This window comes from Carassius carassius, chromosome 16 (assembly GCF_963082965.1).
Source record: "Carassius carassius chromosome 16, fCarCar2.1, whole genome shotgun sequence".
NCBI classification, from domain to species: domain Eukaryota; kingdom Metazoa; phylum Chordata; class Actinopteri; order Cypriniformes; family Cyprinidae; genus Carassius; species Carassius carassius.
In genome coordinates this window covers 18,748,096-19,011,106 of record NC_081770.1, presented here as the reverse complement: position 1 = coordinate 19,011,106, position 263,011 = coordinate 18,748,096, and the positions used below count along the sequence as shown (strand labels likewise).

The 263,011-nt window shown below is 36.8% G+C and overlaps 8 protein-coding genes and 1 pseudogene across 10 annotated transcripts; 3 read left to right on the top strand and 6 right to left on the bottom strand.

The window, feature by feature from the left end:
* Positions 1-25,891: 25,891 nt before the first annotated feature.
* On the bottom strand, positions 25,892-36,295 carry LOC132159801 (TM2 domain-containing protein 1-like). Its single transcript, XM_059569406.1, has 7 exons — positions 36,157-36,295; positions 35,659-35,727; positions 34,348-34,456; positions 34,156-34,247; positions 31,258-31,331; positions 28,183-28,302; positions 25,892-26,592 (listed from the first exon to the last, which is right to left on the bottom strand). Exons 1-6 carry the CDS (start codon positions 36,293-36,295, stop codon positions 28,192-28,194), a joined length of 594 nt encoding a protein of 197 aa, XP_059425389.1. The 3' UTR covers positions 25,892-26,592; positions 28,183-28,191.
* LOC132160200 (inaD-like protein) lies at positions 36,247-164,793 on the top strand. The gene is made up of 48 exons (XM_059569946.1): positions 36,247-36,364; positions 38,459-38,513; positions 38,608-38,786; positions 42,584-42,757; positions 42,912-43,051; positions 43,300-43,480; positions 48,929-49,057; positions 51,709-51,945; positions 53,079-53,181; positions 53,273-53,361; positions 53,581-53,722; positions 56,133-56,267; positions 60,521-60,600; positions 60,970-61,026; positions 61,594-61,728; positions 62,727-62,897; positions 63,054-63,122; positions 63,451-63,660; positions 71,808-72,017; positions 72,438-72,559; positions 75,168-75,456; positions 75,692-75,761; positions 76,471-76,567; positions 78,093-78,170; positions 78,280-78,351; positions 79,470-79,647; positions 79,997-80,107; positions 81,954-82,013; positions 98,197-98,323; positions 136,910-137,106; positions 141,203-141,294; positions 143,365-143,437; positions 144,329-144,430; positions 144,851-144,937; positions 145,776-145,841; positions 146,112-146,238; positions 146,491-146,597; positions 148,784-148,867; positions 149,130-149,323; positions 150,151-150,298; positions 151,240-151,326; positions 151,612-151,735; positions 152,981-153,018; positions 153,103-153,225; positions 153,422-153,526; positions 161,646-161,749; positions 161,846-161,969; positions 163,678-164,793. The coding sequence occupies exons 2-48, from the start codon at positions 38,492-38,494 to the stop codon at positions 163,822-163,824; spliced, it is 5,796 nt and encodes a 1,931-aa protein (XP_059425929.1). The 5' UTR covers positions 36,247-36,364; positions 38,459-38,491; the 3' UTR covers positions 163,825-164,793.
* A 1,754-nt stretch (positions 164,794-166,547) lies between these two features.
* On the bottom strand, positions 166,548-168,436 carry LOC132159800 (PDZK1-interacting protein 1-like). 2 transcript variants are annotated; one of them, XM_059569404.1, is made up of 4 exons: positions 167,915-168,436; positions 167,640-167,754; positions 167,199-167,264; positions 166,548-166,879 (listed from the first exon to the last, which is right to left on the bottom strand). In XM_059569404.1, the coding sequence occupies exons 1-4, from the start codon at positions 167,985-167,987 to the stop codon at positions 166,807-166,809; spliced, it is 327 nt and encodes a 108-aa protein (XP_059425387.1). In that variant the 5' UTR covers positions 167,988-168,436; the 3' UTR covers positions 166,548-166,806. The 2 variants fall into 2 exon arrangements, with proteins under 2 accessions (XP_059425387.1, XP_059425388.1); XM_059569405.1 differs by having other exon boundaries at positions 167,640-167,748; positions 167,915-168,434.
* Positions 168,437-173,467: 5,031 nt separating this feature from the next.
* Positions 173,468-179,070, bottom strand: LOC132159799 (T-cell acute lymphocytic leukemia protein 1 homolog; annotated as a pseudogene).
* A 19,535-nt stretch (positions 179,071-198,605) lies between these two features.
* LOC132159798 (immediate early response gene 5 protein-like) lies at positions 198,606-200,216 on the bottom strand. Its single transcript, XM_059569403.1, has one exon. The coding sequence runs from the start codon at positions 199,935-199,937 to the stop codon at positions 199,125-199,127; it is 813 nt and encodes a 270-aa protein (XP_059425386.1). The 5' UTR covers positions 199,938-200,216; the 3' UTR covers positions 198,606-199,124.
* Positions 200,217-202,535: 2,319 nt separating this feature from the next.
* LOC132159121 (syntaxin-6-like) lies at positions 202,536-206,234 on the top strand. The gene is made up of 8 exons (XM_059568694.1): positions 202,536-202,758; positions 203,537-203,706; positions 203,790-203,884; positions 203,961-204,023; positions 204,111-204,239; positions 204,350-204,456; positions 205,103-205,197; positions 205,624-206,234. The coding sequence occupies exons 1-8, from the start codon at positions 202,724-202,726 to the stop codon at positions 205,698-205,700; spliced, it is 771 nt and encodes a 256-aa protein (XP_059424677.1). The 5' UTR covers positions 202,536-202,723; the 3' UTR covers positions 205,701-206,234.
* Positions 206,235-214,336: 8,102 nt separating this feature from the next.
* LOC132159797 (uncharacterized protein KIAA1614-like) lies at positions 214,337-233,802 on the bottom strand. 2 transcript variants are annotated; one of them, XM_059569402.1, is made up of 11 exons: positions 233,741-233,802; positions 228,863-229,765; positions 227,105-227,174; positions 225,057-225,197; positions 221,983-223,160; positions 220,748-220,895; positions 219,385-219,643; positions 219,080-219,204; positions 217,117-217,289; positions 216,280-217,037; positions 214,337-215,381 (listed from the first exon to the last, which is right to left on the bottom strand). In XM_059569402.1, the coding sequence occupies exons 2-10, from the start codon at positions 229,728-229,730 to the stop codon at positions 216,844-216,846; spliced, it is 3,156 nt and encodes a 1,051-aa protein (XP_059425385.1). In that variant the 5' UTR covers positions 229,731-229,765; positions 233,741-233,802; the 3' UTR covers positions 214,337-215,381; positions 216,280-216,843. The 2 variants fall into 2 exon arrangements, with proteins under 2 accessions (XP_059425385.1, XP_059425384.1); XM_059569401.1 differs by lacking the exon at positions 233,741-233,802 and adding an exon at positions 231,834-232,682.
* A 1,977-nt stretch (positions 233,803-235,779) lies between these two features.
* Positions 235,780-241,435, top strand: LOC132159120 (pleckstrin homology domain-containing family B member 2-like). The gene is made up of 8 exons (XM_059568693.1): positions 235,780-235,858; positions 236,164-236,225; positions 237,009-237,161; positions 237,358-237,460; positions 237,535-237,574; positions 237,706-237,792; positions 240,463-240,580; positions 240,657-241,435. Exons 2-8 carry the CDS (start codon positions 236,189-236,191, stop codon positions 240,788-240,790), a joined length of 672 nt encoding a protein of 223 aa, XP_059424676.1. The 5' UTR covers positions 235,780-235,858; positions 236,164-236,188; the 3' UTR covers positions 240,791-241,435.
* A 1,948-nt stretch (positions 241,436-243,383) lies between these two features.
* LOC132159794 (vacuolar protein sorting-associated protein 4B-like) lies at positions 243,384-261,750 on the bottom strand. Its single transcript, XM_059569399.1, has 15 exons — positions 261,637-261,750; positions 254,119-254,230; positions 253,202-253,352; positions 253,061-253,116; positions 252,903-252,964; positions 249,792-249,903; positions 249,040-249,190; positions 248,899-248,954; positions 248,701-248,820; positions 248,479-248,626; positions 248,240-248,388; positions 246,445-246,526; positions 246,140-246,359; positions 244,146-244,286; positions 243,384-244,069 (listed from the first exon to the last, which is right to left on the bottom strand). Exons 1-15 carry the CDS (start codon positions 261,655-261,657, stop codon positions 243,974-243,976), a joined length of 1,677 nt encoding a protein of 558 aa, XP_059425382.1. The 5' UTR covers positions 261,658-261,750; the 3' UTR covers positions 243,384-243,973.
* Positions 261,751-263,011: the final 1,261 nt, after the last annotated feature.

Below are 263,011 nucleotides of genomic sequence, written 5' to 3'. Positions count from 1 at the left end.
AAAAATAGTAATGTTTCCAAACTTTTGGTCTGTACTGTATATACATATATACACACACACACACACTTACAGTCTCATCCACCATCATCAAAGCTCAGTAAAGTTTTTTTTTAAATGTAAGAAAATAATCTGCATGTTCTAGTGTTAGTGACAAATTTTGACATAGATTACGTAGAGTTAAAGTAGTGTGAAAAATATTGTAATCCCAACATCAGGCACTTGCCGATCAAGTATTTGTTTGGTCCTTTAAAAAGAGGGTATTTTTACTGCTGTTCTCACAACCAACCAGCTAAACATCTCTCTGACTCTTCTTAGCTTGTCGTCATTTCTATAAAGTCTCCCTTCCTCTTTTATTCTCGTCAGAACAATCACTTTCATACGTACGCACTTCATCGTCCCTTTTCCAACTGCACGAACAATTCCACATCAATGTGCCTTGAGCGATGGTCTAGTTCTGAGTTATTGCACAAGCTGCAATGTGGAGACAATTTTTTTTCCGTTTCACCCCACCTCCCACATGTAGTCATTTGGTGAGAGTGAAATTAGTGCTAATTGATAATACACAGTATTACTCTCCATTTAACTACATATCGCCACTTTCGGCTGTTCGTTGCTTCGAAAATCCCATCGTTCACACTTCAGTCAGTTAAAAGTCAATCATTTGCCCAAGAAAATGCGTAACACGAAGGTTTTTGTGTCATCATGCCCTTTCTTCTCTGATTTAACAATAGTGTATTGATATTTATGAATGTTGCTGCAATTTCTAAATGACGACTACTTTTTTTTTTCCGGTCTTCCTGTATTTTTTTCGTTCCAAGAGATGGATAATGAGGAAAAGATTAATATGCAATACTTGCTTGTACTTATGTAGTCAATTTTTTTTTCCCACCAAAGCGAGCACTTGACAGGTCAAGCGGCTGAACTTCAGTGTGTTTTTTTATGCCGATGACACGAGAAAACGCCATTGATCAGCCACACTTGGGTTTCACACAAACAATCATCAATGTTTTTGCATACTTTGTGTTTTATCGATCAATCAATCAAGCCTTAAAAACGAAGAAACTTCCTTTCCATCACAAACACTCAAAATCGAACACGTCCAGGACAAAAAATATGCCCAGTTTTTGTACATTTTGACAAATTTACATGTTATATTAATTGTTTACCTGTTTATTTTCTATTGCATATATCATTTAAGAAAAAAATTATTGGGACAAATGGTTTAGTAGTTACACTTGTGTGGGCTTTTTTTTAGCGTGATTTTTTTGTCATTGTTCTTGCCTACCCTTTAGAAATGAGTTGGGCATTACTTTCTTAATTGTCTGCACTAAATATAAAATAATGACAATTGTGATAATTGAAAAAAAAAACCTTCCAGGGCTTAAAAGAGCGAAGGGAAACACGATTGCACGGATTTTTTTTTAATGTCACAAAAACCTTGTTTCGAGCAGCCTGGCATCTAATCAGTGAGATTGGCTGTATGTGTAAGATATTGACAAAATTGCACCCTTTTTAAAGAAAGAAAAAAAGAGAAAAAGAATTACAAGCAATAGTTTGGGCAGTCTGTTTTGTTCTCGTGTTGTGTGTGTGTGTAATTTAGTTTTTTGGTACAATGTTGGAGAAGATGCGGGAGAAGCGAACAAACCGAATGGATTAGATATGAGAGTTAGTGCGGACGCACCTGAGTATGGGAGATTTGATGTTTGTATATTGTATAGTTTTATTAATTACACTGATTTTAAAGCTGCCCTATTTTATAATGCAGGACTTTTGTAACATTGATTAAATGAGGAAAAACTAGTGTTGTGAATCTTCTGATTGTTTGTATTAAGGCCACATAAATAGAACTGGTTTTGTTTGTCCTCTGGGGAACTGGATTTAAGTTGAAAACGTCCTGTTTCCTGTTTTTCTTTTTTTTTTTTGCTTTTTGCTTTCCTTTTTGTATGTATTTAAGGACTTATTTCTTCTTTCGATCGTATAGAAGTACTCCTATACTTGAAAAGTGTAGGATGCCGAGGTGAAAACCCCATTGTAAATGGATGTTACAAGTATGCTGTATGTTTTGAAGGTTATTTGTTGCATCAGTGTTGATGAAGCTAAATCTAGATAATTCTGAGGATGTTGGTAAGAAGAGAGCGTTTTTATGCATTTTAAAATTAGTTTTAGGCAAAAGACAATGACATAGACAGCCAAAGGATGCCCCTATTATAAATGCATCTAGGCATCTTTTTGTGTTCACCATTCCATGCAGGAAAATAAACCGCTTGATATGCAACATGATTCTTTTTTCTTTTCAACTTCTTCATCTTTCCTCCACCGCCCACCAGCACACACAGAGACACTCTAGTGACATTAAATGACGGAAAGGTCAGTCACGATGGGCCGTCGATAAAGCCATTCCTCACTCAGTTCTACATTTCATGTGAAAGCGAGGCCCTCAGGTTACATAACTCAAACGAAGGTCACTTTATGGTGGTTTAAAACACTAAAAAAAGACATACAATTACTCAATGTTTCAAAATTACTCAATTACACACAATGTTCAAAAATACGTAAATTTTGAGTCCTACGTGTCTTGTCAGCATTCCCATCCCATTTTTGTCATATTTCAGTTTGGTTTAGGTTGAACCGTCTTTTTTCGTTCACATGGATCACATAAAATATTACAAATAATTTGTGGCATTTTATCAAAATCTGAACATTCTACACCTTTGGTGTTATTTTAAAGGGATAGTTCACCCAGAAATGGAAATTGTCATAATTTACCCTCAAGTCATGTATGAGTTTCTGTCTTCTGTTGAACCCCAAAGAAGATATTTTTAAAAAATGTTGATGGTACCCATTGACTTCCATAGTTTAGAAAAAAAAACAGTCAATGGCTACCGTCAGCTGTTCATAAATTATGACCAAATTTTAATTTTTGGGTGAACTATCCCTTTAATACTTCCATTCATCATAACATCAGTTTCATACTAGTCCTAAAACAGGGTTGAATAAAGGTCCAGCAGGCCTTGATCATTTTTATGTCCCCATTTTTGTGGGCCTTTCTTGTTGAATCACTTAAATTAATTTGAGGCTTGAACAAAGCATTGGATGGTTTAAGGCAGAAATACGGCTTATATCAGGGTACGATTCAATCGTGAGACATTTTCTAGTCTAAAAACAAGTCTTAAAACCAAAAACACTTTAACTGAATCAAGTATGCAGCCATTCATTGGAATAAAGAACTACAGATTTGACTACAGGTACACATTTGTTTGTTACGCTCAACACCCATGTTTCACTTTCGGGAGTCGATTTGCAGAACTGGGCCTGATGAGGATTCAGGAGCCCATCGTATGGATAAACGTGTTGTCAGCTTCACTATACCATGAATTTAACCCCATCATGCACCAGTGGCGGGGGGCTTAACTGCACCAAACAGTATCATTACAAGGTGCTACATTTTGCTGATAAAGTGGAGGCTAACTGGAAACGACCCTGCTTTCTGATAGCATAGCAGCGTAATCTGCATGAAAACTATGCACTGATGACACGCTAATCTAATCAGAGTCTGGTACTTGCACCTTTGCCTTCCTCTTTTTTAAGAACTTGTATCGAAATCAAAGGAATAACGGAACTATAAAAGCAAACCAGCATTTTACTTGATCTATTTAAGAAGATCAAATGTAGTGCCTGTTAAAAACTGTATTATATCGCTCTCTGAATATCAAACCAGTTAACAGTTTATAATCGTTTGTTTTCTCAACACCACTAGCCTTTTTCTGATTATAGCTGTTCAGTAACCACACTCTATAAATTGCATGCGCCTCCATAATGAACTGATATAAACATGACTAGATGATCTAACCCAGCTCTGCTACCAGTCAAAATCCTCCAAGATGCTTCTCCAATTCATTCCATTTACTTGTTCCCAACCAGTTTCACCATGAAGTCCAGGACGTGATATACGTTTACAAACGCATGGCGTCGACCTAAATTCTGGCCCGCTGTAGCTCTCAGTATCTCCATTATCTCCAACAACAATCACGAAGGTGTGTGTCTCCTCATGTTCTAACACTCGACAATCGATACTCACTGGAACTGGCGTCGCCTTGCTGTAGATGCAATCCACAGTGTCTCTGGAGTTCTCAAGTTAAATACAAAAGGCTCTTTGATGGGGACGAGAGTCGTGAAGAACGAATCTGATTCCGTAATGGTTCCTTTAAAGATTCTGTTAGTGGCTTTAGGGAATAGATATTTGAATCTTTGAATTTTTGATTCAAGCCCCGGTTTGAAAACTAATTTGTTCGGGAGTCAAATTCCACTAGTTGAGCCATGTTTTTGATTCACTAAAAAGAAAATCAACTTACATTTAGAGTTTAGTTGTGGTGTTACGGTGTCACCGAATAAGTATTGCAGGAAACTGTAGAAATACTATTCTTTGTTGGCAGAAGAATGTATGCGTGAGAACCGTTTACAGAGTTTCCGGACTTTCTCGAAAGAGATGTTTGACTTCAAGCTAACTAAAGGGTAGGATTAAAAATATCGAGTGTGGACTCGAGGGACTCGAAAATAATATTTTGCGTACCAGGACCATCAAATCCAACCCCAAGGAAAAGAGGTCTTCTAGTAATCAATAATATCCATAAACCGAATCATACAGCAAATGGTTATACTGATTGCTCTTTGTTTATACTGATTATTAAATATCTTAAGGACATGTTGTACCACATTTTTTGGAAATAGATGTGCTTGTGCGTATAGTCTGAGGACGTTCAACAAAGTTCTGCTAGACCCCTTCTGTTGAAGATAAACCAGCACTGTGGCCCTAATCGTAAAGAAGACAATCGCGGTGGTTAGCGTGAAAGATTACACATGAATCTCTGGCGTGATGTTACAAGACCCCTTCAACCAGCTCCACCACTCCAAATCTTCATGTCCATCATCATCCTTCATATATTCAACCCCATCTTCTGAGAAAACATAACTATTTTACAAAGTGGCGATTTTATGAAAAAGTACGCAAGACCGTTCAGCTAAGCAAGTAGGCAGGTTGTGCGAAAATGTACAACCGTACCAATTCACTGAAGCATAAAATAACTACGAATTGTTATCTCATACAACTCCATCTCACATCGCAGAATCACCGTATACATACTTACGTTTTAGATACAATCTAAAAAATAAAAAGTAAAATACAAAAAAAAAAAAAACCTTGTGCCTATAATACATTTCCTGAAGAAAACTTCACGTTGTATTGGTACCAGCTCCATGACTAGTCCCACGGAGCTTCTGTATTTGAGCTGTGAATGACTTTGTTTGCTTTTCGGTTCTTACTCTGAACTTTTTCTCCTTGTTTTTTCTGTGTGTAGTGACATTGCCCCTTTCTCTTGGAGCCATTAGTGTCCACCTCCATTGACTCAATTACTAAAAGCAAGATGTGCATTTCCTATGCAACGAGAAATGAGAGAAAAAAAAGAAACCGAAATAAAAGACGCTAATGCTGTACACCTCTGTGTCTGGCTTCATTCCTTTGCAGGTTCCAACTCATCGCCGTCGAAACCGCCTGGCTTCTCTTTATACGAGGCGTCCAGAATGAGTTACTGATGTGGATGGTTTGATGAGTACAAAGTGCGCAGTGTGTTGGGAGGCTTTAAGAGATGTTGTGTGTAATCCAGGCACTTTGTGGTTAGTTTGCTGATGCCAGCTGTCTGAGTGCAGATGGAGGCCTGGGCCGCACTGCCGGCGTTCTCTCTCATATGCCGGTGTCTCGTGTTCATGCCTCGTTTGATGTTGAAGTGCCCCGTGGCCTGCTCTCTGAGAGCTGGTTACGGCTCGAGGAAGTGGAATGAAAGCACGCTCAGCACACGAGCTCATCAATACCTTGAGAACGAAATAACATATAACATTATGTTTTAATCAGGAAGTGATGTAAACATTTACTCTGAGAGCATTTATCGCAAATGAACTATCGCAAAGAGGTGATTCAAATGGGAGTGGTTTAAAACAAGCCACCATTATGCTACCGTGTCCTAAACGGTTGCCAGAGTTTATATGTTGTTCTGAGACAATATCTGTTATAGCTGCATCAGTGGAATCATAGTAACAGCATCAATAAAGTCATGGGACATCAAGGTAAAGGTAACTATTTAAAATAAATACATCAAATTCACTACTATATTACAAATACTACTTTACTATAAATTTACAACTTTTCCAGTGTTCATTTCCAATACTATTGTTTATTTATTCGTAACTATTTCGTAACCAAAACATATTTTTGTATTTAAAATAAAGCTAAAATAAAGCCATAAAAATGTAATGAATGGAATAAAAATTAAATAAGTTTAAAAAGTATTGAAACGATAAGGTAAAAAAAAAGTATTGAAACTGAAAACCTAAACAGAAATGCTGCCTCAGCAACTAGTTTACTTTGAAGAATTAGAATTACTAAAATAAATAAATAAATAAATAAACTAGAAATATTAAAAATAGAAAGAAGAAAAAAAACAACGAATAAAAATGACAAAAGCACATAATATGACTAAAGCTTAAAACTAAAACGAAAACTAAAGCTAATTTTAAATATTAATAACAACTGTAGTAGTATATAAATAATAATATAATGCAAACTCATTTTAATTAAGACATTACATTTTTTTTTATAATTTTTTACAATTATTTAAAAAACACACACACCCAAAAAATCTTTTATATATTTTTTTTTTTTTTTTTTTAAACAATCCAAGATAAAAACAATGCACTAAATTATGGTTTTAAAAGAGGGGGGAAATGTATTAATTTAAAAAAAGGCTAAAATTAATGACAAAAAATATTCACAGTAAAGAAGATATTCATATAAAACAATGACAACAGCAAAAAAAGTATTTATAGAAAATGAACACGGCACATATATTACAGATGTGGTTTGAATCAGGTTTGTAAAGCGTCTCAATTGGATGTGAAGAAGATTGAAGAAGACTTGGTTTCTACATGGCTCAGATCTCGTCTTCTTCTTGCTTTATTGTCCACCAGGAAACAACTTCAGTCAGACCTCTTAGAAATGTAACACAATACTTCTAAACTCACAATTCGAGGTATTTGTAGTACAAAAATTATGCAACACAGTTTAATATGTAATGAGCAACTGTATCAGTGATGCTTTCCTTAGTAAACACTGCTAATACCCAACAATGTGTTTTACTGCATACATATGTTTTTGAAAACACACTTTATGTAAGAAGAAAATGTAATGGCTTCCAAAGAAAGAATTCCCGCTCTTTTACATTACAACTGACACATGACTGACATGAACTGACTTTCATTTGCCGTCACAAGCGCTTAATCAATGCAGGTTTTTGATGCCCCCCCCCCCCCCCCCCCTACGCAGAGCTGCTGACCGTACCTCTACCTCTCGCTCTCTTTCCCTGAGAAGTGGTGTGACAGTGAACTTGGATTCCCTCAGGGGAACGGTGCAAGCGAAGGATTGTGTTACAGGGCGAGAGACAATCCCGAGACGAAACCGCAAGAGGCCCAGTGAATAATGCACAAGCAACACAGGGCTTCGGGTTTCCTTGCCGGGATCGGCCCGTTGTGCGAGACGCGCACACACCTGATCCCACGAGGGGCAAAAGGTCAAAAGGTCAAGGCCTTCAGTGTGAAAGTCACTGCTACAGGAACACCTCAGGTGATCAGATATGTACGTAATCACTTTCTAGTATGCATACTTGTATTACACTCTGACTGGCCAGACAGACGCCTCAACTGAGTTGAGTGACAAATCAACCATGCTATTTGTAGTAAATCTGTAGTTATAAAATAAAATGGTAATAAATACACCAAAAAAACATGGTTAATAAACATTTGCTATATTAACACCATGGGTCATTTTCGTAAGTGTGACATTTCTAATCTTTTTTTTTTTCTTAATTAAAAGTGTGTTTTTTCTATGGTAAAACCCTGTCATTCTAAAAAATGCGTTGAGAGTGTGGCAAAAAGGTTGGGCATTCCTCAAATTTATACAAATATTGAGCAAAAAAGGAGAGGAAGAAACGCAAACGGGGTATGAACATAGTTTTTAGAGGCATGCTCTGTCCTAAATTTGACACGCCCCAAAACAGTCGTGTTGTAGCATTGGGAGTGACACTGAGCGCAGATTTGATGCTGTAGTGGAAACGCACTGTTAGCGACTCAAGGAATCATTCATTCACATGATTCGTTCAAAACACTGATCATTAAGAAACAAAACAAGAAGCTGCCTTGAAGTCATAGTTCATCTACCAATTCGTTCAAACTGCCTATTCAGTGAGGAACGACACAGACAGGATGTTTACATGGACATCAATATTCAGATTTTAACGCGATAAAGACAATACTCTGATTAAGAATCTACCATGTAAACAAGAGATTTTTGATTACCTTAATCTGGCTAAAGTCGTACCCGAAAGAAACTACAAATCAAATTTAGACACGTGGAGTATTTCTATTTTAGTCACATTATTGAAGTGCTGTATAGATATGTACACACCTTAATCACATTATTACCGTTGAGTAAGACTTTTTGCTGCATTTTGCAACAGGATACACACATGGCACAGGGGAACCGTTTGTTAGCAAACAAAAGGGCATGGCTTCAACAACGCCATCGTCTGTTTGCACGTATAGCATGATAAATAATTTACTGCACTTGAAGATTTTGTAAAATTTTAAATGAAACACCCAAACCTGTATATGGCATCATAATGAAGACAAACTATATGATTATATGTGAAATTCTGGAAGGGATGTCAGATAGCGTTGCGTGTGAAAGTGATATTCTAAAAGAAACTCATGTAAACACCTTAATCATAATAGGCTTATTTAGAGTAAGGGAAATAATTCTATTAGTAATGTCCATGTAAACGTAGTCTGTTACTGTGTAATGAGTGACTAATCAGATCATTCACAAATCAATTTGGACATCTTTATGAGTGAGTCATTGATTCATTCACTCAACCTATTCATTCAAACGCAATGAATGAAACTATTATTTTGAGATTTGATTGGAGGTATAGACATTATGATATAGATTATCTCTAAATGGAATTTGTTAAGCAGTATATATAATATAAGTTTGTGATTTTAAATTATTATAAAGTAATTCAAAATGTTGGTTTAGTGTAGCTAGGTCTATAATGGTCAAAAACCAATAAATTAAGCAGGTCATTAAAAAAAGGTCAACCGATTTAGAAGGTAATTCTTCAAAAAAATTTATTTCTAAAACTTAAAGTCTAGATGCAATGAATTTAATTTTATTATTTTAATTAAACACTTTTTGAAATGTCAAAATAAAATAAATATGAACACATAAATAAATAATACTACATAACTATATATAGAATTATTATTATTATTATCATAAGTATGTTACTGTATATGGCTGTATGCAAACAGCTTCAGCCACCAGAAACCAGAATTTTACCTGGAAAATTGTTAAGTCTGTCCATACTGACACAGCGGACAAACTTTATGAATGCATCGACTACGATTCCTTTCCCCTCTCTCCTCCTCCTCTCATATTTTGCAGGGTGTGCAGCCCAGCGCCTCATTAAAACCATAGATCATAAATTGAACACTGACTTAGAGGGGCTAATCTGGGATTTAGAAGCCATTCAGTGAAAAAAGATAATTAATTTCACTCACATTTGCCGACCACACACTGGGTGAAGAGCTTAGTGAAGATGCACATGAATTAGAGCAAGTCTTTAGAAAGTTCTAGGTAATCCCGTGCAAAACGACTTTGGGAACGGTGTTGTTGACATGGTTGACTGCGGCCTCCGAGCAGGACCGCTTCACACACATTAATGCCGTGAATGAACTGAACACAGCGTAAAAAAGAGGCATATTGAAAAAATAACAATCCACTGCCCCGTGCTAAGCTGAAGCTACATCCGTAAAAATCATGAACAAGCAGCAATGTTTTCAGTGAGGAATGCTGGTAGAGAAAAAAACAACACTGATTATAACATTCATAACAACAATAAAATAAATGTGATGGAACAGGGTAAAAACATATCATTTTGCAACAATGCGAAACCATACAGTCATATTATTTTTTATGGCACTATATTCTTAAAGAATGGGACTCCTGCGTGCCGACAGTTTTGTTGTTTGCAGGTTATTTGTAAGAAATGTTTATTTCAAATGAGTTAAATTAGAATATCATAGTACTTATCTGTTTTATTATTGTCTTGTACTATTATTAGATGGTTTCTTGTTTTAATGCATATGATGTAACAAGATCCAGCTATATTTTAAGTAGTTTGTCTCTCCACAATGAACATGAAAAAGTTTTGCAACATGACAGAGTCACAGCTAATCAGAAACTATTTGGAGGATTTTGGACCAATGAGATTGCAGTGTGGGCGGGGATTAGAAACAGGTAAACAAAATGTTTTGTGGCTCATCTTAGTCATGGGCATGGCTGGTAAGAGAAATTTTACATTTCTGGTCAGAAAAATCTATGTTTTGGCAATATAACAGTTTATTTAACCTTTAGAAAAAAAAATTTGTAAAGAAATTTGCATATGTGTATTTTGTATCATATAGTATCATGTAGTAAGACATGAGAAATATAGCTCATAAGGCCAGGAAGAAAAAACACTATCATTTTATATAAAGGCCCAAACTGAAACACAAACACACACAATATTCAGTGCAAGTTGCTGATATTCATATTCTCAGAGTAAAAACAAACAAAAAAAAATCTCATAGCTTGTAATAAAAATCATTGAGATCTTTATAGCAGTAGCAAAATACATAAAAACATGAGTTGTCACTTCAATAATACTGTATTTCTTAGTAAGATGTAAGAAGATGTTAGGTTAAGAGAAACGTATTGTATTATTTTATTTCTTACTTTCAAAAAGCCCTGTTTTTGCGCTGTGGCTCACAACTACATCAGTTTTGAAGGATAAAAATACTAAGAAAAATAATAATTTTAAACACTAACATACATAACTATCTCAGGCAAAAATGTAAACTGAAAATGTTAGCGTACATTTCGAACTTAAAAATGTCTCATTGGGTGTGGCATCAAAATCTGGTCTCAGTTTAGTATTGATGACATAAATATTTCTCTGTCGAATGTTCCGATAGAACGAGTGAAACTGAAGTTCTGATTGTGCATATAAGCAGAAAAAGAGGAACACTTGCTGTTTGCGTTTCCACAAACCTTGAGTGTGAACTCCAGAACTGGTCATCCTGAAATCCAAAGCAGATGTCGTCTCACGACTGGACGAGCGGTTTTTACCGATAGCGACAAAAACGTGTTCAAACAAGTGTTGTTTTTCTCACAGACAGGGGATGGAGTTCATTAAAATGGCCAGATTCGAGGCGACCTGAAGTTTAATTAAATCCATCAGTAAAGTCTGAGGTTTGGCAAAGACACAAACCCTAAGGGAGTCAAAAGCAGCTTATTTTTCCTCTTCCCATTTGTTTGTTTAAATTTCACTGGGGTGTTATATAAAATGGTTAAGTTCATTTCGGCTATGAAAAGTATTAATCATTGGCGGCAAAGCAACAATTACACCTGTGCCTTTTGTGTTCGCCACACAAATGAAAGCTCCTGTCCCAAGTCCGTACTGTGTGTCTGGGATTACCGTGGCTCGTTAATCAAAGGGCTCCCGGCAGGACGGGGCAGGCCTCTCCGTGGCAAAGAAAAGTTCGCCCTGGGTGATAGCAAGCCTATTATCATATTATCGCCTCAGGCACTGCTATTAAACTGGAAATTGCAGACCAGGGTTTTAAAAAAAAGGGACATTCATGTGGAGATCAGTGGAACAGCTTGTAGCCACTTCAGGCCTCTCTTGTCCACGTTTTCCTATGTTTTGTCTATTCCTCCTTTGCCTTACCGCCACTTAGTTTAAACGTTTTTTTATTTATTTTTTTGTTGCGTCTCTTTCTTTGATTTTCTCGAACTCTCATCGTCTGTGTCTTTGGCTCGTGTCAGTTCTGTCAGTTGGAAGAATTAGATGTGCTGTCTGGCATAACAGCGGGTCAGCACTCTGGCCAAATCCTAAAATAAAAGAGCACTTCTGCCATAACAGCTTCTCCAGCTGTCTCTTATTAAAATTTAAAAGTGTTAAACTCTCAGCAGAAAAGTGCACAATACTCAAATGAATTCATTAATTTATTAATTCAGTTTATTCATTAATATATAGCCTACAAAATACTATACTGATAAAATTCATATTATTGAAAAAACACGACTTAAATAATTAGCACATTTAGCAGTGTGCACTTGAATTAAGATTATTATGATTTCATTTTAAAGCACAGCTACCACAGAATCAGACTTTAGTATTCATTTTTATTTTGAGATCATTCTGATTTACAATGCAAACTTTTATCACACTTGTCTCTTTGCTTCTCAAATAATAACACTTCAAACTCTAATATTTTAATATCTGCTAAGTAGCTTTGAAATTAGAGCTTTGTTTATTTTATATATTATGACTAGCGAACTGTTTTCTCTTAACTGAGGATTTTCTGCAATGCAACTTAACTAGTTTCCATTATTTACTTCTGAAAAGCACATCTATATTTCATCCAAACAGTGATTTATATTGTATGTGGCCCATCACATACTTCCATACCCCTTTGCCAAATGGCTTTTTTTTGGATTTCGCAGTCCCTCATTGGATAAATTACCCGGTTTCTGGTCAGTGTATCACACATTACTTGAACAATACCCCTCAGAGGAGTCCAGTATTGAGTCCAGCCCACTAATGTGATACATGAATAGGCATGCAGGCATCCACACCTCCCTTGGCCACGGCTAAAGCGGAGGTAACAAAGCCCAGGGTGATGGAAGGCCCGAACCACGCCTGGCCCCATAACGAGCGGGTAATTAGTGAGCGGGATTACAGCCCTGCTGTCCACTGAGAAATTAGCATTAATCAAAGAGTTGGTCAGGAGGAGAGAAGTATTGGTCACACCGGGCTCTGATGGTCCTGCTGGATGCTGAATGGCAATGAGTCGCCTAAGGCATGGACGCAGCACGAGACCCTTTAATTGCCACCAGTGTTTTAGAACCGGGACGACAATCAATGGCTTCCCATTGCTTAATGGTGCTTAGATGGGGAGAGAGGGGAAAGTGTGAATTCTGGCAGGTGCTGAGGCCCAGCGAACGGACTTCGGGGAAACATGATCTCACTCGGTTCTCCATGTGCTGTGCGTTTGGTGAATAATGAGGCCGGTTATTTGCGTGAGGTTTATATTTGAGGCATGACCACTGCTGGAACCTTTCGGTGATTATTATTCTGTCTCATGCTCGCCTTTGGCACGTAACAGAATTCATCTGTAAGTTGACATGCCGAGAAATCCCTTCGAAGTGTCCTTATGTAAACCCATTGGTGGTAATCTGTGAGGCAATTTCCATCCAGTGGCCACCGAGTTTTGAAATAAATGTCTCAATGTTTTGCCAGCTGTTTTATGAATCAACACAGCAATTAAGGCTTTGTTGCAAACTATTAAAGGTGAGGTCACGTTAAAGGCATAATTAAAAAAATTAAATTTGATGTTTATCTTCTTACCCCCAGGGCATCCAAGATGTAGGTGACTTTGTTTCTTCAGTAGAACACAAACCAAGATTTATAACACAAACCGTTGCAGTTTATCAGTCTTATAATGGAAGTGGATGGGAATCATGGCTAAAACATAGAATAAAACCAAAAAACCCATACACAGACAAAATGAAGTTAAACCTTGTGGCTCGTGATGATACACTGATGTGTAAAGACACAAAACAATTGGTCTGTGCAAGAAACTGAACAGTATTAATATAGTTTTTTTTTACCTATGATTCAGGCAATGTCCAAACTTTCGAACTGTCCTTAGCACATCCTCCTATGCATGTTCTCAGCAGCAGGCGCATTAGGCTACTTCTTCTTCTTGCTTGATGGCGGATCACAGACTTATAAGTGCATTACCACCATCTATCTCTCAAGTGGACTACTGACACTCGACCATTTTGTGTCTTTAAACATCAATGTGTCATCAAGAGCCACAGGGTTTCATTTGGTTTTGTTTGTGTATGTTTTTTTGTTTTTTTTTATTCTATGTTTTAGCCATGATTCCCATCCACTTCCATTATAAGACTGATAAACTGCAACAGTTTGTGTCAAAAATCTTTGTTTGTGTTCTGATGAAACAAAGTCACCTACACCTATACCTACATCTAAGCAGATAAACATCAAATTTTCATTTTTGGGTGAACTATCCCTAGCGATATGGGCAATTAATGGTCTATTTTTCAATGGTGTAGCAATGCATGAAGCACAGCTTTGTGTGACAAAATTCTTGAATGCATATTGAAATGACTAGTTTTCTGCGCTGAAAATGTGTTGAACATGTAAATATGAGCACTGCTTCCAAACTGTACAGGATACGTTAGTTCCTTTAGTTGCTTTTTAGTCATTTTCTCGCTGTTTAATTGAACAGTGTTGCCTGGGCTAAAAATGTGTGGCACACTACACATCTTCTGTGTTTACTCCCAACAGAATCCCTCAAAAAACTCACTCCAGCGTGAGCCACTGGCGGTTTGTGTATGTGTGTTTCCCTTGATTTATATGTGGACGTCCCACAGAACGTCAATTTCACCGAGATGCTGTATATTTATGCATGCTTAAAAAAACTTACCCAGCTGGCCAGTAATTATGTCCGCTTTGGGTGATATTCCAGCGAGAAGGGATCCCTGATGCGGTCAGTCTGGATCCAACCTGAATCCAGTCCTCTGTAAACACAGCAGAAGAGCTCAAGATATCCACCTATCTGAATGTCTACTTCCTTATGCCACCAATCTTAAGCTAGTTTAAAAAATAACATGCCTAAAATGTCAGAAATTGGCCCCCGGAGAGTCCATGTTTGGTGGGTTATCATGATACTGTCAGCCATGTTGCTATTATTAACAGTTGGGAAAAACATCTTTCTCTATTCAGAAGTTATAAAGTATTTCATACGAAATTCACTGTGAGGTTGGAGCATCTCCTATTGAGATGAATAGGAAAGCTAACAGATAGCTTTCTCCTATAGACTTCTTTGCTGCAATGTATTTTTTTTTATCTTGTCAGAAAACTATCAAATCAGAAACATTCTCTGTCTGTCAATCATTTTGTGAGCTGATATCAGGTCAGCTGTGTTTAGAGGGCAAATGGTGTGAGGTTGAAGTTAGCAAAATAGCTAAAGTGCTAACAGCACCTTTATTTTTATTTATTAGCCTTTTTTACGCCTCTCATGTTCTAATTTCACACTTCAGTATCAAAATATATAGAACATGGCTTACAACATCAAGTATCTACTGTAACCTCAAACATTAAATTACTTGAATTGTCTGGATAGGTGTTTGTTTGCATGTAGCAAGCCAAACGGACATCTTTTTTTAAAACAAAGGGTGAGTAGTTCACTTTATTGTTTTATCATTCTTTATAAAAGCCCAAAGGATGTGTTCATGAATATGTTTACAGAGCTGTTTTCTGAACTGTAGCCTGTTTATGGTATTTGGTATTTGTAGCCTGTTTACATATTTGCAATGATTTCAGGTGATCTTGGCTGTCTGCTAAACTTCCTGTTCTTTCTTATTGCCTTTTTTTTGCAGTCTCACAGATCCCTCTCATCGAGCAAAACTTGAGAAATTGCAGCAAAACCCCAAAACTCAGCACAGTCTAAATCAGCAGTTTCCCAAACAGGATCTTTCCATCTGAGGGAGCGACGCACAGCGGTGGAGGACACCAAGCAGGTGTGTGTGTGTGTGTCCCACCGGTCAGGCATCATTAACTCTCCCAGTGGCCTTGGCTCTTAACCCTCCCCCATGCCTGGGGCCGGGACTGTGATGGCACCCTGACAGCGGGTGCAGGGTGTCGGGGCCGAGCCCTCATGGTTTGTGTGAGCCGTTCACGCTCCACTGATGCACTGCGGCCTGACAAATGAGAGCCCTACCCGTCTCTTCATATCTCGCCCCCATCCCACCGCCCGTTTGCATTCTTACCCCGATTGAGTTACGCCACCAATGAGCAGTCAATAGAGTCAGTGTTCGAGCTTTTGTGCAGTATCATTCCAGTTGGAGATAGTGGCAGCGTGTGTGAGCGTGCTTGTCGTATACCAAGTGCATCCTTTTTAGTCCATCGGCTTTTGCCATTGTGCCCTTAATTGTTCAAATGGAGGATGTTGTTATATGAGGTGTCTCGTATATTGGACTTGTCTTCCTCACAGCACTCCATAAATCCCCTTTGGGTGACATGCGATGGGATGCTGGAACAAAGCAGGACCGAGGCCAAGAGACCTCTTACTTTTGACATAATGTAGAAACACCGCCTCCTATAGGTCATATGAGAAACAGTACTTTGTCTGCTCAATATATAAAAATAAAAATGATAGATAGTTTGAAATTAAATAGAAAATTCATAATTTTGAACATGAACATGATTCTTCAAATCATTTGGATTATTTATGTTTCCTTTTCTTTTGTAAGCATTGTAATTCCTCTAGATTTACATAGAAAGAGAAAGAAGGAACTGAGCCACATTTAGAGACCAGAACATCATAGAGACACATTTGTTGGCTCTTTTTGGGCCAACATTCAACCACATAGCAACCCTCTGGCATCATGGCAGCGAGTTTTACTCAATAAAGCACCCCTGATTTTTTAATTCAGAGGAGACTAGTAGAAAACACTCTGTTTTCCTCATCAGCAAATGAACGAACTGAACTCAATATCTACTTCTGAGACTGGAACTGGTTCATGACTGGCCTCCAATGTTTCCTGATATTTGTGTTGGAGCCGCACAAACCTGCATTTAACGCCTCTTCACCGGCCAAGCGATCTTCGCAATGAGCCTACTGTGATCCCCGGGACTCATTTCAGCATTTATCTTATTAACAGGAGCCATTCACATCTTTTCAGCCTTACTCCGTGTTTCTTGTCTCTTTATTGCATTTCATCAGACGGATGCCAAATGCTTTAAAACACAAATCATTAACGTTTGCAGTGATCCAGGATAGTAACTCGCAGCTCTCAGTGTGAGCTGCATCTACGAGGATGGATATCTGAGAGAGATTAGAGAGACACAAACCACACATGTACAAACTCATGAACCCCAAACCTGCGTGTAAACTCACAGGAAAAGGTGTTGCTGAACAGGTGCTGTTCATTTCACGCAGACTGCCCTGTTTTAAAGTGGACTGGCAGTCACAGAGCGGATTACATCCAACACCTAGATAAGACTCTTTCCTCATCGACTTGAGTTAGGGTCTTACATGCAGGCTTTCTCTGTGTGTGTGTGTACGGAGGCCTCGCGTTGAGCCAGTACAGTTGTACGACTGATTATGCTCGCAGACATTATTCTGAGACTGTACAGCACAGATATGGGCGGTTCACATGACATATCACAGCGGTGACAGCCGTGAGCTGCGCTGTCACATGCTGAAATCCATGCAACACAATAAATTAATAGATATTTATATTTTTTAAAGAAAATATGCGGTGTTTGCACATATTAACATACCAGCATGATGTTAAGGTTGTTTTCAAAGGCGCTTTTCTGTGCTGGAGTCTTTCCTGAATTGATTTATATTTAGCTATATTTACATTTACAAAATAGTAAAATAAAATGTATAACTATATTATATATATATATATTTTATATTATAATTATTTAAACAAATATTTACTATGCTGTAAGACTTCTTAAGTAAATGGGCGGAAGCAAAAAAGTAATTAAACATCAAAACGTCAAAGAAAGAGTGACTAATCAAACTAAGCCCCACAAATATTTTTCAATGTTTAAAATTTTACATAAAATATATATTAAATATTATAAAATAATAATATAATTACAGAATATTACAATTATATTTTAAATAAAATTATTGCAAAAATATAAATTTTTAAATAGATTTTAGATCATTTTAGTAATATAAATATTAGAAACAGCTATTGAAAAAACTTTTGGATTTATAATTTATAGTTACGTGTTTGAGTAAAACATAATTTTTGTTTTATTCTGTAAACTACTGATGGCATTTCTTTCCTAATTTGACTGAAATTTTAATGTCAAAATAAGATAAATGTGTTCAGACATATATTTCTATCCATTTTTAGACAACAATACCGATTACTTTAGAAGACTTAAGAAATCAATAATTGGTGGAATAACCCTGATGAAAATGTGTTATTTTGACCAATTGTCATTTTCCTGAAAATAAATAAATAACTCGAAAAGACAATGTTTTTTTTTTTTTCCTCAGATTTAAAAATATTAAAATTTTACTCTAACCCTACCAAGTAAATCCAGAATTTTCAAGTGGTCTTTTGATTTTTCCACGTATATAATTAAAAAAATTACACTTTTAATTAAATTAAAGTATAATATTTAGAAGTTAAATATTTATATGGTTTACAAATTGAAATTATATTATTATTATTATATCTGCATATTTGTCAGGCTGCAGGCCTAAGTGAACTGCCAAAAAAGTAAGTATTAAAATGCAATCCCCAAATAGCGATCATTCAGAACAAAAGAAATCTTTTATAAATCCTCATTTCATTGTGAGCTCCACAAAATGTAGCTTTTTTCAGGTTTTAAAGGCTAATGCAGGCCAAACCTGACCCACACACACTCAACCCTTCTGGTACACACCAAGCTCTCCGAATCCCAGACGGGGCCCGTTCTCCCTGGAAGGGAAGCAGAGCATCAGCTGGGAACCTCACGTCTGAGCCAGCATGAGAATATTGGACCGGCTTATCTGGTGACACGCCAGCGCCAAACGTGAAAATTAAAATAAAGGATTAGAGGAGGGGGGCTGGAAAGGTCTGGCCTTAATATTTATTTATTTCTCAATCACCATTTCGTGAAGCCTGTCACCTTATCATTAATTCCTTTTGACACTTTCGGTTCCAAGCGACACAACTGTAATTTCATGGGCTTGTGTAACCTGGGCAGGCATGCTGGGGGTGGGATGGTGGCTTTAGATGTGTGCGTGTGCGAATAAAGCCCTTCCTCTGCCAAAATCAGAGTGAGTGGGCATCACTTTCACTAACAAACATGCTCAGGATGAGAACATGGATGTATTTGAATAATTAAATATCAACTTATAGTTGTTTCAAATCTTTTAAAGCCAACATGAAACCATTTAACATTCGTAATCTGACACGAAAAGGATATTTCGAGATAAAAACATACTGTATAAGACAGCTACAGTCATTAGTCACATGACACTGATTACACTTTGTTAAAAGATCACAAAGACAAACATTCCTCTCTGTAGAATAATGTGCACTGATGAATCATACACAGTTAGACCAGGAACTGAATTAACAAAACAAATAGGGTCATTTTTGATTTCATATCGACTTTTAAGGATGACCAATGTAGTCTGGATGAGGTCTTGGGATATTCCTCATGATAAAGTGGATTACTCTGAATATCAGATTGCATTAACATCACTGTTTAGTTTGAAATAAATGTAAGAGGCAGCTAAGCCATGTAAAAAAATACTGTGGCATTACCATGGTAATACCATCATACTTTAATTTATAAACCTAGGCTTATAGGCCAAACCACAGAAAGACGTCACACATTTACCTCAGAAAAGCTAGGCTACATACAGACACACAGCTTTTCTGAGGTATATGTTATGTGACGTTATTTACAAGCTGTTTTATAGATGTCTTTGATTTCCATTTGGACAACAAACTGAAAAAACATACATAAATATCCTGTAATTTTGTCAAAATTCTGTCAGTTTCAGTGAATGTTGTTTTGACGCTCTTTAATGTTGATTGTCAGATTTTGCTGCACACGGCATTGGTGTGTGCACACCAGGATTTAATTATATGTGGGAGTGCATACAATACAAAGTCAATGCAAAGATGTGAATTTACACTAATTTCCGGGCGTTTGGGTTTCCTAACAGGTACAATTGTAGTTATCTCCAACACGGTTGATGACGAAAAAACTGAAGAAGAAAATGTTGTTGTTGATGTGCATGAAGACACTCTTTATATGCAAGAAATGCGAAAAACTATGGCACCCCATTTCCATCACTGATAAAAAAAAAAAAAAAATTGGTAATGACGCATTTATATCTTATAAATCTGACTTCTTTTATCAGAATTGAATGGAACAAACTCGCAATTCAGACTTCTTCACAATTGCAAGTTATAAAGTCAGAATTGCGGGGTATAAACTCACAATTCTCTGAAAAAAATTAATTGCAAGAAATAAACTAGCAATTCGGAGTAAAAAAGTCACAATTGAGAGATATAAACTTTATTTCGCGCAATTTCGAGTTTATATATCACAATTCTGAGTTAATTAGTTTATATCATGCAATTCTGACATAAAAGTCCGAATTGCCAGTTTATATCTCACAATTCCGACGGCATTTTTCGCAAATGTGAGTTTATATCTTAGTTTCTATCATGCAATTGAGATGAAAACTCGCAATTGAGAAAAAATTATTGCGCGATATAAACTGACTTTATTTCTCAGTATAGCGAGTTTATATGTCACAATTCTGACATTATTTCTCGCAATTGTGAGTTTATATCTAAATGCGACGCAATGTGAAAATGTGCTTCACTTTTGGTGTGCACACACCATGTTCACGCACATGAACCTATTCTCTCTTCCGCTTTACTACTAGTTATAGCATGAAACAGTACAACTTACTGAAGTGTATCATGTCTGTTGTGATCACCCAAAGTTTCAGAAAGAAAGACATCAATAAAACGGCTTATGTTACATTTACCTCAGAAAACGATGTGTGTGTGTGTGTACATATAATGTCTTTCCGCAGTTTTCTCTTTAGACAACAAACCTTGAACTTGTCCAAAACAAAACAAAAAACATGGTCCTACTTATGTTCAGTGCTCAATAAAACCCTTAAGCACTTGTAATACTTTTTTATAATGGTAATACAGTCAGATCATTGCTTAAACTCTAAATCAATCAAAATGTAAACTGAACAGCAATGAGTTCTGACAGCAGTACTTCTGCACTCGCAACAGGCCTGACTCTAAAAAACACAACAACTTTGACCTGCATCCCACCGGACTGATCAGAGTCATATATGAAACGTGTGGAAAGATAGAAAACAAGAGATAAAAAGAAAGAAGGAGACCAGGAGAAGGTGAGGAGGGGACGCTGGAATTGCATACCTCCAGCACAGGAAGCTATTTATCATAACATGCTAGAGAGATATTGGCTACATACTGAACCAATTAGAGCCGGGGCCTGTTTCATCATACTTCATAACCTGGACTGTGGGGTTTTGGAGCGTGGTGCGGCACAGTAATTGAATTTTGATTAAACACACATGGTGCGTGACCCTGAATACCTGTAGCAAGCATCGGACCTGAGTTTGCGCGGCTGGTCCCAGCCAAGAACTTGGCCAAAAAAACAGGATGTACTTTAGAAGAAATGGGGAAAGGTGGGGGAGGAGTGTAAAATGTTTGTAAAATCAGGGACAGCTGGCGAACAAAGATTTCTCTATGCTGCTGTGGCGTCTCCATCAGTGAGGATGAGCTCTGCCCATGCCGCCGGGGTGTTTGACTCAGAGGTGAGACAGCGCGGTACGCCAGCGCCATGAATCTTCTCCGCCGATGTGCTGCGTCCACAGCTTCATTGCAGTGGGGCTGTGCAGGTGACGGGAGACGATAACTGACTGCGTTTCTGCTGAGTCATAGACTGCGTCGAGAGCCACAACACGGTACTCGATTCGTTTCTAGCAGGCCAATGCACACACACAGTGTGGAGCTAAGCAGATTAGCTTACAAGACCACGCTTGGACTGAAGGTCACACAGACCGTCTTCGTAACCGGTGACGACTGGGAGTCTGGCCTATTCGTGTGACCTGCACTTGCATTTGCACAATAATCAAAAACTAAGACTGTTTTGACACCATCAATCCATCCAAATGAGGCAGATGTCTCTGTAACGCAAGAGGTTATGCATGCAATTTGACACCATTGACGAAGAAAGTAATTTTAACTGATTGCTTTTGCTCTCATGAGAAAATTAACCCTCGCGTTTTTCATTTTTTTTTTTCATTTTTATTCCCGTTGCCACATTTAGAGCAAAAAAAATACATTTAATTTTGAGAGAACATTTAAAATAAGAAATTAAGTCAGAATTGTGAGAGATAAAATCGCATAACATATAGTCACATTTATCAGGGAACAAAAAAGTCAGTTTTGAGAAAAAAATTTTTTTTATTGAGATTGGCATTATGATAATGTGATGAGTGGGACGGGGCCGAGAGCCGTGTGATCAGGAGCGAGGCCGGTGGAGTGATTGGAAATGACTCGAGCGACACCTGCTCGACCCACCGGTCTCGAGTCCCACGGAGGAGATGGAAGGATATAAAACTGGAGCGACGACAGTGAAGGACAAGAGAGGACCAGGCCTGGATTTTAGTTTGTGTTTGGTTTTTATTTGTGCGCGTCAGTTGTCCGTGAGGGGCTGACGCGCTGTTTTGTCTTTATTTTGTAATTAAAGTTTATATTTGATTGTCTGCCAGTTCCCGCCTCCTTCCCGTGATCATGGAGTTTATATTGTTACAGATAAATAATTTATAAATGACAAAAAGCAATTACAAGAAATATACTAGTTGCAGTTTTGGGATATAAAGTCACAACTGTAAAAAAAATAAAAAAATAAAAAAAAATAAAGTTGCAAATGAAAGAAAAAGCTGCAATTTAAATTCTAATTAAATTAAGAAGTGAGCACACAATTGAGAAATATAAATTCACAATTCTGAAAAATAATGTCATAGCTAAGCCACATACAGTTGTAATTAAGACGATAACGTCACTATTGTGAGTTACAATTTGGAGAAATAAGGTCACAAATAAGATAAATAATTGTGAATTTGTGAAATATAAAGTATTTATTAAAGTAGCTATTATGAAAATTAACCGCAAACTTAAGGAAAATAGTCAGGGAAGAGTAAAAATTATGATAATATAGAAATTGCAAAAAAAAAAAGAAAGATAAAAAGAGTTACGAGAAAACAGTCCTTGCAATTTTGCCAGATAAAGTTGCAATCTAAGAGAATAAACTAGAAATTATGGGAAAAACAAACAAACTAACAAAAAACTATTGAGAGAAATTTATGTTATAAAGCAGTTAAATAAAAGGTAAAAGTAGCAATTAACAAAATTGATTATACATGTGACATTTAAAGTTATGATTTAAAATAACGTAAACATTTTTTTTTTTAATCTGAGGTTGAAAAAGGCCTTCGTTTATTTTTATTAGCACATGTAAAGCTTTGATCAGAAAGCGTTTATCAAGGAGGCCAGAAATCGGCTGAAATCGAGCTCTGTTAAAGAAAGAAATTCTTCATCATTTTCTTTACAGGATGTTGAGAGTGACAAGGACAGCTTGCTTGGCAAAGTGTCAACCAGAAATGCTTGTCAATATCACGAGTGTATGAGAGCTCCATTCATGATTGCATTTGCACTTCAATGCACCACACGTTTAGAAACAAGAGAGAGAGACGGAGAGAGAGAGAAGTGGTGATTGGAGGGCAGGGGTTTCTTGGTGATCACATATCAAGACTGTTGAATTCTGGGAAAGGATCAGAGATGCTGCACTCAATGTGGGATTTCGCAGCTGTGGACCTGTCCACATCCTGTCATGTCAAATACATATACCATTACGGCTAGTGGCCCCGAAAAGTATTTGGACATTTAAACCACACTTAAAAATGTCTGAATGCCATTGGATTTTAATCATTGTTGTCATTTTGAACTCAAGTGTTTCTTAAATGTTAAGATGCTTTTTGGGGCCATTAAATTACCTCAGAAACATCCATTTAGATTTACACTGAACCTTACAGGCCCCATGATCTCAGCCATTTCCTGTTAGCACTGTTTAGTGTCATCTTGTCTTGAGAGTCTCTGTGTATCAAATCTCTCAGGTGGACAGAAGGCAAAGACTCAAAGTTCAGCCACATGCCTTTGACATTTCAAGTCAATTTTTGCTAACATGACCATCTACCAAACAATTTAGCTTCTAAATCACTTGTGTAGTGCACTGCATGGAGTGTCAGCCATTTTCAGACGCCACATTACAAATTTGCGCACAACTTTTGAGATATTTTACAAATGTTGATAAAAAACTATTGCGAAAAAATGGCATTTCCATTAACCGATGTTGTGTGACTAAAACTAAAAATGTTATCCCGCGATAAGACATGGTAACAGATTTTGGTAGGTTGACATTGCAGCTACTGCACTAGCCATTTTTAATCGAAGAAGATGTAGACCTGTATCTTTAGTGAAGCAGTGTGGAGAGCTGCTTCTGAAACGTGCCGCGGTGCAGCTGCTATAAGCACAAGCAGAAATAAATAAATAGTGTAAATAAGGGGTTACCGAAGCATTAATGGCAGGAAAAGACCTTTATACTTGAGAGTAGACACATATGAGGTGTTTCTCGGAGGTTATAGTGCATTAAAGAATGATAATGTGACTTTTGCGTAAGTCAGGTGACCTGCAAACGCAGAAAAAATACTGTGTCCTCTGCAGTTTCGCGAAATATTCCTTTTGTCAAATCGCCTGATACAAGTGTAAAAACCTTTTTGCGATATATGAGAGTTTTTGCGCAATTTTTGTATTTCCATTAGGCGTATTTTCAATTTGCGCAATTTTAAGGGCAATGAAAACATCACTCACTCATTTTGTTCTCTTCTTTCCCCATAAAATGCACTACGTGGCATGCACCATCCTGGAAATAGTGAACGAGAGAAGGAATAAGTGATTTTGGACCCTTTTCCCTACCTGATGCAGCTGCATAAGGAATCAATGTGGTCTGCAATGCAGTATTATTTCACCCCTCCTTTGGGAGTTTGTTGTTTTTGGATGGGTAAAAGAAAGGGAGCACCCCACGCCGCCTCCGAGCTGTTTCCTCCTCTTAATTTTTCTCCATCTCAAAGGGCCCGAGAGCGGGAGAGGTTGCACCTATAAAACACCAGGGCCGGATGAGGAATGGCCTCCTCCGCACTGAGGGAGGGTGCAGTCCCAGAGCTGCTGCTGCCAGACCTGCTGCTCTCTCTTGTGGGAAGTGCACTATAAATCTCTAGTCTCTTATCCGGCTGGTCTATTGATAAGCCCTGCACTGCTGGGGAACAAGAAAAGAGCTCGAGAGAGGAGGAGAAAAGAGGAACAAGAAAGGGGCAAAGGGGGTTAGGAAAACATTTTGCACATGAATCAATTTTTTCTTTTATATTAAAAGATCAAAGTTATCTTGTTCTCCATTTTTAAGGAGACATTTAACAACTCTGACAGCTGCATGACATGATATACTTAATCTAAACGCATTCAAAGTCTTAGCGGTGCATTGTTATTATTGCTCATTCTTACAGTTAAGGTTTTCAAATCCGTAATCCTACGTAGCAAACTTCAGGGCCTAACTCACATGAATGATGCTTCAAATTGAACCATGCGGTTGCCTTTCAAAGCGACTGAACACCTTAAAACTGTGCGAATCCTCGCTGTCCAAACTATTGTTTCATGGAGATTTATAGAGATGCCTAAAGCAGGCTCTGGAGAGCTTGGGCAGAGTCCCAAAGCAGCACTGGTCACCCGTCATCACAGACGCTGGGGAACGTGCTAAATCTGTTTTTACATATCCAAGCAGAGTCGTACGTGTTGTAGCAAGGACACTGCAGTTCATAAGGAAGCATGCTCGTACGCACGTAAACGCACACACATTGGCATAGTCAGGTTTGCTTCGCCATCACTTCAGCGTGATGAAGAGCCTCTACAGGAGTCTGTATCAATGGCGATGTGACAAGCAGACACACTCAAGTAAAATTGAAGGAGCACTTGACATTGGTCTGACACAGACTGTTTTAAGATCGGAGGGGATTACGGTGTACCACTTTTATTAGACACCTGAAATTTGTAACAACCCAATATTATACGATATCTTACAATTAGAGATTATTCTGACCAATACCAGATGTTGTTATATGACGGCTGATGCAAAAAAAAAATCTTTCTTATATTGGTCATTACAGGTTAACTACAAAACTTAACATCTGCTAATACTTGTCAGAACCAACAGGGAAACCGATTAGTTGCGTATTTCTACTAACAATGCAAAGTACAAAACATGTCAGCAAAAAAAAAAAAAAAGATAAAACTTTATTTACAGTGTTTAAATAACATCAAAACATCACACAATGTAAAACAAGGTGAAGCTAGTGAGGACAGGAATGAAAAGAAATAAAACATGTATGACATTCCACCAGCATGACTCATGGAAAGAGATTGATGGATGGAGAGATGGAGAGAGAGTGATAGAGGACATGAGTGGTCCAGTGGAAAAAACAGCTATACAAGGATCCTAGCAGAACTTGGAGCGGTGAGATCAAAGCTAGCTCAGCATATACATGAGCCATGTTTGCAACTCCAGACATGGGCTAGTCTTTCCCAGAGCGTAGTTTGGCATATCCATGTGATTTTGTGTTTGGAAACGGCAAAGGCATGTCCAAAGAAAATTGGTGGTGATGGGATTTACATAACACGATCCTGTACATTTGGTGGGTCATCTCATTGGGATCCACCTGAAACGGCAGAATGGAAAGAGTTAGTTCGGTTTGGGAGCAGGTCCAGGATAACACAAGCAGAAGATAAATCAGTCTCTTCCCACACTGGAGAAGACACATGTGGTGGGGAACGTTTCCAATTCTGAAAATGGATCAGTGTCATTTTTCCTATACGAGAAAGAACATCATTTGCGTTTCTGGATTCATTCCAGAGCTGATGTAAACATGAGAAACCTATTTATAAGGATGAAACATAGAAAAACAGGAGGAGGATTAGGTTGGTTGTAGGACATTTATCAGAGGGTTTCTTGCACTGTGTATTGTCAGATAGCTTGTTGCTGGGCAGAACCCCTTAAAGAAACATTTTAAAAACGTATTTACCCCTGAAAGTTTCATGGTAGTAATTCACCTTTTAGGGGTAGATAAGCTTATTTAATTGTTTTGCCCCAAATAATAAAGGTATTGAATCCATAGGATACAATTTTTGAACTTTTTATATCCAAGGACTGGACCATTTGACACACAGGTTGCTTTGTCTAATGGTGTAGGTCATCTAAATTTGGGTTGTTTGGTTTAGATCTAGGTGTAGTTCACCTATGTCTGGGGTACTTCATCTAGATCTACCTTGGGATATTTATTTAAATATGGGCTGATTGTCTTGAAATAGCACTAGATATAATGTTAATCTGTATCAGGCTTCAAGGAAATAGCAAGGATTATGGTTTGAGATGGTGGCCTACAGATAAACCTATTCTTGTTCTTAGTTTCTGTCAAAATTCTCTACTGAAAATGCCTCTGTTTTCAGACTATACTTTTCCTAGCAATTTTTGTGTGAGAGCAAGAGAGAGATAAAAGAAAAGAGGAGCAAATAGACAAGGAGATGAGGTGAATGTGGCTGAGTGAATCAGGGACTGAGACCTTGTCTCTTCGGAGGCTTATGCTGGAACAATGGAAACACGGGAAAGCAAGTAATGGTCTCCACATGGGTCCCATTCCACATAACACCCATGTCACTGCCATTACCACTGCGGCAGCAAATGTTAACCAGAGAGCTGAACTGGCAGGAAACAGAAACTGATAGGGTACAGACAAAGATATTAGGAATCGTCTAGAATGTGGCCACTATTTTCTTTTGGATCTGGGGGATGTCGGCAAGAGTGTGTGTGTGTGTGTGTGTGGAGTACCAGGACAAAATTCAACAGATGCAGCCCTGGTGCCAGCCATAATAAGTGCAATCTCACGACCCTGCCGTGTTTTCCCCATGTCCTCTCGGCACGTCTGACATTTAATCGCTCTCTCTCCCCAGAGCAGAGAGCCTCTTCTGGGGAACAGAAGAGTGAGGGGCAGTGGACGGGGTCTTAAAGCACAGCTGAAGGTGTCCTTGGTCTGCCAGTTTGCTTTGATACCCCAGGAGGTCACTCGAGAGCACCACTGACTTTGACTCATCGCATTATTGAGAAACCTTTGAAGGACTTTCAAAATATGCCACTTACCAATACACCCCTTTGTCTTGCTCTCTCAACACTGCTGGTTTTGTGTGAAAGGGTTCACAACTATCGCATCCACCCTTGTATTAGGTTTTCACTGCTTTGACAAAGAGATCCTCACCTGGTGTCTTCACAGAGAGAGCTGCGTTCTTCTGTAGGTCTCATTTGTTATCGAAAGACGGGTGAGGCGTGCCCCGTAGTAGTCCACAATGTAATCCGACCCATCTGATGGACCCACGATCTACACCAGAGCAAACAGAATGAGTCTCAAATGTCAGAGCAGCGTAGGGAGACCTACATAACAATGTAATCTTTCACCAGACAATTACATGATTCCACATTACACAATGATGATTACCAGGTGGGCTGGTAGGGTCTATCGTCCTCCTCAGATGGCTTATGCTTGTACAATTGAATTATAAGACAGTAATGCCGAATTGGAGGCAATTTAAGTTTAACCCCAGGCAGTGTTGTAATTGAGGTTGCTTTTGGAGTCCTGGTGAGGAGGAGTGTCCCGAAGGACAGTCCCCAGATCAGAGCTTCAGCAATGAGCCTAGAGCCCAAACTGGGGCCTGTGCCAGTTCTGAGATCAGCTACTACTACTGACTGACGCACAAAGACGGTGTAATGGCTTCCTGCAGGCATACTTGTCCAACACCTGGCCCTGCCGGCTCTGCTCTGCTCCGCTTTGGGACAGGATGATAATGAGAACACACATCTGGTAGAGGGAGAAAGGCGCCCACCAAACACAGATACTGTGTTCTACCATATCGAGATTAGCATTCATCTGGCAGCGGCCCAATACAAGCTATTTCCTTTCGCAATGGTATCGGCCGAGAGTTGTCTAGATTGGTGTGGTGGTCAACTAGAGTTTCATGTTCTCTCATACCATTAACATTCGATCCATCAAACTCATTCGATGCCTCCACTCACAAACCCATAGTTTTGCGGTGCCATTAATCTTGCATCATTACTTTCGAAAGGCCAAAACGTGGTGCGACTGGCGGGAGGGAATATCGATGAATATAAATAACAGCAACATGTCCCAGGTGTTTATTCATTAGTTCTCAAAGATGCATTTCCCAGACGACGTGGCTCTTAGCGAAGGTAGTTAAGTGTATAAAATATGGGGTTTTAGAGAGGAGCGATGTGTGCAAATGGGGTCCCGAGGGAAGGGGATACTCTTTATCAAAAGTGTCACAATTTAAAAACGAAGGGGCCCGACAGTCGACAGCTAATTGAGAATGTTAGCGCGTGACAGCTTTGGCTGCCAGAGGCACTTCTTAAAAGCATTGCTCTCCCAGGGCCTTCAATAAGACATTAAGAGAACAATAAACACTGCAGTGGCCCTGTTAATCAAAGCCGCCACGGCCATTTCAAAAAATAAAGGCTTGCTTTATTTATCCACTGCGGCTAGAAGGAGCGGATTTTTCCAAGAAGGAACACAAAACGACTGAAGGAGTGATAATAAACTGGCAGGAGAGTGAAATTGTCATTGAATGGACAGGTATTGTTTTGAGGTGGTGTGCTGAAGGCAACTATGCATAATCAAACCAGGTACGGAGGATTTGAGGCACACAATTTTTATGGAAGTCAGTAAATTTTAAAGTGATTGAAAGAGTAGAGCTTAATAATGATGTATGGTTCTTGAGACTTGAGATTCTTGCCCTGATCTTTCCCAACATTCCGAAACATGTTGAAAGACATCATCTCATTGTTCCCTTAGTGTTCAGTAGCTCAGACACATCTGAGCAAATCTCAAAAAAATGTTTGTTTACACTAGCAGTGGGGGACGCAAACATTTCCAACATATGACGCAGCAGTCGGTGGATTTCTAAAGTATGTGTAATAATTATTCCTGGAACTATCCTTCAACACCCATAAGAGCTTTCCATAAATATCTGTCATCAGTGGTGTGTGGAAGTGGTAGCGGTGAGCAAACGTCTCTCATGTATAGCTTCATTCAGACCCGCGAGGCCTAATGAGAGTGGAGTGGGTGAGGTTAGGCCTAACAAGATGACAAATGGAGTGGCTTTTTTTTTCTTGTCAGGTGTAGGGGGCCTTTAATAGGGGTTAGGGGAGTCCTGTGGGAGCGTGTGACTCGGCATAGGAGGAGGCGTAAACAAACCATGTCTCATTAGCTCCTTTCACAGTGCTGGAGGCACCGGAGGAGAGACACAGGTGCCACTGAATACAAACACAAGCATTCAAGTACAAGTCAATGCCGAGTCTCTGTATCTGCAGCTCATTTAGGGGATTGTGGGTAGAGTGCCTCCCTTGGTTACTGCCCTAATATGCTATATGTAAACTAGTAGTCTTTTAGCACACGCTTTTTACCAAAGTAACTTACTGTATATTTATTAAAGGTCTTGATAAAAATGGCACAATGGTGATAGCTCATGTTATCACAGATTTACAGCACTCGTAAAGAAATGTCACTACAAAACATATATTAATGCCTGGATATATTCTACATGAACATATTTTAGATATCTTAATCCTCCTTAATAACTATTCATAAGAAGAAAATCAGGAGTTTTAGGGAAAAGGCGTAGTTAATAGTTAGTTGAGAGGGAGAATTGCCCACCGTTGTGCTTCGGGTGTCCCAAGTTTGAATCCCACCTTGTGGACCTTTCCTGATCCCATTCCCGCTTTCTTCCACTTGCTTCCTGTATATCTCCACTATCCCATAGCTATCCTATCACTATCCTATCACCCACCCCCATTGTGACATTATTTATATGTCCGTTAAACAACCTTACCCCAAAATCTCTGTATTGGTAGATAATCGTAATAAGGAATATATTAAAACATAGTTATACAGTTCTAAAAAAAATATATATATATAGTTATTTTATAAAGAAAATACAATACAATAAATCTCACAATATTTTTAAGAAAAATGTTATTTATTTTTAAAAATAAATATAAAATAGTAAATTAATAAAATATGTAACCAAATAAAAGTAAAAAAAAAAATAAATCACATTTCCAAAATCAAATATACTTTCAAATAAATAAAATGGTGAAAGCAAAATACAATGTGAAATGACACAATTACAGCCAATCTGAAATAAAATGTGGGGCATAATGGGGCTAATATGTTAATAACCAAAATAAAAGAATAAAATGGATCAACCTTTGAGAACAAAGCAGAAGTAAATGCATGCATCAGTAAATGGGTCAAAAGCCATACCTGCATGGATATCAACATGAAGTCCACTAAGCTTCCAATTCCACAGAATCCCACAGTGCAGAATTTCAGTAGGCCTGAAAACAAACAAAAAGTTATCCACATGATAACCAAGAACATGCTGTACTGAAAGCCTCCCATCACTACCAGTTTGTGTCCAAAAACATTTTCCTCTGGCTTCTCTGTATGACCACAAAGAAAAACAATTTTGAGGGCAAAGCTATTCATTGTGTTGTTGTTTTTCCATGCTTGCAGTAGTGCAGACTGGTGTTGAAGTTTTCAAACCACTGTGCAAGGTTGTAAGGTCAAATTACAAGTGTCAGCCAAATTCGTACAGCTGGCTTCTTTCCGTGTGAAGAATTTGGAAGATTTTGTGCATTTAAGACTTCGGTAGATTGTCACTCAATTAATGTTCATGAGTCAAGTCAAGGTTTATAACATCCGCACATAATTGCCACAAAATAAACAATTTTGGCTTAAATTTAAGTAGGCCTACTTTGGATGTCCATTTGAAAAAAGCATCAGGAGCCCATGAGGTCTGCAGTCAATTAAAACCCCCTTCCATTCTGCGATTCAAACATAATTGCTGCTAATCATCTCTAATATTTCTTATAATTGATCATTGAGGGGTTTAGGCATGTTGATTCCAGGACGGATATCAAAAAAGCCACCTGCAGAATGTCTTCTCAACAAGTCCAGGCCTTCCTTTGAGTCACACCTGGTCTGGACTGACCTCAGAGCTGCTGGGCCATTACGCTCTCAATGAACATGTCTATACAACTGACTCCAGCGTGGTGTGAGCCTGCCTTTCACAAAGAAGCCGGGAACAAGGGGGACCTTCAAACGGCCAGGCCCTTTTGTCCTAAAGCAGGTGCTTAATTGATCAGGAAGTCCTTAAAACGTGTAGAGAGGCAGAAAAACAGAGCTTCCCGCTGTATCCCGCCTTGTGATTTAGATGTATGGCTTGAACTCATCTGCATGCGATGACAATAATTGCACTATGGGATAGGCGAACACCATGAGATCTGATGGTAAAGGAGAGAACTGTTTTAGTTAATTAGTTGTCGCACGCTGATTCGTTTTGTTAAAACAGCTGGTGCCAAAAAAAGAGCAAGGTGTTCATCAAAGGGGTTTCTCACTTGTTCTGAAAGCAGCACGTGATCTACAGCTCTGTATGGACTGATACTCTTGGCCTCATGTGTGAACAGCATGTACCTTTTCTTAAAAGCTCTACAAAACCATTTCATGACATCAGTGTGTGCTGTGATTTTCTCTCAGGGGTTTATTTTTTAAACAGGCGTGGATCTGGTGGGGACTGTTAATATCGTTGTCAAAGGGGAAGGTCCAGAGTTCTTCGAACTAACGGAAAGACTAGAAGAACACTTTAATAACCAGTCTTTAATCAAAGTTTATTAGTCTTTAAATCCATGGCTGATGGAGGGAATCCCACAAAACCTGTTTAAAACATGACCAGTGGCCTGTTTCTTTAAACAAGCTTAACAAATAAGCAAGGCTTATTTCAGTTATTCTGACTTATTTTGAACCAAATCAACTGACAATTAATCAGAGTAACTGAAATAAACCTGGTTTATTTGGTAAACTTGTTTTATGAAACAGGCCCCTGGTCAAATGTCTATTTAAATTCAAGAGCATTATTATTATTATTTTTTTTACATTTAATATGGCTGACAAAGTCTCTCTTCTTTTAGGCATGAATTTTTATTAAAATTAAAGAGATTGTCTCCTGAAAATCCCCCATAATTTATGTATGTTTTAGTTTGTTTAATTTTTTTTTTACATTATTCCCCAAGATGATTGTCACTAATATAATATGGTAATTATTAATTGCATTGTAGTAAAAAAAAGATCAGTGTTGTAATTATTAACTATATTAAGAAAAAAATAATTGTGTTAATTCAAATAAAGCTGAAATAAAACAAAATATTAGATGAAAAATGTAAAATAAACAAAGTTTAATATAGAAATGCAGCATTGGCAAATAACTGATTAAGTACTATAATTACTAGCTGAAATAAAACTTAAAAATTAAAATTAAAAAAATAAAAATAAAATTAAAAATTTTATCAATTTAGAATAAAAAAAAACTAATAAAAATGACAAAAGCACAAAAAATACTAAAAATTTAGCAAATTAAATTGCAAACTGAAAATATAAAAGCTAATATAAAACAAAAATAATAGTATAGTATATAAATAATCCTAAAATAACAGATTGTTTTAGTGAATTTTGTAAAATAAGTGCTTGCTTAGAGTCTGTACTTTTATTTATTTATTTGCTATTGTTAAATTACAAAATAAAATAATAATCGAGATTAAATATGCCACCCTGCTCTCTAGATTTTGTTATCAGATCTGGGCATTAAGAAAAAAAACACTAATCTACAATTATATCGGTTACTGTCATATCATAATCATAATAATTATCGGCATCAGATCCAATTTCCATGTCAGTGCTGAAATATCCATATCTGCCTTTTTAAATCAACAAGGGCAAGAAAAATGTGATTCTTATCCTGAGAACATCTGGTGAAAAGGTGTGTCCTTGGAAAGGAAATGAGCTGATGATGTCAACAGCAGAAAATCCAGGACTGATTCTGTCTTTTCTAAAGGTCCAGTGTTTCAGCGCAGCACAAGCATGAGATATTTTCATGAGTTATTGATGAGTAAATGGGTGCCAGAAAGGGGATTTCGGGTTACGGCACACAGCCAAAGAGGAAAAAATCCACCTTTGGATCCATGGCCTAGCAGTCTACATATTTAGACAAGTTTGAATATGGTTTGCAACATTTGCAGATTTCACTTTCCTATCATTAAATCTCACAGTGTCTGTAAAGAATGGACCAAAAAGACCAACAATAAAAGTCAAGTAATACAGTCTTACCCAAGGCTGGATATCCCAAATAGAACCGATCCGCCCCAATCCATCCCAGGAAGAGTGACAGGGCAACAGCTACCTTGTATGAGTAACCACTCCTAATGTAAAACAAAGCGCATCCATGTTATTCAAATATATTTACAGATCATTCACAAATACGAATAATCTGTACTCAAATTCAGAGTAAGTTTGTCTTACACATTTCGACACGGGATGCTTTTGTTAAACCCGACCTCTACACCGCTGAATTTGAGCTGCGTTCCATTTAACAGCCGGCAGCTGATGTTCGGAGCAGGTAGACATTCCACTGCAATGAAACACAGCCTTAGACTCCTGATTCAACAGACATGTAGTGACATGTAGCTAGTATCAGGCATATTCTGGCATTAGAGACATATTTTTTTTTTATGAAACATAAATAAGAATGAAATATACAGAAATTTTAATATAAAAAAGTTTATAAATAAAGTAATAAAGTGTGTATATATATATATATATATAAATATATATATATATATATATATATATATATACACAGTATATTTATGGATAAAGAGGAAAAAAAATACATATTAATATGATTAATTCTTATCATAAATAAAAATCATGTTATCACAAAAAAATATTCAAAGTATCATTTAAAGTATTGTATATAACAATTATAAGAAATTATAAAACATAACATTATAACACAATTATTACATTCTAGTCTAAAATATATGATTATAGTTTATAATTCTATTAGTGTTACAGTATATTGTTATATATAATACATAAAATATTACATTACATAATAAATATAAAAGTAAAAAAGAATTATTATTCATAACAAATGTATGACATTTAATATAAATGTATTATATATTTAAAATAAATTAGTAATATAATTTCATATAATTTTAAACACAATTTAATTTAGTTATATAAAAATTTTAATATTTATAAAATTATATGTATTTTACACTATACTGTTCATATATATATATATATATATATATATATATATATATATATATATATATATATATATATATACACACACACACACACACACACACACACACACTAAGTATTATAATTATAGTAATTAATATTTTGCATTATATATTATTTACATTATATAAATGTACACATTACACTTAATAAATATTAATACTTTCATTTAATAAATATCTATTTAATAATACACAATTAATAAATAATACTGTATAATATAATTATATTAATGAATAGAAATACATAAATCAAAATACATAAAATAGTATCCATTATAATATTGTATTACCTGATTATATTATTAAATTTATAAAAATTTGAAATTCTAATAAATGATACATAAAATAAACATTTTATATTAATGCATTACATTATAATAAAAAATCTAACTATTTATTATAAATTATATTAATTTAGTTGTATTATAATTGTAATATTTATAAATAGATATTCACACACTACAATAGCAGCATTTTAAATAGTGAAACATATGTACGCAGCCGGCCGACCCACCCCAAGCCAACCGGTCCTTGCAGTTTTCTGGTTCTTGAGTAGCATCATCTATTTTGGGCTCTTTACACACATACCTGAGCTCTGTCAAGGAGAAATCAAGTGGTATTTATATCACAAAGCAACATTAACTGATACTGATCTCCACTAGTGCTGGATGAATGACAGACACGAGCCATCAGAAGACAATCAACTTGACACTTACATTGTACACTAATGTTATAAAAACACATCTGAAATGTTCAAACAGGTCTAACGTCAAAACTAATCTAATATCATGCAATGTAGGGCATATTGTGTATAGCCTTTTGCATCACTCCATACAAGATTGAATCACGAATCTAGAACACAACACCTAATATTTCCACCGTAATTATGTAAATAGTGACTTGTAAGTTAAATCAGTACATTTATATTCAAAACAAGCACCAGTAACAGCGGAAATGCTAGCTAGCCGGATACTATTTTAACGATCTCAATCCATTTAGGCGGTTTTGAAAGGATATTGTCCCAGTCGCAGTTTATCACAGCTGTCCACCTCGTCCCCCAGACTGTGGATGACAGTCAGGCAGAAGGTGAAGACGATCAGCGGCCGTGTTGTTGACCGAAAGCGCAACAAACTACTCCAGCGTAACGCCATGTTGAACTGTCACGTGACTGCCGGGGCTCTTAAAGGAACAGTGCACTAGATTCGCCGCACACATATCATGTAAGTCTCTCGTAATTCTTTTATTTGTTGCCTTTAACTTTATTTATATACGTAATAAAGCCAGATTGTTTGGTTAGAGAAAGTTCGCTCTTAAAACCAAGTGTCGGTTCAACTTACTCGCGGTGATTGATGCTGATAATCAACTTTATAACCGGCTAACTGCGCTAGCTTGTGTCCCATTATAGCGTTTGAATTGGGAAGCAGCAATACGTTTGTGTATGAGGTTGTATTTTCATTCTTTCACTCTCAAAGTTATGGTTTATTGTTGATATTTAAAAATAAAGCACGTTTCGATTGATAAAATGATTCTTTAATGTCTTTTTTAGACTGTCAATAACAAGTTTTAAGAGCACTGATTTCACAGTGTTTTATGCGTACGCACCTGTTTGTTTGCGTTTATTTAATTTATATGATATGACATTCTATAAATAATGCTTTATTTAAGGAGTAGGAATATAAACACCTCTTTCGTCTTCAGTTGCGTAATGGTTTCGTTGTGTTTAAACGAAAATAAAGTTCGCCGAAACGTGAACGTTCACTTCCTGGTTTCAGGTGAGGCTCGCGCAGGTGTAAACAGACAAAACAGGACTCAGTCTCAGGCCAAAGCAAGTCTTGAAATGCTGGATTGTGTTTTATGAGGGATTCAAAGTTTTGATTTAACCCCAAGAACAAGTGTACGGACATAAATTTCGTGGGTATGTAAGGTAGATAGACTCACTTTTATTTAGTTGGCTGCTTACGTGAACAGAAACTACCAAAAGATCTTTTGTAAGATATGGTTACAGGTTTTAGAAATCGATACTTGAGACTTTGGTTAATTTCTGTTTAATTATATGAAAACAAATGCATGATTTCAGCATTCATTTAATAAAACTAAGATTTACTACCATCTTTGGAGAAATGTAACTCTTTAAAATCACTTTTTATCCATTTCACACATCCTTACTGAATAAAAGTATTAATTTCTTTAAAGAAAAAAAAAGGAAAAAAAATACTTTACTTTACTGACCCCAGACTTTTTAATAGTAGTGTATATTAAAATATATATATATATATATATATTTTTTTTGAATAAACACTGTTCTTTTACCTTTATATTTATCAAAAAATCCTGAAAATCATATCCAGATTTACTTATAAATAAATAAATTATATTTTAAAATATATTAAAATAGAAAACTTTTATTTTAAAATTGCAATACTTTTTTCCCTCCACAAAATTAGTTTAATAAATTTTTTTTTTGATCAAATAGAATAGATGCACCTTGATCAGCATAAGAAACTACTTCTTTTAAAAATTCAATTAAATTATAATAATAGCAGTAGTAGTAGTAATAATAATAGGCAAGGCAAGTTTATTTATACAGCACATTTCGTAATTCAAAGTGCTTTACATAAAAGAAAGTAAAATAGTAATGAAGAAAAATAATAACAAGAATAAAACAAGCAATTTTAAAACTTTTAAAATTATTAAAACTGTTCTTATTTAAAATGAATTTAAAACAGTTAGAAAATGATTTTACATAAAATTAAATAAAAAAAATAGTGAAAATATATATTGCAATCAGTTCAGACATTGCACAGTGCTCATTCAATAAATGCACAGCTAAACAGATGAGTTTTAAGTCTAGATTTAAATGTGACTAGTGTTTTAGCACATCTGATCTCTTCTGGAAGCTGATTCCAACTGCGGGCAGCATAGTAGCTAAAGGAGGACTCCCCTTGTTTTGTGTGAACCCTTGGTATTTCTAACTGACTCGATCCTAATGATCTGAGTGCTCTGTTAGGTTTATATTCAGTGAGCATATCTGCAATATATTTCGGTCCTAGGTCATTTAGTGACTTATATACGAGTAAAAGTACTTTTAAATCAATCCTAATAGTATAATTATTAGTATTTCTGAAATTTATATAATGTTTTTAATGGAAATTACACTCAACAAGAACAATTTTAATGTATACATTTTCTTTACATTAATTTATACATTTTTTTTTATTAAATGAATACTATGAACTTGTCTTTATTGACTAGTCAATTCTAAAAATCTAATTGAAGCTTAAATGTGTTCTTCCTGTGTACTACTTCTTTCACAGGTCAATCTGCACTGAATTTTCAAGATAAGGACAATGTTTGAGAGCGTACCGACAGGTCTCACTCGTTCTTCTGATTTTCATCTAAGCAAGCATACTATGTCTTTAATCTGTCTTTGCATGGTTAATATCTGGATTGTGTGTGCTCTCAGTGTCTGCTTCCGAGCGGCAGCAGGTGCTCCAGGCCTTGGAAAGACTTCAGTCCAAGCTCGTGCAGAGGGAAGAGTGGACCCACAGCGACAGGCTCGGCACGCTGAAGGAAGCTCTGCAGAGCCCTCTGTTCGGCCACATCCTCACCCTGCAGCACTCCGTCAAACAGCTCAAAGACCAGGTGAGTCTTCTTCTAAAGCAGATAAATGGAAATACTTTTTAGTGATAACACATACACCTTTAAAGACAGTCTTACTGTGAGCTTTAAAGTTAAATTATATATGTTTATATTATAATTAATACACTATACTGTTTAAAAGTTTGGAGTTAAAAAAAGAAGTCTCTTATGCTCACCAAGGCTGCATTTGTTTGATTAAAATACAGTAAAATTAGTAATATTGTGAAATATTACTACAATTCAAAAGAACTGGTTTCTGTTTGAATGTATTTAAAATAGCTTTAAAAAGCTGAATTGTCAGCAACATTACTCCAGTCTTCAGTGTCACATGATCACAAGTCGTTCTGATATGCTGATTAGCTGCTCAAGGAACATTTCTTATTACTATCAATGTAAAAAAAAAAAAAAAAACCTTGAAGGGTTAGTTCACTTAAAAAAAATGAAAAATCTGTGCTTAATTACTCACCCTCATGTGGTTCCAAACCCTTTAGAAACTTTGTTCTTTTTCAGATAACCAATTAATATATTTTTGATGAAATCTAAGAGCTCTCTTATCCTCCGTAGACAGCAATGCTATTACCACAGAAATCAGCACACAGAAACGTAGCAAGGACATTGGTAAAATAGTCCATGGGTCATCATCAGGGCTTCAACCGTAATTTTACGAAGCTACGAAAATACTCTCTGTGCGCGAAGAAAACAATAATAACATAATTTATTCAGCAATTCTTCTCCCCCAGTTAACCGTCTTCCGCCATTTTGGAGAGTACCCCAGAACGTAATCAGCGCTGTTTACGTTCAGTAGACAGCGCACACGTGCTGAACCTGTTGCTACTGTCAAAAATGGTGACAATGTTGAAAAAAACATTGAAAAAATCACATTTATTTAAACCCAAATAACTTAAAAAATGAACTTGTTTGTTAGCATCCCATCCCAGTATGCAGGCAAGTGAGCGTGTATTTCTTATCCATAGACTCGCAGTGCTAAAAGACCCTCATCCCTATTTGTATTCAGTCTGAGTTTTTATTGACACAAGAAACCTCTTTACAAAAAACAATCCGCACACCAAATTAAGATAATGGCAATAACGGAAGCTCAAATTCATATTCTAAGTGCTGGGAAGGTCAGACATGCACCTATGAATGCGTCAGGTGAAAAACCTATCAAGAATGTCGAGGCGGGCAACAGCCAGAGTTTCTATCAAGCCTTAATATCTACTGTCTGAGTTTGAGTAACTGCCTTGTCGGAGATGTATCGATGAAGTGGGCTGGAACCTGCTCTGTCAGCCCGGACTAAATAAGCACAAGACTGATAAGTTCCCACAGTAAGAGTCTAAAGGTCATTAATACATTACCTGCTGGGGACTAGCGAATACTGCAGAGGAATGTATTGATTTTTTTTTTTCGCTTTCCTCTGCCTGTAGGACATGGCTGTTCCTCTGTGGGCTGTTTTATCTTTTAGATTTACAGCACATGGTTTATCCCAGATTATTTGGACAAGCTAAATGAGTTAAGGGTGGATAAACAGTTTCTTTGTTTATTTATTTATTTATTTATTTGTGTACTTGCATCTGTCAGGTTTTTTTAATAGAAATTCGTAATTTATATTTGTCTGCATAACTAACTTAAACATTCAAGCATCTCAGCAGTATGTGGTAATTATTTGGACAAGATGTTTGAACGATATATATATATTTATATCTATCATGGCCTCTCCACTACATGGTTAAAGAGCTTATTGTGAAACAAATTAGTGAATAGGCAAAATTTATATTTGTCTGTATAACTATTTTGAAACATTGAAGCATTTAGTCCAACTCTTCTAACAACAAAAACAACAATAATAATTATAATAATTATTATTATTATTAAAACATTTTTCAAACAAATTTGTAAATAAGCGTTATTGTTGTTGTTTGCGTTGTTATTGTTGTAATAATAGTAATAATAATAGTATTTATTTTAATTATATTATGCATTTATTATTATTAATAATTTATACCAAATGTGTAATTTATCATAAAATAATTTTCAACTATATATATTTGTCCAAACGTATTTGAAACATTTAAGTATCCAACTCATGCATTTAGTTATTATTATGATTATTATTAAAAAGTTTTTCAAACTAATTCTTAACTAGGCATTAGCATTATTGCTTGTGTAATTGTATAATAATATTTATTAAATGTGTATTTTTTTATAAGAAACATTTGTAAACAATTTGTATATTTGGAAATAACACATTTGAAACATTTAAGTATCCAACACATGCATTCAATTGTTATTATTATTATTATTATTAAAGGGGTCAAGTTGATGTTGCTAATAAAAGAACATTATTTTGTGTATTTGGTGTAATGAAATCTGTTTAAGTTGTTTAAGGTTAAACACATTATTTTCCACATACTGTACATTATTGTTGCTCCTCTATGCCCCACCTTTCTGAAAAGCGTCAATTTTAACAAAGCTCATTGGTCCGAACAGTGAGGTGTACACATTAGCCACATATCCAGTGCATTGTGATTGGACGAGTACTTCAAGCATGTGACGGAAATGTTATCCCCCTTACCATACTGTGATGCCGTGTATCCCGGCTCGATGAGACAAAAACCCAATTACAAACGAGGCATTTGTAGAATCCAGTGGGCACATAATTACTGATTAAAATGACTTGTACTGTCTTGTTACGCATTGTGTTGCATCGCGCTTCGTAAACATAAAACCACGTCTGTATTTATGATTGGAGAAACAACAAACAAGCCTGCTTTACACTGCTCAAAACTCATGTTTGAATCATCAGTGACAAATTCTTTAAATATGAAAACGTACTTACAGACTGTGAGTCAAAAACACCAGACTGTCCTTACAAAGCTGGAACTGCCCCACTTTATAGAAACAGACACCGGCATTTTAGGCTACTCTCTCAACAGTCCTCGTCCTCTGTAAAATGAGCTGCACACATCTGAATATTTGGGTTGAACTTTTTTGGGACAGTGTTGTAAATACAACTTAACCACTGATTTCTAGTTGTGTCCTCTTTTGGAAGACCAAACAAAGTAGTTTCGTGCTACAATGAAACACACAGCATCTCACAACATGGCGCCGGCAGCACCAGTACTACAGCGAGAATCAGTTATGCCTTCTTTCTTTGTGTGAACATTTTGGTCGGCGTTATGCAAATCTTCCAACACAGTGACGTAGACATTTAAATGTAATGTAAATGTGTGGGGGCGTGTTTAAACGAGGCGTTTTAGGAGGTCGTGGACGAGTCTTAACTTTTATAAAGAATATCTCTTTGGGTCGAGTCTTTGCAACTTTAGGGATCTTATCTGTGCACAAACAGCTTGTAACACTCCAAGGAGAAAGGAAAATTTTGCATAATATGACCCCTTTAAAATGTACTTCTAACAAGTTTGTAAGTTGTTATAATTATTATTTTTTAAACAATTAATTTGTCTAAACAGATTTTAAACATTTAACTCATGCATTAAATTATTATTATTATTATTATTAAACTTCATTTCAAACTAATTTATAAATATGCATTATTATTGTTGTTTTTGTTATATTTGTAGCGTTATTAGGCCTATATATCAAACTAATTCACAAACGGGCATAATTTATGTTTGTCTAAGTAATGTATATGAGACGATTAATTATTTGGTCTAACACATCCATTCAGTTATTATTATTAATCAATCACCCTTATAGCTGTAGTAATAATAATGACTTTTATTAGTAGTATATTTTATTTTCTGTATAGCTTTAGAATTGACTTTGTTCTCTGTACTTTGTAGTTAAACAGCTTGCCTCCGGACACATGCACAGAGTTCAGTTTCTCCAGGAAGGGTCAGCTGATCGTCAGTGCGAGTCGTCCGTCCAGCAGCCTGGGATCTGTGGTGTCCAGCAGTACAGCTTCAACTAACGCACCTTCTGAGCAGCTTCAGAGATGGATACAAGCAGCAGCAAAGGTGGGATACATTTTATGTCATTTTCCTTTGGATAAACATTGTTTTATATAACGTGCCAAATATTGAACATATGTTCTACTATGTGTTGGTTCAGCTTGCGTTGTTTAAACGGTTAGTATGAATGATGCATCTTCACTGGATTTTTTTAACTCAGGGAAGAAAGACGGAGCTCGTCAGCCTGCAGAAGCCATTGTCTGGTGGTCTGGGTTTCAGTGTGGTCGGTCTGAGACCAGAGGGGGTCGGCGGTCACGGTGTGTTCGTCAGACAGGTGCAACCAGGGAGTGTCGCAGACAGGTGAGAAATCTATCCCTTTTGCTGTACACGTCAAATATCTTCATGTTGTTTTAGGTCCGTTTCTTTGTTAGGACATACTGGAATCAATTTATTTGTTTAAAACAAATGTTTGTCGACGGATATGTATTTATGAATTTGTTTACAAAGCTAAAATGTTAATATTAAACACATTTTAGCATGATATTTATTTATTTATTTGCAACTAAATGAATCACATGGAGGATAATAATGATATTTCTTATCTTTAGGGATGGAAGATTGCAGGAGAACGATCAGATTCTGGCGATTAACGGGATTCCTCTGGATCCGAGCGTGACGCAGCAGCAGGCCATCGCTCTTCTCCAGCAGCAGAGAGACCGAGTGGAGCTGGTGGTGGCCAGAGACACTGCGGCTAAACCTAGACTCTCCACATCTGGACCCATTGAGATGGTACGGCTGTTTGAAATGTCACTGCATTGTGTTGTCCACAGTGTTTAACTTGGACTTTGCGTTTCCACTGCATGGTACAGCTGACTGAGCTTAGTTTATGTTGATGTTTTAATTTTGACCAGATACACAAATGTACAAATGATCAAATCCAGTGACAGAAATTATAACAGTTTGTTTAAGGATCTTGGTTTAACCTGCCTGAGCTACAAACAGCTTCAACTAAGAGCATATTTATTTATCTTGTTCCCATTGTTATAATGTGATCCTCGGGAAAATAAAGGCCTTAAATCATCCTGTTATATTCTGAACGTGTCTAAACCAAAGACAGAAGGAGAACAAAATGCGCAAACTTTCTCAGGTTCATCCGAAAGACCTTTGTACCACCGAAAGAAATAATCTTGGAAGGGGAAGAAAATGAGCCTGGAAAGACCAACAGCCAGTAGATGAACTGCATTAACCTAAGCCTCTAACAATAAACACAACGCTACTTTAATTAAGTTCCTGAAACCTAATCGCTCACAAATTAACGGCGAATACACACAGCAGGTTCCTCTTGCTGGAAAAAAATGACAGTAGTTTTGATTCAGTCTTTACATCGCAAGGAAGGTTGTGTATTTCTGCTCTGTTGGTGCTTATTTTTTCGATTCAAAATGTTTAATATCCTTAATTCGGGACCATGTCCTGCATATCATAGCCAGACTTTGGTTTAATTCATCTGCTTTTCCATTTCAGAGTTTTGTGTTTAATGGAGTAAAAATCTGGTTTTCATATGATTGCTTGTTGCCTAGCCAAACTCTGTCACCAGATGTCAACAAAGTAGTCAGTGCCGCTGAACTTGTTTATAAGTCAGATTAAGTGTCTGTTTGTTGCGCTCTATAAAATAAAATAGATTTTATCGTAAACATGACTCCACACCACAAACGCAGAAGGCAATAGAGTGTACACAAGGCTTTGCCAAGATGTGATGATGACTGTGATGTCAAAATGTTTTTTTTAAATAAAATAATTTTTAATAGGGGAAAGCAAATTCTTTAAGGAAACAAAACCTATTTTTACACCATATAATAATAATAATAATAATAATAATAGTTAATAATGATAATAATAAGCATCATCATAATCATAATAATAATTTTATTAGTATTTATACCAGGGTTGTCAGTTTACCTCAAATAAATCTCAAGTTTTTTAAATCATTTAAGATTTTAAATAGATTGTCAGCCCTAATTTAGACACATTAGTAGTTTTCTTGCTGTAATAATTAAAGGGGTCATATGATGCTTTTTTAAAAAGATCACTATTTTGTAACAATATGTTGACATGCTTTAATGTTCAAAAAACACAATATTTTTCAAATACTGTACATTATTGTAGGTCCTCAATGCCCCGCCTCTCTCAAATGCGTCGTTTTCTGCAAAGTCCCTCCTTCTTAGGATCTTTATTAGTCTTAACTCTGATAAAGAATATCTCTTTGGATTTTGGAAAGCCAAATTAAGTGCTTTTGCTTTCACCTAGAAACATCTCCCTGACATGACTGCTTCAACACTAACTGTGTACGGTTAATGAAACCACGCCTTCTTTCTTTGCGTGAACATTTGGGCAGCATTACGCAAATCTTTCCACATAGTGACAGAGACATGTGAGGGTGTGTTTAAATGAGGCGTTTTAGGGGGGCGTGGCAGTCTTAACTCTGATAAAGAATATCTCTTTGGATTTGAGACTTTAGTCTTTGTAACTTTACAGATCTTCTTCATGCACCAAGAGCTTGTAACACTCCAGAGAAAGAAAAAAAAAAAATGGCATCATATGACCCCCTTTAATAGTTATATAATAATAATAATAATAATAAAAAACACATTATATTAATATTTACTTAAGTTAATATTATTTAGTATTGCAAATAATTGCGATTAATGATTAATTCTTGCAGACAGGTAATGATTAAGTTCTGTAAATATATTTAAAAAAAAAATTGTAATCAATTGTCAGCCGTAATTTATACACATAGAAACAACAAATACTACAAGTCTGTACGCATTTAATTTTAAAATAATACAAAATGCTAATTTAGTTTTTAATGTAATATTTAAATATGCTTGTTTTTATACATTTATTTGATTTGTGTTTTAGACAAATATTTAGAATTGTGAATTAGTGTGATTAATATGATTCATTCTATTCCTCTTTTTTTTTAAATTTACAATTTTTAAAATGTCAGCCCTATTTTATCTTGTTTTAAAAAAATCCCACGTTTAATTTTTGCTCACTTTAAAAATATCATTTTGTTCTGGGATTTTCACACACAAGCATCTCTAGGGTTTTCAGAGAATGGTCCGAAAAAGAGAATTTCTGCTGCGACATTTAGATGGAAGGGTCAGAATTTGGTGTAAAGAACATGAAAGCATCCTGCCTTGTCTCAGCGGTTCAGGCTGGTGGTGGTGGTGTAATGGTGTGGGGGATATTTTCTTGGCAAATTTGTGCTCCTTAGTACCAATTGAGCATTTTTTAAATGCCACAGCCTACCTGAGTATTCTGCCTTGCAAAGGCAAAGTACCGTAACTTAGATTTCTGTCGAAAATTCGTTATTGATATTTTTGTGACATTTTAAATATCCTTTAACATGTGAATAAGTAAGTCAATTTCGTTGTTTTTCCGATAAAATAATGGATTGTCTCAACAGTAATTTCGAAAAGCCCAGGAGAAACCAAGGCAGAACACTGTTTAACACAGTTACCGCTCTTTCACTTTGTTTGGAACGCTCAGATTGAGTTACGACGTTCTGACTTTGTTTAGCTGCTTGTCAATATGAAGTTACGGTTGCCTGTTTGGCCTTTGTTTTACTGTCCATTAAAGTTTGCCACATTTTAATTACAGTGTAGACAAACAAATTAGATAGATCGCGATCTACCAAACAGCTCCATATTAAAAAGCACTGTAAAGACTAGATACCTTGGCAGCAATACGCAATCGTGAATAACCTTTAAAGACTACTTTTTGTAATGCAGGTTCTTCATCAGGCTGTCATTTCTAGTTGGACGCTTATGGACTCGAATGCCGTAGCTAGCATGATCAATCATAAAATCAGTAGCCTATTAACAGTTCACAAGTAAATCAATATCCTACCTTTTCTTGTAACCCGATAAAATCAATCCATGGTGATGAACGTCATCGGAGAGGTTTAATCCACATGCATTCTGAGCATTATTCCTGCTTGCTGGCATTCACATCAATCCACAATTCCTTCCCGCTAAAATATTTCTCATAACATGTGATCTGTAGTTTAGTTTAAAGATGAATTATTGTGCACCTATAGCACTCCTCGCCGTCATTAAAACATAGCATACCAAAGGAAAATTATGTAGCCTATTGTTAATAAAATTATGTACGGGTAATTGTTTTTGGTAAAATTATGTAATTTCAGTGTTTATCTCCATCAATGCGAGTGGAGTATTTAATGTAAATGTGTATATTGACATAAAAATAGAGTTTAAAATCATTGTTTACTTCATTACTTTTCTCACTCTATGAAAAAGAGTTTGTACGCATGGTCTAGAATGTTTGTACGGTGCGTACATATTTACGCTAAGTTTGTTTTTTTTAAATCACAATATGTGCGTTGAAAATTGCCTCCGCATGTTTCTATGCCCATTTTGTGCATACGCAACGTTTATAAATGAGACCCCTGGACATGTTTTCCTGTTATTCTGCCTTGTTGATCATGTTAAATTTAAGATCTTGTTACTTAAAACTCCAAACGCATTGTTTCCTTATTGCGTTTAAATACCTGTCAATCTGAGACTTGGGAATTACTAATATCCATCATCATATGTCGGCTTAAAAGCTTAGCAATGAAGACGTCACTCCACAAGGATGTGTTATGTCCTCCTGCTAACCCCATATTCAAACAGACCCCCACTTTCCCTTCCATTTCAATCTATTCTCTTATCGTTTAAAGCTGAGAAAATATTTATCTATTTAAGATTGTTAGGACCCCAAAGGGATCACAGCTCCATTCCTTAAATGGAGGAGAGCGAGAGCAAATGTAGCTGAGGTATGTTTTTCCTCACTTCCCCTGCCCTTCTATCTCTCGGTAGACCAAGACCTCCGCAGCCCTTGAAAATATCTTGAATCCTAATTATACTCCATTGGAAAGTTTCATGCAGGCAAGACTTGTTGGGATTCCCACTCCTGAAGGAATAACATCCAAGCCTTTTCCCAACGGAAATGTTTTCTGCCTCCCACAATGTCATTCTCATTAACCATCGCATATGTATATATGTTTATGTAAGCTGCGGCCTGAAGGAAATACGACTGTTTGTGAAAAGAAATATAGCTGTATTTGTTGGGTTTGGGTCATCAGTGTTTGAATCCTCTTAACAGATTTATTATAGGATTCCAGGCATGTTCAAAGGAAAAAGCAAAATCAGAAATGACATCTTTTGAAATTGTCTTTTTGCTGAAGCATAATTATTTTAATGGTTTTGTATGTTTTTGTTTTTTTAGTATTGTTTTGCCTTTTTTGTTTTTAGTTTTTGTTTTGTGCTTTTTTTTGTTTCGTCTTGTTTTCATTTTGTTTTACTTTTATTTTTTGTATGTTTAGTTATTTTATTTTTATATTGTTTTATTTTGTTTAAAAGTTTGTTGTTTCCTTGTTTTTTTTTTGTATGTTTTGTTTTTCATTTTAGTTTTAGTTGTTTCTGTGTTGTTGTTTTTTTTTTACTAATCTAATCCTAACCAAATCCATATGCATCCATTATGCAACATCATACAAATTGCATAAGATTAAAGAATGGCAATTTTATACCCTAATGTACACTGATGAATCCTGACAGCTGTGAATTTCGACCCGGGTAAGTAAGTAAGTCTCAAAAAGTACTTGAGTTTTTCTTTGTGGACTCCGAAAGAGACTTCTTATCTCCGAAATGGTTCTTTTCTCCTCACAGAAGGGTGAGCGCTAGTGTAAAGCTTTGTTTCGAAAGAGCGACTGGGCGAACGGCAGAGGAGGGGTTTCATTAGATAGTGACAAAATTGCAGAGGTAGTCACCCGGCAGATAACAGCCTGGTAATAAGAGAACAGAAATGTTCTGATTGCAGGTCATTTATATGAGCCCAAGGAGACTTGGGTGATTAGGAGCACCAATGACGGGAGATCACAAAGACTCTCGTGGGCTTTCCTGACCCTGACATTGATCAGCCACTGTGGGATCACACAATTAACACATTCATTAGCATTCCGTGCCCTATAACGACTCTGCCGCAGGATGTAGTCATAGGTCTTGGGTCGTCAATTGCTCCCTATTTAGACAATCAAAGGTGATTGAATGGATCTTTATTCTTTAAGTAGACAGTTTTGTGGCTCAAAGTAAATTATGACCAATGCACACTGACCTATAATGTATAAGACAAGACGAGAGATTGAAAACTGTCTCCTGTGTGTGTCTTTTGCAGGATCAGTGGGGACACATGGAGGAGATCGAGCTGGTGAACGATGGATCTGGCCTGGGATTTGGGATTGTTGGAGGCAAGGCAACAGGAATGGTGGTCAGGACCGTGGTGCCAGGCAGTGTGGCTGATAAGGTTTGTCTTTGTGTCTCCTACACGTTTCCTCAACACATTTTGCTAAGAATTATGGGTAATTTTTGATTCTCTAATTGATCGCAAATGCCTGGCTGGTTGAGTTTGATGAGGGTTTCTCCAAACTGGCCAAATACAAAGGAGACCGCGATAAATTGAAGATGTTAACCAGAAATGTGGCAATGATTCCTATTTCAAAGGGAGCGCGTGCAGACGAGGAGTTAATGTGCCGCTTGCTTGTGAACCGCGTCGCAACAGGTTGAGTCTGTCTAGTGTCCCCATTGGACATTTGACCTTTGTGTCAGTACATCATAAACAGGACAAGGCAGTTTACTGTCGGAGATTTGTCATGTCGTGTCGCGCCACATCCAATGTAGACAACATAACTGATTAAAATTCATTCTATAGTATTATTGCGTGTTGCACCGTGCCGCTTGCATGCGGTACATGTTTGTTAATAGATGAATGAGCCTCATTTATATATATCATTTTATATATATATATATATATATATATATATATATATGTGTGTCGCTTCGAGCTGTGGACTTGGCAACACTGCTGCTGTTGAGCTTCAGTTCATTCAATCGAGGTAGATGGGGTGGAGTTATGAGGTTTTACTGACTGTTTGAGCAGATCCAACAAGATTTTAGTCACAAGCTCTGTTTAATGATTCATTGGCAAAATATTTGTGAAACAGACAGACGTAAATGGTGATTAATAGCATTGATTTCTTGAGAGGAAAAAAAAGAAAGAACGCCCCCTAAAATAAAAGGGCACTTTGGAGTGCAAGGCGAAAAGGGCATGTGCTCTGCACAGGTTGAGCCCTACAGTACCTGTGCACGTGCCTGATCGTGACTCTTTAGGGGTTCTATAAATTTGGAATTTTATAGATATATTTATATATAATTTATTACTTCTATACAACCCCAAAAAAGTGTTATATTGTTTTTTTACAGTATAGAAAAACTATAAAGTTGACATTTAGATGTTTAACTAAATGTCAGCATTAGGAGAACAGTTATACTGTAGTTATCATGTAGGACGGCACACAGAGCATGCATGTATTTGCAGTAATCCCATTTAGATGACTTTACTCAGTCCATATCTTCAGCACTGCTGAAAAACATTTGAGGTGGGAATTTGAAAAGCAGATTGTTCTATACACACCAAGTGATGTTAGCTTTACTCTTTTCAGTGCTTAGCCGGGAGGGACAGAGACTGGAAAACAACCTGTCCTGGTTTAGACCCCTCTCTCACACACACACACACACACACACACACACACACACACACACACACACACACACCTCCTCTCTCCCACCCAGTGTCCAGAGCTCAGGCAACAAACCCCTTCTTGTTCAAAAGGCACATTGCTTGCATTTCACACATCAGTGGATCTTATGCTCCAAAAAAGCTGTCAAAATCAGGGCTTTGTTATCCCTGGCGTTTCCCATTTCAACCTTTAATGGCTGCGGCGGGCTTCAATGCACCCCCGCTGTCCCCGGCACAGTGGCAGGAACAAGCTGCCGACATTTTCCCTGCACAAGTTGATGTATCAAACGCCTTTTATGTCTCGCGCTTCACAAAGACGGCTGTTCTATTCTCCGTGCTTTGTGTAATCAGTCTTTAGTCCTCCCCTTCCTCTCGCCGTTGTTTGGCCCGTCTGCCAGAGTCCTAGAAAGAAGAATACATCTCACAGCTCAAGCCGTCCGGAAAGGGCCGTGAGGAAAGACCACGTAAGAGTGACATGGTTTTTGTGGATGTTAGACTTTTGGCTCTTGCACCCCTGGATGATAGGAACAAATTAGGTTGTAAATGTGAGATTTGGCTCAGGCCTGCGATTGGGAGGTAAATTACACTTTGGAGGCCGGTAAAAATGACTTTTAATACGGCCTGCAATTGTTAACCGGTAAAATGTGTTTGTATCTCTGCTGGTACCAATAGTAATTGACATAAAATTACTAAAATAAATACTATTTACAAAATATATTATGTATATGTGTGTGTGTGTATGTGTATATATATATATATATATATAGGAAGATATATAAACATTTTTTTTTAGCAAATACGAGTAATAAACTAAATTTTTATATAAATGTTTACTGTGTGTTTAGAATTTTAACAAATTACAAAATGTATATGTTTTGATGCAGGCATAATTTAAAAAAATATAACAAATTTAAACAAACATATACTTGTAATTACTTGTAATTGTAATTATATGTAATTGCATGTAATTATACAATTAATTGTTATTATAATAGTAAGTACATGTAAGGGGCAACAATGACACCTTAAAATAAAGTCTTACCAAATGAAATTAATGTATATATCCTTATATGTGGATGCATGCATCATTTTACAAATATAGTTATATATATTTAAAATGTATATATAGAAATTCCTTGCACTACTATTTGTTTTACATATAATTTTGTTAAGTTTTGCAACAATTATTGAGAACAATGGGAATTACAAAAAAAAAAATACAAACAACATCTGGATGCTTTACCATATAAATTAAAAAGGGGGATGGAGGAACTTTTTTTTTCTGGATGGATGGATGGATCTCATATAGATAGATGGACAGACAGATTCACCTCATCTTCAATGATGTCAACTTCCTCCTTTCGCTCATTTACTTCCAGGACGGGAGGCTAAGGACAGGTGACCACATCCTGCGGATCGGTGAGACGTCCACTCGAGGTCTGGTCAGTGACCAGGTGGTGCAAGTGCTGCAGGCCTGCGGTACCCATGTGAGGATGCTGATCGCACGAGACCCTCTGGGAGCGCCCCAGCCTCCACCTCCACCTGCCCCTGCCACGGCTCCTGTCACCTCTCTGCCTCCTCCACCTCATGTGCCATCCCGCAGGGGCAGCAAAACGGTACAGAATACACAACCTTGTATGAATGATGCAATATCATCTTTGAAAAATAAACCTAGCCAGTTAGTTATTTAATACCAAAATCACAACATTTTTATTTACAATTATATTTTAAATGTTTTAAAATATCAATAAATATAATGAATAAATATAATAATAACAACATAATATAATTCTACAATAATAATCTATGATATAATAATTACATTTAAAGTGTACAAATTAAATAATGATATATATATATATATATATATATATATATATATATATATATATATATATATATATATATATATATATATGTGTGTGTGTGTGTGTATGTGTATATTTTTGTTTTTAATAACTATAAAGAACATGCATTTTCATTTATTTATTTAGTTTTTAAACTAATAAATAAGAAATTTAGTTTGTTTTTACTTACAATTTTGTTTAAACATTTTAAAAAAATTATGTGTGTGTGTGTGTGTTTACATTTAAAGTTAAAATGTACATTTAAAAACATAACTTTTATAGGCAAATTCTGTGATCATATTTTTTGTACTAGATATTATTTTAACAATTAATAAGTGCTTTGGTCACCAAAATTATCATTGTCATAAAACAAATAAGATGTTTGAACTGTAATTGTTTATATGGCATTGTAGTGTTTTGATTTGTGTTATTACCATAAATTATTTTATTTTTTTGCTTAAATAAAAGTTGCACAGCATCAATAAAAATATAAAATCTGTAATATTCAAATAAAATAATCATAAAAAAATATTGAAATAAATTAATGAAATAATTATTAATGGGTTATTTAAATGTTTAATTATCCCCCCAAAATTTTAACTATAATGCAAAAAGTATACATTATTAAAACAGCATATTTAATTATTTTGCCTTTTAGGCTGATTTAAAAAAAAAAAAAAAAAATCTTACTGTCTTACAGAAGTGGGAATCCAATTAGAGTTACTACGACTTGTTCTTAATGTACACCAAAAGTACACCGATTTTTTTCCCCATTGATTTTGGATTAATATAGCGCTCAAACATGTTTTTGTAGACTCATCCTGTAACAAAAAGCAGTGTTTAGAAACAACAAAACAAATGTCAGTGTTTGATCTGTATGATTATGTTTGATTATGTTGCAGCCAAATTTGGAGGGCTACGAAATGCATGAAGTTGCGTTAAAAAAGAAGGAAGGCCAGAGCCTCGGGGTCACCATAATCGGACGCAACGCTTTGACCACTAAGGGTAAGAAACATATTTTGCCTAGTTTTACCAGAAACCCGACGATTAATCAGTACGCTGTTAATTATGATCTCTGGTCTCTGTTGCATGTCAGATGCGATGGGGGTCTTCGTGAAGAGCGTGGTTCCAGGCAGCGCCGCTGAGCAGAGCGGGAAAATCCTTGTCCACGACAGGATAATAGCAGTGGGTTCCTAATCACTTTTTAATGAGCTCTACCTTAATTAGCCTTGTGTCCATACGAGCGCTCTGAAAGAAACAGAACGCCAACTAAGCAAGATGTCTCTTTCATTTCACGTCGATTCACAGTTTAATAAGAATGGGTTTGAGCCTCACGCTAGGCTAATCAGTCGGTTCGCTTGGCCTGAAGTGACTTCTTGGTTGTCTTTGTGTCTGTGTGAACAGTTGGATGGCGTGAACCTCCAGGGATTCACCAACCAGGAAGTCCTGGAGGTAATGAAGCGGACGGGCGATATCGTACACCTTACCGTCATTAGGAAGATCAACTCGCCCAAGAGGACAGCTGTAGAGAAATCGCTAGATAAAGGTAAAGTGCATGTATTATGTTAGGATCAGAGCTGTACTTATAGAGCTGTCATTCGATTGAAAATCTTAAAAAAAAAAAAAAAAAAGATAAGATTTTATCAAATATAATAATAATAATAGTAAATATTTAAAGTATTTTTGTTTGAATGCATTGTTACGTTTTAAAAAAAATAAACATTATGTGATATTATACTGCATCTAAACCGTAAATGCAAACACAAATACTTATATTTAAATTTTATATTAAATACATTAGTTTTTAATAAAATATATAATATGTGAAATTTTTGGGTTTTTAAACTGCATCAAAACAGGAAATTCAAACACAAATATTTATATTTACATTTAATATTATGTATGTAAAATAAATTTTTATGTGTTCCGTTTTTAAGAAATATATAAATAATATGTGAAATTGTTGGGCTTTCAACTATATCAAAACAGGAAATTCAAACACAGAAAGCAATGCATATCTGCAATAAATTCAAAAATCATAAAACTTTCCGTACACTTTATGGATGTACTCTTCATCCATGAAGTGTTTGTTTAAGGCACTTTCCTGTTGGGACATACAGTAGTAAAACTTTTTACTTTTGTTAATTTTCAAAACAACATTATATATGTTAAGTAAAGAAATAAATATTAAGGTCTTTAAATCACTAAATACAGTGTTGACTTTTTAGGGCTGACGATCAATGTAAAAATGTTACAAATAAAAATGTATATTAAGTTTAATATCAAATATTTGTATTTAATAGATATGAGATACATTGTTAGATTCTAAAATGTATTTTAAGTTATCGCATTCCTTTCCTTTTTTAAGTTAAAGGAAATATATATGTATATATGAATTGACAGTATTTGATCAGGAAAACCACAGGCTTTTAGCAAATGGCTGAAAAATGGTTGTATGGGAGCTCCTGTAATGAACAGGATATAGGATGTGGTGGTCAAGACAGACATGCTGTTGACGTGTGAGAGTGTTTGAATTTCAAGTCAATTTTATTGCAGATTTTATTGCTGTAAAAATACAAGTTTGAGGCCTACTTGACATTATTAGCTTTCGCTATGACAAATTGACATTAGACAGTTTTATGGTCCTCAGTAGTCTTGGACAGATGTGTGTGTGTATTTATTTATATATTTACATCTTTATAAATGATTGTTTGTGTCTGGTTAAAAATACATGTTGATTCAGAATTAAAGGATTAGTTCAACCAAAAATGAAAATTATGTCATTAATGACACCCTCATGTCGTTCCAAACCCGTAAGACCTCCGTTTATCTTCTGAACACAGTTTAAGATATTTTAGATTTAGTCAGAGAGCTCTCAGTCCCTCCATTGAAGCTGTGTGTACGGTCTACTGTCCATTTCCAGAAAGGTAAGAAAAACATCATCAAAGTAGTCCATGTGACATCAGAGGGTCAGTTAGAATTTGCCGAAGCATCGAAAATACATTTTGGTCCAAAATAACAAAAATTACGACTTTATTCAGCATTGTCTTCTCTTCCGGGTCTGTTGTAGTGATGTCCGGTTCGCGAACGATTCGTTCGATTTAACCGATTCTTCTCGTTGAACCAGTTCACCAAATCGAACTGAATCGTTTTAAACGGTTCACATCTCTAATACGCATTAATCCACAAATGACTTAAGCTGTTAACTTTTTTAATGTGGCTGACACTCCCTCTGAGTTCAAACAAACCAATATCCCGGAGTAATTCATGCACTCAAACAGTACACTGACTGAACTGCTGTGAAGAGAGAACTGAAGATGAACACCGAGCCGAGCCAGATAAGAAGAACCGAGGAGCTGATGATACTGCGCATGTGTGATTCAGCGTGAAGCAGACTGACACACAGAGCGCATGAACCGAACTGATTCTTTTGATGATTGATTCTGAACTGATTCTGTGCTAGTGTTATGAGCGCGGGTAAAACGAAGGCTTGAATCAAGGGCAATCATCACCAATGACGCCATTACATCGAGCGCAAAAGAACCAGTGAACCATTTTCTTCAACCGGTTTATTGAATCGAACTGTCCGAAAGAACCGGTTCGTGGAAATGAATGCACTCGCAACAGACCCGGAAGAGAAGACAATGCTGAATAAAGTCGTAATTTTAGTTATTTTTGGACCAAAATGCTTCAAAAAATTCTAACCGACCCTCTGATGTCACATGGACTACTTTGATGATGTTTTTCTTACCTTTCTGGACATGGACAGTATACCGTACACACAGCTTCAATGGAGGGACAGAAAGCTCCCGGACTAAATCTAAAATATCTTAAACTGTGTTCCAAAGATGACGGAGGTCTTACGGGTTTGGAACGATATGAGGGTGAATCATTAATGACATAATTTTTATATTTGGGTGAACTATCCCTTTAAGTGTGTATGTTTGTGTATACAGTCCAGAGAGAGTCGTCGCGTGTGTCTCTGAAGAGATCGTCTGAGATCAAGGCACGGGCGGATGTTCAGAGGGGCTCTGTGGTGGAGTCTATGGACCCTGCTCTGAGTGGGATCCCACAACAGATGCAGGGGAAAAGTGAGTTCAGACAACACAACACACGTCTGTTCACTCACATACAGGTGCTCAAAAATGCGGCCGATATGAAAGACTTTACACAGACCAGCCCTCTGTTGTTCTGCTCTTGTAAAAACATTCTTCACTTTGTTTCGATTGGCTTTTTATTAATATGTTGAGCCTTGGTGCTCATGCAGGAAATGCAACTTTGAGTTTACATCATTGCTAGTATTTTTACTAGTAAGCTTTATAATGGCAGTGAATGGGGATCAAAATTTTGAAGCCCAAATAAGTGCATCCATCCATCATGAAAAGTGCTTCACACAGCTCCAGGGAGTTAATACAGGCCTTCTGAAGCAAATTGATGAGTCTGTGTAAGAAAAATATCCATACTTAAAACTTCATAAACTAATATCTAGCGTCTGGTAACTTTTGTACATGTGTTTACAAGAGAGTGTCATATGACACATTGCTTAAGGCATAGCTTAAGCTCCGGTGAGAATGTCTCCTGAGAACCAAGTTTTGTTTACAGCACATGAAAGCCTAGAAGGTCGTACATCAGAACTGAAAGTCTTAAATTTATAAAGTCATAGTATTAAATGTTGCATGCACTGCAAAAATGAATATCTTCCTCAGTATTTTTGTCTTTTTCAAATTCTAAACTAGGGCTGTCGTTTTTCACTAATTTATTAGTCATAGGAAAATAGCATAATTAAAATATTTTAACGCAATTAATGCACTGTCCCAGACCTGTACGTCATCTTACACTGCATAAAGTTGACTGTTGACAAACATGATGCAGGGCAACAACTCACTGCGTGATGTAGCCTATATAAAACGCAGTTAAACAGCCTTTAAATTTAAGATATTGGGGAAAAAATGCCCCGTATGACTTTTTGTCTAATGTTTGTCGTATAAGCAGTAAGAGCAGGATCACACGAGTGCAAATGTGATTTTATACAACAGTTCAGTAAATAAGAAGTTGATATTGTTATATTTTAAATAGGCTAAAATATTGTCTGTTTTTGCTCAATTTTGCCAACAAAAATATTACCTATAAAGCCACAACAGAGGTGTTGTGCATCTCCAAGAAACGCTGCGGTGAATGAAACAATGATTCAATGGCCCATTCATAAAGAGAGCCATTTACCTAGCCTAAACGGTTATGTGTAATAAATTTTTATGTTAATCAAATAAAAATATTTCTTTCCAAAGCTACATTTTCTGGGATTTCTACTTGATACTTTTCCCATTTTTCCCAGCCAAATCTAGTTTTCGATAAATTAGATGAATTAATTGGCACATCCTGTAATGAATTGTATTACATGATAAATAAAATGTTAATCGACTGAAAGCACTAATCTAAATATTTTTTAATCAAGATAAATTTGCTGGAGAGACAAAGACTTTTTTTAGGAAATTTAACAAATTTAAATCAGTTTATGCTTAAAAAAAAAAAAATGTTGATTTGGAATGAAAAGTTTATTAAGTTGAATAAAATATAATTTTAAGAGCCTATTGTCAGATTTTTTTTTTTTAATCATAAATACACTTGAGTTTGATAAATATAGTCTCTAGTAGTTTGATGTTTTCTGTGAAAAAACTAGCCAGGGCAGCATTGCTTCCTTTTGGACAAAACAAATTGCCAAAAAAAATTATTCACGGGAACCGAGCGTACTGACAAAAATTTGACTACACACGTACAATACAGTACACACATACTACATTGATGCCTACACTGTGCGCATACCGAAGCAAACAAATATAACCCAAGTATACTTTAAGCTTAATACTGACGAATCTGATACTTACCGCTCCCCTCTGGATGGAGGTCAGATTCAGGCCAGCTTCTACACTGAGCTTAGCAGGCATTGTTTCAGTCATGTTAGCCGGCAGATATAAATATGGAGATAGGTGGCCTGGAAGCGGAAGAGCAGGCCTTGGCTGAAGCTGAAGCAGCCCGGAGCTCTGGTTACATTCTGCCCTAATTAATCCGGACAAGACCCAGTACCTGCCAAACTCCTAAATAAAGCGTTCTGTTGCACTGGGCCAATACATGCCCAGGATAACAATGATTGGTTGTCAGGGACTCATTTCCCAAAGCTGGAATCATAGCACGTGTAAAATGATAGCCACCCTCGAGTCAAAAAACACACCACTTTAATCATGCTTTCACCTCCCGTCTTTTTTTACCCTGTGGTCTTAAGAAATTATATTGCCATGTGAGCATGTAGATGCTTCAATATTTTCTTTATGGATAATGTGCGGCTGTTTTGGTACATTGACGTGACATTTGATAAGAGCGAACTGAGAGGTTTCGCTGAATTTCACCCATTGATTTTAAAGATAACTACCCTGGAAGTGCCATTATATGGTTTATTTTGTGTCATGTAAAGTTGAAAGTCTCTTGTAACAGATGTGTTTCAGCCCTGATGTTAAAAAAATGTGGACAACACGGACTAGTTGCTGCCGGGTTTTCTGTGCTTTTTCCAAGTTCTGTCACACCAGTGGTTTCGACCCATTAAAATCAATGTGAAAGTTGACGGCGAGAGCGCACCATCACAAAGAAGTGGTGACAATCGGTCCACGTTGGTATAATTACAGTCTGCAGTTGCTCCAGAAATGCCCACAACAGTTAAAAACCACAGGAAGTACTATAAAAAACCTCATTTACTCAACTTTTGTGAGTTTGTAGTAAGTTTTCCCATGTGATGCCCTCTATTAAATGTTGACTGACATTTGGATAGGGGGTGGACATTTATTCTCCATGTCAGCGGAGTTTTTCCTGATACGTAAACATAACAAGCCATTGCCATGATCAACATTTCCCCTGCTCTGCATATTTTCCATTGTGCCGCACCTGGGCTGCAGATGTTGGCTGGGGTTTGACATCCCACGTGTAGAAGCGATGCATTGCTGTATTAATGTAGTCAAACATTTGTGATGAATGGTGTTGTGAGTGAGGCGTTGGAAATGCTAATTTAATCAGGTCTACATCCCTCGCTCTCACTCACTCACTGACTTCACTTTTTAATGTAATGTGCTCCACAGCAGGGACTGAAACTCTTGAAAAAGCTTTTTTAATGTTTTTTTTTTACATGTGGTCAGTAAAAGCCGTTTATTTTACATTAATTTGCCGCTTTTGTTTTTAATAAAATATACATTACTATTTAAAAGTTTGGGGTGGTGGGTACTGTTATGATTATTACTGATGTTTTTTTGTTTGTTTTTTTTTAATTGAGAAATACATGATTTTATTCAGCAAAGAGCCATGGAATTGATTAAATGTGAACAAAAAAATAAAGAAAATCCACAAAAATAATAAAGTAGCAAATGAAGCCCAATAAAAAAAATTTCTTGAGCAGGTAATCAACATATAAGAATGAATCATATGACACTGAAGACTGGAGAAATTATGCTGAAAATACAGCTGAAATAAATTACATTTTAAAATATATTAAACAGTTATTTTGGATTGTAATATTATTTCATGATATTTCAGTTTTAACTGCATTTTTGGTTGAATAAATGCAGCCTTGGTGCCCATTTGACACTTTTTTTAAAACATTTAAGAAACCTTACAGATTCCAAACTTTTAAATAGTTTTTATGAATTTAAGTAGTTCGTATTAAAATGAATACTTTTACTATGATAATTTGAATGTCATTATGACATTGTATGATTTTGATTTGTTGCACGCAGCCAAAAAAGGCGAAACTTTAAAGGTATGTACCAAAATGTGATATTTTTGTAACTAGGTACTATTTATGTTATTATTTAATATTCAACATATTTAATGTGACTCTGTTGTTTGTAGTAGCGGGAGATCAGAACCTTTTTCATTCATGGCAAGTGTCTTGTTAAATTTACAGCTTAGGTTACAGAATAACTTTTTTTTCTTAGCCAGAACATATTTCTCTGCAACCCCCTACTACTTCTGCCCCATATCATAGTTAAGGGTCACAAGCGCCCATAAAAGCTGTTCCACCCATTTATCTGCCTCCATTGCCCTTTGGGCTTCCAGCCGATACTGTTCCCAGGCGTCCCGTTGTCTTTTTCTGCAGTATCTTTGCTGACTCCTCTCTCAACTTTTGCCCTCGGCACACTCTTGGCCCTCTGATTATATTCATCCGTCAGCCTGACATCAATCCCATGCTAGTATGCAGCACCTGACATTAATGTCATACGTTTCCACTCACTCGGTCACGGACAGTGGGCACCCAAATGGCGGTAATTGACTTTAAATGCTGCTCTCATTATTGTGTGTGTTGTAGTGCAAGAGCCGGGCCAGCTGACAGAGATGGAGCTTCGTGCTAAATGGGAGCAGGCTCTCGGTCCACATTACGATGTTATGGTAAGCAAAAATGTAGGGGAAGTAATGTTAACAGATGCTAAGTGCGGCTCTCAATTAAACATGAAGCAAACTGCACATCAGCAAGAACCGCCAGCACTTATGCATGCTGTGATAAGAGATGTTCGATCGACCAGCTAAATCTGGCTGTAGATTGCCTCAGTTGACTCCTGTTGGATTTGAGTTCATGTGCTGACACACTGTTGTTTGGGTTTACTCACCATTAAGGGAGTATGCTGACCACTTTGAGGTTACCACTATGGAAAATTATTATTATTAAATATTTTTTGGTTTGTTTTTCACTTTTGGTTTGTTTTTCCCAGTTTTTTTTCATGTTTTATTCACATTTTATTTGCATTTTATTTTTTACAGGTTGTACAGCTTGACCCAGTCATAGATGATGATATTGAGCTGCAGAAGTACTCGAAGGTAACGTGAAAACAGCATATTTTATGATTCATTAATTTGTTCATTCATCTCTGTAGTAGGGCCGGGCGATGTATCAATTATTCATAAAATATAGTGGAGATTGTAGCGAGTTGATTATATATATAATCCTTCTTTGTCTCATGACTTGCAAGTATGAGAACATAAAGATATCAGGGATGGTTTCAGATAGCTCCGCACAAGTTATTAAGTTTAATTAATTGCTGTGAATCAATTTGTTACAATGAATCAATTAAAATTCCTGAATGGTTTGTTTTAATGATCGCACAAAAAGTGTTATTATTAAGTCCCCATCTAGCTTTTAATATTTTCAAGTGTTTTGGTAAAAATATAGCATAATATTAGTGCATATAAAGAAAAAAATATTTAATCCTTGTGTTCATTTAGAGAAAAACTATATGGAATTTTGATTTGATTGGTTTTAACATTTTGAAGAAACACTTTTTGAGCAAACACTTAAATATCAAGATACTGTATATATTAAATCTAACCCAGTCATGCTCAGTAGTGACTACAATGAGTGAGTCTTGCCATAAAATTTTTCTTCAGCTTCTCCCAATACACACGATGCGCTTGGGCGTGGAACTTGACTCTTTTGATGGACATCACTACATTTCTACAGTGGCTCCTGATGGTCCAGTGGCAAAACATGGGCTGCTTCGACCAGAAGATGAAATTCTGGAGGTAAAGTCATTTTAAAATGTGTTAAACAGCATCTGCACTGCCAATGTGTGTCTTTCCTGCATCATCACTATTTGGCATTATGGTTACGTGGGCTCTCAGGGTTTGGACAGCCTGCAGTTTTGCTATTGGCTAGCTTTGGTGAACCTCTTCTCGGTTGCTTTAATAACATTGACCTTTGCATCCTGCCAGCACCAAGCCTCCAGGAAGGCTTGCTGCTGATGTTGCTGCTGGCTCATGGATGTTCTGGCAGGAGGGCTCCTGAGTCTGACCGAGGCCATCTGCATGACTGTCCCCTGCCCTAACCTCCCCACTGGCCTTGCTTCCTGCCCCCTTCCCTCTAAACTTCCCCCTCCCACCTGGTCTGGTGGCCGAGGGCCGCTGTGACTTCAGCCTGTTGCTGTTGGCAGGAGCCTGGGTGGTTAAAGCAGGGGAGATTTGCAGGGCTGCAGGGAAAGTGGCTTATAGACGGATGTGGCGTACCTTAAGGCTACGTCCTGGGGCCAGTGCATTTGTTTGACGTTCTGATGAATCGTTTATGAAAATCCCATTTTTCAGTGTAACCTAAACATCCTAATGTACTCCTTTTGGCCTTGCTAGATGCTAAGAAGCCGAGTGGTACAGTGATGGTGTGTATGTGTGTGTGTGTGTATAAGGGAAATGATGTGTGGAGACCTTGGTTTCCTCCTGTTTTGGGCAGATGGCACAGTGCCGCACCAACTCACCATAGCAGCTTCAAGCTTGCCCGCTCCATGAAATGCCAATCAAAGATGGCCAGTTGAATGCCACAGAGACAGTGTAATATAGTCACCAACCTAATAAGCACCCCATAGGATTTTAATATAATTTCTCACATCCTTGTCAAAGAAAGTTACACTTCAAGTGACCTTATTTTTGTTTCCACAATCAAACACTAGGGGAAAAGTTTGAAAGTGCAGTGAAAGATTTCTGTATGTTTGTGGGTGAAGATTCTCCCAATAAAATGCTAGTTGTATTCGCAGGTGAATGGCGTGCAGTTGTATGGGAAATCCAGACGAGAGGCTGTTGCGTTCCTCCGAGAGGTTCCTCCTCCCTTTACATTGGTTTGCTGCAGACGCCTGCAGGGCAGCGAATACCTACCTGAATCCGAAGAGTGGAACTCATCCAGCCCCTCAGCCAGCCTTCAGGAGCAGGTACCAAGTACATACACGCAAGAGAGTCCAAAATTAACACTCAACAACTGCCAAATGCAAGTAAAAATTGGCTTTAACAAGTTACTCTGCATTGGCCGATAATTTTAAACGAAACTGAAAAATAATATGCCTGCTTATTTTGTAATAATTTTACAGATTGAGAATAACCTCTCCATGTTTGCCAAAGATACAAGTCTACGCAACAGCATGAGGGAAGAGTTTCAGGTTTGTTCATCCTATAATAAAAATTTACAACTGGATTTTAGCTCAGTTGCTCTCTACTGGTTTTGCTTCAGGTTCTAGATTTTACATGTGGCACCAAAGTAGTTTATTATAAAAAAGTACAAAACGAATTAAAAAAAATAGATAAAATCTCAGAAAGTTTAATTACAATATGATTTTTTTTTTACATTTATATAGTATTGTTTTGTGAAGTCCTAATTTATGATTGAATAAGTAACCCCAACAGAACAGACCTGCAACCCATTTCGGGTCACCGCCCACCAATTGAGAACCACTACTATCTCATTGTGATTTGTGCTTTACTTTTCAGGCCCGTCAGGCTACAGCAGTGGAGCAGGAGGTTAATGATGAAGAAGAGCCCCAAGAGCCAAGCAGCCCTGAGAAAGAGCAGATGGATGAGGAGAACAATGATGAAGAGGAGGAGGATGAAATGGAATTGGCTCTATGGTCTCCGAATGTGCAGGTGCTAGAACTAGAGAAAGGAGAACGAGGTCTCGGTTTCAGTATACTAGACTACCAGGTGGGGAATTAACTCATTTCTTGTTCTTTTTTTTTTTTTTTACCATTTTTTTGGAGAGAGTAACTTCATATTTATCTTTGTCTCTGAGAAAAACTAAAGAAAATTAGATTTGCATGTCAAGAAACATTTACAAGCAGTGTTTTCATATCATCTGCATGGAAGAACCAACACAGTCACCGTGCACTGTAAAGCTGGCTATATTTTAATAAATATATACAGTAAAAACGAGACCAATCAAAATTCAGCATGCAAACTGATATAAAAAAGAGGTCTAGTCGCAATTCACTATGCAAGTATTATGACGACGTCTTCATGGACTTATGTTTTAAAAACATTTACATTGACATTTATTAATTTGGCAGATGCTTTTATCCAAAGTGACTTAAAGTTGACATTATATCATTATAAAACATTATATCAATGTTTGTAAAATCTTCATATATTTCAAGTTTGTGGGAAAAAATGGATAGCATGCGTACAGCTGAATATATCTACAAAATAATTAAAGTTTGTATGGAACTGTATGTTAAGCTTAGGTTTAAGTAATACCAGTAGTTATATGCCATTGAGAACATAGGAATAATGTTGTCTTGCAAAAACTGTAATAAAAATAGATAAAATAACAAATCAAATCAATTTGTTCAAAACCGGTACCAATTATCCATAAATAATTCAAAGCCAAGTAAAGTAATGACATTTAGGGTTTTCTGTCAACTGTCCTTTAAATGGGGGAAAAAAGGAGACTGGACTCAATTAATCCCCCTTGACTTTCCAAAAGTGTGATCACAGGAAACGTTCGTTGATGTCACAAGTCATTGGACACTGAACAAAAGAAAGCAGTGAAACCTTTCTAAATAGGGCTGCCGCTGTTTATCTGGCCCCGCGCCAGCCGTCAAACCCTTTGCTCTGCTCACTTAGTACGAAAAGCTGCTTTCTTCCTTCCTTCATTAGCCCTCTAATCAGGGCTAGTACATAACTGCATGTTGATCCTGAATCAGAAGTGATCATGTAATGAGGCCACTTAGAATGCAGAACTTCTCCCGCAGACCTACACTCCACTGGTCCTGTGGGACGCCTCGTGTTTTATATTATCCAGCCACGGGTTCCAATTGATTTCATGCAGGGAAACGGTATTGGCAGGAGAAAAGCATGCCTATGCTTTTGCAACTTCATCATGACTGTAATAAATGGCCGCCGCATCGTGGAGAAACTGAACGGAGATCATGTTTTAATGGTAAGATATGCTTCTTTCCTCATCAGTGAGTGATGGGGGCCATGGCGACATGGACAGAATTACATTGCTGCTTAATGGCAGTAACCTGAGCAGTGATCCCTTAAATTCTTCCTTTCTCTTCATCTCTCTGATAAATTAAGGAATGAAGATGGAGGAGGAATGAGGAAACTCGGGAGGGAGTCCATAGGCTCTGTGCTATGATGAAAAAAAAATGTTTTGCTGACTCAAAAAGTCCTTTGTCTTATTTTTTTTCTTGATCGTATGAAGCTACGCAGGGGTTTTTGTTTGTTTTTGGAGCATGAACAAGTACAAACGAATTGCATCAATACTGCATCTGCGCACTGAATTTGAGATCATCTCATCCCCACTAAGCCAAGAGGAGAAGAATTTCGCAGTCCCGCAACTTGGATCATAGATCATTGTCGTGGAGAACGCTAAAGCTTACTTTGCAGATCTTCTGGAGGAGTTGCTGGTGCACCCTGGGGTTTATTGGAAGCCATATTGACCTGTGCAGCTTCCCCTCGGTCGAACTCACAGTCTTCGTGCTCTGCACCAGCTGAGCCCCCTCCACCTAGCCCGTCTGCTTGCTTATCTACACCGAAACAACGCTTTTCAACCCGAGGGCCTGATGCATGATGGGTGGGAATTGATTCAATGGAGGAGGGGGTGTAGGCATTTGCAGAGTTGTGAAAAAAAAAGTGTTAAAATGTCCATAAATGTATGAGCTGTAAGGAATTTCCAAAAAGACAAAAGTGAGCAACTCCCACAATGCAATGATGGGTACGGTCTTCTACCATCTTCTAATGGAGGAGGAATCTCTCAACCTTTCTTTTTGACTTCTTTTCTGTTTCCCGCGGCACATGGGCCAGGGTTTCTTCAGTCTGCAAGGGGGAAATTGATTTTGCCGTTCTTTCCAGTAAGAGGCCTGAGCTGATAAGGCCGAGTAGGCAACCTCGAGACCTGCAGACATGCTCGAAGCCTTACAGAACCTTCAATCTCCCCCTCTTTCTACCGCCCTCATTCCATTTTTCTTGTCTCAACCACTATTGTTACCCCCAACGCAAGGAGACCTTGTAACCACAGCTAGATTGATGGGAGCCCACGGTCATACTGACGGCTGGAAACCAGGGAGTTTTTCTTCCCTAAATGACACCCCTGACTGTGTGAGTGACGTGAAGTGGCGACGGCAAAATCATTTGGAGTCATGCCTCAGTTTTTGCTCTGGCAAGAAGGAGATCTCGAAGTAAGAAAAGCTACATGGCAACATGAGAAGGACCCCCTTGGTAGTACTAGCCATCCTGGTAATGGAGATTAATGAAGGTCATCTTGAAGCCAAACAACTGATCTGAAGGGTCGGGCTGTGGTGGTTTAGTTTTAAGTAGGATTGTACTCTCATGGCCATTTAAAGGTCATTACTATGAGTTTTCTTTATCAATTGAAGTGTGCGTATGAAGTCACAGTGCAGCCAGGCTCAACTGAAATATGATTGAGCAGCTCTCCCACAAAGGGTTTAGGGTAGATGTAAGCTGCCCATAGGGAACGTAGCTTAACATAACTTTCTGTTTGGGTAGGATGTCGGCCCTACACCAGCCTCAAAAAGAGAAATATCTCAGTTCACAAAAACAAAATACTTGCTGAGTGAAATTATGGCATGAAGAACAAGAAGAATTTGATCTGCAACATGTTCTCCGAAGGTTCTTTTGCAATTACAAATGCCATATTCCATGAAATTGTATACATTTATTTGAAAGGCCTTTTGCAAGTAGGCTGTGAACTCTCGGCGTGCAAAACAAATTTATTTGATTCATCAGTAGTGACTGTATGGCTCCAATAATTCATGCCATCCAAGGAGAAGAGATCTGAGAGAATGCATTTTTGAATCATTTAGGTGGTTCAAAGCGTCTAACCTGCACTTCAATACAGCATTTAGTCTCATCCAGTGAATGTTTTAAAGGGAAGTCATAAATCATCCCAGAGTGTTTTTATTTATTTATTGTTATTTATTTATTCTGTGGCCTAAAGCTGCAGAAACTGACCAAGGGCTATTTTATTACCGTCGCAGGAAAATAAGCTACCAAATCAACTACAGGACACTGTCCTGAATGTTAATATGTTAAAGAAGGATGTGCATTGCACTTTGGAGCCATGAACAATTGTTATAACATCATGTTGTCCTTTCGAAATAGTGTCTTTCATTATAAGAATCTAGATTGTGGTAGATCCAAAGAAAGATGTATCTGGTTTTACTACTCTTGTCATGCTTGCACTGTGTGTGCCACCTGTTGTTATGCCAAAAAGCTGCCCACAGCTTTAAGCTTTAAAATAAAAAACAGCTTATGCATTTTTTTTCTCCCTGCTTTCAATTGGCTTGCCTTAAGACTACGATGCACTTCTCAATATTAGTGTCATAACTAGTAGCAAGAAAGCAGTGAATAACTGTCAAAGCATACAATGTGGGTACCATTCTGCCATCCGTTTATTTTACTTCTGCAAGTCAAGATATTTTTCGAACCTAAAATGGCAACATTTGGGCAGATGTGGCTTGATGGTTCAAAAGACAATAAACAGATCTTGAACCATTTTTTCCTTAGTGTGAGCGAAAGACCTTTTTCCACTATAAAGAATCTTTGTGCAATGGAAAGATTCCATGGATTTTGAAGGTTCTTCATGGAACCATAGATGCCAGAATCTTTATTTTTTTTAAAGTGTAGTTTCAAGGAATTTATGTAATTGTACAATTTTCTCATAAGTGCTGTAGAAGAGGGCACTCTCTGTTCTTTCCTCAAGGCAACTACAGTGAGAATAACCAAAAGAAGGATTAAAAGAGAAAAGAAAGCAAAAGACAGATGTCCTGGAGTTCCTGGTATTCTGTTCAGCAAGATTGAAGGTGAGGCAGAGCGCAGGAGCAAAACAGATGACTTGGCCTGCCATTGATTCCTGCGAAACAGCAGATTTACTGTCCACCTGACTCCACTCTGAAGAATTTCAACTCGTTCGACAAGCAGGGCCAGCCAAGAGAACGCTCGGCACTTGATGACAGTAGAGAACCTTAACCCAGAAAGAAATATGGGCGATCCATTCCGACCACCAATGCTCATACCCATCCGTTAGCTCGCTGACAGTTTTAACCATGATTAAGGTTATGCAGACCACAGGAAGCCACCATGATGGGTCCGTTGGCTTTGACCTAAACTAATTTTATCCAATTTTGACTGGCTATTTTTAGCGGTCAGTGGTGGAAACTCACCACCTGCCAGGGACTTCTGGGATGGTCATTTCCTTTGGATCTGGAGATGTTCTTCACACCTGTAACATGGAAGACAGTTGCTCCCCCAATGAGCCATGTACCTTTACGCCATCTAAATCATATGTGCACTTGGATGGAAACATGAATAAGAAATGGAGCAACCTAGTTTACTATCTTTCCATCTCTCATGTGAACATCCATTCTGATCGGTATCTTTATTCTGTAGCAGGTGATGTATTTTCATATTAGGAGCCCCCTGTGCAGGCCCGTTCCCCTTGGTTTTTTTCCTCATATAAAAGCTACTCTACTGACATCACTGGCCATGTGGGATGAGAGCAGGGCTTGGAAAGCAATGCACGCTTGGCTGGAACCCGGCAGCCGGACAATGCAGCCTGTGTCCCCCTAAAGCGCCAGCTGGAGTGGAACTTCAAATCCTCTCTCCAACTTTTTCCTGTGTTTTTTTTTTCCTCTTTCTTTCCCTTCTAGTAGGCCTCCGTTCCTCTCACTCTGAAATTGCTTTTCTCTTCTCGTCTGCTTACCGTGCAGCAGTGGCTCACTGGGTAATCAGGGGGCAGTAATTGCTGGGCTTGCTGACCCACTTTTTATGGTTGGGCTGGGTGAAATGTACTGGTCTGCTGTCCACGGTTTCACTCAGGGCCTCTGCTGTGAAAAAATAATTTTGTAAATAATATGTTATCTCCTTTTCTGAGTGGTCATTGTGGTCTGAACCTTGACATTTGATGTCTTTTGTGGCCTTGTCCGAAAGTGGTGTCTACTGCAGATGCTGTAATGACTCAAAACAACATACTTTTAATTTTTTATCATTGCAGAAGAAGAGATTCATATCAGAAATCTCAAAAAATGCAAGGATCGTCCGTTCGTCAGGTCGTTTGACACGGTTGGTCATAAATGTTCATGGGCAGATAGATGAGATTACTAATGACTGCGCTCCTGCTTCAGTTTTTACTCTCAAATAACTACTTGTTAATCACTTTTATATTGTCATTCGCCACATAAAAGCCGCCCATATGGGTCATGAAATATATTGTTGGAGACATCAAATCGGTTGAATTGCAGTTTTACGGCAGAGCTCCCAAGAGATGTGATTGATACCGTAGCACTTGGGATGTTGGAGTGGGAAGTTGGCCTCATTTGGCCTTCCAGCAAGTTAGTCATGCTGTTTTGGAAGCAGAATTTAATGCAAGGGTTGCCGGGTCATTCCTGTTATGAAGCATGTTTTCATGTCACCATCACATCTTAATTTTAAACCCTCTATATATATATATATATATATATATATATATATATATATATATATATATATATATATATATATATATATATACAGTACAGACCAAAAGTTTGTACACACCTTCTCATTCAAAGAGTTTTCTTTATTTTCATGACTATGAAAATTGTAGATTCACACTGAAGGCATCAAAATTATGAATTAACACATGTGGAATTATATCTGGAATTATATACATAACAAAAAAGTGTGAAACAACTGAAAATATGTTATATTGTAGGTTCTTCAAAGTAGCCACCTTTTGCTTTGATTACTGCTTTGCACACTCTTGGCTTTCTCTTGATGAGCTTCAAGAGGTAGTCCCCTGAAATGGTCTTCCAACAGTCTTGAAGGAGTTCCCAGAGAGATGCTTAGCACTTATTGGCCCTTTTGCCTTCTGTCTGCGGTCCAGCTCACCCCTAAACCATCTCGATTGGGTTCAGGTCCGGTGACTGTGGAGGCCAGGTCATCTGGCGCAGCACCCCATCACTCTCCTTCTTGGTCAAATAGCCCTTGATGCCTTCAGTGTGACTCTACAATTTTCATAGTCATGAAAATAAAGAAAACTCTTTGAATGAGAAGGTGTGTCCAAACTTTTGGTCTGTACTGTGTATATATATATATATATATATATATATATATATATATATATATTGTGACGAGTCAGCTGCCTCCTCCCTGATTGTCACCGGCACCCCGTCCTAAATCGCCGCCCTTCACCAGTCTCCCGACTGGAGTGGGTGTGTGAGAGGAGGGGCGCTGGACGAGTCAGGGCTGGCGGCGTGTGATGGGGCACACCTGAAGGACATGGAGCCTCATCACCGCCGCTGTTTAAAAGCCCAACGCGCCTCTCCTCGTGGGACCGGGCTCTTCCCCGTGCATGCACACTGGTGTCCTCGTGGGTCCAGGAAGGGTGCGTTGAGGGACTCCCGCGCCACCAGAGACGTGAGCTGCCGGACCCGCGATCCAGATGGGAATCGCACCCGTTTACAGGGCTGTCGGGCCAGGATGCCGGGCCGTACATCCCCTGCCAGCGCCGCGGCCAACGAGAGTGATTCGGCCGCTAGAGGAAGCCGCTGCCCATCGCGCCCCGGACCGAAGAGGGGAGCGCGTGTGGCTGCCGGACTCCGCCCCTTACCTGGACCATTCCTCCATGAACACTGCCCGACCTACACGAACCCCGCAGCACGACGAGGACACCAGATTCCCTGTTTATTTTGGACACTCATCCCCTTTGGCCACCTTTATCCCCGGTTTTATTTGATTTTCTGTTAATAAAAGCCTCTCCGAGGCCTGACGCCACGCCCACTGTGTCTGTCTTGTGCTCCTCCCGTCACAAAAAAAAAAAAAAATATATATATATATATATATATATATATATACATACACACATATACTGTATAGTATTCTACAGCTCTGTGTAGTAAATGCTGCGTCATCTGAAAGCATGTGATAAAGATTTACTACTAATCACAAAAACCAGTTTTACTGACGAGACACGCATGACAATTGCATGTGATCTATCGTGCAGCCCTAAAAATTATAAAAATTAATAATTTCAATGGCATTGATGAACATGTGGTGGTTTCTGCGGAGGGGAAAAAACTTAAGCTATTAATAAGATTACTATTGTTCAAGTTAAGAAATAGTACAAGTTCAGAGGCTGTCATATGTGTTATTTTGATGTGTATTTTCAACAGTTTCAAAATGAAAATTAACTTAAATTGTTTCAATGGAGTTATTCCATTTTGGGGAAAATGGAATAACTGAAATATTCAGTTTTTATAATAAATCTTTGAAAAACTAAATCTGGATTTGAATTTTTGTTATTATAACCTAAAGATGCTATGTGAAAGTGAAACCGAAAATAGTGGTTTTCATCTTGCCACTTTCTTGGTAAAGAAAACAAATTTTTAATCAAATTAAACAAAATGGATTTATAATGTTTTGTAACCAAAATATACATACATTTATATATATATATATATATATATATATATATATATATATATACAATGAAAATAGCCTAAGATGCTGACATGGCATTAAATAAACATGTACTGCTACTATTATACATATATACATTTTCTTCCATGTTGGGTTCAAAAGGTGCTACATAACAGGAATGACCCAGCGGCCCTGCTTGTTTGCAAATTTCTATTCTCTGCTTACACAGGTGCTGTTTTAATTAAATGTTTGTATTAAAATTTAAACATAAATAAATTAAACTTCACAAGGCAGTCTTCTTGATCTGCTTTTTGATGTGATTGTGATGTATAAGTTAAATAAGGATCAGCATTGCTCTCATGATTCTTTTTCCCCCTCCGTGTTTTTTATTTTATTTGTGTTGTTGCTGTGGTCTGCATTGCCCTCTGCAGGACCCTCTGGATGTTACGCATTCTGTGATCATCATCCGCTCTGTGGTGCCTGGAGGGGTGGCGGACAATCACGGCGGGCTCCTCCCGGGTGACCAGCTGGTTTTCGTCAATGACACACAACTAGATGCATGCTCTCTGGCCCAGGCCGTAGAAGTCCTCAAATCTGCTCCACCTGGGAGAGTCTACCTTGGAATCAGGAAACCACTGGTGGTAAGAGCCAATATGTAATAATTACCTGTTAACATTCAGTGCTGGAGATGTTTATTTGGGAAACTATTTGAAATTGTTGGGTATTTCATCATAGTATTACTTTGATTTGTAGATCTTTATAGTGTTTACGATGTCTTTTTTTCCTCCACAATGTGATTGTATCTCTCATAATATGATTATATCTTATTTCTCTCTATTATCCGCTTAATTTGTTTTCCCCTAAAGCAGAGTGCCATGTAAATCAGATGTTTATTATAAATATGAATTAGGTTACTGTAACACTTTCAGATAAACATAATAAAAGCTTGTTTAGCTTGTAGTAAAATAGTTGGCTCATCCTGCTATTGACACAGTGCTACATGTGTTTTGTCCATTTAGTCAAGTTTATTTTGCATTGTTTTGTGTCTGTGAACTGAACAGCCAGAGGACAGAGGTAGTGGGCAGCAGTCTTCTTGGCCTGTAGAGGGCGATGCTGAGCAACCAGAGGTAAAGCAGAATGTCACTCTCCCAGCAATGCAAGAGGTATCCCGAATACACCTTTAGCTCACTTTTTTGAAAGCAGTTAATAATTTTGTTCAGCAGTGATGCATTCAATTTTATCAAAAGTTAGAGATATTTACTAAAGACTTTAAATAAATGCTGTTATTTTTAATTTTCTAAACATCAAAGAATCCTGAAAAAAATACATTATGGTTTCCGTAAAAATGTTACGCTTGTAACTGTTTTCAGCATTGATAATAATAATGTTTCTTAAGCAGAAAATCAGCATATTAGAATGATTTCTGAAGGATCATTTTACACTGAAGACTGAAGTAATGATGCTGAAAATTCAGCTTGCATCACAAGAAATATCATTCTAAAATAACATAAAAATGGTTACTCAAAAATGTGATTTAATATTTCACAATTTTAGGGTTTTTACTGTATTTTTGGTAAGCTTGACTTCTTTCAAAAAAATTACAAATCTTACCGATCCAAAACTTTTGAACAACGTATATGAACGTATATGAACTTTTGAAATATAAACTTTAATCAAAAATCCAATAAACACACACACACATATATATATATATATATATATATATATATATATATATATATATATATTGCCAATTATAGATTGATCTATTTTACAATATTAAACTAGTTTTAACAAAAGCAGAAGTTAGTAAGTTAAAATTAGGCTAAATGTTTTGTTGTTGTCATGAGAAAAAGTTTAAAACCCCTGGTCTATCATCCGAAAACACACTTATGTCCATCAATATGTAGCAAAGGAACCCAGGTATTATTAACAAAGAGAGCATATGCTTAAGCCAGAAAGAAAAAGAGCTCGAGCAATAGAAGATGAGCGAGGAAAAAGAGGAACAAATGAGCGAGCCTCACCAGAGGGATCTTTTTTGGAGGTGATGCATGACCCCCTCTATGGGCCTTTGAAATGTACCGTATTATCCTTGAATTTTAGCAAAGATGTAATTGAGGCGGCCAAGTCAAGTGCTGCCGTAAATCTACTCAAAACGAGACTAATTGCGCCATTAAGATTTTAGACTCGGCACATTTTTCATGGCAAATTGGTTCTGCTCGCTGCAAGGGTGGGGGATGAGTGAGAAAGGCGCTGAGTCGGCTTGTTGGAGCGACGCAGGGGAAAAGTGCGCTTTCAGCTCTTATGATCCGTAAGTGTGTGGTAGAGGGAGAGGAGGACAAGCTTCGGCACCCTGTTGCAGGGATAGAAAGAGCTGCTTTGTATGCAGCAGACAGACAGGAGGTGAGATGTCTGTGCTCTCCACACCCACTCCAACATCAGACATTTCTGTTAGCCGATGATTTAGGGGGGAGGAATGTTAAAAAGGGATATTAAGTAGCATAGGGTTTCGTTGTCAAGAGTTTCAGTATGGGGGGAATTGGCTCGAAAAACGAAACAAAGTTGGGCAAGTTTGGGCTGTGTTTAATACAGCATTTTTTTTGAGAGAGCTTATTAAATAATTTTAGCTTGTATTTGGTAGATGTGGCCTTGTGGTTCAAGATTTAGGTTGGTTGCCAAAAGTTTGTAGGTTTAAATCCCTTAAGAATCAATTTCTAAGTTAATAGCAAACCGAAATTGATCTCCTCAGAAAGTAATACAAAGTTATACAGGTTTGGACTGAGTTTAGTTAAACTCTTGGACTAGTTTGCTAAGAATCAACTAAAGTTTATATAATTTTGAGTACAAATTAAATTAATATGAATATTTTAGACTGAGTTCAGTTACACTCTTGGATAAGTTTGCCAAGAATCAACTGGTAGTGATATTTTTGTGCACAAATTATGTCAATATTAGTGCTGTCACAATTTATCGCATCCAAAATAAGTTTTTGTGTACATAATAAATATACACAGCACCCACACATATATTATGTATATATAAATACAAACACATGCATGTATATATTTCAGGAAAATAGGTTACGTTTATATATTAAATATATTTATTTATAATGTTAATTATATTCATATAACTGTAGATGTAAATGTTTTGAAAATATATACTGTATGCGTGTGTATTTATGTATACATTATAAATATACACAAGACAAAAACACATACTCTGCAAACAAAAACTTTTATTTTGTATGTGGTTAATCGGCTAGTTTAAGAATCGGCTAAACGTGCAATTTTTGCAACAAAAATTACGTAAATATGAACATTTTAACAGGCTTAGACTGAGTTTAGTACCATTCAAATATTTCATTTTTTAGCACTTTTGATACAATTATGATTTTTTTTATTTTTTTTTTGGTTGATATTGCCTTATGATTCAAAATTTTCAATTTTCAGATTCAGGGTCAAATTTCACAAAAATTGGTTTATGTACTATTATCAATGTGTTAGAGAAATATTTTACCTAAAAATGCAAAATCTGGTCTATTTCTGCTTTAATTCGGTCAAATTCTGATTTACTTTCTTCTGTGGAACACTAAAGTAGATGTTTAGGAGAATGTGCAAGCTGCTCTTTTTCATATTCATATAAGTAGATTTGTTCTACCAAGTCTGAAAAATGCACCATAAAAATAGTTCATACAACTCTTCTGACATTTTCTTAGCCTTGTGTGAGAAACATGTTGAAATTTAAGTGGAAAAATTGTTTTTCTTGATGGGGAAGGACTTCGGAAACAGCTCCGTCTTATCTGACGATCTGGACGAGGAGCCAGAGCTTATTCTGGATGCTGAGCCCCGCTACACCTCTCCACTCACCACCATTGACCTCCTGCCCGGCCTGGAGCGAGAGATGGCTGTAGATGAAGATGATGAAGAGAAGGACACCATAAATGATCAAGAGAGCCCTAAAGTCGACAGTCTGCCTTCATACTTCATTGAGAAGTCTCGCTCCTGGGAAGAACCAACACCATTTATTAGTTCCAACAGCCCCTATCAGTTCAACACTCAACCTGATACACAAAACCAGGTTTTAAACTAAAATATTTATTAACATACATTAAATGAAATCCATTAGAACAAATAATACCATACACTAACAAAATTCCAAACAAATGAATGCATTAAATTAATGAGAATTTTAAGTTGTCACAATGCTTAACATGCGAAAAGTTCTGAATATAGGATTAGTGTTCGTTATTAAACATATTCAAGATATAATTTATTTTTATTTTGGTGTATGTTGAACTCTCTTGTTGTTTTAGTTCACAGAGGACAGTGAGCTTTGCACAAGCTTCAAGAAGATTCAGCTGCAGCTCCCGCAAATTCCCCTCAGTGAGTGTTTGTCTTTAAAGGGTTAGTTCACCCAAAAATGAAAACTCTGTCATTAATTACTCACCCTCATGTCGTTCAAAAACCATAAGATCTTTGTTTGTCTTCGAAGCACAAATTATGATATTTTTGATGAAATCCGAGAGCTTCCTGACCCTGCATAGACCCCAATGCAACTTTCACAATCAAGGCCCAGAAAGGTAGTAAGAACATTGTTAAAATAGTCCATGTGACATCAGGGGTTCAACAATAATTTTATGAAGCTACGAGAATATTTGTGTGCGCATAGAAAACAAAAATAACTTTTATTCAACAATTTCTTCTCTTCCGTGTCAGTCTTCGATGCATGTTCACAAGACTACCACAACATACGCATGTGCAAAAAGTGTTCTAGTAGCTTCATAAAATTATAGTTGAACCACTGATGACACATGGACTATTTTAATGATGTCCTTACTGCCTTTCTGGGCCTTGAATGTGTCAGTTGAGTTGCTGTCTATGGAGGGTCAGAAAGCTCTCGGATTTCGTCAAAAATATCTTAATTTGTGTTTTGAAGATGGGTGAAGGTCTTAGGGTTTTGGAACGACGTGAGGGTAAGTAATTAATGACAGAGTTGTCATTTTTGGGTGAACTATCCATTTAAAACAAGGCTTACGTCAGTATTAATATACAGAAGTTCATTGCAGTTTGACATTTACACATCTGTTCTCAGGTCAGTCGGCCACATGGATAGAGGCAGCAGACAGCGAGGCAGACTCTGACTCCAGAAACAAAGCCTCAGAACGTACTTTGACTGGCACAGACACTGAGTGAGTTTCCTTCTATAAACACACACACACACGTCTGTATCCATCACTCAACTAACTTTTATTTATGAATCAATTGACCTGTTGTCATTGGTTTATTATTTTTAAATACACTTGCAGATAGCAGGTTAACGTCTTTAAAACACAGTCATAATGACTTAAATGAAATTTTTGGTGTATGTGTTCATTAAGATTGGTGCCCTGTGTGGAATTTTTATTAATATGATGATGTTTTTTAATAGAACTATAACGCCACCTGCTGGACAATGGTGGTGCTAAAGTAATTATTAACAAGGGCTGTTAAAATAAATAAAATAATTTAAGATGTAAAAAATTAAGATATTTAACTTACAAAGTTTGTGGTGTTAATCATAATTTAGAGATTTATGCAATTTGATATGTTACAAGTATTAGAAAATGATCATGCTTTCCTTAATTATGAAAATGAGTTAATTATAATAATCTGTGCTAACACGACACTATGACTCAGATGTGGTAGAGAAATTGAGGAAAAGTGAGAAATGGATATAAAAAAATGTTTTTAAACTACACAATAAAAGGTGTCAAACTGGTGTGAAATGCAACTGATGACAACTGTAATAGAGAGTGAGTGTGTGTGTGTGTGTGTGTGTGTGTGTGTGTGTGTGTGTGTGTGTGCGCGCACGCGTGCATACGTGTGACTTTTTGTTTTGTTTTTTTGGGGACATTTTAGGAAATTAATAACAAATTAATTATTTTATTTACTGGGAAAATATTTTATGACAATATATATTATGATATTTATTATGAAAAATATTTAATTTGAAAATATTTTATTATATTAAATAAAATAAATGTGCATATGTGTGTGTGTATATATATATATATATATATATATATATATATATATATATATATATAAAACACAACATCAGTTAAATGACATCAATATAATGTTAAATAATATGTACATAAGGAAATGTTAATAATAACACTCATTATTAGTGTAGAATTCCATTTAAATAATGTATTTTGAAACTATAAAATAGTGTATATTTTATAATAAACAATCATTAACTATTGTTTTATTTGTATTATTTGTATTATAGGACATTTTCGATTCAATTTGTGCAGCTCAACACAAACAAATGAAAAAATATGTTTTAGTTGTGTGCTCTAACTCTGTTTATGTAGCTCAATTGATTTGAATAGGAACAGAAAGTAATGTGTTGATTTAATGTTTTTGCATCAGAGATTTTAAATAAAAAACTGTGAATTTCTCCTGTCCTTTATACATTATTTATCATACTTTATTCTTTATTCTTCCCTGATAATACACTGGAATTCATTTGTTCTTGCCGTTTAATCAAGTGAAATATTTAAGAAATAATTTCACTTGCTTTTGTGAACTCAGACTGGGATTTGAGATGATTAATGTGAGTGTGGTTACTGTATGTCAGAATGCAGCGTAAGCCTGATGAGTCTGATTCAGTCTAATATATGAGACTAAGGCTGACTCTGTGACTGTAATACTTGTTTCTCTCTGCAGATCTGCACAGCGCACTTCCTCTCGCAGCAGGAAGAGAAGAAACCAGGGGGCTGCCGGTTCAATCAGAGAAGGCAACAGGTAGAAGTCAACTTTTTAGCATTACTAATCATTGATATTTTATAATTTTATGGTAAATATAAGTAAGATGCATATTGTTTTAACTTTACAGTAAATGTGTTATCTGCAGTGATCTGCCTGAAAGAGAGGCGGGAGAAGGTGAGGAGACGCCTGCGATCAGTCACTGGGGTCAACCACGCAGGTAAAACACAATGAAAGCAAGAGATTGCTGTAGAAAGGAAGTAATAAATTAATCTTAAAAATTGGAATGAAAGTTACATAAGAATATACAGTGAATATACAGAATATACAGTGACCGGAGGGGACATGTTTGGTGCACTTAGTTTTGTTGTGGCCAGCACATATTAACTCGTGGGAATGTGATATTATGTCATTTTGTGGAGGTTATATATCCATTTCAATTTATTTATAGATTTTTCATATTAAAGTATTTTTATATTTTTGTAATATTCAAATTATTATTTTATCTGTCATCTATCTATCTGTCTATCCATCTGTCTATCCATCTGTCTATCCATCTATCCATCCATCATCCATCTATCTATCTATCTATCTATCTATCTATCTATCTATCTATCTATCTATCCATTTATCTATCTATTTTCCATCTATCATCTGTCTGTCTGTCTATCTATCTATCTATCTATCTATCTGTCTGTCTGTCTGTCTGTCTGTCTGTCTGTTTTTCTGTCTATCCATCTATCCATCCATCTGTCTGTCTGTCTGTCTGTGTGTGTCTGTCCATCAAACCTTCTGACTGTATTACCTTTAAAACATTAAAACTTTAATCTTTAAAACTACTTGACACTTCAGACTTCAGCATTTAAAACCTTTTCAAATTTTCTGGTCTGGCTTTTGCAAGTCAACTTCAAAGTTTGTTTTGACAAACTTTTTTATATAGTTCTGTTTATAGTTCATAAAGGAAGGTGATAAGGCTGCTAATAAGTAAATGATGAATCAAATGCTAGTTTATCGACAGATTGTTCAAACCAAAAGAATCATATTATTATTACTGTTATTATAGATCACCATTTATACACATTAACAAAATAATAATTTCATTCTATTTCCTCTGCTAAAATCGCTCAGTTGGAAGTGATGGGCTGATTTGATGTTTCTGTATCAGAGACCCTAAATCAAATAAGCCTCTGCTCTTCTTTTTCAATAACTCTACATTATATTGTAATTTTATGTAATCTTTAGTAATATTATATTAAAGTAATAGTAAATGAGTAATAATTAAGAATAAACGTATTGATTTGATTTATTCATTCGTTCATGTCATGATTTTTGTCTCAGGGTGGAGGTGTGGCCAGAGCCGCAGGAGTCTCTGGGTATCAGCATAGTGGGCGGCCGCACAGTTATAAAGAGGCTGAAGAACGGAGAGGAACTGAAGGGCATTTTCATCAAACAGGTGCTGCCAGACAGCCCAGCTGGACGCACGGGTGCCCTTAAAACAGGAGACAAGATCTTAGAGGTCTGAGAGCCACACACAGACACCTTCAGACACGTTTACTCTTAATATAGCAGCTTTATCTGTTTACAATAATATTCTGCTCATTACTGCTTACTAACCATTTTAAAGGGGCCATATTCAGTGTTTTGTAGCTTTTATTTATCCATGAATCTCCTTAGACAGTGTTCATGCACCAAAAATGGCTCTAATTGAGTTTCTTATATACCTTATATAAATGACTTTATTATTATGTGCACATGGTTGTGAGATCATGGTCTCAAATAACCTGTTTTTTTTAAAATCCTGCTTTTAAATGCAAGTCCCCTTTAAATCCTCTCTTATCTTCTTCTCCTTCCTCGGTGGTAAATAGGTTTGTGGAGTGGATTTGCAGAACGCCAGCCATGAGGAGGCAGTACAGGCTATCAAAGCAGCGCCCAGTCCCGTGGTCTTCGTCGTGCAGAGCCTGTCCTCCACTCCACGGGTAAATCTGCCATTTCAAACTCCATTTAAAACGCCATCATCTCCTCCTGCTTCTATGCACCTCAGATATGCCCACCACCATCCCCATCCCACCCCCCCAGTTCATGCTTGAGTGCTCTCATTTATGAAAATGGGGCCAATTCACTTCCAGTTTAACAATATTAAATCCACTCAGGGTTGGTAAATGATGCTGCACTCTTTCTGACGATGCTCTGCCGTTAAAGGTCTAGCACTCATTCGATGCTTGTGGCCGCTGGTATTTTTCCATAATGTGCATCTGTATTGTAGTTTTTGCATCTTTCTAGATATTATAGTGATAGTTAGATACTGTAATAAAAATTTTATTATTCTATAATAATACAGAGTAATCATGATAAATACTCAGATATTAAGCTCTCTCTTACGTATTGTGTTTAAATGGACAAATTCTGACAAAAATTATGTCAAAATACCCGTCTTTGTAAGTATCCTATAGCAAACATAGCCGGCTGAATGTATGCCTACTGGATCAGTGCATTCTCTTAAAGTGACAGTCTTTATATTATTAATCGAACCACAACAACAAAGAAATCACTCACTGCTCTTGATTAAAAAGCTTTTGTAACTCTAATAAAGAATAATCTTTAATTTATACAGTCCAATATGCAATGCTGTTTTACATTTGATTACTTTATTCAATTTCTGTACCTAAAAACTATAATACTAGACCTCCCTAAAAAAAAAAAAAAAAAAAGAAAATCACTGTTTATTGTTTGTATCTTTACTCTAATGTATTTATTTGTGCTGTTGCTTGTAGTTGGATAGAATATTCTTCTTCTTTTTTTTATTTACTAGAAAGTGTTGTTTTTCCATAAACATAGCACATACCGAACTGTACCGAAACCATGAAACAAACTGAACCGTGAAAAAGTTTAATTGCGCACGCGTGTCTGTGTGTAATATTGTGCAATGTGCATACATTTAACATTCTAATGTTTTTAAACATTTAGATTATTGTAAAATAATTATCATATTTAATAATTATAAATACATTATACATTTATTTTTTATATTTTATACTATTATATTTACTCAGATTACTTACAAATTCACAAAAAGATTGTTTGTTCAACAAAAATGTTTATCCATTGATATACAAATTTTTTTAAACCTTAATAGTAATATTTACATTTTGTAATTCAATTATATTAGTGTTTAAATAAAAACGTACATTCATTTTACATATGTTCTCAAATTACTTTATTCACAAAATTTGTTTATTATCCATTAACAAAATCATTGGCTAATTGGCAGCCAATTATGTGGCTTGGCCTATTCTATAGCGTAATGTTTAAATAATAAAAAGCAGTTAAATATAGGAAGCGAGTTGGATGTATGCATTACTAGAGACCTCCTAGATGATTTTTTCCTTACAATATTTTGGTTAGAGAGCAGCATACAGGCCTCCAGCAGCATCCTTATTAAGGTTCTGTGTGATTTAAGAGTAGAAGCTCTTCTTGAAGCTGTCTGTGTCGACACCAAGGCTGTAGTTGCATCTTGTGCGCTGGCGAGCAGAGCTGTTGTTTCATATAACTTAATGATTTTTCTGGTCTTCATTCGAATGCATTGCAGGTTAGGTACCTCCATACACATGGAGGATGTCCCATGCCATGTGCTAATCTCTCCTGATTGGATGCTTTCAGTAGTAATAGTGACACTAACGGGATGTCTATGATTGATGTCTTTCTCTGTCTGGGATAATTTATTTAGTTAGCTCTAAGCCCCAGTCTGGGAATGCACAAATCTCTTGAGCTGATGGGTCCGGGTTTGTTATCTGTGAGGTTGACTGTGTGTGTGTGTGTTCACAGCCTGTTTCAGTGACGGCCCCCAGCATTAGACAGCACAAAGCTAAGAGGAAAGCCGCCCAGGTGAGTTGCAAGCCTGCGCTCTGCGCAAGCGCTCTGCACTTTTCATTATTTAAAAGTGATGAAAAAAAAAAATTAATCTCTTAATTTTATTGTATCATTATTTTAATAAAAAATTGTATAATAGTTAAGTATTTTTTTTGTTGTACTGCCAAATCAATTAATCGTGATTAATCACATCCAAAATTAAAGTTTATGTTTACATAATAAAATGTAATTTCTTAAATATTTACATGTTTGTGTGTGTGTGTGTGTGTGTGTGTGTGTGTATACAGTACACATAAAAATATGCAAAGTAAAAACACGTAAACGCAAACTTTTATTTTGGATGTGATTGATCGCGATTAATCGATTTGACAGCACTCTTTTTTATGTATTGTATCAGAAGTTCAAAAACCTTATTTTTTAACTTAATTTAGATTTTGAATGCTAGTTTTTCAGTGTGGTCATAGACTTCTGGAACCCATTTTATATCAGTGCATAAACTGACAGTTATTGCAGCTACGGCTGTTGATTTATTGTGTAATTATTTAAAATAATGAGCTAAATAAAAATAACAGGACTAAAAAGATTGTTATTTTTCATTGGTTTAATTTGAATTATATTATAGTATATATGTATATTTATATATCAGTGCTGTCAAACGATTAATTGCAACCAAAATAGGACTCTGAACCGGTTCAAGGAACGAAAACAAAATCCAGAAACAAACAAAATTTTGACAGGAACAGAAACCGAAACGAAATAAAATTTTATCAAAATCTAATCGAAAATTTGAAATGGCCATTAACCGGTTAATAACGTTATTTTATCGTTCCATTTAATATTTGCAATTTGCTGTCAACCAATCACGAATTCCAGTAGTACATCATATGCAAATGTGACGCTGAAGCCAACGAGTGAAATGTCTGCTCGGCTGTGAACTCATCATAGGCAAGTTGCAATGGCAATGCACCACCTTCAGGGCCGGATTAAGGCCAAATTGGGCCTGATATGCTGCAGCACAAAAAGGGCCTATTTTTTTCTCAGCGTTGGTGCAAGTGCATTTGACACTTAAGCGCCAGCAAGCTTAGCCTTTCCTGCCCACCTGAGGACCGCAGCTCTCCTTTGATTATTCCCAACTTTGAGAAGCTCCGCTCGCCGGAGTCATTGGACACCATCATGCACAGATAGATGTGCTAACCCAATTTCAACATTTGGAAACGTCTGAGAAAGATTCAACGATTACAAAAGCTTGCTCAAGCTCTGCTGATTCATTCACAGTCACCAGCTTCTGAGTGCGCATGAATGCAGCAAACTGTATCAGCTAATTTTGACCGATAAATAATCAGTTAAACGGTTTAAAAAGTCATTTATTTATTTTCAGTAAATTATCAAAATATTTAAAAAGGTTTGCTGCATGGTTAAAATACGCTACTTGTGTGTGTGTGTGTGTGTGTGTGTGTGTGTGTGTGTGTATATGTATATATATATATATATATGTTTTTTTTAGAGAAAAAAATATTATTTTCATTCAGAAATAGAATGTTTACAAACATTAGGCTATAATAAACACTGTAAACATAGCTAGGCTATTTTTATAATCATTTGTCATTCAAATACATCGCGAATACGGAAACATTTGATTTTGTGTCAAATGAGAGACCCAGCGTTGGTTTCAGTTTCGTTTTAGCCTAAATTAATTAGTTTTACTTTGTCGTTAATATTGCTATTGCTTCTTATATTTTTAATTCTTGTTCTTTTCTAAATACTGTTAATTGAAAGGATTTTTTGTGGAGTGAGGGGAACTAAAATGACCTAGCGGAGCTTCTAAAATTTCCCAGAAGCTGAACAGTTTTCATTTGCTTTATTAACCTCAAAATAATTCTTAGAATGAAATTTGGAGTCCGACTTTCAGATGCATATACAGCGTTACTTATTATACAGTAACTCTTATTATATATTCTTTGCACTGTGACGTTACTGACTAGGGATGTTAATTTCGGTTATTTTTCCTAACCGACGCTCCAATTATTAACTGTTTACCGACAAGATTATTTTAAATAATAATAATTGAAAGTACAAACACTATATAATAACATTTTAGCATCCAGATACGTCGGGAACATGGAAACATTTGGATTCGTGCTGAATGAGAGAGGTAGGCATCAGCTTCACCTTAGATTAATTTGGTTTTGGATTGATGTTTTCATAGCCTAACCTTTAGAGGATTTGTTTTGGAGAGAAACTAAGAGCTTTTTTATAATGTTTGTAAACATTTTACTTTAGACTACATGCATTTTAGCCTTCATTATTTTGGAAAGAAATAGGGCTAATAAAATGCGATGTGAGCCACGACTTTTTTTGTTTTTTTCACTCACAAAACGCAATCTTATACAAGTGGTTTTTTTTTTTGTTTGTTTGTTTGTTTTAACAATGCAGCAAACATTTTTAAATATCTTAAAAATACTTTGATGTCTTTAGAGTGTTGATAGATTTAAGTAAAATCTAGAGAAGATGATGCTGTTTTGCTGTGACTACGCGTAAGATCTCTATTTTTTCCTTTTCTTTTTGAGTAAAGGAAACGCTATACTTTATTAATAATAATAATAATAATAATGCATTTTATTTCATGGCGCCTTTCAGAACACCCAAGGTCACCTTACAAGCAGTATACAGGTCACTGCATAAGACAAAACAAACAACAAACAAACAGCATATACATATAAAGTGAATTTAAGTCTCAATAAAAAAATATTATAAAAAAGCCTGTATAAAAAGATATGTCTTAAGACGCTTTGTAAAAGTCAACAAGCAATCGCTATTGCGAACATCGAAGGGAAGAGAGTTCCATAGGCGGGGGGCAACATAACTAAAAGATCTGGCACCCATAGTAGTAAGTCGAATCCGAGGTACTGCAAGAGAAATTAAAGATGAAGATCTAAGTGCACGTGAAGGAGTATAAACCTGGAGAAGTTGAGTAAGGTATTGTGGTGCGAGATTATGAAGTGCCTTATAAGTGAGTAGCAAGATTTTGAATTCAACTCTATATTTTACTGGAAGCCAGTGCAATTGCTGGAGAACCGGAGAAATGTGATCAGTATAAGGTGTTCTAGAGAGAACACGAGCTGCAGAATTCTGAACCAATTGAAGCTTATGCAGCAATTTGGAGGGAATACCTGTAAGAAGAGCATTGCAGTAGTCTATACGTGAGGTGACTAGTGCATGAATGAGAACTGCAGTATTATTATTTGAAAGAAATGGACGTAGACAATTAATATTGCGCAAATGGAAGTATGCAATCCGTGTGATATTATTAATCTGAGCTTTAAAAGATAGTGTGCTATCCATGATGACACCCAAACTTTTAACCTGAGAGGAAGGACAGATTGCAGTATTATCAATGTGTAAAGAGAAACAATTAGATTTAGACACAGCAGATCTAGTGCCAACAAGCAGGGCCTCAGTTTTATTGCCATTTAATTTCAAGAAGTTCACTGAAAGCCAGTCTTTAATTTCAGCTAAACAGCTTGACAAAGATGGCGTAGGAAAAGAACCGGCAGGTTTGGCGGACAGGTAAAGTTGGGTGTCATCCGCATAACAGTGAAAATTTATACCATATTTCCTTAAAATATCACCAAGAGGGAGCATATATATAATGAAGAGAAGCGGGCCCAAAACAGAACCCTGGGGAACACCAGCGGTGACTGTAGATAGTCTTGAACTAAAACCTTTTAATTGAATACGCTGACTGCGTCCAAATAGATATGAACTAAACCAAGACAGAGCAGTGCCAGTAATACCAATAGAAACTAATCTGTCAAGAAGTATGTTATGTGAGACAGTATCAAAGGCAGCGCTCAAGTCAAGAAGGACAAGTATAGTTAAAAGCCCAGAGTCAGCTGCCAACAGTAGATCATTGGTTATTCTGACAAGAGCAGTCTCAGTGCTATGGTGGGGACGAAAACCAGATTGGAATTGTTCATACAAGTTATTATTGGACAGATGTTCATGAATTTGAATTGCAATACACTTTTCAACTACCTTAGAGATGAATTGGAAATTGGACGAAAATTTTCAAAATCAAATGGATCACCCCCTGGTTTCTTAAGTATAGGTGTAATAATAGCAGATTTAAGAGATGGTGATACAAAACCAGAACCAAGTGAAGCATGAACAATTTTAGTAATCAATGGCAAAAGGGCTGGTAAACAAGCTTTTACTAAAGGAGTTGGTAGAGGGTCTAATTGACAAGTCGAAGATTTAGATTTACCTATCAGACCCACTATCTCTGAAATAGTTGGTAGTGTAAAGTTAGAGAAGACAGAGTGGGGGGGTATGTGAGTAATAGACTGACAGGAATCATTGTGAAGAGTACCAGTAAGTAATTGCCGATGTACATTTTCAACCTTCGATGTAAAAAAGGTCAAAAAGCGATCACATAAGTCAGTGGAATACATATCAGATGGCAAAGAATCAGGTGGTTTCAAAATATTGTTTACCACCAAGAAAAGAGACCTAGAGTTCCCATTGCTAACTCCGATTACATTGGAGTAGTAATCGGACTTAGCTGTAGTCAGTGCATTTTTATAATTTTGAATATGTTCAGCATACATGTCTTTATGAACAGTAAGGCCAGACCTGACGTACAGCCGCTCTAACCTACGGCCTTTAGTTTTAAGTTCACGCAGTTCAGGTGTAAACCAAGGAGCTGAATGCACAAATGAAACCCTTCGAGTTTTCACGGGTGCGAATTCTTCTAAAAGCATGTTCAGTCCATCATTGTAATATTGTACCAGTTCATCAACAGTAGTGAAATCAGATTTACTGGAAAAGATGGCAAGTTCATCAGCAAGAGTAGGCAAATCAATGTTCTTAATATTCCGAAATGTAATCGGGCGACACAGGTTTACCTTAAAAATGGCCAGTTTGGCACAAAATGAGACCATAAAGTGATCTGATATGGATAGATCAGAAACAGTACAATTAAAAGGTGTTACACCAGAGCAACAAACAAGATCAAGAGTATGCCCCTTAGTATGAGTGGGCAGTGTGTTAAATTGTTGTATACCAAAGCAATCCAAACATGATAGAAATTCGCTTGTAAATGCATTACTGAAATTATCTGTATGAATGTTAAAATCACCCAGAAGGATAACATTTGAAGATATGGAACATAGATAAGTTAAGAGTTCAGATAATTCAGTTAAAAAGGCATTATTGCTCTTGGGAGGGCAGTAGATAGTTATGAGGATGGTTGGAATCGCACCATTGATTTTTATGGCAATTGACTCAAAAGAAGAATATGTAGACAAAGCTAACTGAGATACTTTCAATTTCTTTTTATAAAGTATTGCTAGCCCCCCTCCCCTTCCCGTATCACGAGATTTACAAACATAACTATATCCTGGGGGAACACACTCGTTTAGATGGAAAAAGTCGTCTGGTTTCTGCCATGTCTCAGTTAGACAGAGAAAGTCAAACTCACAGTCAGACAGTAGATCGTACACCAGGGGTCCTTTAGTGGAAAGCGATCGTATATTAAGTAATCCAAAGAAAAAAATTGTTTTACCAGAATCGTTGCCAACCGATCTGGCCGGGTTGATTAGTACACTGCGATTGACACTGCGAGTCCGTGTAAGCCTCCTAGGTGGGCGTGGTTTAGATGACCAAAAGGACCGTATTTGACATGAGCCATCGGTGTTATAACTCCGCCGAGACCCGCGATGTATATATTTCCGACGTGGAATGTACACAATATCCAAGGGAAGATGTGGAGCTGACAAAAGATTAAAATGACGCAAACGGAGCTGAGTAAGTTCCGCCGCCAAATACTGGAGCATCGCCCATGCTACCGAGTGGTATACTGCAGAAAGAACGACCCAGATGTAGTTCATCCGCACCAGTAGCTCAGTGATCTTCATAGTTGAACCGCGCGCCAGAGGTACCGCAAAGAACACTTAGTAACCGGCAGTCAATCGGCAACCGCACAGAGCATCAGCAGTCATAGGTACGCAGGTAGATCAACCAGCGTACATACCCGCCAAATCAGCGTGGTAACAGAGGTCAGACTCCTTAAAACGATATAAAACAGTTCATAGATGCATCCATGCATTCATAAGTGCAGGACGATTTTGGAGCGCTAAAAGTTTTAAAATTCCCTCCCTGAGCAGCGGCAGCTAACAGCGCCCGCGTTCACCCGGAAGTATGAAGAGACTTATTGTTGTACTTTAATATTATTATTGTATTATTATTATTAGGCAAATTGTAGGAAAAGAATATTGTTTTTAAAAAAATAACGTAATTTACCGGTATTTCTTCCACCCGAACCGGTTTTGGAACTATAATAATATCAGAGGAACGCAGAACAGAAACGTTAACATATCAATTCTGCTCGGAGTGAACCGATTGAAGTTTTTTTCCGTTTTCAAGCACTGAACCAAAATAAAAGTTTTTGTTTACATAACATATGACTGTACTGTTAATATATACATTTACATTTAGCAGATGCTTTTATCCAAAGCAACTTACAAATGAGCACAATGGAAGCAATCAAAATCAACAAAAAAGTTTTAGTGGGTAAAAAGGGTAAAAAGGGTAAGAAAGAAGGTAAAAAAGATGGAAGATATGTGTTTTTAGCCAGTTCTTGAAGATGGCTAAGGATGGCTGCTTGGATTGAGTTGGGCAGGTCATTCCACCAGGAGGGAACATTTAATTTAAAAGTCTGTGAGAGTGATTTTGTGCCTCTTTTGGATGACACAATAAAGCAATGTTCACTTGCAGAACGTAAGCTTCTTGAGGGCACAGTCTGAAGTAATGAATTTAGGTAAAGGTGTGCAGAGCCAGTGGTGGTTTTAGGCAAACATCAATGCCTTGAATTTTATGGGAACAGCTATTGGTAGCCAGTGCAAATTGATGGAACAGAGTTGTGACGTGCATTATTTTTGGATTTATTAAAAATTAATCTTGCTTGCTGCCGTGTTATGGATGAATTGTAAAGGTTTGGTTGAACTGGCTGGAAGACCTGCCAAGAGAGCATTGCAATAGTCCAGTCTGGACAGAACAAGAGCTTGAACAAGGAGTTGTGCAGCATGTTCCAAAAGAAAGAGCCTGATCTTCTTGATGTTGAATAAAGCAAATCTGCAGGGCAATTTTAGCAATGTGGTCTGAGAAAGTCAGTAGATCATCAATCATAACTCCAAGGTTTCTTGCCGTTTTTGAAGGGGTTATGGTTGATGTGCCTAACTGGATGGTGAAATTGTGATGAAATGATGGGTTAAATGGAACCACAAGCAGTTCTGTCTAAGCCAGGTTGAGTTGAAGGTGATGATCCTTTATCCAGCAAAAAATGTCTGTTAGACAAGCTGAGATGCGAGCATCTACCGTCGGATCATCAGGATGGAATGAGAGGTAGAATTGAGTGTCATGAGCATAGCAGTGATATGAAAAGCCAATGTTTTGAATGACAGGATCTAGTGATGCCATGTAGACAGAGAAGAGAAGTGGTTCAAGAACTGAGCCCTGAGGCACCCCAGTAGTTAGATGTTGTGACTTGGACACCTCACCTCTCCAAGATACTTTGAAGGACCTATCTGAGAGGTAAGACTCAAACCACTGGAGTACGGTTCCTGAGATGCCCTTTGCCAATAGGGTTGACAGGATCTAGTGGTTAACCGTGTCAAAATCAGAGGACAGATCCAGCAAGATAAGTATTGAAGATTTGGATTCCACTCTTGCCAGTCTTAGGGCTTCAACAACTGAGAGCAAGACAGTCTTGGTTGAATGTCTACTTCTGAAACCAGTTTGGTTGCTGTTGAGGAGGTTGTTCCATGTGAGAAATGTAGAGACTTGGTTGAACACAGCTCGTTCAAGTGTTTTTACAATGAAAGGAAGAAGGGAAACCGGTCTGTTGTTCTCTAAAAGAGATAGGTTAAGGGTGGGTTTCTTAAGTAGTGGTGTTATACGAGCCTGTCTAAGTGCTGAGGGAAAAACACTAGTGTGAAGGGATGTGTTAATGATGTGAGTGAGTGCAGGTACAACTGCGGGAGAAATGGCTTGAAGGAGATGAGATTGAATAGGATCAAGCAGACAAGTAGTAGGATGATTAGAATGGATCAGTTTGGAGACTTCTGCCTCAGGAGTGAAGAGAAGGATGTGAATGAGTGTATGTTTGCTGGTGAGATGTGCTTGACGGATTGTGGTGTGGAAAATTGTGGACTGATGGTTTTAATTTTATTAATGAAGAATGTGGCAAAGTCATCCGCTGTTAGAGGTGATGAAGAAGGAGGAAGACAAAGGAGCAAGGAAAATGTTTTAAAGAGCATTCGAGAGTTAGACAAATTGTTAATTTTGTTATGATAGTATATCCTCCAGTTGAGACATTAGCAGAGAAGGGTGAGAGGAGTGACTGATACACATTAAGGTCAGTAGGATTATTTGATTTGCTCCACACCCGCATATTTATTATGTATATATACAGCGTGTAAAATAAGTACTGAACACGTCACAATTTTTCTCAGTAAATACATTTTACTTTTTAATATATATATAGTTTTGTTGACATGAAATTTTCACCAGATGTTGGTAACAACCCAAGTAATCCATACATACAAAGAAAACAAAACAAATAAGAAATTAATTTCTGTGTTATTAAATGGAATGACCCAGGGACAAGTATTAAACACACTTACTGAAATGTATTTAATACTTAGAAAAAAAGCCTTTGTTATTAATGACAGCTTCAAGATGCCTCCTGTTTGGAGAAAATAGTCACATGCATTGCTCAGGTGTGATTTAGGCCCATTCTTCCACACAAACAGTCTTCAAATCTTCAAATCAAATCTGATCTATAATTTTTTTTACATAGATTTTCTATTGAATTCAAGTCAGGTGATTGGCTGGACATTCTAGCAACCTTACTTTTTTTATCGGATACCAATTGAAAGTTTCCTTGGCTGTGTATAAAAAAAAAAGGTTGACGTGTTCATTACTTATTTTACCTGCTGTAAATACACACATGTATATATTTAGGAAAAATGTGTTATCTTTATATATTAACCCTCTGGCCCTCTTCGGTCATTTTTGACCGAAAATTTTTATATTTTGAAATTTTAAAAATCGTAGCTTCAACGGAATGAGATGAGACTTGGTGATTTAGTCACATTAGCAATATGAACACACAAAAAAAAATCATGGACATGATTTGGACATGTTAAAGAGTCCAAAAAAAATAGTCACACTTACCTTCTTCGTGGTCAAAAATGACCGACATAGGAAATGAATGGGAAATACAAAAAAAATTGAAAACTCAGTGAATCTTTTGGTGATACAAACTACAAATCAGCCACTGGTCAGGAAAAAAGTGTGCAGTAATCAAGGGGTGACTCTCCAGAATATCAGGAGTGCAAAATAGACACCAATCAATAAGTGGAAAAAATACAAAAGGGGCTCTCTCTAACACACACACAAACACACAGAAATGAACCTTTTCGTTGATTATTTTGTTAGATTTTTCAATTATCAAATACTGAATAACAAAAATGTTTTTAATGTGTTCCCTTTCTTACAAGATGTTAATGTTTGACTGTAATCATAATGTAAAACCTGATACTTATCAAACCAATTAGAATGTCTAGATATAGATCTAAATGCAAAACCTAAAAAAATGAAGAGATGAGGTCTAAAAAAACTATGGGAATCCAAAAGCCTCTGTATATATCTAAATAGGGTGTTAATACATGAGGTTACGCAACATTACACCAGTTTTTACTTTTTTAACGCCTCCAGATTGCCCAATTCTCACATCAAAAAATGGATTTTAAATGCTTTCACTCTATTTTAATGTGCACTATTGCATTTATTAAAAAATTTAAATAAATAAAGAGATAAAATATATTAATTCTAATGGAGAAAATAGCTCATTAAAATTGTATAAATATTGCATAGTATCATAAAATTCCCTAAAAAAATCATATATAATAATCAAAAAATATAATTGAACAAAAATATATTACATTGGTTTTCCTGAAGAAAAAAAAAGTAACATTTCAAGACTTCGGTCACTTTTGACCGCGAAGAAGGTAAGTGTGACTCCCAAACGAAGAGGGTCAGAGGGTTAAAAATATTTATATATGATATAAATTATATGAATATAAATATATACATGTAAATACATGTAAATATTTTCAAAATATACTGTATGTGTGTGCATTTATATATACATATTAAATATACACCGTACACATATATTGTGTGAACAAAAACTTATATTTTGGATGCGATTATTCATTTGATAGCACTAATGTGTCACATTTTTTTTTTTATTTTAATCTTGAATATTGAGAATGTTTATCCGAAGTCAAAGTGAACTTTATTTATTTTGTGGCAAGTTATTTTAGCATAATTTAACCCTTATGCGTTGTTGGGGACGTTTTCGTCCACTAGGGGGTAAAGTTGAGTCTTATTTTGGCCACAACTTTCTCTGTGTTTGAGCTAATGGAATGATTGTTGGTGACAAATCTTATTTTGACCCATATTTTGGGAAAATGCTTTGAAATTTTTCAAAAACTCAATGGTACACTCTGGGCAAATTCGCTTCCCTTTCGTTATGTTCGTGGATGAAAACATCCACTAAATTAAACTGCTGTAAAAATGTATCAGATAAATATTCTTTTTAATAAATCTATTAATCAACCTCAACCCTGATCAAAACTACCAAATGTTAAAAAAATCCAAGATTTTAACTCTTTAATTACCAAGTTCATAAATGATAAAAAATACACAAAATTACATATTTTCAATTTAAAAAGTGATTGTGGACTGGATATTTTTTTACCTTTTATCAAAGTCTTGGGCATGTCAAAGATTAGTAACATGATTGGCTTTGATGCATTGTTAGATTTTGTGCAGCATTAGATTTTAATTTTTTCTCCCTCATTTACTGTTCGTGGCTGTTTTTGCCCCATTGACTTCCATTATAACGACATTTTTTGATTGCAAAGCCATGACACCATATAATCATGCATTCTTGATTGTTTGTGGTTTTCCCTTTTGGGAAGAGGTAAAATTTTTATTTTTACAGTTGATCACTACGTGGGACCATTAACCCTTTAGATAGGCCTGTGCAAAAAAAGGCTTAGTTTCTGGCTTGTATATGGAGTTATATGGAGTATAATAGCAAATTATAGTGTGTGTGTGAGAGAGAGAGAGAGAGAGAGAGAGAGAGGGTGTGAGAGAGACCTTTGTGCACTTACCTTGATGTATCTGAAAAAATCCAAATATGCACCTCATGCTCTCAGAACTACATGGAGTAAACAATTAAAAAAAGAAGTGTGTTTATGCACCTGCTGCCTTTTGATGGTGAAAAGTACGGATGGCCTATGTGTGAAATGCTTGTCTTTTCTTGATGGTAAAGCCAGTTTAAAACCTTAAAATCCTGTAAAAAAATCTACTTTGCATCAAATTTATGAACATAATGTATTATGAACCAAAATGCTATACCAGCTTCAAATAAGCTGCAGCTCGCTGGAGGGGTCAAGCTGCATAATCATTTCTAAAACTTTGGTACAAGTCAAGCCCTTTCTCGTGTTGCTTGCTGCTCTTCTCACCATTAAATATCCAGCACGATGGCATGCAAGGGTTTAAATCCACGTACTTTGCTTTTGGTTAGTCTATTCACTTGTTAAGTCTGACGTCACGTAGCAGCGCTTCCGTGTCCAAACGCTCTATCAGTTACCACGAGAAAACCACAAAAGGTGCTAATATAAACTCACAATGTGATAGAATACTAGCAAAAAAGTTATAACCTTAACCTTTAACTCCATACCGAAGTCCCAGATAGCCAGACAATGAAAATATAAATATAAAAAAAATATATAAAAATTATTTGTTTGGGATGCTGTGAGCATGGAGACTGTAGTGTATACCGTAAGTTTGAAAGCGTTTAGCTTAAATTATTAATATGAATAAACAGTGCTGCTCATAAATGGCTGCTGAGGTCGTATTCTCAAGTGAAGTGAGTTGAGGCCTGGACCCGGAAACATCGCTTCTTACGTCATCACTTAACAACCGAATACTTTCACCACCATTAAAAGGCAGCAGGTGCATAAATACACTTTGTTTACTCCATGTAGTTCTGAGAGCTGAGGTGTACATTTTGATTTTCTCAAATACATCAAGGTAAGTGGGCAAAGGTCTTTCTCACACTCTCTCTCTCTCTCTTTCTCACACACACATACACACACAATATAATATGCTGTTATACTCCATATAGCTTCATATACAAGTCAGAAACTAAGATTTTTTTGCACAGGCCTATCTAAAGGGTTAATGGTCCCACCTAGTGATCAACTGTAAAAATAACAAATTTTACCTCTTCCCAAAAGGGAAAACCACAAACAATCAAGAATGCATGATTATATGGTGTCATGGCTTTGCAATCAAAAAATGTCGTTATAATGGAAGTCAATGGGGCAAAAACAGCCACGAACAGTAAATGAGGGAGAAAAAATTTAAATCAAATGCTGCACAAAAACTAAAAATGCATCAAAGCCAATGTCGCTACTAATCTTTGACATGCCCAAGACTGTTATAAAAAGTAAAAAAAAAAAAATTCAGCCACAATTACTTTTATATTGAAAATAAGTCATTTTTTGTGTTTTTTTCCCCCCAAATCAGTGACATCATTTATGAACTTGGCAATTAAAGAGTTAAAATCTTGGATTTAAAAAAAATATTTGGTAGTTTTGATCAGGTCTGAAGTTGATTAACAGATTTATGCAAAATAAATTCGAAAAAATATGAATCTGATAAATTTTTACAGCAGTTTAATTGAGTGGATGTTTTCATCCCGAGCATAATGAAAGGGTAGTGAATTTAAACAATGCACAAGGGTTAAAAAATGAATTTAGCTTTTGAATGCTTTGGTTTGGTGTCAGACTATGCAGAATTAATTAAAAAAATAAAATAATAGTAATCATTAAAAAAAATTTAATCTTGCTAGTCCTGTTATTTGTATTTGCCATTTTCTTTGAATTATTACAATAAAATAATACAAAAACAATATTTTTCATTAATATAAGATTTCTGGACCATATTTTGTATCTGAAGACATAATATTGGCTGTCTGTGCCAGAGCTCAAATCGGCAGCATTCACTGCAATATGATTCTCACTGGAACTGCAGTGCCCGTAATGATCCGTTATTAGGTCCCAGCTGCCTGTAATGATCACAATCTGGGTCTCTTTGCAAAGAAGCTGAATGCTGTATTTATTATGGGTCTGTTTCAAGATGTCCACTAGTGTAAGTGTCTGAGGCAGAATTCCACTCACATCAAAGCACAACCCATTTCAATCTGTTATATCCCTCGCTGCATGCCAGAATCAAGAGAGAAAATGAAAGAAAAGAGGACAAAGGTTCACCTGTAAGCCCATGTTTCTGAGAAATGGTGTCTCTTCCCAAGAGACCTGGGGAAGAATCCTGATTTTAAATCTAGATACCTCTGGTGTCACACTATTTTGATTAAAACTGTTTTATCTAGCAATTAATTTGAAATCATGGTATTTGCCTAATTGCTCCTTCATCCATTAGTTGCATTCGGCTCCCAAGGCGACGTGATTATTCACCGCAATCAGAATATGGGGCCCTTCTAATTACACCCTGCAAATTTAATTAACATTTCAGCTCGAGTCTGAAGACAAACTCGCTCTGCTTTCTATTTCTGGTGGTAGGTTCAGAAAGAAAATGGAAATTAAGTGGAAATTAAATGGACCTATTGTGTGCAAAATAGTTCGTTTGCTAACATAGGAAAATTAGCTTTGACTGCTAATTCCTATATTCCCTTCTTTTGCACTCATTAGTGGTCTTTATTTTTATGTATCTTTCTTTCATCATTAATCAGCAACAAGTGCAGCTTTCAGGTGAAACATTATGGCATCCTTCTGTAAGCGCTGCTAATATCTGATTAATGCTAATAGACCCGATAGAGGAAGTTAGCGTGAGCTACTATAGCTGCAACTCTGTTCACAGATGGTTAGCCTTGATTAGACACTGTTGTTGCTGGTCAAGTGTGTTATTTAGCATGTATGTTCAATGTTCAGCTTTGTGTTAAACTACTCAGAATTGGAACACCATAAACATTACACCGCAACGTGTGCAATAAGTCAAGAGCACCCTCGAATTCTACTCAGAACACCCAAGAAATCACATACTGTATCTAAAAACTAAGCACTGTAGAAATCCCATTACAGTGTGCTGAAAATTACTCAGAAAACTGTAGAAATTGCGTATTGATTTTCTATAAACCACTTCTGAACACTCTAGAACTCCCATATTGATGTTCTATAAACTACTCTGAACACTCTAGAACTCACATTGATGTTCTATAAACTACTCCGAACACTCTAGAAATCGCATATTGATGTTCTAAAAACTACTCTGAACACTCTAGAAATCGCATATTGATATTCTAAAAACTACTCTGAAAAATGTAGAACACACATATTGATGTTCTAAAAACTACTCGGAACACACTAGAAATCACATACCGTATTTTCCGGACTATAAGTCGCATGTCTTTTCATAGTTTGGCTGGTCCTGTGACTTACAGTCAGGTGCGACTTATTTATCAAAATTAATTTGACATGAACCAAGAGAAAACATTACCGTCTCCAGCCGCCAGAGGGCGCTCTATGCTGCTCATTGCTCCTGTAGTCTACCAAAGAAAACATACCGTGCCCTCTCGCGGCTGTAGACGGTAATGTTTTTTCTTGGTTCTAAATAAATGCGACTTATAGTCCAGTGCGACTTATATATGTTTTTTAACTCGTCATGACGTATTTTTGGACTGATGTGACTTATACTCAGGTGCGATTTATAGTCCGAAAAATACGGTATTTAAATACTAAAAACTACTCGGAGCAATCAAGAAATCATATATCGATATTCTAAAAACTACTCTGAAAACACTAGAAATTGTGTGGAAACGTGCTAAAAATTACATACAACACTCCAGAAATCCCATATAGACAAGCTGAAAACTACTCCGAAAGCTCTAGAAAACACATATTACTCTTCTTAAAAACTATTTAGAACATTTTAATAATTGCACGACGACGTTCTAAAAACTGCTCCGAACACTTTAGAAATCCCATAGTAACATTTAAAAAACTACTCCGAACACAATAGTAATCATATGTAATTCTAAAAACTACTCCGAACACTCTAAATATCACATATTGATGTTCTAAAAACAAATCAAAATACCCTGAAAATTACATAGTGCCATGCTAAAATCTAATTACAACACTCCAGAAATCCCATATCAATATGCTGAAAACTACTCAGAAAACTCTAGAAATTGCACAAAGACAAGCAAAAAGTTACTTTGAATATTGATCGAATACTTTGAATTTAAAGCAAATATTGATATTATAAAAACTACTCAGAACAATCTTGAAATCGCATAGCAACATAAAAACAACAGAACACTCTTAAAACACTCAAGAAATTGCATTTCAACATGTTAAAAACTACTCAGAACACTCTAGAAATCACATTTATATTATAAAAACTACTTCGAACACACTAAACATTGCTTTTATATTATAAAAATGACTCTAGAAAATAGCTCAGAACACCCAAGAGATTGCATAGCAACATGCTAAAAGCTCCTCTGAACATCTGAGAGGCCATATTTCAAAGTATAGCAACAAATCTGTTCACAAGGAAGGACCACTGACCATTTAGGTCCAAGTACATTTAAAGCACTTGGGAGTCTAATAAAAGCACAAACGGTAAATAGTCGTCATGAATTTGTAGAACAGTGTTGAAGTGCCTTGTATTGAGATGTTGATAACAACTTGAATGGTGGCTTTCCAGCAAATTATTCCCATTTCCATCTCCTGGGACTTTTACCACTTCTTGTAATAGCTCATTGCTTAATTTCACTATCAGTTACAGCTTTCTTCTTGCTCTTATCATTCACATCTCTCTCTCTCTCTCTCTCTCTCTCTCTCTCTCTCTCCTTCTATATCTGTCTCTCTTATTCGTGATTTGTTGGGGTTTCTAAGCTTAGAGTTTTCCCAGCAGCATTCATTCATATTCATCTCTCACTGTTTACTTGTTTGTCAGAATCCTTTATAGTGTCTTTCCACACTGGGCTGCATTAGACTCTCTCTCTCACGGTCTCTTTGCTTTTCTCTTTAAGCAGAAAGCAGGACAGATTGGTGGCCCTCTACCCATGCGCCTCCCCCCACCTTACAGACCCCCCAGCCAAGTGCAGGAGGAGGAGCAACAGGAGGAAGAGAGGGAGGATGAGGATGAGGAGCAAGCTAAAGGTGAGAGTCTGCTGATACGTACGATCACTGGCTATGTTCGGAATTACATACTACCATACCGGTCTACTGTTTTGTAGCAAATAGCGTGGATGCATTGCAGATTTTCTTTATGCATGGAATATCGGTGAAACCAAATACATTTTCATTATAAGGGCTGTCTGTCTATTTATTTATGAATAATAGTTAAATACATAGATGTTAATTGAATTAAATTATTATATATATATATATATATATATATATATATATATATATATACTGACAGCCCTTTCCATTATTCAGATTAATTACAAAAAAGTAAAAAAAAAAAATAATAATAATAGTAATTACCTAAATATATATTGAATTAGCTTAAATATTTTATTCAGAAATAGTTTTTATTTTGAATAATAATAAAAAAACAAAATAAGTCAATAGTGGTTGAAAAAAATATATTGAATTGAATAAAATCATTAATAATAAATGAACATTTGCTTAATGTATAAAGGAGAAAAGGGTATTAGTGATTTAATTGCAATGCATTTTATGTAATTTACATAAATATTTTTTAAATCATTTGACAGCCTTATCCATTATAGAGTACATTTTATTGCATAAAATATAGTTATATTTTGTATGCATGGAATACAGTTTGCATTATGCATAGTTTAGTATATATTTGAATCAACTGATTTTAAATGATCTACAATATATATTTTTTAAACATTTGTAATGTGAATTATATAACAGAGCACTGCGCTGGGCAGTATGTCCCAGAATGCAATGCACTGAAGATGACATGGATTAATTGCCATTAAAATAACTGGGCTGCATCTGCTGAGTTCAATATTAAGCATGCAGCATAGAGAGGTCATGTGACAACTATATTCAGTTTGAACCATTTATCATTTCCCATATTAAAATTTTAATTTTCAAATTTTAAAGGCTCTGAAATATAAACTTGATTTTTAAGCTCTTGAATTAGACATTTATGTTGATGTGACATCTTGATCTTTAAAATATGAACGTGGAACTCTTAAATTATGTGTTTTTGTAGTTTATCAAGCTCTCTACAACTAGCCACCATTTAACCACGAAGGCTAAATGTTCGCTCTCATGTCTCTAGTCACTCTAGCTCACTATCTGTAGCCTGAACAGTTCTCCCTGTGAAGCTTGTTTTCTGGTGAGGTGATTTTGATGAGCGCATATGTTTGTCCCGTTGCTTCCATCCCGTCAGTCAGTGATAAATTATTTCAGGTTACCTCATCTGGCTTCTGTCAGTCCAGTCAAAGAATTCTCTGAATGGATTGATGGAACTCAATACGTCAGCTTTGCTGAAGGCATCAACATCCTGAACTGCTTAAGTTAGAGGGGTTTTTCTTTTTCCACTCCAGCGTCTTCAGAGCAAACTTAGTCAGCAGTTTACATAATCCCTCGCCATAAGAAAACCTCTGCTCGCGGATTAAGATAAGAGTACTATTGTGTCGGATTTATTGAATGTTGAATAAACACAATCAAAAAACTTTGCCTAAAACTTGTCGCAATAGGATTACGGGGCATTTGCCTTGCAATGTAGGACGTGCGATAAGACGACCTCTTATGTCAGAATTTGCTGATGCGCATTTTAAAATGCATGCGATTACCAAACAGTTATTGCGTAACTCATATTTGCTCTCTGTAAGCAATTAGGATATATTGTATGCTGGACATAGCATTGCTTCCACACCAGATTTATACGAGTTTAGGAATGAGTGAATGCCGCCATCTGTTCGCATCTTCAGCAAAGGCAGGGGAGAAGGCCGTCTGTTGTTTGATGTTGAAACGGGGACCTTGAAGAAGCTATTTATCTCAGTTCAAGAGCATCATTCAGCTTGATGAATTATAAAAGACTTGCAGGATGGTCAATGGATAAATGCCACAATAAAGCCAAAAGGCACATTTTCTGTTCAAATCCGTTTTTGGCAAAATTGGTTTTAACATTTTCCTTGGAGGAATGGCTTTGTTTTGTGGTCTGGGATCCTCTAGTCTTCGTCCATCATCTGGACTTGATGGATCACACTTGGTGGGGTAGACTTGAAATACTTAATCTTGCTTATAGACTCGCATCCATTGTTTAATGGTAGTAGGTCATTTGATGATGCTGTTTGTTGTTTAGATGGTATTTCATATAAATAAAAGATGCTTTGTGGCCAAATTGAGCTCCATTGTGGAGCAGATTGAATGCTGATTGTCAAAAGTCACGTCCACATAGTTTAGCAGCCTGAATAACAGGAGCGCCTGCAGGGCATCTTTCCAACTTGGCAGACGGTGTTACTTGGGGTGTCTTGGGAGATTGAATCTCTTTTAAAAGTGATTGGCTAAAAGGTTTACCATCAGTGTTCAAAGCAAAATACAACAGACAACAGACTTCATTTAATGCCAGTGAAATTCTAGGCCTTTTATCTCTCTCTCACCTTTGTTATTTTTAAAATGTTGTGAGCCTACAGTGTTTAATCACATGAAGGATGGATTTTATTAAATACATTTGTATAATTATATATTTAGTTTGGTCATTTTTGTATAATATTTTAAGAACAACAATTGTTATATAGTATTGTTTAAATAGTTTAAGTAGCGTAATAAGTGAATATTTTTTTTACTTTTAATCTTTATTAGTACTGATGAATCTTTTAATCTTTATTAGTCCTGATGAATTATTTGTAGTAAGTCTGGCACCAATAAAATAAAATAATATAAAAATGAATGAATGAGTGAAGCATTTATATAGTGCTTTATTGTGTATTGCTTTACACCCAAAGCGCTTTACAATTTTTTTAATGATAAATCAAATAATATTATATTTTGCATATCAAAAATTATTGCAGTACCACTTTAATATTTCTATTAGTATTTTTTATTGAGGATTATCACTATAAATTGGATTGATAAAACTTAGCAAATGATTACTATAATTTATATATTTATTACTTTTTTTTTTTTTTTTAGAAAACATATTTGGGATAAAATCTAAAAATAAATATTAAACCGGTATTCAAATGTTTTATTTTTTACGTAGTACATACAAATTATAAATAAAATTACATTTTATTACACATTCCGCCAGAGATTTGGAGATGCCGCACTATTATACATTAAAAACTAATTTTATAATTGTCTGTCTGTCTGACTATACTAAAGTATATAAAGTGTATTTTTGTCAAAAACACCTTGTTTTCCGTTTGTCAACTGCAGAAGAAGCCAAGTGTTATTACTTTTTAATCTCTTTCTTTTAATCACCAGCTCTGCTCACGATCTTCAAGATCTCTGTTCAGTCCAGTGTTTCTCCTCTAGTGTGCTTGATGTGTGCCACTACACCTGCCTGCTGGAATTACTGCTGAATGATTAATAACTCCAGTGATTGCAGGAGTTTGGCAGGCCGCCTCTCATCCCGCTGTGTGTTTGTTCTCACGCATGCGCGCTTGTGTCAGTGAGCTCCAGTATGTGGTGTGAAGCCTGTACCGAGTGTGTCCAAGGACGGCACGTTACTGCTTTAATGCGCTGGATTCAAATGGATTGCTGCCAAACGGCAGCTAACTATACAAGCATCACTGTCAGAGCCATCATCCTCCCTCAGCACCCCTATGGCTCAATCAGTTCACTTCCTGTTCAGATGAAACCTCTCCTCTACACTTGCCTTACTTTGAGTGTCATTTGACTGTGACAACATCACTTCCTGTCATCACTTGAGGGTGTTTTTCTTGTCAAGAAATCTTTGTAATACCATTTTATTGCAAACAATATATATATATATATATATATATATATATATATATATATGTGTGTGTGTGTGTGTGTTTGTGTATATATATATATTTTTTATATATATATATATATATATATTATTTTATATATATATAATTATAAAAGTTATATATATATATAACTTTTATAAAATATATATATATAAAATAAAAGTTTATAAATATTACAATTTTATATAAAAAAGCATAACAAAAATGATAAATAATAATAAATTAACATTCAATTCAAGTTTATTTGTATAGCACTTTTTACGATACAAAACATTGCAAAGCAACTTTACAGAAAATTAAGTTTCTACAATATTTAGTAGTAGCTTGTGACTGTCTGTTTATGTGCATATGACAGGAATTTTCTGAAAAATTAATTCAAGACGTAGTCAACAAGACGATGAACACTATTAATAACAATTATTATACGATGCAGTCACACTTGTAGCAATATTTGTTAGTTCTGTATGTTGTTTCAGGGTTCGCATCATTTTAGTTGGCAAATCAAAAAATCATTGTAGTAACATTCTTATTTTGATAATTTATTTAGATATTTTATAGCAAATAAGTTTTATAACACATTTTTAATATAGAACAAATATATTAAAAAATATATATTTGATTAATTATTGAATTTTTAAAATTAATAACACAAATGTAGAGAGTAATGCAAAATATGGCACACTAATATAAAATAATGTGTATCTGTAAAATTATCTCTGTTATAAAATTTGTTAATTTATTTACCAGAATATTCTTTTTTCTTACATCCATGTTGTTTATTTTGAAGAATAGTTATGCTATTATTTATGGGTTAAAACACTGTATTTCTCTTTTTGGTTCTTTTGATACTAATCTGTTTTAATGTGATGTCTATCTGAAACATTCAGAAATGATGAGTTGGGAAAGAAGGGTTTCAGAAAGGCCTCCACAGATTTGCTCAGACTTGCCCTGAATATTTCATTGGCAGCTCCAGTTCTCACGTCCAGAAGAAATCAGTCAACCTCTGAAGTCTGCGTATCGCTGAGCACTTTTGCCAGATCTATAAATCCTCCATAAGGAAAGTTGGAATCATGCTTGAGTTTTTCTTTTCTCAAAGCTGCTCAGAAACTTTCCACTGTTGTGTGGCAAAAAAGCTTTCGGATCAGTACACCATCGTTACAGCCTCACAGCACACTAATAAATCCACTCCTAGATCTGGAAAGAGCTTTCTTTTGACACACGTGAAAGAGCAGTTTTAGCCAGGCCAATAATCAACAAAATATACGTACAAGAAGCATCGGCCTGTTTATCTGCAGCCTGACCTTAATTGAGAGCCAGAATGAAGCAGAGCTAATGAGAAGTCTTCTGTCAGTGTTAGCTCGTCATATATGGATTAAATAAGAGCGAGTGACGAGTGATCACGGAAACCTTGCATTAGGTCTCTTCCTTCTAAAATATCAGTGGCTGTTTCTTTTTTTTGCCTTTTCTGGGTTTGTTGGTAGTGGCTCTTCTTCATGTGTTCAGTGCTGGAGGATTGGGTCTAATGCACTGAATATGGTAATTTATCAGACAGCCGCTGAATGCTTGACAGCTTTTCTGCACATATTTAAGGCTGAATGCCTTTCCTCAGCAGTGTTTATCTGCAGCGGCGGTGTATTGTGACAAACAATGTCCCTAAAGCAGATTGATGAGCAGGACAGCATTAGTGACTGTGGAGGGGAAGCTGTTTCGGCAGATGTTTCATCACGATATCATAATTGGACCGCGATTGAAACCGTGCCAGAGGCACAAGAGAGACCCGCATGAAGTCTCGTAGAAACAACTAGAAGATTATATTCCCAAACCGCTTTCAACCGTGAAGAGAACGCTGCGAAGAAATCAGACATTTTTCGTTTGAATGCTGATAAACTGATAAAGTCCGTCATTTTTTGTGTGTTCAAAATGGATATAATAAGCGATTACACAATGTTAATAAATATTGTGAGAAATAGACTTACCATGCGTCAATAAATAATTTTAATTTGGCTAAGGACTTATGGTCAACCTTATGTGATTTTAGTTTAATTGCAAATAAATTTTATTTGTGTGTGTGTGTGTGTTTCTTTATTTTATACCGGCTCACTAGTTACTCGCAGTGACCAATGAAAAGCCCATAAGCGTCTACTACTAATGTGAAGAAAATACCCAGTGTGAAAATGATTGCACAATATTAGGATCTGCCAACATCAATGCAGCTTCATAAGCCATTGCAGAACTCATTAGACATATTAAAGAAGGTGAAAATAATTTGTGTTTTTCTTTTGCAGGGTAGAGAAGCTGACTGTTGTATGGCCAGGGATTCCCCAATAGAAATCTGTATTCTCATCGCGAGAGCCTCAAGGACTCCTCTTTTCCGTCATTTCCTCATTGCTTCTGTTCTGTGTCTTTCGTGGGTTGGAGGTTGTGGGATGTAGTGCGGTCTCAAGGTGTTTGGAAGCCTTCTTGCTTGGTGATCAAGGTTGGTTGCGTCAGGTTCATAGTGTGTTTCCGGTTTCCTGGTGTGGCTTCTTGGGTTTTCGGGGGTGTCTTGGCGTCTTTTCATTTGGCTCAGGTTGGTCTCTTTTTTCTGTTTTTCAGTATAGATGATCATCATCCGTACACTTGAGAAGATCAGCATGGACCAGCTTGCTTCTGCTGGTTGTTGCTGGTCACTTGCTGGTTAATCAAGTTAAGAAGCTCAGGATGGGCACCAGAATACCTACAGAAATTCAATTAAAAATTATTTAATTAAATTAAATTCTATACAATGTTATCAAATTTTACATAAAAATTTTGATTAAAAATTAAATAGAATTGTATTCAATTTATATACATTTTAATATTATTATAATATAATTGTATGTTAAATTTAGTAAAGCTAAAACACCAGTGCTGGTCGTTTCAACAGGGAATTCTATCTTTAATATAAAATTAGCAAAAGTCATCACTAATATTTTTATTGGCTTATCCAATATTTCTACACATTACTACTTCTTGGATTAACTTTCTTTGTGTTTTCTATTTTCCCAATTAAACTTCTTTGTTTTGAAGTATGCTGGATATGCTATCTGGATATGCTCAAATAACTGTTATGGAAATCAGGGGAAATATAGATTTTTGGTTTGACTAATCGATTGATTTTTTTTTTTTTTTTTTAAGTAATATAAATTTTGTTCTATTATTAATATACACATATAATAAAACATATATACATGTTGAATAAGATGTAATTTAATGTATTTTTATAGTATCAAGGACTCATATTTGCTTTTGTTTGCAAAGCACTGAATTTAATAAAACTTTTTACCTCATGATAGCTTGTGGTGTTTAAAAGTTCTTCACGAGTGTCAGAGTCCAAACACATTGAGCTGTGGTTCTTATATAGGGGAGGCTGGTTTGAATCCAGTGTTTGTCGTTTTACTTTCTGAGCACCTACTTGTGTATCCCAAGCACACCACTCTCCCATTCCCTTCAAGGTGACTTGTGAGTGACAGGCCTCTTCCCAATGTGATCGGGGAAGTAAGAAAGAGGACAGGCAGGATCCTCTGAAGAGTCCCACATGAGAGTTTACACAGGGGACTCTCACATTCAAAGGCCCTGTCAATCATCATAGCCCATCCATCATTTACACAATACACCTTCGCTTAGAAATACAAAAGATAACCGTTTCATTTTTAGAAAGTCATTGGCATCTACCGTGAGGTAGTCAAAACATATAGGCCCTTAATAGAATTCATTATGTTCGGCTCAGTCAACAGCAGTCTCACAATTTTGAAAATCATTTTTATTTTATAATATTTTTAAATATATATATATATATATATATATATATATTTTTTTTTTTTTTTTTAAGTTTATCATCCTAGAATAGTAGTCACGAAAATATAAATGTATAAATCTTTGCACATAAAATAATATATATCTATATTTTTTTCACTTGATGTATAAATTTCATAATTATTTGATTTATTATTCATTATATAATTAATATTAAGTGCTTTAATTTTAAGTAAATGAATCTAAACATTTATTTTAAGTGCTTTATTTCGCTTTTATTTCTTTTTTATTGTATTATTATTTAATTATTATATTTTTTATTTTATTTTTTATTTAAATTAATTCCATCTTGCCCCTTTATGTATAAATAAATAAATATAACTGCTGCTTCTAGAAGAAACTAAAAGTTCAATATTGATCTCAAATAAAGCATTATTTGGAATTTTATATATATATATCTTTTTTTTTTTTACACAACGCAACAAATCAAAATTATTTCTTACATTTTTGTCCAAATTATTATTTTTAATGACACTTAGCACTAACATTATTAAATAATAAAAAATAAATATAATTATGAAATGAATACATCAATAAAACATTTATTTAGTGTGATTGTAACTTAAGTGCTTTAAAATTGTTTTTTATTTAGACTTAACAGTAGATGACTTTTCATCTCTAATGTATTATTCATTACTTTTAGATTTAAATAGAATGAAGTACATAACAACACAATTATTTTCTGTGGTAATTGACAACAAGCGCTGTTGTTTGAGCGTTAACTTGTATTGAACGGATTAGGTTGCCCTGTAGCCCTTTTCTGTGAAAGGCTGGATGGAACTACGAGCCAATGATTCTGCTGGAAGCAAAACAAGATTATTCTGGGGATGCACCCTTTGTCTTGTAGATCGAGTGCCTCCTTAGAAGCAGCGGCACAGAAAGAGATGTGTCAGGAACGCCTTTTGTGATGCAGTGCCATTCCGGCTGCTCTCTGGGCAGGAGAAAACGCTCCTCGATCCATCAGCGCTGGCTCAGAGCCGGCCCCTCGTTTATCTGGAGTGGGACATTCTGATCTGGGACCAGAGATAGGGTCGTAATTACCACCGGCTTCTCCCTAATGCCAGAGTTATGAGGCTGCTCCTGTAAGCCATTAATATCACAGACACACACACACACAGTGTCTTCAGTGTGCCGCCAGCAGTGTGAACACTAGCCCTGATAGCTCTGGCAGCATCCCAGTTACTTGATTCTTTGTCTAAACCGTAGTCTGCTGCAGATATTGCTGATACTGTGGTGCTTGTTTTGGAATCCAGGGATCAAATCCGACTCTCTCTTGATATGATTTCCTGTCCTTAACTTCGTCATATCACCTTTCCTATGTTTTGTATTGTTTGCATTGCAAGTTGAGAAACCAAATTTAGTTTCTTCCTCTTGTTCTGAGGTTTTTGTTGCCAGCGCTGTTGGTGTAGTTGTGTATTTAGGACGGTTCCCTCGAGCGAGCGGGTCAAGGTCAGTTATTCCAGTGTTTTGGAGTGAATCCCCAGCACTGTTTATTGGAGCAGTCACAGTCTCTGGCACTGTCCCAGTTTCCTCAGCCCTCGTCTCGCTCCCAACACACACTTACCTGAGCATCTAAACAATCATTTCTTTCTCTCTAGATAACAATGAAAACACTCTTGTTGGTTTTATCTGCACCGGTATGAATTTTTCATTGACTTGTATGTTATTAAATGGTTTGTTAAATAAGTAGTCATGTAAAATCATCAGAATCCAAATCATGACTTTTTTTCATTATTATTTCCACATATTTCCATTTTCCCTTTATTTATTTATTTTTGCTTTGTGTTTGGCTTTGTTTGTTTCAATATGTTTTAAGGGAAAGTTACCTGATGTGGTGATTACCAATGGATGATGTAATTTGGTTTGGGTTTTGTTTATACCTATGGCCTATAGCACAAAGCAAAATGACCAAACTCAAGAGTTTCAGAGTAGGTTTATAGTTGACAAAACCAAACAAATAAAACCTATAACCTATAAAACCTATAAACTATTTCGGTCAACTCAGAATTTGAATTTATGGAGCAGGTCACCCAGCCACCATGGTGACGAAACCAGCTCAAAACCAAGCCATCTTTTTGAGCTGAGTTTGCCCAAACTAAATGTGAACTTACCTGGGTAAAAACTGAAACCGGCTTGATTTTGTTTTAGTGCACAGTGATTCACCAGATTCACCATTTGGATAATGTTGTCAAGGTGATTTCCACTTGTCTCTAGTGAAGTGTTTGGGACTGTGCACATTCTTGTATTGCCATCGACCAGTCTTTGTTGACTTGACATCTTTTTCCACATAGTATTGACCATATGATTATTGGCTCAAAAACAAAAGATGCACTTCCTGCACTAGTCGAGCAACTGCCTTTGAAATGGAATGCTTTCTAATCATAGATGGGCCACAATTACATTGTGTGTACTCTGTTCTGTTTACCAGAACTTAAAATAAATTGTGTATACAACATAAAATAGCTCCTGGTGATTTGATTGTCATTGAGTAAAGACATTTTTATTTCTCCCCACTAGTGTCCTAGTTTAAAGAACAAAGATTTCTGTATTCCTTGAAACATCAATTAAGGTCCAGAACTTCACAGTTCTCCCTTACGGCACTATAAAAAAAGGCTTTCTGCCTGAAAGCAAAGTAATAAAAGAGACGAGAGGAAAACTTTCTCTCAAGCATCGCTCTATTTCTCTATTTGTCTTCCAGCGTGAGATGTAGGCGGCACCAAAGCGACCTTGGGTAATCAAAGTGGTACAAATCAGAAATTCATATTCTGTCCATACAGTGAAAGCCATTGAGTGTTGTGCTTCAGAATATTTTATCTTGTGTTCAGCAGAGAAAAGGAAAGTCACACAGGTCTAAAACAACACAGGGGTGATGACATTGTCAATTTTGTAGCAGAGAATCCCTTTAAGTGTGTGTGTTTTATTCTGATCTTGTCTATTCAGAAGCTTCAGGCAGAGTTGAGTGAGCAGTCTCAGTCTCTGTGGTAATGAATCAACCACACTCATTCAGTTTCGATTCCCCATCCTCTACTGCTCAAGCCTGATCAGTCCATTTGATTCATTTGTTTACCCCTCCCATCTTGCTCTGCTGTAATTTTCTGCGTCATGGAAGACGGAGCCTGGATCTTTTTTCCACGGTCATTGTTTGGCGTCAGCAGGACATCTTGAGTCTTTTGACTAATGTGATCTTCAACCTTGCAAATGGTATTGAAGGCATCATAATGGTCCCAACGAGGTTGAACAGTTGCCTCTGTTGCTATCCCTCAAAGAAAAAGAAAAAACTGTGGTATGTGAGCAATTTGTAATAGTGACCAATATGCCAATACTTGTTGTTGCAGCTGCAGGTTTGCAGTATTTATGAAGCAGATGGCATACATGTCTTCTACTGCTATAAACCTGTTGTAGGATTTGCAGTCCTCTAGTCCACCTTTAGTTTTAGTAAGATATTTGGTTTGTTTGAAATTTATCATAGCAGTTTCCCTCTGCAGATTGGATATAATCAAAGTTTTTTTATACATTAAATATATATACATAAAAGGTCAACAAGCTTTATTTTGTACTGTGCACTTAAATGTACCCACCCCTGATGTAGAGGGGAAATAGCTCATGTACTTGCATGGCACAGTTTCATGCTCTCAGTTGTTGAAACCGCGCTTCAGTGCAAGTGTAATGGACTTGAAAGCCAGTCTGCTCCATCGTGATTGGTTATTAAGATGTTTCCTCTTTAGTGCCCAGTTAATTTAGTACCATGAGGAAGACACTGAAAACGATTAATAACAAGTTTCATCAAGAAAGAACTTTCCTGAAATGAGCAAGCTGCCTGATGCAGTAAAGAAAACATTCAGTAAATGAATGTGTGGTTATGTCCTTGCTTTGTATCTTGTGTATTGTTCAGCACTTTGGTCAGCCCTGTTTGCTGTTTTTAAATGTGCTATATAAATAAATAAAAACTTGAAACTTGAAACTTGAAAACTTGACAAATCTTTAACGAACGGAAGCGTTTTCGCAATTCAATTCAAAATTTGTCAACAGGATGCAGACAAACAGGTTTGTCGCCGTCTGCCAGTTCGATTTGCCCCAGAGAGTGATACAGATGCATATTAGGCACACTAGAAGAAAGCGAAGTCACTTTCCACTGAACTTGAATTGGCAATTCGCAAGTCTGATTTTGTGACAAATTGTCTATTGCTCAACCCTCCGGCTGTTCACATGTGGGAAAGAATAACGCTCTAGTGGTGGCATTAACCGGAGAGCTAGTGTTTGTGTGTGTGTGTGATGGCAGGAGCATTAGGAAAATGCCAAGGATTGGCAAGCGATGCTTTAAACAAATATGCTATTATGTGTAAAAACGCAAGAGGGCCAAGGATCAACCCCTGACTCCCTCCCCTATCAATTGTGTGAGCGAGTAAATGTTGTCGTACAGGAATTTGCATTTAGTCACCACTTTCTTTGCACAATAGCATTTGCATACCATGTGTTTTGTCTTCTAATGACTACAAGCATTTTGCATAATTTATGTGCAGTGATAGAAAAGGTTAGACAGATCATGATGGGGAGGAAACAGACAATTTAGGGTAGCCATTAAAAAATAAAACCGGTTTATCTTCCCTTTATTTGTGTATATAGAAAGGTTTCAGGGAGAAAATGACAAGGGAAGGGGAGGGTTAGAGACGCTGAAGCATGAAAGATTGTGTGAGAAACTGAACGCGCACGCACACACACACACACACACACGCACACGCGCGCACACAGTGCTGCTCTTCTCACCGCTCAGTGTGTTCAGAACGAGCACCCACGCCGGTTCACACAACACCATGACTTCTCACCCCCGGTCAGCTTGGCTAATGGCAGCACGCCGTTGACAGACACACAAGGACGTATGGATACTGTTAGCTCTGGTGTGGGAGTGTTCTAAAGGATGGATCATGGTGCCAGGTCAGTGTCCGATTCGTCCTCCACTGTTGCGCGACATGAGGGACAGTGTGTGTGTGGCAGTGGTTAACCTCTGTGTTGTGCATGCACCTGTGTCTGTACGTGTTTTCATGCTTACCGAAGCACAGCAGGGTTGAAGTCAGAAGGGAGCAGTGCACAAACAGGATGGTTTGGACTCTGTCAGGTTTTGCCGCACACACTTTGTGCTCTTGGTTGGGTTTTGTGAAAAGTGCCTCTGCAGTTTTACAAAGCAACCGTGACTCTCTGTGCTTCTGTCTCTTTTTCTTTCTGCCAATCTGTCTGTCTCGCTATCTTTCTGTTTCTCTGTGTACCTGTCTGTTCCTCTTCCCATTTATCTCTTTTTATGTACCTGTCTTACTGTGTATCTATTTGCCTGCCTCTCCATGTCCTTTATCTTCTTTTATGCCCATCTCTCTCTTTCTGCCTGTCTGTCTCTCCCTCATCCTGTCTTCTCTTTACCTCTCTTGCTTTCCTTTTTGTCTTTTTCTGCCCGTCTCTCTCTCCGTCTTCCTGCATATCTCTCTGTCTCACTTTTCTGTCTTTCTCAGTACCTCTCTTGCTCTCCCTGTTTGTCTCTCTTCTTGTGTAGGTCTCTTTCTTTGCCTGTCTCACTTTGTACCAGCCTCTTGCTCTCCCACTACCTGTCTCTCGTCTATACTTTTACTTGTCTATCTCTTTGTCTGTCTCTCTCTGTACCAGTTTTCCAATCTCCCTTTACCTGTCTCTCTCTTTTGTCTTTTCCTCTACCTCTTTCTCTCTCGGCTCCAGTTTCATACTCTCCTTTTACCTGTCTCCCCCTCTGCCTGTCTGGCTGTCTCTCCCTGTTCTTGTTCTGTTTGTCTCTCGCCATCCATTTTCCTCCCTCTCTTAGCCTGTCTATCTTTCTCTCTGCCTGTCTCCATCTCTCTCTCTATGTGTTGCATAGGGCAGCACTGTGTTAATCTGAGTCTCATGTGTAAAACACAGTCCTATCTGTTTCAGAAATCGTTACATAGCATTTTCTCAAGGTAAACACCTTGAGCAAAGGTCTCTCTCTCTCTCTCTTTCCTGCTCATTTTCGCTCAACCTTTTCTTTCTGTACCTCAGAGTACTATAATTCATTCAGTGTTACGCTATTGGCTATTGTTTCTCACTGCATACTCATTTTGAATATGTCATATGTCATTTTGAAATATGAGTGTGCCATGATTGAGATATTGACCCCTCTCTTGCACACACACACTCTCTCTCTCTCTCTCTCTCTCTCTCTCTCTCTCTCTCTCTCTCTCTCTCTCTCTCCACTAGGATGGTAAAACCTGAAAGCATGTACATTTTAAGGACCAACCAACAGTCTCAACGGGGAGAACTTGAGAAAAAGCTTAATTAACACACAGTACTAAATGTTAATGAAAATGTGGCAGAGCAGAAAGGTCTGTGTGCACAATTAAAGTAGGGTAGGGTGAGTCAAAGAAAAGTCCCCTCCATAATAGGAAAAACAAATGTGCGTACAAGGGCTGGGTGTAAATCAAACCCACACTGCACATTAAGAGTAGGCGTGTATGCTTAGGTTTATATGGTTCATTATTCAGACCATAAATATAATCCTGCTGTGTGTGACAGTTTAAAGATCAGTTGTGTCTGAGCACTGCCCCCCTTTAAGATCTTACAGTAGCCACACACAGAGAATCACTTTCAATTGATTTGATGTTAGCATGTGTCTAAGCTAATGACATGATTATGCATTAAAATGCTGCGCTAAATGATGAATTTGTAATTATAATCAAATAATCATTCATTTATTAGTTTTTTCAGTGCCTGTAAATTCTGAATAAATGTAATTATTTAAAATCGTCGTTTTATAATTTTTCCACTACCCTTGAATGGTGAACCAGATAAATGTGGTATTTTGTTTTTTAAAAAAATGCATCTTAATTATTTTGCTGACATTTTAAAACCGACTTCCCACCCTTAAAATGCTTCCTAAATAGGCAGCTCAATGGTTTTTGGAACAAAGCAATCCTGTCACGTTGTAGACAGGTCTCCCAGGTCTTGCCACAGACTGATCTTTTGCCGTCCCCCTTTGAGACATTATCAAAACATCATCTAACCCAGACATCACGTGATTCTGAAGTGTTCATCTCATGTGGCTCAGCACAGAGAGTCTAATAAAGATAGTGTAATAATGTTTAACTAAATGTTTCATCTTTAGCAGCTTTACACTTTTTCGCTACCTAAATGTTATGTAAACTCTCATAAGACGTTTATTTAACAGAAATGGCAATTACAAATAGTTTAAGCTTTCTTCTTGTTTGAATATGTATTGGAACAAGACATTTAGGCAGAACAATTTGCTGTAGTATTTGCTTGTCAGTTACCTGTGGTAGTGGGGGAGGGGCATCATTGTTCTAGAGAGCATTTGATTGGACAAAAATCTCCATAGTGCAGGATGAGTCATCAATTATTTTGGTCTGTTTTCTCTGTGAATTTGAACTGCTAAAAGTGAGTTTAGTCCACTTTTAGAAGTCCATTAACACATAGATGAGCTCAAAACTAGTAGACATGGACTACAAACATGTCCAGTTTTTATGGACACTGTCAGAATTGTAAATGTTTTTATTTTCAGACTCACTTGGGAAATGTGCTGGCTGGTTGATTGTTTAGTAGGGGTGAGTGGTTTGGAGTGTGTGTGCACTGATTTGACTGCTGATTTGACACACTGCAGTAATGGTGCAACTCGGCTGGTAACATATAGACAGTGACCAGTACAATGTGTGTGTGAACAAACGAGGCTGCAGAAAGAACGGCAGACACTGCTGTGCTGGTGCACACACACACACTCTGTGAACACTGACAGATGAAAATGCTCCATTTATGAAAGTGCTGTCTAAGAGTATGTGGCGCTGCAGGCACAATGCAGAGATTTCACACACATTAAAAATTGCTATATAGACAGAAAGGACTTTAACCACAGCAGCCATCAGAGGAACTAGAATTTTCCACAGCTTTTTTCCCCTTTATTCATTCACCATCCTCCTCTTGTTTGCATTTGTTTTTATCCTCTTTGGTCACAGAAAAGGGATATATATATATATATATGTATATGTATATATATATATATATATATATATGTATATGTATATATGTATATATATATATATATATATATATATATATTTATAGGTGAATTATCCTTTTTCTGTGACCAAAGAGGATAAAAACAAATGCAAACAAGAGGAGGATGGTGAATGAATAAAGGGGAAAAAAGCTGTGGAAAATTCTAGTTCCTCTGATGGCTGAAACATTTACAAATGTGTATATATATATATATATATATATATATATATATATATATATATATATATATATATATATATATATATTGTTTGCATTTGTTTTTATCCTCTTATCCTCTATATATATATATATATATATATATATATATATATATATATATATATATATATATATATATATATATATATATATATATATATATTAAAAAAAAATTCATATAATATTTTAGACAATTATTTTCTGTTATATGTAGATAGACACACACACACACACACACACACACACACTAGGGATGGCCATTCCATGCAATAATAATATTCAAAAATCATACCCCACCCCCACAAGCATGAACAAATAACCATAAACCGAGAGAGAGGGAGAGAGATGTTATTCATGCTTTCAATTTGTATGATAAAGTGTTTGATTTAGAAGATGAAAGGCTACTTTAACTTAAGCCATATTATGATTGTAATGTGCTGAAACATTTAAATATAATAAACATAACCAAATTATGGCACTTATTAACATAACAGTCCGTCAATTAGCATAAATCAACTGCTCATAAGGCCAAGATATTTCCATTTAAAAAAATGTAACCCCTAAAGAGAATAAGTAAAAGAGGGGAGGAAAAATATATGTTACTTCAATATCTTCTGTCACAATTACGGTTTATCATTAGGCATTTATACTGTATATAAATTTGCGGGAATCACAAAGCCATTATTATTATTTTGAACGTGCGCTTGTTTTTTTTACTTCGGTCGGGACACTGGAGATGAGAGATCCAAGAGCAGTGTGTGTTTATTGGGTAATCCAAAAATCAGAATCAAAACAAACAGGGGGTCAAAAATCAGTCCAGAAACAAACAAACAGTAAACAAGAAACTCAAAACTAGAGGGAACACGAGGAAACCAGGTGACGGAAAATAAGGACTCCATGACACAGATAGAAAACAGACAGGTTTAAATAGACAGGATAATGACGATCAAAGTGAAGACAGCTGAGTGCAATTAACAGGTGTGCAATTACCGTGATGAAGGGACAAGGCTTAGTGGGAAATGTAGTGCCAACACAGACCAGACACCGTGACATTACCCCCTCCTCTATGGAGACATAAGCCCACCAGGGCGGCGCAGAAGACCACCACAGCCATGCGGTTGAGACAGAAGCCCACCAGGGCGGCGCAGGAGACCTGGTTAGGCAAGTCTGAAACAGAGAACATGAACAGGTTAAGGGTGGCCTCCGTGGCCACTACAGGATAAGTCGAGCGCTCGGAGAGTTCGGCTGAGACGTGACGAGGCTCTGGAAGTTCCACAGAGACGAGGAAAGGCTCTGGTAGTTCAGCAGAGATGTGGAGAGGCTCTGGTAGTTCAACAGAGACGTGGAGAGACTGGTAGTTCAGCAGAGACCTGGAGAGACTCTGGTAGTTCAGCAGAGACGTGGAGAGACTCTGGTAGATCCGTGGTGTTTTGACTGGATTCAGGAAGATCAACAGTGACTTGACTCTGCTCATGAAGATCATTGGTGACTTGCATTCGCTCATGAAGATCATTGGTGACTTGCATTTGCTCATGAAGATCAATGGTGACTTGCCTTTGCCCATGAAGATAGTCGGTGACTTGACTTTGCCCATGAAGAACACTGGTGACTTGACTTTGCCCATGAAGAACACTGGTGACTTGACTCCTGAGGTCTAACTGTGGTAGTGCTTAACTCATGAGTGTTAATGGTGACTTGACCCGACTCTGGAGTGTTAACGGTGACCTGACCCGACTCTGGAGGGTCAACGGGAACCTGACCCGACTCTGGAGGGTCAACGGGAACCTGACCCGACTCTGGAGGGTCAACGGGAACCTGACTCTATTCTGGAGGGCCAACGGGAACCTGACTCGACTCTGGAGGGTCAACGGGAACCTGACTCGACTCTGGAGGGTCAACGGGAACCTGACTCGACTCTGGAGGGTCAACGGGAACCTGACTCTATCAACATCAAAGACCAATCTTACCTGTTTGGGAGGGTCACCTGTGGCTGTCATCTTGTGCAGAGGCGCTGGACTGGCGGCCATATTGTGCCATGGCTCTGGGCCTGCAGCCATCTTGTGCAGTGGCGCTGGGCCTGCGGCCATCTTGCGCTATGACGCTGGGCTGGCGGCCATCTTGCACCATGGCGCTGGGCTGGTGGCCACCTTGTGCGGTCCTCCTGTCTGTAGACCCCGGTCTAGAGTCGGCCATCCCACCGGGAGAGACAGGTGTGGCTGGGGTATCCCACTGAGACCGATGTTGCAGGTACAGTATGAACCCCCAAAAATCAAAGGCCTCCAGCTCATTCATTTCCCTCTCCGGCACGGGGTTGTCTAAACAGACGTTAAAAAAGTCTTACTCTGTTTACTCTGTTTATGTGATAAGTGAAATGTTATTTACTGTAATGTAACCGGCTACCGTTAGCAAGCAGCTTAAACATGTCCCTTTAATGGCTCTGTGGAACGCATAATTTGTTTTCCGCACCTTTCTGAACACTGATTCAGCCACACTTTTAATCCAGTCGGGGTGTTTGTGGTCTGCACAGAACTCTTATTTGACATCGTCCCAAGTTACTGTAACTGTTATATGCTACGCAAGTCTTTTTTATGCCACATCTATGCCAAGTCTGCATTGTGCCCGTGAGACAGTATGTTCTTCTGTTGTCTTTGACAGCTTTCAGGTGCGTTATTGGCAGCGCCCCCCTCTGCTCACATGAATGCGTCATCACTGCATCAGCAGGGAAAATGTGGGGACATTTTTTAATACAATAATGGCACAACATATTCGATATTCTATTATTAAATCAACTAATAGAATATTAAAAAATCAACACCCATCCCTATTTTATATATATATTTATAATTATAAACCATAATGACAGTTAGTTTACAATTAGGTTTCTATCTCTGTTTGGTCTGACAGATAGCCCTGGCCCAAACTCACACCATTGGTTTAGGCTCTGTTGCCATGCCAGGCTGGTGAGAATTTTCATACAAACAAATCGATATTTTGACAGGCAGAATCACTTTCAAGTGAATCAACCTTCACATGGTCTACTTACAGAGGTCTATCCATAATTATTTTAACCCATGAAAAATGTACACATTTTAACCATTCAAAGGCTTTCTTTCTCTGTCAATTACTTACATGTGAAGACTGTTGTTTCTTGATCATAAGGCTCATCAATTGGAATTTTAACCGTAATGATTGTTTCCAAACAAGTTTCTTTCCCTTTATTGGTGTGACAGGCAGATAGCCCTACCCCTAACACACACCATTGGTTAAGCATGTTGCTATACCAGGCATGTCGGAATTTTCGAACACCAATCAGTATTTTGACAAGCAGTTACTATCAATTGAATCAGCCTATACACAATTTACTTTGTGTATAATTTCTTTATGATGAAAAAATAAACATACAGAAATCACTTTTTAACCAGTCACAAGCTTTCTTACTGTATATCAGTAATGAACAGAAGTATGTAGTCTCTTCATCACAAGGCTCATCAATTGGAATTTTAACCATAATGACTGTTTTCAAACAAGTTTCTGTCCCTTTATTGATTTGACAGACAGATAGACCCGTCCCAAAATCACACCATTTGTTGAGCTGCAGTTGCTTTGTCAGGTTGAAATTTGTTTTGACAAACAGAGCAGCAGTGTTTACATTTCCAGGTGGATCAACTTACGCATGGTTTACTTGGTTGTTTCTGCATACTACCTTGGATTGTACACAAATTTACCCAACCAATCATAGTCTTTATTATGTTGCCAAAATAGCATGTTCAATGTTTTCATAGGTGTGTTTGTAAGCATGTGTGCATCTCACGCACATCTGCGTCATGTTCCCCGACTCAGGGAAGGCCCATCAGATTATCTCACCTCCCTCCAGCAGAATTCAATCTGTGGAGCAAATATTGAATTATCCCAAGCTGCACATGCACGTCCCTCTTGATTATAACCCTCCCTGTGCACGGTGCTGCCTTATCAACATCAAAGACCAATCTTACCTGTTTGGCTTTCGGTTTGAATAATTAATGGTGATTATTATTTTTCAGTCGTTTGTAGTATTAGACTTCAAAAGCAACGCAGCCCCTGTGTTTGCATTATATTATTTAATTGCCTCCACATGGCCTTGCCATTCATCTCTGTCCATTCATAACACAGCTTAGATGGAGCCAAATGAAAAATAGACTAGTTGTATTGGTGCACAATGTGTGTGTGTGTGTGTGTGTGTGTGTGTGTGTGTGTGTGTGTATATGTATGTAAATGTATATTTTTCCACCATTTTCACCAGATGTTATTAACAACCCATTAAGTAATTAAGTTATGTGTAATAAAATGGAATGACCCAGGGATAAATTATTGAACACACTTACTGAAATGTATTTAATACCTAGTACAATATTCTTTGTAGGTAATACCTCCTGTTTGGACAAAATCGTTGAATGTATTGCTCGGTGTGATTTTTGCCCATTCTTTCACACAAATGGTCTTCAAATCTTGAAGGTTTTGTGGGCATTTTGTGATCTGTAGTTATTTCCGTAAATTTTCTATTGGATTCAAGTCAGGTGATTGGCTGGACATTCTAGCAGCTTTACTTTCTTTCTCTGAAACCAATTGAGAGTTTCCTTGGCTGTGTGTTTGGGATCATTGTCTTGCTGAAATTTCCACCCTTGTTTCATCTTCATCATTCTGGTAGATGGCAGCAGATTTTTATCAAGGATGTCTTGGGACATTTTTCCATTCATCCTTCCTTCAATTATATAAATTTTTCCAGTGCCACACCATAATGTTTTGGGGTGATGTGCAGTGTAATTTGATCTCCACACATGGCAACCAAAGAGTTTAATTTTGGTCTCATCTGACCAGACTATATTCTCCCAGTATTTCAAAGGCTCGTCTAAATGTTGTGCAGGAAACTTTAAACAAGCTTCAACATGCTTTTTCTATTCAGCAATGGATTCTTGCATGGTGAGCATGTATACTTTGTTTTCTTTGAAACAATTGTACCTGCTAATTGTTTTCACTCTGCTGTCAGAAATCTTGGAAGGAGCACCTGGTCATAACCGGTTCATGGTAAAGTTGTGTTCTTTCCACTTCCGGATTATGGCCCCTACAGTGCTCACTGGAACATTCAGAAGTATAGAAATCATTCTGTAATGAATGCCATCAGAATGTTTTGCAAAAATAAGGTTGTGAAGGTCTTGCAAGCTCTTTGCTTTGACCCATCAAGAAATGTTTCTTTTGTTGACATGTTGGTCACGAGACACCTTTTTATAGGCCATCAGTTGGGACTAAACCAGCTAATAATAATGTATACTGACAAGGTTCAGGATTGCTCTCTAATTATTGATACATTTTAGCTGGTGTCTTTGCTTCCCATGCCTTTTTGCACCTCCCTTTCTTCATGTGTTCGATACTTTTTCCACTTTATTACACATAACTTAATTCCTGAACTTATTTGTTTTGTATTCTTTGTATGTATGGATTATTTGGCTTGTTACCAACATCTGATGAAAATTTAATGTCAACAGCACCTTTAGAAATATATTTTTTTTTGGGGGGGGTGATGTGTTCAATACTTATTTTACGCATTGTATATATATATATATATATGTATATATATATGTGTGTGTGTGTGTATTTTCCAAAATATTTTTATTTTAAGAAGGGGGTCAAAAAGATGTAAAATGATGTTAGGGTACATCATCCTTCCCTGATGTTTGGTTGAAAATGGAAATCAAATATTTCCCAGCCCCTCGTTCACGTTTTACTCTTCCCACAGTACAGCTAGTCAGTCTTAATCCTCAGCGCTTTTTAATTACAACAGCAGCAGCTGGCCTGCCTCCCTTACAGATGTGTCTGGATTCACTTCACACGTCTTTAGCTATCGTAAAAATAATGTGCCAGTGAAGGCGAGCTTGGAAGTTGGCACTTTCCATTCAGAAGCATACCTGTGAAAGTCCTTGAAGGGTTCCTTCCACCCATGCGGTTTGTAAGCGAGTAAAATGCACTCAGAGCATTGAAGCTCATCAGCAGCCCTTTGAGAGAGATGAGTTAACAACTGTTATGATCTGTACAGATGCAGCCACGCAATATATAGCCTTGGTTTGAGCAAGCAGATCGATTTGAAGGCGTCAGCCATGAAAGAGGAAGGTAAGGAGTGCTGTGATCTCCTGAGGCTTTGATAAAAGACTAGTCTTGGATGGCTGTGAAGGTATGTAGTGTAGACAGGGGCGTCATGCCCATTCGAAGTGGCACGTGCCCCCTCAGATTTCTGAGCCAAGTGGATTTTAAATGCAGCTTCCAAACGACAAAAAAAATTGCCGAGTAATATTTTTTATATATTTGATACAATCACAGCGGTGTGATTAGATCGTTCAGTGCACAGCATCAGCTTCTAAATTCAAATCTGCGTTCGCTGGCTGGCGCTGAGCCAGAGACAGACGCGTTCGTACAACGATTCATGATAAATAATCAGAAACGATTCTGTTGCGCTTATGGATGCAATGACCAATCAGAGATGTCCAGAAGAGTCATCACTGAAACGCGGTGTTTTATTCACGTGCTCGCTGACTGAATTATTTAGCGAATTCTCTCATCAGAAACAACAAAAAGTGCAAATGTGCGTACGAATGTAAGTAAGATATTCGTTTCATAATGTAAAGTGCTTCAGTGATTTTAATGGGAGTTTTTGAGAGTGCCTGAACTCTGGCTAGACTGAATGAAAATGTTTTTTGATAATGTAAATGTTCTTTACTCTCTGTAAAATTAAAGTGTTAAAATAAGTAACTTACAATACTGTTATTAAAATTTACATTAAATGCAAATTCAGTCGTATTAAAAATATTTTATGGCATGATATGGCACTTAAGTAAAAAGTCGGGTTTTTATGTGTAGTTAATAGATTACACTACATTTCCATATATTGATCAAATAACAATCTATAAAGGTGCAAAATGTGTTTACCTACACATATTTGAGAAACGAGATATTTCCTGATATATTAAGCATGTTTGGAATTGTTTTGAATAAAAAGGAAAAATAAATAAATAAATAAAAAATAAGCCTATATCAGTTATACAGTGCTTTCGTAGAATGACTTGACCCCCCCTCCCCCCCCCCCCCAAATGTGCCCCCTCAAAGATCATGAATGCATGACGCCCCTGAGTGTAGATACAGTAGTCTGCTGTCCACTGCAGACAGAGACGGTTTTCAGAGACTAGGACTACTTATGAAACCTTGGACGGGAATATATTGCTTTACTAGACTGTATCTACGTAATTGGGCAAAAAATGACATGACTACACGGAAACTGGTTTCAAAACGTCCTAAACTTTTCTATCTGTAAACCCTATTTTCTTATCTTTGGCATGTTGATATTTTCTAATATCATTATTTTTATTTTATGCATTACAATATATTTTGTATCATTATTATTATTATTATTTCATATATCATATATATATATATTGTTTATTATACATTTCATATATATATATATATATATATATATATATATATATATATATATATATATATATATATATATATATATACATTTACATTTAGTAATTTAGCAGACACTTTTATCCAAAGCGACTTATAAATGAGGACAATGGAAGCAATCAAAATCAACAAAAGAGCAATGATCATTCCAAATGGTCATTCCACAATGAGGGAACATTTAATTTAAAAGTCCGTAAAAGGGACATTGTGCTTCTTTGGGATGACACAATCAAGCAACATTCACTTGCAGAACGTAAGCTTCTAGAGGGCACATAAGTCTGAAGTAATGAATTTAGGTAAAGGGGTGCAGAGCCAGTGGTGGTTTTGTAGGGAAACATCAATGCCTTGAATTATATGCAAGTAGCTATTGGTAGCCAGTGCAAATTTATAAACAGAGGTGTGACGTGTATTCTTGTCGGCTCATTAAAATTTTATCTTGCTACCGCATTCTGGATTAATTGTAAAGGTTTGATTGAACTGGCTGGAAGACCTGCCAAGAGAGCATTGCAATAGTCCAGCCTGGACTGAACAAGAGCTTGAACAAGGAGTTGTGCAGCATGTTTCGAAAGAAGGGGCTTGATCTTCTTGATGTTGAATAAAGCAAATCTGCAGGATCGGACAGTTTTAGCAATGTGTTCTGAGAAAGTTAGCTGATCATCAATTATAACTCTAAGGCTTCTGGCTGTTTTTGAAGGAGTTATGGTTGATGTGCCTAATTGGATGGTGAAATTGTGATGAAACAATGGGTTTGCTGGAACCACAAGCAGTTCTGTCTTGGCAAGGTTGAGTTGAAGGTGATGGTCCTTCATCCAGGAAGAAATGTCTGTTAGATAAGCTGAGATGGGGGGGCGCGCAAGATGGCGGCTTGGAAGTAGCAGCAGTTTAAGGTTGCTCCTGTCACGCTTATTTATTTTCTATTAATAAGGTACGCAAACTCTGGATTTCAATTATAAATCTTCTGTAGTATGTCGCTAGAGACTTTCTGGCCGCAATCTTTGCCGAAAATGCCAAGACCTGCTAAGAAAACGGCGAAAAAAGACTCGGCCGTTGAGGGATCGGCCGACGAGCCCGAACAGAGTCAGGCAGATGCGGGCAGCGAGACTGACCTTAGCCCGGCGCTTGCAAAAGCACTTCAAATTATGACTGAGAAGATCTCTAATGCAATAGATGAAAAACTTGGCCCGTTGGCAGAAACAGTGCATAATCATACCCAGCAGCTGGAAAGTGTTAATGGTCGATTGGATGAGGCGGAGCGGAGAATCATGGCGGTTGAGGCATTTTCGGAGGACGCGCAATCTCGCGTTTTCACTCTTGAAAAACAAGTTGCCATGCTTACCGAACATATCGACGACCTGGAAAATAGAGGCCGGCGCAGAAATATCCGAATCCTGGGCCTTCGCGAAGAGGTAGAGGGTACCAATGCAGTTACCTTTCTTGAATCGTGGATCCCCGAATTTCTTGGCCTGCATACTAAGAGTGGTCGCATCAAGATTGAAAGGGCGCATCGTACGCTGGCTCCAAAACCGGGTGCTAAGGATAGGCCACGGCCACTGATTGTCCGGTTCCACAACTATGGTGACAAGCAGAGGGTTCTCGATGCCTGCAGGAAACGTTCAGCGGATGGGGATTTGCAGTATGAGGACAGAAAAATATCATGCTACCAGGATTTTTCGGCTTCAGTGATACGGAAGCGCAAGGATTTCAACGCGGTCAAGCAGCGACTCCGAGATATGGGTGCTCGCTATGCGAGCACGAGTCAACATAGGAAGTACCCTTAAAGTATTCGAGACGGCGGCTGCTGTCTCGCAGTACCTGGATAAGAGTGATACAAATTCCAGCACGAGCACCTGATCCGTGTTGGGATTTCGACCAGACGAGTGCCTGGCGGATCTAGCTTCTTGAGTTCTAATAGCGACGTGAGTTTTAGTTTGCGTACTTTATTTTCTATTTCTCTCTTTTTTTTTTTGAGTGACGGGGGCTATCTCGATAACTTTTTTTTTTTGTATTTTGAGTGTACTTTTTTGTACCGTTGCTACTGGAGAAGTAACTGACTGTTTTTGGGATGAAGAATGTTCCCCTTGACGTGGGGAAACAGCCCCTTTTTTCCTATTTTTTTATTTCCGTACCGTGCTTTCTTTTTTTGCTTTTCTTTTTTCCTTTCATGTTGCCAGTTTGGCTTGTTCTGATTTATGTTATTGTTTACTGTAATGCCCTGACACACGCATATCTGTTTACTGGACCTAATGACAATATGGAAATGTTTGAAAGGGGGAGAGCACCATCTGTTCTATTCTTTAAGTAATGGCTGGTAACTTAAGACTTTGTACATGGAACGTAAGGGGTTTACACGGGCGAATTAAAATTCGTAAAGTGCTCACACGACTTCATAAGGAAAATATAGATGTAGCTTTATTACAAGAAACCCATTTGAGTGATAGCGAACATTTGAATCTAACACATTATAAATGGGTTGGTCAAATTCACTTCTCATCCTTTACGAAAAGTAGTAGAGGAGTAGCAATTTTAATTAGTAAAAGTATACCTTTTAATGTCACAGAGAGTATTAAGGACAAACATGGAAGATACATCATTATTAAGGGGACTTTGAACGCAGAGGAAATTTCACTTTTAAACATATATTGTCCCCCAAATTACTCCTCAGAATTTCTTACAAAAACTTTTCTTGAATTTAAAGAACGCGCATCTGGATTGTGTATTATTGGAGGAGACTTTAATTGTTTATTGAATTCATTATTAGACCGCTTTCCCCCCAGGGACTCTCTCTACACCAAACAGTCCAAAGCTCTTGCTGCACTGTGTGATGACTTAGAATACTTGGATGTTTGGCGCACTCTCAACCCGCATCAAAATAAATTCACTTTTTTTTCCTCACCCACATAAGTGTCACTCTCGGATCGACTACTTTTTTGCGCCTAAGACTATAATGCATACAATTACACGCTGCAACATAGGAGATATTGTTATATCGGATCACGCTATAGTGGTGCTAGATATTTGTGTGAGGGGGTTTCTTAGACCTGTTAGACGTTGGAGATTTAATAATTTATTACTCAAAGATGATACATTTCTCTCATACTTTAATTCAGAGTTTAAGATATTTTTATCTATTAACTCAGAATCTACAAACAATCCCTCACTTCTCTGGGAGACGACTAAAGCATACATCAGAGGCCTTGCCATTTCATACTTTGCAACCAAAAAAAGAAAGCAGTTAGAGAAAGAGAAACACCTGGAGTCAGAATTAAATACTGCCACTAGTAGCTACTTGAACGATCCCTCCCCAACTTTGTTAGAAAAAATAAGTGCTGTGCGAACCTCTTTAAATTCATTGCTAACTTATCAGTCTCATTCAAATATATGTTATTCAAAGCAAAAATTATATGAATGGGGTAATAAACCTAGTAAATATCTAGCATATTTAACAAAGTCCAATTCTGACTCACAATTTATTACTTCTATAGTAGACCCCATGGGAGTGCGTTATTTTGATCCTATTATTATTAACAATATTTTTAAACAGTTCTACTCTGTTCTTTATCAGTCTCATCATTCTTCCCAAAAACATGACTACATGATATCTTTCTATGACTGCCTAACCCTCCCTGTCGTTTCAGAAGAACAGAGGGAACTTCTCAATGCACCTATTTCAAGGGAGGAAGCTATAGTCGCACTCCATAGCTTGAAGTCTGGTAAATCTCCTGGGCCTGATGGCCTTGCATGGGAACTCTATAAAGAATTTGAGTATGTGCTTCTAGACCCTCTTTTAGCTATGCTCAATCATTCATTCTTGACTGACAGGTTACCCCCCTCACTCCGCGAAGCAAATATTTCTCTCATTTTAAAAAAAGGCAAGGACCCAGAAAATTGTGGCTCCTATAGGCCAATTGCTTTACTTAATTCAGATTTAAAATTGTTATCTAAAATTTTAGCGTTAAGATTGGAAAAGGTTCTGCCATATATCATTCATGAAGACCAGACAGGGTTTATTAAAGGCAGAAGCTCCACCCATAATGTCAGGAGGCTTTTAAACATTATTGAGCTTTCCCATAACCTCAGCTCTAGCTCTTGTATTTTATCCCTAGATGCGGAAAAAGCTTTCGATTCTGTGGAGTGGCCGTATCTGTTTTACACACTGGAAAAATTTGGCATTGGTGAATATTTCATTAAGTGGGTGAGAATACTCTATAAAGATCCCCTTTCCGCGGTTATTACCAATGGTCATAGATCTGTTAATTTTTCCTTATCCCGGGGTACAAGACAGGGCTGTCCCCTCTCTCCATTGCTCTTTGCGATAGCAATGGAGCCATTTGCTCAGAGGATAAGAGAGAGTGCAGCTGTGTTGGGGGTGTCTCTGGGGGGTAGGCGGCACAAAATCTCCTTATATGCAGATGACGTGTTACTCTTTCTTTCGGACCCCAAGACCTCTGTACCAGCGGTTGTTGACCTCATTCAGAAATTTGGACAATTTTCCGGGTACAAGATAAATTTTTCTAAATCAGTTGCCCTATTTATAGGGAATAAGAAATCCCAAAATCAACCTTCCTCTTTTCCTTTTAAATATTCCGAGGAAGGTTTTATTTATTTAGGTATTAATATAACCCCTACTTTTAGGAAATTATACAAAGCTAATTTTACACCAGTGCTCGAAAAAATCAGAGATGATTTGACCAGGTGGATGACTCTCCCTCTGTCTTGGCTGGGACAGGTTGCCATGATAAAGATGAATGTCCTACCTCGGCTACTATACCCTATGCAGATGATTCCTATTTTACTGTCTAATAAGGTTATAAAAGAGCTTAATGGGTGGTTAAGTTCATTTATCTGGAGCAAAAGAAAACCCAGGTTGAAATTATCAAAGCTTCAGCTCCCTGGTGCAAAGGGTGGTTTGGATCTCCCAAATTTTAAACTGTATCAGTTGGCTTGCCAGCTTCGATTCATTGTTGAGTGGCTTAATGAAGATCCTAAATCAGTTTGGCTTGATCTTGAATCTTCACAGTCTAAATGCCCTTTGCAAAACTTACTATTTATCCGTGATTCTAAGCTGAGGAGAGCTATGTGTGATAACCCTTTAGTATGTAATACTCTTAAGGCATGGCGTGCTATTCAAAGATTAGAAGACAAGATCGACACAACCTCTCCTCTGTTGCCAATCCTGAACAATCCAGAGTTTCTGCCAAGTACTATGGACCTTGGTTTTAACCTTTGGCTGGCTAATGGTATATGTAGGATTTGTGATTTATTTGAGGAGGGATCACTATTGTCTTTCGATATTTTAGCCTCAAAATATAATTTACCTAGGCAACATTTTTTTAGATTCTTGCAAATTAGAGATTACATATTCAAAAATACTACACTCACTTCCAAATATTCACTTTCAGTAATTGAGAGGATGCTTTTAAACCCTCCTACAAAAAAGTTGATCTCCTTCTTCTATAAAGCCCTATGCTCCTATTCTACAGTTAATACCTCGCACCTCAGATTAACATGGGAAAGAGATCTTGGGGTGGTTATCTCGGAGAATGATTGGGAGATGGTTTGGTCTCTAGCCAATAGGCTTTCAGTTTGCAATAGAGTAAGAGCCATTCAGCTTAGGATTCTCCACAGAATACACATTACGCCTCTTCTAAGACACAAGTTCAACTCCGCTCACTCACCACTCTGCCCCAAATGTAAATCTAACATAGGAGATTATATTCACTGTGTATGGGATTGTCATGTTATCCAGACCTACTGGTCCAGAATCATAGCTCAATTGAATAATATCTTAGGTTTGGCCTTGGATCCTGACCCTTTGTCTCTTCTCCTGGGTTTCCCATGTAAGCTTATTTCTAATAAGCATAAAAGACGTCTTTTTGACCTGTTAACTTTTGCTGCCAGGAAGAATTTACTTTTGTCGTGGATCAGCGATAAACCCCCCTCTATAAAGGGATGGCATTCAGTTATTAGAGAGACTATTCCTCTGGAACTCCTAACATCTTTTATTCACTCTACGACTGATACTTTTACTCGCACTTGGACACCTTATTTGGACAGCATAAATGCCTCTATTTCTGATATTCTGAGGTTTGGTATGATATAGTGCCTTCAGATGATCTATTACTCTTCTGGTCCTGTTGCACATTTCTGTTCACTGTAGAATGCCTTGTTATGTTATGTATACTTTTGTGTTTATATTTGTTGTATGTCGGGTGATTTGTTACTTTGTTTTTTGTTTGTTTAATAAAAAAAAAAAAAAAAAAAAAAAAAAAAAAGATAAGCTGAGATGTGAGCAGCTACCGTCGGATCACCAGGATGGAATGAGAGGTAGAATTGAGTGTCATCAGCATAGCAGTGGTATGAAAAGCCATGTTTCTGAATGACAGAACCTAATGATGCCATCTAGACAGAGAAGAGAAGTGGTCCAAGAACTGAGCCCTGAGGCACCCCAGTATTTAGATGTTGCAACTTGAACACCGCACCTCTCTAAGATACTTTGAAGGACCTATCTGATAGGTAAGACTCAAACCACTGGAGTGCGGTTCCTGAGATGCCTTTTGCCAGTAGGGTTGATAGGAGGATCTGGTGGTTAACCGTGTAAAAAGCAGCGGACAGATCACGCAAGATAAGTTTTGTAGATTTGGATTCCGCTCTTGCCAGTCTTAAGGCTTCAACAACTGAGAGCAAGGCAGTCTCAGTTTAATGTCCACTTCTGAAGCCAGATTGGTTGCTGTCAAGGAGGTTGAACGCAACTCGTTCCAGTGTTTTTTCAATGAAAAGAAGAAGGGAAACTGGTCTGTAGTTCTCTAAAAGAAATAGGTTGAGGGTGGTTTTCTTAATTAGGGGAGTTATACAAGCCTGTCTAAGTGCGGAGGGAAAAACACCAGTGTGGAGGGATGTGTTGATGATGTGAGTGTGTGCAAGTACAGCTGCAGGAGAAATGGCTTGAAGGAGATGAGATGGAATAAGCGGACAAGTAGTAGGATGATTAGAAAGGATCAGTTTGGAGACTTCTGCCTCAGAGAGTGAAGAGAAGGATGCGAATGAGTGTATGTTTTGTTGGTGAGATGTGTTTGATGGATTGTGGTGTGGAAAATTGTGCACTGATGTTTTTAATTGTATTAATGAAAAACGTGGCACAGTCGTCATCTATTAGAGTTGATGCATTAGTATGTCCTTTTAGCAGTGTAGACATTAGCAGAGAAGGAAGAGAGGAGTGACCGATACACATTAAGGTCAGTAGTATTTTTGGATTTAAGCCACACCCTTTCAGCCGCTCTAAGCTTAGAACGATGTTGCGTAGAACATCAGATAACCAAGAGGCTGAAGGGGTGGTACAGTACTATATATATATATATATATATATATATATATATATATATATATATATATATATATATATATATATATATATATATATATATATATAATTATTGTATATGTTAAAATACAAATATTTGTAAATTAAAATAAAACATTAATTGCCACTTAATCTCTATAATTATTTCATATCTGCTAGTTATCAAAACATTGTCTGATGTCACATGTCAAATAAATTTTTAGCCATTGACTAATCATATGTTTTGCATGTTGTCTGCAGCAGGTAATTTTTTTGTAATTATTTATATTTAATTTATTTAAAAAAAAATGGTTATTGATTTTCGGTTATTTAATTTTTATGCTTATTTTATCTGTTGTTACATTTAATTTATCTTTAACAAACACTGATTTATTAATCCTGTTAAATGTAATCTTAAGCAAATCTCAAAATGAAAATCAATTTTCATACTGTTGTAATATTTATAAGATTTATTATATTTTAATACCTAAATTCGTGTATTGACTTAACTTTTAGTCTTTTTTTTTTTTTTTTTTTTTAGAATTATTAGAATTTAATTATTTAACAGTTTATCAGCTATAAACCATATTGTTATATAGTTGTTAATTCACGTTCACTTGTGCCTAACTTTCATGTCTTTTCTTGTAGCCTGTAATTTTCTGAACAAATTTAAAACTTTGTATTGCCTCTTTGTTGTAATCCCTTCGGATAAACGCATCTGCTAAATGAATAATTTAGATTAATAAATGAATGTTGGGAACTGCTGATATAGAGAATGACCACACACACTACAGGAACCACAGTAAAGTCACATTTTAGTGACATAGTTGGGGTCAGTGCCATACAAAAGTCTTTTTTTAACAAATAGCTCTATAGGGAGCAACTGTGCTGTTGAGTTTCTGTGCTGCATTTGTGCAATGGAGTAAAACTGTTGAATAACGCCATGTTCCCTTCTCATTACTGTAGTTTGTGTACACCGTCTGGCATGCAAAATGCTTGAGCTTTAGCCAGTATCTCTCTGGCACGTCCTCCACCTCACCGAAGATGGAGGGCGACCCGTGGTGAGGGTCTGGACAATGATGAAGGGCCAGCATTAGCAAACCGCTCTCTATTTGTCCCTCCCTTTCTCTGAATGATGTCAAGATGCCAGTCTGAGCACCTGATCATTCAGAGTTCCTGCTACTGAATATCAGGGCCGTGCAGAGACCTTTGGAGGGGCAGGTGCTCAAAGTATAAAAGGGGAACATGCAACAAGGCTTTAAATAGTGCTGCTCAAAATATCAATTCAACAATATATTGTGATGCATTCCTTGCCGAGTCGCGTATCAATATGGAATGGATGATTATTTACCAGCCTCTTTCTCCATGCTTGCTTCTTTCTGCACTGTTTCTGTTGCTTGTGCCTCTACATTTCCCTCTTTCCCACCAGCCTCTGTCTCCTGGCTTGCTGTTCCCTGCTCTCTTTCTGTCACTTGTGCCTCTACATCTCCCTCTTTTTCTTCCTCTATCTCCATCTCCTCATCTGATCTATTAATTTCCACTCTCTGTCCATCTAGGAACAAGGCACAATTTACTATTTCAGCATTAATCTATTATTTTAACCATCACTACTACTCTTGCTGATTGATACAAAACATAAAAAACGGATACACTGGAATATAGTGATTAATATTATTATTACTGTTGTAGATGATGTTGTCTAAAATTGAACACCTTTGCAGTGTAAACAAATGACAGGCTACATTTTTTTTATCCTCTCTTTGCGAGGCATCTTTGCACTGCAGAACACACACACAAACACAAAAGGACATTTCATACCTTTTCCTAAAATCTACTAGGGTCCCATCTAGTGTTGTCATGGTACCAAAATTTCAGTATTCGGTACCGATACCAGTAAAAATCCACAGTTCTCGGTACCAAAGCAAAACACAAAAATATTCTAATAAAAAAATAAATAAAAATTTTATCACTAAAAATAAAACCAATGCCATTCTTTGTACTTATTTACAATTATGTTTAAAGTTTTTCTACAACTAATATAATTATGAAAAACAGTAAACAAGTTTCACCCAAATTTAATTTGTCTTTTAATTAATGAAATGTAAACATTATTTTTTTTTAAATAAAGGGGATTTGATATTAAAATTTAAACATGGAAGAAATATTGTGTGATTTATTTCTTAAAAAAATAGTTTTATAAAAAAATTTCAACAGTAGTAGCAGTGTCACATACATTCTACTAAATAATAGTAAAATTTCTAGCACAATGCCTTTATGTAAAAATTAACTTATTCTGACGGGCTACTTGTTAAGTGACTCAGAACAGTTCTGGTGATGTAGTTTATGTATTTATGTCCTCATTGAGATGGCAGATGCTGAAATTACTGCAAGCATCACGTGCTTCAGTCTATGTAGTAAACAAACCCACACGTCTCTGCCATTCATTCATTCACACAGAGACTGTCCATATTAAAATGTAAGTTTCATTATCATGACTGGATTTTGAGATTCCGTCTGCGTTTTCTGCTTCGCTGAAATCATAGCACTGTATGCTTCAAGATCCGGGTTGGGCGGGTACTCTGTACCACCGGTACTTAAAGAAACCTGCTACCGTCACATTTTCCTTTTTTTAGTACCGACTTGGTACCGAAGTAGCGGGTCTTTTGACAACACTAGTCCCATCTCCTTCACACTGCACTTTGATGTCAGCTCAGGTATATTATTCATTTAAACTGACATTGATATTTTTACATAATAAAGAGAGATATTATTAAGTTTACAGGCTATAGTGGTCTTGCTGTTGTAAACACTGTTGCTATTGTAGAAAAAAATATTTGTCACATTTAAAATATAATTAGAATTTAATTCATTTCTGAATTGTTTTTATTTTTATAATGATAATTCAGAGAATGAGAAAATCTGAATAAGCCTTACCAGTGTTGTGATAATTATTTTAAGGCACTCTATGTTTAAAAAAAAAACAAATAAATACTGTAATATAATAATAGTTTAGTCAAATAACATAAAAAAGACCAGACCCCTTGATGCCAGTGAAACTTTTCTCCCTCAAACAGCACGCTAACGTTACTTCTACACTACAGACTACACACAGCAATATAAACAACATATCTGCATGTTCTCACATCACATCGTTCTTGTAAATAAACCTCAAAATCCCTTCGCTGAGAATGAAACACCACTTACCTGCTGCCGTGGTGGTGAAAATAACCTCTGGCAATTAAAAAATGCGCGTGCGGCGTGAGGAATCGTCCCGGTCGGATGAGGTCATCGTCGTCAGGTGAAAGGTCATCATGGGGGTCATTTTATTTACGGCTAAATTATTATCCATAAATTTTACTAATATTTAGATTGGGCATGGGGCATTCACAAAAGGGCATGTTATTAAAAAACAAATAGAGTAAACTGCTTCCACAAAAGGGCACTTTGGGCACCAAGGGGCAAAGGGGCAGGTGCTCAAGCTCAGTCAAATGTTAGTACACTATTTCCTTGCGTTTTATTTTTCCTTGTACAGATTTCCTCTCTTTCACGGTAGTCATCTCTCGCTGTCGGTCTCAAATATGCCGCCATTGATCTTTCATTTCCTCATCCTCCCTGGAGTCTTAGCAAATTGCAACTCCTAGGTTTTTCGTTTCCACCTCTATCAGCATGTGATGGATCCTGACGCAGATGATCTGATGTTTGCTGTGCGTTTACACCTCTTACCTGACTGTCAATGATCAGCTGAGTGACATGAAGCAACATATATTGGATCATTGAAATGGAAGGGTTCATGCTAATGTGTAATGAGACCAGTTAAATGATTGTGCTTTTAGGGTTTCCAATGATAGTTGAACCTCTGAGCTCGCGTCAACCTGGATGTTAAACTGTATTAAGATATTGTATTGATATAATTGTATTAAGATAGATTAGAACCCAGAATCCTTCATACTCGAAGCAGAAATGTTACAACCGTATGTTAGATAACATAGATTGATGATTTAGTAGTAATTGTTGAACCACTCACGGAGTCTGTCTCAGTATTGATTGAACTCTAGATGTTGTCTTATAATCCACACAAATTGACACATTTACATCAACGTATATACTGTTTAAAACAGCAAAGGATTATATTGCATTATTTGTTCATAACACAAATTATATTAAATTAGAGTTTATTCCCCCCAACAATCTGTCCGTTCTAGATCTGCAAAGTAATATGCTTTGTGCGTATGTGAATTTTTTTCTCTCATCGTGTCGCTAGTTAGCCTCTCATCTGCTGAAGCGGTGTTCGTGTGTTTTAAAGGAGCCGTGGCTTTTTTGGAGAGAGATTTGCAGAGGGGGTGGGATCTTATGCTTTCAAAGGAAAGGCTAGCATGCCTTTCCTAAATCACCTCCCCTGACTTTAAATGTTCTTCTGAATGCATCAACAAGAATTTTTTTTTTGGAGCCCCTTCATAAAAAAACAAGCCAGTAGCCATAAACCCGCTAATATATTTGCTGTTTCGCAGATGAGGCATAAAATCAGCTTTTAATGGACTAGACCAGTTATCAGACACCGGCAGACCCTGTCTATTTTGACCTCCCTTACATCTCTCCTCTCTTTCCTCACACAGGAGGTACGACACTCTCGCTTTTAGTTTTATGTCGCTCCTACAGTCCTGAAGCTTTTAATTAGGCCTCTCACGTGGTAGCAGTGCTCTCTCGATGTGCCCCTGAAGAGCTATACCACAGTGATGGGCTTTCATAATGCGAAAGGTCACTGATATACGCATTTCTGAACTCCCGTAAATGCGACAGCTGTGGTTTTAATCGAAAAGACTACTGAAACTTCAAGATCCATGGTAAGGTTCACAAGGGATTGTTAAATATAAGAAAAGACTTTGAAGTTCCCCTATTATGCCATTTTTGCAGTGTGTAATGTAGCTGTATGTGAATGTAAACGATCTGTAAAGCTGTAAAGCTGAAAGTGCACGATAAATAAAGTACTTTATCTACCAAAATAAAGAATCAACTTTGAACAGCTGAAATGAGTGGTTAGTAATTTTAATCACATTTCCATGATGGCTACACGTCATGGAGTAACACATTTGCATAATTCCCGCCTATGTTCTACGTTGGCCGGCCGCGAACAACTTGACCCCGCCCACAAACACGTCATCCTACTGACAACTGCTTCTTTAATCTCAGGAAATTCAATGCGGGATTCACAAAATGCTTGCTGTTGAAAGATGGATCAGTATCCTGTTCATGTATGTAATCCTATTGCAGGAGACTCCTAAAGCAATATTAGGAACCGTAAAAATGGCATAATGGGGCACTTTAAAGGATAGGAGAAATTAGTTAAAAGTGTAAAATATCTTCACCAGCCATCTGCCAGTGGCCTCATTTTGTTTCGGTGCAAACAAATTGCCTGGTTTTCTTTGATTACGTATTGCGAAGTTCCCACATGGTTTCTCATCCGTGAAGTCCTAACTTATGGTCCACTGTGGTTTAAAAGTGCCAGCGATTCATCTCCGTCTGAAGTGTTTTGTTTCTTTTTGGCCACCAGCAGCACCTACACTGAATTTTGATTAGCATGAAAACTGAAGAACCCTCAAAAATATCTTTTGAGGTTCATGAAAAGCAGCTGGCTTGGAAGATTGTCAAATGTTCCCGGTGTTCAAGAGTCCAGTCACTAATTTTCCTTGAAGTCCCAGTTCAGATGCCATTTTCATAAGAGCCATTTAATACAGACTATGGAGAAATGCGAGACCGGTAAAAGCAAAGCGAGACTTTCACTTTGTCCCTTTTGCAGAAAGTGCCGCAGGATGAACCAGGCCTAGTTTTGATTTGAGCTTTTGTTAGGTCAACTAAGGGCCATTTTGTTCAGATTAATATGCCACGGTTAAAAACGCTCATGGTGATTAAGTACTGCAGGCTCTGCTCTGTCTTTCTCTCAGACGTTTACTGGTGTGTGAGCGTGAATCGATAACATGAGCTCTGTAAGTCTAGATGTAATATCAACTGAGCCGTGAGCTGTAAAAAAAATTCAATTCCTTTCTCCACTCAAGCTGGAAAATCTCTAGTGCCTGAAACACATCAGCATTTAATTTTTTCATTCTTGTCAGAGAAAAATTTTAATTAGTCTTCTCGACCATGGCAATCATAAGGGCTCTTAAAATTCCTGTCAATGCAAAGCTTGAAAGTTCAGAGGATGCTCTAAAGTAATTTTTGACCTGTTGATTGATTCCATGTAACATAGTACACACTATAAAGCTAAAGGTTTATGAGTGATAATAGCATTTAAATATGGCAGCTGAATTCTCTAAATTGTCATTTTGTGTGTGTACAGAACAGAACTCACTCTCGAAAATGCAATGATTGGCACCTTAGCATCTTTCTGCCATCTCACACGTTTGGTATATGCTACTTTTAACCGAATTAGTATGACAGTGACTGGAGACTTACGTTTGTGATTTTTATCTAAACCACCTTTTGAAGGGTTGCCATGTACACTTATTGTAATTGATGCTTATTAAGCGTCTTTGAGCTTGTTGATTGTGCTTGGTTTATAAAGCGATCCAGTTTATGGAGTTAATAAAGTATAAAGGTGAGTATTTCGGGATGCGATTTAGTTTTTTATGGGCTTGTTTTTATTTGTTTCAATTTCTTTCAGTTTCTAATTATTATGGGCTTGTTTTTATTATTTATGGGCTAAGCTTTTTTTCTAGTAAGATCTGGCAACTAATGTTGCAACGGGGTGGAAACTTCCAGAAAAGTTTCCAAAAATCCTAGAGTTTTCAAAATATCTGCTCAAATTTTTTGGGGGGGAAATGTTCTGCACTCTAATGAGTCAAAACATACCCTGTTATTTCTTGCTTCATACATAACACATAACTCTGATTGGTGTTTAAATATGTCAGTAACACTTTAGAATAGGGACCAATTCAAACTAATAACTAGTTGCTTATTAGCATGTCTATTATTAACATATTGGCTGTTTATTAGTTCATATAAAACACATTTTCTGCATTACTATATTGTACATCCCTATACCTAAACTTAACAACTACCCTATTAACTATTTACGCAAAAAAAGTGAAAGTTAATAGTTTGCTAATAGCAAGAAATGGACCTTAAAGTGTGACCAATACGTCTTTAACAACTAGTTGTTCAGTTAATTTCAGTACACACTATGTTGAATTCTGTTCACGCGGGGCATCTGTGTTAACGCTTGATGGAGGGCGTTACTGAAGCTTGGTGTTGAGACGTCATTGTGACAACAGCCAATCACATTAGTTTTCTGGTGCTGTATGAACACGATTGGCTAGCGTCTGCACCAGGGTATTTGGATAAGGCGATCTGATTGGCTGATACCTGCGTTGACACTTGAAAAGTTGAAACGTTTTCAACATCTGCCGCGAGCAATAGTCCCAACGCGACGCAACAGACCCACAATTCATTTTGGCAACGCTTGACGTCCCTCCATTAAAAGTAAACGAGAGGCGTTGATGCAAGAATTTACAGTGGCAGTTTGGTTGTGACTGAACTGTGTGTGTGTACAAAACCTAGCTGCAATGTATACTTGGGCATATGTTTCTCATCCTTCGAAACAACCCAACGTTGGGCGCCACAATTGTTTGCATACATTGGGTAGGAATAGTTTGATTTCGAATGGACTTAATTTAAAAAGATCTGCATATGGTGACATAATGTGTAAATTCAAGCCATTCTTTGCTCCCTGAGCCTTGGGGCTTTTTGGATTGCATGTCAATACTGTTTACTATACTCAGCTTGACGTATAGAAGCTTGTGTAAACACCTTTACCTTTATCTTTGTCCTCAAGGAAAGTAATTGCTTTTGTTTCCAGTCCTATAACCTGACTTGTCCTTTCTCCGTGTTTGTGTTCAGAGGTGATCAGGCAGAGGTACGCGGACCTGCCGGGAGAGCTGCTGATCGTGGAACTGGAGAAAGACCGGAATGGCTTGGGACTCAGTCTGGCTGGGAACAGGGATCGCTCCTGCATGAGCATCTTCGTGGTGGGGATCACCCCTGGAGGGCCGGGCAGCCGAGACGGACGCATCAAAGTGGGCGATGAGCTGTTGGAGGTGAAACGCACAAACATACAGTAATTGAGTGCTGGGTGTTGAAGTGTTGAAGTGTCGAGGCAGGGCTTCATCTTCAGCTTACCATACAGTGTATCTTTACCAAAACTGAAAAAATCACATTAATGATTTGTTTACGAGCAGTCATTATAATTGATAATAATTCCCTTATTAATGAGTAGCCTGTAGGGGTGTAACGGTACATGTATTCGTAACGAATGAACATCTCATGCCTCATGTAATCGCTCAATTGGTGTTACATCCACAGAAAGATGTCAACAAAACAGCTTGTAGACAAAATGTCATGTAGCATTTCATTTACCTCAGGCAAGTCGGCAGTCTCCACAGCTCATCAGTCTAGAGAAGAGAAATTTGCGAAATATTAGACTGTACTCCATTATATTTATTTTACCTGTTAGTGATGGCTTAACTATTTTGTGTTTATGTTTAAATATATATTTTATGAAACAAGTTATGACTATTTAAATTATTAGCCTACATTTCAACAACAACTAGAAGCTGTATAATTTAGAAGTTAATTGAAAAACTATTAAGATGTTTGCAAATAATTTTGTGTTAGTGTTAGTCATAATAGTTAAAAATAAATAGTAGTTGAATTTAAGTTTGGGCTCTGTTGTTAATTGTAATCTTATAGAAGGGCTCCCTATAGTTAAGAGCAGAAGCTGACATACATTTTTATAGATTTTATTTTAGATTTTTATAAGAAGAATTGGTAGCACTTTATTTTACAGTCCTGTTCCTCATGTACATACTATGTACTTATTATAGTAATTACAATAACTATGTAATAACTAGGTACTAACCCTGAACCTACCCCTAAACCTAACCCTACCCCATGTAGTTACCTTGTATTACCAGAACTTTCTTAGATAAATACACTGTAAGTACACTATAAGTACATGTTAGTACACGTACTGTAAAATAAAGTGCAACCGAAGAATTTAATTCAAATTATTTAAAGAGAGCAATTTGTTCAGTAAACAACTGTAAAAAGATTTTAATTTTTTTCCCCTCCTGCTGTACCAAAATCATACCGAACCATAACGTCAAAACCGAGGTACGTACCGAACAGTCATGTTTGTGTACCGTTACACCACTAGTAGCCTTAATAATAATCATGTATTTTATTTAAATATAAATAGTTTTTAATTACATTTAGGTAATTCTATTGTTTTTTTAATTAACGCATTTTATTATGCATATTCTAAATTTTACTTATTATAATTTATTAAATATAAAATATTCTGTCTGTCTGTCGATCGTTCATTCCTTCCTTCTATAAATAACATTTTTAAATGACTAATTTTAAATTATGAATTACCATTTAATATGATATATTTTTACTATTATATATAATTAATATTAATGAGTGAACTATAGTGCTAATATAATTTATTAATAATAATAATACAACTATATGTATTAAACCAAGCTTTCCCTGCCCTTTTTTTCAAAGTGACTAGCATAGCTTCCAGTGAGGAATTATGGGTCAGTTCTCAGGATTTAGAAGTTATCTGTCCCTCTCCGTTACATTTTCTCTTTCTCTAGGTAATAGCCTTTTCCTGTTGAGCCCCTTGTAATCCAAGGGGAAAAAGGTGGTTTCCATCGATTTCATTCTCATTCTGGTCTAATGCTGAATGAAGTATGGGGCTCAAGGGTCATCTGGCTCAGTCCCATTCAGCCAAAATCACTTGAGTCTTGAGGGACGTGCATGGTGGCCTGAAGAAGAATGTCCAAACGAGAGTGTGGGGTTTTGCCTCAGATGGGCGGATGAATTTCAAATGAAGCCTCAGTTTCACTCTCTGTGTCTGTGCTTATCACTTTCTCTGCCTCCCTCTTCTGCACGCTTTTTCTCTCCAAGTTTTTTCTCTAGCTCCTTCAACCCCACAACCTTACCATGATACAGAATTCAAAATTTAAATATAAAACTCTGATAACGCCAGGTCACTTTTATGTTTTTACACATGCACAATTTTAATGTTTTTATTCATGAGTGTGACTTTGATTTGAATTGGCCACACCCCACAGGAAGTTGAATTTTGAATTTAATTTAAATTCCAAGAAACTGAATTGTCCTTTCTTTTAAAATTGTGAACTTTGTGACAGAATGTGAATAATTAAAATAATTTTTTTAAACCAGTAATTTTCACAAATTCCTTTATTCCCTGATGTCAAGAATATATTTACCCTCAGATTATTGAAAAAAAAGAAGAAAAAAAAGAAAATTCATATTTTAATATTTAATCAATAGATTATATAATATATGGAACTTTGGGACATTTATTTATTTATTTAATATTCATAATATATTCATAACATATTAATATCAAATAATCACTCATATTAAATATATATGAAGGACTATTAAAAACAAAAAAATATTTTGTGAATAATTTAAAATATATATATTTTAAACCAGTTTTACTGACATCAGGGATATTTTTTTCTTAGATTTATTAAACATTAAAAAAGCTAATCTACAAATTAATATTTAATCAATTTATTATAGAATTTATGAAACATTTTGGTCAATTTATTTGACCATGAAATAAAAAGACAACAAAATATAATTGGTAATTATATTTATTATTTATTAATAATCATATTATTATATTAATGTTTATGTATGACAAGTACATTTAAATACAAATTTATACAGACAATTAATATCATGTAATATTTCTGAAAATAGCACAGGGTGTATATTATATTAAGTTCATGAGTAATTCATGCTTTACAAAGTAATGCAAAGTATTATTAAAACTACACTTTTTAGTTGACTTGACTGTTTGCTACTTTAATTTACATTCAGCTCAAATTCAGGAAGTCATTCGCAATTCATTCCTGAATGAACTCAGCTGGTCCTCCGTATTGCTGGATCCCACAATAAATTCCCTGATCTTTTCCCGTCCACATGGCATTTTGGTTTCCACATTCGTTTCCTCCTCGGAATTGCCTATCGATTTAGCAATTTGGTCGACACGTACGAATGGCGTATTTTGGTGTTGAATTAGAGGCCTGGAGCAGACGAGGCTCAGAGCAGTGCTCGCTGACCTTTGTCTAATATCTATCTCCATTAGACGTGAACACACTGCGGCATTATTCACGATCCGCTAGTGCTCCTGCCTGATGATTCTGTCACAGGTGATTGGAGACACAAGTCTAGATTTCTAGATCACACAAGTGATACTCAGTTACGTGTAAACAGTTCAGCAGAGCAAACTCTTACAAAAATACCATGGTATAACCACAGGTTTTTAGGGATGTGGTTCTCGGAGTTCAAATGACGATGCAGTTTTGTCTGTATATTGGTTGTTGACAAATAACAAATTCCCCCGAGTTTCTCATTTTTGCTTTCAAAATTTTCATCACGCTTTTTGTTTCTTTTTTGCCATTTTTTGAGTTTCTCAGTTTTTTTTTTTGTTTTGTTTCTTCTTTTGTTTTAATTTGACACCTCAGTTATACTCTTACATTTTAACTTTTTTTTTTTATTATTGTTTTTTTTTTTGTCTTGACATTCCCCCCACATTACTCAGATTTGTTGTTTAAATTTTCACACTTTTTTTGTTTGATTGCATTTGTTTTTATTTGGTTGCCATTTTAAGTTTCATTGATTTGTTTTGTTTCCATTTTCCTCAGATTCCTTTTTGTTTGTTTCTAGTTTTGTTTTGTGTTTTTGTTTTAACATTCCCCCCATCTTACTCAGATTTATTATTATTACATTTTCACACTTTTGTTTGATTCTTTTTTTGCCATTTTATCCCAAGTTTCTCCATTTTGTTTTGTTTGGTTTTCCACCAAGTTTTTCAGTTTTACCTTTGTTGCAGTTCATTTCCCTGATCCTGTTTCAAATATTATCTGTATATTTCAGTTGTTGTTTTGTTTTATTATGTTCCATGGTAATAAACAATGGCTTTCTTAGGAGGAAAACTGTGAATTATTTCGATTTACCTAGATTACTGCATATAAATTGATCATAAAATATGATCAAACTACAGTGTTAACATCATTTTACAGTTTTCTGTGACAAGTCTTGTTTTTTGTCCAGTGCTAACAGAATTTCTTGTGCCTCCATTAGATAAACAACCAGGTGTTGTATGGCAGGAGTCACCAGAACGCATCGGCCGTAATAAAAAGCGCCGAATCAAAGGTCAATCTCGTCCTAGTCAGGTAAGAGACCCTCAAACATGACCCTCAGCCTGCTGTGTTCACACACTACCATCTGTTCATTTCTAAGACATGACTCTCAGCTTTGTTATGAATTCTTTAACTCATTAAAAATAATGAGATCGTGAATTTATTATAATGTGTTAGTTTTTACCTCTGGAGCTTTGAAATGTGTGATTAATTGTAACAAATTCAAGAATAATATTATTATCACTTTATTAACTCGTTGACAGCTCTAATACTTTTAACCAGCTCAAAATGTTGTGCATTATTGTCAGTCTTGAGCTTGAACCGAACAAGCTTGCAGAAACTGACATTCTTCCCTTCTTGCAATTACTCAAACCACGCAATCTCACTTGCCCAAAGATGAATGTATTGCATTTTTTCTCCTGTCCAAACTCCTTGATCAAGCTGAAAACCCATAAAACAGGCTTTTTCAGGAGGTTATTGCAGTCTGTGCATGATCCATATCAAGTTATCTCTGTCTCTTGTCACTTTGAAACGTGTAGTCATTGTTCCTAAGTACCAAATCAAACACATGCTGGCTTGTGTGTATTCTTGGCAGCACGAGCAAAGCCATGTGACATTGATACAGTATTTTGATTGCAGTATATCTGGAGTTGTCATGTCCTCCCATCCAGAGGGTGAGCTGTGATATGGTTTAATAAACTGGAACTGCTGTCACTATAAAGCGTTTTTGATCACCTAGAGGATTTTTGTAATGCAACACATGGTTTTAAAGCAGCACAGCCCTTCAGTCCATCATAAACGAGAGCTGGCTTTGTCATTCCAGGCGTAATCAGAGACTTATCATCGGTTTCTGTTCATATCTTGTGTTTTTGCGAAAGTATTTGATAGCTTAACCTTTATTTGACTGCTTGTTTTGTCGTTCCGACAGGTTTTGCTGATAACGGCTGTGTAAAGACCCCAATATCTCCTCCTTATCTACAGCTAATTATCCGAGGTCTGAAAAATATGACGGGCAGCTCTGTTTACGTCTGTCGAAACAGCGCTAACATGCTACTGAATGTTAATAGATTCACTTTAATGGATGCCCAGTTTGCAGGAAACCCCTTGTTAAATGATTTGTATTCTGTCAAAAGTCATTTGGCGACACATGATGGGATGCAAAAGAGGAAAGCAGGTTGCCATTTCAACGTTAACTGTGGTCAAGATGAAAGCGTGTCCATCTGTGACGCCAATGGCAAAATGTCACCGTTGTTTAGCAAAGGGGTTTCAAAACTGGATGAAATCAGGACACTAGTTCAGATTTGGCGTTTCGATCAGAAAGGGGTTATTTGGAAACAAGCTGAGGATTGATCGTTTCATAAATTCTGATCACCTCCGTTGACCTCACCTTGACAGAAACACATTAGCTGTAATTGGAAATGGGTCATTTAGCGAGCAAAGACAATAACGCCAAGGTGAACAGAAAGGAGGGGTATAGGGAGCGATTTATTACTCGTCACATAAGGATCCATAGCGTAACATCTCAATTCATCTGGTCCATCAGTCCTTATCGATCTGAGCAGATAAATCTGGGACATGAGAAGTAGAGAGCGAGCCAGACCAATTTTGGCATCATCAAAAGGATGGGCATCATTTTACTTGGATATGCGTTTTTTTAAGGGAAATTCTCCCAAAAATTAAAATACTGTTATCAGTAACTCACCCTCAATTTGTTTCAAACCTTACGAGTTCTGTTGAGCACAAAAGAAGATATTTTGAATAATGTTGGTAACCATAGTTGACGGTAGCCATTGACTTCCATAGTATGAAAAAATACCATAAAGTACACATTCTTCAAAATATCTTTTTTAGTGTGTGTCCATCAGAAGAAAGAAGCTCTTATAGATTTGGAACGAAATGAGGGTAAAGAGTAAATAATGACAGATTGTTTTTTATTTTCAGGTGAACTGTCCCTTCCAGGTGTTTTGCTGGTGAAATTACAAATAATTTAACGTTTGTTTCACTATTTTTGTAAAATTGTGTGAATGCTTTATACTTTTGTGTCATTGCGTGTCATTTGCTGTGAATGGTTATTAATATTCCATCGTTTCTGTCGGTTGATAGGAATGAAGATGCTATCAATCAAATGGCTGTCGCTCCTTTTCTTTCCCAGCCTTCCTCGTTCTTGTCCAGTGAGGTACGGTACATTATGAACAACCAAATCTGACTTCATTAGAATCTGTGTTTACGTTTCTTCTCTGTAAATCAGGTTTTTTTTTTTTTTTTTTACCAGTTTTAAGTATAAATAAATTTGTTAATGTAATATTTTAAAATCTAGATTTTAGAAACTATTATCAGATTATATATTAGTATTTTAATCTGGTAATATTTTATTTATTTATTGCTCAGATTGCCTGTTTTGTCTTAATAATTTTGTCAACCACTTTGAAAATGCATTGGTCTAAAATCATGCTCCGCATAATATAAATGTCATGATTATGCTGATGTTATGCCTTCAGAAAAAAAAAATTAACTATAAAAATATGTATTTAATTTAAATACACATTAATACATTTGTTAATTTAATGTTTAAAAATATAGATAACAAATTTCATATTTAATATATTAACATGTAATCTGTTATTATTATTTTTCTGTTGTTAGATATTAGATATGATAATATTATATTTATGTATCTATCTATTGAAGTTTTTTGAATAAATTGCCTGTTTTGTCCGCATAACACACACATTGATTATGCTGTGCCACAGTCTACAGCATTTTCACTTTCAGGAAAAAATATAAATATGAATAAAATTAATAAATAAATTATTATTAATTAAATTTAACATTGTACGTGTACAAATAAACGTAAATGTCACATTTAATATTTAATATATTAATAATAAATAGTTATATTATTGTTTTTTATTTTCTATGACAATATTAAATTTATTTTGTATCCATTCATTTATTGACTTAATTCTTTTATTTAATTTATTGAGGTAATTAGAGGTCCTCCCCCCTTCTTCCAGTGCTGAAAAACAAATGTTAGAAGAGTTCAGCTGATTTCAGAACTGTTTTTCAGACGCATCAAAATACGACAGCAACTCCAGCTCCAGCGGAGAAGCCACAGTTACCCGAGATCCTCCCTCTGAGCAGACACTCCCCTGAGCCGCTGATAATCAAGGTAATGATTAGACAGATATTAATAATTATACACACATAAAGATTCTGGAAAAATACTTTCATATAGAGTCTCGGATTTAAAGGAAAATCACTTCAGTCTGATATGCTTGTAAGCCAGGCTTTTCAACAGATATGATGCAAGAACAATAATGACTCTTGACTCAGCGTTTTACGACTCTATCCCATCTCCCCTCATTGTCAGTCTGAGCTCGGACCAGCCGTTTCTGCCCTTAATGTGAATTTGTTTCAGTAAATAGTTGAAAATGCCTTGTGGGCTCTTGACTCTTAACAGCTGCTCATTGTCCTCGGCTGCCTCTAGCTTGCAGCCGAGTGCGGCGAATGCAGTTTTGACCTAGTTGAGGCTCTACGGAGAGTATCTAGGCCTCGCGCTTTATTTTACCTGTTTGTCTGACTCGTACAGGATCAGCCCAGCGTGGTGCGGCCCGTGAGCTCCACGCAGACACATCAGACGCAGAAGACTTTCAGAGATGGAGAGTCAGCACTGAAGGTGAGGAACACCTAAGAAGTATGTTCAGGATCATATGCTACCTGTACTGTATTTACAAAATGTATACTGTGCTCAGTATGCAATGCAATTTATTGTGTATGTAACATACCTATATAAATAATGTATTATTTAGTATTTATAAGTCGTTTTATATGTCTGTATGTGTAATATGTATTTGATGATTTATTATATGATTTAAATAATGTTTACTTTTTGCATTCTTATTTTCAGCTTGTTTATAAAATAAATGCAAACATACGTATGTGTATATAAATATAATTCAGTCTATATATATATATATATATATATATATTTCAGAAACCCCGATTTTTCATGCAGTTTCAGGTTTTTGAACCTCACTGTATTTATAGAAAATTTGGGTGAAAATTGCAAAATAACCTTTTTTTTCCCGCATACATTATTATATTATTATATATGCTTTTCAATATAGAAAATGCTTTAATATGCACTATAATATACCTATTATTAATAAATAAATAAATATATAAAATACCCATATATTGATAAATGTGTTATTTATATTATATATTTTTCCTTTCTTCTTTGTTTTTACATCACTTTTTTTTCCTTTAATTTCAGCTTTAACATTTTTAATACCGAGTTTTTAATGCAGCCAATGTATTTATGGAAATTGTTTTTTTTTAATGTTTCAAACATTTATCACATTGCTAGTAATGCATTTCCACCCTTGCCGTTGTACTCATGAATCAAAACGTGCCATGAAGGTTAGTTTCATAATTGCTCCATTAAATTTGGGTGGTGTATCCTGTTGTACTAAGTGACAGAACCAATTACAGTCTATTAATCTTGTCTGAAGCTGAAGTCCTCAGAGAAGATTTTGGAGTCTCCCAGCGAACAGTCACCCAAGCCTCTTGTGGAGCAGGTGTGTTTGTTCATTAAAGTATATGTTTGTGCTGCACAAAACACTATTTGCGGCACATTCAACTTTCTTAGTCATCATTAATATATTAATTTTGAGTTCCTGTCGACTTTAATTGAGTTGCATGCGAGTTGGATGAGATTTTTTACTCATTTAAACAGGTGCCAAAACATGAAAGCTCTGCCTAGACAAAACATGGCAGCCGTTAGTAAACAGTCTAACCTCTGTGTGTCTCTCTGCTGTGAACTCTCCCTTGTCCTGCATCGTCTCCAGATCAACAGTCTTCCAAAAATCCAGAGGACTTCCACCAGGCCCTCAGCCAGTTCTCTGGAGGTCCCGTCCTCTGGCTCATCCGTGCCAGTCCCTGGCTCCAGCCCTGACTTTGAGTACTGCAGCAAAGGTGCAACAAGCTCAGTGTCACAGATTTGGTTTAAAACGCTTTACTTTGTTACTTTAATTCTCATGTTTATATGGACTTTTTTTTAATGTAGCGTTGCAAGTGCATGTTTAATCAAGACTGAAATGAAAACAACACAGCGCTGCCACGTGGATCTGCCTCTGTCTCTTTGAACACTGACAGTTGTAGTTTTTTAAACTAAAACACTGAACATGAAGGACTTGCATCATCTTTATTTCTCTCTGTGTGTTTCAGACCCTGCTACGTGTCCCATAGTTCCAGGACAAGAGACGGTTATTGAGATTTCTAAAGGCCGCTCTGGACTAGGTCTCAGTATAGTCGGCGGCAAAGATACGCAGCTGGTATGATACCTGAAATAAAATGTTATTTGCTTTATTTATTGATTGCTTTTGTTTGTTTTTCACTATTATTTTTTTACTATTATTTTTTCAGTATTGTTTTTTGTTTGTTTTTCTTTTGTTTTGCCTTGTCTTTTAAAAATATATATATTTTTAAGTTTTTCTCTTTTTTTTGGTTTTGTTGTTTTTTTGTAATTTTTATGTGTTTTTTATTGTTTTATTTTGTCTGAGGTTTTTGTTGCTATTTTGCCTTTTTTGTTTTCTGTTTTGTTTGTCTTTTATAGATTTTTTTTCTGTTCCATTTTTGTTGTCTTTTTGTTTTTTATTTTGCTTTGTCATTCTTTTGTTTTTGTTTCCATTTTTGCAGATTTTTGTATTGATTGATTTTGTTTTTTGCTTTTTGTTCAGTTTAGTTTTATTTTGATTTTTCTTGGTTTTTCTTTTGTCTTGCATTTTAGTTTTTTGTCTCCATTTCGTTTTACTCTTTAGTTTGTCTTTTGTGTTTGTTTTAGATTTTATTTGTATTTTTCAAGAACAATTATCTGTTTTTCTATGTGGTTTTTGTCTTTCAGCTTTTAGTTTTTTGTTGTATTTTTTTCTTTTTCTTTTTCTTATATTGTCTTTTGTATTTTTCAGTTTTTATGATTTCAGTTTTGTAAATCAGTGATGTAAGTGTTAGTTTGCAAAAAGGCAGTATTCACATACAGCTCTTTTGATTGGAACATGCATGAATGAGCCATTTTAATGTCAGTTTCAGTCAGTGGCACATTTATTGTTTTTGATTGCTTATTTTTACCTAAATTTGGTAGCATACACACCCAGGATGCTTTCTAATGTTAAAAAATAGCTAGATAAAAGACACAGGGCTCATTCGTTCCAGTGTGCCGCAGGGCTGCATTGGAACAGGCAGGTCACAGCAGGAGCTTTTTGTCTGCCCTGACTTTCCCTGCCCGGCAGAGATGAACATCGCCTCGGGTTTTATCAGTGTACTGCCACCTCGCCATCATAATTCTGCAGCGCTCCAGGTCTGTGGGCTAGTTTAGCTGTCAAAGGCTTTCATGAGTCAACAAAACCAGCCCTGGGGCTCCACAGGTTTTCAGCAGAAAAACAAAAATGTCCCAGATGTGTGTTTTTATATAACAGATTTTTAAAGGTGAAGGGGAGCAGAAATGATGAATCCTCATGTCGCTCCAAATAAGTATGACATACTCTCTTCTGTGGAGCACAAATGAAGATATTTTAGAAAATGTGCTGGTTGCTCTTTTTCATTCAGTTACAAAAAAGTGACTAAAGCTTTCAAGCTTCAATAAAGGATGCAAATAAAATTTCATAAAATTGATCTGTATGACACATGCACTGTATTGTATGAGGAACAAACTGATAACTTTTGTTATCAAAGTTATTCGGTAATAATCTTTTCCTCCTGTGAGCTCTTAACCGAATGAAGTCAGCAAGTTGAACTCGAGAGCATGATCAGTTTAATTCATAAACAAATCATTCAATTTTTGTACTCTGAGAGAGATTTGTTAAAAAGATCCGACTCAAAAGAATGATTGATTCACAAAAGCAGAAGATTTCCAGATTTTTAAATTATTAATGACCAGTGTTGATATTGTCAACTAAAATTAATTTTCAGTGATTTAAAATACAGCTGAAATACAATAAAATTGAAATATTACATGAAAATCGTTATCAAGGATTTTGCCTTGGCAACTAAATATAATTTGAGTTTAAAAAAAAAATGACTGAAGTATTAAAATTACTAAAACTGAAATAAAAAATAAATAGCTGTGTAGAGATAGAAAACAAAAAATGACAAGCACTAACAAAATAGAATAATTATTCAACTAAAATGGAAAATAAACTATTTTTAATATTAATCACAGATAAGTTAATTTGAACTTTTTATTGTTTTTCAAACATCTATGGTATGATTTCAGAAGACTTGAAAGATGGCTAAAGAGTCTTTTTGTGTTACTTTTGTCTCCATTATGGCGGTTTCAAGCTTAGATTTCTGTTTCATTGTAATTTTTCTGTTTCATACGCATTTGAAATGTAAGGTTGAGTAAATGATGACATAATTTTTAGGTGAGCTGTTCCTTTAAGATAGGAGCGATAGGAATTTATATCTATTTTATTTATTTTTTAACCACATTTCTCCTCTTCACACATATTTCTCCTCTTTTCAGGATGCCATAGTGATTCATGAAGTGTATGAGGAGGGGGCTGCAGCGCGGGACGGTCGTCTCTGGGCCGGAGATCAGATTCTCGAGGTCTGTTTGTGTGTATGAGAGAGTGTGTTGTAAGGCTGTAGAGCCTCTGTGATGTCACTGACAGCTGGTCTGCCTTTTTTAAGCAAAATGGAGATTTGATGTTTGTTCGAGGCTCGGCTTTATTGTGAATTCTTATAGATCTGAACAGTGCTTCTCTGTGTTTAACTTTGACAATAGCGCCATCTTCTGGACATAGAGTAGTGTGAGCTTTTGCATAATTGTAAACGTGTAAGGAGACTGTGTTCTCTGGCGCCCCCTGCAGGTCAACGGAGTAGATCTGCGGAGCGTGGCTCATGAAGATGCGATAGCTGCTCTACGGCAAACACCGGCCAAAGTGCGGTTGACGGTCCTGCGCGACGAGGCGCAATACAGGGACGAGGAGAACCTCGACATGTTCCGTGTTGAACTGCAGAAGAGAACCGGACGCGGGCTGGGCCTGAGCATCGTTGGGAAGAGGCGAGTGCAAGCTTGTTTTTTCTTATGAGGAGAAAAGGCAAAAAACGGGAAATTAAGTTATCATTTTAATAAAAATGCACAATGCAACAGTAATCATTTACTTTAATATCATGAAATAAAAAGCTCAATAAAATATCATTTTAAAGTAGTATCTTAATAAAATGCAGAGTACAGTCATTTTTAAAATAATATAATGAAATACACAGTGCAATAATATTTTAATTGGCAATAAAGTATTTTTCAAATGAATAAAACAATGCATAATAAAGTCTAATCATTTTCTAATTATAAAAGTGCACAATATCATATTTTAAAATAATATATTTACATTCAAATGTATTCATTTAGCAGACACTTTTATTCAAAGCAGCTTGCATTTTCAAATTGCACAGTACAATTGTCCAAAGTCACTTATCAATAAAATGCATAGTACAATAATCATTTTGAAATTAAATAATATAATGAAATGCACAATACAAGAATTCAAAATAAGATAAAATGTACAATGCAGTAGTAATCGTTTTAAAAATTAAATAAAATAAAATTCTTAAAATAATATTAGTAGTTTAACACAGTAATAGTTTTGAAAAAATAAAAATACATTATGCTATAATACTGTCATATTTTTTAACGATACAATTAAATAAAATGCTCCAAATAATAATCATTTTAAAGTAATGAAACCAAATGCACAATATAATTTATATTTTTACATTTGTAAAAAAAAATGCACGAATACAATACAAAAAAAAACTGCACAATGCAGTAATTATTTTGGTTGTACACAAACATGACTAAATGTCCTCTTTCTCCTCCTCCCTCTTCAGAAATGGTAAGGGTGTGTTCATCTCAGATGTGGTGAAGGGCGGAGCGGCTGATCTGGACGGCAGACTGATGCAGGGTGATCAGATCCTGTCTGTGGATGGAGAGGACATGAGACAGGCCTCACAGGAGACCGTCGCTGCCATTCTCAAGGTGAGCTCCACCTGAATCCTAAAACCCAAAGTTTACAACGTTTCAAAAACACTTAGTTGAGTTGCAAGATGCTGCCACTAGGTGTCGCTGTTTGATTGTGTATTTAGTGGCTGTTGAGGTCTGTGGTATTTATAAACATTTTCGGATTTCTTATTGAAATATTTTGTTTTGTCTGCAGTCACAGTAATGATTTCAAGAAGATTATATATATATATATATATATATATATATATATATATATATATATATATATATATATATATATATATATATATATATATATATATATATGTATATGTGTATATGTATATGTGTATATATATATATATATATATATATATATATATATGTTTGCAATGTGTATTCCCATTAAATGGAGCTTGAAGAATTCATGGGGGTCCAAAGCTTTATGTAGGATCACTTAATTCATCTCAAGTGACAAAAACACTGAATTCCACGTCTTATAATCATAGTGGCCGGTGCAGACACCTTATTTAATTTTTTGCATGGGCTGTGATTTATAGATGTCAGCATACAAGTTAAAATCAACAAGTCAAATCGAATGTCAAATCAAATGTTTCATTGTTTTAAATTTAGTTCAAATGCATGTTCACTCTAAAACACACTTCATATAACGGTTTTCACATGAATCAAAAAGGCCTTCATGGTGATGTTCTGAACAGGACAAAAAGAAGCTGCAGTATTGTGCCATTTTGTGGAGCTCAAATAAGGTTGCACTGAGCCCAGTTGACTGTACCCTCCCTGCGTAGTTCAGTTCAATGGGTTTGGCTTCCCGAACGAGAGCGAGGGTGTTATGTTTTGGCATCAGGTCTTTGCACATGTGTAAAGGTTCTTGAAAGTATGTGAAAGTGTGTTGGAGAGAATACGAGCGAGAAGACACAGCCTACAATGCCAAAGCTGTGTGTGCTGTGATCCTGCAGTGCGCCAGGGGCAAGGTGCTGTTGGAGCTGGGCCGACTGAAGGCTGCCTCCTGGATCTCTTCCAGACGCACCTCCCAGGGAAGTCAGGTGTGTAGCCCGTGTCCTACACCTCATTGGGCTCTCCCTGGCATTTCCAGAAGGGTCCAGCATGCCGAACTCTAACCCAATCATTAGTGCATGTTAGCGGACGGGCGAACCAGCAGTGTACGGCTGTGGGCATCTGTGTGTGTTACTCATCCATTCTGCCTGAAAAAGCAAACGGAGAGTGTGTCCGCATGTGTGTCACTAACCGAGATGTATGCATGTGCAACGGCATGAGTATTTTGTGTATATGTGTGGAATAGCACCTTCAGCGATCTCTTTCTCCTTTAGATGAGCCATGTGAGCGCCAACAGCAGCACCCCAACCCCCACGCCCCCCGCCGTTGTTCTGCCCCCCTTTCAAACCCTCAACAACAACAGCCGAAACATCACCGAGCCCAATAGCAAAAGCACAGGTACTTCTTGCACCACACCAGCACTGAAATAGCAGGAAACAGCCATAAAACCTCTATAAATCAACATTAAATCAACAGATTTCTTAGCTGTCGACAGCTAGCGGCAGAGTTTATAAAGTGCCTCTGTAAACAGTGTGCTTTTTTTCTTCAATTGTTTGAATTAGATTAAAGTTGCTTGTCACATTTGCTGTTGTTTTTCATTTGTTCCAAGTATTAAGTTAGGGATCCATGCTATCAGGAATTTCATGAAAGGTCGAAGTTGGTCTCAATTATTTGCCATGTTGACCGTCAGAAATCCGTCAGCTTGGTTTTAAAGTAACTTTTTTGTTAGCTGTGCTTTATATATTACAAAGGACAATGGACTTTTGTGCTCAAGAAATTTCACAAAAGTTTACTTTCGGCAACTACTTTTAATCCCATAGCGCAAGTGGGGTCTCAAGGTTTACTCATTTAAAGGGATATTTAATGTACATTCTGTCATTCATTTCTCACTCTCATGTCTTTCCAAACCCCGTAAGACCTATGCTCATCTTCGGAACACAAATTAAGATATTCTTGATGAAATCCGATAGCTTAGAATGCAACACAACTACAATGTTCAAGGCCCAAAAAGGTAGTAAGGGCATTATTAAAATAGTCCATGTGACTTCCGTGTTTTGAAACTATTAGAATACTTTTTGCGTGCAAAGAAAACAGAAATAATGACTTTATTCAACATTTCTTCTCTTCAGTGTGAGTCTTTGCCGGCATTCACAACATGTGTGTGATGCTGCTGGTTTAGGAGCCATTCTGATATAGAACACACATGCACTGCGCCGTGCTTGCAAAGAGAGGAATGCCCACTTATGCATCGTGGAACTGTCATGAATGCCAGTGAAGACTGACATGGAAGATAAGAAATTGTTGAATTAAGATATTATTTTCGTTTTATTTGAGCACAAAAAGTATTCTCGTAGCTCCATAATATTACGGTTGAACCACTGATTTCACATGGATTATTTTGTCGATGTCCTTACTACCTTTCTGGGCTAACGTGTCAGTTGTGTTTCTGTCTATAGAGGGTCAGAAAGCTCTCCGATTTCATCAAAAATATCTTAATTTGTGTATATAGAAGGTTGTATGGGTTTGGAATGGCAGGAGGGTGAGTAATTAATGACAGAATTTCAATTTTTGGGCAAACTATCCTTTTAAACTTTTAAAGGTTTGTAAATCGAAAGTTAATGTGTGATCTTTATATCCCTTCAGGGACAGAGCCAGGTGTTCGGACAGTGGAGATCACACGGGTAAGATCAGTACAGTGCAGTATAGGCTTAGCTATGGTGCTCAATAGTTTCTGTTTTAATTGCACCCTTGTCTTACTCTCTCAGGGTCCCACCGATGCTTTGGGTGTCAGTATAGCGGGTGGTAAGGGCAGTCCACTGGGCGACATCCCCATCTTCATCGCCATGATCCAGGCCAACGGTGTGGCTGCCAGGACACATCGCCTCAAAGTACTGCGGCCTTGCCTTTTCCGTTCCTTTCTGTTGATCATTTTCCACTTTCATCCTGTGTAAATCAGAGTTATTGATTAAGCATCATACAGAGGTTTGGGTGTGAAGGGCACTGCTGGGGATTTTTTTTTTTATCAGTGTGAATTGATCAGTATTTCATGTGATTTTTTTTTCCCCTTTAATGTACCTCTCTTAGGTGGGTGACAGGATTGTCAGCATCAACTCGCAGTCTCTGGATGGCTTGACTCATGGGGATGTCGTAAATATGCTGAAGAATGCTTACGGCACCATCATCCTCCAGGTACACATTAAACTCAATAATACTCTTTGTTCGTTAAAGGGATAGTTCACCCAAAAAATTCAAATTACCCCATTCTTCACTCACCCTCATGCCATTCTAGGTGTATATTGCCGCGTTTCCACATAAATTACCCGGAACATTTGTACTAGGAACTTTCCCCCCCCCAGACCTGTTGCTTTCTGCGTTTCCACCGCGGTGTAAAGTACCGGGAAGATTAGGCTAATAGACTGGTGACGTAGGTCTGTGCGCATTTCTCAATACAAAGTACGTTGATTTTGGACGTGCATCCTCGGTTGTTCAGACTTTGTGCATTCGACTCGGGAGTGTGATGTCCGCGATGACACAAATCCGGTAAATCAGCAAACAGCAGTGTACTTGAAAACTTCAGTCAGCTGACCATGACTACTGCAATTTTCCTTACTGTATATTTACAATAAAACGAATTATGATATCAAATACCACTGCCTCCTTTGTTTTCATTTAAACATAATGAATGAGCTGCAGAAATGTACTTAGTTCAGGGATATTTGTATATATATATACAGCCATTACAATGAAACGAAATATTATATAAATTTGCCTTTTTTATCTTAATTTTAACATATAGATAAATTGAATACAGACCAAAGATAACATGTTTGATTTACGAATCATACGAAACGAATTATATTTTATGTTTAACCACTAAATAGACATCAGAGCCAGCGGCACATATCAGAAGGTCTAACCGAGGTGAGGCTGCTCTCGGCGGATACATGAGGTCTCCGAGGTCTCACCGTCTCCAAGATCGGCGAAACACATTTTTAAATAGGCGCTGTCTTTATAAATAAACCACAGATTTGAGTTTTAAACAACATTCTCGCCTGAAATACTTTTAAAATTACATTTCATGACACAATAACAGTAATATTTTGAAAATGATCTGAATAAATGGTGGTTGAACTCAACCAATGCTGCGTGAACTCAACCAATCAGGATGTTTAGCGGCCAAGTCCCGCCCCCGAAAGTTCAGGAACTTTGAAAAAGTACCACCTCGCCAGCAGGGACTTTCTGAGGGGCATTTTTTTACCCGGAACTTTATTTAGTTCCTGGTTCCTGCGGTGGAAACACATCGAGTACCAGGCCAAAGTCCCTAGTTCCTGGGTAAAGTTCCTGCGGTGGAAACGCAGCATATGACTTTCTTCTTTCAGATGAATACAATCAGAGATATATTAAAGGGGTCATATGATGCAATTTAAATTTTTCTTTTCTCTTTGGAGTGTAACGAGCTCTTGGTGCATGAAGAAGATCTGTAAAGATGCAAAGACTAAAGTCTCAAATCCAAAGAGATATTCTTTATTAAAGTTAAAGTGTTAGTTCACCCCAATATTAAAATTATGTCATTAATAACTCACCCTCATGTTGTCCCAAACCTATTGGAGTCGCGAACCGTTTCAAACGATTCAGTTTGATTTGGTGAACTGGTTCAAGAAGATCCGGTTACATCGAGTGATTCACTACACTTGAACAGTCTCACAACAGTCCCGGAAGAGAAGACAATGCTTAATAAAGTCATCGTTTTTTTTTTTTTTTTGGACCAAAATGTATTTTCGATGCTTCAAAAAATTCTAACTGATCCTCTGATGTCACATGGACTACTTTGATGATGTTTTTCTTACCTTTCTGGACATGGACAGTATACCGTACACACAGCTTCAATGGAGGAACAGAGAGCTCTCGGACTAAATCTAAAATATCTTAACCCTCTGAAGTCTAAGGGTATTTTTGGGGCCTGGAGAAGTTTTGTCATGCCCTGACATTTGTGCTTTTTTCAGTTTCTTATAAATATCTAAATGGGTAAAGTCTAATCTCACTGTAATCAGCACAAACTGGGCTGTAATAATATGTGAAATGCATGTATGTACATGATTGTGTTTTTGAGAAAAAAAATATTATGCGTGGTTAGTGAAAAACTACAAATGTTAAAACACTTGAAAAAGGCCATAAAACACATAAAGAACAATGGTTCCCGGGATTTTTGAGGACTGGAGCTTGTAGCCTAGAATTTTTCTAAATTATGTGAAAATCATCTTGTTTACTCACTCACAGAAAACAATATATTGATTTAAATTTTCTAAGGCACTTTTTGTTGGTAAAAGTCATATGCGAGTAGGCGTCAACTACCATGAATATCATTGTGATTTACACCTGAGGAGACAAAGGCCTGCATAATGAGCTGCATAATGAGCCCCTCAGTCATTTGTGCCATTGAGAGTGAGGAGTTACAAGAAAGAATGTGAGAACAAAATAAAAGTATATAATTTTATGTTTGTAGTTTATTAAGAATATATTTAATTATCCCACAACATAATTTAATATCCACTTGGGGGAGCAGTTAAACAGTTTATTAGAAACAATCAAAGCTGACTTTCAAACAAATTGTTTGGCATGCTTACTCCAGTCACACAATCCTTCAGAATCCTTTTAACAATCTTATTTTCTACAAAAAAAACATTTATTGTTATTATTATTATCATTATTATTAATGTTGAAAAGAGCTGAGAATATTTTTCTGGGTTTTTAGGGGGAATAAATTGAAAGAAAAGCATTGTTTTTACATTTGTTACAGTTATCTATTTGTTACATTTATATTATTTACATCAAGCTTTTGAATGGTATAGTATTGCATATTGTTATTGAAACTTCATAATGTTTCACTTGATTATACATTTAGTCAGGAATTATAGTTTGGAAAAAGTATTTGGAAAAAGTCTAACTAGTAAAACGTTTACACGTTATGTGAAAACTAGTACAAGTATATAAATAAATAAAAAGAGACTTACTCATGTTTATGATCTCTGCTGAATAAAGTACTTCATTCTTTTTTTCTGAGGAAATCCATTTCTCAAATCCTCAACCACATCACATCTTTTTGGGGTGAATTATGTGTTATTCCTCTCATCGCGAAGCAAACAGTAAAATAAAAAAACTTGAACAGTCTGGCTGCTTTTTCTTCTGTTATGGGCGTATTCAAGCCGCGCGCTTCAGTTTGAATCTGAATAGCGCGTTCGGCGCGGGGGCGTGGTCACATTAGATATAATGAAGGGAGACATGAAAAACAGACATTGCGTTGTTTTCATATGGATTACTTTATCACAGAATATCTGTTTTCGGCGGCACTTGTTTAGTTTAAAAATAGACATGTCAAGCTTTCTATAGATATCTCTCTCATGTATTTTCGTTGAGTATTCACGGAGTTACGGTTCATTTTAATGACGTGTTTGTAAGTGAAGATCAGCGCAGACAAAAGCTGCAGACAGCACACCTTGTTTGTTATCTTTATTTTATAAGTGCACAAAGTTTTGTTGTTATTATGTCTATATCCAAAAAAAAGTAGACCCTTTACAGATTCGATTGATGTATTGCTCTTATCTGTACGATTAAAACTGAAAGTGTAATTTAAGTTCTTTTCGGGGTTACCAGGAGAAAATGACTCAAAACGCGTATCCACGTTAATCGACTCCAGAGGGTTAAACTGTGTCACGAAGATAAACGGAGGTCTCACGGGTTTGGAACAACACGAGGGGGAGCCATTAATGACATAATTTTCCTTTTTGGGTGAACTAACCCTTTAAGACTCTGCCACGCCCCCCTAAAACAGCTCATTCAACGCCCCGCCCCACATGTCTACATCAAACAATGTGGAAATATTTGTGTAATGCTGCCCAAATGTTCACTCAGAGAAAGAAGGCCTGATTTCAATAACCGGACACAATTAGTGTCAGTAAAGATTTCTAAATGCATCTACTTTCAGAAGGCCAAATAAAGTTATTTTGCTTTCACCTATAAGACACACAGCATCTCCCTGACATGACTGCTTCAACACTAGCTGTGGTCCCTGAAACCAGGCCTTCTTTCTTTGCATGAACATTTGGGCTGGATTACGCAAATATTTCCATATAGTGACGTAGACATGTGGGGCGTGTTTGAATGAGCCGTTTTAGGGGGGCGTGGTAGTTTTAACTCTGATAAAAAATATCTCTTTGGATTTGAGACTTTAGTCTTTGCATCTTTACAGATCAATTTAAATCGCATATGACCCCTTACGAAAGCTTACTGTAGCTACAGGGCCCCCTTGTTGTTACATTGTGAATTCTTCGCAACAGAGCGATTTGTGAAAGCTAGCTTTATTAGCTAGAAGTGTATTAATTTACATACAGGTACATTCCTGACTCTTTTTCTCTAAACAATTTTGAATGAACTAGTTTACTGAAGTCCCAAGGCTGCCAAGCGTGCAACCTACGATTTAAATTAGTTACAGCGTTCCCGCTTGCTGGCTAGTTGATGAGGGAATGCACGTTAAGTAATGTGATTTAAAAACACTGTACTTGTTAACAGGATCACACCAGACAGTCTGTGGGTTGAACTTGAGTTTTAAAGTAGCTGTTGGCACTGAACAGACCCTCCGACCCATCTTGTGTGGCGTGCGATATCCCCCACATTTATTCCGAACATTTTAAGAGTCATTTTGGGTTTCTTATTCCCCAGAAATTTCACGTAATCCACAGCTAGCTTGATATAGCACGTGGAGTTTGTATATGTAAGTATTTGTTGATAGATTTCAGATACAAAGGTCGCCATATTGAGAATACCATGGTTTTTTTTTTTTTTTTTATTGTAAGTGGCGAATTGTGGCGTTTTTTATGTAGTAGCTGCAGTTTCAGTGATGTGTGTATACACGCTTGTATTGTGTGCTGTTATTGCTATGCAGAGCCGTCGTGTGTGTATATGTTCTGTACGGTTATCAATGTGTGTTAGCGGAGTCGGTGTATTGAAGGACAGTGCGCTGTGTATGTGTGTTTGTTTGGACTCACAGTAGTGTGTGTGTGAGTGGTTGGTGCTGTGTCACTGGGCTGTTATCAGCCACGTGCAGCTGTGCGGCAGTTGCGCGCGGGTTGCCAGATAATCCCAGTCCTTTATGCAAATAAGCCGTTATCTGCGCTGTTCCAGGAGGAATGCACAGGGCTTTTAAACAGGGGAGCCCAGCCTGCGAAGCCCTGATTACAGCAGCTCAGAGAGCAATTATTGTTTAGCTCTCTCTCTCTCTCTCTCTCTCTCTCTCTCTCTCTCTCTCTCTCTCTCTCTCTCTCTCTCTCTCATGTTTTCCTTCTTCACTCATTTGAGCTCTCTCTCTCTTTCTCTCTCACTCTCTGGCTGCTATATGTTTAATTGGACATATGTAATGCCCTTTGCTATTACTCATGTCACAGAAATCAGACAATTTAATATTGTTTTGTCAATCTGCCTGTGATAATGTGCATTGAGAAGTTTAGTTGTTCCTCCTGTCTGAAGTATATCTCTCACCAACTCCCACTTCATCTCTAGCTTTCTTTTTTTCTTTTTTTCTTTTTTATTTAATTTGTTTGTGTATATATATTTATACACACAAATACTGTACATGGATGCATACATACATACATATTCCATTTTCACTATCAGAACTCAGAACAGTCTAGCAACAGCGTGCCAACACCTTAAAGGTGCAATAGGTGATTGTCTTCAGATACTTTTTTTTTAATACTGGTAGAAAGTATTTGCACATCCCGATAGAAATCATTAAGTTAAGTGGTCTAAATGTATTTATCTATATCTATATATTCTGTGGAAGGCGTAGGACCAAGAAATGTACGTCCAATCAAAACACTCGGTCTGTGAGTTTTAAATAGCTTTCCTACCTGCCTGTCAACGTATGTATCTGCTTTCCTCTGCGCACCCTGTTCGCGCAGACAGAATACATCATTAGCACATTCACGCACGCTGTGCAGACAGAGCTAGAATGGCAGACAAACATCAACAACCTGGTCTTCCTTCCTGGTATTGTAGTACTTTTGAAGTTCTCTTGCTGCTGAATGACACATGATGTATCCCAGCGGTTCCCAATTCCAGTCCTCGTGCACATATTTTGCATGTCTTGCTTAGTTAATAGGGCTGTGCAAAAATCCAATGCGATTTTCATGCACATCTCGTAAGTAAAGGCGCTCCTGTGAACGTGCATTCAGATCAGGGTTGCCAGTTTTTCAAAACAAATTCTGCCCACTTGCTTCTCAAAACGAGTCCAAAACTAGCCCAATCGCGTTTCCAGGAGGTTCCCCGATAAAAATTGTGTTTTTGGCAGGGTTGCCTTGGTAAAATTTGCATTGTAGGGGCTAAACATCACGTTATTGGTATTGGGGTCGCTTCGACCCACGGACATGAAAAACAACCGCAGACCTGGCAACACTGGTTGGCCTTTACTACACATAGCCGTAGTTCACTGAAAATCTACACAGAATCACTTTCAAAATCGACAAAGAATCGATTTTGTGTGGATTTTCTGTAAACTACGGCTCTGTGTAGTGAAGGCCAACCAGTGTTGCCAGGTCTGCGGTTGTTTTTCATGTCCGTGGGTCGAAGTGACCCCAATACCAATAACGTGATGTTTAGCCCCTAAAATGCAAACTTTACTATGGTGAACCCCGCCAAAAAAAAATTATTTTATCGCCCTGAACGAAACGCGCTTGGGCTAGTTTTGAGAAGTAAATTGGGCAGGTTTTGTTTTGAAAACCTGGCAATCCTGATCTGAACGCACATGCTGGAGATATACTACTAATCACAGGAGTGCCTTTACAGACAAGATGCGCATGAAAATCGCATTTGATTTTTTTGCACAGCCCTATTAGTTAACACACCCGATTCAGATGACCAACTCGTTAGAAGTTAGCTAACTTCACGTGCATGAACTGTGTTCCGATCGATATGATCCCTGCACTGTGTTCATTGCTCCCTATTCCCTGAGGAAGGGTTTACTTCACTTCGGAACATGGGCTGAAATTGGGAACCGCTGATGTAGCCTATTGTAGTGATGTTGTCTCTGGTATTCTGGTCTATATGCTTAAATGCTTTCAGGGGGCGTGGCTTTGGACGGCAATTGCAAGGAGGGTGGGACGTTCGCTTTCAGTGCTATCAGGCTAATGTTAGCATTTTCCAAGATCTCCAACAGCACATTTAACAGTGGCATAACAGTATAGTAAATACTGCTTGGAAGTTGGAACATTCAAAAACTGCATTGCATTTCAGTGCCCTGGCAACTACTCGGAAGACCCTAGCAACAGATTAGTAACCACAATGTAATTTTCTATAAACCAGTTCACCAATTAGTGGCATAGCAACATACTAAAACTCCTCAGAAAGCCAGAACAGCACATAGCAAACGTTAAACAAGTCTTGTTTCATAAATTGATTTTATTAGTCATTTATTTAGCAATTAATAGCACACCCTTGAAACCAACCATTTTCTTCCTTTATTTTTTTTCGTTCTTGTCTTCCTCCTTTCTTTTTCTTTCTTTACTGCCCTTCTTTCTCATTCTCTTTTAACGCACTTCTTTTTTGTCTTTCTTTATCCTTTTCTTTATTTCGGTTTATCTCTTTTCTTGTTTTCCCGCTCTTTTATCACTCACTTCTCTTCTTTTTTCAGCCCCTTTCATTTTTCTTTTTTTCACTTTCTTTTATCTCTTTATTTTTTCAGACTCTCTTTCCTTCTTTCTTTTTCTCGCTCTTTCTTTTATTACTCTCTTCTTTTTCTTTGTATTTTTCTTGGCCTTTTTTTCTTTTCTGTCAGTCTCTTTCTTTCTTTCTTTCTCTCTGTAGGTGTGGGTGAAGATAGCGAGTGTGATGACTTGGGAGTGTATCACGGTTGTTGTTGACTCATTCATTAATTAGCTTTTGTTTATTGTTGTGTATTTTACTTGTAATTGCTTTTCCGTAATTAAATATGCAAATTAATATGCCACTGCCCTCATAGCCAACCCAGAGTTTAATGGAAGAGGAAAATTGAAATGAAACGTGACAGAAAAAGGCATTTTTGATTCTGGTGAGGGAGACAGAAGTTTGATGAACAGTGATCAGTCGCCAACATTAACCAAGAAGAACATTAAAGGATTTCGGTGCCAAACACACACAGCATAGAGAGCAGTTTCCTGTTATCTACATGCAGACAGTCATTTGTGAAAACACACACATCTAAATGAAAGAAAAAAACACTTTCAAGACTGAGTCATTCATTTGCTTTAAATGTTTGACAGTGTCCGTCTGTGATTGACAGGTGGTTGCCGACACCAACATCAGTGCCATAGCCAGTCAGGTGGAGAGTCTGTCCTGTAGCTCCACCCCCAGCACCAATCCAGAGGTCCGGCCGGTGGAACCAGAGTGAGTTACAGCCCACTTCCTGTTTGACCTTCAACATTCTGTTACAGAATTCTCGGTTTATTAAACATGATTTTATTTTCTGTGTCATACCGACAGGACGCCCAAGCCAAAGCACATCACTCTGGAGAAGGGCTCAGAAGGGCTGGGCTTCAGCATCGTGGGTGGCTTTGGGAGTCCACATGGAGATCTTCCCATCTACGTCAAAACAGTCTTCAGCAAGGTCATTCCTGTAGGCTCATTTGCAGATTAAATGAAACTTAACACATTTGGACACATGACATCGGCCATGAAATTAGACATTCATATCAGAACCGTGGTCTAAATGCTCTGATAAACTGAGACGTGTTACTCGTGGACAACACAGCTTTGAATCCAGCTAAACAAATAAATGACTAATTGAAATACTAAATTTACTAAAACGGGTTTAAAAATATATATAAATCTAAATGATATAAAAACTAAAAATGATAGAGAAACACAAAATTAAATAAATAACACTGATATGTAGTAACTCTTCTGGTAAATCTATATAAATTAAGTAATATTGATTTTCTAGTGACAGGATGTTAAAATCAAATCGTTTCACATACTTGCATATTTTTGCTTAAATATATGCAGAACCCTGCATATAACATCTGTACAGTATGAAAAGGTGGATGTGTAAAAACGGACAAGAAATGTATTTTCCTCCAGCATATTGCTATGTGCAGACTGTACGTCTCTGGTCATGCTCTGACCACCAGGGAGCAGCATAGAGCTCTGTTTCACAAGAACATAACCAGAGATGACTCCTGCCAAACATTTCATATTCACCTAGATACAGTACGTTTTGTGTTTGTGAAATGATTCTTCTGATGATTCTTCCAGCCCCACTGGCGGTCTGTGAATGTCTTGCACTGACATATTGTTCAAAGAAAATGTATTTGAAAATATGAAAGTAATACATGATTTAAATATAATTTATATATAGTAATATTTATTGATAATAATTTAATTTAATATTATAAATATAACACTATATAATGATATTTTTCAAATTTGGTACATTTAAAGGGATAGTTCACCCAAAAATGAAAATTCTGTCATTAATCACTAACCCTCATGTCGTTCCAAACCCATAAGAGTTTTATTCAGCTTCAGAACACATATTAAGATATTTTTGATGAAATCCAAGAGCTTTCTGACCCTGCTTAGACAACAACTGAACTGAAAGGTTCCCAGACCCAGAAACGTAGTAAGGACATCGATAAAACAGTCCATGTGACAACAGTGGCTCAACATTAACGAAAATACTTTTTGTGCACACAGAAAACAAAAATAACAATTTTTTCAACTATTCTTCTCCCGAGTTACCATCTTCCAACATTTTGGAGAGTAGCATGACGCATACCTGCATTTTCCCCAGAAAGTAAATCAGCATTGTTTATGTTCAGCATGCGCACGTTTTTTCCTTAACGTAAACACTGCTGATTTACATTCTGGGGAAATTGCGCATGTGCGTCATGACACTCTCCAAAAAGGACGGTTACTTAGAGAGAAGAATAGTAATTTAGTTTTTTGGGGTTTTTTGTGCACAAAACGTTCTCGTAGCTTCCGAAAATTGAAGTTGAGCCACTGATGTCACAAGGATTGTTTTGTTGATTTCCTTACCATGCTTCTGGGTCTAGGAACATTTCAGTTGCGTTGCGGTCCATGCAGGGTCAGAGAGCTCTCAGATTTCATCAAAAATATCTTAATTTGTGTTTCGAAGATGAACGGAGATCTTGCGGGTTTCGACCGACATGAGGGGGTGAGTCATTAATGACAGAATTTCCATATTGGGGGTAACCAACCCTTTAATAATCTGCATTATGGAGCGTAATACTGGTCAGTTGGTCACTTTTAATTCTGTAAATAAATAAATAATCCTGTCCTCCTCTTAACTGCAGGGGGCAGCGGCGGTAGATGGCCGTCTGAAGCGCGGCGATCAGCTGCTGTCGGTAAACGGAGAGAGTTTGGAGGGCGTCACACACGAGCAGGCCGTGGCCATACTAAAGAAGCAGCGGGGAAGCGTCACACTGTCCGTCCTCTCCTAACAAACGCACTAAGGACTACATCCACTGAAAAACACACACACAAGTCTTAAGAGACTCTTTACATCAGCAGCGGCCGTTTATTCGGCCACCTTACTTCCTGATTTGCACTCGATCGTTTAAACTCCGCCCTGTTACTGTTTGTGCACCTGGTATCGAAATCAAAGAGAAGTACTCATAAAGGGAAATGATTGTATCGTCTTTGTTTTAATCCTCTTCAGATATGTAGCCTCTCCACTGGTGATGGTGAGCGGGTGAGTTATGGGGCAATATTAAAGAAGGCTATTTTGATTAAATGAGTGCTGGTAACTCAAGACCAGGAGGAAAAATTCAAGTAGCAGATGCACGACACATGCTAATACACAATTTGTTTGTAGTTATCCTTTCAGTCCACATACAGTTACTTCTAATGTGGTCGTCCTGGTCATTTTTCAATTAAAAATTTACAAAATTCACAACCTACTGACAAACTCGTCCTTATTTTTAAGAAATCAGTTGAACTGTATGTAGATGAATTCATGGACGAGCGTTAATAATAAGGGATGACAGATGTGCCTTTGAACTGGCAGATCAGATTGTAATGGGATGTTTCGTATAGCGAGTATTAGATATTAGGATCATTTCAAGAAGGTTCTTTACGTTGCAGGGTAGCTTTTTGAAAACTTCAAGAAGTAGTTTGCCAGAAGATGAAATCTGTATTACTCTTTCTTCTGTGGAGCTAAAAATAAGATATTTTGCATAATGTTCACGCTGCTCTCTTCCTTACAATTGAAGATGATGGGGACGTGAGTTTGTGTGATTTAGAAATTCCAAAAATAACCATAAAAATATAGCAAAAGCAAGTCATATGACTTGTCTTCCCTCAAACTAAAATTTCAAGCAATTCTTCACACAAAAGTAATAATGTTAGTCATTTTTTATGTGTTATTTAAAATTATGTTTTACTGAAAACACTGCTCGTTTCCTTCAAATAAAAATGTATGGAGACTGACATCTTAAAAATTCTGAAATGGCATTATTACAAGTTGTGTGCCACATTTCACTTCGATTGAGATTGTTCGAAAGTTTTGTGTGAGGAACATTTTAAAGTGTTTTTTATACACGGCTATTATTTTGTAAGTAGTTTTCTCTACAAATTTGTCTCTGAAATTAAAATTTCATATTATTTTCACGGAGCTATTATTTGGCTTCAAGTCTTAAAAAAAAGCAGACGAGAAGGTTTTTTTTTTAATGTTTTTTTGCAATTTTTAGAGTGCAGCAGCCCAGTCCCCATTCACTTTCATTGTATGGAAAAGTATCAAATTGTCTCCTTTTAGATTCCACAGAAGAAAATAAGTCATATGAGTTTGGAACGACATAAATTATGACAATTTAGAATTTTTGGGAGAAATATTCCACTCTTGTTATTTGTTGTGGTGTATTGAGAGTCACAGAAATGCATAACTTTAACATTACATTTTTGTAATTCCATTTGTTATTCAGTTGCACATGTCTATCATTTCAGTGTAAATATGTAATTTATTTTTTAGGGCTTTTTTGCATTGCTTTTGCCTTTTATGAAGATGTCTCGCACATCCTAGTTTGACACTGTGTGTGTCTGTGTCACAATATGAGGATATCCTGTCAGTCTCTCTCCTAGAGGAAGTGTAGCAGGCTCTTAGGAGACTATCGGGGCTCTCCAGGTTGTAGACAGTGCGTGGAAGCCTCGTCCTGACCGTCTCTTCCACTAGGATTTCGTAAGCACATCATCATACGATGCCTCTTGAATTTCCTTGCCATGTGGACACAGTATGTTCTGAACTGTTCAGCGCTACTTCCCTTTAAAAAGATTGCCTGTATCTCCTATGCCTGTCTTCCCCTTTCTCCTTAAAGAAATGCAACGCCTCAGTCTGCTACCTTCTGCTAGATCTTTACATTTGGGCTGTGAACCACAAAAACCGGCTTCCACTTAGATGACTCGAGTAGTAAAACCTTTATATCTGCCATTTTTCTGTCAGTGTAATGTTTTTAAAGTCCAAAGAAACCATTTCGCTAAATTCATACATTAGATACAGATCTAAGCCTGAGATAAAGCTGATTTATGAACATCTGCAAAACAAACAAGTGGTCATTATGGTCTGTGACTTTATTTTGGACAAGTAGAATCTGTCTAAAGTGTCAGAAAATAAAGTTATTTTCATTTGAAGCATCTTTTGACTTCTAAATTCTTAAAGATTTTAATTTTATTAAAATGTTTTAATGCACAAAAAAAACATACAGACCAGCCATTTCTGTGATGGTTTTACATGCACTACCATTTAAAAGACATATATATATATATATATATTTTATGAAATTAATAATTGTTCAGCATGCATTAAATTTAATCGAAAGTGTAAGACATTTATAATGTTACACAAGATTTATATTTAAAATAAATTATTTTCTTTTGAACAGTATTCACCAAAAATGTTTCCACTGAAATATTAAGCAGCACTACTGTTTTCAACATTAAAAAAACGAATGTTTCTTGGACAGCAAATCAGAACATGTGACACTGAAGGAAACTAAAGCAAACCAGAAGCAGAACCCAGTTGCATCACAGAGAGAATAAAAAACATTTAAAATGCATATTAAAATAGCATTATAATGTATGTAGCCTACAAAAACATTTAAAAATCCTACCAAACCAAGACTTTTGAATGGTAACATATATGATTTTATTAATATTAGGGCCTATTATTGAATTTTAATACTATTTAAAAAGGTCTGCACAACAAGTGATATACTGAATGTCTGATATTATATTAAAATGTTCACAAATTGTTACAACAACAAATGCCTTTTAAAATGAACTACAATTAATGTATAATAAAAAAAACTGCTAGCCTTTGGAACTAGATAAACTGTGTAAGCTATTAAAATTATAACTTGATACAAAAAAAAAAAAAAAAAGATAAGATTAACATGGCATGCTGTCTTTGCTGGTTGTGGACGTTTCCTTGATTACATCTCGGTCACCTTTTCATCGGTTTTGTAAACAATCACGTCCTCGTAGGCATTAGAGTCATCAATGCTCCTGAAAAACAATTGTCACAATCCCAGAGATTAATACATGCATTTAAAAGGGGAATAGGCCTATTCAATGTTTCCCATTCATTTCTTTAATCACTGAGATTAAATTTCAACATTCTAAACATTAAATCTTTCACAATGAGAATAATTTCAGGAACATCATGCTTAGCAGAAAGCGTCAGATGAGGCGTTAATTCTGGCTAAAGATGATTTCAGGCCATATAAATATTTCTCGTGAGCGGTATCATTGATGATGGTGTATCTTTTTATAGGCTTGAATCACTCTAAGCTTTATAACTGCTGTATTATTGAGATATTATTACCTGACTGCGTCGAGACGGGTTGATCCATTGGTCATGGCGTATTCATTGGATACAGCTTCTGGTTTGCTTTAGTCAACAAAGACGGATTAAAATGTTTACACAGACCAGATTTCGAAAACTAGTTGCTAAATAAAATGTGTATTACATGAACTATAAAGATAGCCTAGGTAGACATGTTTTGTGGAAGTTTACAATAACCATCATTCAGACATGTAGGACTAGTATTGATAAGAAAATCAAGGATTTTGTTTATAAAGAGAGAGTTCTGGTAGTTCTGGTAGGCCTAGCCTATATTATAGGCCTACTCACATAGACTGACTAAACAACAAAAAAGAAGATAATTTGGAAAAATGCGTTTTAATTTTCAGTTGAACTTTATCCCTTGAATGTTAAAATTGCTACTGTTTTTGGTAGGGTGTTGAAATGGAAGCAGATATTTACCTTGGGGTTTCACACCAGGCTTTGTTTACAAGGAAGGCGACGAAGATCAGAAAGAGGAACACTCCAACAGCGATGATTCCCGTGAGCCAGTTTGGCAGAGCTTGCTCTGCTTTCTCTAAAAAAAAACACGTGCCATAATACAAAAACTGCACGTTAGAATATATAAATCTATTGCAACTGAGCACTGTAATGTTATTACTGTAATGTGCTCAGTGATGCTGTTTTCCAAATTTCTACATTTCCCTCCAAAAACCACACATCTGTTAATAGTTTACCTGCTTGAGCCGCTACTAACGTTAGTCCCAGCGTGAGCAGAAGCCAGTGAGCCACAGTGACTGATTTCCCCATGTTTATTCCTCTTCAGATGCGCGATTATTTGGAGAATTGTACACAACTGATCAAGTTTATCCTTTCTCTAACCAGGAAACAGTTATCTGAATTTCCATGGAAGAAAAGACAACACCCAGTGGTCTGTATAAATCGAGTCAATCATTTACCCACCGCGTGATATTTAGCCATCGCTAAGCAATAACAGAGATGTGACGGGTGGGACTGATCTGATCACATCTGATTCACCTGTTATACGAGTGATATCTCATAGCGGCTATAAATATTCATTGCTATCATAAATACTTGTTTTGTTCGTTAGACGACGGAAGAGTTGTTAATCCAGTGGAGAAAGTCCCATCTCCGCACAGGTTTAAGTGAAGACGCCGCATAAGCCGTGAGTCTTTAGATTTGAACGATAACGTAATTTATCTGGTTATCATTCTATGGTTTTCAATTAGTAATAGATGTCTGAATGGCTGTTTGACACATTAAACCCACCAGTGCCACTTTGCTGCCGTGGAAGTTACAGTTTAGCAAACAGTTAGAGTAAAAAATAAGATAAAAATCAACAACGAACGAACTATCTGATCTTTAGGCTTAATTGACGCATATTCGTGTTTTGGGTTCAAGTTCATACAAACTCATCATTCGTCAACCTGAAGTTGTTCTAGGTTAGTCAAGTGAACCTTTAATGAACTAGTTCAGGCAAAAAAAAACCCAATAACATTTAGTGAAAATTGACTCAGCCCTTGTCCCTCAGCGTATTCAAGATGTGGATGTTTCATTGAAAACCGATTTGGGGAAGTTTAGCATTAGCCTACCCCTTACGAAAATTAACCATGGTTTTAACTACAAATAAAACCAAACAACCATGGTTACTATAGTTAAACCATGGTAAATTAACCATGGTTTTGCTATATTAACCATAGTTTAACCATGGTATTTCTAGTAAATCTGTGGTTATACAAAAGGTAGTCAACACGCAAAAAAAAAACACGGGTTACTACAGTTTTACTATAATAAAACCATGGTTATTTTTCTTAAGGGACATCACTTGCTCACCATTGGGTCCTCTAAATGGGTGCTGTCAAAATGAGAGTCCAAAGAGCTGTTAAAAACATCATAATAATCCAGTAAATTAATATATATGACTCCAGTCCATCCGTTAATGTCTTGTGAAGTGAAAGCTGCGTGTTTGTAGGAAACAAATCCAGCAAGGTGTTCACTTTAAAGCATAAACTGTCACTTCTGTCAAAAACACCAGTCCGTAATCCATAATTATGCTTCCTTCAGTGTAAAAGGCCATCCACTGTTGTCCTCTCACCTCAAAATTCATATTTATTAAGAACTGTTTTGGACTGTTTTTGCTTGTAATCAGTGCTTAATATGTGTGTGTTTCTCTCCTGATTCAGACAACACTGCTTTTTCACTGGAGGACTCATATTTTAGCCAGAAGCAAAGGTTTGAGGTTACAAAAATCTTAATGATGGATTTGTTTCTTACAAACATGCACCATTTCACTTCACAAGATGTTAATCGATGGACTGGAGTTGTGTGGATGATAAGTGTTTGGACTCTCATTCTGATGGCACCCATTCACTGCAGAGGATCCATTGGTGAGCAAGTGATGCAAAGTTCATTTTCTCCAAATCTTTTCCAATTGAAAACAGACTGGAGGACCCAACGGTTTTCAACAAATGTTCATTTTAGGGTGAAATACTCCTTAGCTGACTTGACTAACCTGCAACAACTTAAAGATGATGAATGACAAGTTTGTTTGAACTTGGGGGCATTGCTGACCATCCTCGTCCTCTCTTATTAAACAACAAGAGATGAGTGCACATGAGCGAGCGCTCTTAAAGAGTAACAGAGCAAATGATTAACAGACCAAAACAGAGAACAAGAGGCGGAGTTGGATGAAGACCACAATCCGCCCCTCTGGACTCAAGGGACACATGAGCGTCTCACATCTCAGAGGAAATTAGCACCGCTTTAAAAACTAGAAAAAAGGGCTCCGCCCACTCATTAACACCTTGTGTAAAATACCAGGCCGCTCCCCAGGGGAGCCACTTCAACCGATGGTGTGGTAGATAGCCATGAGAGACCCCAGAGGAGACTCTTTCCACTGGCCCGTCCTGCCTCTGAGAACCAGACCTTTGGGAGGTTCACTGGGACGTCCTTGTCCCAGAAGGAGGGGCATTTTAATTGAATACTATCCCCCCTTGTCTAGTTATCTCAGAATAATGGTGGTCTTTATCAGTCAGTGAGCATGTCTTTTTGTTGTGATGGGGCTCCTTTGAGATCCATCCAGGTTGAAGCTCCACATCCTCCGGTTTGGGGTCACTGGTGGGGAAAAAAGCGGATAGCGACTATGCCACAGTTAATTATAAAGGGAAAAGATGCCGTCAGAAATCCCTGATTGAATATTTACCACCAAGCCCACAGTTTCAAGAGCAAAAGCATTGGCATTTGAGATGAATGAATGGGCTTAATAGAATTAAAGTGTTTTGATGGTGTGTTGAATCTCTGGTGGGATGCACATGTGTGTCACGTGACTTTAGTATTCATGGGAAGCGGATGCAATTGAAGACCTGACTAATCTCCAGTGGACGAGTAAAACTCTAATTGAGCTGCACAGAACTTGATGTTGAGTCCACAATGGAATTGTTTAGAGTGTGGTCTACTTAATGAATGAGATAAATGAGACATGGTCATGTGCATAGTTAAATATAATAGTGCATTTTGATTCAGAGCTACAATGAAGCTTATTTAGCACTTTATAAAAATGACAGTTTTGTCATCACTTTATCGCCCGTTATGTCCTTCCAAAAGTGATATTTCTAGATTGTATTGGCTGTATTTATATAAACACTGAGCTCCGAAATTGACAAAAATCACCACAAATAAATAAAGTTGCGTATTTTTTATAATTATCATTTATATTTGATTATTATTTATTTATGGTGATTTTTATTTAAGGCTGTTTCAGTGAACATTTTTGTTGAAGCATAAAAAAACTGATTTTTGGTGAAACATCAAACACACTTAATTTATGGTGCTTTTTCCACTAAATATTATGTTTAAAATGTTATATAGTATTATGCATTTTAATATTTATTGATTGATTGATTGATTGATTTTTTTTCATTTATTTCATTTTTATTTTTGTTTATTTATTGTTATTTTTTTGTACTTTTTTGTAACAATGTTTTGTCGAATTACCATAGCTATTATGCAGATTTTTTGGAAAAGAAAAAAAGCACAGTTAACAAACATTTCAATTGTTTAAATTTATAAACACCATTTATGGTATTATTTTACCAAATATAATATTAAATAATGTAATATTTATCTAATAATATATAATATAAAAAATATATTCTGTATATATGTATTTATTTATTCATTTATTTGTCGATCATTAAATATTTCTACAAATAAATCTAAGCATTTCATTTATGGTGATTAGTAGAATTTTTGTAATTTTTCAAGCTCAGTGACCAAGTAAAATTGTTTTTTATAATTAATTAATTAATATAATATTATTTTGTATAATAATATTTAATATAAATATGTATGTATTTATTTATCTGCCATTCATTAAATATCACTACAAATAAATCAATCTACACATTGTTTATGGTGATTTTTGTCATTTTTTTTGAGCTCAGTGTCAAAGTATCCATACTTTATATATATTTCATGCCTTTTCATGCCCACAAAATGTAAATTTGCAAAAAAATAAAATAAAAATCTAAATAATCATAGCTTTTAAGTCTTGTTTTCATAAATTCAAGTATGGTGCTTCAAGATGACTTGCATCAGTTTTGACAACAATTGCAATTTTGTGTCAAATCTTATAATCGATCATCACTGACATCAAACCAGGTGGAAAAAAAAAACATTTGGGAACAACATGAGTAAATAAAAACCCATATTTAATTATTTTACGTGGTCTATCAATGTAAAATACTGTAAATGTTGTATGAAATACCATCAACCACTATCATCCTCATACAAACTGTTTATTTGTGATTTCACACGATCTCATCTTGATATTGAGAGGAGTTATAAAAGAGGAGTTCCTGTGCAGATGTTTGACATGTAGATGTATTCCATTAGTTTGAAATGCTTCTCATGTCCTCCAGCTGATTGGATGGAGAGCGTGTGTGGGTGTGGATCAGTGATTGGTCTGGGAACTGCCCTCGGATCAGTCTTTCACAGTCCCTGTAGGGCCCCTTGGGGCCGGTAGACCATCCAATGACTTTTTCATTGGCTTTGATTCTTATCAGCCCTTCAGAATCATATTCCCAGGGTTCAGACACCCATGTATGCCCTGCTATGACCCTGACTGTCCTCACACCCTCAGAATCTGAACATAAGATTTTTCTGAGCAGGCCATATCTATGTTTTGTCGTGTTAAGCGCCTAGAGTATATGTTGAATCTTAATTCTTGTTATCACATCCCACTGTATTCATTTTTCATGTCAGGGATTTAAAAAAAAAAATTCCCTACATAAAAAATGCATTGTATTTTATTCTTTAAGTCCCGAATAGCATGAGTGATTTGACAGTTTTTTCATAAACCTCAGTCCCTTCAATGCACTATTTTTTTTTTCTATTAATCCCTGTCTGCTGTGTTTTTTGACACTTCGTAAAATGCTCCACTGGATTTTTTTTTCTTTCCTTCTCTACCTTTACAGTGTTGCATGGCAACAGAAAAGACGTCCACACTCACAATGAATCCTCTATTATATTCAGCCTTTTTAGAAGAATAGCACACAAGTTCAGGTTTGTGTTTTTTTTAATTTTGTGGGTTTTTATATTAAATTTGTGTGATATAACATTGCATATATTCATAGATAGATTTTCACCTTACAACAAAGGTCTTTCTACTAAATATCACATTAAAATAACCATTTTTGTTTGCTTCCTTGTTTAATACCCAATAAAAGACTTAAAGGTACCAAGACTGGTTACTCAATCCTCTGCTAAAAAGCAGATCAAGTTCATACAAGTCAAATAAAGTGACAGAACGTTACTCCATGAATGCGTCATTGCGAGGTGGTCGGGTCGAAGGGGTGTTTGAGCCAAAGAAACAAACGTATGAAGGTGAAATGGAGATGCGAATTAATAGTGTACCATGATCACAATGCAAAAGAACAGTCTAAAGGAACATTGTTACAGACACACGACATTATCCCGGTCTATGTACACGTTCTTGTACCTCCGCCACCATTTTTCTTGTATGCAAGTGGGATTCGAAATATAATACCAAAAAACCATTTACGAAATGGCATTTTTTCCAAACAGCATTTTGTTGCTATTGCCATTGATGCTAGTAATACTTAAAATAAAAGTCATAACTCATTACAATACCCAGTATGTACATATACTGTCTCAAAGATGTCGCACAAACTCAAAGCCGAGGCGTCCGTAATCAAGACCATCATAATTTTTATCTTTTACTCACGCTCATGTGACTTCAAACTTTTAAATCTAGTGACGAACAACAGAAGTCATTGGTACAATGGAAGTCAGTGGGATCCAAAACGAGTAAAATTGGACCCCATTGACTGTCGGTTCAAGTTTTTTCTTCTAGGTTCCAATGAAGATAGAAACTCACATTTGGAGTGACACAAGGGTGAGTAAATGATGCCAAAATGGTCATTTTTGGGTGGGTGAACTATTTATATTCTTGCTTCAACTGCTCTTTTTCGTTGTACAAGTCCAGCTGTTTCCAGTGACCTTCTTCACAGCGGTGTACCTAATGAGATGTGGGTACCATTCAATCAGTTTTCTTTCGTTTCCAGGTGGCGATCAACAACTCCTTGCCTAAGTGTGGACTTAAAAATCTACCTGATGTTTTCCCCCGTACCAGCGTTTGACCGCAGAGGGCACCTTAGTGTCGAAGCGCGAAGAGAAGAGCTTAACAGAAAGTCATATGTAAGAATATGCTTGCACACAACATGAACATACGCTAGTTGAGGTCCATGAAGCATTGTGCCTTCTCAGTTCGTCAATCCCAAATCAGTCATCGCTGGGCGTTTCCGTCTATCGGGTGGCTGGAGTGATGCAGTCCCCTCGCCGAAGACCTGGATTCCACCGAAGAGTCCTGGTCTTCGGTTAAGCTCTCCGGACTGGCGTCACCGTCCAGCAGGCTCCCGCAGCTGGAGTTTGGGCTCAGCATCTCCTGTAGGAGGTCGTCCCGCACTAGGGTGGCATCACGGGCGGGGGTTTCGCCGCCCACCATGTCGTCCTGGTCGTTGAGGAGCTTGGCCAGGAAGTTGATGTACTTCATGGCCAATCTGAGGATTTCGTTCTTGCTGAGCTTCTTGTCTGGAGGGTGGGTTGGGATGAGCTTGCGCAGCTCAGCGAAGGCACCGTTCACGTTCTGCTGCCGCCAGCGCTCGCGGCTGTTCGTGAAAATCCGTCGCACGACTTTGGGCTGTGAGCCTGCAGAGCAAAGGAAGTGTAAGTCAGGTTATACTCGTTCGCAATGGTTTGGGGTGTCAAAATCGGCATTTTCTTAGTTCTTGTTCGTAACAAATCTGCGACGCGGCTGAGTGCTTTAACAGTGGTTTCCTTGTGAACACACCTAAGGTGTTCACTCACTTCTCACTGATAGATTAGCTCTTTATCTCCCTCTATTTAGCCAAGAATTAATTAACCTTTCTATTATCTATGGCATTTTACATTCAATTATTCAGGGCCATTTCTCATCCTAGACAGCTCTGTTGGAACAGGGCTATCAATGCTTCACTTTGCCTGATGCACCAGTGACTTCTTATAATTACACTTAGTTAAATGGATTCCCAACCTCTTGAGTTAAGGAATAATTTAAAGGTAGTGTTACCTTTGATGCTCTTCTGTATCGTATAAGAACATATTGTTTTGCACATTCGCCGTTTTCGTCTCATTAGAATCCTGCTTTTCTGTCTCAGCACTCGCAGCAAACACATTGACTCATATTTGCATTTTTATAGACATCTTGCAGCTATCTCTCCAGTGCATACACGGATTTCATTTTTTTTTTTCCAATTGGCAACTGTAACCACTTTCTCTCTCTCTCTCTCTCTCTCACACACACACACACACACACACATCCCTGATTACGGTCTTAATTATTCTTTGTTTCACAAAACTATTTGTTCTCAGTTTATTTTAAGAAATGCATTTCTGTTCAACACACTATGATTTTTAGGGATGCAAAGATGGAAATTGTCACATTAGCTAAATATTATTATTTTTTTATTATTATTTGCAACTGCAACTAATGTGATGTTCCTAGCTAAAAAAAAAGCGTTATATTAAAGCGCATGACTTTTTTTAAATGATTAATTCACAAATAATTTATTAGAAAATCACTGATTAATTAAAAATGTGCCACAAAGTAATTGTAAAGAAAATAAGCAAATAAAGATATTAAGTTATCTTGTTATTTTATCATATTCATCTTGTTTGCATTCTTCCATATTTTTTGGATTACAACATATTTTCTTTTTTACTAAATCTGGCTTGTTTGGCAAATGATGTTGCTTTAAATGGAGAAGATGAGACAGATGATGGATGGCAAATCATGAGAAGGAGAAAATCACAGCCAAAGAGTGGTTTACCATACTTAGAAAGATCTAAAATGCTCCTACCATCGCTGATTTCAACCTCATACGGTGCAGGTCTGCGTTTCACTCGACTGCTGGGATACATCCCATACTGATCCGCTTCTCCAGCAAAACCACTGAGGACAGACACACACACGGAATTCAGGACATGCGATGGAAGCGCTTAGAAATAAGAAAAAGGATGTTTCCTAAAATGTTTCCATTCATCTGTTTCAAATGTCATTGAACAAAACAGAAAATAGAATAGAAAAGAGTAGAAATAGCTTAGAAATAATAATTAATTATATTTATCTTTGACATATTCCAACATAAAATGTCTTTAAAAATAAGAAAGCACCTAAATACGGAAATTGAATAGAAAAGGCTTTAAAAAAGTGTATATAAAAATCTATTTTAATGCATTATATTTATCTTTTACATATTCCAAGATAAAAAAGCACTTAAATTAAAGTGTTAGAATGCAATAGACAAAGCTTATATAAGAAAATAGATTTTAATGCATTGTATTACATATTCTAAGGTAAAAATTTATTTAAAAATAAGAAAGAAATCACTTAGATACTTAAATTATAATGTAGAACAGAAAAAGATTTGGGAAAGTGTATTAAAATACATTTTTATGCATTACATTTATCTTTAACATATTACATTGCTTATGCGGAAAACGAAGTGTTTACATATTTGATATAGCCTGGATATAGGGAAAAAAATAGAATAGATTTGAAAAAGAGTACGGCAAGATAGAATGTTTTTAAATAAAACATTTCAATTAAATTATATTTAACATAGGCTATATGTGAGAAAACGAAAACTGATAAAAAAAACAAGTAGCTGAATCTTTTACCTTTTTATATGTTGTTTATATATTTGTTTATTTTAATACATTATATGTTTGTGTCGTTTACATTTTAAAAGGCTAAATAAATAATTGCGAGTAAGTGTAGGCTCCCATAGTGTATTCTACCCATCGTTTCAGTTGTGCTATCATAAAATCGGTCTTATTTACAGAATGTTTTAGTGTATTACAGAGAAAATATAAAAGCCAGAAATAACGGATAGTTCCAAATATTAAAATGCGCAAAAATGTGGAATACAGATTCATTAAGCAATGTTTTTCATAAATGCATCTTAACTTTGAAATCAAATCTTTTGTTTGATATCCCACTCGGCACGGAGCTGGTTACCTGTTGATCGTGGCGAGCGGTGGGGTCATGTTGCTGTAGAGCATCGCTCGCGCCGGGACAGGGAAAGCGGGCGGACTCAACTGCACCATTCGAGTGTCGCTCAGCGGCTCTCTGGGAGGCAGCGGCAGTGGAATCGGTGGTCTGCACAGCTCGGTGGTCTGCACCTTAAGGCTGATGTCTGCCTTGAGCTCTCTGCCTTTTATATCCGCGCTCCCTCCTCTCCTGGACAGCTCGATCACCGCCACCTCCTTTTTTAGCTCGGTTTCCTTGGCAACACCATTGAGGATCCCGCGCTCCTCTGGGGGGTGATGATGCTCTCCCGTGTCCGCCGTCGTGCCTTCCTGTTTCTCGCGTGCGTCGCCCTCCGCGCTCGGGCTGAGCGGAAACTGCTCGGATTTCAGTTTTTCCATCATCCTTGAGTGAAAATCCAAAAAAAGCGCTTTTCCCCCAAAAGCTTATATATATATATAGTGGTATCCAAAGGTAATTGTAATTCCCGAGCAGTCAATCCAGCGGCTGTTTGGCTTCTCAGCGGACGTCACCTGTGAAAGAACACACCTTTAGGAACACTGATGGAACGCGTGCGTTATTACGCGCCGCGCGCATCTTCTGTGTGCCGAGCGTGAGCGTGACTGGAAACACTGACAGGGTACAGTAACACAGCAGCTCGTGTCATGTGTGTCCCACTGACACATGCAAGGGCCTCATCAGTTTTAGGCGTTTGTTCTTGCACCACTGTGAGAGTAAACAGGCTAGCCAAGCTAGATTGCTTAAATGTAACCTACAAACGACAGGTGATGCATTTCAAAGAGTTTTGGATCTAATTTCTTTTATGATATGTGTGTGGTGGTGTTTTTGTTTTTGTTTTGTTTTTTTGTCTCGACCTGACATTGTACTTGTCATATCATCATTCTGTTCATGGTATCTGGAGATAACCGGTGTCTTGGTTGGGAAAGAGCTTATCTTCTGCTAACATGTTCGACATTTTTAACAGAAAAGAATGCGTAATTATTACAGGACATATTCAATAACACCTTTATAGATTTGTGTGTTAAATCGTATTCTTACACTTAAATGACCGCCTTTGTTATTATTATGTTGTTGTTGATGTGGTATTATTCTAACATTGCTCGTTACTATAATCTAAATCAATATATTTTCGTATAGCCCATTTCAATATACATTCATATCAACCTATTTATTGTAGGAGTGATGTTACTGGCAATATGGTGGCTTCATTTATTTGAATGCACTGTTTGTCTTTTCATAAAAAAAAAAATCCAGGAATGGAGCTAAAACGAACAATTTTACGTGAGTAGTTGCGTCCATTTTTGCACATTTATGTCTAGATATATAAAAACATATTTTAGTTTTTCTAAAGTTGACTGTTTGTTTAATGCCATTTCATCGTTTGTAAAAAAAATGAATAAATAAAAATAAAGATTGATAATATTAGTTTTATGTTGTTGTCATTCTCAGACAATCGAAATTTATTTTACTGTATGATCATTATTAATAGCCTTTATCGTGCCCAATTATACTCTTTTACATTAATCTCTTTCCGTTTACTCCGTAGCTATTTAATAATGTATCATCTTCTTATATTTATATTATTATTATGCTCAGAGTTGCTTTAAAACCAGCTTTATTTAACAACAAAGTCTGACGATGATAAAGGGAGGCTATTTGCACAGTTTCAAATAGATTCATAATTCGACACGTGAGTGTCAACAAACTTGAGAAACAAATAAACCGTGTTTACCATATTTAGTAGCTAACAAATAATCCGACCGATATGTGATTTTTTTCTTTTTTAGTTTTATAAATGTGGAATATCGATGAGACCCGTCCATTTATTGATGGTGTTATGAGGACTGTTGTTTTAACCTCTAAACGGAAAAGAGCAGGCGGGAGGTTTTGTGTGAAAAATCGAATCGAATTTTGTAATTTTAGATTAAACGATGCGTCTAAAGCGCGCGTTAATAATAAAATAAATGGCAAATCGATGTCTGCATTCTGCAGGCTCAAAGGCCTATTTGCTCCAAGACCGAATACAATCAAATACAAATTCTATAAATCATACCTGACCTCATATTAATCATCTGGCGTCGATAGAAAGCCTAATTATGAGCCGCGTTAGTATCAAAGGCGCGCAGAAACACCGATATTCGCCTCTTACCGTCGTCGGGCGGTGGATGTTAGTGTGTGCATGGAGCCATTTTGTGGAGGGTCATCCATGTCTGAGGTTTTAGATGCACTGAAGTGCTGTGTGGAACTGGAAGTGAGGTCTATATAATTCCACATCACGTCCAGCGCGCGCCTCTCTGTATGGGGAGCGGAACACGGACGCAATGTGGCCAGGCGAGATAAGAGCGCAGTGACGGCCACTGCGCGCTCGATAAGCCCCTAAACCCATTATTTATGAAATGATTCATTATTATTTTGCTTTTTATCGAGGGCAAATGCGAAGAGAAAAAAATATATAGACTTATGTTGTGAATGGATATGCATAAAAAATAACTCAGCAGATTGGTGGGGGGGGGATGCGTAATATTGTTGAACTGCTTCAGGGCTCAATCAGAAATTAATTATGCGGCCAAAAGTAACACGTTTTCAGTGATATCGGCTGGGGATGTAGGGTTGAAAAGTACCATTAGCGGCAGTTTGTTTTACACATTTCGGCGTTTTCGGGCGTTCAGATTAAACTGGAAATCATGGAGCTGCATAACCCGCCCTCGCTGAGTAAACATGTCAGACTGGTTAGAAAGGTAAACATGCACAAATTGTGAATTCTATATCATTTCTGGCCAATCCAAAAATGCACAAAATAGCTAATCCCGATAGCCTATGTTAATGATTATTTTAGGGGACGTTGGATTTGATTCTTCAATTTTATTTTGTCTCATTTACCTTTTTGAAGTTACACATCTTTACAAATTGTATGTAATAGTTAAGGATGCACTGTGTGTGTGTGTGTGTGTGTGTGTGTGTGTGTGTGTGTGTGTGTGTGTGTGTGTGTGTGTGTGTGCGTGTGTGAACTCAGCATTTTGTTTTTTAATCAAGCAGAATTTGGCAATATTGTAAGCAAATGTCTGATATTTATATGTAGGCTCTTTCAATTTATATATATATATTACTTTTGTATAACTTTGCAATGTTTTGATGCCATTATTGCATTTAAAATAGGCCTATATGTCAAATTCTAAATTAGAGCTTTTGCACCTTTTAAAAAAAAATATTTAGACTAAAATGTAATAATGTAATATTACACTAAAATGTAATAATATATATATATATATATATATATATATATATATATATATATATGCTTAAATGTAGAATAGCTACTGGCTTTAACATAGAAATATTTATGAGCCAAAATGTCAATATGCATCCTTGATGTTCGACATACGTTATATTTAGTAGCAATATAATGAATAAATGTTTGCGACAGTTAATATAATAATAGACTATAAATAACGTAAATCTGCTATATCTGTTACCCCTATTTTCATTTATTTAAGAAAAGATATGCTACAGCTGCATCATACTTTGGTCACTCCAATGTTTTTCTCTACAGTTACGTGCAAATGTTTACGTGTAGCCTACTGAAGATGTTTCGATGATGATGAAGATAATAGCCCATTAGTTCATCATCATCGTTGTTAACCCATTTACTCCAGTATTAACACAGACAACTGTAATTGTCAACACTTGAGAGGAGAAGGCAGACAGTTGATAATATATCTTCATGAATGAATGTATGAAATAGCCTACATGCAGGATAATATGTGGGAAATCAGCTCCATCATCTGAGAGCCTTTGATCTCGGGCCTTTGTTAGTTCCTTGCCACGGATTTTGAGTGATTTGGGAAGGATGCCCCCGCGAGACTCGCCAGAACTTGGTGTAAAGCTCAAAGGAGCACCTAGCGGAGTGCGATAAGACGGTATCAGTGAGCCAGCGACCCCGGGTTCATCAGTCAGACCGGGGTGAGAGCCAATGGGTGTGCAGACACTACTGCTGTTTGGCAGACACTGCCACCATGACAGCTTCCTCATATGACAAGAATTTTACCCACGTTTGCGCAATCCACTATAAATCTGCTCGTTTACTCGCATAATTTCCAGGTGTTAATAATAAACACCAAGCCCAAGAACATTAAATTCGCCCTTTCAAGATTCAGACCTAATCTCTCTTTCTCACGGTGGACTCAAATCGACCCACTTGAGGCATAGGCTAAGTTTTCCTGGAGTTCTTCAAACTTTTAAATGACTTAATGTTGGAAACGTCCCGGAAATGTTCGGATCTCGTCACGATTCTCGGTCTCGAGGAAGAGCTGGTCGTGTCTCTGAACACGCCGATGTCACGAGCAGCTTCCTGCAAACCTCCCTGACAAACACAACTGAGTGAGAGACTCCTGGATGTTTGGTTTGTTCGACACTGCACGAATCACGTCGTTAAATCATTATTTTAGTCACTGTATGGCTATAGCCCAAGAAAACTTGCTCGGCTACTGGTTAGTAAAATGTGCAAGGAATCAAAAATATATTTGGGTTTGCGCGAGACAAAAGTCCTACCGATTTGGCGCAGAACAGTAGGCATACTGACAGATCGTGTCAGACACATTGACTGTAAAAGGTCAGACATTATAACTAGACACAGTCCGGGTGAAGATAAAGGTGACAAGCTTAGGCTTCAATAGCATTTGCTCTTCAGCAGTCTATTGATGAAATTTAACAGAACAGATCAGGCTTAAAATTGGGTAGCTACAATAACATGATGTTTGTTTTATTTAGTCATTCGTTTAATTTTATTAAAGGCCGCAACAAAACTCAAAATTAGTACTAGGTTAGATTACACTAAACTGACAAAAGTAGTAGTCTAACTTGTAGCTAGTTCAGTTGGCTAAGTGAACCGGATAAATTAAGTAGCCTAAGCGCTGTAAATGAATTAAGTGTTTTTGGTTCACTGAAAAGAAAGGGCGACTCGAAAGAGTCGTTCGTTTGGGAATCGAACCGGTTTTTGTTTTCTCTGCAATTTTATTTTATTTATTTATTTTTGACTGGGTAAAATGAACTGTCTCAAATGTTCATTTTGGCTTTGATTCACTATTAGAACCGGCTCATAAGAATCATTCGTTAAGGAATCGGACTGCCACTAGTCGCGCTGTAGGCCTAATGTTTTTTGACTCACTGAAAAGAACCTGCTCGTAAGAGTCATTTGTTCATTTGATCGGGAACCGCGATGCCGCGGGTTTTATTCACTATAAAACCGGCTCATTATAAAAGATCAAAAACATAACAAGTTGGGATCAAACTGAGAACTTGAGGCATGGGAGGAAAATGTATATTAGTGATTACTCCCTCTAACGGTGTGGTTTGGTATTTGCAGCAGCGTGAGTTTTTAGAAAGTGTGTCTGCGCAAATGTTCTCAATGCAGCATCGCCCTCTTATGGTTAGACACTGCATGCCATATTACACTCATTGTTCACTACTGTACTGTACAATGAAGTACTGTAATTTTGCGCATGCTACAGGATATGCTTTTAAAATGGAAAACATTTACGATTAGCCCACGATTTGTTGGTAAAAATGAAAAAAGGGGTTAAAACGGAAAAAAATAATTAAAGGAGTGGTTGAGGAAGTTCTCTTACAACAATGCATGTTTTCTACATTATACAGATCTTATATTCCTAATATAGCTTTATTATTATATAGCACTAATATGTTAGCAGTTGTGACATCTCAGTCGTATAACATTAGTCTTTATGTGCTATTCCTGAACATAGTTTAAGACCTAATAACATTATAATACCATATAGAAATGACAACCAATGTTTTAGCTAATTCTGTACAATAATAATAAGAAATTAAAAAACAATGTCCACTATGGAAAATCAAAGATATATAATATATAAAATGTTGTATTTTATATAATTTGTGATCAATAATTTACTGTGCATATTTTGTTTCGTGTCTGTCAGGTACCTGAAACATCCACTAGATAGAGCTATTCACTAAGCTCCTGCATTTGTGTCCCGTCTTCAGTCCGTATAAGGTCATGCAGTTTGTCTACATTGAAAAGAGGAGCTTTATGGAAAGTTGTTTTCACAAGGAAGACATTCTTTCCACTTAAACCAGGTCACCCCTCCCCTCCTGACATATTTGCCCTGCACGTAGGATTACAGACAAAGTAAACCTATGGATCTTCATATATGAGACATAACTGGCATAATTCCATAGTTCGGCAACATTGGCAAACCCTGCATGATTTTTTTTTTTATAACACAGACAAAACCTGACAGTTATATAATCTATAGCCGGTTAGTTCCAGTACTCTGAACAGTGTTCCCTTTGTGTCTCCAAAGGTTTTAGCGCCAAAGGGCGGGTGCTGAAGCTCTTGTTACTGAGTCAGCAGAATTAGTCGCGTCTGACATGGACTTTCATGTGGCTACTGTAAACCGTACTATAGTAACCCACAGCTGGCTCAGTGTTAGTGACACTGCATCATCGAGTGAGAGCGGAGCAGAAATTAGGTCAGGAATAAACCGAAGTTAAAAGGGGTCAGTGTGCTGTTTTCTCATCAGGACCTACTACAGAGTATTATTTCAACGCCTCGCTTGGCAAGAAATTGAGGGTGTGTTCCTTGAGTTGAGGGTGGAATTGCTTTATTCACAGCTGTAATTTACAACATCAGTATAATTTACATAAAGTACTATGGCAGAAGCGGTAATTATATCAGATAATAGCATTGAATAATTAACATATTCATACACTAAGATATTAAAATCCCTTAAAAAAAAGTAAAGACTGTACTATGGTTAAATTATGGTAAACCATGTTAATTAAAATATTAATGTACTATGGTATCAATATGATGCTCTAAGAAATTACCTGATATATATATATATATAACACATCCTAAAGATGTGTTAGTCTACTTCATTAAATTTAATTCAGCAAATACCATGGTATGGAAGTACCTTACAAAAAACATGGTACATCAATTTCAGTACCATCATATATTTCTGGGTTTACTGTGGTAAATGTAAAAGAATGTCTAAAAACATAATATCTGCATGATAAAGGTTTGAAAAAAATGTAGTAGTAACATGGTACTTGTAGGTCATGTGAAATACACAGTCGCAGGATTGGTTTGGAGGAATTTCTCCTTGTGACTGGAGAAACCCTATACCTGCTTACGTTAAACATATACTGTGCATGCTCCGCATTCCAGGTGGGTAATTATGGATCATAATTGTGTTGTGGAGGTTTAAGTGTAGGAGGATAATAGCGAAGGATGAGATCATAAGCGAGAGGAGTGTTTGTCTTGGCTACAGATGTGCGCTATCGCTCTCTCTCTGGCTCTTATCTCTGCAGGTTGAGAGAGTGATTCATCCATCAGCTCAGCGGGCGGCTCGGTCTGCTGTTTTTCAGCTCTATAAATACACAGCCCACGCTAAATTTGATGCAGTGGGGGCGCTGCTGTCCAAGGACAGTTACCTCACAAGCGTGTGCATATGGGTCTTTCACCTTTCCACGTCAAGCTCTGAATCACCAGCCAGGTCGCCTCGTTCCTTTTTTATCACTGCACATCCTGGTTTATTTTCTTGGAGCGGACTGAATCAGGTCTATTTTAAAACACAAGGTTGACTGGCTCTGCATGGGGGAGGCGGATGTGTCACATTGCTTTATGTTCACAGATGATCTGCCATATTAGCATGCCTGCACCCAGACAGCCTCTGATTATGTTTTAGCTGGAGGCGTGATGAAAACGTGCGTGTTGGCAAATGTATGTCTGAGTGTTCGCATCTCAGGTGTTGAACCCTGACCTCCGGGGGGGACCTTGGGCTCCTGGTCATGGCGAAATTAAGGTACTGTCTGGTGGGGGGGGGGGGGGGGGTCTGTCTGTGGAGACATTGATTTGAAGTAATGCTGTTTTGACTGCCATGTAGTTAGCCTGGAGGGAGGGGTTTTTGGACACACTTATAATGAGGGACATCTTCTACCTGGCAGACATGCTAATGCAGATCACGGTAGGTAACATTACCATAAGAGGAACAAAAGCAAAGGGAGCTGTTGTCATCGACTGCATTTTTTTTTCTTTTGGCACACAACATTTATGACATCATTGGCAATTTCTTGAAAACAGATCCATTTTTGAATCATTACATCAGGTCCAGAATCTTTATTGTTTTCTGTACCTCAATTGGTAGAGATTCTATCGATTCCGCGATATAAATCGATATTTTTTTTCCAAAGAAAGTATAGATTTTTTTAGCCGCGAGTATCGATACCTACATCCCATTCAAATCCCCTGTGTTTACACCAGTTCGCTTTGCAGGAAGAGCGATTTGGTCAGCCAGTCGCTAGTGTTGCTGTAGAGCAAGTTACCCGTACTAACTTTACACAGACACAGACGTCTACCTCTTTCTGTTTACCAAGTCAGAGCAAGGATATTCAGAGAATGGCGGCGAATATAAATCCGGCTCTCGCCTGCTTAAAAGCAGATGTGTGGGAGCACTTTGGCTTTTTATGCTTACGGAGGACCCAAACCAGCAGCGGCCGCATGACCCAAAACAAACTATGCTGGACATCGATGGCGGTTGTTCCCACAAGTTTCCATCTGCTTCACCAAGGTCGCAGAAAATTACAGAGTCCATTGCCTACTTTATTTGTCAGGATTTGAGAATGTATTCAGTGGTGGAAAACCCCGGCTTTAGGCGCATGGTGAACGCGATGGAGCCCCGCTATCCTATTCCAACCCGCGAACACCTCACCAAGGTTTGCATTCCAGGGATGTACGCTCAGACAAGGGCACACGTTAAAGCCTCCAAGCCAATTATTGTCTGGCTGCCATGGTTTATTTTTTTCTGCTGGCTAGACTGGCTACCTCACATACGTGTAGGCTTACAGGCCTTAAAATACTCAGCTAAGTTTTAAGTTAAATGTTCTTAGTGACTTGAATTATTTGATGTTTTGGAGAAGCCATGGTACTACTATGTTTACTTACCTGGCAGCTAGACTGGCTACCTCACGTTCAGTATCAAGCTAAAAAGCTGTCAAAGAAACTGTTCAGAACAGGCCACTTGCATTTAAACTCTCCATTGTTAATTGCAAATTGCAATGTTGCACTTTATTTACTTTACAAAGGCTTGTAAGCTACAGTTTGCACTGTTTCAATAAATGGAACTAATTTTCTCAACACATCTTTGATTAATTTTGTCAAGCATTTATTTTGCAAGCTGTCTGATGTTTTTTGAGTTTTCATTTCAATTAATTCAATCCAAGTAAATGAAACACTCACAAGATGTCACCAAAATCACTCTGTGCCCTTTAAATCTATCAGAAAATGATGTAAGCGTATCGAATTATATAGAATCGTTGTGATATATCGTATCGTGAACTGAATATCGTGTATCGTATCGTGAGATTAGTGTATCGCTACAGCTCTATTTCAAATGGTGCTGGAGTCATGGTTTTGATTCCCTGAGAAGCCGCTGTCATAAAATATGTAGTTGCTTAAAGTGTCTAGGAATTAACGTTTCTTTTTCCCGTTCCTGATTCTGGTGACATTTGATGTTCAGTCTCCTCCAGAGGTGTGCCTGTACTAAGCTATCACACTCAGACAAAGCATTCTGGGCAGTGCTAGGTGTAAAGAGATTATATAGCGTATGTGTTTTATCCTCATCTTAAATGCGAATGGCTTTGAACAATAAGGCTGCTTGCTGGCAGGAGGTAGGCCCCCTTTGCCCCTGGGGTGTATGTGGGGGTTGGGAAAAGCTGTTGGAAGAATAAAAAAAAACCTAAGAGGTGGCGGTGGAAGGGGGGGCAACCTTGCTGTTTGTGTATTGTGTCGTGACGGAGGTGGTGAGTGACATGGAGTAAAAAAAAAGTCCTAGGCGTACGAGGGGAGTGGGGGTAGCTGAAGAACCTTTGGCTGGAATGTGTTTACCTCACACGCCCTGCCCCCACTCATCCGTGACCCCCGTCACAGTTCCCAGGATGGGGTCCTGATTTGGGGGATGTGCCCCCTTTGTCTTGAGGTTTTTGTCGCTCTCATTACCATTTGACTCCTTTAGGGGTTTTGCAGCGAATGGAGTTAAAGTTTGGTTCCCCCTAAACAAGCTGTTCACGACATTCCCAACCAATCAGTCCATGCAGAAAAACAAATGGCATCCGAGGACATTCGTCTGTGGCTAATTGACACAAATTTCACACATTTACGATTTATTTGCTGACATCCGTTGAGATGTGTCATTAGCTTGAGTCACATCTCTGATGCACCCGCGTGACTCCTCGGTTTCCTCTTGGGATGAATTTACCAACTGTCTCCTACTTTTTCCCCTCAGAGAGGAAAAGCAGTCGGTGGGCTAATATCTGGCATACCTCAGGGCTCACTGCTAAGCCTCAGAGTAATTGAAATAATAATGCACGCTGCCTGGAGCAGCCAGAGTGATTACACTGTTTGGGTTGCTAATTCCACTTTCCCCTGCACGCAACTACAAACATGGTAATGCATCGGCCCGCCTCAGTACTCTTGTTTGTTGTTCCGCAGCTTGGAGACTGCGCTCTCTTCCACCCCTCAGGGACCATGTGGTGTTCTTATCTGCTAAATATCTCCAAATGACCACAGCGGTTCAATGGCTCCTTTCTGGAGAAGGGATAAATATGTAGTTTAATATAGCTAGTTGGATGTAGCTTTAAAATTAGTTCTAGTAAGTTATCAAATAACACTTGTTTATTAGTTAAAGCACTGTTGTGATGTAAAAGTACTTAACACTGATTGGGTTTTTAACTAGTTAGTCCAGAACATCACTTTAATATTACAATATGTTTTGCTAACTTTTTTGGCTATCAGTCAGTGCAACATCAGTAGTTCTTGGCACTGAATATTAATTTATTCTGACTTTTTTCTCAGAATTGAGTGTTTTTGTCTCACAATTCTGACTTTTTTATTCTTGCAATTGCAAGTTTTAAAATCCAGTTCCTTGCAACTGCGAGATAAAACATCGAAATCGTGAGGAATAAAGTCAGAATTGCAATATATCAACTGTTTTATATCTCACAATTCAGCGTTCATAACTAACCATTCTGTTTGTGCCTCACAAATTTTTTTTTTAAGTCAGGATTGCGAGATAAATAGTCGCAATTACCTGTCTTAGTTTTCAATCAGTGGAGGAAACAGGCTTCCATTACATAACTATATAAACACAAATCTAGTTCTTTCAATCCCATCTGATAAGCTAGTCCAACAAATACCACTAGTTTCTGCAGAGATTATGATGCGAAACTGCTGAGAGATGAGTAAGTTTATTAGCTATTTGTGAAAGACCTAAACAATCACTTGACGATTATGAATTAAGTTGCTACTGACAACTTAGGGCGGCGCCCATGGTACAGGTCACACCACATGAGTAAAAGTGAACTCACCTCACACAATTGTGTGTTTTTTTGCTCGTTCAACCAGTTTAGAGTGTGACAACACACCTTTGCCTCAGGCTCTGACGTCTCCACATCCAGTCAACACTTGTCCTTTCTCTCTCAATCTGCTTTGTTTTTAAGGTTGAGGAGGAGTGTTGACTGTTTTGACGTTAAATTACAGACTTGGTAACATCTTTTATTGATAGCATGTAGAGGGGGGTGAGCTGTTATGTAATTGCTAATGTGGATAGTCGGTGAGGTTTGTGTTTCTACTGCATGTCTGGGAGACATGCATCAGTTATCAGGCGTGTAATTCAGGGGTCCAGATCGCTGTCGTGCCTCAAGCAAAGCAGTGGCATTAAAACATTCTTGCTCTATCATCCTAATGCTGTCTCTCCACTCTGTTTACAAAAATAACAACCGCCATACAGGGACAGCAGCTCTGCACACACACACACACACACAACTGAATGAAGCAAAACAAACACACAGCTGTTCGGGACACTGGGCAGCGAGAGGCTGAGGGAGGTTTCGTGTCACTCCCTTCCAAACATCGCCTCACTTCTGTCCCGGTTATGTAATTTCAAGGGTAATAATATGGGACAGAGTGTCCTTGCTGCTCTGGACATATGAACAAACAGATTTGAGGGTTGATGAGTTGAAGAGAGAAAAAGAAAAAAAGTATTATCTATCTCTCTCTCTCTCACACACTCACAGTCTTCTACTGTTCTGGACAGATCAAATTAAATCTATGTGTCTATAGACATATAAAAGGGAGTGAAGAGTAGAATAAAGAAGAACAAAAGTGTGAATATGTGGGAAAGAAGAGAGGAAGAGAGGTGGGTGTATATAAGGGGCCTGCAAAGAGGAGAAAAAAGCTGTGTGTGTTTGGATGATGAATGGCCGGCAGTGTTCACAGGAAGTGCATGATTACACACAGACTTGATGGTAGAAGCACCAATACAAAGACACAGACAGGACGGCCATGGGAACAAACGCTAAAGCTCTGTTACAAAACCCAGTGAGTTTACTATTTAGATTGCATCATAGACATTGTGTGGCGCGCTTTTGTTTCTAGGGCTGTTTTAATTGATAGACATTATGTTGCCTTTTTATATACCTAGTTTTGGCTTATTTAATTACATGCAGCTATCTATCTATCTATCTATCTATCTATCTATCTATCTATCTATCTATCTATCTATCTATCTATCTATCTATCTATCTATCTATCTATCTATCTATCTATCTATCTATCTATCTATCTATCTATTTCTGTCTGTCTGTCTGTCTGTCTGTCTGTCTTAGAATCCATCTCTCTCTCACACACACACACACACACACACACACACACATATGCGCACACTCTCACAGTCTGCTTCTGTTCTGGACAGATCAAATTAAATCTGACACCCAAGCACCCAAGGATGTTTTTCATACATAGAGTAGCACCACCCCTCCTCCAAGCAACACAAAGACAAAAACAAAAACATGCATTTCCAGCACCCTCACCCTTCTCACGCACACATGTGTGGATGCATCCACAAACAAACAAACGAACGAATACACACTTAGGCCAGATTTGCAGCTGATGGCAAACAAGGCCAGCAAACCCCCCACCCCTAAAAACAGCCCCCACCACAGATTCTCTGAAGTCATGCTGGGACAGCATCTGCCGTCACCAATACCTCCACCCCCGATTCCTTCAAAATGTCCCCTTCTGCTCCAACATCCCCTTCCACCACCTTTTGTTTCCGCTTCACACACATACACACACATAATGTATCTGGCCTTTTTATTGCCCAATTTGTGCCCTGTGCAAACTGTCAGTCCATTTCAAAACATACTTATTATTCTGCATACTCTTACAGTACATACTTTGTGGTTACCATTATACATGACGTGTCAGATAGTAATACAATGGTACTTTTTTACATACTATATTTACTCAAAGAAGCACTGTGGTGACATCATGGTACAGATAATGGTGTCAGATGATTGATTTAGAACATTGTACACAAATGCTTCAAATATGAATTGGCTATGGTATTTGCATTACTATTTGGACAAATAAAATATTATGTTAAAAAGTGTCTTTAGAAATACTATTGTGTTTTGGATAAGTACCGTTTACCATGGTATTGATTGCTGTAAATACCGTAGAAAATGGTACCATAGTAACAAGATATGGTATCTTTTTTGAATGGTGCTAAGGCACAACTATGGTATTTGGGACATTTACCATTGGGAATACCATGGTATTTTGGAAGTACCATGTGCTACAATATAAATACCATGTTATATGAATTTAAGTTTATTGTACATTTCAGAGTACCATGGTATCACACTCTAAAAAATGCAACCCAGCGCTGGGTAAAATATGGACAAACCCAGCAGTTGGGTTACTGCCCAGATAGCGTTATGGTACAGTGTGGTGTCATGCCTAAAACTCTTTCAAAATCCTTCAAAATATTATGGTAACACTACAGAGTGTAATTTTGTTAATTCAAATAATACTATGGTATTGCTATCATGACAGTGTCTGAAAACCATAGTACACTGTCAAAATCACATAGCTGTGTATATCAGAATAACAAAAGCCGCGTTCGTACAATGGTACTTTTTTGTGAGTCATTTAAAAGATACTTGAACATCATTGTGGTGTATTTATTTCAAAGAATACCTTGGTATTACCACAGTACCATGCCCAAAACATGGCAATAACATGGGCTTTTTTTATGTGCATGTTATCACATGTCAAAGAAAAGGTGATCACTCAGTGCCCCTTCTTTTCTGCTGCACTCAGCAACTGTTCTTTGTTCCCGGCCTTGCACACATCTCTATTTTTAAAGCGACACCTTCCTATCATCTCCAATGGGTGGCCCAGGATTTCCTAATTATGATCAGCTTTCAGCCTGAGCTTGTGCTGGAAGGTTCTGCTCTCTGGCTCAGTTTGGGTCTTGCGTCTAAAATCCGCTAGTCTCCTTAGGCATATGTTGACTTGGCATGTAGCAGGAAATCACAGCGAGCAAAGACACGTAGCCATGATCTGCTGGCCTCCTGCAGGTGACTAGAGCAGGAGGCTAATAGATGGGATTGTGTGACCCGCTGGACTGCCAAGCACTGTGGGAAACACTTTAAGACGGTTAAAGTCACTGTTGGCTTTAGTGCTGTTGTGTCTTAGACACATATGTTCACTTGTATGTTCAAGCATAAATGCAATGGACACATGAGACACACACAGGAAATGACAATGTGTCCTCAACGGTTCTTTGATAGTTTGGTTTGAGTAGTTAAAAGGGTGGCACTTGCTCTGAGCAGGTGTCGAATGAGATAACAACATTTTAGTCTATGACGGGAGATAGAGACAACATGTTGTACCCTCTCTTATGTACATAATTATAAGATAATTTGACCCCAAAATAAAAATTCTGCCTTTATTACTCACCCTCATGTTGTTTGTTCTCCACAGCAAGAGATGTTCTTCTTCTGCTCTTCTCTGTTCAATGAAAGTTAATGGGGGCAGGTACTGTATAGCATCAAAAGCTATAAAAATACAAAAAGCATGATAAATGTACTGTGGAAGTGATTGACATGATTCATATTCATATTTCAAGCTAGACATTAACTTTGTGGGAGAAACAGACCACTGTTTTAACTGTTATCTCTTGAAAATACAGTGGGCGTCTCTACTGACTTTCACTGTATGGAAAAGAGCAGCGTGAACATTTTCCCAAACATCTGTTTTTGTTTTCCACAGATCAAAGAAAATCATACTGGTCTGGATCAAGGGTGAGTAAAAGATGACCAAATCCTTATTTTTGGGTAAACTAACAATTTAAAGTGTTCCTTAGTGGTTCTTTGCATGACCTTAGGTTCACCTGAGACCATCCTCAGTATTTTTGTCCTATAGGGCTCTTGGTAGGGGTGAGTAAATAACCCAGTAGAAATTTTGGTTACACACTCACATGATATTGCTGTGCTGCATTGCCATGAAAACCTATCGTTTGCACATGTTTTTTAAGCATTGTAGTTTAAAAACCAACTGATTTTAAGCCATGTATGTGCGCGCTTTCAGAGAGACGTGTGCACGTGAAGACGGTGCTTATAGAGTGTGGAAGTATTAAACAGAGGTATTTTTGCCACTTTATAGGCTTTGAATGGTTAAAAATGGTTCATCTTTGCAAGTATCCTCATAAACACAGTAATTTAGGTCTTAAGTGAAAGCATACAGCTGAGAAAAAAAACACAGGTGTAACAATATATTGGATCCAGGCAGCTCTTAAAGTGACTGCAGTCTAATATTCCTGCTGTCTGTCAGAAATGTTTATATCATAATGAACTTATTTAAAGCAAAATAACTATATCATGATATATATAATTACTGTGAAATAAAATATCTCGTATCATGATATAAGACTTTGGTCATATCGCCAACCCCTAGTTCCTGGGATAAATTATATGGTTATTTTAGAGCAATTGTTCTTGATGTTACATTACAGGCTCTACGGATAATTGTTTTGGTTTTGAGTTCCTTAAAAGCACCAGAAATATATTTTTAAGCAGTCTGTAAAACCCTTTTTCTATAATCTAGCCTTTTTTCACAAAAATATATAATTGAATCATGGTTCTCCTGTGTTTGCCAAGTCAGAAGCAAAAAATGTCTGCTCCCGAATGTTTGGAGTTTTCTCAGTAGCAGCCCAGAGAGAGAAAAAGGTGTCCTTTATATTCTCACTGTTTCCATACGTCATATGGTCTAAAAGGTGGAGCCGCTCGCTGCCTCAAAGGAGATCACTTTACTGTATTGTTGCTAAGCACTACAGCACAATGTTTTCTTTGTTTTGACAAAGAGTATTGATAGTTTAAAGAACTTGGCACAAAAAAAAAAAACTGTTGACCAAATTTCCACCAACAATCAAAGTTCTGTAGTAAGGGATATGATTAACACAGTTGTTATTCATTAAATTGTTATAGGTATGTTTTCATTTAGTAAATGCATGAATAGAATGAATTACTGTAAAACTATGCATAGCTTTCTAGCGAACACCTTTGTGTTTAATGTTGTGGCAGCTGCTGTTGGTTACTAAGCCACTTTGACTCTTCAGTTTGAAGCTTGTTTTGTCTCCCTAGTAACATTTGCCACACAAAAACACTTACTGTTATGTCAAAACCCTGAAAACCAGTGGTTCCGACCTTGATTTTTGGACTCATTTAGATATAGAGGATTCTGTGACGCTATTACAGCCTAAAATCAAAGTTCTCAGCCAGGAATATTTATAACGACGAATGGATCTGGAGAGGTAAGATTTAATAACTGACAAACTAGAAGGATCACCTCGGCTTCAAATCACATTTGGATATGTCATTTTTAGTGGACTTTTGTGTTGAGTGAGTCACTATGAGCCAATAAAAAGTCCTCTAAAGGAACTTTCCCCAGCCTCTAAACTGAACTTTGACCATTTCAAGGAACTAATACTACAAAGAAATACAGAGGTATTTTTGGCCATGCAAAATTAAATATACTTCCCCTTTTTTGACGCAAATTCAGTGGTCAGGAATTATAAAGAGCTTTAAAAGCATTTAAAGACTTTATTGGTACACAGACTTTCTGTAGTACCAGGTAACCAATAGTTTAGAATACAACTGCACAGCAATGCCTTGACATTCACTCAGAACATCCAAGGAACTGTTTAGCAACATCTTAGAATCAATAAGAATACCTTAGCGATGACATAACAACACCCCAACAACTGCAACATGCCAAAACCACTCAGGCACACCTTAGCAACTACATAGCAACATCCTGGCAACCACCCAGAATAATGAAAGCAGGTTGTACTTGGGCAACAAAGACGTTTTTATAAAGTGAAAAATCTAGTTACAAGGACAGTGATCACTAGTGTTTGTGTGTGTGTAAAGTGTCTGACTAAGACTAAATTTCTCACTCCTTTCAGATCTGGAACACATGACCCTCCTGTAGCAACAAAACATGAGAAAGGTAAACCAGCCTTTTTTCTCTTAGCGGCCATCTGTCTGCTTTAATTGCCCCAAGCTTCTTTTGCTCTCAACATGCCCTGGCTTGTAGCATTTGAGGAGAAACCTTAACACACACAATTGGCCTGTTGTCATTGCAGGAGCCTCACAGACTGTTTGCTATCAGTTGAGTGGAGTCTATAAAGCTTTCGAAACTGTGATTAAACGCGACCCCACGCCCAACAGGAAACATACATCAACGTGACGTATTGCGCGTGTAATATGTCTCTGGTCTTATGGCCTGGTCCAACAAGGTGGACCCTCCCCCGAACCACAACGACACCCCTTTCCTTCACCATCCCAGGCTGCTCCTGTTTCAGGAAGACTGGCCATGTCACTGATCCCATGCTGGCATTTTTCCCAGGATACCCCTCCCCGATTCCATTTTCCCTGCAATCTTCAGTACCCTCCCCCACCCAAACCCTCTTCCCCTCCTGTCCTCTGCCAGTTTCCCAAGATAAACAAAGACTTCAGCTTGTCTGGGCTCTGGCAGGGGTCAAACAGAATGAATAGCGGGGCCACGGCGAGGGCTTTTTTCTCCTTGAAAAGATCAGTGATCTGGGGGAGGGGGTGGCGTTGAGTCATTGTAGACCAGTTTCAAACTCTAACTGCTCTGCGGTTATGACTTTTAGTTCCCTGTTTGGTTTTGTTGCACACTAGAGTTGGAGTTCCCCTGTTTATTTATGCAGTTTCACATAAACGACCTAATCTGAGATGATCCATTTGCTGTATTTTGGCATCACTTTCCAATCTCAATAAGAAAATACTATATGCACAAATTTTGTATCTAATTTCTTCGCTACACTCTTAAAAATAAAGGTTCTTTGTTGGCATCTGTGGCTCTCTGAAGAACCATTACATTAATGGAACCTGGAAAGAACTGTTCAGGGAAAGGTTCCAAAATGGTTCTCCTGTGAAATCTCGCTTAGGAAACTTCATTTTAAGAGTTTACAGAAAGCACATCTGATCTTTTGGCAGGTGATTTTCTAGTGATTTGAAGGCTTCTGGTTAGGTTTGGTAATTCCTGCATGCACAAAACTGGTTTGAATGGACAATATCCTTTTAGCCGTCACGTCACTATGAGAGAGTTCACGTATTGGTTTGTGAGATTATCCTCTGACTCGTCACTTTTGGAAGAATACTGTATTCATGCCTTCAAAAAAGGGGGGGATGAGTAACTTGGAGCATTGTGGAGACTGATGAGATCATTGACAAATTGCTTTGTGGGTCACTCCAGTTGATGTGTCAATGCGGAGATATCCATCTTGCTGAATGAGTGCTGGAAAGATTTCCTGACTTTCTGTTTGCTCTGAACAAAAGAACTGCTGGAGTAGATCTTGTCTCTACTTGTATCCAGACTGGTGTTTTGTTCAGGCATCTTTCCGCCCCTCTCCTTGGGACTGACCATGTTAAACAGGGACACGGCATGGCTCTTAGCACACAATAAATCAACTAAACACCTAAAACAGTCCTTGACATCTTATCTTTATTGCTTGAGAGTCTCTTTTTGTTGTTCAGTTTATCCTAAAAGCATTGCAAAGCAAGCCAAGTTGGATTTTTGGCACCAAGTATTGAACTTTGGTTTGATATTACTTTTCTAAATGGTCATACTGATAACTTTTGCTTGGCCTATGATAAAACAGACAAAAAAATGTCCTTTAGATTTATATTTAAATGGTAGTATGATATCAGAACATGAGTTCAGATGCTCCATTCTAGTCAAGCTATAGAGGTTTATGAGTAATCAAGCAGTGAACGTGACACTATGCGCAATCGAATATTTGCCTAACAAATAGGTGCATTCACATCTGCTGTGAATTTTCACAGGTAAAATCCAGCAATTTCAATAGGAATCCACGCAATCTATTAAAGATTACCGCAAACAGATTTTGCATCGGGTTCAAGTTTGTCTCACAGTTTCGCTGCATGGTTTAAAAGTGACTTCTGTGTGTTAAGTGCTTAATTCATTACTGCACTTGAAAATGGACAATTGAAAATTATTTACCTTTAGTCCAACTTTGTGAGAAGTAAATAAAGACAAATTATTTTCTTAGTCCAACTAAAATAGCTACTCTGGATATATATATATATATATATATATATATATATATATATATATAATTTCTCGCCTTTTGTCTCTACATTCCAGACCCACATGCTCTCCTACTGCACATCAGCAGGAAACGTTTTCACAACTTTACTCTTTTCCTCCTGCCCCCCACCCCCTTTCCTTCCAGGACAGAGGAATGCAGGAACGAGAGGCCAGTCAAGAGAGGACAGCTGCATGTGTTTAAGCATGGTTTGTGAAACAGCTAGTGATGTTGCATCACGTGTACGACAAAAAAAATTCAGATCTATATATTGTATTTTAGACATTTTTAGATCTATGTGTTTATTTTGGATCAATGTCAGTGATAACACAAGCTATTACATAGTAATAAAACTACAGAAATTTTACAAAAGGTCCACCGCAGCCTTGTCGGACCACTTGTCATCCGCTCCAGCTCTGTTACTGTTCTATGCCAGTGTGATCAGCTGACTCGACTACGGCCAGGATTTGAATGACCCACATTTCTCAAAAGAGCAGGGCGAGATAGCAGCTTTACTCATGCCTTCTGGTCTTTCTCGAGGGAATGTATCTGTCAATAGCTACTCATGTCTGTGTGAAAGAATGCGGCCACACCGGGCATCAAGCTGGTTCTGCTGGAGTTAACGTCATAAATGTTTTTCTTAAATGTTACTCACACTAAAAAATTGAACATATTATTGCAAATCCTTACAATATTTTTCTACCTGATCTGACCCTTTAACATCACTTTCTCCCTCATATAAGCTATTTAGTTATTTGTGACTGTTGAAGGCATTTAAAATCATTTTTATAGAGATTGCAGTTCAGTTTGAAATTATTATACAGTATATTATAATTTACAGAATGTTATATTTATATGCTAAATTACAAGTTACATTTAAATTATTGTAAATAGTGTATTCTTTGCATAAAAATGCTGAAAATTCAGTTTTGAATCACAGGAATAAATTAAATTTGAAAGTATATTCTAATTGTTTTTACTGTATTTTTAATCAAATAAATGCCGCTTTGGTGAGCAGAAGAGACTTCTTTCGAAAACATTTAAGTTCTTTCTGATCCCATACTTTTGAACGGAAGTGTATATTTCATTTAAGTCAATATATAAAGTCATAATAACCAAAGCTTAAACTATTGTACATCCACAAAAAATTTGTATCACTAAATATGACTTTTATGTTTATTATGACAATTTGTTGATATTTGAGGTTTTCTATGACCATGGGAACCCACATCTTTGTCATTTTTATGCTTCTTTTGACCTGGACGCTCCTTTTTTTAACACTTATATAAGATAAACTGATTTGTGTTTGTGTGCATATTACAAGACTGCATTCTTGCATAGTAAATTAAGTACATTTCTCACAATTAATTTTTTGAGCATAAAGCCTTTTACTCATTGTCAATTATGAATCATATCACCCTGATTAATATTGTATTGACTGCTCAAGTGATGTTTATACATGAAAATATGATTGAGCAGTTAATTTTTCTATTATGACTGTTCTCTCTTGTAGGAAAAGGCATGTCATGTTGAATAGCCTGGGACCAAAGACAGGTCCTGGGAGAAGAGACAGCAGTCTGCGCTGAAACTGAATCCTGCATTCCTCACATGCTTCAGGGGCACAATAGCTCTCTTTACAGCAGGCAGTCAAAAATTGCCTGGAAGTGATGCAGTGGAACAGCAGCTGAACATTCCTGTTCTTCTTAAACGTGTTGGATCACTTTGGTCCAGATAGTTTTGTTTGGGGAAGCTTCATTTTAAGTACTAACCCAAATTGTTTTTCATTAAATCTTCTATTCAAAATAAAGTGTGTGTGTGTGTGTGTGTGTGTGTGTGAAATATGGTTCTCATACTTCCTAACCAGAGTACTTCCAAGAGTTTCTTTAATTTTCATTTGCGATTACAGAATAGTTCTGTGTTATTTAAGAAATATATAGAATTCAGAAATTTTAAATACGAATTCAGGTAAACTGAGACACTTCTGAATCAACCTTGTATATGTAGACTATATACCATATATATATATATCACAAACTGCAATTTTCGACAATGACGTAGTTTTATATTTATTATTTTCTATTTAGAATCATTGAAATATGCTAATTACAATAATTTTAATGTTCTATCCCCGTGGGAACCTTAAGAAACAGCATTGGGCTGTTATTTTTGAATATCCTAAAAAAAAAAAAGCTTTCATTTGAAAAAAAAATGGGTGGATGAGGCGTCATTCAAGTCATGTTCTCAACGTCTCCACTCGTGAACAGAAAGCACAGAAACAATCAGTGTCATTTCACATTGTTTTAATACGTGAGCACCACGTAAACTGTCATGATACCAAAATACATAGATTCATTATGCGACAAACAATATATACACACACCCGAATATTACAGAATGTACAGGTCTTTTTAAAACAAAGACGTCAAAACAGTGGTCTAAACTTCATCCAGTCAAGTTTGCTGTGATCGACCCTGGATCGGTTCAGTGACAATGTAACATGACCTTCATGACACATTTGCATATGTTGTAATACCACTCCTCGCTTGGCTTTATAATGTCTGAGAGTTCAACACTTCAAGGACTGTAGCAGATCCCAAGTAGTAGCACCAGCATATTCAGATAGCTCCTTCACTAGAAAGACATGCCCGGACATCTTAAAAGGGCAAACGGAGCTTGTACTTTGGTAGCACCACTCACGCTTGGCGGGGAAGTCCCACGCTACGATGTCGGGCCTGACCACGTGTTCCCAATGCGCTAAGATCAACCCGGATAACAAGTACAGTACAGTACAATACAATACAGTTAGAAAGCTACTATCGCTGTACTCCACGGGTTTAGGTTCTTCAGCATTTGGTCGCAGCAGATTTGTCCACTATCCTCTGCTTCAGACTCGGGTTTAGCGCTGTCTTTGCTGAGAAGTCCTGAGAAACCGGAACCAAATATCGTAATGAGGTTGGACACGTTACTCGTGTCCATCTCCTCGGCTTCCTCGTCCTCTTTAGCGTTTGAGGAACCAACTTTGATCCTTTTTTTAGACGAATCGCCACTTTCCGTCTCATCCGCACTTCTTTTCCTGTTTGAACAAATGTGCTTTTCGGGTGGTTGATGTGATTCCCCGTTCAATTCTGGCGTCGAGTCGCGTTCTGCTTCTGTACTGTCCGAGGGACTCTCTTTGGGCACGTTCATGGTTTCCGGCGGTGTTTCAGAGGAAACATATGTCACAGAGTCCAGCGAAGAGTTTTGGTTTTGCTCTTGTTGTAAAGTGGAAGTACAATCCACCTGGTCTGATTTCCCCTCGTCGTCGTTTTCGCGATATTCCCGCTCTTTCTCGGACCGCGCGTCCTGTTGAGGTTCCTCTGGGCTCTGTACTCGGTCACATTCGGTTGTGGAGGGCGGGAATTTCTCCTCCCATTCGTTCCCTTCGCGCTGGCTCTGAGCCGCATTCAGACACGCGCCGCTGTAGTAGTCGCTCAGATAGACCTGACGCGCGCTGCGAAGAACCAGCGAAACCAGGAGGTTTTTATGCAGTTTAATGCCGCCCCGTTGAACGCGCGAGTTGTAGATTTTCCCTAAGGAGATACTCATAATCCGATGGGCTTCCACTTTGTATTCCATGGCTGGAATCAGTATGGTTAAGTTCGCAGAGGTAGAAAGTTCGCCTTTGATTTCGTCTCAGGATTCTCCTCAAAGCCAGCGGCTAAGAAATGCGCTAATAAATAACGTCCAATTAGTATTTTCCTCCCGTAGATCAAATCGTCCCGTATTTTGTTGACATACGCCTCATTCTTGTTCACAAAATACAATATTAGTATTATTTTTGGGTGAGTGTAGGAGTTTTGAACACCTCACACATTCCCTCAAGCACCCGACAATGGTCTAGGGAGGAATGAGACCGTTTCTATTTTTAACTCCTTTTATACTTCAGCGTCAGCGACTACACTAGCCAATCACGTCTCGAGTTGCGTTCTGCTAGTGTTGTGAATCACACCCCGCCAAATAGGCGATGGCCAATGGGAGAGCGCCGTGGTGACGCGTCATATTTAAATACTAACGTGGGAGAACTGTTTAAAGGGATAGAATTGTTTTCAAGCTAAAACGGGTAGATATTTTTTACAACTCATTGTGTTTGTTCAGCTAATTAGATTTATAATACTAAGACGGACTATGTTTAAAACACAACATCGTTTTTGTAACGAATAACAAGCCAAAATCGACATACACGAGACACTAACTCATGTTTTTACAGATTATGTCGGATATTTAGGGTAGGCTCCTTGTTTCATATATTTAGTCTAATAATAGAGTTAAAATATCCATATTATAGTTATTATTGGTTTTATTTTGTACACGGTTTCCGCATAGCAGCTCATCTCATTCTGTTCAAAAAAACTTGCACTTCCCCTTTAATATTTTTTTTCAACTCACTTCCTCGACTGATGTAATGGTTTGTCTGCTACAGTCGTGTCACGTGACTCTATTGTGCAAATCCACTGCGGTGTCTGGGCGAATGTGAATGGAGTTGTCAGTAGGGGGGAAGGGCAATGTTTTGTTTGAAGAAACAGTTAGCTGCTACTCATGAACGACAGTGAATAGTGTGGGAGATTTGACCCTGAATTGATGATATTGCCTCTGAGTTGCAATGCTTTCATTATTTATATGTAATTTTTTAAGTTAGCAATCCGTGTGCGCATGTTTGTGAGTTCACATGCATTAAGATGTGGGTCATAAACAAACCTGACAGGAAGAGCACGCTGTGACGTAACACACTTTCAGAGATTGATTATCTAAATATAAATGATCACAGTCATCATGGCTACCGCAAAATATCTGTGAGAAATCCTTTGCTTTCACTGCGCCGAGCTGTTTTTTTTTGATTAAGAAGAATGGATAGACAAGAACAAATGGAGAAAAAAAAGAATCCAGCTGTGTTTAGGCTGTAGTTAGTAAAGGGATAAACCACAAGGTCCATTTAAAATAATGTAGGGTATCTATAATCTATAACATCCCCAGCTTTTCAACTGCAGGTCTGCTTGTTGATGGGAAACTGGCAACTGATGCTATAAATATAACCAGAGTTGATTAATAATGTATGAAGCTTTACTTACTAAGCTGAGCTGAAGTGTTTCCAGCTGGTTTGCTGGTTTTACATCATACACAGCGTCCGCTTACAAGAGGATAACACTGGTGTAGATAGTCAGCTATTGAGAAGGTAGTGCTGTGTTGAATAATGTATGAAGAACTGTTTTAGAAGGCAGACAAGCTGCAAAGCTGCATTTATTAAGAGAATAATTTCAAATGTTATTATTGTTGTTGTGGTTATTAATACATTTTAATTGTTAAAACTTTTTTTTGAGAATAGTTTGGGGGTGTTTAATTCATGTAATGTATTAGGGTAAATTCTAGAGTTCAAGTAAAAAGAAGAAGAAAATCTACACTGGTGACACCATAGTGCAATGTCAGCTGGTAATACCTCATATTGTAAATTGAGAGAAATATATATATATATTACATTTACATTTAGTCATTTAGCAGACGCTTTTATATATAAAATAGAGCTATTTGTTTTTAGACATGTACCATGATACTTTCATGGAATTTTTGGAACTAATATGCATTTTTGAATATGAAAAAATATGATGCAACATTTTAGTGTATAAGACAAGATGAGTAAAACAAAACATAATGATGATGATGAGATGATGTTGATGATACTAATAATAATAAGTTATAAATAATTACATTTAAATTAAAATTTAAATACATTTTAATTTAATGAATTATAATAATTATTATTATTATATCGCAGAGTACACTGTCATCATCAAATAATAATAATAAAGTTATATTGCCATAGATGCTGTAGAGTTGTTGAAATATATGTCATTACATATTTATTATTATTCATAACAATAAAATATAATGTTCCATAATAGTGTATAATATACTATAGAATTATTCAATTATAACAGAATAAAGTAATGTTGACTGGGATGATACTGGATGTATGAAACGGAATGAAACAAGCTAATAAATAACTGTGTTTGTGTTCATAATTACAATCATGCTTTTATACACATTTGAACATATCTATGCCGTCTGTTGCAATATTGCTTTGTTCTTTTACTGCAACAAACTAAAACAACCCACGCAGAGCTCGCCGGTGTTTGTTTATCGGGAAGCGGTGTTTGTGTGTGGTGTGTGTGTGTGTGTGTGTGTGTGTGTGTCTAGACGCTGAAGGACCCGGATGTGATTCGGCCGAGCGATGGAGGCTGAGCGGATCCGGGCTCCGTCCCACATGTAAACAACACATTAAGCGCTCTCCTTTGTTTAAGAAAAGCGAAACCCGCCTCGATCAGGAGCATGAGATTATCGCACAAGAATCCACTCATCTGAGCACCAAAATGTCGATGGAAGATCCGTTTTTCGTGGTGAAAGGGTGAGTTTATGGCTTAGATCGCTGACTGTGGGCAAACATCAGGTAACATTAACGTTAACTTAGAAAGGAGAAAGCGAATTAAAGCTTATGAGTTTTTTCTTATGATTAAACTTGTCTGTTTACCAATGTTAGCATTGCGCACGAACGCTTAAAACAGCTGTTTCAACGAGATCGTTATCATGTTGCCATGACAACCGTCATTATCGATTTTCCCGCCATCGTGTCATGCCATTAATCGATATCCGTGTCGTGTTTTTATTTGAAGTCTGATCTTTGATATATCATAACGTTATTTACTAATATGTGGTATACTTGGAAAAAGTGCCATGTAAATACTATGGTAAAAACAAAAGTAGCATGCTATTTCCCAGTGACATCTTCACTCTATCATGATACACGTACAAAAACTTTTTTTTTTTTGGACTTGTACCATGGCATATTCGGAAATACCTTGGAGTGCCATGTGAATACCATGGTTTAAGTCTAAATACCACGGTACATGTCTAAAAACATGTAATTATCATGCTTTTTGGACATGTACCTTGGAACATTTGGACGTACCTTGGAGTGTCATGAGAAAACCATGGTATAAATCAAAGTACTATAGTATTTCTATGTGATACCATCTCTGTGCCATGGTACATGTCCAAAATCAGGATTTTATTTGTAATATCTTGGTGTTTTTATTTATGTCAAGCCTAACATCTGCAATGTCATTGTTCCAATACTGTTGGGTTCCTGACTTTATAAAAAGGTTTAATGGATTGCTTTTCATCAGAGAGGTGCAGAAGGCTGTGAACACAGCTCAGGGGCTTCATCAGAGATGGATGGAGCTGCTACAGGACCCGGGTGGAGCCAGCAAGGAGGAGGTGGACTGGACCACCAATGAGCTGAGGAACAGTTTGAGGTCCATTGAATGGGACTTGGAGGACTTGGACGAGACTATCAATATCCTTTTGTTTCTGGTAGCCAATGTCTGGACTTGAAATGGTTCAGGTGTTTATATGTCGTAGCCTTAACCTTTTCTTTAAGTATTGTGGAGGCTAATCCAAAGAAGTTCAATCTGGATGCGATGGAGCTGGCCAAGAGGAAAGCCTTCATCACTAGCACGAGGCAGACAGTCAGGGTGAGCAGATTGGAGAGACTTACACACATCTGCCCCAATGGCACATGGATATCTCTAATTGATTTTCATTTTACAGGAGATGAAAGACCACATGGCTAGTCCAATGGGAGTTACAGTGCCCGAGAGAAAAAATCGACAGGTTTGTGCTCAGACTATGAAAGTAGGACCCAGATTATGATTTGACCGTTTGCTTATCATCTCATGACAGTTTATGCTCTCATTTTAGACTTTAATGGGTGATGGTGGGTCTCGTGGCCCAATCTGGCAACCCAGTGCTGATAAGTACACCAGACTAGACCGGGAGCTGCAGACGGCAAACTCACAGTTCATCGAGGAACAACAGACCCAGCAACAGGTACGGCAACACATCAGTTCATATTTAAGAGGTGATTATCATGATTAGCATATTGAACCATATTTCCCAGCTCTTATCAGGACAGTGTGTTTTATTTCTGAACATCGCAGCTCATAGCAGAAACGCAGGATGAGCAGCTGGAGCTGGTGTCGGGAACTATTGGGGTCCTGAAGAACATGTCCCAAAGGATCGGCCAAGAGCTGGATGAGCAATCTGTGTAAGTCACTTTGAAACCGGTGAAGTTAGGTAGTGTGAAATCTTTGTGTGTGTATGCGTGTGTGTAGGTTTATATGTAATTTCATTTAGGAAAAATGTGTGTATAATTTATAGATTCTATTTTAAATTATATATAATTTGTAAACAGGATCTATAAATAGAATAGACTAGAATAGATTGTTTTTTTAATGAAGAAATTACATATATTATATTTACACACATTAATTATACAGTTTTTGAATAATAATTGCTATATACATCTGTCTTTAATTTTTTTTTTTAATAAATTCTTAAAAGTTTTTAAAAAGATACACACACACACACACACACACACATATATATATATATATATATATATAGCAATTATTATTAAAAAACTGATCCATGAAAAACTGCATTTATTTATATATATAAATTAGTACTTGTACATCATTTATATATATATTTAGTTTTCTCTAATTATTATAAAAAAAAAAAAAATTATGAATTTTTTTTACATCAATTACAAACCAGAGCACAAAGTAGTACGTGAGAAGTTGACCTGCTCTTGGCTTGAATCGTGACAGTTTGTTTAGTCGGTGTGGGTGATTTAACAGACCTCCAAACTTTCTGTTTCGATTCTGACTGTGTGTCTGGTCTATTTTCAGAATGCTGGATGATTTTTCACATGAGATGGACAGCACTCAATCCAGACTGGATAACGTCATGAAGAAGCTGGCTAAAGTTTCTCACATGACCAGCGGTGAGTAATACAGCAGCGGAAGAGCAGACGTGATTCATATCATTCAACTGAAACCTCTTATTTGAATAGTTGACATCTTATCTGACAGTATTTACTTTTGTTTTATTACAGTTCAAATATTATGCTGTTTTAATGTAAAGTAGTGCCGTCAAACGATTAATCGCGATTAATCGTTTGACGGCACTAATGTAAAGCCAAAACTTTACATAAAGTTGGCACTCTGGAAGTCAAACTTCCGGACCTTTTCAGAGGAAATATTTGGTTGACAGCTCAAGAATTAAACTGAACTTCTCCTGAAGTTTGTGGGAATGTTTTAAAAACATTTAGTTCCGCCTTCACCGTAAAACCTCTACGGCTATACAGATTAGCTGTTAAAAACACTGTCTAGCCTAATTATGAGTGTTATATTCTCACTTGACCCTTCAGATCGGCGACAGTGGTGCGCTATCGGCATTCTTCTGGCCATCCTGTTTGTGGTGATCATCCTCTTCATTGTTCTGTGAACAGCACTCCTCCGTCCTCTGCCACTACAGCACTCCCTCCTGCGAACGCTCGCTCCAGCGAAGGTGCTTTAGAGACAAACAAACCCTTCCTCCATCTTTAGTCCATGATACAGCAGAACGCTGCTGCTTCGTAACCTTTTTGTTTTCTTCTAGACAACCCAGACCGAAAACGAATGTGTAACATGGCGTGTAAAAACAAGGGCTGTTTTTTCGGTTTGGCGATAATACGGTCTGAATCATTTCATACAAGTTGTGTCGTAATCCAGGGTAAACCATTTCTTTCCAATGGACCATGATTTTAAAATGCTTAAAGGCATGTTTCGCCCAAAAATGAAATGAACCCCTGATTTACATGATTTTTTTCTTTCAGAAGATTACAATTGGAGTACAAAATGTCTTGGCTCTTCCAAGCTTTATAATGGTTTTTAATGGGATTTTGAAGCCCAAAAAGTACATCAATCCATCATAAAAAGCGCTCCACACCACCCTGGGGGTTAATACCGGCCTTCTAAAGCAAACTGATGCATTTGTAAAAGAAAGTGAAGTGACGTGACATTCAGCCAAGTATGGTGACCCATACTCAGAATTTGTGCTCTGCATTTAACCCATCCAAAGTGCGCACACACAGAGCAGTGAACACACACACACACACACACACACACACACACACACACACACACTGTGAGCACACACCCGGAGCAGTGGGCATCCATTTATGCTGCGGAGCAGTTGGGGGTTCGGTGTCTTGCTCGAGGGCACCTAAGTCATGGTATTGAAGGAGGAGAGAGAACTGTACATGCACTCCCCCCAACCACAATTCCTGCCGGCCCGGGACTCAAACTCACCACCTTTCGATTGGGAGTCCGACTTTCTAACCATTAGGCCACGACTTCCCTTTGAACGATATCCGAGAAAGATATCCTTATCTCTAGTTTCGCTAACTGTGGTACACGTGTTCATGAGAGAGCGGCGTTCCAGCGTAGGCGTAGCATAATCTCTGGTGAGAAGTGACAAACGTGGAAGCACGGAGGAGAGAGCAAAACAAAACTGATCACAAATTAGAAGTACAAAATGAGGATTTGTGAAGAGACCTGTTGGAGGATTTCGAAGAAAGGCTAGAGGATATTGTTTTTCCTTTGAAGTAAACAAAACTCGGTTCTCGTGAGACTAGCATATTCTCACTGGAGTTAATGCTACGCCTACGTCATCTGCTGGAACGCCACTCTCTCATGAACACGTGTACCACAGTTAGCGAAACTAGAGGTTATGGTTTATAAAGTTTTAAATATGTCTATTTTTCTTACACAAACGCAACACTGTGGAGAACTTTTTATGATGAATGGATGCACTTCACTGGACTTCTTCACTTCAAAATCTCAACACCCATTCACTGCCATTATAAAGCTTTGAAGAGCAATGGCATTTTTTAATATAACTCCAATTGTATTGGTCTGAAAGAAAAAAGCATATACACCTAGGATGGCTTGATCATGGGGTAATTTTAATTTCTGGGTTGGTTTAGACCACTGTAAATAATCAACACTAAATAACTACTAATTTACTAAACACTGGAGTTATAATAAACCAGATATTGTTTAAGCGGGTATGTTACTGATCGTACTAATTAGTTATTTACTGTCAAAGTGTTTATTTCCGTGTGCTTGGTTTACTTTTTTTAACTTTTGAGTTAATGATAATCAGTTGGAATTGTGTTTTTAACAGAAATGCTGATGTTAAACTCTCCGGATAACTGGCCGAAAGCCTTTAAATAATAGATTAACATTTCAAATATTAACAAAAAAATTGTGCTTTAGGAAGCAATAAATATGTGAATTGCGAGACAATTGGTTATTAATTTGTAGAAAGTCTGAAAATGGATCACCTCAGATCGGCTGAAGTGAAGTTTTGGACCAAATATATTTTAGTATAAAAGCTAAATTTGAGAACTAATGGTTAAAGAAATAGTTCAACCGAAAATTAAAATTGGCTGAAATTGTGCTCCACACTCTCAGGCCGTCCAAGATGTAGAGTTTGTTTCTCGATCAGAACAGATTTGGAGAAATTTTGCAGTACATTACTTGCTCAGCAATGGATCCTCTGTAGTGAATGGGTGCCGTCAGAAATGAGAGTCCAAACATCTGATAAAAACATCACAATAATCTACAAGTAATTCACACCACTCCAGTCCAATATTAATGGCTTTAACAGTCAGTACACTTTCAGCTGATTTTTATTTTTGGGTGAACTATTTCTTAGTTATAAGTTACTATTTAGCCAGTGCCTTAGCACAGATGAGGGTGAAGTTACATTTCATTTTAGAAAGCCTGGCACTTGTGACAAAACGTAAGATTGCGTTTCACATTCTTAAACTGCTCTTCACATTCTTTAAATGGATGTTCGTCCAGTATTTAGAATATATATTTTCATAAGCTGACGGTTTGCGCTATATTTCCACTGCTAGCTCAAATGGAAACGTATGAAGCAGCAGTTGCTAAAATAAAAATCGTCGTATTTGTCGTCTCTCGACAGCACAACACTACATATTCTGTGAAAAACAGGAATACATTTATCTTACTGGATATTTGTATTGTTTTTGTTTTGTTTGTATGTTTTAATAATCTCTCTGGTAAATCACACAAAGAAATGTTGTTTTTGAACGCCAAAATCAAGTTAAACCCCCACCCAGAAAATGAAATTGTATTTTGCATATAAAAATATGCCTTTTCCTGCATTGTTGTAGCCTACAACAGTATTTCCATGCCAGTTAAATACATTTATCATTACTGTAATGTAAAAAAATCATGATTTTTATATTTAATATAGTAATAAAAGTAATCTTGTCTGGGCTAAATTATTTTAAATGTATAACAAATATAATTTAATTTAAAATTTATTACATTTAATAGATTAAATATTACTAACTTTTTTTGTAATTTAATAAACATTTTTCACATTACAGTAATGAGGATTAATAAAATGTGCCCAATCATGCAAATAATCCTAAAAATGTGAACTCTGGACATTTTTGCCAGACTTGGTGTGATTTACCCTTCTACATGCTCCAGCTTTCTGTTTTTGAGCAATCACACCCCTTACTTTTCAAAAGCATAAGGACAAATACAGGGAATTTGCAGTGGTTTACTTTACTGTTTAGACATTTCCATCGGCTCGTATAATAGTGTTCAGCTGATTCTGACTGCCCTTGGTCACATGATGCAGTAGGTCAGCTCTGATTGGTTCGAAGTATGACTGAATCGATTATGCAATTTTACGATACAAATAAAATGATGGAATTGCACAATTAGGTCACCGTTGTTGAGTCGCAGTGACAGAGCAGAGAGATCAAGGTAGTGAACAGGTTCATAAACGCTGTTCTTCCTGACTGTGTGAATTTCAGTTGTACGTGTTCGAGTTGTGATGTTTGTTTGCTCCTGAAGAGAATGATAGAAAGGAGTATATATATATTTTTTTTAGCCCTCATTGTTGCTCCTCGTCCCTCATAAACTCTGTCAAACCTCCTCATGTACCCACAATCCCTCAGTTTGTCACTGTGTGAAGCTCTGAGCCCCATTAAAAACAAATCATTGAAAAATGGTGTCGGATTGAATTCCTGTCGATGTGAGGATATAAAAGAAAATGTAAATACAAATGAAAAATGATCAGTAAAAATCTATGAATTATGTAAAAACATGTAAAATCTATTATGAAAATATATGAATAAAATTTGATTTATTATGTGTATTAAAAATAATCTAGTTTTTTAATGTACAAATATACATGTGTTGTTATTTTTAATATTTAAAAGATTATATATCAATGTACACCATTTTTTGTTGTAAATATTCTTAAGTATTAATCTACAATATGTATTATATCACATGATTTGTTTAAAAATCTTAATAGATTAATTCATACAAAAGTTTTTAAAAATGATTAAAATAAACCATAACGGATCCATATTTTTAACATTATTATTTGAAAATGTAAAAAGAAATTATGCAATTTAAATAAAATTACTATTAACAAAATAAATGTAAAGTTTATTATTTAAAAACTATTTTTTGGAACAATATGAAGAGACATTTCTAGAGCTTAATGTGTGTTGATGCTGAATGATCCTCTGAGTGATGTTGTGGTGTCAGGCATCTATCAGAATATCAGCACTGATTGTGTAGATGGCGAGCGTTGGCCTCTAGATCAGAGCCATTCACACTGATCTCAGGACAGGTGGCTTTCCCTTCCTCCCTCTTCTGTCTGACCCAGTAATGATTCGAGATCAACACCTGAGTCCCACACACACATTCTACACAGCCAAACCACGGGTCTCCCTTACACTCAACTCTTATAGAGAAACATCTGTGGACCAGATTTCATTTATTGCTACAGTATTATAAAATTGAAAATATTTTTAATATTATACATTAGGATTAATATTAAAGAATGAATATTATATATTTTTGCATGGAATCTAAATGTTAAATAATAATAAAATGACAATTCTGTAACAATCAATCGTAATTCTGTTATTTTATATTGTTATAACTTTGCATATATATTATGATTATTATTTTGTTCCTTAAATGTATTTTATATTAATATCAATATTAGGCCTATATATTTTTATGCAAAATAAAGCATTTAAAGAATTAATGTTGCAGCATTTATGCATAATAAATATACAAATATTTTTGGCATATGCAGTTAAAAATATTTACAGCAATTCTTATTTCAAGGAGAGATGTAGTACATAAACTAGTGGTGAGACTGTGTGTGTGTGTGTGCGTGTGTGTGTGTGTGTGTGTGTGTGTGTGTGTGTGAGGCAGCAGGTGCAGGATGCAGGTTTGGCGTGGGGCTCCTTTATCCCGCAGTAAGTGGAGGGGACAGCTGAGCTCTCGTACCCATGGGGAGGTGGAGGTGGGGAAAAAGACACACTCCTCCGCCAGCTGAGCTCATTAGCATCGCTACACACAACACAAACACAACATCAACCCGCACTTGAGAGCAGCTATCATGTTTATGAGAGTACAGAACGACTGTAAACCTACCCGGAGTCTTGTTGAACAGCTGTCACGGACAATTGAGAAGTCGCTTCTCTTTCTAGTTATCGTGACACAGCTATGAATATTGGATAATGAAGGGTATAATTGCTTAAAGACGAAGCGTGTAAATGCATATATAACGACATGAATGTGATTGTGCAGCTTGGTTAGATTTTTTTTTAAATTAGTTTTGTAAATGTTCTGACTTAATAAATGCATGTATTTGATTGTTTTGTTTGGTGTGTGTGTGTGTGTTTTCAATGTCGTGACTAGGATGGAATCGATCATTGTCTAATCAATAGGGAAGGACAGGCGAGGTTATTGACCAGCACACGTGCCTCACCAAGACCCTCAAACATGTCTGTAAAATCCTTCTGCTCTTGTCGTTTTGTCATTGATAACCCCATTCCCTATGGCGTTATTTTTGTGCCACAATCCTGAGCGAGTAATTGTATGTTTTGAGCACAGAGAACTATATTTTGCAAGCACATTACATTATATTTTGAACAGAAATTAACAATAACAAAAAAAAATTCGCTTGAGCAAAGAAAAAACGATTCCGTGCTCAATAAATGTATTTGCTTGTTTGCTATTATCCATATTAACGTGCAGTAATAAATCCTCTCACGCAGTTTACTCAGGTGCTCTCTCACAAACTTATTCTCTGCGCTCCTGTCACACCCCCCCCCTCTCTCTCTCAACCTCTTAATACTGTGCGCGCTCAACTCTTGACACACGCTCGCTCAACTTACAACAGCGTTACAAGTGTGCCACAAAATCAACCAATCGGAAAATTACAGGTCAATTGTGATTGGCTGTTGGTCTCCAATCAAATCGCTAGTAGAACCAAAGCCCATCATTTCCTATTTAGAATTCAATAACGATAAATGGAAAAATGGCTCGTTTATTCGTTTTTCCGTTTAGTTTAACAAACGAAAAATGAGTTTTTGGCTCTATATCTCATTTTGTCTTTGGGGTTTACAAATCGGTTTATGGCTTAAATATTTCATTCGCACTTGTGGGCGGAGCTGAAATGCTGCTTTCATCTGATTGGTCGAATCGCTCCACCTTCAGCTCGGTCTTTTCATTCTTTCGGCAGAATAAGAGTCAGTACAAGTGCAGCACTGTAATGTCTGAAACCACCACTCACTGTTAATTAGAATAATATTTAAAACAAATGTGGCTGGGCACATAATTCATGCTGCTGAGGCCTGCAAGTGACCCCTTTAAATTATTTCTAGTTTATAGTATTGTATGAATATTGTCCCACTGTAAATACAGTGCAAATAGTTCTGTCTCTTTGGATAAAAGTGAGGAGGAAATCAAAATCAATAATAGACTGAACAGTTTCATGATAATATGTCTGTAACATGTATTACTCTCGTCTTTTAAGTCTAAAGGCACTAGGTATGTGTGTGTGACATTAATAATTAATTTTAAAAAATTAATATAGTTAAATTTATGAAATAAATTAGTAATATTAGTTTTAATTACATACTAAATTGAATGATGTTTCTTTTCTTAGTATTCTTTGTTGGGCTTGAGAAAGCCAACATATATTTAAACATTATTATTATTATTTATTATGAGAGTAATTGACACCGACTAGAACTTTAATGTTTCACCAAATTCAGCTCAGATCTTCAGACTCGTCTGACTTGCGTTGCTGTATGACTGGTCAGACTTACCTTCCCAAAAAATCCTATTCACTTTTGTTTTCTGAGCAATGAAGGCCGTAACACTTAATGTCCACTAGAGGGGGCGAAAGGATTTCTGTTTACAATAGTCTAAGTGACAAATATATACATGAATTTCATGTGTACTGCCATTAAAATGCCATATCTGTGTACAAGAATACACTTCACAGCTGAACAACTACTTAAAACTTCCCAATCTGGCTTTTTCAACCTACCTTCAAATTTATTTTAAAATATAGTTTATTCACACTGATTTATGCATTTAATGTTTGTCCATCTGGAACTTTTATTTTTCATGAGCTGTATATTTTAAGATGTACTAGGTGTTGATAAATCACATGCAAAGAATGTAAAGAGCTTTGACTTTTTTTTTTTTTTTTTTTTAATTCTTTATTGAATTCTAAATAGGAAATGATGGGCTTTGGTTCTACTAGCGATTTGATTGGAGACCAACAGCCAATCACAATTGACCTGTAATTTTCCGATTGGTTGATTTTGTGGCACACTTGTAACGCTGTTGTAAGTTGAGCGAGCGTGTGTCAAGAGTTGAGCACGCACAGTATTAAGAGGTTGAGAGAGAGAGGGGGGGATGTGACAGGAGTGCAGAGAATAAGTTTGTGAGAAAGCACCTGAGTAAACTGCTTGAGAAGATTTATTACTGCACGTTAATATGGATAATAGCAAACAAGCAAATACATTTATTGAGCACGGAATCGTTTTTCCTTTGCTCAAGTGAATTTTTTTTTTGCTATTGTTAATTTCTGTTTCAAAATATAATGTAATGTACTTGCAAAATATAGTTCTCTGTGCTCAAAACATACAATTACTCGCTCAGGATTGTGTCACAAAAATAACGCCATACAATACTGTAGGCTACTCTTAGAGGCCATTTCCACAGATCGTATATTTGTGTTGAAAAACATGAACCTATATATATATATATATATATTTATATAGTTCGTTTATTAAAATTTAACTTGTTTTAACATTAGCGCGATGATTTTAGAACACTTTTTTAAAAGACATGAGCGCAATGGAAAAGCAGTGCAGTAGGATGTATAATCTTGTTCTGTCACAAAACGTGTATTTAAAAGCACAAGACGAGGCAGTAGAGTAAAAAACGTAATGACTATAGACGTTTTTTTAAAGGTCAATTACATTTTAGTATCAAAGATTTTTATGTTATAATTACATTTCAGTGTGAGATGTGAGGGCAGCTGTTAAATGCAAAATTCTAGTGCATGTTTACACTGTGGCGCCGAACCCCCTCACGAAAGACTGTGATGATGAGTGCTTATCAGGAACAACTAAACACTGGATATGCAAAAGTATCTCAAATATTAAAAGTTCGCCGGGTAGAATCTTTAAAATACGTCTGAGAGTTTTACACACCATTTCCACCATTTCGAGACATTTCCACGCCCTGAAACGTGATGCCGAACGAAACGAACTGTGATTGGTTGTTTGACATGTCGGTCAAACGGCCTCATAGGCGGGGCCTAGCCAATGAAAGCTGCCATAGATCCCAGAACTACAGCCGTCAGTCTGAAGGTCTGGTTATGCGACCGCAGCATAAATGGCTGCCCACTGCTTCAGGTGTGTGTTCACTATGTGTGTGTTCACTGCTGTGTGTGTGCGTGTGCACTTTAGATGGGTTAAATGCAGAGCATGAATTCTGAGTTTGGGTTACCATTCTTGGCTGCATGTCACGTCACTTTCAACAGAATAAAGAAATTCATACAGGTGTGGAGGTTGAGTAAATTATGACAGAATTTTCATTTTTAGGTGAACTATTTTGAATTCAGTGTAAGTTATTCTGACTCCACAAAATTTATAGCATAATGTTGATGACCAACTAAAATACTAACAATATATGAAGGAAAAATAAAACAAGCTGTCCCTCAAAAGCCAGTTGTTTTATTTCATAGGAACACGTATAAATAAATTTAACGAAATACATTAGGTTGGTAGCTTATTGCGTTGCACGTACCATAATACTGGTATCCTTCAGGAAAGCACGCTAATGTTGTCGGACTGCACTGTAGAGGCAGAACAATGTGCTGGCTCATGGAGAAATATCCAATCAATTTACTAAAGAGCATTTAGAGCTGATGATCAATGTGACTGCAGCGTGTGCACCGAGCCATTCTAAGAGAGTATATAAACCTCTTTTTTATTGTGTATGATACAGATCTGTTTACTCGTCAGCAGCATGGAGAAGGTTTCGTATTAGAACCGAATGCCAAAGCAACGGAGGAATTGGATGAAACAGAATGTTCAGAAGATAGATAAAGATCATGTTCATTGTTCTTTTTGCCAAACACATTTAGACTATCCATTATTGCAAGAACACTTGAGTTGAACTTTCAGTAAATGAAATTTCCTTGTCCTTGATTGCACTACAACTGTGTCGCATGAGGGCAAAAAAAGTTCCCACGTAGATTTTGCTCATGTCCAAGTTGGTCACGTGAATTCTCCACACGGACCAACAGAAAGTTGACTGGTTTAAAAGTGATTTCTGTTTGAGCTGGACTTCGATTCTGCACTCTTTACAATGGACAATGTGCCTGTTTTTCGCTGAAAGTTCACTAATGTGACCACACCTTCAATAGCGTGTTTTTTCAAGGTACCAGTGTAAACTAAAGCCCATTCACACCAAAACAATAACTACAGTATTTACAGGTTTCTTTCGTACCAGCACTCAATGAGCTTGCTGCTCAACGTTCAAATACTCGGCTAGTGTTTGTTGTAGCAGTCGCTACACGCTTTAGAAACCCTCCACCTCCCCCAGCTCCACCTGTATAGATCAGCTATGGGTTTATGTCATGCTTGTTATTTAAGGGGGTTATTTCATGTATGTTATATGAGCAGCGGCAATATTTCCTACATGCTCACAGCTGTCTGTGCATGTACTGACAGTAGCAAGTCACGGTAGACTAGCAGATCTATTAACACATTAAAGGCAGGGTAGGTAAAAAATGTATAAAAAACTTTTTTTCCAAATTTGTTTAAACTTTATTTATATATCAATACATAATTAAAATGTAAGTACTCTGAAAAAGAAAGTAAAAAAATCGAGTGTCTGTAGACCTCTCACGACTGTTTTAAAGACAGCTCATTATTTCCATTCACTCCACCCCCTCCCTTCTGGGCTCCTATAGATTATTTATCGTCTCTACTACGGCTCGCTAAGTAATGTTATGTTAGCTATATTACGCAGCTACGTGTGCTAATGACACATGCTTCATGAAAAAATAAACAAAAAAATATGTATGATCAAAATACAAAAAGAAAGATTTACCTGTCCAGCAGAAATAAAGCCATCAAGGAGTCACTTCAGCCCCTTGAGTTCCCTCAGTTCTCGCCATCACTGGAAAGCCACGCCGATATTAACTCGCGTTTTATTTCTTTGTTTATCCAAAGACTTTTTGTTCATTGCCTTTTCTTGTACTGTTACTTTCTTCCTTTTTTTCCCTGGTTTGCCTTCACTAACTGCATAGGCTGGTACTGTGAATTTTGCTTGCTGTTTCTCTGCCATTGTTTTGGTATTCCTAGGATCCGTGCCTCTTGAATTCCTCAAATCAATCGTGCGCGCGCAAGTGGGCAGGTCATGTGTGGCAAAAGGGTGGTTGCCATGGTTGCGAGAGAGTGACAGTCGCCTAAGCCAATCCTATGTTTCGTCCCGAAATGGAAATAATGAGCTGTGTTTAATACAGATTAAACGGTCTAGAGTCACTCGATTTTTATACTCTTTTTAATCAGAGTACTTACATTTTAATTATGCATTGATATATATAGAAAGTTTAAACAAATTTGGAAGAAAGTTGTTTATACATTTACTACCTACCCTGCCTTTAACCTAGCCATGTATATTACCGTGCTAAATTCTCCCAGAGTTGTTATGACTTAACTATACTGCATCCACTGCAACGAGCAATAACATGCTGTTTATTATAAACGTGCACTGCAGTTTTGTCATCTGCCACTTTAAATTCTCACACTATTTAAAGCAGGATGGATTCTGATTGGCTGCCAGTGTTTTTGTCACTCCTCAACTGGAAAGTGATTCCAACAATACTGTTCCTCTGTGTCGTTATCATTATAGTTGTAGACTCTGCTATTTTTATAACTTTAGAATGATTATTATTATTATTGTTTTTGGTCTGAACAGGCCTTTAGACATAACAGTGGCTACAGGGATGAATTCACCCAAAAAATGAAACAGGATTGTAACAAAATGTATAAAAAAAATTCATGTACTATCCCTAAATAGGGACTGTTGAGTGATCATTGCATGGGTCAGTTAAACATAATACTGCCGATTACATGAACCCATCCCTGACATTTCTGATGTTACGGTTTATGTGACTGCAACAAAATGTTGTTTTGGTACAGTCTTGTCTTCAGTTAGCGCTGCAGGCGTCTGTGTCGTAGTACACGGATTGAAGCTGTGCTGTTTTGAGTCATTAAACGTGTCACCAGGTCCAGACTGAGTCCTGCCACCTTCTCACCATTCACCTCTAAGATCTCGTCTCCGACCCCGAGCAGCCCCGTGTAGAGCTTCTCCATATTGCTGTCGCCCATTTCTTCAATGTACACCCCTTAAACATAACCCTGGTTAGTCTTAAACTTTCAGACTAAGTCAGAAGTGTATGAAAAGAAGAGCGGAAGGTCCCTCACCTGAGTCTGGCCTGCCTTTTCCTCGTGAGATGAGAAAGCCGAAGGGGCCGTTGGGGGGTCTGGAGAGCTCCAGCAGGATGGTGCCGTCAGGGAAGGCCTGGGCCACACGTCCCACCGGACGCACCGCACTGGGCCGCCCCACGTCCTCTACACTCAAGGCACGCTGAAGACCCCTAAAACACACAGATTTATCTACTTAAAAAGACTACAAATTTTAGTGCCAGATTATATGGTGGGTGACTGACTGTATTATTTTGAATTATGTCAGTTCTATTTAAAAAAAAATTCTTAGAAAAATGTGAAACCACTAGGCCAAAGCTGTTTTCAATCTGTTGCTACGCATTTTCTAATATGTATTGTGTGATTTGTTTTTAAACTATATTTAAATATTTGCTTTTAATTATAATCACATTTTAATACATTTGAAATGTTATATATTAAGTATAGTATTTATCTTATACATTAATATAATATTAATATAATTTTTTAAGAGTACTGTGTAAACAGACAGATAATATAATATTTATTTTGTATAGAAACATATCTTAACCTGTGAAGGTTAAATAAACAAGATGAATACATTTTGTAAATAAACCATGTCCAAAATAAATAAATATATAAAAATAAATATCACAAGGCACTGTCATATTATTATATTATACTATAAAAGGGCCTAATGACATGACATGAAAAAATAGAATATAATATTAAATAATATAATAGTTAATTATTTATTATTGTACAGAATTGTGTTTTTCAACTGTGAATTTTTGTCCATGGAAGCCAGTCAGATAACAATAGTCCCCAGACGTATCGCAGGGTTTGCTCCTTGTATTTCAGCTGGTATTTTTATCTCCCTCTCTCTCTGTCAGATCCGAGCGAGCAGCCAATAACAGTCCGTCTCTGTAGCGGCTCGCTGCTTTCTTACTGGCTCTGGAGAAAGATGATGCAAGCTGCAGCTTGTCTCCAGTCACTGGGGCTGGAATTCCTCTCTGGCTATCTCTCCTTTACTCAGACACACACTCACAGATGCGATTGAATCACAACGCCGGCGACAAACACACTATCTGGCACTGTGAACAACCAAACACACACGCTTACAAGGACAGCATCTAGTAACACAGCCAAGAAGCTGAATAAAGCAGCAGCAGCAGCATGTAGATGGGTGATCATTCCCTGCATGTCTTTCTTTGGCAGATACACACCCCTCTATTTTTATCTTCCCTCCCTCCCTCCCTCCCTCCCTCTCTCTCTTCCTCTTTTTCTTGCTGCTGCTGACCCAGTCAATGGAAAATACTTATCCTGTTGCACAACACGACAGCTGTCTGAGCATTACAGGAACACGATGCATGCTCCGCAGAACAGGCCATGCTTCCAGCTGCCATCCTTCATAACACCAAAAGGTTAAAAATAAACAGATTGATTGAGATCAAGGGCTGTGCACTGTGTACCGTCAATGTCAATGACAAGACAAGAAAAGCAGGCTGTATGCTTTTAGACCATCATAACTATCATAATTTTGTATTTAAAAATCTTGATATTCGAAAAAAAAACATTTTTTATATTTTTATATTTATATTTTATAAATTATTTCATAATAAATCATCTATTTTTACATATTTTATATTTAAATACAAGTTTATTTTATAGCATATTTTTGTTATATATAATAAAGCATTAAAAACAATATTCATGACTCAAATTATGATATTTATAAAAATTTGAACATTTTAAAAATGCATGAAAATAATACTTATATATTATATATGTAAATACATTAATATATATTATATATGCATTTATTATTATAATATTTACAATAGTCAACATTTCTGATATTTGCTGTAAATGCATGTGTATGAATGTGAGTGTGTGTGTGTGTGTGTGTATATATATATATATATATATATATATATATATATATATATATATATATATATATAGTTTGGAGTAATTGTTGTACCTGGTTAATACTGGACTACAGGGCTGTTCTCCTGGAGTGTATGCAGAGGAACGGTCTGTTTTCTTTCTTGGGATTTGTAGGTTTTGAGCGGATGAAGATCTTCTCAGCTGGAGAAATGGTGAACCCTAGTGGTGAGAAATGACACAGTCAGTGCTGCTCTCCTGATATTTGAAAAAAATACCATACTGACACATCCATGTAATCTGCCATATCTCTCTGATTGCAATTACTACCCATTCATAAGATTCACAAACTCTAGATGTTTTTTGAGAGACGTCTGAAGGATTTATTTGACAGATGCTAACCAGCCGTAGAGTCTGCAGCGAGGGGGCTTTCTTCAGCTGGTGGTGGTGTCTGTGTGTGGGGCTGGGGGAGGTGGAGGGGGAAGTCGGCCGAGGGTTTTGGTTCAGGTTTGAGTTTGGTTTGGGGTGCAGGCTGAGCTGATCCATGCTGCTGGATCGTCCTTTTCCCAGCAACCCCACGCTGTTCAGCCCCATGGCAGAGAAGAACCGCTGCAGGGAGAGTTTGGGTCGACCCTCCCGCTGCTCTGCATCCGTCCCCGCTCTGAAAAACATTATTTTCAGGTTATTTCAGGGCGTTTTCTTTGCTATTTTAATCTCCACATTGACAATATGACATGGTTTGGCAAGTCTTTTTGAAGAAATAAATATAAATTAAATAAATAAATAATACTTTTAATAATTCATATGAATATTTTTATTGTAATATTTAATTTATGTATAATAATAGAAAAACTAATCTCACTGACCAAAAGAAGTATATTTTCCTTTTTGGTGTATTTTCTTAGTTTATTTTTATTTTTTTGTCATTTCATTAATTTTATTTCATGGCATAATTTTAATTTTGTGATGTCTGTATAAAAGTGAAATGTTAATATTTTTACATATATATATATATAAATATATATATGCTGTCAAATGATTAATGTCATCCAAAATAAAAGTTTTTATTTACAAAATATATGTATGTGTGGTGTGTTTAAATATTATGTGTGTGTGTGTGTGTGTGTGTGTATATATATATATATATATATATATATATATATATACACAGTCACACACACACACACACACACTCAGTATATATTTTGAAAATATTTACATGTATTTACATTTATGTATTTATATTATTATATTTTATATTAAATATAAATACGTTTAATATATAAACAAAAGATTTTTTTTTAAATATACATGTGTTTGTATTTATATATACATAATATACACAGTACACACACAGATATTATGTAAACGAAAACTGTTATTTTGGATGCGATTAATCGTTTGACTGTACTAATATATATATATATATATATATATATACTGCAATTTTGTGAGGTTTGTAAGAAAGTTAATGCAATTCTGATTCTCAGTCAGTAGGTGTCAGTGTTGTAGTAGACAAACATGTAGTCTTAAGGAAGCCTGGCCCACATCTCCTCTGACCTACTTTGAGCCTCAAGAGCCAAAGCAATCCATATAATTATGGCCCCTGTTAATTACATTCTTCAGAGAAAGGATTGTACATTTTAGTACAGGATCTGGTTTGTTTAAGTGCTAACCAAAAAAAAAAGGGTGAATACAGTAGATGTGGGTACGAACACAGCATATTCATTATTTTCACCCTCTCTTTCTTTCCCTCTTTACTCACTGTGAGAAGTTTGGGCTAGTTGCCCTGTGATGCACTGGTCTGATTGGGCCTCTGATGTGTCCGTCATTGAGACGAGCCTGGGTTGATTCAGCACTGCTGGATGCTGCATCAGTTCCCAGCTGTCCTGTACTCTGCTGCTGGTCCACATCTAGCGAAGAATGGAAAACATGGCTAATAGGATAATAGATGAAACTGGAGATGAATCTTGATAAGGTGTAAACTGAATATGTTAATATGTTAACAATATAATATTATGTAGCTGAAAAGCAAGTGAGAAAATGCTTTTCCAAGTAGCGTCACACAGGATGGAAAACTGTTGAAGGAGATAGGAGAGATGGTAGCTGCTGATCGCACTAGTGACCGGCCCCCTGTGGGATTACTCCGACAGGACAGTGTGGATCTGCTGATCTGGACAATCCCCAGTGGGACAGGAACGCAGTGAAGAGAAATGCACATGTGCTCATCCAGAGGTGTCACCTTGCTGACTGGAGCAGGGCTCAGAGGTCTACCTGGTAGTGCCGCTTGATTCTGGGAAAGCTTTGATTCATTTTTTAGATTAGATTAGGTAAGCGTGCGTTTGAAATCTAACCTTCACAGTGCTAAATATTAGCTTAATCCTTTGCAGTGTGCTCAACTATGTATTAAAAAAAGTGAAAGTTCTATTAGGTTGGACACTTGTGGGACACAACAGCACCTAGTGCTTTACAAATTGCAGACTTTATGCCATTGTTTATTCTCAAGGCAAACTCATTTTTAGCTAAGTGACTAAAGCTGAATGCTAGTTACCAGAAGAGTCTTCAGGCAATCACCACTGTTCCCAATCTATGCACTTAACAGTGTTTGTTTAGGGGGATTGTCTCAGGGGGTGTCTAATTCTGCTCCTGCAGAGTTTAGCTTTAACCCTACTTAAACACACGTGAACCAGCCAATCAAGGTCTTTTAGGATGCTAGAAACTTCCAGGCAGGATGTTATGTTGGACTTAACAGTTACCCACCATATTTCTTTTAAAAGCTATCCATGGCATATTTAATTCCCACTTGAATGGTGGCTCTTATGTGTCCAAAATTGTTCAAAAAGATCTTATGACAAGGTTTTCATACTTTGAAGCTGTGATTGTAAGAGTGAGCAGCTCCGTTTGATTGTCCGAGGGAGGAACAGTAACTAAGGGGGGCGGGGCTTACCGATACTGATAAATAGCTTACCAATTACTATTAGCCATTGTAGTTAAACTAACCTGTTAGCCTTTCTTCCCCTCGTATGGGTGAGTTTCGAGCACACAGAACTGGGTTCGTCCTGAGTATGGGTACAGGGGTGACCCCTGCAGATCTGTCGTCCCAGTAACCCAGTCCAGAGGAAGCCTGTTCCTGAAGACAGCTTTCCACAGCGCCCCCTGCCTCTGTGGAGTCCAGGTGGTACTCCGGTGAAGACATGAGTGTGACGGTCCGCTGACCATTAGAGCGGTTCTTTGAGCTGGATTTTAGGGCTGATTTTTTCGGTTGGAGAGGCGGAGGGGTTGGCTGAGGAAGCTGGGACATTGATGGTTCTCCTTTGGGCGGCAATGGAGGTGCTATAGTTCCCTTGGTGGATGTGGGGCAGCACCCGGCTGGGATTCTCTGTCCATGATCCATGGCATAGGGATTGAGTGGCAATGCTAGTCCATTCGAAAGGCTCATTAGAGTTCCACTGTTGCAGTCCGGGGGTGTTGGAGCCCTCAGGCCGTTGACGTACAAGGGTTCCTGCTTGCTGTCTTGTTTCCGGACCTTCTTCTTTAGCTTCTGGAATGTGCCTCTACCTCTCACATTATCCACAGGAATGCAGTGCGTTCCATCGCTGTGGACGATAGCGGGACTTGTCCCAATGTACGTCTCCTTAATCTGTTCGATCCGGACAAGCCGGTTGGGAAGGGTGGGAGCAACCCAACATGGTATCTTCTTCCCTTCGACTTCCCCATTAGGTAAAGACAGAGTATTTGAGTTCAAGCTAGGCCCGTGTGGTTCCTTTAGAAAGGTCCCACAAGAGTTGCACTGCCTGTTTGCTGTTTCCGGACCTTTGCCATTCAACAAACTCTTCTTGGCTTTTGGCTTCCAGAATATTGAATCATTCGAGCCATGTCCTGTCTCTTCCTGTCCATTGATGTAAGACGACAAGGTGGGTTTGGACACCAGCAGCCCCTGCGCTCTTTCCCCAGCCCTGCGCCGCTGGCGTAGCCGCTCCAGGTAGCGCACCTCAGCTTCCTTCTCTGATTCGTCTTCGAAACGCACACGGGTTGGGGACTGTCCGAGTCTCCGACGGGTTCCACCTGCCGAGTCACCGCTGGAGGAGTCACTAAGGTTTCCGGAGACCACCGCCACGCCCTCCTTCCCCGCAAGAGGAGCCTGGTGTAAGGGTACACCAACCCAGGACAACAGCTCCCTGTACACACATGCACATATATGAAATGAGTTGCATTCCTGAGCACTTAGTAAGAAACGGATGCATGCCAAAGCAACTGGCAGACTATCTCTCAGCACGGAGACATGGACAAATTCCTGAGGAAAATTCCCTTCTTCTTTGGCTCCTCTGTGCACATTCCTGACATGCTTCTTTACTCCTTTAAGAAAGGTTGTTTTTAGTATGCCAAGCATTTCGATATCATAAGCCCATTGTTAAACATGAGCTAGTGTAAAACCAAAACTAGTGCCTTTAAATAGCCCCTGCTTGCTTCTAGTGCAGGGATCGTAATCTACAGGTGTATTAAAGTGCACTGGGAGTTTTATGCCCATTAAGCTTGGTACACTGTTCTGAAACCTATGGGACTTTACAGCTGCGAGTTTGTCTTAAACATTCGATCTCAAGAGAGGCAGTTAAGTGTTAAGTTTAACCCGAGCAAGCTGACAGCAGTGTGCTCAACATCACTGAGCTGTTTTCCCCAAAAGGGAGAAGCAGGGAGGGAATTAGGGAGAAGGAAAGTAACAGCTGGCAGACATGACAGGTGTAGCAGAGCGGCACGGCTCAGAGAAGCACCCATTAAATAAAAAGGGAGAATTTTAATCTGTCAGTCACTAATTCAATCATTTATTCAGTTTTTTTTAATCTACACCAGAACATTTAATTTAATTTAATTTAAAAACTAAATCCATCAAGTTCACAAATTCATGAAAATTATTATTTTTATTATTATTATTTTTTTATTAACTATTACTTTTATTAATCTCATTTTTAAATATCACTTTTGGCATTCATATATATTTGTATATTTTTAAATATATATATATATATATATATATATATGAAGAGTTCAGATGAAAAAGCCTCTAAATGCAATCTGAAATGTTTACCTAAAATTAGGATTTTTATTAAGCTCCTATGCTTAGGTTGAGTCATTTTACTTTAATGGCAATGTGCAGGTCCTTTTCCAGACTATTAAAGTGAAATAACTGAACATAAATATAGGAGCCTGATAAAAATCCTAACTTTAGATGAAAATTTCAGATGGCATTTAGAGGCTTTTGCATCTGAACTTTTCATATATAAAAAAAACATCTCTGTGCTCAGTGCGTGTCAGGTTTTGTTGTGACATTTTCAATTGCCCTAATCTGTTCCGGATGCTGCCATGCAATGCACGCCGCTTGTCTTCATACCAAACAAGGAGACAGGCGTTTGGGGCGGCTCGCCCATCTGTCTTTGTGTGAAAGTGCTGAGGTAGAGAACAGAGCACTGGACAGGGAAGTGGGATTTAGGGCCACCGGCCGCGTGTACACATTGTATAATTCAGGTAGTCTTATATAACAGAAGAGTTTGGAGGAGGACGCCAGTGTACTTAGTTCAGAAGTTTAAATTCAGACTACCATTAGCTTCCTGCTGTTTCACAGCTAGCACTGAATGTGCATCTTTCTTTTCTTTGATACTAGAGTTATTCTACAATACTTGTATATCATTGTGTTTCATGCAAATACATTGAAGTTATAACCTTATTTAATGTCTTTATATAATATGCCAGACTGAAATAGAAAACAGCACCTGTTGCTTCTGAAAAAAGATTTGACAAACACTTCCCCCCTTCCCTTTTATCATCTGCCTGTCTCCAAACTATTCTAAAGACTATTCAGTCCAGCACCTGATAATACAGTTTAAGATCTACACCCCCAACACAAATCCTCAAGAGTGAGCAGGACGAAGGCTTCCTTGTTTTGATATGAAAAGAGTCGTGTATAGTCACCCTCCCTTCCCATGGTGCCTAAGCCTCAAAACCCCAACCTCCCCCACCCACCCACCAGCCGAAACCCCAACAAGCCAAGGCCTAGTGAGAAAGAGAGCTGGAAAACTTACGGGTTGTCCCTCTGGACGGGTAGGATGGTGTGGTCGGCTTTGAGAGGGTTGGACCGGGCCTTCATACGCGCTCTCTCCAGCAGTCGTTTGGCCTGCTCGTGGCGAGGGCTCAGCGGAAGGTCGTCGCCCAACACAAAGGCCCTGTGGGCCGGCCAGAGAGAGAGAGAGAGAGAGAGAGAGACAGAGAAAGAAACACGTCAGCTCCTGTGCAGAGTGGGGATTAAGTAGAGCAGGCCGTCATCACTAATTAGGCTGACGGACGCTGAGTGTGTGTGGGGTTTGTACCTGATTATGATGCACTAGATGGGCTTATGCATATGTTTACATGATCAAAGGCTTGAATATTACTCTAAAACAGGAATACGGTGATACCAAGACATAAAAGTCCTTATGAAATCGGAATAAATCAGAATGTGTGAGTTATTATCAGGAACTGCTATACTTCAGTTTATAACTACTGATATTATTCAAAGAAAACGTAGTTTACTATGGAATAACTTTGTCTGTTGAGAGTGTAATGTAAATTATTCTTAATAATAATGAAAAAAATATATATTTGTTTTTCATGAAACTTTCAGCCAAGTTTGTTACTGTCGCTAATTCACATATTTATTTATTTTGAATCCAAGCATAAACATGGATATACTGTATAATAATTTTTTTGTTTGCCTAATTAAATCATATTTAATTCAACTTAAGTATACTCATTTATGTAAAATAAAACCATGAAGACCAAGTACATAAATTAATGTAAAAATAAATCCATAAAAATGCTTTTGAAATCATCATAATTCAGAAGGCATGGTTATGGAAATCACAGGCAGCTGAACTAAGTCTCATTATTTCATAGCTTTAACTGTGTTTAGTGTGTACTTAAAAAATAAATAAAATAATAATATTAAAATTAATATTGGTTTTTTTTTTGTTCAAATTAGAAGACAATTTGCCGCCTGTCTGACACTAATTCACTATTTTCAGTAAAAATATAGAAATACTATTTATTTATTTTTTGTGTTTTAGGATTTTTAGGATTATTAAAACGAAATTCACCAAGTACACTAATTTATGAAAAAATGATCCCATACAAATGCTTATGAAATCATCATAAATACGAATGCATGAGTCATTATCAGGAAACGCTATACTGCAGGACTTACCGCTGATAGAAATCATAGACAATTGAACTTGGTATTATTATCTTTCAACTTTATATTTAGTGTGTAATGTAACAAAATAATAAAAAATAATACCAAAGAAAATCACATTTGTTTCTTCAAATTAGTAGTCAATTAAGCAGTCTGTCTGAGACTAAAAATATGGATATACTAGTTATTTATCTTTGTTTATTTATTTTCTTTATTTATTAGGATTTAAAAATGTTTTTTAAACTTAATACATCAAGTATGCTAATTGGAGGGGGGGGGGTTAAACCATAAAAGAGTTTATGGAAACCATCATAAATCAGAAACTCTGTTTTGTTTGTAATGTAAAATAATAATAATAATAATAATAAAAATTATGTTTATTATCAAACATGATTTCATACCTCAGTTCATCATTATTTAAATGTGTTTTATATCGTTTTTATAGAACACATTTTAAAAACAAATCTACATACAGTTAATATCACGATTATACTGTTAATGTACAGTTTTTCCTAATGTTCCTAAAGACATTTTCCGACACATTCCCTGACAATGACCCATTTGTCTTGTTTGTTCTTTTAAGAATTTGTGGCATCTTTATTAGTCCGGAGAAAAAAGCTCAGCGATATCCTTTGTTATTCAACTCTTAGGTGGAGTTTAAAGGAGCGGCAGGAAGAGCCGATGATATGATCTCGTTCCTCAGCTTATGAAAAGCATCAGCAGCTATTTTCTCCAGAGCTCACATTACACTTTTTTTGTATGTTCAACATTCATGAAGTTATTTATTTTTTAGGAGGAATTAAGGAACACTACTTCTGAGAGTCTCAGGAAGCTGAAATGATAAATGAGAAGCTAAATACACATGCTGTGTGTAACATGAGAGCATCAGTCTGTGCTGCTCACTTTTGGCTGTGTTCACTTCCTTGGAGCGAAATCCCAGAATCCCAATCACTCTCATTCAGGCCACAGATACCTGAGAAAACAGACACATAGACAGATTACACGGCTTATGATCTCACTAATTAATACTGACTTAATATATAACTGTGTAAAGCCAGCTGTTTATCTCATTTGACAAGGCCATCATGTTTGAGTCAAATCTGGAGCTTCAAAAGTGAGGAACATCACACTGTCTGTGTTTTCCCATCTCCTAGTCTTTATCACTGTTAGTCTGAGTTGTTTTTCATCAGTGTAATTCTCATTCTTATCCCTCTGTCCCCTCATATCTGGATTATCCAGCTCTCTCGTCTATATGACCTCTGCTTCATTAAGGAGGTCATGTGTGATCATTGCATGTAATCCATAACGTGCTAAAGGAGACAATGTCATCTCATCAGACATGTGCTAATGGCATTTAACACCTGTCTGATAACTCCGGATTAGCGCTGCTATGCTTTATAACGTACATTATGATACATCAGAAAAAAAGACAATTACATCTCAGCTTCCGGAAACAAGATGGACGATTTCGAACCGAGTTTGAAACGCATATGCCAGGTTCTTTAAGATGTGCTCTTTTTGTTTATGTTATATATATATCTGTGTGCATATATGCCACGTGGTGTCACCAACACACACATCTTAATGAGTTTTTTCAAGATTAGTTATTTTTGTTATATATATATATATATATATATATATATATATATATATATATATATATATATATAAGTTATTCATGTTTACATATGTTTTTGGACCATTTTTAAGAGCTGTTTTTTTATGTAATTCATGTCAGTCATGTGGTGTCAATATCCATTAACAATTAATAACTCACACATCTTAATCGAGATTATTTGTTATACAAAATAAAAATAAATAATAATAAACTGAGCAATTCCAGTAAGGTCCTCGCACTGCGGTGCTTGGGCCCTGATAAAATATTTAAAATAATACAAATAATAAAAGAATAAAATAATGAATCAATAAAAACAACTTTAAATTATTATTACGTTATAAATTATATGTTTTTCATAAATATTACTTTTTTCTTTTTGGAGTCACACCACTTGACACTTTACAGCCTGGACTTACTTTAAAAATAAAAAAAGGTCTCCTCTGTGATCTCACTTCCTGTTTTATGCTTTGGTTTATTTCTGCATGTTGGTTGGAGCTCATGACTTTTTTCATTTATTTTATAATTTCATAAATGAAAATGTCAAACATTTTTCATTTATTATTTTTACGTAATGAGTCAATATGTTTTGTAAAAACAAAGGAAAAATGTGATTAATAAGTGATTTAGTGGAAAAAAGTGTTCAATAATACAAAAATTTTATAAATAATTAAGTTTTTTTTTTTTATGTAATAGTTATTAATATTTTTACAGACTTTTTCTTCATTGTTATATTTTAGTACAGTCATACCTCCCCCAAAATATCCATATGTAATATAATTCGGAAACATTAAACACGTGTTCATCATAGAAGAGGTTTGTTAAAGGCATTGCAAGTCTGAATTGCATCTTATATATATCAATGACATGGCATTTATATATATGTATATATATATATATATATATATATATATATATATATATATATATATCAATGACATGGCATTTATATATATATATATATATATATATATATATATATATATATATATATATATATATATATAAATGCCATGTCATTGATCCACTGTAATGGATCTACTTACCTCTACCACCATTGTGTATCGGGTCTTCTATCCTTTGTCCTGGCACATGGTCTTTGTTCTGGGCTTTCTGTAGCATCTGTTTGAGAAGACCTCGGTTCATCTCGACCCTCTCGGCCAGGGACGGTGAGCTTCCACTGCTGCACATGCTCTCCAAGCTGTCGGCCCGCCAGAGTCCACACTGTCCCACCTCAACGTGACTGTACCTGCGTAGATGACTCTCCAGGCTGTCAGACCTTTGCAGTTCCCTTGGAAACTTGTGGCCCATTTTGTGTCCCATGGTTCCTCTATTTGGTCCATCTTTCCCCACAGGAATGTTCCCATTTAGAACCGGCATCTCCGGTCTGATGGACCTCCAGAAACACTTTGGAGGCATCCATGGTTTATCAGACGGAGAAGCATCATGTTGAGCCCTGCAAGCATCGTTTGAGAGGTTCTCCAGGCTTGCTCCTTCTCCAAGGCCACGTGGAATTGCCAACAAATTTTCTGAAGAAAGGGGATCGCACTTAAATTCTACCTGAGGCTTGGGATCTCCGGCAGTGAAAATCAGGGGCTTGCGAGGTTCCCCGTCTTCATCGCTGCTGCTGGAGCCCCAAGCGTCCGTGAGGGCGTATCCCAGTATGAAGGTCCCGGGAACCACTCGTGAGTCCTGGTTCTCATTTCTAGGTTCTTTCCAGGCAACTCTGCGCTCAGAGAGAGACTTGACCTTGGACTGCAGCGCCGATACAGCAGAGCCTTGGGTTTGCTGATTAGACGGCGAGGAAGGGGTGCTGGAAGGACACTCGTCCTCTGGCTCCCTGAGGTGGATGTCAGTGTTTTGGGAGCTAGCAGGCAGTGGTTCAGCATCTTCAGAGGTCACCGCGTCCTCCATGATCGAATCAGAGTGTCAGTGGAGCATTATGGTGGCTAAAGGGGATGGAAAGAAACAAGTTAGGTATCACTCACTAATAACGATTAATCACGATTAATCGCATCCAAAACAAAAGTTTTCATTTACATAATATATATATGTGTGCACTGTGTATATTTATTATGTATATGTCAATACACACACATACACATAAACAAAAACTTGTATTTTGGATGCAATTAATCACGATTAATCATTTGACAGCACTAAAAATAGGACTCCTTGGGTGTAAAAATTTTGTGATAGATTTCGTATTTTTAAAGTGACTTTTATCATGGATTGAGGGAAATACTTGTCTGCAAACAGGCCTTCATTAGGCAGTATCCCTTACTGCATTATATACTGTATTTGGCATTTTAAACTGTCTTTTTGATGCCATTAGTAACCACAGAGGTTTTAACTGTCCTCAGACCAGTGGAAAGCACGTCATTCCCTTCACTGAATTTTTTGATAAATCACTTTTTGTTGACAAGGAGACTTTTGCATCTTTCATTCTTTCCAAACAGCTTTGGTTCAGGACTTGACCACAGATTCTAAAAAAAATGTGTTTTAGTCACAAACAACTGCTAGTATGTCATTGTGGCATTGAAACTGGAACTTCCCAAGGCTGAGGGAAAGTAATAATGAATATTTTAGTGTAACACATAAGTTTTATATGCTCTACTAACTACTAATGCCACTGATGTAGAACAAATAGTTTCGCAAGTAACCGATACAACATGCTAACCTGTTCTGAGAATAATGTAGGGCTTGGTGACACATTATTCCACTTTTAGCTTTCGGCTTAACACCACTATCCTGCTTTTAAACCTCCAGTCATCGTCTCACAAAGCACAATGACATCAAACTAACATCTGAATGCTCTTAACTTTTAATTACTATACTACGGTGCAGTCGGGTCATGTTATAAACTTAGCATCTGACAGCCATTATTTAGACAAGATTAGAAAAGTAAGTTTCCTCTGAGGTAAGTTCACAAATGAGTGAGTTTTCTGGAAGATGAATTTGATTTAATTAGTCCTCTCTTAATTAGGACACCTTCCTGGTGCTCCAGGTACTTCATGCTTGGATAAACAGACATTATTCCATCTGAACACACACAATAAAAGAAAAAATTCCCCAAAATTGTAATCGCTTTTTAAAACATTAACATAGCATTTACCAAATTTTAAGAAGGCCATACGTATTGCAACATATTAGCCTGACAACACTGTAGGTTTCGGGACACATGATGATTATTATTTTTTTTTTTTTTTTGAATTAGTTATTTATAATTCATATGCTCACAAAGAGCCAATTGAAAATTCTAGTGTAAAGCACAGCAGGTAAATAGCAAATATTTACTTTATAATTTTCTATGATTTTCTTCCTTATTTTTTTATAAATAAAATAATTATGCTCAAACCCAGCACTTAGGAGTTTCCATGATTTTGTTCCATGACTTTTTAGAGTAAATAAATGAATAAAAATATGCTCAGAGGGGGCACTTCCTAGCTAATTAAATAACACAGAGTCAAACGTACAAATAAATAGTATTCAGAAGTATTCACTACAGGAAATACCAATGATTTTTGATCATTTCTGTTTCTTTTTCAAGCCTGTAAATCCTTATATTTCCATTATTATATTATATTCCATTATATTCTTTCCATGTGCATGCTTTTTATTCCAGTGCAATCTGTTGTTGATGAGAAAACCACAGGAAATGAGACCATTTCAGAGAAACGAGTAAGTAAAAGTCCTACATCACATGTCTTACACTGAGCTCAGTGGATTTCTACAGTTCAGCCTAAAATCACTACTACCCCATCTGCTGCTGGTGTGACCCCCAAACACACACACGGGGCCCGGGGTCACCAACACTCATCCGGGGGGCCACTTCTCTCCTCTGACATGTATTTAACACTGGAGCTAACAGAAGCATGGCTCAAGACAAGAAGATGCAATGACTCGCGCACAGCTGGCCATGAAAGCTGGACAAACAACTTTAAAAAGATCCCAAAAGCAGTCAATCTGACAGAAGAACAGAAAAACCAGGCCTAGTATCTTCTTTAAACATCTTACCTCCTTCTTCCCTCTGCTGTCTGTTCTCCACAGCAGTCACATGCGCACTTATCAAAGTCATTTCAAGATTTATAAATCATATTCAAGTCAGCAAAAACACAAGCGGCCAGGCAAATCCCATTTTGCTCTGGTTTCTGCTTTGTTTTCAGTTTTGAGCGTCCCAAATCTTCTCTCTTTCTTCCTCCAGCTGTTCTGGTCAGCTTAAGTGTACTCGGCACACTCCCACTTCAGATCTGGACCCCTAAACAGCTGCGTTTGAGACACTAGCTATAGTTCACTCGCGTTACAGAAACTCAACCGCTTGCTGAACGATCGCTACGTTGCTATAGAGACAAGTCGTGACCACCTTTGAGAAAAACTGACCTGTGAGACGTTCCTATTGGTGGAGCGGCCCGCGTAGCCCCGCCCCCGAGGGCTGGGAGGGCGTAATTCTAAACTAGAATTTGGGTGGAAAATTGATGGAAGAATTTTAAAGTGCAGAGGAGAGGAAGTTCACATATTCCAGCTGCCAAGGAATTTCCTTTGTTAATTCGCGCGCGTCTTTGTGATTATTATTCTATTTAACGTCACGTCGTGAGAGCTTTTGGCGTCTGGTTTGATTTCTATTTTTTATTTTTTTACCGACAGACATCACTTAGACTTCACATAGACCACATATACGTGGTTATTTTTCTTGAATCCCTGATCTGAGGTCAGTTCTGAAGCACAGCCAGCTGTAATAGAGAGCACTGGGCTGAGTCTTGAACTTCATGCAGAGTTGGGTCCAAGCACGCATAAACTGCAGGACACACAATGAATAGTCCTTCTTCTTCTTCATGCATTCCTCTGACACTGACCCAGCCCTGCGAGGAGGACTGTTATATGAGCAGATACGCTCACAATCACTGCTGCTGCTCTAAACAGAAGTCATCTATCTATCTATCTATCTATCTATCTATCTATCCATCCATCCATCCATCCATCCATCCATCCATCCATCCATCCATCCATCCATCCATCCATTTAATGACATTTTGAAATTTACAATTATTTTAAATGTAAAAAATATAATAATGTAATATTGTGTGCATATAAAATATGTAAAATATGTACAATACTCACATTTAAATTTGGAAAATGTTTTAAAATATATATTATTCTCATATTATATATTATAAATATATTATTACATAAACCATATATATATATTTTTTAAAATAAATAAAAATGACTCATATAAAAAGATACTCTATTTTTACTATATTATTTATAAGTACATTATATATATATATTCAAATACTATATTATAAACAGTATAATATATATGTGTGTGTATAGATATATCTATGTACGCTTTAAATATAGAATTTTTTTAATTTACAAATTAATATATATTGTACTAATAAATAATATAATAAAAATAGAGTACTTTTTATATGAGTCATTTTTATTTATTTAAAAAATATTTACAATAAATATATTGTTATTACTTTTTATTTTATATAATATTTATAATATAATATTTTTGTATCATTGTAAAATGTAAACAATTTATGTAATAGTATATAATATGACAATAAATAATAAATGTTTATAGTTTATACAACATATTTATAGTATAGTAGTTTGTTAATTTAAGTATATTACATAAATACTATGAAATATCAATACATTATATATATGATCATAAATATTATGTGTGTGTATACAATTTTAAATTTAAATGTAGAGAATTGATAAATTCAAAAATTTAGAATATGAATAATTTAATTTATTTGAAAAATATGTTTGTATGTATCTTTTTTATGTAGTTTTATATCCGATTAACAACTATTACAAACTCAACATTTTGCAGATCTACAGAATACTGTAAAAACAAAAACTCACTTAACAGCACAAACTCTAATGTAAACTTCATCGACACTTACCTGTCAGTCGCTGATGTCATATGCTTAGCTGACCATCATAGTATCCAGAAAAAACAAACACACTTCCTCCAGAGCAATATATTCTCATCTAGATGAAGTTTGCAAGGGCTCTGTTTTGAGTTCACAAGTTCTCCCCACACATTAGTCTGGTGGAGGCACACAATTGGTTCGGTCAGTTAATCTGCCCAAAGATTAAGACAAAACGAAATCCCCAGCAGCCAACCACTGGCAAGACATTGTTGCGTAAATCACTTCAATCTGGCCCCCATGAGCCTCAATATGAGTCAATGAGGCTCAGATGAGATTATTTTTTCACCAGCACTGAACGAGCTCAGCTGTAGCTGCCCTGCTCTGATCCCAGCTGTGGAAGTGGACACTGTCTACAGGTTACAGGACAGGATCACATTCTCAGAACAGTCCATCTAAAGAATTGCCACTGTAGTTGCACTATATTACCGTAACCTTGAGCCTCTGAATGTTAAACTGGATCTGAAAGTAGTTTGTGATTCAGTTTGCGAGTGTAAATGCAAATGTGAAGTGATCTAATGCAGTCCTGCTCTATCAGCTTCATGAATGAGGGGTTTAGGGTCTGATAATTCAGTATCATTTGGTTCTGACCTTCATTCACTACGCTTTCAGTGGGAGAGGTCACTAGGAAGACACTGAGCTGGATAAGGCTTAGGCAAATGCAGTGTGATTGAGGAACACAACGACTGCAGATGCTAACGCAAATCTTCATATAAAGACTGCTGGTTACTTTTCATTGAAAAGACAAACTATACAATAATGCACGTCTTCCTTTGGAGGAACTTTAAATGCTCCCAATCCCCAGTGACACTGCTCCATCTAGTGGTGAGAGCAATACAATATTTTCAGCGTTTACATGCCTGAACATGACATTTTTATAAAGATCACAAAGAGTTTTCTTAATGGCTTACATGTAAAAAAAAATTACATGTAAGGAAAAAATATAGAATATTTTTAAAGGAAAATTATGAAATGTTATTATATATTACATGGTGAAAATAGGCATTATCTTAATTAAAATGTAAATGCTAGTCATGCAAATACATAAATCAATACTTTTCTTAATAACTTCCATATAAAATTGTATTTGTCACTAAAATACATGTACATAATGCATATATTTAACATGTAGGGATTAAAGCGGGCGGAATGAAAACACATTCGAGAAGATTCCTGACATATTCCTGAGAAAATTCCTGTGAAAATGAAACTTCATTCTTATCTTAGATGTTTTTTATTTATTTCAGAGTGTCTCCGAACTAAACAATGTTTTAAACAGTTACAGGTGTAATATAATATTAGAGTTATTTTACATATAATATGATGACGTCATATTTTATTTTGGTGGTTGGGTGCAATAATTGTGATATTAAAGGGAAAAGGTTTAGGAAAGAAATAATAAAAATAGAAGAACTTGTTAAAAAAATAGGTTGTGAAAAGTATTGAAAAAGAAAAATATATTTAAATGAACATGTTAAGAAAAAAAATATTATTTTGTATATTTTATAAAACTATATATATATATATATATATATATATATATATATATATATATATATATATATATATATATATATATATATATATATATGAAATTATTTCATATTCTAAAATAAGCTGTTTAATGCAAACAATGTACTGTATGACATCATCATATTATATATAAAATAACTCTATTTAATATTATATTACACCAATAACTGTTTAAAACATTGTTTAGTTCGTAGACACTCTGAAATAAAATAAAAAGCATCTAAGATAAGAATGAAGTTTCATTTTCACAGGAATTTTCTCAGGAATATGTCAGGAATCTTCTCGAATGTGTTTTCATTCCGCCCGCTTTAATCCCTACATGTTAAATATATGCATTATGTGTGCTAAAAACGCACTGTGCTATAATATCTCGTCGAAACAAACAGTGTGAAGTATATAAGAGTCTGTGAAACTCAATAAAAGTCGTGTTGATCATCTGATACGGTGACACAAGACATCAGCTGAGAGGATGATGATGATGCTGCTGCTGAGGACGACGACGACGACGACGTCACTCGGCTAGTCGCACACGCGTCGAACGTCAACACAACAAACAGGGTAGATTTACTCATGTAACTCATTTAATATTGCATAAATATGACCAGTGTATTGTTTCGACATGTTTCTAGTCGGTTTGGGATATCTCTGGATGTGTATTTCGTCGGTTTGTCGTCGTTTTTTACACAACGCCGCCGCCGCGAGCGCAAGCTAACTCTGAAACTGATAACATTAGGCGGAGAAGTTCAACAGCTAACGTTAAACTATATTTACAGTAAAACATAAGCAACATATGCATGCACATGGGCTCAGGTAAATATTCTCTACATAAAAAGGCTTCAATTGAATTGTTTTTGTATGTTTAGGCAACGTACAACAGTTTATTGGAGGATGGCGTTCGTGAAGAGCGGATGGCTGCACAGACAAAGTGAGTGTTTATTTCCTTAAAATCCTTCGTTTTGAGTTGTTTCGGTGTCTAACGTGAGCGTTTTAGCGAGTTTCGCAATTCATATTAAAGTTTAAACAGCACTTTTATAATTTAAAACCTCTTTCTGGGGACTCATGAAATATAAATCATGTAAGGTTGTGCGAAATGGTTAGCTTTTCAGTTTCGCTGTTATATTTTATTCAGTAAAGAAGTCGTGCACGAGTAGTTTCCTGTCCTCCTTGTTATCTTGGCTCAAGTTTTTAGACGGAAGTTGAAAAACAGCTGACCTTTGTGTCTCAAACCCTAGGATAAGCTCACTATCTAGGCTGTATCTTGTAAGTGTTTTTAAAGCTCTATTTAGATGATGAGTTCAGTATTTCTGTGTGCTTAAACTTGCTTGAACAATCCAGGTCTGATTACATTAACAGGTAGTCTATTTGGTTAAATATTTTAATTATTTTATACTACATTCATAATATGGAAAATATATATGCAGATGCAGTTTATAATTAAATAATTTTATAGTGTAATGTTTATTTTCTTTTTATAAAAGTAATTGAAACATGGCTGAAATTAAACTTATTTTGTCTAAATAAAATATAATACAAATTATTATATATTTTAACATTTTAATACATTTTTTAATAAATGTATAAACATGTAAATCTAAATTTAACACAACTTGTACTTAAATGAAAATTAGAATGTTATTTAAAAAGAATTTTTTTTAAATGTAGAATTTTAAAGAGGTCGTATAAACTGTATTTATATCAAATCTGTCAGGCACTATCTTGCGGCGCTGGAAGAGGAACTGGTTTGACCTCTGGTCAGATGGACGTCTGGTCTTCTATGATGACCAGCAGCGGCGGGACATGGAGGACGAGATCCACATGAAGGTGGACTGCATTAACATCCGCAATGCCAGCGCATGTAGAGGTGTGTGTGAGCCACTCTTCATCTGACGTCTTTCCTTCTGCTTTTGCACTGCGGAAGATGCGAAAACCTCAAAAGTGGCTTCTTGTGTAGTACTTAACAAGTTTTTTGCAAGTCGTTACACCAACAGAGTATTAATAGTAACTTGAAGGTCCCCAGGTGTTGCTGTTCTTCTTCATCTTGCATTATTTATTTCCAGAGCTCACGCCCCCTGAAGGCAAAAGCAAAGACTCCCTCCTGCAGATCGTCTGCCGGGACGGTCGGGTCATCAGCATCTGCGCAGACAGTGCAGACGATGCTTTGTGAGTCAGCATTTTCTATTGTTCTTTACAATGTGTGGATTTTTTAGACACTAACTCGATGTATTTTGTTGCAGGGCTTGGACCATGGCACTTCAGGACACCAGACTCAATGCTGTGAGTTACACAGACACAGTCTGAGTGGGAAAATACTTCACATTTAACATTTCCAGTAGTTCAGCTTCTGGGGCTGGTTTTTGAAGCATCACAGATGTGTTTGCTGACATGACTTGCTGTGTGTTTTGTAGATTGTGCCACCGCCTCAGGTCGGTTTTGCCGAGGACGTCGTAGCATCAGCTCCTCCACCCTATTCTGAATTAAACACAACTCCTCAGGTAATACTTTTAAAGGAAAATTACTGATATATTTTATTTTTAACCCTATATCTGGCTTATGTGGTTGCATGTGTTTTAGAGCTCGTATTAGATGTTGTCATTTCTGTTTGAGTCTAAACTTGTTTGACCAGGAAGAACAACTGCGGTCGGATTACATTTAGAAGCAATGCTTGACAGTTTATTGGCTGCCGTAAAAAGCCTGTTATCAGTCCAGATAAAACACTGATGAAAACAGGACGCTAATGTAGATTGTTTTCCGATTGTTGTTTTCATGTTTTGTTTTTAATCAAAATCAATTATAATTGTTAGTTGTTGTTTTTTTTTCATTTATTAAATGTGATATTATAAGTTATAAGTTAAATCTATAATACATTTACATATAAGTGCATTTTATAATTTAATTATAAATTGTACATTAAAATTAATTTCCATTTTAGAATAATTAAAGATATGTTAAATATAATTAAACATAACTCCATCTTTATATATATATATATATATATATATATATATATATATATATTAGAGAGAAAGAGAGAGTAAATAAATGAAAAAATTTTGCATGTAAAATGATCTTGTACTTGTATTTTAAATATTCCAGAGCCAATAATGTACAGTCGTGGCCAAAAGTTTTGAGAATTACATAAATATTGTAAATTGGAAAAGTTGCTGCTTAAGTTTTTATAATAGCAATTTGCATATACTCCAGAATGTTATGAAGAGTGATCAGATGAATTGCATAGTCCTTCTTTGCCATGAAAATTAACTTAATCCCAAAAAAACCTTTCCACTGCATTTCATTGCTGTCATTAAAGGACCTGCTGAGATCATTTCAGTAATCATCTTGTTAACTCAGGTGAGAATGTTGACGAGCACAAGGCTGGAGATCATTATGTCAGGCTGATTGGGTTAGAATGGCAGACTTGACATGTTAAAAGGAGGGTGATGCTTGAAATCATTGTTCTTCCATTGTTAACCATGGTGACCTGCAAAGAAACGCGTGCAGCCATCATTGCGTTGCATAAAATGGCTTCACAGGCAAGGATGTTGTGGCTACTAAGATTGCACCTAAATCAACAATTTATAAGATCATCAACAACTTCAAGGAAAGAGGTTCAATTCTTGTAAAGAAGGCTTCAGGGCGTCCAAGAAAGTCCAGCAAGCGCCAGGATCGTCTCCTAAAGAGGATTCAGCTGCGGGATCGGAGTGCCACCAGTGCAGAGCTTGCTCAGGAATGGCAGCAGGCAGGTGTGAGCGCATCTGCACGCACAGTGAGGCCAAGACTTTTGGAAGATGGCCTGGTGTCAAGAAGGGCAGCAAAGAAGCCACTTCTCTCCAAAAAAAAACATCAGGGACAGATTGATCTTCTGCAGAAAGTATGGTGAATGGACTGCTGAGGACTGGGGCAAAGTCATATTCTCCGATGAAGCCCCTTTCCGATTGTTTGGGGCATCTGGAAAAAGGCTTGTCCGGAGAAGAAAAGGTGAGCGCTACCATCAGTCCTGTGTCATGCCAACAGTAAAGCATCCTGACACCATTCATGTGTGGGGTTGCTTCTCATCCAAGGGAGTGGACTCACTCACAATTCTGCCCAAAAACACAGCCATGAATAAAGAATGGTACCAAAACACCCTCCAACAGCAACTTCTTCCAACAATCCAACAACAGTTTGGACAAGAACAGTGAAGAACAATGCATTTTCCAGCAAGATGGAGCACCGTGCCATAAGGCAAAAGTGATAACTAAGTGGCTCGGGGACCAGAATGTTGAAATTTTGGGTCCATGGCCTGGAAACTCCCCAGATCTTAATCCCATTGAGAACTTGTTGTCAATCCTCAAGAGGCGGGTGGACAAACAAAAACCCACTAATTCTGACAAACTCCAAGAAGTGATAATGAAAGAATGGGTTGCTATCAGTCAGGATTTGGCCCAGAAGTTGATTGAGGGCATGCCCAGTCGAATTGCAGAGGTCCTGAAAAAGAAGGGCCAACACTGCAAATACTGACTCTTTGCATTAATGTCATGTAATTGTCGATAAAAGCCTTTGAAACGTATGAAGTGCTTGTAATTATATTTCAGTACATCACAGAAACAACTGAAACAAAGATCTAAAAGCAGTTTAGCAGCAAACTTTTTGAAAACTAATATTTATATAATTCTCAAAACTTTTGGCCACTACTGTATTATTGGTAAAATAATTAATTTAATCATGTTATACTGTAATAATAATATAAAAAAACTTTTATAATGATTTAAAAATTATGTAATTTTTAATATTACAAAAAACTAAAATTAAAAATAGATGTTTTATGATAGAATTATAAATGATATAATAAAATGTTAGATTTTTTTTTTAAATCATTAGAATTTCATTAAATGTAACAAAAATTGATACAAATAAAAACAAATAATTTAAATAAAAAACTAGGGGAAAGGACCTTGCATGATTAAAAAGTAAATACTCTGAAAAATATATTATTCATTTTTACATAAATATTAATGCAACCGTACAGATTATTTAAAATGTAATTAAATATGAGAAAAAAATATTCTATATCTTAATGTTATGAGCATCCAGAAAAGAAAAAAAACTATATGTCTATACCAATATATAGATAAGATAAAGATAAATCATGCATCCCTGTTTTATTCCCCTTGATTCTCATCTAGGTTTTCTATCCTGATGGATATGGCGGTTATGTTCCTCATCCTCCGCCTTATGCCACACAGATGGTTTACTCCGCAGATGGCCAGCAGTATGCAGTTGCCTACCCGTATCATTACCAAGGTAACAGGACGTTTGTTGACTTAGACATATATCCTTTATGTAGTTTGACTGATGTTTGTTTATTTGTCTCCATCAGGAGGATACGCACCTGCCGTCAACAGAGTCATAGTTCAGGAGCGCCGGCGTGACGACACAGGTGACGTAGCTCTGGGGATGCTGGCCGGTGCTGCCACGGGATTGGCCCTCGGCTCTCTGTTTTCTGTATTCTAATGTGTTTTTGTGAACCCAGCCCAACCCCACCTGACATACAGCAAAGGAAACCCTTCCCATGTTGTTTTAACTTAGCCTTTACGCCTCGTAATGCACCGATAATGTAGCCGGGCTGGGTGAATATTCACTTACTTTTCTGTATTTGTCTTTGTACCAAAGCTTATTTACTTTTGATTAGGCACCAACAAATGTGTTTGCTTTGCAAATTTAATCTTTAGCATACAAAGATATACACTAAAATATTTGCGGCTGGCCTTAAGATAAGGATTATCAGTGAGGTTTATAGATCAGCCACTGTTTAGAAACACAAACTGTGGATTGTTGAGTCTAAAAATGGGTCAATTTTATACTTGCGATGCCCTGTTGAGAAATGACACTGGCCTTGATGAAATAAATGATAGGCAAGCAGCTTTTCCTGTTGTTTATAATTAGAAATTAAACTTGTTTTCAGTGTCGTTTGCTGCTGCACAGCCAAAATTGTGCTGAATTAAATATTTTGTGACTGTTTTGGTTAAAAGGAATAGTTCTCTCAAAAATAAAAATTCACTTGTCTTTTTTTTTTTTTTTTGGCATAAAAAAAATCAGTTTTATTGTAGGGGAAACAGGACACGGAGATTATATATATATTTATGTACACACACACACAAACATGTCTGTTTCGTCAATAATAAAAAAACAGACATGAATATATATATATATATATATATATATGAATATACATATATATATACACATATATATATATATATATATGAATATTCATATGTCTGTTTTGTTTTTAATTTTAACTGATGAATATATGAATGAATATAAATATATATATAATATCTTGAAAATAAACCATGAATTGTTATTGCATGGCAAACAGCAGCCTGAGCATTTTGTTAAATGTCTTTAAAAATAATGTGAATTCAAGAAGTTTGAGGGCAATTAAATGACAGAATTTAAATTTTTGTGCGAAATATTCATTTAAATCGAATTTGACGAAAAACCCATAATAATACTGATGATGATGGTGATGATACATGATTAATACTGTGATGGAGATTGTGATGTAATTCTGGAAAGTGTAAAAAGTGCGTCCTTAAATCTACCGCACCTTTTCTAATAGTTTTTTCCTTTCTTTGCCTTTGTTTTTTTTTTGCCGGCCTTCATTTTACTCATTTTATTGTGTTTATTTATACTCAGTGTTATCAAGTATTTTTCCCTTTTTTTGTGGAGACTTTACACTTTCTTTGAGATTTATTTACTTTGAAAAATGTGATTGATTTTGTCTTGATCTCTAATTCTGTGGGGTTTTTTTTTTTTTGAGAGAGAGAGAGTTAATACAAAATGTAAAATATTATTATTAGGGAAACTCGATGTGATCGCTTACACAATTATATAATGATTTATTCTTTACTGTACTTTGACTTCGTTGTGTTTACATAACAGGTATAATCATGAGTGTATACGTGATAATAATCATAATCATAATGCACACAAGAAGTTTCAGTGGATTTCAGGTCATGGTTTAAATTAACACGGGTCCTTTGTTTTTAAATGTTTTGTGAAATGGACCAGTGATTCAGAAAAATGAAAATTTTCATCTGACACCATACTTGATGCTAATATCTGTTTTTTTTCTCTCTTTCTCTCAATCGCTTTGCTGTTTGAACCTCAAAAAACTATTTACATGTTAATATATACATTGTGTTATTTATAAACTATTAAAATAAGATGTCTTTTGATTTTTTTGGGGGGGGGGGGGGGGTCAGTTCATTTATTATGTTTTAGTTTGCTATTGTTTATAGCCTAGCATTATCGGACGGAGCTAGACGTGAATACCTCAAAGAGGAGAATCATGTGATTAGAGGTAGTTTAAACATTTTATTTACAAAAGTAGAAAAACAAGAATAGACAAATAATAAACACTTCAAAGGCAACAAAGAAAGAGGTCTGCAGACCCAAAACGTCTTCACATATTTGTAAACAATTTTTCACAGCTCACTGGTTGTCTTTGATTTTAGTCCTGTTATTTATTCTCTTTAAAGTTAGTGGTTTTAAGATTAATACATATAAACACAACAAAGCAACCCTTTGATTTCTGGTTTAAATATCACACATAGCCTATACTCTTCTGAAACATTTAGGTGTTAAAATAAAGTAATATATAAATGTTTAAAAACATAGGCCTAATTAAAGTACCTTAATTTGACCATATAAAATCTCACATGGATTTATTTATTTGAGTGGTATTTTTCACTGGAGCATTGACAGAAACAGCAGTTTACATCTGTATAAGATCTATAAATTGAATATAGTTAATTAAAGTTAAATAGAATAAAGTGTGTAATACATTTAAACAGATAATTGTATTTATATGTAATACATAGATTTAACCAATATTTAATATATGTAATATTTATTATACTATTATAATTTATATAATAATAATAATATATCATATTCAATAATAAATATTTAACACATAGACTTAAATAGAATTAAATACAGTTTCAGAAGAGTATAGGCTATGTGTGATATTTAAACCAGAAATCAAAGGATTGCTTTGTTGTGTTTATATGTAAACATGTATTTTATTTTCCCTCACTTCAAATCATTTAAATGTAATGCTATTCAAAACAGAACAAATAAAATAAATATTTAGGCCTATGTATAAAATAAACAAATTCTAGTGTCACTAGTTACAAGCAGTATTTATTTAGTTAAAGAAAACAAACAAAATGCACTTGCTATCTCAGTTTCTGTGAACCTCATCCTGAAATGTAGAAAACAGTGGTACAGACAAGACAACAGTGTATAGACAGACTTGTCACACAGACAGGAGAACTATATTTATAGAAACCTGTAAGTGCCCACTTTTAAGTGTTTACATTTTGCTTAGGCCTTTTGACATTTAATGCATTATATAAGTTACTTTGGAATAATTCAGTACATCTCGGAAGATTAAAAAAAAAAACACGGATTGGTGTCTGGAAAATATGGTATACATTTTTTAGTAATAATGAATGGACATCTGACCTGAATGTTATGTTCAGGATAATATTAAGGCTCCCCCCACAAAATCTCAGGGTTAAAAACTGATCAAAGATTTTGAAAAATAAAATATGCAGAGGGAGCTTTGTAAACATGATGGAAAAATATAAATAAATGCCACGTGAATCCTGCAAAAATTCACCCCTACTGGCCAAAGTCCTGAGTGAACGTCTTCATCTTCTCCAGATCCTCCTCGTTCACAGTGGGCTTGGTTTTCTCGAGCGACATCAACATGTCCTCCTGAGACACACAGACCTGAAGGTCAAAACAAGCTCTAGAAATTCAGCTTATTTTCCTCCGCTAGTAGCAAGCTTACCAAGCTGACTATCGGCTCCAGGAGTTTATCCCTCACTACATCCTCCCAGGTCATCTGGATTGCATCTGGGTCGTTTGGAGAGGAGGGCATTAAGAGGTCATCCACCACAGCTTCTGGGTTGTTCCATGCTTTGCCTCTGACCTGTTGAAACAGACATGAGATGACCAATTCAGCTAGATCTGATGCTTTACTAGGCGCGCAAACCAATGCAAGCATGCTTCCACCACTTTACACATATATATAAATTCAGAATAGCAAGACATAAAGAATTGTAAGATATAAAGCTGCAATTAGTATTTATTTTTTTATTCCAAGGCAGAAAAAAAGAACAGAATATGGTGGCTTGCTTCCGCCATGGGATGAAAATTTAAATAAAAATAGAAAATAAAACTCTTTATCTCACATTTAAAAAAATAAATAAATAAAAGCCAGCATTGCAAGATGTAAACTCAGAATTCAGATGGGAAAAAAATTTAAACATTTCAAGATATAAACTTTTTTTCCTCACATTATATCTTGCAAATCTTGACTTTTTTTTAAAATATAATTTCAGAAATGCAAGATATAAACTAGTGCTGCAACGACGTGTCGTTCCATCATCTATTACGTCGACTACAAAAATACATCGACGTGCGTGAAATGCGTCGACGCGTCACACTGTTTACATCTCGCGAAATGGCGGCTTCTGCTCCTGGGAATGGAGAAAGTTTCATTCTATCACAAAAACAATAGGAAAACATACTGGCGCTCTCCAGTGTTACGGTTTAACTGGTTACCATGTTATCTGGTGACCAACTTCCTGGTTCAGGTCTCCGCTGCAGATGTGATGGAACGACCGCAGCAGATTCGGCGATTCTTAAAGCACAAACTGATGTGATATTAAAGTGTCTAATAAACGCAGACTTGCTCATTGCATGATTCAGATATTCTTGTAAGGACTACAAGTTATTGGTATGATCACCCGTAGCGGCTGAAGTAAGTAGGATAAACAAAAAAATTAAAAATAAAGTAAGTCTGTGTTGGTGCGGGTTTCGAACGCGCGCTAAAAGACAAACCACAGTCACGAGTTACGGATCCACGCCGAATCAGCTCCAGATCTCTGGATTCAAGACAGCACTCTCGGCGGCACATCGTGCAGCTGCTGAATCAAGGAAATGTGACCGTGTTAACTTGTGACCTGTGTTTATTATGAAAATAAACCAGCAGAACCCTGACTACATTTTAAGGTTTTGTGATGCTAAAAAACATTTCATGATGTCTCAGACAACTGTACATTTGTGGCTACTGTGGTTTAATTATAAACGCTATCGTTAACTCATATTTACCATAGTAAAATCATTTTCTTTGCCTCTTTATTTTTGTATACTGTAAAAACTTCAACCACATTTAAGTATTTTTTGGAAAAAAAATGAATAAAGGTTGAAATATTATATTAGAAGTTGTGCTTATATTTTTTTGTAAAATTAACCAAAGGATTCATTAGCTAATCAAAAAAAGAACACTAGATTAATAATTTATTTTAATAAAAATAATCGTTAGAGTAGTCGACTAATCGAAAAAAATAATCGTTAGATTAGTCGACAGAAAAAATAATCGTTAGTTGCAGCTCTAATATAAACTCACAATCCTCAGAAGAAATGTTGGAATTGTAAGAGAAAAAACAAAAGTCAGAATTATGAGATAAAGACTTGCAAATTACTATTATTATTTCTTTTATCTGTGGCGGGAATTATTTTTTATTTGGAAGCCTATTTCTGCCATGGGATTAAAAAAAAAAGTTACTGTGAAAGTAATCTTAAATGTAATTGAACTAATTTTATCTCACAATTTAGACTTTTTTTTATCAGAATCACAAGATATAAACTCATAATCAGTGAGATGAAAAATGTCAGAATTTCAAGGTTTAAACCATCTCATAAAAGAAAGTTTAAACCACCTCAATTTTTTTTTATCCCATGGCGGAAACAAGCTTCCATACAAATGTCATTCCGTACCTTTTTGAAGTGTTTCGCGGACTGAACTTTGCGGATGGGCTGCATGAGGGCGTCACGGACAACGATGCTGATGTCAGCACCCGAATAGCCGTCCGTCTTCTTCCCAAGAGTTATGAAATCAGCTTCGTTGAGGCTATTGGGAGTGGAGCCGAGGAGCAGTTTAAACATGGAGGAGCGAGCTTGCTGCTCTGGAAGAGGGATGTAGATGCGCTTTTCAAACCTATAACCATGAGACAATAATAAAGCTACAAAGCCTAAATAGACATTTCAAGACATGAAAATGTGTGTGGATTTGCACGACGCACCTTCTTCTGATGGCAGAATCCAGCGTCCAGGGGATGTTCGTCGCTCCGAGGACCAGAATTCCTTCGTTGTCATTTCCTACGCCTGCGAGAATAAGAAAAATAAGTTTATAATCAATGAAGTAATAAATAATGTCAACTATTATAAAAAACAAAAAGAGAAAAGAAAATAACTACTAACAAAAATATTAAATAAATATAAAGGACTTCAATATCATTGAAAAAAATTATATTTTATAACATTATTAAGTTTTGTAATATTATATATTACATAGAATATAAAGAAATTATTAAAATATTATCACAATTCACAATAATTGTATAGCATATAGAATAGGAAAAATGTGAATCAATATTTTAAATATTGAAAACTATTACGAACACAAAAAACAGAAATGGTTTTCTTAACAAAAATAAAACTAAAATGTTGACTTTAATGTGATAAAATGTTATAATAAACATAATACAATTAAATCATACATTACCACATTATGATAGATACATAAATACATACATAGTATTTATGACAAATATAACAAAAAAAGGTAATTGTGAATTCATACCATGCAATTCTGACTTTACAAGGACTCAATAAAGATAAAAAATAAAGATATTTTCCCCCTTTAGAATTGGACATTTCAGATTAATTTAATATTTAATTTAATTAATGTAATACTTTAATATGTGACCCTGGACCACAAAACCAGTCTTAAGTGTCAATTAAGCTGAATAAATAAGCTTTCCATTGATGTGTGGTTTATTATGATCTGACAATATTTGTCTGAGATACAACTATTTGAAAATCTGGAATCTGAGGGTGCAACAAAAATACTGAGAAAATAGTCGCCTTTAAAGTTGTTCAAATTAAGTCCTTAGCAATGAATATTACTAATCAAAAATTAAATTTTGATATATTTATGGTAGCAAATTTACAAAATATCTTCATGGAACATGATCTTTACTTAATATCCTAATGCTTTTTGACATAAAATAATATTTAATTTTGACCAATGCGATGTTTTTTTGGCTATTGCTAAAAATATACCCCAGTGACTGGTCACATATATTCCTGACAATTAAAAAAAAAGAAATTCCCAATTGCGAAAAGACTCATAATTAGATTTTTGAGTTTAAATAATTTTTGTGATATGAGCTAATCGATCGTTAGATTAAATCACCATTGGTACCGCGATTTATTGTAATTATTGTTTTCCTCAGTTGGTCAGATTTTATAATTCATGACTGAAAATTTTTTTTAACATGATATTGATGTACCATTTACACGGTAATGCAATGTTTGATTTTAAAATGGGCTTTAAAGGATGAATTTTGAAGTGTTAAGTTTTCAGTCGATATATAACTTCTGAATTCTAAAATGTGATAGAGAAAAAGGCAACGAAGAAGTCTTTTTTTTTTTAAACAAAGGTCAAAACTCCTCTTATAATTAAAAAATAGATTAAAAAATAGATAGAAAAGAGGGTGCACTCTTGTCATAAATTAATCTATTACTTTTCCTACATCATTTTTAACAAAAAACATTGTTAAATATATATTTGGGAGTCTTAGACTTTTCCAACGATATATAGTTTGTCAAGATTAGATTAGATTTGATTGTAATATAGTGAAGTAACCGTAGGCGTCCCGTATACGGGACGGGGTGAAAGTTAAGGGGTTAACACTAAATGGGAATTGAACCTACTACATAAGAAAATAAACCAAAAAAAAGTTACATTTTCAAAACTATAACAACCCTGTCAATTTGCTCTTGCGACAAAGCTAACGCTAGCCTTGTGTTTACCTTGCATCTGGGCCAGAAACTTAGTCTTGATCTTGCGGGCCGCTTCGCTCTCGTTCTCATTTCCGGAGCCGAACATGGCATCGATCTCATCGATGAAGATGATCGAAGGCTTCTGCTCCCGAGCCAAACTGAACAGATTCTTCACTAACCTAAGAGACAGTGACAGAATGAACAACATTACATTCTAAATGATTATTAACAAATAATATATTCCCACTCAACATTTGAGGAGCACTCACTTCTCGCTCTCTCCGTGCCACTTGGACACCAGGTCTGATGACGAGATGGAGAAGAAGCTGGAGTTGTTGGCCTCTGTAGCCACTGCTTTAGCCAGGTAGGACTTTCCTGTTCCTGTCGGACCAAAGAGCAGAATCCCTCTCTGTTTCCCTGTGGACGGTGATGAGCTTCAGAACACTTCAGAAGACATTTTCAGACAAATTAATTCATGCAACCTACCATACCAGGGAAAAGATGAGGGAATTTGATTGACAGGATGACCGCTTGTTTAAGGGCCTCTTTGGCTCCTTCCAAACCAGCAACATCGTCCCACTTAATGTTGGGTTTTTCCATAACTATAGCACCTGGGAAGGTCAAAAATCCATGCTTTTTCTCATGTTGTGGCTTCTTTAATAAAGTCTGTTTGACACAAAATGTTGTACCTTGGAGTTGACTTTGTAGTTTCTTTTTCTCTGCATCGCCGTCATCATTGTCAGTCCTGTATAAGATGAAATTTGGCATCGTGTTTACTCCGTGTAACAGGAAGTGGATTAGTCGATTGAGCAGGAAGTAGATCCTCTCACCCTTTATCGTCAGATTGGGAAACTCTGACAGGTTTGGAGGGCGGCGTGCGCTCTTTATTCTTCAGGTACTGCATGAGCTGCTCCGCTCGCTCCAGATACTCAGCACACTTCGCTCGGATGCTCTGCTTGGCCTTTTCTCCCTGAGCTTCATCTGCACCATAATAATAAAACATATTCCATCATCAGGTTATGGATTTTTTTGCTCGATGAACTGCACTGAATACAGTTAAGATATAAAAGACAAGTTATAGTATACGAATAATTTAAATACATTTATGAATACAATTTAACTATATTGAATCATTTATAATAATAATTTAAATGTTTAATATTTAAGAATATTATAAATAAATACAAATTTTCTGTATGTTAAAATACAAAAACAATAAAACGTGCCATTATTTGTTCGTGGATTAATTCAGGATTTTTTTGCTCACTATATTGCATTTAATAAGAGATCCAATACATTTAAGCTGGAAAAAGAGGAAAAATCAATAATGTATTTAATACATAACTTTAGAATAACGAGACATCTGTATATCCATATTAATAAAATTAAATAAAACACAATACTTCATTTTTAATATATACATATATCATAAGACTATATGGGTTCATTTAAATAATACAATTATTTAAAAATACATAAATATATGTGTATATTGTATGTTTTATATGTGTGTATATATATATATATATATATAATATATACAAAAAATTGTATGTGAAGTTTATAAAGAATGGCTTCTTACATTTTACCACATGAAGATAATTCTGGATTGCATGCTGATAGAGGCGCAGAGCTTCCTCGTAGTTTTTGGCCTTGTCCTCCTCAGAGGCTCTGCTGGCTAAATCAATGGCTTTCTATTGAGCAAAAGTAATAGAGATATTCAAAAAGGTGGAGAAAATTGTGTTTTTCTTGCTAAGGCTATACTTTTATTTTATGTTTCATAAATGCACGCAATTATATATAATATTTCACACTTTTGAATAACGAATAAAAACAATTAGAAATAAAATTATTCTGCACACAAGCGATATAAATAAAATAATCAAATCTAAAATTGCCTGTAGTTACACAAACACCCATATATACAGTAGATGACTTGATCAGATTGTAAAGCAATGACAGGCCTGTTTGAATGAATCAAATCTTGAATTCAGATTAAATCTGTGTTAAATAAGATGATATTATAGTGTGGTGTAATAGACGGATAACTGGTTAGACCAGTTAAAGGAATAGCTTAATGAATATATATAGGACATAAAAAATGTACTAAAATAAATAACATACACAAGACAGGAGCTTTACAATGCAAGTTAACAATGCGGCTCACTGCAAAAAAATTAACTGACCCCGCTATTGTTGAGTTAGTAACTTAGTACTCAAGAGCTAGATTGTTAACTGTCTTTACTGAATGAACTGGCAATGACAAGAAAATTACTCGGGCTGGCACCGCTCAGCAAAATGGGAAAACCAGATCCAGCCAGAGCTCGGCAGTGGGTAGACAGTCAGCGGAGCAAGCAGTCAGGAGCGAACATGCAGAGCAGTGTTGAGACGAGCAGTCAAAATCAGCAGAGAACTGGAGCACTGGACAAAGCAAGACTAGAGTCAGACGTGAGTGACAAGCGCAAATTGAGAGCAGAAATAGAGCGAAAAAACTGGTGAGAAACCAATGAGCAGCTGCACTTCATGCATTGTGTGAATAATCTGAAAACAACAGCCATGAAACAAACTTAGCTAAATAGGTAACATGTACTGATCTATAATACAGAACTGGATTGCTCGTGACGTCATTAAAGTGAAGCCGCCGCGCCGCCATATTGGTAATCCCTAGTGTGCGGAAACGTTCCATTGAATTAATAGGAATTTGTATGATTTTAATAAGAAAACATCACCTAACAAGTCAGCATTTATAAATATGAAGTATCTCTGTACATTATTACAATGCAAACACCCTAGGCATGTAAACGGTTATTTTTTAAATGTTGGGAATTTCCCCTACTTATTAAAAAGCTACAATCATTACAGTAGCGATCATGAACACGATAAACATCAGACGGACACGACCTCAACATATAAAACAAACGACAAAGTGTTCGTTCTGAAATCTGAATTTATTCAGAGAAATAACTGACTATATACAGTACGGATTTAAAGACATAAAGCTTTATTTCCCAGATAGTAAGTTAAGCTTTTAATTTCATTATAGAGCAATAATAACAACATAATTGTATTATTCATTGTAATATATTAAAATCCATTTCTGATACTAATACGTTTATGTTTAAAAATTCCTGAATAATTATGTTCATAAATAAATAAGGTATATTTTGTGTTGGATTGTTACCTGTGTCATCAGTGCGCAGCAGACACACCCACCTAAACGATTTAAATATATCGCTTATCCTGCCCCAAAAGACCATAAACACTGCAGATAACATCTGAAGTAAACATTAATTTATTACACATAACATAAAAACGAGTCCCGTTTGACTGATTTGCTTCAAATCGAGTTACTTTAGGACAGGGGTTTGAACAGGCGGCAAGGAAGTCGACCGGAAGTTGAAGTCGGCCGCGTGCCGCCATCTTGTAGCAGAACTTCACTTGCGTTAGCATCCCATTGACCTCCCATTCATTTTGGCGTCACTTTGACAGCGAATAACTTTACATCTGAGGCATTTAAAGACTCCATTTGTCCATTATTTATTTCTAAAGATACACGACAATGTATAAAGGGCTCCATTACCTTCTATGTTACATTATGGCCCTGTAGAAACAGTTTTTGTAAAAATAGGCTAACGATTGCGTCATAACCACTCGACTCTCTGTCGCATTACCGTACAGACAGGAGGAGAAGCTCGCAGGCAATTAACTTAATATGGCGTACTGGCGTTACATTTTAAAATACTATACAAAATAATTAATCAGAATACTTACTCCTGCTCACTCACGCCAAAGAACTCCCCGCTCAAGCTCGCCGTCTCTGCAAGATTAACGATGGCAGTTTTCACGCACAGCTACTAGAAGATTTACATCTGTCAGACAGGTTGCTGACGTCATCAAGCTTAGTTTGAGTCTGCGCGTCAGAAACGGAAGTGCTAAAAATTGCTAAAAATGGGCTTCACTTGTCTCAATTGAGTTCCAATGGGGTCGCTGTGTCCATTTCTTTTACTGTCTATGGGTTTGAATGTGACTCAATGGTGCTCTCTGCTGGTAGGGATTAGTAAAACGGCGGATCGAACACTTCTGGTGGCTTCACTGTCTGTTAGCAGTTTAGAACGCAATGAGCGATCCAGTTATATATGTATAGATCAGTGGTATAAATAAAAATAAAAAACCTTCTGGCCTCATAAACTACAATCTTTGTCACTCAGAAACATCTGCATTTGTTCTTTTCAGCGACCCTGTTGGCAGCCATTTATGCATGTTTGAATTTATTGATCTGTAGCATATGCAGCAAAAATATCTAAGATAAATTGGCGGTATATTCTTAAACCAATCAGCGAGCACGAAAAGTGGAAGCATAGTTACAGTTTAATATTTATTTTTTGTTATTTAATTATATATATGAAATGATGTTATGTTATGACTTAGACATTTTCACATATATTAACAATATTATTTATTTTAATAGTAATTGGCGGCCAACCTGCAATACCATCGCGACCCATTAGAGGGCCGTGGCCCACAGGTTGAAAATCACTGTCCTAAACCTTAACGACATAGTTATATTTTCGTCTGTATGTTGTCGAAGCATAACGTTACGTTTAAATAGGACAGAAAAAGTATAACAATAATACATATATTATATATATATAACAGCATGAAAGGCTGTCATATCGCTTGTAAAGTCTCTTACCTGTAAACTGGCATTCGTCATCGTTGACGGTGTGTTGAAGGTGAACTTATAATATGTTACTTCTGGAACGGTTCAAACATACACATTTTTTAATTGAAGGTATCGCGGACTGTATTGTGGCTTCTTTAATAAAGTCTGTTTGACACAAAATATTGTACCTTGGAGTTGACTTTGTAGTTTCTTTTTCTCTGCATCGCCGTCATCATTGTCAGTCCTGTATAAGATGAAATTTGGCATCGTGTTTACTCCGTGTAACAGGAAGTGGATTAGTCGATTGAGCAGGAAGTAGATCCTCTCACCCTTTATCGTCAGATTGGGAAACTCTGACAGGTTTGGAGGGCGGCGTGCGCTCTTTATTCTTCAGGTACTGCATGAGCTGCTCCGCTCGCTCCAGATACTCAGCACACTTCGCTCGGATGCTCTGCTTGGCCTTTTCTCCCTGAGCTTCATCTGCACCATAATAATAAAACATATTCCATCATCAGGTTATGGATTTTTTTGCTCGATGAACTGCACTGAATACAGTTAAGATATAAAAGACAAGTTATAGTATACGAATAATTTAAATACATTTATGAATACAATTTAACTATATTGAATCATTTATAATAATAATTTAAATGTTTAATTATTTAAAAATATATTAAATAAATACAAATTTTCTGTACGTTAAAATACAAAAACAATAAAACGTGCCATTATTTGTTCGTGGATTAATTCAGGATTTTTTTGCTCACTATATTGCATTTAATAAGAGATCCAATACATTTAAGCTGGAAAAAGAGGAAAAATCAATAATGTATTTAATACATAACTTTAGAATAACGAGACATCTGTATATCCATATTAATAAAATTAAATAAAACACAATACTTCATTTTTAATATATACATATATCATAAGACTATATGGGTTCATTTACATAATGCAATTATTTAAAAATACATAAATATATGTGTATATTGTATGTTTTATATGTGTGTGTATATATATATATATATATATATATAAAATTAATAATATAAATAAACAAGTGATATTTGATTATTATCTATTAATAATATTTAATATATTATTATTTTATAATTATGAATATACTATTAATTTATACAGTTTCAATTGAATATAGCATGTGTAAATATAAATAAACATTACAATAAAATATAAATATATACAAAAAAATTGTATGTGAAGTTTATAAAGAATGGCTTCTTACATTTTACCACATGAAGATAATTCTGGATTGCATGCTGATAGAGGCGCAGAGCTTCCTCGTAGTTTTTGGCCTTGTCCTCCTCAGAGGCTCTGCTGGCTAAATCAATGGCTTTCTATTGAGCAAAAGTAATAGAGATATTCAAAAAGGTGGAGAAAATTGTGTTTTTCTTGCTAAGGCTATACTTTTATTTTATGTTTCATAAATGCACGCAATTATATATAATATTTCACACTTTCGAAATAATGAATAAAAACAATTAGAAAAAAAATTATTCTGCACACAAGCGATATAAATAAAATAATCAAATCTAAAATTGCCTGTAGTTACACAAACACCCATATATACAGTAGATGACTTGATCAGATTGTAAAGCAATGACAGGCCTGTTTGAATGAATCAAATCTTGAATTCAGATTAAATCTGTGTTGATATTTGCCTTTAATTGATTGCTGTTACACTTTTTAACTCTATGAAGGACAATATTTTCCTAAACTGATTAAATGTACATGTCTCCATTTACGTTGAATTCTTACATGTGATCAATAGAGTTAGAATAATAAGACACATTGATACTATTCAAATTAAATCATTATCAACAAACTCAATCCGTCCAAATGTTATTAGATTCATGTTTTACTTTTTTGACATACAAATTATGAAATGTTGGAAAAATGCAATGATACTTTCAAATATGAAATTAAACCACCAGTAGGTGGTGGCAAGTCACTGTCTTAATGAGTAATTCATTGATTCAACCGATTCGTTCAAACGGCTGATTCATTCAATGGGTGCGTTCGACTTCATGCAGCACTGCGCAAACCGATCGCTATCTGACTTGAAGCAGTGCATGGCAGTTAGAAATTTTGTCCGACTTGAGACGGCGCCGACGCCACATGACTGTCACGTGTGGCATCAAAGTACAGCAAAAGCGTTTTGAGAGCAGTCGGCTGACTCACAGTTTCTCCAGAGCGGCTGCAGGAGCGCTGATGACGACACAGCTGTTCACGATTGGCCAGATTCACCGCGTGACAACGATCATGTGTGTTTCGGGTTAGACGAACCTTTCAATGGCCACAAATCTGTGTTTTTAGAACAGTAACAGCATTTTTGTATTGTAGTCGCACAGTTGTATTGAGTCAACAACACTGACAAAAGCATATATACCCCACTGTATTAGTATTTAAATCATATATGCTTATGTTGAACTTTATTCTTGAAAAGATGGCACTATATTAGGCAGTATTTAAAAAAGTGTTTATGTTTTTCATGGAAATGTTTCTGAAACGTCGGTGTATATGACACATATTGCATTTAATACACTTCATCTGTGATAAAGTACATGCAAACACCGCTTGAGTGTCACCAACGGGAGCTTGACTGCTCCGCTTTCAACTCCGCCCCCGTCTGTACCTGTGCTTCAAGTCGAACGCACCCAATTATACAGTGAACCATTAGGCTTGTTTGAGATGCGCCTTGCCTTGCCTGAAATGTAGGCGAGAGTAGGTGGCTGCAGTAAGTGGAGGGGTCAAAAAAGACCTTGGAAGTCGGACACTTCCTGAATCTCGCTGTTTTGTCGTCTGCAAACGTCAGCAGTGGAGCAGATTGCGTTTATCGCAAACGAAGTGTAATGTAATCGAAATACCACTGTTCATCAATTCCTTTGTTCTGCTGAACACAAAGGAGGAATTTTATAAGAATGTTTGCAAACAAGCAAGTTTCTGCCACCATTTCACGTCCATAGTATTTTTCCATACTATGCAAGTCAAAGCTGTTTTGGAGCAAACCTTCTTTGGAATTTCTTCCCTTGTTTTAAGCCAGACCCTGACACATCTCAGATGAAACCACACAAAGATGAGGCATAATGGCTAAACAGTGCATTTAGATATGTATGTGTGCATGTATATTTTTAATGGATTTATTTATTAATTCACACAAACATACAATAGAATGAAGTGAAAATTACAACAAGAAAGAATATTGTTGTGAGATTGTCTTTTGTCCATGTGTTACTGTAGTTTGGGTATGCTAACCACTAGGGGGCACTGTATGATTATTATTGATGGAGTCCAACGGATGGGGCAAAATGGCAAAGATTGAACCTCCCGAGCCGTTCGATTTCTAGCAGCTAGAGGAGTGACTTACATGGCGGTAGAGATTCTCCCGGTTTAGAGTCACATCGAAACTGGACAAAGAGAGCAGCGAAGTGCAGGTGAACTCGCTCTTGTACTCGATGGGGAGAGATGCCGAACCTATTTACGGCTCGTTTGTGTTTCCTGCAGCAACCGAGGCCATGCCACATCCAGAGTATGAGTTTAATCTAGTGATGCAGAAGTTTGATGAACACTTTGTCCCGAAAAGAAACGTCATCCACGATTGCGCCTGTTTTCATAAGCGGAACCAAAGGGCCGGTGAGACAGTTGAAGCTTTCGTGCGGAGCCTGTACGAGCTCGCGCAGCACTGCGAGTTCGGTGCGGGGAAGGACGAGCAGATCCGGGACCGGATCGTCATCGGAATAAAGGACAAAGATGTTTCGCAAAAACTCCAGCTAGAGGCGGACCTGACTCTGGAGAGAGCTATCCAGTTTGCACGGCAAAGTGAACAAGTGAAACAACAAAGTGCAGAGCGTGTGGAAACAACAGTGAATGAGGGGAGACGGAAACAGTATAATAGCACAAGGAGGAGCTATGATAAACCACGGCAGGGACAAGAACAGAAATACAGCGAGAACAAACTGAACTGTCAGAGATGCAACAGGATGCATGATAAAAGGAAAGCTGTCCAGCCCGTAACAAAAGGTGCAGAAAGTGCAATAAAATCCGACATTTCGAGGCCGTGTGTAAATCCAAGATGCTGAAAGAAGTCAGAGCAGAGGCCGTTATGGATTCAGACGAGGATTCATTTTTTATTGGAGAACTGTTCCTGAGAGCAACCAACAAAGTCAAAGCCAAACATCATTGAGGAGTCAAACCCCGATACTGACTGGGATGTAGAGCTACTTGTGAATGGCAGTCCAGTGGATTTTAAAATCGACACAGGTGCGGATACCACCGTTATGACTGAAGAGGCTTTCAGCAAACTACGTCAAAAACCAAAACTGAACAAGTCCAGGCCAACAGTGTACAGCCCAGGTGGGAAAGTCCGATGCGTGGGTAAGTTCCTTGCCACCACTACATACAAAGGTCAGAAATACCAATACTGGATTACAGTTGTAAAAGGACAGTATGTTAGTAACTTGTTGGGCAAGGCAGTGGCAAAGCACATGGGGCTGGTAGCAAGAGTCAATGCTATCACTAGTGACTTAACAAGCGATGTGTTTGGGGAAATAGGACTATTGAACTGTGAGCCTGTTAAGATCGAGCTGACTGAGGAAGCAGTCCCGTATAGTGTCTCAGAGTTCCGTTTCCGCTCCTTCCAAATGTAGAAAAAGAGCTAAAGCGTATGCTGAGCCTCCAAATCATTGAGGAAGTTACAGAGCCGACAGACTGGTGTGCCCCAATGGTGCCCGCTCCAAAACGCAACAAGGACGAGGTCAGTGTGTGTGGATTTGAAATGCTTGAACAAGGGAGTGAAGCGTGAATGTTATATTTTGCCCACACTGGATGATATAACACCTAAGCTGGCAGGAACCAAGGTTTTCTCCACTCTGGATGCCTCTAGCGGGTTCTGGCAAATTCCATTGGACCCCAGCTGCCAAAAATTGACAACCTTCATTACCCCAATGGGCCGGTTTTGCTTTAAACGTCTGCCATTTGGCATTACATCAGCGCCTGAGATTTTCCAGCGGCTGATGACCGACCTGCTCAAAGGCCTAGAAGGGACTGTCATTGTAATGGATGATACCCTGGTTTATGGATCTACAAAAGAGGAACATGACCGCCATCTCGACGCGGTGTTGCGGACAGTCAAGGCATCCGGTCTCAAGCTCAACAGGGCAAAGTGTCACTTTGGAAAGACTGAACTGCAGTTCTTTGGACACATCATTAGCGCGGATGGTGTGAAGCATGATGAAAGCAAAGTGGAGGCTATCGCTCAGATGTCTACATGGAGCAGCTGCGGCAGGTGCTTGGACTGGTTAACTATGTTGGAAAATTCCTGCCAGGCCTGTCTTCGGTGTTGCATCCACTCACTAACCTGCTCAAGAGAGAGACTGCGTGGGTTTGGGGTGAGCCTAAGGAGCAAGCATTTAACAAAGCAAAAGCAATACTCATGGCTGCACCAGCTCTTAGTTATTATGACGCCAACAAACCAACAGTGGTCAGTGCCGACGCCAGCAGTTATGGCCTTGGTGCTGCCCTGTTGCAAGACCACGATGGAGAGTTGCGGCCCGTTGCCTTTTGCTCGCGCACACTCACTGATGCGGAGAAGAGGTATTCGCAGATCGAATAGGAGTGTCTGGCATCTGTCTGGGCTTGTGAACGTTTCGCCCGCTACATCCACGGTATGGGCCGAGTCAGTTTACAAACTGACCACAAGCCACTGGTGCCATTGATCAACTCATACGATCTGGACAAAACGCCACTACGATGCCAGAGACTGCTTATGCGCCTCATGCAATTCAATGTCACTGCTGAACATGTTCCCGGTAAGCAGCTAGTAGTTGCAGATACACTCTCCAGACATCCACTGAAAGATAGTTACGTGCCTGAAACAGAAACGCAAGTAAAGGCATATGTGAACACTATGGTGGCTAGCAAACCAATCAAGTCATCCAAGCTCGAGGCAATTCGCAAAGTCACACAAAGCGATGCTGAACTTTAAAAAGTAATCACATTCATCCGAAAAGAGTGGCCTCGCAAAATGAAGGAGGGCTCACCACTGCGTGGATACTATGCAGCCAGAAGTCACTTATCAGAGTCGGACAGTCTGGTCCTATATCACAACCTCATAGTAGTTCCAGCAGTACTCAGTAATGGGGTCCTGGACCAACTGCACGAAGGTCACCAGGGCCTCACCAAATGTCGAAGGGTGTCTTCCAAAACAAGATAACATATTGGATATATACTTTAGCAGTATGACATGGGTGTTTCTGCTAATACAAAATGATAAAAGTAACCTATAAAAAATTCCCTGGTGGGTATGTGTTTTTTAAGAAGGTTTAAGCAACAAGATTTACAGTACCCTCCTGCTGAGCTCTTTTTAACATTTTAAACATAACACCACTGATTTTCATATACAGAAAAGCACAATTCTGTTGGATTTATATTGTGATTTAGACCAACTATTTGAAAGTGAACAGAATGTTGTCAAGTTGTTAAGTTGAAGTTACAGCAAGTTGTTAGCAGTTTGCTAACCACATGCAGGTGAAGTATAAACACAGCAAAATAAACTAGACAATATGAAGAAACCAAACAAATGGAGGAACATAATGTATTATATATCATTTGTATAGGAGCATACATTTATGACCACATTAGATTGTATGTTTATAAGATTAAAATTTTAGTTATTAAAAATGCTCAGTTGAATAGGTTAGGCTGCTGAATACTGTAAAAGGTCTGTATAAAAAAGAAAGTCATGCAAAATAAACATACACAAACTTTATATTACCAATAAAGTAAATACAGTAAAACAATATTTAATAAATATGATTTATAAGATGAAGACGACATAAAAACGTATTGAACGGTTTTAAAAGTCCATATGAGAATTTCTGAAACTGAAGTCGACTCGCAATAAACTTGAAACGCACGTCATCGGTGTCATCAGTGAATCCAGCCAATCGTGGATCAGTTGTGTCGTCATCAGAACCTGTGCAGCCGCTCTTCAGAAGCTGCGCTGGCTGAGTTCTCTCCGGCTACTCTCGAATCGCTCTTGCGGTACTTTGATGGCACACGTCACAGTTACGTGGCGTCAGCGCTGTATCAAGCAGGCGGGAAGGAAGCTGACCGGAAGTTGAAGTCGGCCGCGTGCCGCCATCTTGTAGCAGAACTTCACTTGCGTTAGCATCCCATTGACTCCCATTCATTTTGGCGTCACTTTGACAGCGAATAACTTTACATATGAGGCGTTTAAAGACTCCATTTGTCCATTATTTATTTCTAAAGATACACGACAATGTATAAAGGGCTCCATTACCTTCTATGTTACATTATGGCCCCGTAGAAACAGTTTTTGTAAAAATAGGCTAACGATTGCGTCATAACCACTCGACTCTCTGTCGCACAGTAGAGAAATTACTGTACAGACAGGAGGAGAAGCTCGCAGGCAATCAGGGAGACGTCAAGAGAGAAGCCCATAGATACAAGCCCTGGCGTTACATTTTAAAATACTATACAAAATAATTAATCAGAATACTTACTCCTGCTCACTCACGCCAAAGAACTCCCCGCTCAAGCTCGCCGTCTCTGCAAGATTAACGATGGCAGTTTTCACGCACAGCTACTAGAAGATTTACATCTGTCAGACAGGTTGCTGACGTCATCAAGCTTAGTTTGAGTCTGCGCGTCAGAAACGGAAGTGCTAAAAATCGCTAAAAATGGGCTTCACTTGTCTCAATTGAGTTCCAATGGGGTCGCTGTGTCCATTTCTTTTACTGTCTATGGTATCAAGTCGGACAAAATTTCTAAACGGCATGCACTGCTTCAAGTCAGCCGACGATCGGTCTGCGCAGAGCTGCATGAAGTCGAACAAGCCTATAGACTTCTATTGTATGTTTTTTTGGCACACGTCAGCATGACATCAGAGCAAGACGGACGGACACTTTTCTAAACGGCATGCATCTCGCGGTGATCACCGGTGATCGGTTCTGCGCAGATTTTGCTCATCTCAAACAAGCCTATTGACTCGTTCTAAAATGAATCATTTAGTAACGAAAGACTTTTGTTTTGCTCGCAGTCAGACAGATGATCGAGTCAGACCGGCTGCACGAGCCTCAACTGACGAGACCTTGATGCTACATTATCCGTTAGTCACCGTTTACACTGAGAGTAATGAAATCAGAATCATTGTTTCCAAAGTTTCGGTGCTGCCCTAGTTATTGTTTGTTATTAAAATTTTAATCAGGTTACTTGTCCGGTCGGGCAAGTACAATTCTCTTTCACTTGTCCCTTCACAAAATCCACTAGTCCCGGACAAGCGTTAATGTCAAGCCCTGATTATATATAGTACATAAAAAAATAAAATAACACACACAAGACAGGAGCTTTACAATGTAACAAATACGTTAAGAAGCACTTTCTTAAATGTATGTATTTATCAAAATAATAAACAAGCCACCTAAATATAAATAACACACTATTTATGTATAACCCATTCAGGTTCACCGATTATATATATATATATATATATATATATATATATATATTAATATATATATATTAATATATATATATTAATATATATATATATATATATATATATATATATATATATATATATATATATATATATATATATATATATATATCCTAAATCGTCTGTATTATATGTTGTCGAAGCATAACGTTACGTTTAAATAGGACAGAAAAATGACAAGTAGCCTATAACAATAATACATTTATATATATATAAGTATCTTACCTGTAAACTGGCATTCGTCATCGTTGACGGTGTGTTGAAGGTGAACTAATAATATGTTACTGCTGGAACGGTTCAAATATATACATTTTTTAAATGAAGTTATCTCGGACTCTCGCGCACTTCCGCGTCGAGTGCTTACCGTGACGTCACGGATGACGAGCGTCGAGCGCCACACCTGTCGCGGGCACCGGACACGCCTGAGTTTCACTGAAAAATTACTAGTTTTCTGATTCAAATAATATAAAATATACTTTCAATAATTAAGATAATATAACAAAAATACACACTAAAATAAGATGTAAAATACGTTTTAAGCAAATAAATGGATTTTAAAATATTTCATTCCCTCTTAATATAAAATTTTATAAATAATAAAATAAATTATTAAAAAGTAGCATTTTCGTTTACATTTATTATTTTCACAAATAAACAGTTCACCACACTATTTAGCAAAGACAAAAATCTAAATAGACTGTTAAGAAACACATATTTAAGAACCAAGATTTTTTTACATTTCATACATTTCAGTGGAGAATATATATGGCAAGAAAAAAAAATACCTCAAAGAGCCAAGCTTTACGTTCACAAACTAAAATAAGTCAAATTAAAATTAAATATTGTGCCAATGTTTAAAATATTTTTTTTAATTATGTTTTTTGTATGCAATCAAATAAATATTTTTAAATAGTCAAAAGATGTTAAAAGCAGCATTTTCCTTTATTGTTTTGACAAATAGAAATTTTAGCACACTTCTCACACAGAAATAAATGCTACATAAAATGTTAAGAAAACCAATATTTACGCACCAAAATTTAAACTTTTCTAAAGAAAACATAAAATCTGAATTCCATTTCATCAGAAAATAAATAAAGCCCAGAATAAGCTTTTATATCTTTTTTTTTAGCAAGTATTGAGCTTTTTTATTATTATTGAGTTGTGACTAGATATTTGTTATTTGTTTATTGGTTCTTTGTTCAAGTAGTCCTATGAAATACACTGATTCATGAGCTCTTTTAAAGAAAACATGCTATTAATTAAAATATATTTGCAAGCTACAAGACACCACTAAAATAATGATATCAAAATAATTCATTCATTTTATAAAACAATTCTTTAAACATTTTATTTTTTCAACAAAAAAGCAGAAGCTGCTTCTTACAAAATATACAAATTTGGTAAATGCCTAAACATTAGACATAACATTTCCGAGATGAAAAATAAGCAATTCTGCTTTTCAGTGCATTGTTGCAAGCAAGCACCACTAGAGATGGGCTGTATAAAACAGGAAAGCAGTGCCGGGCCGCAGTTCCTCTCTCAGGAGGGTGTAGTTTCATTTTTCATCAAGGTAAACACAAGCTAAGATCAAACCCAGCAG

Coding starts and splice junctions, on each gene's coding strand:
- LOC132159121 (XM_059568694.1), top strand. CDS start 202,724: ATGTCGATGGAAGATCCGTTTTTCGTGGTGAAAGG. Junction 204,024..204,110: donor CCGAGAGAAAAAATCGACAG/GTTTGTGCTCAG, acceptor CTCTCATTTTAG/ACTTTAATGGGTGATGGTGG. Junction 204,240..204,349: donor AACAACAGACCCAGCAACAG/GTACGGCAACAC, acceptor TGAACATCGCAG/CTCATAGCAGAAACGCAGGA.
- LOC132160200 (XM_059569946.1), top strand. CDS start 38,492: ATGTTTGAGAGCGTACCGACAG. Junction 38,514..38,607: donor GTTTGAGAGCGTACCGACAG/GTCTCACTCGTT, acceptor GTGTGCTCTCAG/TGTCTGCTTCCGAGCGGCAG. Junction 75,457..75,691: donor AACCTGATACACAAAACCAG/GTTTTAAACTAA, acceptor TTGTTGTTTTAG/TTCACAGAGGACAGTGAGCT.
- LOC132159797 (XM_059569402.1), bottom strand. CDS start 229,730: ATGGAGGACGCGGTGACCTCTGAAGATGCTGAACCACTGCCTGCTAGC. Junction 227,175..228,862: donor GATACACAATGGTGGTAGAG/GTAAGTAGATCC, acceptor CTGTTTTCTCAG/GTATCTGTGGCCTGAATGAG. Junction 217,038..217,116: donor AAAAGGCAGGCCAGACTCAG/GTGAGGGACCTT, acceptor GTTATGTTTAAG/GGGTGTACATTGAAGAAATG.
- LOC132159800 (XM_059569404.1), bottom strand. CDS start 167,987: ATGGGGAAATCAGTCACTGTGGCTCACTGGCTTCTGCTCACGCTGGGA. Junction 167,265..167,639: donor GCCTGGTGTGAAACCCCAAG/GTAAATATCTGC, acceptor TGTTGACTAAAG/CAAACCAGAAGCTGTATCCA. Junction 166,880..167,198: donor ACCCGTCTCGACGCAGTCAG/GTAATAATATCT, acceptor ATTGTTTTTCAG/GAGCATTGATGACTCTAATG.
- LOC132159798 (XM_059569403.1), bottom strand. CDS start 199,937: ATGGAATACAAAGTGGAAGCCCATCGGATTATGAGTATCTCCTTAGGG.
- LOC132159794 (XM_059569399.1), bottom strand. CDS start 261,657: ATGACGAATGCCAGTTTACAG. Junction 249,904..252,902: donor TGACGAATGCCAGTTTACAG/GTAAGAGACTTT, acceptor TTTGCTCAATAG/AAAGCCATTGATTTAGCCAG. Junction 248,955..249,039: donor TCCCAATCTGACGATAAAGG/GTGAGAGGATCT, acceptor CATCTTATACAG/GACTGACAATGATGACGGCG.
- LOC132159801 (XM_059569406.1), bottom strand. CDS start 36,295: ATGGCGTTACGCTGGAGTAGTTTGTTGCGCTTTCGGTCAACAACACGG. Junction 34,248..34,347: donor AGCATCCCGTGTCGAAATGT/GTAAGACAAACT, acceptor GTTTTACATTAG/GAGTGGTTACTCATACAAGG. Junction 31,332..34,155: donor TTTGGGATATCCAGCCTTGG/GTAAGACTGTAT, acceptor GTTTGTTTTCAG/GCCTACTGAAATTCTGCACT.
- LOC132159120 (XM_059568693.1), top strand. CDS start 236,189: ATGGCGTTCGTGAAGAGCGGATGGCTGCACAGACAAA. Junction 237,575..237,705: donor AGGACACCAGACTCAATGCT/GTGAGTTACACA, acceptor TGTGTTTTGTAG/ATTGTGCCACCGCCTCAGGT. Junction 237,793..240,462: donor AATTAAACACAACTCCTCAG/GTAATACTTTTA, acceptor ATTCTCATCTAG/GTTTTCTATCCTGATGGATA.